Here is a 255,508-nt window from a genome sequence, read left to right as displayed (position 1 = left end):
ATGTACTGCCAAATTCTCTGAAACGCCTTTGGAGACGGCTTATGGTAGAGAAATGAACATTCAATACACGAGCAACAGCTCTGGTTGACATTCCTGCTGTCAGCATGCCAATTGCACGCTCCCTCAAATCTTGCGACATCTGTGGCATTGTGCTGTGTGATAAAACTGCACCTTTCAGAGTGGCCTTTTATTGTGGGCAGTCTAAGGCACACCTGTGCACTAATCATGGTGTCTAATCAGCATCTTGGTATGGCACACCTGTGAGGTGGGATGGATTATCTCAGCAAAGGAGAAGTGCTCACTATCACAGATTTAGACTGGTTTGTGAACAATATTTGAGGGAAATGGTGATATTGTGTATGTGGAAAAAGTTTTAGATCTTTGAGTTCATCTCATACAAAATGGGAGCAAAACCAAAAGTGTTGCGTTTATATTTTTGTTGAGTTACAATAACTTCAGTTTTATTTGAGTTTAAAAGCAGGAAATTAGAGGTCATCCATGTCTTTATGTTTGTAAGACAATCCTGCAGTTTAGCTAATTGGTGTGTGTCCTCTGGCTTCATGGATAGATAAAGCTGGGTATCATCTGCGTAACAATGAAAATGTAAGCAATGCCGTCTAATAATACTGCCTAAGGGAAACATGTATAAAGTGAATAAAATTGGTCCTAGCACAGAACCTTGTGGAACTCCATAATTAACCTTAGTCTGTGAAGAAGATTCCCCATTTACATGAACAAATTGTAATCTATTAGATAAATATGATTCAAACCACCGCAGCGCAGTGCCTTTAATACCTATGACATGCTCTAATCTCTGTAATAAAATTTTATGGTCAACAGTATCAAAAGCAGCACTGAGGTTTAACAGAACAACCACAGAGATGAGTCCACTGTCTGAGGCCATAAGAAGATCATTTGTAACCTTCACTAATGCTGTTTCTGTACTATGATGAATTTTAAAACCTGACTGAAACTCTTCAAATAGACCATTCCTCTGCAGATGATCAGTTAGCTGTTTTACAACTACCCTTTCAAGAATTTTTGAGAGAAAAGGAAGGTTGGAGATTGGCCTATAATTAGCTAAGATAGCTGGGTCAAGTGATGGCTTTTTAAGTAATGGTTTAATTACTGCCACCTTAAAAGCCTGTGGTACATAGCCAACTAATAAAGATAGATTGATCATATTTAAGATCGAAGCATTAATTAATGGTAGGGCTTCCTTGAGCAGCCTGGTAGGAATGGGGTCTAATAGACATGATGGTTTGGATGAAGTAACTAATGAAAATAACTCAGACAGAACAATCGGAGAGAAAGAGTCTAACCAAATACCGGCATCACTGAAAGCAGCCAAAGATAATGATACGTCTGTTATGTGTCGACGCTGATTGAGGAGCGAACCTGCGTCAGACAGAACCCAGCGCTAAAAATAACCAGAAAGCGGTTCCAACAACAAAAACAATTTATTTTTCACCTGTGCCTAAATAAAATGTACAAAACCAAAACCAACGTCCTTCTGGAGGAGTGACTGCTGGCACGCTCTCCAGCGCCCGCAAGGAGAGAAGTCCGGCGCTCCCGGACCCACTACCACCAGACAAACACCCCCCAGGTGGACACGACAAACCGACTCTCTGTGAAGCAAAGAAGATGTGAGGCAAGTCAGCAGTCACAACAACATCCTTCAAAAGACACACGCCATCAGCAACACATTCAGGCCTGTACCTTTTATCCCTATGCAAATGAGCAGCCTCTCACAACAAGTGGAGGATCACCTATCCTGCACGCCACAGCAGTGAGAAGCAAGCTGCACAACTCCCATCAATCAATCAATCAATCAATTTTTTTTATATAGCGCCAAATCACAACAAACAGTTGCCCCAAGGCGCTTTATATTGTAAGGCAAGGCCATACAATAATTATGTAAAACCCCAACGGTCAAAACGACCCCCTGTGAGCAAGCACTTGGCTACAGTGGGAAGGAAAAACATCACAACTCAAGTATACTATGCAACAAAACACCAAGTCACTATCAACAATCAGTCACATACTTAATTACCTTTAATGTGTGCTGACAGCATGTGTCCCCACCCTTCCCTGCTCCACGGGGTCGATGTGTCAAACCCAGGCGCGGTCCCCAGCGTCCCACAAACGAACATCACAAGGTCGAGTTCCCGGCAGTTCTGCTTGAATCACACATGACTTAAAAGCAGAACGTCATCCAATTATCTGCTTCAGCTGAAAGTCTTTAAGGTTGCATGTGAGCACCAGTCACAGGTGCTTCACATGATGTTGATGAGGGTGAGGATTCTTCAGCCAGTACCTTCTCCACAGACAAATCAGTTTCCATGCCACCTGAGGAGCAAAGAAAAGAAAAGAACACCAAAACATCCAGCCACACCCCCCAACACACAACAACGTCTTTGGGATGGTTATGAGTAATTTTTTCTCTAATAGTTAAAATTTTATTAGCAAAGAAAGTCATGAAGTCATTACTAGTTAAAGTTAAAGGAATACTCGGCTCAATAGAGCTCTGACTCTTTGTCAGCCTGGCTACAGTGCTGAAAAGAAACCTGGGGTTGTTCTTATTTTCTTCAATTAGTGATGAGTAGTGTTGGGTATTTTCTCCTCCAAACATTTTTAAAACCTTTAACAAGACAAACAGAGTCAAGAAACACCAGTGAGACAGAAAGTCAAATTTTACGCGCGGAGTGCAGTCAGGCTGTACACCAAGGCTACACTAAAGTCTGGCCTGCTTTTCCACTCTTTTTATTAAGAGACGCCCTCATCACATAAACAAAAACTTGTCCTAAGGGTGGGGGTGATGACGCAAGACAAGTTTCTTCCCGTAACATAAACGCATACGTCAATAAGTGCAGCTGTAAGGAAGAACACTTTCTTTTACACAGGTCAGCACATCTCGTTCGTCTGTTGCAGTTATCAGCTGTTCTGCATCTGCCTGAAGTGTCCTGTCCTTCACACTCCTTCACACTAAGCACCACATCACAACAGTCAAAACGTTCTCTTACTCCCAGTCGTTAGAGGCTGCGAAAACAAAGTTATATTATAATAATAAGTACATCCAGCCCTTCATTCCCAGCTCAGATTGACCCCAGAGTGCTAAAACAAAATTGAATTCTCAGGATTGCGTTAAGACAGGTGCAAAACAGCACAATAACATTCAGAATGATCCCAGCATGCAAGGTTGAATAACACGTTCTCAGGGTTAGGTGCAAGACAGCACAACACCGTTCTCATGAGAAAGAAGACAAGCTAAAACAAGGTTGAATAACACGTACATTCTCAGGGTGAAGTGCAAAACAGCACAACACCGTTCTCATGAGAAAGAAGACAAATGTACAAATGTTTAACAGTGATAACATATATACAAAATCTTTAACATTCCCCTCCTGTTTATCGCCTGTTAAACATACAGTAGGCATCACTCAGCTTAGCACTTCTTTTTGAGATTTTCACTAAGAGGTTCATCATGGTATGTTCTCTCTATAGGCTTACACCCCAGAGGTGATGTCATCATTGTCACCATCATCGGTGTCTGGGTCATCATACTTCCATTGGTCTGGGTACAGGTCAGGAGAGCCATCGTCCTCCTCCTCGTCGTCTGTCCCCAGAAGTGGATATGATGCCGGACCCCCTCCTGGTCCTGGACTTATTGCTGTGGTTATCATTCTATTTACAAGGCCTCGGAGACATGGAATACAACAACATCCACACAATGTTAGAATTGCAGCAAATACTGCTATAGACACTAATAGTGAAGAAATCAAAGACCTCCATTTTCCCATCCCTTCCAGCCACCAATCCCAGCCTTCGGTGTTTACTCCACTGTGCTCTTTCATCTTCCTGTTCAACGTCCTCAGCCCGTCAATGGCTTGAGTGAGACTGCCGTCTGCAGCCGTGTTGTTGGGAATGAATGTGCAGCATTGTTCTCCGAACATGGCACAAACACCTCCTTTCTCTGCCAACAACATATCCAGAGCAATACGATTCTGGAAGGCCATAAGGGACGTGGCTTCTAACTGTGAATGGACAGCCTTAAATCCTTCCTCAGTCCAATTTCCTAATTTCTGTACATTGTAGTGGATGTAGTTTATTCTGTCCACGTTTTTATTAATTGAACACCACCAACAGATGGAAGATTCAAATCCAGCTACTATTTGATCAACCAGTTTATACTCGTCAGGCACTCCCCTGGGGACTCCTATTGCGTCAATATATGTTGGATTTCCCACTCCTTTCCAATCTCTTTTTACTCTATGTCTGGCTATGCCTTTCTGCCAATCTTCAGGAATAAGAGAGGCTGCATATGTCGTAATGTCTTCAGGGGTCATGGGTATGGCTTCAACTGGTAACAATAATGATATTAATGCACAATAACCTGACACATTTCGTGGCAGTCTGTCAAAGATTCTGTTATCACCACACCACCACCATACGTCACTCCTCCCAACAGGTTTGAATGTGGGAGTACTATGGACCACATTCTTACACCAGGCAGTGTGGTTTAAGCTACCCAGAGTCTTACTTGTCCCTGTCAAGTGTACACATGTATGGTTAGCATGCCCAACTTTGCTTGAGAATAAAGGTTTAATCTTAGTCAATTTGGTCACTGGATAGATCTTGTCCCACTTAGAACAATTGTTGTTTGCCGCAATGTATGTCTGTGTCATAGCAGTCAGTAGACAGTCTTTGGGTAATGCTGCCGGTATTACCTGTAATATAGGTCTGGGTCCCATACATACAACACAGTCCTTCTTTGCTGCTAGTCCTGCTTGTTCTGCCATTAAAAGCCAATTGTTATTTTGTCCACTAATTCCTGTAGTTACTAGGAACCAGTCATCTGCCTTCATGTCTTTTGTGCCTTGTACGGACACCCCCTTTGCTTGTATGGACACCCCCTTTGACGTACTTAATTCGGTCAATATTGGTTGCTGTACTCTATCTGTTTCACAGAGGAAAAAATGGAAATACGGATCTTTTCCTTGTTTGTATACCCAAAGGAGGAACAACCAACAGTCTCCCTCTATATCAGGTGGGAATATGGTTCCTTTTTCTGTGGTATTCACCACTATAGACAGCTTATCATCTGTTTGATACATTTTGAGAATTTGACTCTGGTACTTAGCCCACTCGGTTTGTGCCCATCTTGGTGTCCATCTACTCCATTCATCGGCTACCAATGTTTCCCATCTCCTATCTTGTTGATCGTTGGTCATATACCATGAGAAACTATTTCCGTAATTAGTCCCTCTGTCACCATCCGGCATTCCATGGGTAAGAGCACTATATGGTACAGAGATGATCACAGAAGTATTTCTAGGAATGCAGGCTTGTACACCAAATCGGTACGCATTATTCCCATCACAGCTATGTACTGTGGCATTTATTATCGGACTGGGGTCTTCGTTACTTCTTTTTGGTCTCTGCAATCTGCGGATGTGATCCTTATTATCATGTCCCATGCTCATGGCTTTTAATAATAATCCCAATCCAAAAAAGAAAAGTAGCATAACAAGGACTGTCCGTGGGGTCCAGAAACCCTCGTTCTTTTTATTTTTTTCTTTCGCCATTTCTGCACACTACAGCACACCTATGTTCAGAACAGTGGCTTCTTAATGTCTTCTGCTAGCTTTCGTGTCTAACCTGGATCTTAACACCAAGCTCACACACTATTACTAGTCTTGTCCTACTGTTCTTACTGTTTGTCTGTGTCTGCAGAAATGACTTTCTTACAGTGAGTTAAATGAATCCATGTACTTCTTTCCCCAATTTTCAAAGCTGTGGGTGTTGTGAGTAGTACTTGATAGGGCCCTTCCCATTTAGGTGAATGCCAGTGTTTTCTCTTGATGCTTCTTATCAACACCCAGTCTCCAGGTACCACTTTAGGGTCCTCCTGTGGAGAAATGGGATCATCAGTGTTTGGAACTCTCCCTCGTTGTCCTTCTAACATTTTTCTCATGTAATCCGCCAAATTGGCTTCCTCAGGTACATCCCAAATTTGTCCATAATATGGCAATCGATATTTTCTGCCAAACAATGTTTCATACGGTGTCAACCCCATGGTACTAGTTATGTTTATATACATTTTTACCAAATCTACACAATGCGTCCATGGTCTGCCTGTTTCCTCCATTGTCTTTCTAAGTCTGTTTTTTACTGTTCCATTCATCCTTTCCACTAATCCGGCGCTTTGTGGATGATAAGCACAATGATTTTTGAGATTAACCTGTAGCGCTTCTCCTACGTATTGCACTATTGTATTAACAAAATGCGCTCCATTATCTGAATAGACTGTTTCTGGTATTCCAAATCGTGGGATGATGTCTTTGCATAATGCTTTAGCCACTGTAAGTGAATCTGCACGTTTTGTAGGGAACAATTCTACCCATTTTGAGAAGGCATCAATTATGACTAAACAAAATTCCTTCCCTTCATGTTTACTCAGCTGTATATAATCCATATGAATCACTTGAAAGGGATATTGTGGTGTTGGAAATTTACCTCTTTGGGGTCTCAAATTGCCTTGTGAGTTGTGTTTTGCACATATCATGCATGCTCTACAATGCTGTTTTGCATATGCATCGAACCCATAAAGACAAAAAATAGATTGCAATTGCGATATCATACCCCCTAATGAGACATGCGTCACGCCATGGCTCATAATAGCTGCCCATTTAAACATATTTTTTGGCAATATGGGTTTCTTTTGTGGTCATACGTACAAATCATTTGCATACGTAGCTCCTTTAGCTATCCACATTTGTTTTTCTCTGTCAGTTGCCTGCTGTTGCATGTCAGCAAGCAGTGTATGACCTAAATGCAAATCTGGAGTAGTTTCCTGTACAACAAAAATAGAAGAAGCTGCTGCTGCCTCTTTTGCTGCTCTGTCAGCAAAATCATTTCCTTTTGAAACACTGTCAGAGCCTTTGGTGTGAGCCGCACATTTGCATATAGCAATTTGTTGAGGCAACTTCACAGCTTGCAGTAGGGCAGTTAGGAGAGTGGCATGAGTCACTGGCTTTCCAGATGATGTCACCATTCCACGCTCCTCCCACAGTTTTGCAAACACATGCACTGTGCTGAAAGCGTACTGGCTGTCTGTATAAATTGATACGGCCGTACCTTTAAACAGATAGCAAGCTGCAGTTAAAGCAACTAATTCAGCTGCTTGTGCTGAAAATGACGATGGCAATGAAGCAGAATCTAATACTTCTGAATTTGTGACGACAGCATATCCAGATTGCGTTTGTCCATAAGCATTTTTAGTGGAAGAACCATCCACATACACGATTGTACTGTTTGGGATGGGTGTGTCCCGGAGGTCTGGGCGTGCTTTCGTACAGACTGTTGCTACATCAAGACAATTGTGCGGCTCACCATCCTCAGGTAAAGGTATCAATGTGGAGGGATTCAATGTTGTACATCGCTCTACCGTAAGGTGTGGCTGTGATAATAGCAAGGACATGCACGAAAGATGTCTTGCTGGGGACAAAAGGCTCATGTTTGTCTGCAACAGAAGTGCAGAGACTGCATGTGGAACTTTCAATGTCAGCTGATGGAATAGAACAACATTACTGCTACTTTGAACAGCCATAGAGGCTGCAACAACAGCCTGTACACATGGTGGTAAAGCACTTGCTACTGCATCCAATTTAGATGAGTAGTAGGCAACTGGCCTTAATTTTGAGCCATACACTTGAACCAAAACACTAGTCATGAACTTATTCTTACAATCAACTGTTTGAATGAATGGTTTACTATAATCTGGTAGTGCCAAAACTGTGGATGACACTAATGTTTGTTTTACTTTTACAAAGGCTTCCTCAGCATCTTTGTTCCATTCCAACACGGTTGACATTGAAATATCATCTTTGTACATCAAATCAGAAAGTGGACTAGTCAACTCTGCATAGCAGGGAATCCATGCCCTGCAGTAATTAGTCAGTCCAAGAAATGACATCATCTGCTTTTTGGTTTGTGGTTTTGGAGCGTGCAAAATTGCTTCCTTCCTGTCAGACAGGATCGTGCGCCCTGTGGCTGATAATTCATGTCCTAAATATTTTACTTTATCCCTACACAACTGAACTTTGTTTCTACTCACTCTGTGGCCATTGTCAAATAAGAAACATAATAATGCTACTGTGTCAGTTATGCAGTTTTCTCGTGTGTCAGAGGCAATCAAAATGTCATCAACATACACTAATAGTTGGCTATCTGCCGGTGGAACGAAATTGGCTAAACATGCTGACATGACTTGAGAATAAATAGTTGGACTCTCTGCGTAACCCTGCGGTAATCTGGTGAATGTATACCGTTGTCCTTTAAAGGTAAAAGCAAACCAGAATTGACTATCTGGATGTACTGGCACAGAGAAAAATGCATTACTTATGTCAATTACTGAGAAACTATTAGAATTTGGTCTCAGCAAATTTAACAAGGTGTGTGGATCTGGAACACATGGTGCTCTTTTAATCACAGCAGCATTTACTGCCTGCAGATCTTGAATCATTCTCCACCCCACTGAGGGCGGAGCCTTTTTTACAGGAAATATGGGTGTGTTACATGGTGAATCTGGACATGGCACTATTACTCCTGCTGTTAATAAATCCTCTATAACTGGCCTGATTCCGTCAATTGCATCAGGTTTCAATGGATACTGTCTTACACATGGTCTGTATTCTGTTTTTGGCCTTATAACTACAGGTTGTGCATTTTTAATCAGTCCTACGTCTGAAGGACCTGTTGTCCACAATCCTGACGGTACTGAAGAGAGAAGAGCATCTTCTTCAGGACTCAACTGAAACACTCAGGATTGTGAAGTGGACACATCAATGTGTGTTCCAGCTGTCAGCACCAATGAGACATTAACTGGCACTTTATACAACTTGGTTGATGGACTGAACTCCGTTCGTGGTCCAACTCTGCTCCAATCAGAGGCTGACAAAGCTGTTATGACTGTCAGTCCCAATTCTTGCCATTCTGTCAAATATGGCTTACAAAGTGACACATGTAATGGCATACCTGTGAATCTCAATTTTAAAACATCTTCAGTGGCACCTGTTACTGTTATGACAGCTGTTGAGTTGCCATCATGAATCAAATCGGTCATTGTCAGCTTCACAGGTGAAACATTTTTCAATTTAGTTTCATAGTCACCATCCGGACCTGGAGGATCTTTATGCCACATTGTGACATGCAGGTCAGGTGGTGACATCTGTTGTTCAGGATTTTTTAGTAGGGCTGTCGCTTGCAAGACGACATCTTTACCCCATCCTGCAGCATCTTCTTCTGAAATGTCAAATGTATAGTAATAGTGGAATGTGGGGTCATCGCTTTCTTCTCTTACCATGTTAACGCCTCCTGTGCGTTCAACAACTAATTTCCCTTGTTCCACAATTATGGACAAGCCCAATGCAGTCAATCCATCTCGTCCTAGGAGGTTAACTGGACATTGTGGCATGCTCAACACTGACATAGTACACGTCAGGCCAAATGGATCTGTCAACGTTATGGGTTTGGTGATAGGGACGTCTGATGTTTGTCCATTTGCAGAGCGAACCCTAAAGATTTCGTTGCTTAATTGATGGACAGGTATGTTGTCATTACATGTGGTTCTACATGCTCCTGTATCACAAAGGAATGTCACTGGTCGTCCATTTACCAACAAAGTCACTTCTGGTTTTGGTACCGGATTTCCCAGCAAGGCACACAGATCCATATCACAATCAGACTGCCTATCTGATGTGGAATCATGGATTATGGATTCTAGTCATTGTGGATACTGTGGCTGCGGAGGATTATTCCGTTGTGGAATTCCCCCTGCTGCTCCCTCAGTAGGTGGATTCGGACAATTTCTATACATATGTCCCTCTCTTCCACAGTTCCAACAAATCAGGGGACCACGTGGTGGCCCTCCCTGTCTGGGCTGCTGTTGTGGTTGCCATGGTCCTTGACGTTGTGGCTGTCCACCTTGTCTATTTTGCCATGGCTTTTTGGGGCGTTTGCACTGCTTCTGCTGTCTTAAGTTACCCTGTTGGTAATATATTTCATCATCTCCATGTGCTACATACACTCCTTTGTCGCTGTTTCTTGTCTTTTTCTGCTTTAAGACTTCTTCTGCATGACAGCAGTGTGTATGTGTTTCTTCCAATGTGCCTGTAGGCAATCCAATCCAATGTTTCTGTATCCAAGCTTTTATATCCTTATTGGAATGTTGGATCAGAGCGTTTTTCAATTGTTGTTCATACACAGGTGTTCCTGGCAATATGCCACTATGGACCCTAAACACATTCTCAAATCTGCATCTAAACTCTGTCCATGGCTCTCCTTCTTTCTGAGTTGTCCTGGTAATTTCAGTATAATTTATCTTTGGTCCTAACACTCCTTTTGCACGTGTAATCATAGCTTCCACTCTTGTTTCTAAGACTAGATCATCATGTGTCAGTGGTACGCCTTGTTGGTCTGCAGGATTCCAGTCTCTGCATACCTGACTCCATTTAGGGCCACATGCTTTCATCCACACCTGTTGGACTTCAGGTCCATTAAGGTGGTAAGATGTTCTAATGTTTTCTATATCCTGCATAAAGCCCTCGATATCGACATGTGGCGATGGTATCATGTCGACTGCTGCTTTGATATCATCAGCATTCCATGTTCGATATACGAGCATGGTTGATCGCTGTCCTGCTGTTCCTGCACGAGGATTTGGTACTTCTATCATAGGATAGGCACCTCCCTGATCACTATGTTCCACCATGGGAGGGGCTGTAGGCACTTTCGCTTGACTGCGTGTTTGTGGTTTTTCTGGTTTTTCTCTTTTTACCTTAGGTTTTACTGCCAAATCATACTGTGGTGGCGGTACATCGTCATCCTCTGGTAGAGGAGATAAAGGTCTCTTTGTCACCGACGATCCAGCCGGCGGTGGTTGTTGAGGCTGTTCTGGCTCTCTGTGCTGAATTATCACATCTTCTTCTGCCTTACCTACAGCTTTCTTTTTCCTTGCTTTCTCTAATCGTCGCTTCTCTGCTCCTTTCTGTCTGTTCTCTGCTTCCTCCTCCCAAAATGCCACTAAATCTGCCCCTACTTTCTGCATCTTTTTCTCATCACCTTTATGTTCCCGTTCTAACTCCTTCTTCAGCTTTTGTATGCTGATCAGGTTCAGTCGTCCGTCAAAGTCATGTTTATTTATCCAGGTCTCCAATTTCTTTGTTGCTTTTGGATTTTTTGCTTCCATAAATTTCCAGTCGTCAGTTGATAAATTTTCCTTATTTTTAGACGTCTTACCCCCCATTTTTATTATATTTTTTTTATCCCTTGTTATAATTTGGACTTCAGACGGGGGCACACCTAGGGTGTTCTAAATCTGAAGTTTTCACACTTTCTTTGGACGTGACAATTAATTTGCCGTCGTGTGGTTGATTCCTTTCACCTCCCCGTAGGAAGCAGAATCACTTGCCTCTGCTTCCACACGCACGGTTGTCACTAACGTTGTCCAAAGTATTACACTTTCACACAGTTATTTACACTTACACAAAACACTATTTACACATAGAAACACTTTTAATAATCGTACGCGTATTCTTATGCCAGGGGAGCTCGCCCTCCCGTGAAATTTAACTAATGTCCTGCATTAGGGGACTCCGCCGTCCCTGCCAAATTTAACTGCTTTTTTACAGTGCACGTATTTCTACCCGGGATTTCCTTTACGTATTAAAACAGAGGAGTCCGTATCCTCCTTCCGGAATTTAACTACGTGCGTCCCTCGCAACCGTAGAGGAGTCCGCCCTCCTTACAGAGTTTAACTGTGTTTCATTAACAAACGATTCTGTATCATCGCTTACGGAGTTTAACTGTTTTATGTGATCACTTTTATCCCCTACCGGTACGCGTATATAAACAGAGGAGTCCGCACCCTCCTTACAGAGTTTAACTGCTTTGCATTAACAGACGATTCTGTATCATCGCTTGCGGAATTTAACTGTTTAACTGCGATCTGATCACCACTCACTCAGTACTGTTTACAAGGAAATTTTACTCACTGACTTGACTTCCTGTCTGTCTTCTTTGGGAAAATCTCGTCAACCAGACGATGCCAACGGTGGTTGACAATTGCAGACACGATCAATCGATCGATCGGACCTTGGCCAAGGATTTACGTCTGGACTTGACGACCTCCGCCGGACACCTCCGGTGTTGTTGAGATCCCGGACGAGCCCCCAGTCAATGTTGGGTATTTTCTCCTCCAAACATTTTTAAAACCTTTAACAAGACAAACAGAGTCAAGAAACACCAGTGAGACAGAAAGTCAAATTTTACGCGCGGAGTGCAGTCAGGCTGTACACCAAGGCTACACTAAAGTCTGGCCTGCTTTTCCGCTCTTTTTATTAAGAGACGCCCTCATCACATAAACAAAAACTTGTCCTAAGGGTGGGGGTGATGACGCAAGACAAGTTTCTTCCCGTAACATAAACGCATACGTCAATAAGTGCAGCTGTAAGGAAGAACACTTTCTTTTACACAGGTCAGCACATCTCGTTCGTCTGTTGCAGTTATCAGCTGTTCTGCATCTGCCTGAAGTGTCCTGTCCTTCACACTCCTTCACCATATATACAAAATCTTTAACAAGTAGTAAGATGTCCTAGCTTTACGGAGGGCTTTTTTTATAAAGCAACAGACTCTTTTTCCAGGCTAAGTGAATATCTTCTAAATTAGTGAGAAGTGGAGATATGCTTTGGAGAGAAGGGGAATGAAAGTCAGTAGAAGCAAGACTGAGTACATGTGTGAATGAGAGGGAGCCCAGTGGAATAGTGCAGTTACAAGAGTAGAAGTGGTGAAAGTAGATGAGTTTAAATATTTGGGGTCAACTGTTCAAAGTAATGGAGAGTGTGGTAGAGAGGTGAAGAAGAGAGTGCAGGCAGGGTGGAGTGGGTGGAGAAAGGTGGCAGGAGTGATTTGTGACCGAAGAATATCAGCAAGAGTGAAGGGGAAAGTTTACAAAACAGTAGTGAGACCAGCTATGTTGTATGGTTTAGAGACAGTGGCACTAACAAAAAGACAGGAGGCAGAGCTGAAGATGTTGAGATTCTTTTTGGGAGTGACAAGAATGGACAAGATTAGGAATGAACATATCAGAGGGACAGCTCAGGTGGGACGGTTTGGATACAAAGTCAGAGAGGCGAGATTGAGATGGTTTGGACATGTGCAGAGGAGGGACCCAGGGTATATAGGGAGAAGGATGCTGAGGATGGAGCCAACAGGCAAGAGGAGAAGAGGGAGACCAAAGAGGAGGTTCATGGATGTGCTGAGAGAGGACATGCAGGTGGTTGGTGTGTCAGAGGAAGATACAGAGGACAGGGTGAGATGGAAACGGTTGATCTGCTGTGGCGACCCCTAACAGGAACAGCCAAAAGACAAAGAACAAGAATCTTCTGGACCACGAGACCATCACCTCCCCAACCTTTGAACATGGAGAAACTGAGGAGAGACAACATTTGCCATTTGGTATGCTTATGTATTTTAATAATAATGATGATAATAATAAATTTAATTTATAATGCACTGTTCATTTACAATAAATCTCAAAGTGCTACAGTAATTAAAAAGAAGTAGATAAAAACAGAAACAAAAATAGGCAGATAAAAAAATCATTAAACAACAGGGAAAGCAAAAATTTTAAATTAACACTGGGTAAAAAGAAAAGTTTTAAGGCCCTGTTTAAAAGATTCCATGGTCTGTGGAGCCCTCAGAAGAGGAGGCAGGGCATTCTGGCATTCCACAGTTGAGGGGCTGTGCAGAAGAAGGCACGCTCTCCTGTGGTGTGGGATCAAGTCCTGGGAGTGAGAAGAAGGTGAGTGTTGGAGTGAAAAAAATGTGTAGTTCTGTGAGGTATGATGGGGCATTACCGTATAAACATTGAAAAGTAAGTAGTGAAATTGTGTATGTGATCTGGGCAGAAATAGGAAGCCAGTGAAGTGAACGCAGGATGGGAGTGATGTGCTCATGCTCTTTCATCAGGACCCTGGGTCAAGGGTGAATGCTGCCAAACTGAAACATTGATAGGACTAATATTTTAGGAGAATTTACTGATATTACGTAAAAAACAGTGAACAATGGACGTTGATATTTACATTCTGGACTCACATGCCATTCCAAATCATTGTAGAAACCTTGCATAATTTATTACCACCTTTGAAAAATATTAGCTACCTATTTTATAAAACACTACCCAATCTAGAGCCCGTGAATCCCCATGGGCAACACGCTAGTTCATTTTAAACCAGAGCACAGGGCATAGAGAGGTGTTCTGCTGCATCAGCAGTCACAGCATCATGGCCGCATGGAGAACCCGAGACATCCAAGTACCTTCTGGCAAACTGCAGCTGAACTCTCAAGTCTTCCTTTTGAGAAAATAGTAGGGAGTAGATGAGGAACAAAAGCTTCATTTCTGTACAATTTGGAATGGTTAAGCATGGCTTGGCTTGAGTTTCCACTGGCAGCAGTACCTGCTGTTTGGTAGGTGGAGACGCACACGTCATCAAGATGGGCAGCGCGATGTCATATCGTTGTTCCTCCGCAGTGATTAACAGGAGAGTCTGCACCTCCTCGTTTAACCAAGCTTGGCTGTTTTTCACTGACATTCTTCGCTGTGTGGATATTTAAAATGCAGCGTATATTTTCCACAGGATTCTGTTGAAAGCGTGTAAGCTGCCACAGGGTGATGACACATTCCTGTGTTGCTATGAGCCAACCAATGGACAGCAGTGGGTTAACTTCCTTTTGTTACCATTCCTTTATTTTGGTAACTCAAGAGAAGGGTGCCAAAAAGTGGTACGGTATGGGTTGGTTATTTTGGTACCGTCCCTAAATCTGAACATGAAAATGCACAAAATAGCATTCCGCTTGGTGGAAAACAGTCTACAGTGATCTTGGTATTTTAAAAATCGTGGATATGGCCCAGCCTCTTCCAAACAAGGGCAGAAAAAATTTAATTAATTTAAAACTTAAAATACATAGATAATCTGAGTACACAGAAAGCAGTTATTTATCGATCATTCAAATTCTTGTATGGAATAAAACCACCTATATCACTGAATTAAAAAGACAGCTCCTTCACCAGATTATAACATTTTTTATTAACTGCAGCTGCAACCAAACACATGATAAAATGACATCAGTTCTTCCCTAAAGTGATTTAAATACCCTCTTTAATTCAGTCACATTGGAGGGTTTGTGGGAACTAGAATCACGCAGGCATAAATCTGATTTGTACTATGCAGCCACTATAAAACTGATATAAACCAGGTGGCTATCAAGCCTCAGTTTGCACAATTTAATCAGGCAGAGACACATTCTGTTTACAAGATGGAGATAATTGACTGGGGAGACAAGAAGTTCAAGTCATGTTCTACAAACAAACTTAATGAAACCAAGTTAGGATGAAGCCAGTTTTGCTCCAAGAGAGGAAAACTGGCTCTTGGTGTGACTAAAACCCCGTTTATACCAATTAAAGGTCATGAGGGTCACGTTCTGATTGGCTGTCGGATGTTTTCCACATATAATTATGTGCATGTGCAGAACTGATCTGCAGGCAGTATGAATCAGGTACTTACAACTCCTGCCACTGCCAGTATGAGTAGGTAAGCAAGATGTGCAAAATGACCAACTGCCTGACATCACATGATATACGAGGTCTGTTAGAAAAGTATCCGACCTTATTATTTTTTTCAAAAACCGTATGGATTTGAATCACGTGTGATTGCGTCAGACAAGCTTGAACCCTCGTGCACATGCGTGAGTTTTTTCATGCCTGTCGGTTGCGTCATTCACCTGTGAGCAGGCTTTGAGTGAGGTGTGGTCCACCCCTCTCGTCTGTTTTTTATTGCGAATAAATGTCTGAACGATTTGGATCTTTGCTGCATCAATTTTTTTCCAGAAACTGTAAGAGACCTCCAGGTGGACACTGTTCGAAAAATTTATATGGCTTTCAGGGACGATTTTATAGGGATTAAACAGATTACGGGGTGTTACTGCCCCTTTAAGGATGGCCCACAACTGCTGAGAGCGCAGCGTGCTCCCAGCACCGATGGACAGGCTGACACCCCGCACAAACAACCAGATCACTTCCAACGTTAAAGCTTTGTTGATCCGGGACCTCGTCTGACTTTCAGAAAAAGGCAGAAGATGTGGACGTCAGCACTTTCTCTGGCACATTCCACCGTTACAGGAGTTTTTTTTTCATGGAAAAAGAAGCCGAGGGACGCGTCACGGAGCCGTTCATTACGCGGGACAAAACCACCTCGGTGTTGGAATCACAGGACGGCTTAAAAGTGGATTTCAGAAGGATTCTGGTTGCTTTCCAGTCGTGTGAATATCAGATTGTGATTGTGCATGAGCTGAACATGCCAGAACATGTCCTGTGAGGCTTCATCACAGCGTTTCTTTTCGCCATGCAGCTCCGCCGCGACGTGCGGAATTCCTCCGCCTTTGTTCTTCTTTCCATGACAAAAACTCCTGTAACAGTGAAATGTGGCGTTCATTTCTAAACTGGACGCTGTCTTGATCCGGTATGTCCTCTGACTAGCACAGGAATTGTGAAAAGACGTGGACATCAGCACTTTTTCCGGCACATTCCACCGTTACAGGAGTTTTTTTTCATGGAAAAAGAAGCCGAGGGACGCGCTACCGTGCCGGTCTTGACGCGGCACAAAACCACCTCGGTGTTGGTCTCTCAGGACGGCTTTCAGATGTCGTGTGAATATCCGAGAAATTGAGCTTTAGCTGGACAAGCCCCAACATGTCCTGTGAGGCTTTATCACGGCGTTTCTTTGCGCCGAGCGGCTGCACCACGACGCGCCGAACTCCTCCGCATGTCTGTCTTAATGTCTCTCTTGTGTGCCGTCCTTAAAGGGGCAGTAACACCATGTAATCTGTTTAATCCCCATAAAATCGTCCCTGAAAGCCATATTAATCTTTCGAACAGTGTCCACCTGCAGGTCTCTTACAGTTTCTGGAAAAAAATTGATGCAGCAAAGATCCAAATCATTCAGACATTTATTCGCAATAAAAAATAGACGAGAGGGGTGGACCACACCTCACTCAAAGCCTGCTCACAGGCGAATGACGCAACCGACAGGCATGAAAAAACTCATGCATGCGCACGAGGGTTCAAGCTTGTCTGACGCAATCACACGTGATTCAAATCCATATGGTTTTTGAAAAAAATAATAAGGTCGGATACTTTTCCAACAGACCTCGTACTCTATGCTGTCAATCAGTCTTGACCCTGAAAATAACCTTGTCAACTGCTCCCAGCTAAACTAATGAATCAACGGCATGTTATAATGAATCAGTTTGTTATAATGAATCAATGGCATGTTATAATGAATCAGTTTGTTATAATGAATCAGTTTGTTATAATGAATCAATGGCATGTTATAATGAATCAGTTTGTAATAATGAATCAACAGCATAATGAATCAGTTTGTTATAATGCATCAACGGCCTGTTATAATGAATCAGTTTGTTATAATGCATCAATGGCATGTTATAATGAATCAGTTTGTTATAATGCATCAATGGCATGTTATAATGAATCAGTTTGATATAATGAATCAACGGCATGTTATAATGAATCTGTTTGTTATAATGAATCCACAGCATGTTATAATGAATTGGTTTGTTATAATGCATCAATGGCATGTTATAATGAATCAGGTTGTTGTAATGAATCAACGGCAGGTTATAATGAATCAATGGTATGTTATAATGAATCAGTTTGTTATGATGAATTAATAGCATGGCATAATGAATCAGTTTGTTATAATGAATCAACATCATGTTATAATTAATCAGTTTGTTATAATGAATCAATGACATGTTATAATGAATCAGTTTAATGAATGTTTGTTATAATAAATCACCGGCATGTAATACTGAATCAACAGCATGTTATAATGAATCAGTGGCATGTTACAATGAATCAGTTTGTAATAATGAATCAACGGCATGTTATAATGAATCAGTTTGTAATAATGAATCAACGGCATGTTATAATGAATCAGTTTGTTATAATGCATCAACGGCATGTTATAATGAATCAGTTTGTTATAATGAATCAACGGCATGTTATAATGAATCAGTTTGTTATAATGCATCAATGGCATGTTATAATGAATCAGTTTGTTATAATGCATCAATGGCATGTTATAATGAATCAGTTTGTTATAATGAATCAACAGCAGGTTATAATGACTAGTTTGTTATAATGAATCAACGGCAGGTTATAATGAATCAGTTTGTTATAATGCATCAATGGCATGTTATAATGAATCAGTTTGTTATAATGAATCAACAGCAGGTTATAATGACTAGTTTGTTATAATGAATCAACGGCAGGTTATAATGAATCAGTTTGTTATAATGAATCAGTGGCATGTTATAATGAATCAGTTTGTTATAATGAATCAATGGCATGTTATAATGAATCAGTTGTTATAATGAATCACCAGCATGTTATAATAAATCAGTTTGTTATAATGAATCAACAGCATGTTATAATGAATCAATGGCATGTTATAATGAATCAGTTTGTTATAATGAATCAATGGCATGTTATAATGAATCAGTTGTTATAATGAATCACCGGCATGTTATAATGAATCAGTTTGTTATAATTAATCAATGGCATGTTATACTGAATCAACGGCATGTTATAATGAATCAACAGCATGCTATAATGAATCAGTTTGTAATAATGAATCAGTGGCATGTTATACTGAATCAATAGCATGTTACAGTGAATCAGTTTGTGAGATTGAATCAATGGCATGTTATAATGAATCAGTTTATTATAATGAATCAACGGCATGTTATACTAAATCAACAGCATGTTATAATGAATCAGTTTGTTATAATGAATCAACAGCATGTTATAATAAATCAGTTTGTTGTAATGAATCAACTGCATGTTAAATCAGTGTGTGAGAATGAATAAATTACATTTTATAATGAATCAGTTTGTTATAATGAATCAACGGCATGTTATAATGAATCAGTTTGTAATAATGAATCAACAGCATGTCATAATGAATCAACTGCATGTCATAATGAATCAACGGCATGTCATAATGAATCAGTTTGTTATAATGAATCAACTGCATGTCATAATGAATCAGTTTATTACAATGAATCAACTGCATGTTATAATGAATCAGTGTTATAATGAATCAACGGCATGTTAAAATGAATCAGTGTGTGAGAATGAATAAATGACATTTTATAATGAATCAGTTTGTTATAATGAATCAACGGCATGTTATAATGAATCAGTTTGTAATAATGAATCAACAGCATGTCATAATGAATCAATAGCATGTTATAATGAATCAACTGCATGTCATAATGAATCAGTTTGTTATAATGAATCAACTGCATGTCATAATGAATCAGTTTGTTACAATGAATCAACTGCATGTTATAATGAATCAGTTTGTTATAATGAATCAACGGCATGTTAAAATGAATCAGTGGGTGAGAATGAATAAATGACATTTTATAATGAATCAGTTTGTTATAATGAATCAACAGCATGTCATAATGAATCAATAGCATGTTATAATGAATCAACTGCATGTTATAATGAATCAGTTTGTTATAATGAATCAACGGCATGTTATAATGGATCAACTGCATGTTATAATGAATCAGTTTGTTATAATGAATCAATAGCATGTTATAATGAATCAACTGCATGTTATAATGAATCAACTGCATGTTATAATGAGTTTGTTATAATGAATCAACTGCATGTTATAATGAATCAACTGCATGTTATGAGTTTGTTATAATGAATCAACTGCATGTTATAATGAATCAACTGCATGTTATAATGAGTTTGTTATAATGAATCAACTGCATGTTATAATGAATCAGTTTGTAATAATGAATCAATAGCATGTTATAATGAATCAACTGCATGTTATAATGAGTTTGTTATAATGAATCAACTGCATGTTATAATGAATCAGTTTGTAATAATGAATCAATGACATGTTATAATGAATCAACTGCATGTTATAATGAGTTTGTTATAATGAATCAACTGCATGTTATAATGAATCAGTTTGTAATAATGAATCAATGGCATGTTATAATGAATCAGTTTGTAATAATGAATCAACAGCATGTCATAATGAATCAATAGCATGTTATTGTTATGTGTCGGACGCAGCCCGGAGAACCGACCAGCGTTTGAAGGACCCAGTATGAAATAAGCAGAGCACGGTACAAAGGAAAACAGAGTTTAATAAACATAACAGTGATGTGATAAATATAAAAGTGCGCGGTCTGGCGTGGTGGATTGCGGTGCGCTCCCAGCAGCGCTAACGGTCCGGAGCCAGAACCACTGTTCGGACCCAAGGACCCCGCCGACACCCCCCAGGTGGCCGCGACAAACCGAGTCTGTGAAAGAAGAAATCATTATGTGAGTCCACACTCAACACACAGAGAGACCACTCAAAGGTGTACAAACAGCAAACACTTCCTGGCTTAATTGCAAATCAGCTTCCCACCCTGCAGGCATAGAACACCCTGTTCACAAAACTCCACTGCAGTGGAAGCTGATTTAAACGACTAACATACAGCTCAATATAATAAGGTGTGAGGGACACCACATTTACTGACTGTATAAATGTTAGTCACAAAACCAAACCTGACCCCCAGACCTCACCCCCCTCCTCTTTCACAGACCATGCATCAAACCTGGACGTTCTCTGCATCCACTGATGGGAGATGGCTCTAGAGACGACGATCTCACCCGTCTGGTCACAAGGTCGAGTCTCTGGCAAATACACACTGTGTACTCCAGTCTTAAATGCCACCATGTTCCAATCCATGTAGATGCACCACAGCTGTGAGTCCTGACGAGCTGCACGTGATCAGCCTCAGGTGATCAGGGTGAGGTCCTGATAAACTCAGCTACACAGCCACTCAGTCCCAAATGCGCACCACCTGGGAGGAAAACCAAAAGACAGAAGACACACAAAAGCCAGCCAGGCACGCCAGCCACAACAGTTATAATGAATCAACGGCATGTTATAATAAATCAAGTGCATGTTATAATGAATTAGTTTGTTGTAATGAATCAACTGCATGTTATAATGAATCAGTTTGTAATAATGAATCAACTGCATGTTATAATGAATCAGTTTGTAATAATGAATCAACTGCATGTTATAATGAATCAGTTTGTAATAATGAATCAGTCGATGGTAAACTATGCTTCTTCATAGTTGACCATTACATGAATCCCATTAACCTCACTGACTTTCTCATGTGGAAGGTTGTCCTTATGGCACAGTGGCACACGTTTTCTGTTTGTATGTGTGTGTATGTGTGTGCGCACACATATGTCAATCCCACATGTTATTGTTCTCTCCTTCCACATAATTACAGTGTGTCAGCAGAAGGTAGTCAATAGCACACAGCTATCTGTGCACCGAGTCAGAGACACACACGCACACAAAATCCCAAGTGAATGCATATGGGAACAGACTGAGGTGCACATGCCAGCACTTCAGTGTAGTACAAGACGTTTCCAACAAAAATGGTCTTCAAGACAATGGGAATAATTGCATTTCTTTTCTTTTTTTTTTTTTACATGGTGACTATCTGCTTACTTTCATTTCCAAGTGCTGCTGACATTTAGTTGTAAGAATAAACTCAAGCAGAAGGACTGCATTTCTATCCATCAGATGCTGAAAGCACTTTACAATGATGTCTGACATTTACCTCCCCAGCAGAGGCCAGTACCCCTTTTTTTTTTTTTACAGCTGGGTGGACTGAGACAATGCAGATTAAAAGTCTTATCCCAGGATACAGACAGGTGGCGTGACAGGTACAGACTGTGACTTCACAGACAATGCAGAATCCATGGATACCCTGACTGCAGCACTTGAGAAGCTGAGTAAGGAATCACAGTGTTTTGGATCAAGACTAACATCCAGGGTTTCAATGATTTCTTGGACTCAGCCAACAAAAGTGTACAGTATCTGAATGCAGTGAAAGTGTTGACCTTGTGGAGACATTCTGTGATCTCAGCAGTGGCATTCATGTATCTGGGTCCTTTACCTTTGAGACTGTGAGATGCCTTTGGATGAGCTGGTGGAATCATGGTGTCACTGGACAGAGGTGTTTGGTGAAATCTTTGCAGGAGAATGAAAGCCCAAGTCTTCAGGGACCTGCTGCTTCCTGTGCAGCTGTGAGACTTGGACACAAATCAGTGGCCCAAGGTGACAAATGGATGTGTTTGGTACTTGGTCTCTGCAGAAGATCCTTGGGAAGTGCTGGAATGACTTTGTGTAGTGGTGCTTCACACCACTATATCAAATGCAGTTTGGGTTTCGGTCACACCACACAACTGAAACAGCTAACTGTATGTTAACTGAAAAGGTTAAGTGTCTAATAGATAAGTATTCCTATGTTGGTGCAGTGTTTTGTGACTTTAGGAAGGCATTTGACACCATCAATCACAAAGTTTTGCTTAATAAACTCTCATACTTTAATTTTTCACCTGGTGCTGTTCAGTGGTTTGAGTTGTATCTTTCAAATAGAACTCAATGTGTTACAGTTGACAGAATCAAATCTTCTTTTCGTAGCTGTCCTGTAGGTGTCCCACAGGGGTCAGTCCTGGGGCCCTTATTATTTTCATTACACATAAATGACCTTCCGGAGGTATGCTGTGATCTCAGTACTCAAATGTATGCAGATGATACAGTTGTTTACACCTATGGTTCTACAACTGATATATCTTACAAACTTACCGATATTTTAAACAAGGTACAAGACTGGCTTAACGACAGTTGCCTTATGCTTAACACAAGTAAAACAGTTTGTATGACATTTTCAAAAAGACCAGTAGAGCAAAACAGTCTCAAAGTGTCGATAGGTGGAGAGGTACTTGAAACGGTATCCCATTTCAAGTACCTTGGAATCATCTTGGACTCTAATCTTTCCTTCAAAAAACATGTGAAAAAAGTTGTCAGCACTGTAAAATTTAACCTTCAAAACTTTAAACAAATCAGGCTTTGTATTTTGACTGATGCTGCTAGATCATACCTTCATTGTATGATCCTGTCTCATATTGAATATTGCTGCACAACATGATCATTTGCTGGTATGACAGTACTAGACAGTACTTTTAGAGCATCTTTAAAAAAAAGCCATCACAGTGTTTGCCAAAAGCCATATTCCACTCATTACTGTGAAATTCTAGAGAAATACCATCTTTTAAGTTTTAACAATTTTATCATTTTTAAGTGTGCTTGTCTCATTTATAAAACTCTTCATGGCCTCACCCCTCCTCCTCTGGAGGAATTTATTAGACATAGAGATCAAACCTCAGGATTAGGTCTGCTTCTAGAGGGGACTGTGAGGTGCCCTTTAGACAAACTGCCACAGGACAAAACACCATTTGTATTTATTGTAACAATTATTATAATTGTTTGTTGTTGTGTGTCTGAGGACTACAGATGGAAAGTAGCTTTTATCTAAATCCGGCATATTTACATTATGGCATGAAAGTGTACAAAGTGTTCATTCATGTGCATTGTCCTCATCAAATAAACAATAAAGAAAAAGAAAATAAGCCGTCAATTAGGGAGATAAAGATGAGAAACATCAAATGTATTATGAGGGAGCGCTAATGCCAACATTTTGGACGACACATTCTCACTCCCAACTTTGTCATCTTTTGACATTTGGTTAGTACCTTTGTCCATCACCATATGATGAGTTCTGTAGCCCCTTTGCATCACATGCTGCGTGGGTAAATGTGTTTTGTCAAAGCAGCATCATTTCTGTCTGATTGTTACATCATCAGGGAACAATCATCTCCGTTTGCGTTATGGTTATGTGACTGAGCGACATATCGCTTTGTGGCTCTTCGAATCCCAGACCTCTCTCTGATGAGAACAACACTCCACCAGGTCAGCCAAAGGGGAATACTAATGCTAATATAATATTATTCCACTGAAACGGTGGCTGCTGGTGTATTTTTGCTTCTGAGGTACTATGAGCATACCCAAACAAGTAAAATTCCAGAAAAATGAAAATGTCAGCAGGAAAATTCCTCTGGGTAACAAACAGAAATCATCATGTAACCGACTGTACAAAACAATTTAAATTCATCAAATTAACATCAAGCACTGATCTCACGTCAATGTATCAACATCAGTGACTGACATCCCCTTACAAAGGAGATTTGCCAATGTGACTGGGATTTGAGGCAATGATCTTCTGGTCATAGGGACAACTGCCTACCTTCTAGACAACAAATTCTAGATTTCTAGAACTTGACATCAATGGGGCATCAGTTGTTGAACACCTTTTCCAAATTCCTAACACAGTGTGTTTTAAAACGTACCCCAGTTAAGCTTTTGTGCAAATTGCAGTACAGTCATCTACATTTTGTAAAAGTTGCCTGTTTTAAACAGAGTAGCTAAAAGTCTGAAAAATGAGCCATCATACTGAATCTTGCTGCTGATGCACATTGACTGAGAAGTTTTCATGCCCCAGTGCCTCGATCCAAGATAAGCAGTTGAAGATGTATATAAGTTTTGTATTGTTTTGTATCATGCGTTCTGTATCAAGACAATGCAACAAATGTCTTTGATTTTAGTTGACATAGTCTATTGGTATGGTTAAAGTCTTTTGAATATGTTTTGGAAAGAGTAGACATAGTAGAGACAAGTGTGAAAATGATTGAAAAAAAATGGAATGAGATGAGAAGGGGGGATAAAGATTCTGAGAGCTTACGTTGGAAAGCAAGTAAGATCAGACTCCCCCTGCTGGACACTTCAAGCAATTCTTCACCACTGGAAAGTACATTACTGAGAATATCAAAGTGCAGAATACAAGCTTTTATTTTCGGTTAATTAGGTCCAAATCTGAAGAATGTATTCTTACGGGGGAAGTGATTGTTTAGTGGCTAAGTGTTGGGCTTGAGACCAGAAGATCCTTGGTTCAAATCCCAGCCTGGACCGAAAATCACTAAGGGCCCTTTGGCAAGGTCCTTAATCCCCTAGTTGCTCCCGGTGTGTAGTAAGCGCCTTATATGGCAGCACCCTGACATTGAGGTGAATGTGACGCATTATTGTAAAGCGCTTTGAGCGTCTGATGCAGATGGAAAGTGCTATATAAATGCAGTTACCATTTTACCATTTTACAAATCAAAAACTAACATAACCTTGAATTAAATTGCAATTTTTAATGTTTGCAAATCATTTGTTGACCCTTTTGTGCCAAAAACAAAACATACGTATACCATGGGCCTATACCTCTAGAGGTCCTCTGCTTCAGATCATGAGGTAAGGTTTGGCAGCAATTCTTTCTTCAAGAACTGGATAGATGTTTCAAATCTAACCCTTGAAGTTATTGATAAATTAATTAATGAGAGAACATTACACATTTGGCCATGAAATAGTTGGGGAACCCAGTTACTTCTGGATCCACATAAATGTAGTACCACATATAAAAAGCGCTGTAATTTCTGCAGGGTGCTTGATGCAAATATCCTCATATTTAAGATGAATCTCTGCACTTTCAAATTTATTTTAAACTCCAACAGAAGTCAGCTAAAAACAACAAACAAACAAACAAACAATGGGCACATTTCAATAAATTACACAAATTAATGTAGTAATAACCATTAACTAACAGTGAATTAAGACTTAATTATGTCATAATTTGTTTAGGGTGTTCATGTTAACTAAGGTATTATTCTATGCATTAAGCTACTATTGTATACATTATTTAATAATTTAGAAGGCATTAATTCATATATAATTTAATAATTTAGAAAGATACCAATCATCCTTAATAAATTCTTCCTAAACACAGTTAAATCTTCATTCACTGATAGTTAATGTTCATTACTGCATTAATTAACATGAACACCATTAAGAAATGATGACTAAACAGAATAGATCATTGTTAATGATCTGTTAGTTAATGCTTATTACTGCATTAACATTAACACTGCATTAATACTCTATTGTAAATTTTTATTTCATTTAAAAATGTTAATTTTTTTTCAATGCTTGCTCTATATTTTATGTGTGTAGTAGAGATTGTCCATGTTCTCGTAGGAAGATAATGTAGATTTCTGCAGAACTGTACATTGTGAACATTGACCACAAATTTAATGTGGCTTCCTTAAAAATTAAGTTGAAATATCATAGACTGTTGTCTGTTCTATGCCCAAAATTTAATCTGGCTAGACCTCAGGACCAGACTGTTTTCCAGGAGGTAATCTGGCTGGAGGACTTGCAGACACAGACACAAAAGGTAACCCCAGCAGAACATGGGAACCAAACCCTGAAAGTTTATGGCAACTGCACTGGAATCACCAATTTCCCATCAGATGAAGTGTTTCATATTTGAAGGCACTGTGAATATCATCCTCACGAGATGTACCACACACCTAGATGTAAATTGTAGGCTGTATAGGGAGCACAAAAGACTGGTGGCCCTGAAGGTAAACAAGGAAACATTTATTACAGAAGGGGGTCACCAACCCAACTCACCTTTCCCCTGGCTGCAGCAGACAGACGGTTACTTTCAAAAGGTGGGGATGGGCCAGTTGTCTAATGGGTGGTTGCCATCCAGGCCCCAGGGTGGTTTCCATAGTGTGGATCAGGGGTGGGCAACTTGTTCCAGAAAGGCCCAAGAGGGTGCAGGTTTTCTTTGCAGCCACTGACTCCACCAGGTAATTTCACTGATTAGCTGATTCCATCTCCTCAAAGTGATATTAATCAGTGAAATCACCTGGTGGAGTCAGTGGCTGCAAAGAAAACCTGCAGCCTCTTGGTCCTTTGTGGAACAAATTGCCCACCCCTGGTATGGATGCAGCCACGACAGTTCTTGCTCCTAGACCTGATGTGACAACAATGGGAAAGATTTGTAACCCTGAATTAAAGACAGTTCCATCTGCTGATCACTCAGTCGTTGTATTAAAGCTGTATGAAGAATGTAACACGCATCAACAAATCAAAATACCTACCATAATTCTCTAAGGACCAAATGTTACTTAGGGGGAGGGTCCACTAGTCCTAGGGTCCACTGTTCCTAACTTCTTTATCTTATTTGATGGCGTATATTACAACCCCAAACTGATTTTAAAGTTCATTCTAACCTTTACCCAAACCCCTAACCAGGACTAGTGGACCCTAGGACTAGTGTACCATAGGACTAGTGGACCCTAGAATGCAGACTAGTGCACCGTAGGATTAGTGGACCCTAGGATTAGTGGACCCTAAGATGAGGACTAGTGCACCATAGGACTAGTGGACCCTAGGACTAGGACTAGTGGACCATAGGGCTCATGGGAAGTTCCCGGTACTTAGTCTGTCTGGAGAAAAGCTCAGAAACCTCACATAGTTCGATAGTCATTTTTTTTCAGGCAGCATGTAAAATTACCTGAAGATGTGCAGTTATGATTTTCTAAGTGAAATTGTAACTCGTGTTTTTTTAAGAGCATTATAAATCCCGTTGCTACACTTTAAGCACTCAGCTAACGCTCACGTGACTTCTAGCATCGTGTTATGTGACGCTAGTGAGTCTTCATGTTAACGTTATCCCATTAGCATCTCATTATGTGATGCTAGCAAGATTTCAAGACACATGAATGATTAAAATCATTATGAATTACTGCTTTAAGGCACTCCCCTCACTCAGGAGGTTGCTTACAACGGAGGCACTCAGCTCATGCTAACGTTAGGTGCTGTGTCAGCGTCTTAACATAAAACCTAGCATCAAGCTAATCAGACAACATATATAAAAACTGTAACTTAGTGCTGCAACACAATGGCAGCTTTTACCATTTGTGAACTGCAACTGGATTAAATATATATAATTTAGGAATGTGTTTCTCAGTATTTTGCTAATAAATGCTTGAAGGAAAGACGAATGAGTCAGCAGATTTTAGCCAAATTATCAACTCCATCCATCCACCCATCCATTTTCTTCCGCTTTATCTGGAGTCGAGTCGCATGGGCAGCAGCTCAAGCAAAGCCGCCCAGACCTCCCGATCCACACACACCTCCCCCAGCTCCTCCGGGGGAACCCCAAGGTGTTCCCAAGCCAGCCAAGAGACGTAGTCCCTCCAGCGTTTCCTGGGTCTTCCCCGGGGCCTCCTCCCGATGGGAATGTGCCCGGAACACCTCTCCAGCGAGGCATCCAGGGGGCATCCGGAAAAGATGCCCGAGCCACCTCAACTGGCTCCTTTCGATGTGGAGGAGCAGCGGCTTGACTCCGAGCTCCTCCCGAGTGACTAAGCTCCTCACCCTATCTCTAAGGGAGCGCCCAGCCACCCTGCGGAGGAAACTCATCTCGGCCACTTGTACTCGCGATCTCATTCTTTCGGTCATGAGCCAAATCTCATGACCATAGGTGAGGATCGGAACGTAGATCAATCGGTAAATCGAGAGCTTTGCCCCCCTACTCAGCTCTCTCTTCACCACGACGGTCCGATACAGCGACTGCATCACTGTAGATGCTGCACCGATCCGTCTGTCGATCTCACGCTCCATCCGTCCCTCACTCGTGAACAAGACCCCGAGATACTTAAACTCCTCCACTTGAGGCAAGGACACTCCACCGACCTGAAGAGGGCAAAGCACCTTTTTCCGGTCGAGAACCATGGCCTCGGATTTGGAGGTGCTGATTTTCATCCCGGACGCTTCACACTCGGCTGCAAACCGCCCCAGTGCATGCTGAAGGTCCTGATTTGACGAAGCCAACAGAACCACATCGTCCGCAAACAGCAGAGACGAGATTCTGTGGTTCCCAAACCAGACCCCCTCTACACCCTGGCTGCGCCTAGAAATTCTGTCCATAAAGATAATAAACAGAACTGGTGACAAAGGGCAGCCCTGCCGGAGGCCAACGTGCACTGGAAACAGGTTTGACTTACTACCGGCAATGTGAACCAAGCTCCTGCTGTGGTCGTACAGGGACCGGATAGCCCTTAGTAAAGGACCCCGACCCAGTACTCCCGGAGCACCCCCCACAGGGTGCCCGAGGGACACGGTCGAACACCTTCTCCAGATCCACAAAGCACATGTGGACCGGTTGGGCAAACTCCCATGAACCCTCGAACACCCGATGGAGCATGTATAGCTGGTCCAGTGTCCCGCGACCAGGACGAAAACCACACTGCTCCTCCTGAATCCGAGGTTTGAGAAATTATCAACTCATATTTCATAAATACTATTACTAAAGAAAACTAGTAAATAGCTACTGTTATTGGAAATATTTTATATACTTCTGTAACCTATTTTTCCAGACTAGAGTAGTTTTAAGTTCCTGTTATAAGCTGTCACAACTCGTCTTCAGCTTTCATTTTGAAGGCTTAGAACAGAAGTGCTATATGCGGTGTAGTGTAAGTGATTTGACGGGGAGCGAAGTCCACTTTATTCCTCTCTCCGTCAAAGCCATCTCTGCATACATCACTTCCGCTCAAAGCCTTCAAAATAAAAGCTGAAGACATGAGTTGTGGTGGCAGCTTATAACAGGAACTTAAAACTACTCTAAGAGTAGTTTTCTACTACTCTAATTTAATTTAATTAAATTTAATTCACATTTATCTATTTTTATTTGGGGGAAATTCTACCCTCGTCCACCAGATGGTAGCATTTCCACACACACGTCTCGGAGGGCAGCGTAATGACAGTTTATAACAGGTTCTTTCTCAGCTGACCTGATATCCGTTCAGAAGTGTATCCAGGAAACTTTTACCGATCGCTCTGCTGCACTTAACTGAGCAACAATTCAGTCTTCATGAATAACGGCTGCAGAATTCTTCTAATAATGTTGCACAGACTAAGTTGCTCCACATGCTGAGTGCCGTCTGTCCGCTCGTTTCCGAAAGCTGACGGATATTCACCGAGCAGCGACCCGTCGCCGCCGCCGGCTCCTCCCGTGCCCCCCTCCTCCTCCCCCTGCCGCCCGCTACAGTGACGCTCCCCTCGGCTGCACTCCGAGGAGGAACCCGGTGCTCCCCGTCTGTTCGCTACCCCAAGATGGAGGTCTGCAGATGGCACAGCTAGTGTTTAGGAGTCACCGCGAACCTCCGTGTGTGGCTTTAATGGCGCTTTTGTCTGGACCGAAGTGATTTTTTCCCCCTCTGTCTTTTTGCCCTTTTCGGGAAGGAACTATACTTTGGAGATACTACGCTGCCGGTTTTGGTTACGGCAGTCATGAGCTCCGGCGAAGGAGCGGAGGAGACCGAGAGGGATGGCACCGACATAGCGCCGTTCTTCAAGACCGGTAAAGCCGCTAATGAGTGTCAGAGATCGGGGTTTGAGCGTCACCGAGAGCCGCTCTTCTTCCAGCCACATTGTTTCCCTTCCCTGTTCTATTACTGTGGAGCCATTAAATCATAGTTCGCTTAATTTCACGAACCGACAGAATAAGGAGCCGTTATTAGAAATCACCCAGCGTTGATTTCTGGAGTGTATTTTAGACACCAGGACAGATAGCTGCTGGAGTAGTGAGGCATTGCTAAGCTAGAGCGCTAACGTTAGAGTTCCATCCTCGGACATTGTAGATTTTTTTTTAACAGCTGGTTCTAATGTTAACCGTGCTTTTTAAAACTTCGCACTCGTGTATTTTTATTAGTTATTACTCTTCATTTTCGTGTTTTACTTAGTGTTAGCAATTCATTTAATCACTTAAACCCTTCGAAATGATGATTGGACATTGTAGCCCAAATGTGGAAATTAAATGTAGATTTCAGTATAAATAAGTGGTTTAAATGGAATAGTAAAGTTCTGGTTTTATTTTATTTTTTTTAAGCAATATGGTTATAGACTTGACGGAAAAGTGAAAATAAGCACCTTAGACTTGTCCGATAATGCACCCAGTGTATTAACTAGTTATCAACATTAGCTTCCTTGCTAGCTAAATTAGCCAATAAGCTCCTGTCTGCTTCAGGCTAAAATTCTAGCTAGATTAGCATTGCGAGCTAGATGACAAAAGGTGGGACAAAAGCTTATCGATGGGTTAAAGACAAACGGCAGTGTTGTGTGTTTTTGGTGAATTCGTCGTTTAGTTAGCTCGCTGTTTGCTGTTTTATGTACTGTCACAGAAAAAACCAGCAGAAGCAGGAAAGCTATGTAAACAATACACGGCGTGGCACAGCTCAGGGTGTGCACAGTGCAACAGCCACCCAGGCCAAAAGGCAGCCGTTTCTCAACATGCTCTGTCTGCGCTTTGAGCCACAAAAAAGTAGCAACTCCTTTCTTTTTTTGTCTGGATAGCTGCTGTTTAGGTGCGCGCAGGCCAGTTTGTCACATAGATCTGAGATTGTGGACCTCTAACATTAGCCTAGATTGCTTTCATAGGCTGCAAAGTTGACACTGAAATTGATCTCAGAACCTTTTTGGGGTCCTTCTATGGTTTCCATTGGGAACCCAGATACCAAGGGCACATTGTGTACATTTATTTTGTAAATCCTTTATCCCATTATGTGCAAAATCTCTTCAATCTTCAACCACTTATGCAAAACCGGGTTGCGAGGGCAACAGCTGCAGCAAGGGACCCAAAACTTCCCTTTCCCAGGCCAAATTAACCATCTCTAACTGGTGGATACCAAGACGTTCCCAAGTCAGTGTGGAGATATAATCTCTCCACCTAGTCCTGGGTATTCCCTGGGGTCTCCTCCCAGCTGGATATGCCTGGTACTTTAATTTTATGTTGGTCCTTTTTGTGGCATTTTGGAAATATGTTCTGTACTGTACACAGGGCGGTTGTGCCATCTGGTGTTCAAGAGATGAAACTTCAGCCACTGACCCAACAGTAGTCTCGTTTATCTATAAAGTCCATGCATTTTTTTTTCAAGACCTGCTCTTTACGAAATGTACTGTAATTTTAGGTCCCATTTCTTTCCATTTTGCCCCCTTTTCGTAATTATCAGTCTCCATTTTGTCCATTTCGTATTTTAGTATGGTCCCTCCCAAAATAATCACTATAATCCTGTCCTCAACTGTGGTCATGAGCTTTGGGTAATGACCAAAAGAACAAGGTTGCAGATACATGCTTTGGAAATTAGGTAATCTTGCCTTACACTCAGGGAGAGGGTTGGGATCTTCAGTATCCAGGATAGACTCTGGTTTCACATCAGAAGTAGCCAGTTGAAATGGTTTGGGCATCTGGTGAAAATGCCCCCTGATTGTCTTCCATAGAGAAGTCTTCCAGGCCTGTCCAACTGAGATGTGGCCCTTGGGAATACCCAGGTCACATTCGAGGTATTATAGCTCCCATCTGGCTTGGGAATGCCTTGAGATCCACCAGGAAGAGTAGGAGAGGTGGCAGAGGATGGGGAAATGTGGAAGGAGCAGTTTGCAGCCACCATGACCTGGACACAGAAAAACAGCAGGAAATGAATGAATGAATTAAATCTTCTTTGTCTTTCGGCTGTTCCCGTTAGGGGTCGCCACAGCAGATCAATCGTTTCCATCTCACCCTGTCCTCTGTATCTTTCTCTGTCACACCAACCACCTGCATGTCCTCTCTCAGCACATCCATGAACCTCCTCTTTGGTCTCCCTCTTCTCCTCCTGCCTGGTGGCTACATCCTCAGCATCCTTCTCCCTATATACCCTGGGTCCCTCCTCTGCACATGTCCAAACAATCTCAGTCTCGCCTCTCTGACTTTGTCTCCAAACCGTCCCACCTGAGCTGTCCCTCTGATATGTTCATTCCTAATCTTGTCCATTCTTGTCACTCCCAAAGAGAATCTCAACATCTTCAGCTCTGCCACGTCCAGCTCTGCCTCCTGTCTTTTTGTTAGTGCCACTGTCTCTAAACCATACAACATACCTGGTCTCACTACTGTTTTGTAAACTTTCCCCTTCACTCTTGCTGATATTCTTCGGTCACAAATCACTCCTGCCACCTTTCTCCACCCACTCCACCCTGCCTGCACTCTCTTCTTCACCTCTCTACCACACTCTCCATTACTTTGAACAATTGACCCCAAATATTTAAACTCATCTACTTTCACCACTTCTACTCCTTGTAACTGCACTATTCCACTGGGCTCCCTCTCATTTACACACATGTACTCAGTCTTGCTTCTACTGACTTTCATTCCTCTTCTCTCCAAAGCATATCTCCACTTCTCCAGACTAGACTCAACTTGCTCTCTACTCTCACTACAGATCACAATGTCATCTGCAAACATCATAGTCCATGGGGACTCCTGTCTGATTTCATCTGTCAACCTGTCCATCACCACTGCAAACAAGAAAGGACTCAGAGCTGATCCTTGGTGTAATCCCACCTCCACCTTGAATGAGTCTGTCATTCCGACTGCGCATCTCACTGCTGTCACACTATTCTTGTACATGTGCTGCACTACCCTAAAATACTTCTCTGCCACTCCAGACTTCCTCATACAATGCCACAACTCTTCTCTTGGCACCCTATCATAAGCTTTTTCTAAGTCCACAAACACACAGTGTAACTCTTTCTGTCTTTCTCTGTACTTTTCCAACAGTATTCTCAGAGCAAACATTGCATCTGTAGTGCTCTTTCTCGGCATGAAACCATATTGCTGCTCACAGATCTTCACCTGTTTTCTAAGCCTAGCTTCTACTACTATTTCCCATAACTTCATGCTGTGGCTGATCAGCTTTATGCCTCTTTAGTTACTGCAGCTCTGCACATTACCCTTGTTCTTGAAAATAGGAACCAGCACACTTCGTCTCCACTCCTCAGGCATCCTCTCACTTTCCAAGATTTTATTAAACAATCTGGTTAGAAATTCTACTGCCATCTCTCCTAGACATTTCCATGCCTCCATTGGAATGTCATCTGGACCAACTGCCTTTCCACTCTTCATCCTCTTCATAGCTGCCCTCACTTCTTCCTTGCTAATCTCTTTTACTTCCTGATTTACTCTCACCACATCATCCAGCCTTTTCTCTCGCTCATTTTCTTTATTCATCAACTCTTCAAAATATTCCCTCCACCTTCTCAGCACACACTCCTCACTTGTCAGCACATTACCATGTGCATCTTTTACCACCCTAACCTGATGCACATCCTTTCCAGCTCTGTCCCTTTGTCTGGCCAATCGGTACAAGTCCTTTTCTCCTTCCTTACTATTCAACTTCTTGTACAGCTCGCAATATGCCTTTTCCTTTGCTTTTGCCACTTCTCTTCTCGCCTTACACCGCATCTCCTTGTACTCCTGTCTACTTTCTTCATCTCTCCGACTATCCCAAAACTTTTTCGCCAACCTCTTTCTCCTTATGCTTTCCTGGACCTCTTCATTCCACCACCAAGTCTCCTTGTCTTCCTTCCACTGTCCAGATGTCATACCCAGTACTGCCCTAGCTGTCTCCCTCACCACATCTGCAGTACTTTTCCAGTTGTCCAAAATTGCTTCCCCTCCAACTAGTGCTTCTCTCACCTGCTCGCTAAATTTCACACAACAGTCTTCCTCCTTCAGCTTCCACCATCTGATCCTTTGTTGAGCTCTCACTCTCTTCTTCTTCTTTACCTCTAAAGTCATCCTACAAACAACCATCCTATGCTGTCTAGTGACACTCTCTCCTGCTACCACCTTACAGTCTGTGATTTCTTTTAGCTTGCATCTCCTATAAAGAATGTAGTCCACCTGTGTGCACCTTCCTCCACTCTTATATGTTACCCTGTGCTCCTCCCTTTTCTTAAAGTAGGTATTCACCACAGCCATTTCCATCCTTTTTGCAAAATCAACTACCATCTGTCCTTCCCCATTCCTATCCTTGATACCATATCTACCCATTACTTCCTCATCACCTCTGTTCCCTTCACCAACATGCCCATTGAAGTCTGCTCCTATCACCACTCTTTCATGCTTGGGCACACTCTCCACCACCTCATCTAACACACTCCAGAAATCTTCTTTCTCCTTCATCTCACAACCTACCTGTGGGGCATATGCACTCATGATATTCATCATCACCCCTTCAATTTCCAACTTCACACTCATCACCCTGTCAGACACTCTCTTAACCTCCAACACACTTTTAACATACTCTTCCTTTAAAATGACCCCAACACCATTTCTCTTCCTGTCCTCACCATGGTACAACAACTTGTACCCACCGCCGATGCTCCTGCTCTTACTTCCCTTCCACTTGGTCTCTTGCACACACAATATATCTACCTTCCTCCTCTCCATCATATCAGCCAGCTCTCTCCCTTTACCAGTCATACTACCAACATTCAAAGTCCCCACTCTCATTTACACCCTTCTAGTTTTCTTCTTCTCCCGCTGTTCGTGGCAACATTTTCCTCCTCTTCTTCGTCGTCTTCGCCCAGCAGTAGCCCAATTTCCACCGGCACCCTGTTGGGCAATAGCACCGGTGGCGGACGTTGTTAACCCGGGCTGCGACCGATCCGGTATGGGAATTCGATTCTGAGTCTGCATAGTTGGGTTGGCTTGTTTTATGGCGGATGCCCTTCCTGACGCAACCCTCCTCATTTATCCGGGCTTGGGACCAGCACTCAGAATGTACTGGCTGTACACCCCATGTGGCTGAGTGAATGAATGAATTAAATAAAATGGCAATTCCTGGGAGAATGCATGGGTATTTATAGATCTTTAGCATAAAAATTTTGGTTATCTCATGGGATCTGTCAGATAAACCTCCCAACTCAATTCATTGACTGCAGGCAGGAACATGCACTTGATTACATACAGTTCACTATAGGAGTATCACAGTTCAGTTTGAAACATGGTTGTACCAAGGCAACTCTCACCCAAGTCAGATCGCACCTCTCTAACAGATAACTCGCACTTTCACCGTTGTACTAAGTGGACAGAGCTAGCTACCAATTACGACGCATCAAACCACAAGCTGACAGTGCGCTGGGAAAAAAAAAAAATACACCCTCAGATTTACTGTATCCATTCCATGTTTCACCATATATCATACACTGGTAGTTTTGGGCGAAAATGTGAGTGATTTATTGCCAGGATTATTTCACAAATATAACTATGATATCAGGTTAAATTTCGACTTGACCACACTGAATTTGTGAGTTGACCAGGAGCTACCCATGATGCATTAATATATTGTGTGTGAGTTGTCTGGAAATCTTTCAAGGTCATGGTGTGGTACAAATCACGGTGCATTGCTGTCAGGTTTCCTCATGCAGGTGTAGAACACATTTCATAATATTAAAAAGATGTAATATCGCAAGTAATGTTCACCAGTTGGCTTGAGGATCTACAGTTTCCACATCCTGAACATTCTGTTTAAAGTTTTTACAACCCCTGGCAATAATTATGGAATCACCGGCCTTGGAGGATGTTCATTCAGTTGTTTAATTTTGTAGAAAAAAAGCAGATCATAGACATGACACAAAACTAAAGTCATTTCAAATGGCAACTTTCTGGCTTCAAGAAACACTATAAGAAATCAGGAAAAAAAATAATGGCAGTCAGTAACGGTTACTTTTTTAGACCAAGCAGAGGAAAAAAATATGGAAACACTCAATTCTGAGGAAAAAATTATGGAATCACCCTGTAAATTTTCATCCCCAAAACTAACACCTGCATCAAATCAGATCTGCTCATTAGTCTGCATCTAAAAAGGAGTGATCACACCTTGGAGAGCTGTTGCACCAAGTGGAATGACATGAATCATGGCTCCAACACGAGAGATGTCAATTGAAACAAAGGAGAGGATTATCAAACTCTTAAAAGAGGGTAAATCATCATGCAATGTTGCAAAAGATGTTGGTTGTTCACAGTCAGCTGTGTCTAAACTCTGGACCAAATACAAACAACATGGGAAGGTTGTTAAAGGCAAACATACTGGTAGACCAAGGAAGACATCAAAGCATCAAGAAGAAAACTTAAAGCAATATGTCTCAAAAATCGAAAATGCACAACAAAACAAATGAGGAACGAATGGGAGGAAACTGGAGTCAACGTCTGTGACTGAACTGTAAGAAACTGCCTAAAGGAAATGGGATTTACATACAGAAAAGCTAAACGAAAGCCATCATTAACACCTAAACAGAAAAAAACAAGGTTAGAATGGGCTAAGGAAAAACAATCGTGGACTGTGGATGACTGGATGAAAGTCATATTCAGTGATGAATCTCGAATCTGCATTGGGCAAGGTGATGATGCTGGAACTTTTGTTTGGTGCCGTTCCAATGAGATTTATAAAGATGACTGCCTGAAGAGAACATGTAAATTTCCACAGTCATTGATGATATGGGGCTGCATGTCAGGTAAAGGCACTGGGGAGATGGCTGTCATTACATAATCAATAAATGCAAAGTTTACGTTGATATTTTGGACGCTTTTCTTATCCCATCAACTGAAAGGATGTTTGGGGATGATGAAATCATTTTTCAAGATGATAATGCATCTTGCCATAGAGCAAAAACTGTGAAAACATTCCTTGCAAAAAGACACATAGGGTCAAAAAATAGTCCGGATCTTAATCCAAGTGAAAATCTTTGGTGGAAGTTGAAGAAAATGATCCATGACAAGGCTCCAACCTGCAAAGCTGATCTGGCAACAGCAATCAGAGAAAGTTGGAGCCAGATTGATGAAGAGTACTGTTTGTCACTCATTAAGTCCATGCCTCAGAGACTGCAAGCTGTTATAAAAGCCAGAGGTGGTGCAACAAAATACTAGTGATGTGTAGGAGCGTTCTTTTGTTTTTCATGATTCCATAATTTTTTCCTCAGAATTGAGTGATTCCATATTTTTTTCCTCTGCTTGGCCTAAAAAAGTAACCGTTACTGACTGCCACAATTTTTTTTCCTGATTTCTTATAGTGTTTCTTAAAGCCAGAAAGTTGCCATTTGAAATGACTTTAGTTTTGTGTCATGTCTGTGATCTGCTTTTTTTCTACAAAATTAAACTGAATGAACATCCTCCGAGGCCGGTGATTCCATAATTTTTGCCAGGGGTTGTATATTGCATCTTGAGCAATTACATTTAAACCATATGTCTGAACATGACAATATAAATCATAGTCAATGTTACAGACCTCATTGTTTTGTACAGTGCTAGCCCACGGTTCCGTACATGTAAAAATATTGTTTGGTTTTCTTAGTTAGGTACATTAAGTATTTAGTCAAACCATAGCCACAGAATCTCCCCAGGTCCTGGGTAGCAAACACCCAGGCAGAGAACTGGTCCATCTTCACTACACAAAGGAGCCGTTAATCTGCAGCACCCATGTGAAACATGGGAATACCCTTGGCCTCATCCAGTTGCTGGGGTCCTCAACATGGGTGCACTTGCATGCTTAATCAAACATATACCACATGGCCAAAATGTTGTAGTTGTTTGGACAGTGCCACAAATTTAAAAAAAAAAGAAAAAATGTTTTGTCTCTCTACATTGTCACAATGGGATTGTAATGAAACCATGAACATGGGGATGAAACATAGACTTTCAAAGGGTTTAACAAAAATATCACAGTGAGAATTGACAGCCATTTTTAATGTAGTCCCTCCATTTTCAGAGGCCATAACTAATCGGACACACTAAATATCAGGATTATAGTTGATATGAATCATCGGTTTTACAGACAGTTTTCTTAATACAAGTCAGGGGATGGATACATGAACATTTCCAATTCACTGACTATGTCTTGCACCTTATTTATGCCAATTATTAAGCTATAATGCATGATAAATCTGCCTGGAGTAGGGAGGTTTCAACAACTGAACATTTGTAAGAGTGTGAAGATACAAAGGTAAGAGTGAAATAATTAAACTGATGTTATTTCTAACATTAAAACTGAGCCATCGTAAACTTATTCATAGTTAGACTGATTCAGGGATCCATGTATCAGTGTAGTCATATCAGTTGCTTTAAAATTGGTAATTGATTGTGACACTCATATAAAATAGAATAATTGAGAATGTGGTACAAGTCAAAATTTAGAATTTTCTTTATAAATGACAAATGATTGATCATTGATGATCACTTTTATGTACTTACCGTGTTATGCTTAACATTTCCCCTCAATACAAATCATCACTACAAATGTGTCTTATTTTGATCATCCTGACAAATATGTCAAAAATGTAAGGACAGAATAGTATCAGTTTTTGGTTGTGATGTTGATATGGCTGGCTGGCTAGTATTGTGTGTTCTGTGGGACCTGAGGTGTGTGGTGTCAAAATTATTAATTTCATGTCTAGGGATGGGTATTGATAAGGTTTTATCGATATCGATGCCATTATCGATTTTGCTTATCGATCCGATTCCTTATTGATTCCCTTATCGATACCTCGTGAATTTTGTACTAAAAGTAGGCTTTACAGGTTTTATATGTATTTCCTTTAGTCTTAAAGTAAATAAATATGAGATTAGTCACTGTATCCTTGATCTCTGGACATAAATAAAAATAAACAAAACTGCGTTTCGCTTTGAAGTTATTAATTCAGACTGAATTCTAACATTCTATCTTGACTTGTCAGAGAGCCACGCAACGTTTGGAGCTGTGTGAACAGAACGGAGGATGATTCTCGTTTCTTTGTCGCAACGAGACAGGAGACCCAGTTAGTAACTTTAATCCGCACAAAAGTGAATCACAACTCATATTCAGGGATGAAAGTGATGAAAAACAAAAAAAGCTGAAACCCAAAATTACCCCCCAACACCACCTGCACAAAAATGTTTGAATTTTAGAAGCTCTGAAATGCAGTCTGGGACTATTCCAGACAATAAACTGGAGTGAGCGCAGCATCCATTTAGGTGAGAAAAAAAAAATACAACTTTCCTTATTCGGATCCATTCCAGTAGTATTCTGCTCCTACTAGGATGCAGCAGTTTTCTAGTTTGGCAGATAGTTCTGGAGGAAATCACTGAAGAAATTAACAAATTGAAAATATGGCTTGACCGAAACAAACTGTCATTAAACTTAAATAAGACAGGGATGAAATGGAGGTGTGAGAGTCACTCGGTGTTCACAGGAAACACTTATTTATGTATGTATTTATTTATTTATGTTCATTGTTAATTGCTATTATACATTTTCTGTTTGGTTTTCTATTCAGGTTCTTTTTGTCTGTTTCTCTAAAATTGTATATAATAATCATTAGATTATTAATATATAAACAAAAATAAATTTAAGGAATATTACAATTTGAAAACAAATGCACCCGAACGTGATGACAGCTGCAGTTGCTAAATGCTAACTTTTAACATTGAAAAAGCCATAGACATGCTAACGCATTAGCATCGCTCCCATTTTTAAGTTATAAAATACATCTATCAACTGTTTCAGAAGACCATAACAGGTCGGTTTAACATAGAAAAGGTAAATAATACTCACAGACGTATGCTCTTTAGGGTTTTAGCGGGGGAAAATTAAGCGAAAGAAAGAAATAAACAAAGCAATCGACTGAAGCATTGCTTCAGTCTGCGAACCACGCTTCGATTGGTTCAAGGTTCAAAGCAAAGCCGCGCTGCAGAAAAGTTGATTAAGGACCCGCTGCAGGGTCTGTAATCAGTGTAGAGAAATGATCATTTTCCTGACAAACACCCGCCAAAACAACGGCCACTCTGAAGGACCGATAACAGAATCGTTAAGCACAAAGCTTATTGATGTCGGTGGATCGAATCATTTCTTAACGATACCCGGAAGGAACCGGTTCTCGATACCCATCCCTATTCATGTCTTACTGATGGCCTGCCTAAAGCTTTTGCATCTAAACTCTGTTCATTGTCTTTATGTAACTTGGCAGTATTATGGAGGCAAAGTGTCTGAGGCTGTTTGTGGAAATAAAGTCAAGGAATTGAGTTTACATGCAAAAGCAAAAGTTTTAGGCAGGCTATCTGTAAGACATTAAATTAATAATTTTGACTTTACAGGTGGAACAGAAATTTTGAAGTACAGTTCAAAGAGAATTAACAGTGATGAGAATGCAGAGCGTTGCCATCCAGCCTCTGGCTCCTGTAGTTGACAGTCTTGTGAGATAACAAGCCACAGAGGGGAAGTACAGAATCTCTGCTGGGCTGATTTGCTGGCTTCCTGTTTGAGAGACAGACGTACTGCTGTATATATTTTATTTATGCTGCACAGCTGCGGTCTTTGTTCTTCACTATTTATTGGAAATTTTCCTGATTTGGTGTCAGATTTTAGTTTGAAGATTTGCTGTTTTGGTGAAATAAGACCATCTGATGCATTTTACGATAATTTTACCAAACTGTGACTTAAACTTCAAATTAAATTGGAGAGAACCAATGGTCCAGATAATTGGCTTCCCACCTTTAGTTTTCTAGCAGGTCTTTGGATTCAAACTCTGAATTAACAGTGAAAGAGAAATATTCTGTTTTGTTTTTTGGATTAAAGAAATACACTCAAGATCAGTGCCAATATTTGTATCTGGTATTGTTAGATGTGAAAAAATATTGTAATGTTGATTGTCAGAAAAGCATCTATAGTAGGTTTTAGGTTGGAAGTAATTTTTTGTAATTACTCCAATGTAGTTACAGGTACAGATGGAGATCCTGCCTACATTCCTATATTGCCCAATCATGTCAAATCAATCACTAATGTGAAATATTTGTGACCTTTACCTAAAGTTAATGGTTGTGTAACCATTTGTTCAATGCTTGCACAGACTGGGTGTTGGGTAAGGTTGTGAAGTCCAGTATCTGAGGTGAAGGTTTCACTGATTTTCATTTTGCGGATGATTGTGTGATCATTGTGGAATCAATGGATGCCCTGGTTGCAGCACTTGAAAAGCTGAGTGACGAGTCAGTCTGTCTGGGTTTGCAATTGTCCTGGGTCAAGACTTAGATCCAGGCTTTCAGTGCACTCGTTCCTGTTCCTGAACTCAGCAATCAGAAATGTATCTGTAGAGAGATTCACTTATCTCAGCAGTGATACTTAGGTCTTTGGGTCTGTTACCTTTGAGATCAAGAGATGCCTTGAAGAGATTATGAGGTTGTGATGCCCCTGGAGACAGAGGTAATTCTTGCCTTGCTGTATGGTTGTGCGTCTTGGATGCTGACCAAGAACCTAGATGTGTTTGATGCTCTGTCTGTTTGGAGGATCCTTTTGATGCCTTTCGAATGACTTTGTGTCAAACACATAGTTGCTTTGGGAGACAGATGAGGTGTAGTCGTGTTTGCATTGTGGCCTACAGCACTATGGACGTGGGGAGGTAGTTCTCTAGCCATGATCCAGCTACAGTTCTGTAGACCCCAGCAACTGGAAAAGACCAAGAGAATGGCCGCATATCACCTCACTTGTATGTAAAGGTCTAGTTTTAGAAAGTGTGGATGGACTGGTTGTCTGCCTTGGTAGTTGCTATCCAGGACAGTTCCATACTTTAGTCGATAAAGCAACATGGATAAACAAGGAGGCATGTATTAGCGGTGTCTGTGAGCAGGAGAAGCACTATCTGTAATCTGGTCACCCTCCATCTACTTAAAGAGGAATCAATGGACTCCTTTCCTCAAAAGCCACACCTCTTCCTGCCACACTCATCATAAGTGGTGGTACAATTCTGAGAGATGACTCTGCTGTACTGCCTCAGGGGGCCTGCTACTTTAAGCAGTTGTACACTCAACAAAATATAAACGCAACACTTTTGGTTTTGCTCCCATTTTGTATGAGATGAACTCAAAGATCTAAAACTTTTTCCACATACACAATATCACCATTTCCTTCAAATATTGTTCACAAACCAGTCTAAATCTGTGATAGTGAGCACTTCTCCTTTGCTGAGATAATCCATCCCACCTCACAGGTATGCCATATCAAGATGCTGATTAGACACCATGATTAGTGCACAGGTGTGCCTTAGACTGCCCACATTAAAAGGCCACTCTGAAAGGTGCAGTTTTATCACACAGCACAATGCCACAGATGTCGCAAGATTTGAGGGAGCGTGCAATTGGCATGGTGACAGCAGGAATGTCAACCAGAGCTGTTGCTCGTGTATTGAATGTTCATTTCTCTACCATAAGCCGTCTCCAAAGGCATTTCAGAGAATTTGGCAGTACATCCAACCAGCCTCACAACCACAGACCACGTGTAACCACACCAGCCCAGGACCTCCACATCCAGCATGTTCACCTCCAAGATCGTCTGAGACCAGCCACTTGGACAGCTGCTGAAACAGTCGGTTTGCATAACCAAAGAATTTCTGCATAAACTGTCAGAAACCGTCTCAGGGAAGCTCATCTGCATGCTCGTCGTCCTCATCGGGGTCTCGACCTGACTCCAGTTCGTTGTCGTAACCAACTTGAGTGGGCAAATGCTCACATTCGCTGGCATTTGGCACGTTGGAGTGGTGTTCTCTTCACGGATGAATCCCGGTTCACACTGTTCAGGGCAGATGGCAGACAGCGGGTGTGGCGTCATGTGCGTGAGCGGTTTTCTGATGTCAATGTTGTGGATCGAGTGGCCCATGGTGGCGGTGGGGTTATGGTATGGGCAGGCGTCTGTTATGGATGAAGAACACAGGTGCATTTTATTGATGGCATTTTGAATGCACAGAGATACCGTGACGAGATCCTGAGGCCCATTGTTGCGCCATACATCCAAGAACATCACCTCATGTTGCAGCAGGATAATGCACGGCCCCATGTTGCAAGGATCTGTACACAATTCTTGGAAGCTGAAAATGTCCCAGTTTTGCATGGCCAGCATACTCACCGGACATATCACCCATTGAGCATGTTTGGGATGCTCTGGACCGGCGTATACGACAGCGTGTACCAGTTCCTGCCAATATCCAGCAACTTCGCACAGCCATTGAAGAGGAGTGGACCAACATTCCACAGACCACAATTGACAACCTGATCAACAAAGTTTGTCTAAAGCCCATTGCAACAAAACGCAGCCGCACAATAAACTTATTCCAACATCTAAAACAGAGGCATGCAGCTGCGTGGGAGAAATGGCACACTTTACAAGGGGAATAAGAGCGCAAACTCCCGCTAAAAAGCAGCTTCCTCTGGTGGAATCATTTGCCTAAGTGTGGCTATACTAAAATATGAAATGGAGCGAAATGGAGCCTAATAATCACGAAATGGGGGTAAAAACTAACGAAATGGGGCAGATTGACCCAGACTGACTCCAAATATCACCCCAATAGAGCACTTCGCTCTCAGACTGCAGGCTTACTTGTAGTTCCTAGGGTTTGTAAGAGTAGAATGGGAGGCAGAGCCTTCAGCTTTCAGGCTCCTCTCCTCTGGAACCAGCTCCCAATTCAGATCAGGGAGACAGACACCCTCTCTACTTTTAAGATTAGGCTTAAAACTTTCCTTTTTGCTAAAGTTGGGGCTGGATCAGGTGACCCTGAACCATCCCTTAGTTATGCTGCTATAGACTTAGACTGCTGGGGGGTTCCCATGATGCACTGAGTGTTTCTTTCTCTTTTTGCTCTGTATGCACCACTCTGCATTTAATCATTAGTGATTGATCTCTGCTCCCCTCCACAGCATGTCTTTTCCTGGTTCTCTCCCTCAGCCCCAACCAGTCCCAGCAGAAGACTGCCCCTCCCTGAGCCTGGTTCTGCTGGAGGTTTCTTCCTCTTAAAAGGGAGTTTTTCCTTCCCACTGTTGCCAAGTGCTTGCTCACAGGGGGTCGTTTTGACCGTTGGGGTTTTTACGTAAATATTGTATGGCCTTGTCTTACAATATAAAGCGCCTTGGGGCAACTGTTTGTTGTGATTTGGCGCTATATAAATAAAATTGATTGATTGAAATAGGATTCAATTTATTACTTTTATTGAATTATTTTTAAGTGAAATGAAGGGAAATGGGGACTGATAATAACAAAACGGGTAAAACGTAACGAAGTGGAGCAGACTGACTGCAAATATGATTAAATATGATTCCATTAATGATTTTTATTTAATTATTTTTAAGCGAATGAGCAAAATGGAGACTAATAATAACAAAACAGGGGTAAAACGTAACGAAGTGGAGCAGACTGACTGCAAATATGATTAAATATGATTCCATTAATGATTTTTATTTAATTATTTTTAAGCGGATGAGCAAAATGGAGACTCATAATAATGAAAAGGGGGGTTAAATGTAGAGAAATGGAGCAGACTGACTCCAAGTACAGGGCTGGATCCAGAGTGAAAATCTGACAGATGCATTTTTGCCAAATGATAAAATAAAAATCGTACGCGTCTTGTTATTCAATAATCTTCATTCTTTTATTTTATTTGTGTATCACATTGCTGTGGAACTTCCCTATCATTTAACAATAATAAGTTTTTAGAATTTTGCAGAATTTATTTTTTTGCTCCAGAAGAAAAGTAGATCTGCAAATTTACTGTTTAGTTTTTAGAATTTTATAGAATTTATTTTTAATATTTATTTGCTCCAGAAGAAAAAACATAGATCTTCAAATTTACAGTGTAGTTTTTGGAATTTTCTAGAATTTATTTCTAATAGTATTTATTTGCTCCAGAAGAAAGATATAACTACCAATTTACAGTGTATTTAAAATATGAAGAAAGTTCTGTGTGTCAACAATGATTTAATTTCTTTGATTATTGGAAAGTGTCCTATGCCACGTGACTGAACGGGTGCCTTCGTTTGGATACATGTATTTAGTAAATAAATAAAATGTTTTCCGATCTGAAAGTTTGTGTGTGGCATAAATACACTTAAACCAGGCATACTTCCATGATGATTTATGGATAAATTAAATACTTTAACAATCAATGGCATGTCCGATATCGTCGGCAACAACAATCGACAGTGACTGAGCGAGTGGGTTTTTTTTCCTCTAAGTTTCGGCCATCGATCGACTTCCGATTTTAGTTGGAAAACCACCGAAAATGTAATTTCAGTCATCATAGAATACCTTTCAAACCACACTATTGTCTTAAAACTATTTATAAACCACTCACCGTTTCTTTCTGAAATAAGCGCCCAATTTTCCTTCCACAACAACTTTTTTCCTGGATGCCATGATCATCGACTGGACCGGACTGACGCTATGTTTGTTTTGATCCGGTTTGAATTTTCCTGTGTGTGTACACCTGCGCGGTGCATTGTGGGATCAAATCAAAAGCTGTGTTCACCGCAGGGACACGTTCGGCACTATTCGAAATTTTTTTATACCAATGACGAACGATGTGTAAAAAAATCTGACTGATGGAACTGTATCAGCCCAAACCGGTCTGGATCTGGGCCTGAAGTGTGATTCAATTAAGTAGCTAAATGGGATGAAATGGGGACTGATAATAAGGAAATGGGACGCCAGATGCCGCACCTGCCCCTACTACATTGAACTGAGCACATCTCACAAAAAAAATAAAAGCTAAGCCGTTAAATAAAAGTAATTATTTGGAGTCATTCTGGTTCACTCTGCTCCATTTCATTACATTTTACCCCCATTTCGTGATTATCAGTCCCCATTTCGCATTTTAGTATGGCCCGTTTTTGATAATGCTGCGTTTACACATAACGAAGACAAGTCACGAATGCCACGAAGTACACATTTTTGGCCACTGATCACGAATGTGATTATTCGGGGCAGAGGCGTCAGGTGTCCTCAGGAACTGCTGCAACCTGTTACCACACATTACAATTAATGGCATGTGTTGCAGGAGAATTATCAGGAACCATTACGCACGGTCAAGAATAGTGTTCCGCGTTAGCGAGTAACAGCGCATCGTTAAGTTCTGTCACATTGTGAACGAGGTGAATTGTCTCCACACACACACCCATATTCATCCAACCGAATTCAGATGGCTCCAGTTTTTCAGAAGAACTTTGTGACTGCATGCGTAGTTGGGCTCTGTGCCATGGAGTGGCGCAGAGAGGAGGAGGAGGACAGCACCAGATGTGTGGCTTCATGCGGCTCTCGTCTGGCACATTTTCCCAAATATCAGGCACAAGAAGCAGGTGGAACACCTGCAGGAGCGCGCTGAAGAGCACTGGAATTTGACTTTTAGCCGACTTGGTGTCAGCAATCAAACTGAAAGTTGTGCAGCAGGGTTTAATTGTGCGCGCGATTCTTCCTCCGCCGGACTGGAGGAGGTGCAGAGATGTCTGGCAGCACGTGAGTCTGCTCTCGCTCCTCTGGTCGCTCAGACTCATTCTCCCGCTCATCGGTTACAACAGCAGGTGGAACACCTGCAGGAGCGTCCTGAGGAGCTTCAGCAGGAACTGTGGAACGACATTTGGAGCTGAGTTTAATTGTGCACATGTGACAGAAAACTGATCCGCAGTGAAATGTGACACTGCGTTACAAGTCGTGTCAAAACTTGATAGTTTACGTGTCACTTCGTAATAACGCGTGACAGTTTGGGCTCCAAGAATCATCACAGGAACCACTATGAATGTTGTCACGTTCTATTAAGGATCAATACTCATCAGGACGGATCAATACGCTCAGTTGCAACCTCCACGACGTGAGACGAAATGAGGGTGGTGTGTGACATTTGTGGAAGATTTTTTGACAGGCAAAAACATGCTCCATGAATATCAAGAATATCATGCACCAACACGCACTATTAAGAAACCTAGTCAGATGCGTTAAGTCACATTAAGAATGTCAGGAATGTGTCACGAATGACAGAAAAATGACATTCGTAACGCGTCCTGGTTATGTGTAAACGCACCTTTAAATAAAAGCAAAACTAGTTTTGAGTTATCTATATCTTTAAAAAAAAGTAGGGGGGAAAAAAATCGAAAGTCAAATTTTTTCTGAAAAAAATTGACCTTGAGTTAAATGTTTTGTCACTTTGTCTCAGTTTATGTAAATTTGTTCTCATTTACTGTGCGGCAGCCTGGGTTGGAGTGTGTTTGCTGTGTGTGTGCTTCAGGCAGCAGTGTGTTCTGACTCCTTCAAAATTATGTTGACCTGTATGGTGGGAAAACAGTTTTGTTGTCAGGTGTGAAGTTGCTCATTAACAAAGCATTTTTGTTCCACAATATAGCACGCTCTCCTGAATTCTTCAGGTGTCCTAATCAGTTTCTCCAGAAATTTGTGATGCCAAGATTTCAACAAATAATTAAACCAATACATCTGTATCATCTAGCTCTATATATCAGTTACAAAATCCTAAGAGTTATAAAGCTGACTCCCATGTGGTTTTACACAACGTTTTGGGCATGAAATGTTAAATCTTAATTAAATTTTAATTAAATTTGAATTGTTGTTTGCCCTCTATTTTTTTGCCATCTGACTTCTTAATCTTTTCAGAAAAACTGAATTGAACTTGAAAGTACTTACTTTTTTATCTGTGTGCAACTAAAACTCATTGATTAAGGATTATAAAAGTCATGAAGAACTCTATAAAGACTAAAGCAATACCCAATTTACACATAATTCATAACATTTAACTGGCATTAAGTTTTTTGAACTGATTAGCTCAGTTCATTTCTTGATTAACTATGTAATACCTCTGTCAGAAAGGGTGTCAGGGCCTATCCTTGATGATGACATAATGGCATCATAAGGGGCTTGGGGACCTTTCTCAACCACCCTATTACACACAGTAAATTATTATTTTTCAGATATGGGGTTGCAGAAGGCTGTATCTATTGTTCCTGAGTATTAAGCATTACAATATGGGTCATTAAAAGGCTGCATCTGTTATGGTTCCTGAGTAATAAGCATTACAGATAAGGAGAAATTTATTAGCCTCCCCCATGAAAATTAACATTTTCTTAAAAAAATTCCCAAGTATTTTTTTTTAACAGAGCAAGGAATTTTCAACACAGCCTTTCTAAATATCCTAGTTTATTTTGGATGTTTACATTATTTTACTTCGCACACAGAAACAAAATTACTTCACAAAACCCAAAAATTGCCTCAGTGGAAATGATTAGCCCCCTGATGCTCATAGTCAGTTGTGTGTCCTTTTGCTGGATAACAGCCTGCAGTTGTTTGTTGTAGTTTTCAACGAGTCTTAGGGCCCCTTCACACATAGAGCATATATGTACAACTCAGGGCAACTCGTGGCAGTAGAGCTCGTATGAGCGCACCACGAAACATCGCGCCGATGAGCAGGCCTGCATGATGCCAGTGCGACGGTTCGTGTGCGCGACGGTGTCTTTCGAGCAGGAACACAGTGCGAGGTGCTGCAGCTGCTCACACTGTGTTCTATGGGATGCGGTGCACCACATTGTGCTGCTGATGTGGAGGAAAATAAAATAAAAACCAGCTGTATAAATTAGTGAATATCACTGGGTTGATATAAATAATACATTAAAGGGGATGCAGTACAGAAGCCCGCGGTTAAATAACCCTGTTTAAATAAAAAGGAAAAAAAAATGCCATGGGATTCAAATCCATACACTCTGATTACCAGACGGAAACTTTACCACTGCGCTGCAATCACTGTCTTGTAACAAGAGTGTGAAATGGCTAAAATCAACAAGCAGATTAACGTATTTTCTAAAAAAGAAAAAAAAGCACTGTGATAACTGACCGAACTGCATTTGGTATGGCGTATTTCCTCTGATATGTGACTGAAAGTGGCATATTTGTGGCACTATTGGTTTGTCCTGGTCCTGTAGCGCGCCGCTCACAGCCTGACACGCGTGTCCTGTCAAATGTGACATTCAGATTGCTTGCTGCATGTCCAAATGGACTGATGGTCCATTTCTCCTCCCATCGCAAAAGCGATATATGTTTTTATGTATTTCCACACACGCACCTGTCCGTCAAAACACGAGACATGTGCTGCAGCTGTGATGTCCAGAACCGGAGATGTCTCAACAGCTGTGGGAAGCCAGCCACGCCCCCTGTCCTGTCAGGGCACACACCAAGATGTCACTCTATGATCATATGGGGATGCCTTGCCTGCAGGCAGAGGCGGGGGCGCAAACCACATGCACAGATGTGTTGGGGGGGCGGGGGAGCATGCAAAACACACGCACGTGTTGTGGGGGGAGCCAATACTCTGGCATGCCACATTTGCACTCGGCAACTTCACAGTCGTGGGGCACTTGTTGTGGCAACAGGTATACGAGGCGTTAGAAGCAGCTACAATTTTACATGTTTTGCATACGATTCCTGCTTCATGCGCCTTGTATGCACAAATCGACCCAAATTCGGGGCCTTAGACACATCTTCTGAGGAATCCCAGCCTGGTCTTCTGGCATGGACCTTGGTCTTCAGTTCACTCCACAGATTTTCAGTGGGATTCAAGTCAGGACTTTGTGCAGGCCAAGTCAGTAATGTTCATTTTGGTCTTCTGGAGTTAGTGTATCTTTTGGGTCGTGGTCGTGTTAGACAGCGCGACGACCCAAACCCCATTTGCTGCTGACTGCTTGAGATTTTCTTTGGAATCTTCACATATTGTTTTTTTTTTCTTCATGATTCCTTCCACCTTGAGGAGATTCCCGGTTCCAGATGCACTGAAGCATCTCTACAGCATTAAGCATTAGCACCCGTGTTTCACTGTGGGGATGGTGTTCCTTGAGCTATATATCTCTCCCTTCTTTTTTCAAATATAAACACCATCTCTCTGGCAAAGAGCTGTAGTTTAATCTCATCTGCCTAAAGGACATTTGTCCTTAGCATGCTTCAGTCAGGCTTGAATGTGTCTGATCTGCTCAAGTGGAGTTTTTTGGTCTGCAACCTCGCATTTCATTCCTGTCCAGGGCTCTAATGATTGTCTCCTTTGAGACTACAATTCCTGATAGCTAAGTCATTCACTCGTGTCTTGGCAGTTGTTCCGTGGTCTTTGGAAAGAAAACTAGTGAGAGATGTGTCTTGAGTCTTTGAACTCTTTTGCTTCATACCTGTGCCGGGTTTGTTCTGTACTGTGTGGCCCTCTGAATTTCTTAATGACACTTCTCATTCCACTTCTTGACACTTGGAAATTCTATGATAGCTTCCTGAACTGATGTCTTTGTTTTGGCATGATGCTTTCTCAAGTAACAGCTCAAACCCTGACTGAGGTTTTTATGCTGTGTGTACATTGGAAGATAACCCTCAGTTTTTAACTTGAGTTTACAACATTTTGAGCATTACAGATTTAAAGTACATCATTGCACAACAGTGGTTTGTGCTATGGTTCAACAAAAAGGTCAGTTCGTAAGGGTTCATAATCATTTTGACCCTGGTAGTTTTTGGGTTTTGTGAAAGAATTTTGTGTCAGTGTGCATTGTGAAATAAAGAAGGCACCCAAAATAAACCTCAGATGTTTAGAAATACCTACTTGCCTACATTCACTGGCAGTCATAGCTTTGCAGTGGCCCATTGTCCCACAAGACCTCCAGAAATCTAGATTAAATAAAGAAGACTGCAGCATAAAATAAAGTTTACATTTCTAACCTACAGAGTTAACAAAAATTTTTTTCTCACAAAGTTCATGTTTTGTTATTTGTTATTTGCGTAACTGGATAATGACGACAGAGGAATATTGACTAAAGAGTAGATATTGCACTGTTATCATGACTTACATTAATAATAAGCTCTGTAGATTCTTGATCTTTGTGACATGTAGTTTTTTCTTTTGTCATACACTATGATATTATGAATCTGTGATTATGGTTGATGGCTATTTGTAATATACATTATCATACAGCTCAAACTCATTTCTTTTCATAACCTCCTTTCAAACGGTCGCCAGTGAAATCTGAGTTCGGGGTTGGCAATAAAGTAGCAAATCTCATCTTAAAAGCAAATCTTAATACCTTCTCAGACAGTTGTGTCCAGCATGTTTACTTGTGTCTGAACTTAAACAAGTGCTACTGCTACAATTACTACAACTGCTGTTATTAATACTGCAGATTCTCCTTTAAATTCACATAAAAATGCCACATCTAAGTGGTGATTAATAATTTTATTTGGTTATTAGCTAAAAAATATTTCTTACTTAATTGTATTTAAGTTTTATCTTGAAATAGTGGTCATGCTGTGAAATACTGGTCGTCAGTGCCTGAAGCCTGAGTATAGATATCTTACCAATAGCTTTTGTCCAGTAAGCAGTTTGAAAGGTTGTGTGTCACGTTCTTTCTCCTCATTGTTTTGCTGTTGAGCTTCTTCCCCATAAATCTGGGAACCTTGTTCTGACATGCACAGGTTTGAGTGTCTTGCCATGGGTTATGTTTTTTCTCTGCTCAACTCCCTCTCTTCCCCCCATCTCCAACTTCATCCTTGTTTGCCCCCCCCCCAACTCAGTATTTTTTTAAATTTCTCATTACCTTTGTTTCATCCCCACTGTTGACGTACCTGCCTGTCATGTGAGTGCCCCACATCTCTTTCTGTTTTTACTCTGTGGAGTTTGATAGCATCAGAAGTCTTTCCTCATGAATAATGGACAGCTATAATTATAATAATAAAAAGGAGCTTTATGTCATCTCATTCCACTGTCTCCCAGACTGGAATTAATATCGAGACCTCGGAGAGCATAACAGGGAGTTTTATTGAATCAGTTTGTCAATCATTAGGTAGCTCCACACCGCGTCTTTGGTTGCATTGAAGACTAAAGGCCCCCTGACACTTGCACGACTTTGATGCACACACTGTGTCATGCAGAGAGTAATCTTGTCGTTAACAGGGTGTAGACTGAACTTGAAGGGGCGCCGGTGCGTGCAACTGCGCAAAGAGAATTTGAAATGTTCAAAAAAATCTTTCACGCATAAATGTCGTGCAACAATGTGAAGTAGTAGTGAACGTGCACGATCTACTCGTCAACACTACATGCACCTTGTCAAGTCGAGGTAAGAAGAAGTGAACAGTGTGAGTGACTGCATCAGCGCACCGCATCAGAGTGCAGCTCGTCTGAACGATTATAATGAGATGTTAAATGTCTTGAACATACTTTTACAGCTACACACAAGAAGGAAAGAACATGCAACTGTTTTACCAAGCCATTACACTATAAATATGACAAATAATTACCTTTTAAGACGGCTCCAAATGCGTTCTCCACCTCGTTCAGCACACGCACGAGAAAGCTGCAGGTTGAGTGGTCCTCTGTGAGTCCGGAAGCGATTAGAGCTGTTTTCTACAGCCAACTCGAAGAGAAAATTATTAATACATACGAAATAATTGTTTTTACAGACGCAGCATCCAGCGCACAGCGCATGGCAGCCAGTGGAACCAAAGCGCGGCGTCCAGCTGGGAACACAGCGGGTGGGATCGTCACGACAATGTGTGTGCAAATGTCAGGGTGCCTTAAAACCCTTTCACATGTGCGTTGCATCCTTGAGCATATCTAGACATCACCTGGAGGAGCTGTATGTGAGGATACAAACGTCCAAATCAATCGGATTACAAATGAAATGTACAAAAAATCATTGTACCATCCGCTTGAGCCCATGTGTGAGTTGCACAAGTCCAGAGGATTCACAGCGAAAAAGTGGGTGTATTAATGATGTTTGCATTCAGCATCACTGTTATATTTTCTCTGTGTCTGAACCCAAGACCTCATATACACTCAACAAAAATATAAATGCAACACTTTTGTTTTTTCTCCCATTTTGTATGAGATGAACTCAAAGATCTAAAACGTTTTCCACATACACAGTCCCTCAAATATTGTTCACAAACCAGTCTAAATCTGTGATAGTGAGCACTTCTCCTTTGCTGAGATAATCCATCCCACCTCACAGGTGTGCCATATCAAGATGCTGATTAGACATCATGATTAGTGCACAGGTGTGCCTTAGACTGTCCACAATAAAAGGCCACTCTGAAAGGTGCAGTTTTATCACACAGCACAATGCCACAGATGTCGCAAGATTTGCGTGCAATTGGCATGCTGACAGCAGGAATGTCAACCAGAGCTGTTGCTCGTGTATTGAATGTTCATTTCTCTACCATAAACCGTCTCCAAAGGCATTTCAGAGAATTTGGCAGTACATCCAAACAGCCTCACAACCGCAGACCACGTGTAACCACACCAGCCCAGGACCTCCACATCCAGCATGTTCACCTCCAAGATCGTCTGAGACCAGCCACTTGGACAACTGCTGTAACAATCAATTTGCATAACCAAAGAATTTCTGCACAAACTGTCAGAAACCGTTTCAGGGAAGCTCATCTGCATGCTCATCGTCCTCATCGGGGTCTCGACCTGACTCCAGTTCGTCGTCGTAACCAACTTGAGTGGGCAAATGCTCACATTCACTGGCATTTGGCACGTTGAAGAGGTGTTCTCTTCACGGATGAATCCCGGTTCACACTGTTCAGGGCAGATGGCAGACAGCGTGTGTGGCGTTGTGTGGGTGAGCGGTTTTCTGATGTCAGTGTTGTGGATCGAGTGGCCCATGGTGGCGGTGGGGTTATGGTATGGACAGGTGTCTGTTATGGACGAAGAACACAGGTGCATTTTATTGATGGCATTTTGAATGCACAGAGATACCGTGACGAGATCCTGAGGCCCATTGTTGTGCCATACATCCAAGAACATCACCTCATGTTGCAGCAGGATAATGCACGGCCCCATGTTGCAAGGATCTGTACACAATTCTTGGAAGCTGAAAATGTCCCAGTTCTTGCATGGCCGGCATACTCACCGGACATGTCACCCATTGAGCATGTTTGGGATGCTCTGGACCGGCGTATACGACAGCGTGTACCAGTTCCTGCCAATATCCAGCAACTTCGCACAGCCATTGAAGAGCAGTGGACCAACATTCCACAGGCCACAATTGACAACCTGATCAACTCTATGCGAAGGAGATGTGTTGCACTGCATGAGGCAAATAGTGGTCACACCAGATACTGACTGGTATCCCCCCCCAATAAAACAAAACTGCACCTTTCAGAGTGGCCTTTTATTGTGGACAGTCTAAGGCACACCTGTGCACTAATCATGGTGTCTAATCAGCATCTTGATATGGCACACCTGTGAGGTGGGATGGATTATCTCAGCAAAGGAGAAGTGCTCACTATCACAGATTTAGACTGGTTTGTGAACAATATTTGAGGGAAATGGTGATATTGTGTATGTGGAAAAAGTTTTAGATCTTTGAGTTCATCTCATACAAAATAGGAGCAAAACCCAAAGTGTTGCGTTTATATTTTTGTTGAGTGTAAATTGAACATTTAAAAAAATGAATGACAGTGTTCCTCGGAAACTTAGACTTACTAAAATTCTTGTTCTTCTACTGTTGAGAAAGGGTTCAAACCTTTCAGTACAGATTTTGTGACTCACTTGTGATACTTGTTATCCTTTTTTTTTGTCTCAGTTTCCTTCCCTGTTCAACAACCATGAAAGGGTTTTGCTGGCTGGGAGCAGATAAACTAGTCAAGCAGCTGGTTGTAGATTCAGAGTTACTGTCTGTAGCAACACTCTACAACCCCTGGCAAAAATTATGGAATCACCGGCCTCGGAGGATGTTCATTCAGTTGTTTAATTTTGTAGAAAAAAAAGCAGATCACAGACATGACACAAAACTAAAGTCATTTCAAATGGCAACTTTCTGGCTTTAAGAAAAACTATTAAGAAATCAGGAAAAAAAAATTGTGGCAGTCAGTAACGGTTACTTTTTTAGACCAAGCAGAGGAAAAAAATATGGAATCACTCAATACTGAGGAAAAAATTATGGAATCATGAAAAACAAAAGAATGCTCCAACACATCACTAATATTTTGTTGCACCACCTCTGGCTTTTATAACAGCTTGCAGTCTCTGAGGCATGGACTTAATGAGTGACAAACAGTACTCTTCATCAATCTGGCTCCAACTTTCTCTGATTGCTGTTGCCAGATCAGCTTTGCAGGTTGGAGCCTTGTCATGGACCATTTTCTTCAACTTCCAAAGATTTTCAACTGGATTAAGATCCGGACTATTTGCAGACCATGACATTGACCCTATGTGTCTTTTTGCAAGGAATATTTTCACAGTTTTCGCTCTATGGCAAGATGCATTATCATCTTGAAAAATGATTTCATCATCCCCAAACATCCTTTCAATTGATGGGATAAGAAAAGTGTGCAAAATATCAATGTAAACTTGTGCATTTATTGATGATGTAATGACAGCTTTCTCCCCAGTGCCTTTACCTGACATGCAGCTCCATATCATCAATGACTGTGGAAATTTACATGTTCTCTTCAGGCAGTCATCTTTATAAATCTCATTGGAACAGCACCAAACAAAAGTTCCAGCATCATCACCTTGCCCAATGCAGATTTGAGATTCATCACTGAATATGACTTTCATCCAGTCATCCACAGTCCACGATTGCTTTTCCTTAGCCCATTGTAACCTTGTTTTTTTCTGTTTAGATGTTAATGATGGCTTTTGTTTAGCTTTTCTGTATGTAAATCCCATTTCCTTTAGGCGGTTTCTTACAGTTTGGTTACAGACGTTGACTCCGTTGTGTCAAAGAGTAAACTCATTGCAAACTGTTGTAAACTGTGCGTGACTTTGTGCAAGTGCGCATAGAAAATTTTGAAATGTTCAAATCTCTGTCATGCATTAATTATGTGAACTTCACGTGAACATTGCGCAAACAATTCAAAAACACTGCGTGTGACTGCTAGTGATTGCGTCAGCGTACCGCATCACAGCGCAGCTCATTTGACCACTCATGACGAGATGTTAAATCTATCATAACATACTTTTACAGCTACTCATAAGAAGGAATGAACATGCAACTGTTTTACTAAGCTATTACAATATAAATGTTGCAAATATACTCAACAAAAATATAAACGCAACACTTTTGGTTTTGCTCCCATTTTGTATGAGATGAACTCAAAGATCTAAAACTTTTTCCAGATACACAATATCACCATTTCCCTCAAATATTGTTCACAAACCAGTCTAAATCTGTGACAGTGAGCACTTCTCCTTTTGCTGAGATAATCCATCCCACCTCACAGGTGTGCCATACCAAGATGCTGATTAGACACCATGATTAGTGCACAGGTGTGTCTTAGACTGCCCACAATAAAAGGCCACTCTGAAAGGTGCAGTTTTGTTTTATTGGGGGGGGATACCAGTCAGTATCTGGTGTGACCACCATTTGCCTCATGCAGTGCAACACATCTCCTTCGCATAGAGTTGATCAGGTTGTCAATTGTGGCCTGTGGAATGTTGGTCCACTCTTCAATGGCTGTGCGAAGTTGCTGGATATTGGCAGGAACTGGTACACGCTGTCGTATACGCCGGCCTCAGGATCTCGTCACAGTATCTCTGTGCATTCAAAATGCCATCAATAAAATGCACCTGTGTTCTTCGTCCATAACATACGCCTGCCCATACCATAACCCCACCGCCACCATGGGCCACTCGATCCACAACATTGACATCAGAAAACCCCTCACCCACACGACGCCACACACGCTGTCTGCCATCTGCCCTGAACAGTGTGAACCGGGATTCATCTGTGAAGAGAACACCTCTCCAACGTGCCAAACACCAGCAAATGTGAGCATTGCCTACTCAAAATCGATTACGACGACAAACTGGAGTCAGGTCGAGACCCCGATGAGGACGACGAGCATGCAGATGAGATTCCCTGAGACGGTTTCTGACAGTTTGTGCAGAAATTCTTTGGTTATGCAAACTGATTGTTTCAGCAGCTGTCCGAGTGGTTGGTCTCAGACGATCTTGGAGGTGAACATGCTGGATGTGGAGGTCCTGGGCTGCTGTGGTTACACGTGGTCTGTGGTTGTGAGGCTGGTTGGATGTACTGCCAAATTCTCTGAAACGCCTTTGGAGACGGCTTATGGTAGAGAAGTGAACATTCAATACACGAGCAACACCTCTGGTTGACATTCCTGCTGTCAGCATGCCAATTGCACACTCCCTCAAATCTTGCGACATCTGTGGCATTGTGCTGTGTGATAAACTGCACCTTTCAGAGTGGCCTTTTATTGTGGGCAGTCTAAGGCACACCTGTGCACTAATCATGGTGTCTAATCAGCATCTTGGTATGGCACACCTGTGAGGTGGGATGGATTATCTCAGCAAAGGAGAAGTGCTCACTATCACAGATTTAGACTGGTTTGTGAACAATATTCAGGGAAATGGTGATATTGTGTATGTGGAAAAAGTTTTAGATCTTTGAGTTTCATCTCATACAAATGGGAGCAAAACCAAAAGTGTTGCGTTTATATTTCAAATGCGTTGTCCACCTCATGAAGTGCAGGAAAGAGAGAAAGAAAAAGCTCCAGCTGAAGCAGTCCTCTGTGATTCCGGAAGCAATTAGAGGTGTTTTCAAAAGCCAAACCATGAGAGGAAATGATTAATCCATTACAAAATAATTATTTTATATACATAGCATCCAGCGCACAAGCACAGCTTCCAGCGGGAACACAGCGGGTGGCATCGTCATGACGAATTTCACGGAAGTATCAAGGCACCTTCAGTTTATTTTTTTGGACTTTCATCCCTTCTACAATTGCAGAGATCAGTGCTCCCAGCCCATGGCACAGGACAACATGAAGAAGGCAGCACACACTCTGATCTGTGCAAATTCCTTCCTCAACTCTTGATATTTCAGACTGACTATTTCCGCACTAAGAACCTGATGTGGGTCGACCCACAGGCTGCTTTGAGTGGAGCAGGGAGCAGCACAGGCATGTCCTCTTGTCCTTCTTCTCTGCTCATCAAGATCTTGAAATTTTGCCTGCAACTCTGCACCAAGATTTATGCAGTTATTGCTCTTAAAAACAACTTGCCATGACCAATAAATCTGCATTTGACAATATTATGGCAGCTTTGGCAGTTAATCTGTAGTTCATACTGTATGGTGCCGAAATGTGGAGATCACTCCTTCATGCCACTAAAACTTAAAGCAGCCTGACAGTTGTGATGGCGGTGGTAAATCGGCTGTCGGCACTGCCTGGTCTTCATGAATGAAGATTTGAAGGCTGTAACATGCCAATAACAAGGTTGGTCTGTATGTTTGAATGAGCATTGGAGTCTGTGGGAGGACAGTGAGTGGAACATACAAGGAGAGGGGAAGTGTGATCCAGTGCATTTATGACTCAGGCCTATTCACCCCGGCATGAGGGCTACACCTCACACATGTGCGTGTGCACGCTAATGGATATTGATTCCAGGAGATGGAGACTGATTGCACTCCCTCAGCAAAGGTTTCCTTCATGACTGAAGCTGCAGAGTCAGATGTGGTGCAGAGTCTAAAGACTGCGTAGCGCCACACAAAGCAAATTCCCTTTATCATCTGACATCATGAAATGGAAGTAATCAGAGATTTGCTGCTCTCTAGGTCAATGCAAAATGAATGAATGCTTCATTGTTTGTCTTTTACTCCTTTGTTGATACATACCTTCTTTACTTTCAAATTAACACAATCTTTAATAACAGGAAAACAGTTTACCAAAAAAAAAAAAACAGGTCACACAAATGGAGTTGGAGCTCAGTGGGTTAGTATACCAAATAATGAATGTTATGAGTCAATGGTACAAATATTTCATGAGGTGAAAGCTGGAACAAACCATAGTTCCCAGCTTTGCACCAAATTAAATATTCCTTCCATTGAAAGAATGTAAAAACATTTATTATTTGTTTTATATAGTGGCTAAAATAGATCCTTGTCATTTGATATTTTATTACATTACAAACAACAGAAATGGGACTTACATATTGGTGTTCCACTGCTGCTAAAGTCCAAGTTGTGATGTGTAGTCCAGTGATGCAGTGCGCTGACTTTGGACTTCCATTAAAAATACTTTATGTAGTTCCTCAGTCCAGCCAAAAATCACGTCAGCGTTTCTTCTGAACAGCTCTTCATGCATCCAGACGGCTTACAGCGGAAGTGGATTTTGTGTGTGTGTGTGTGTGTGTGTTACAAGAATTAGCACTGTCAGTTAGCTCAATCAAATCGTTGTCTTGCTTGTGTCGTTGTCTCGGTGTGTGCATACGCGCTCACACAACCACGTCGGCGCTTGTGCGTGCGTGTACTACTACTACAAAAAAAGACTGTACATCCTCAGTGCAGCGAAAAAAATCACATCAGAAATTAGTCTAGCTTGCATTCTAACTTCCTGCTAACAGCCTCCAGACAGTGCAGTGGATTTGTTTGTTGTGTGTGTGTGTGTGCGCGCACGCGCAGAGTGCAATAGTACCAAACGTATGGAACCAAACTGCACTCTAAATGCAAAGCAACACAAATGGGACGAATAATCCATGTCATGTGACATACAGAGCACCAATCAAATGACAAGAATCCATTCAGCCGTTATATAAAAATAAATTCTCTAACTGCTCTTCTCATTTGAATCGTTTAAAAATAAATTTTGAACTTTTACCACAAATGGAGCATGATCAAACAAGTTTCAAGCCGTACTCACTAAGAATACCCCATTTAAAGACATTTGAACACGATTGACGCTCTTAAGACTACAAACACCCGGAAGTTACCACACACTAGCTACAATTTTCTGAATCGGGATGAAAATTTTAAACAGTTTGAAAATTTGATCCTGATTTTAAATGTGGTGCCAATAATGGCTGTAACTGTGACTTTTGCCACATCTGTTGAAGATTGACAAAGATGAATGAAGAAGTTACTATGATGCTTCAAAACGCGCCATGATTTGCTGTTTGGGATGAAATGGGAAGGAATGGTGCTCTGTGGAATAGCCTCATTACAAGGCGAGCAGTCTCCTTAAAAGGGGAACATTACACAATGAGAAATGCAATACTTTCCTATAAGAAACGTACAAAGAGCCGATATTCCACACTTTTTACCCTAGTCCCGCAAGTACATACCTTTATCGGACATTTGAATTTTGTGCCCTCCCGAGTGCCACCGGGCCGTCATCTTTGTAGAATCCAGGTATTTCCCGCTCGGCGGTGACGTCAGTGACAAAAGACTGTCCATACGCGCCAATGTCCACTGTTGGCATTACAATTTTGTACATGGCCCATGTCAAACAAGCATTACTTTTGTACATTAATTGAAGTCTCCGTTGTATCGTATGTACAGTCTTTCGTCAGTGACGTCAGCGGTGAGAGGGAAGTACCCGGATATTCTAAAAAGATGGCGGCCCGGTGGCGCGCGGAAGAGTGCGAAGTTCAAATGTCCGATAAAGGTATGTTCTTGCAGGACTAGTGTAAAAAGTGTGGAATATCAGCTCTTTGGTATGTTTCTTATAGGAAAGTATTGCATTTCTCACTGTGTAATGTTCCCCTTTAAGTAACCACTCATGTGACACAAAGACATTCCAGTGGTAAACAAGCATTTTTAGGACAGCTCTACTACAAGTGACATCTAGTTGTTGCATTTGGTCTCTCGTTAGAGTCCAAGTCTCACACCCGTAGAATAAGACTGAAAACACAGGATCCCAACCTTCCTGACACAGCATCTCCAAAGATATTTGTCCCGCAACACTCTTGCGAGACACCTCATAACCTCAGTTTGAGCTTCCAGAGACATGAATGTCACTGCAGAGTTAAGTGAATCTCTTAACAAGTTCAACACTTGAGCAACATACAGATACACCTCTACTGGCCAAGTCCAGGAGATCATTGAAAGCTCAAATATTTGTTTTGATCCAGGAAAATCGCAGACTCAGTTAGTTGTCTGCAATCAAACCATCAACTGATTCTACAAAGACCACAGCTTCATCCTGGTAGTCAAGGTCAGTGAACCTTTCCTCACTGACTGAAGCACCTGTGTCACTGGAATACACAGTTTTAACTAACACCCACTCTGTGCAAGCATGGAAGAGGGTTTGACCAGAATGTATTCCAGATGAATACTGGGTTTCAGTGGGTAGACGTCATAAACTCTGCCTCCACATTGCACAGCACTTGCAGTGTCTGTGTACGTATGACAGAATGATGTCCAACAGCTTATTGGGGCTCTTACAAATTGTCAGCATGTCCCACAAAGTAGCCTCATCAGCTGTCAAACTCTTTGCACTCAATACACGTGTTCATGGACTGAAAACCAGGTTGGTGTGGTCACTGAGCAGTAAGCAGTAACACTGAGTAATTGTATTGCATCTGGTCACAGATTCTTCTAACAAATGTCTACTTGTTTACCCTCACTGCCATCATAGTCGGGTTTTTCAGCTCCCTGTAAAGCCTTTAATTGCCACCAAACCATTCAGTATGATTCCTCTGCGTGTTGAGTATTGGACACCCAATGTATCATATTGCGTTGAGTTTTGAGAAACAATATAGAGCCCTATCTATTATTTTAACAGGTGTTTTGACTTACCAGAACATGGGGGTGGGAGCTGTTGAATATCACCCCAGACTACTGCCATCTTTGGCTGTGATCATAGCCCCCAGTAGTGCTGATCAGAGCTGTGCCAAAATATTTGAATTAAAAAAATAATGGGCATTTGGCATTATTTTTCATGATTTTATCTGTTATTTTTCCTTGACATATCTTTAAAAAAATAGTTGAGTAGTTGTTTTGTTTTATTATTCATTTGTTTTTAATTTTTTGTGTGCATTCACATTTTTGCCATGAAGCAGCCAAAGATGTTGTTGCCATTAAATCATCTTCTACTTGTGCAGTTATGCTACACAAAGCTCACTCAGTGATCCATAGGGAGAGATGTCAACTTTGCATAGTTATACCATAAAATCTCAATCAGAAAGATCGTTATTGTTACTGTACATATACACAATGAAATTACTGAATGTTTCGCTCAGTGTTTAGAAAATCAGTTGGAAATTGTATCATTGGTTGTAATTAATCCACAATTTGCCATGCACATGTTTGGCTGTAGAACACCTGGCACTGCGCACACCTGCGTGTTACTACTGTTGTGCAAAGAGACAAGATGAAATTAAATGGAAGCCATCTGGAGGAATGGATGATGTTTTGAGATTTTTGTCTTTTGTTGAGCCAGGCGGCTTCAATCAAGAGTGAATGGCAGGCATTGCAAAAAGCTTTTTAGAAGGGAACAGAGATTAAACTAAAACACGGGTATAAACGGCACTCCCTCTCCTTGAACCGTTCCCTTTATTGTGGCATTAAAAAGTGATGTTTCAATGATAAAGCATCCATCGCTCAAAACGAAACAAATACAAAGAACAAGGTCAGCAGTCATGGGCACTTGGAAACCAGCAGAAGCACACAAAATATTACCCCCTCCCTGCTTCTGAAGATAATAATAACATGAAGCCATTAAAAAAAATTTAAAGATGCTACACAGCCATTCATCACTTTATTTATTTATTTTTTTTGTAATTTTTTTTTTCAGAATATCATCTCTCTGTCATTACCACAAGACAAATGCCAGAAAAAAATGTAGAAAATACCACTAAAATAGTAAATGGTCAATAATTTAAATTGCTCTAATTTTTCCATGTGCAATTAGTAAAATTCTCTGTCCCTAAAACATATGGGACATCACATTTAAGAATAAACAGCAAGCGCAACAACAAACTCCTCTCCACCGGCTGTCATTTCAGCTATATTAGGAGGATTGAGATTTCCCCCTCTTTGCATTTCACAAGCTGAAGTCTTGATGATAAAATGTATTGCACTTGCTGGAATTCTGTCTGAAAATATTACATTAGTTGGAATGCCCGCCAACGATATTTCAAGAAAATGTGTGGTTTCCTCACAAATAACTCACGTGTTTAGTGCCAGATGGTGCCAGATCTGTTCCGCCTTGTGTACAACTCTTGTACTGCAGACTCAAATCGACTTCATTCCCATGCAACTACTACTGATATGTGGGGGGCTGCATGCATGTGCAAAAATAATTACTGAATTTAAAAACAATTCCCCATGCAAAACAAAAGTTATTGCGTGTCACCTATTTATGGAAATCGGGAAAGACCAGCTCACACTGATAATGTTTCAGCTCAGACACAGAAGCAATGAGAAAAATGTTGTGAAAACTCATTATTTTTAGGAGTTTTTAAACATTCTTATGTGGGGTCACAGAATTAATTCAGTTTAGGCTTAATCAGCTTTAATAAAATCTGTTTAATTTTAGGTGGGAGTTTGAGCAACATTCATTTAAAAAGGGAGTGGGATGATGGTGATGGTGGGGGTGGAGTATGTAAGTCATTAGTTCTGAAAAAATATTAGCCACAAGCCCACCTCACAGCAACAAGGATCTGTTCTATGTGGATTTTGCATTGTCCCCATGTGTATATTACAGTGGGGATACCTGACCCAGGTCCGACGGGACCCAGTGGCTCGGGCCAGGTTTGTAGGGTTTGAACACAAACCTTAAAATGCCTGTCAGATTTGGGTTGGGTTCAGTCACTACTTTGTTGGACCCGGGTCGAGTTCGGACAGAAATCTGAGGCCTGAACCGCGCTCTAGCGTGTATGTAGGTTTCCTCTAAGCCTACACCAGTTAAGGAAAACCTGCCATGTGTGATGTGACTTGCAATAAATGAACAAATATTTAGAGAAAAGGTCTTTTAAGCCCTCCCTGGTCAGACCGGATAATGAACAATGAATACCAAGCCTTGTAGCATGAATTTCTTTGTGCGAGTAGAGTTATCCAAGAGGCAGCTTATTCGGCTAACGAGGCTCATCGCTGAACGTGGCACTAATTTTGTGAAGCTGAAAATTTAGCAAAATAGCGCAGGGTGATTTGTGTACGAGGTACCACGAGGACAAATGAGGATGTTAGCATTAAGAATACTACTGTTAATTAAGAATACTACTGAGCTACTACTGTTCAGGCTTTGTTGGAAATGAACGTGTATGAACTGGCATCTAGCCTGGGTTGATTTCACTGTATGAGTGGGTGTAGGCATTGATAAGCGTTGCTTCTGCCTACACCTTTCGGGCACCATGTTTATTGTTTTCTTGTTCTTTCTTTCCTGTAACTTTTGTTTTATTTTTTTTTATTTTGTTGTAGTGATTTTGTGGTCTGCAAATGAGTGTTTGTTTGTTTTTTGTTTTTGCATTGGTGCCTAATAAATTCAAATTCAAAAATTCAAATGTTGGAGGCATGTTAGTGGTGAATATGAGGCTTTTAGAGGCCCATTCTCCAAGTACCTGGTGGCTATGAGGACAGGACAGGCTACCTGCAACAGAGCAGGTTCCCCTCTGAGAAAGCCCTTGTAGCCTTTTTTTGACATCGGTTTCCTGCAATTCCTTCAGAAGAACATCATATACATGGCTCAATATTCAAATAATCACTGAAATTTCTGACGAATCCATACGTGGCTCATTATTCATGGCTTTATTATTCAGTCTGACCAGGACTTTAAGAGCTTCCGCCCAGAGGTCTTTTGATGTGAGCTTTGTGGCCAAGCACATCAGTGGAAGAGGACTCTTACAAATAAAATATACTTTTCAGATGGGAAAAGAGCCATGTAGTAAATGTTGATTTAATGTAGCTTGAGGGTGCAATTTTATGCCTCTGTCAAAACAAAAGTAGGAATTATGTGATGTTGTAATATAATGATTTCCAGTGCTGAACTTATGAAGCTCAGGCTTTTTGTTTTCACTTCACATGCTGGTTAAAATCTCAACATTCCTTTATACCATAAGTTTGAATTGGTATTGACATTTATATTTTTATTTACCACTTATACTTAACCACAAACATGTTGCTTTTTATATGCATTTTCATTGTGGTGGTGTCAGTTAAAATTCTGGCAGACTTCATCAAACAACACAAACTATTTGAAGCTGTCCATATGAACTTTGTGTGACAGTCTCGCATGCAGTTTACAAATTGAACATTATCAGCAACATGCTAATGTAGCTAATATCAGTGTGTCCTGTCTGAAAATTCACTCGTTTCTTCTCACCTGCTGCCTTTCTCACTCGTCCACAGGATTAAGTTTTTTGCTGGATCGAGCATTTCTTATTCATCTTTCATCAACAAAGCTCAACTGCTCTAGTTTCATTACTAATTCCGGTGGTGTTTGGTTGATTCGACACAGAAGTTTGGGCAAGCAGATCCTTCTTCTTACTACCCAGCTTCAGTTCCCATTTTTCAGAACAAAACAAAAGCCCTTAAAAATGCCAGTAATCATATTATACATTGTAAAGTCACCCAGTGAAATTTCTGGCTCCTCCATTTCCTCTGACATACCAGTTACTCTAAAAAAAATACTCACAGTAAAAACATAAAGTTCAAACACTTACATTGTCCTAATCGAAAGGTGTTGTGTCATTGTGCACGTTAATAAAGTGATGTGCTCATCCTGGGCTGAAGGCCAGCTGTTGTTGCCCGTCATCTGTTATCAGGTCAGAAAAGTTTTTCATAAATGAGCTTGTAATTAATCTGATTCAATGAGTATTTGATGCCTGTTACAAGAACTGTATCTCCTCCCAGACATGTAGTATTATATTGAAATTGTAATTATTACAGTTACATTTTTTTTTTTTTTTTTACAATTCTACGACGATTACAATTACAGTTTGAAAGTTAGATTACAATTAAATTATGGTTATATTCAACAATTACAATTAAACTATGATTACTAACAAAAATAATTTTTTTTCTTAAATATGTTTAGACAGAAATACATCAACTCCTTGTCTTTCCCAAAAAATACCTTAAATTCCTTGCATATTGTTGGTACTAATGGAAATGAAATTCAACAAATTTGTTGTTGAACTATTTAAGCTAATTTTATTTTAGAGTAATCTTGACATAATTCTCACAATTACAATTTTTCTCCAAAGATTACAATTAAGTTATGATTACAATGATCTGTTTGATTTAAAATGACAGATTACATTAGATTACATGAAAAAATTTAAAGATTACAATCAAGTACGATTACAGATTGTGATTACCCCATGTCTGTCTCCTCCCTCAATTCTCTTCAAATTTTATTTCTGATTGATGTTCTAGGTAGCACTCCCCTTCACCAATAAAACGTGGTCATTTTGTTTGTTGAGTTTCACATTGTAAACAAATTGTTTCCGACTTTATTTTTTGCAAAACTGTATCTCCCCCTCAGTTCTCATCTCCATATTCAGTTGTCATTTAGTTGATTTTCTTTATATGGTAGCATGTAATTAGAGTGATGTTATGACTCACGGGCCATGATGAGCTACTGTGTCAATGACGTTCTGGTTTTTTATACATCCTGCTTTAGGCAGTCATTTTCATGCTCATATTGCGATGACGATGAAAATTTGCTTAATTGTGCAATACTACTTTCCTCTGGACACTCCAGTTTACTCCCACCATCAAAGTATGCAATTTAGCCTTATTTCCCAGCAGGCACTGGTGAGAGGAGTGGCACTATAGTCACTCTAATAAAAGCATTCACCCAGTTTGAATCCACATAAGGGTAGAGCGAGTGTGAGGCTAAGGTGTCACCCCATAAGGAGTGTTTGTGGTCTTCAGTCTGATCGGGATGCAGGTGCAGAAGTAATCAAAGAGGCACCAACATGACAGTTGTCCGACAAGGAGACATAATCCCATGAATCTGTTCTATCCACTTCTGTTTGATCCAGTTTCATTATCGTCACTGCAGAACCACATCCTGACATGGTTGTGGCCAAACATTCATTCATGCTGTTTTTCTCCAGAGGATTTCAACAGTCTTGGTGAAGCATTTGGCTCCCTCTCCATTTGCCCTCCCCTACAGACTCTGCGCACACACGGACAGAGACTGATATGAACTCATCTGCACGATGCATGCCCCCCACCCCTGCCCCTCCTTTGTATTTCTGTCCCCACCCTGGCCTCCGCTCTGCCACTCCGGGAGCTGTACTGTATCCACACACTGTACTGCTTATTGGTCAACAGAAGCAGCTAGATCAATTAGTACTAGTGTACCCAGGACCATCAGTTGGTTGTACTGTAATTTTAATCAATATCAAGCATAAAATGATTACAAAATTCAGAAAAGTGTTAGGATGGCCACATTAGGTGTTTGTGCAGAAGCAAGCAGAAGAAAAACACAACTAACACCAAAGCAATGCAACAGATTGGTGCAGCCACAAGATTAAGAGTTAAGAGTTTTATTATTATTATTGTCATGTGCACAGTAAAAACAGGCAGTTATGCCACATAATGACATTCTTACTCTGTTCATTCTCCCTAGAAAATTTGCATGTAGAAAGTTCACATCAGATGATTTGAAAAAAAAAGAAAATGCATTATAAAATAAACATTATTAGACTGAAGAATGTATATACACTATTTAAAGGATGTACAGTTTATGCAGCATTGGCAATTTTGTGCAATATTGTGTAGTTTTAAGCAGCATTCCTGCTGTGCAGGAGTCGTAAAGTGCATGGATGCATAAATAGTGATCAGAGCTGTTAGAATGAATACTTTGACAATGATAGTAATATAATAATGATGAGGATGGTATGCTGTTGTTGGTGCCCTTGGTTGCACCCACTACAACTTTTTTCAGTTGTATACACAAGTAAGCAAATGGTTTCAGAACAAAATCTTGGCAGGTAATACTATTTGTCTGGGAGAAAACACTGTTTCATGTATACTCAATATACCTAGAAACAGATCGGGCACCTTTAAGACCAAACCAACTCTGTTTACTTGATCTACGTTAGTCTCATTTGTCTGATTACGTATGAGGGAGGAAGGCGTGTGCACTGTGCAACAACTGTCATACCATATAGTGCAGGAGCTAGGTGACATTTATTCAACATGAAAGGTGCGGAAGGTCTGTAGTATCAGAAATGCTTATGAGGCTAAACTGTGCCAGGAAATGCGATTCTTAAGTTTCGCAAGTGGTGGGTGTGGCTAGGGGCCACACCCAAATTACCCTCCAAAATGGGTTTTTTAACATGGGAGGTGCAGACTTCTTTCTAATGCCAGTTGATGCAGGTGTATTTACTATGAAAATCATTCTAAAATGGTCACGTCACTAAGTGGATTTGCTTGATGATATCAAATTAATGCATTTTACACTTTATACAGATGTATTCAAACTTTGAAAAGTGGTTACAAAACTTAACTTTTTCCATCTTGATCATTGGGTAAAAGTGCAGTTTACTACAGGTGTAATATAAATTCAATAATTTGTTGTCCTAGTAAGTAAATGTTGTAATCAGAATGCAAACTGAAAACACAACTTTTTTTCTAATTAATTTTGATTGTGGTTATGTTGTGAGACTCAGAGACAAATGTATTCTGAGATATTTTGATTTTGAATATGTTGTTGCGTCAGATGTATTATTAGATAGCTTGCATATGCCTATATTTAGATGGCTTTAGTTACAGTCATACATATTTCATGTCAATCTACAATGCCAAAATGTTGGAAGACTATCCAGTTTTGTCTTCTGAACAAAGTATATTTTGCCCAAAATAGTAGTTATACCTTTTTTCCTCTGATTACCCAATGGTCATTCAACCTGTTTTAGAAAGTATAGTATTTGAATATACCAAATGCACAGGTAGAGCATTATGATGTCTGTTATTTAATACTTTAAGGATGATGATTTATAAAAGCATATATATATATATATACCTCTTTGCTTTTATACAAATCATCCTTTCTTATTTTATTTGTAAGGAGTGACTTTCGGCATTACTTTTTCCTTATCCCCCTGAGATGTGGTATTATATAATTAAGTAGGTTTCAACTGTGACCTTCCAAAAGGATTAACAATAGGGTTTCAGTGAATACCCCTTCAGTGATTGGGGGTATCTTGGTATGACCATTCTAAAGGGGTCTTTCTGCCATAATTTTTGTTCTTAAGTTCATTTTTCTGACTACTGAGATGTGGCACTATATAATGAAGTTGGTTTCAACTGTGCACCTTTAATTTAAATAAAACTAATTAGCGCTAATTAACTATGTTCTTAATTAGTGCTTCCACCAAAATAAATGTTCTTAAGTTGGGTTTTTCCATTTAGTGAACAGTCCCACATCAGTTGGCACTGAAATAAAGTCTGTACTTCCCATGTTAAATAAATCCATTTTGGGGGTGTGTGGCAGGGTGTGGCCCTTCTTAAGGGGTCTTTCCATCATCATTTTTGTTCTTAAGTTTATTTTTCTAACTACTGAGATGTGGCACTATATAATGAAGTTTGTTTCAAATGCGCACCTTGTATGTTTAATAAAACTCTAATAAGCACTAATTAATTGTGTTCTTAATTAGTGCTTCCACCAAAAAAAATCTTCTTATGTCGGATTTTTTCATTCAGTAAATACACCTGCATCAACTGGCATTGGAACGAAGTCTGCACCTCCCATGTTAAATAAACTGATTTTGGGGGTAATTTGGGTGTGGCCCCGAGCCACACCCACCACTTGCGAAACTTAAGAATCGCATTCCCTGGCACAGTTTAGCCTAATAAGCATTTTTGATACTACAGTAAAAGTCACCTAGCTCCTGGACTAATAATAATTCATGTCAGAATCACTTCACACCATATGCACAGAGTGTCTGCTTACTAGAATTCATGACTGTTCATGTCAACAGAAAGATTACAGATGCAAATTCAAGATCTGGTCACTGCTGTGATACCACAAGAGGCAAGTAGGAAAATATTTTATCCATGCCGATTGTGGTGCAAAGAATAAACGGCTGGAAAACCCGACCATCAGATATTTGGCAGACTAAACACTAATTTTTCAGTCAACACAAAGTGAAGGCTTCAAAAACTGAAGTGTAATGAATAGGGAGCAGAGTTGTTTGTCGCTCAAAGCGCATATGATGTCAGTGTGACTGTTTAGACGTATCAATTGTAAAAGGCCTGAATGAGAACAATGAACAGAGATTAGATTTCAGAAGAACAATGCTCACTTCCTTCTGACTCAGATACTTTTGAACAGGTTTTCTCTGGATGTGCCATATAGGGAAATGTGAAAAGTGGCGAGATTTCTGTTCAACCTCATCAATTAAAGCGGTAAGCACATCTTGATTGATTCATTTCAACGCCACTGTCGTCGGTGGTGGAGACAGGCATACATTTTACAGTTCACCTTTTATTGGGAATAAGTCCAGGAACTTAAGCAGAAATATATTATTACATGATATTGAAATTGTAACAGATACAAAATTTCTTGGTGTTTATATTGATGCTAAATTAAGCTGGAAAACGCATATTAACTATGTTAAATCTAAAATGCCAAAAGCCATTGCAATTCTGCATAAAGCACAAGACTTCCTCTCCCAACCATTTTGCATTACTTGTTCCATATATGACATATTGTGTCGAGGTTTGGGGAAATACATATAAAATAATACTAAACCAATTTTTCTGTTGCAAAAGAAAGCTATAATATTATCTGTAATAAACCATATCATGAGCCAACAAATCTGTTATTTGCTTGTTTACAAATTTTAAAATTCTGGGACTTGGTTGATAAGGGTGCCGGAAAAAAAACAAATCGATTCACGTCCGAATCGCGATTCTTATTTATTATGATTCTCAATCGATCCAAAATGTCCAAGAATCGATTTTTAAAAAGCATTTTTTAAAACATTTTCTTGCTTATTCACTGCGTGTACTGTTTGTTTGGCAATGGCCTCCATACTACAGCATCCCCGCGAGGGGAGGGTCCGACGTGCTTCAAACATTCGTGAGCTGCAGCTTAGCATAGCGGACTAAGAGCTAATTCAGCCAGCACCGTCTTTGCTGAAGGCAAATGTTTGGCCGCATTTTGGATTTTATTATTTGCTGCATAAGAAGGAGCTTGAAAGGCCATTTAAGTCAAGTACTTCGGAAACACTTCAATCCGCAAGCCCACATGCTATGCTATCACCCCGGAAGGTTTCAACAACTGAACATTTGTAAGAGTGTGAAGATACAAAGGTAAGAGTGAAATAATTAAACTGATGTTATTTCTAACATTAAAACTGAGCCATCGTAAACTTATTCATAGTTAGACTGATTCAGGGATCCATGTATCAGTGTAGTCATATCAGTTGCTTTAAAATTGGTAATTGATTGTGACACTCATATAAAATAGAATAATTGAGAATGTGGTACAAGTCAAAATTTAGAATTTTCTTTATAAATGACAAATGATTGATCATTGATGATCACTTTTATGTACTTACCGTGTTATGCTTAACATTTCCCCTCACAATCATCACTACAAATGTGTCTTATTTTGATCATCCTGACAAATATGTCAAAAATGTAAGGACAGAATAGTATCAGTTTTTGGTTGTGATGTTGATATGGCTGGCTGGCTAGTATTGTGTGTTCTGTGGGACCTGAGGTGTGTGGTGTCAAAATTATTAATTTCATGTCTAGGGATGGGTATTGATAAGGTTTTATCGATATCGATGCCATTATCGATTTTGCTTATCGATCCGATTCCTTATTGATTCCCTTATCGATACCTCGTGAATTTTGTACTAAAAGTAGGCTTTACAGGTTTTATATGTATTTTTAGTCTTAAAGTAAATAAATATGAGATTAGTCACTGTATCCTTGATCTCTGGACATAAATAAAAATAAACAAAACTGCGTTTCGCTTTGAAGTTATTAATTCAGACTGAATTCTAACATTCTATCTTGACTTGTCAGAGAGCCACGCAACGTTTGGAGCTGTGTGAACAGAACGGAGGATGATTCTCGTTTTTTTCGCAACGAGACAGGAGACCCAGTTAGTAACTTTAATCCGCACAAAAGTGAATCACAACTCATATTCAGGGAAAAGTGATGAAAAACAAAAAAAGCTGAAACCCAAAATTACCCCCCAACACCACCTGCACAAAAATGTTTGAATTTTAGAAGCTCTGAAATGCAGTCTGGGACTATTCCAGACAATAAACTGGAGTGAGCGCAGCATCCATTTAGGTGAGAAAAAAAAAATACAACTTTCCTTATTCGGATCCATTCCAGTAGTATTCTGCTCCTACTAGGATGCAGCAGTTTTCTAGTTTGGCAGATAGTTCTGGAGGAAATCACTGAAGAAATTAACAAATTGAAAATATGGTTTGACCGAAACAAACTGTCATTAAACTTAAATAAGACAGGGATGAAATGGAGGTGTGAGAGTCACTCGGTGTTCACAGGAAACACTTATTTATGTATGTATTTATTTATTATGTTCATTGTTAATTGCTATTATACATTTTCTGTTTGGTTTTCTATTCAGGTTCTTTTTGTCTGTTTCTCTAAAATTGTATATAATAATCATTAGATTATTAATATATAAACAAAAATAAATTTAAGGAATATTACAATTTGAAAACAAATGCACCCGAACGTGATGACAGCTGCAGTTGCTAAATGCTAACTTTTAACATTGAAAAAGCCATAGACATGCTAACGCATTAGCATCGCTCCCATTTTTAAGTTATAAAATACATCTATCAACTGTTTCAGAAGACCATAACAGGTCGTTTAACATAGAAAAGGTAAATAATACTCACAGACGTATGCTCTTTAGGGTTTTAGCGGGGGAAAATTAAGCGAAAGAAAGAAATAAACAAAGCAATCGACTGAAGCATTGCTTCAGTCTGCGAACCACGCTTCGATTGGTTCAAGGTTCAAAGCAAAGCCGCGCTGCAGAAAAGTTGATTAAGGACCCGCTGCAGGGTCTGTAATCAGTGTAGAGAAATGATCATTTTCCTGACAAACACCCGCCAAAACAACGGCCACTCTGAAGGACCGATAACAGAATCGTTAAGCACAAAGCTTATTGATGTCGGTGGATCGAATCATTTCTTAACGATACCCGGAAGGAACCGGTTCTCGATACCCATCCCTATTCATGTCTTACTGATGGCCTGCCTAAAGCTTTTGCATCTAAACTCTGTTCATTGTCTTTATGTAACTTGGCAGTATTATGGAGGCAAAGTGTCTGAGGCTGTTTGTGGAAATAAAGTCAAGGAATTGAGTTTACATGCAAAAGCAAAAGTTTTAGGCAGGCTATCTGTAAGACATTAAATTAATAATTTTGACTTTACAGGTGGAACAGAAATTTTGAAGTACAGTTCAAAGAGAATTAACAGTGATGAGAATGCAGAGCGTTGCCATCCAGCCTCTGGCTCCTGTAGTTGACAGTCTTGTGAGATAACAAGCCACAGAGGGGAAGTACAGAATCTCTGCTGGGCTGATTTGCTGGCTTCCTGTTTGAGAGACAGACGTACTGCTGTATATATTTTATTTATGCTGCACAGCTGCGGTCTTTGTTCTTCACTATTTATTGGAAATTTTCCTGATTTGGTGTCAGATTTTAGTTTGAAGATTTGCTGTTTTGGTGAAATAAGACCATCTGATGCATTTTACGATAATTTTACCAAACTGTGACTTAAACTTCAAATTAAATTGGAGAGAACCAATGGTCCAGATAATTGGCTTCCCACCTTTAGTTTTCTAGCAGGTCTTTGGATTCAAACTCTGAATTAACAGTGAAAGAGAAATATTCTGTTTTGTTTTTGGATTAAAGAAATACACTCAAGATCAGTGCCAATATTTGTATCTGGTATTGTTAGATGTGAAAAAATATGTAATGTTGATTGTCAGAAAAGCATCTATAGTAGGTTTTAGGTTGGAAGTAATTTTTTGTAATTACTCCAATGTAGTTACAGGTACAGATGGAGATCCTGCCTACATTCCTATATTGCCCAATCATGTCAAATCAATCACTAATGTGAAATATTTGTGACCTTTACCTAAAGTTAATGGTTGTGTAACCATTTGTTCAATGCTTGCACAGACTGGGTGTTGGGTAAGGTTGTGAAGTCCAGTATCTGAGGTGAAGGTTTCACTGATTTTCATTTTGCGGATGATTGTGTGATCATTGTGGAATCAATGGATGCCCTGGTTGCAGCACTTGAAAAGCTGAGTGACGAGTCAGTCTGTCTGGGTTTGCAATTGTCCTGGGTCAAGACTTAGATCCAGGCTTTCAGTGCACTCGTTCCTGTTCCTGAACTCAGCAATCAGAAATGTATCTGTAGAGAGATTCACTTATCTCAGCAGTGATACTTAGGTCTTTGGGTCTGTTACCTTTGAGATCAAGAGATGCCTTGAAGAGATTATGAGGTTGTGATGCCCCTGGAGACAGAGGTAATTCTTGCCTTGCTGTATGGTTGTGCGTCTTGGATGCTGACCAAGAACCTAGATGTGTTTGATGCTCTGTCTGTTTGGAGGATCCTTTTGATGCCTTTCGAATGACTTTGTGTCAAACACATAGTTGCTTTGGGAGACAGATGAGGTGTAGTCGTGTTTGCATTGTGGCCTACAGCACTATGGACGTGGGGAGGTAGTTCTCTAGCCATGATCCAGCTACAGTTCTGTAGACCCCAGCAACTGGAAAAGACCAAGAGAATGGCCGCATATCACCTCACTTGTATGTAAAGGTCTAGTTTTAGAAAGTGTGGATGGACTGGTTGTCTGCCTTGGTAGTTGCTATCCAGGACAGTTCCATACTTTAGTCGATAAAGCAACATGGATAAACAAGGAGGCATGTATTAGCGGTGTCTGTGAGCAGGAGAAGCACTATCTGTAATCTGGTCACCCTCCATCTACTTAAAGAGGAATCAATGGACTCCTTTCCTCAAAAGCCACACCTCTTCCTGCCACACTCATCATAAGTGGTGGTACAATTCTGAGAGATGACTCTGCTGTACTGCCTCAGGGGGCCTGCTACTTTAAGCAGTTGTACACTCAAAAATATAAACGCAACACTTTTGGTTTTGCTCCCATTTTGTATGAGATGAACTCAAAGATCTAAAACTTTTTCCACATACACAATATCACCATTTCCTTCAAATATTGTTCACAAACCAGTCTAAATCTGTGATAGTGAGCACTTCTCCTTTGCTGAGATAATCCATCCCACCTCACAGGTATGCCATATCAAGATGCTGATTAGACACCATGATTAGTGCACAGGTGTGCATTAGACTGCCCACATTAAAGGCCACTCTGAAAGGTGCAGTTTTATCACACAGCACAATGCCCAGATGTCGCAAGATTTGATGGGAGCGTGCAATTGGCATGGTGACAGCAGGATGTCAACCAGAGCTGTTGCTCGTGTATTGAATGTTCATTTCTCTACCATAAGCCGTCTCCAAAGGCAGTTCAGAGAATTTGGCAGTACATCCAACCAGCCTCACAACCACAGACCACGTGTAACCACACCAGCCCAGGACATCCACATCCAGCATGTTCACCTCCAGATCGTCTGAGACCAGCCACTTGGAACAGCTGCTGAAACAGTCGGTTTGCATAACCAAAGAATTTCCGCATAACTGTCAGAAACCGTCTCAGGGAAGCTCATCTGCATGCTCGTCGTCCTCATCGGGGTCTCGACCTGACTCCAGTTCGTGTGCGTAACCAACTTGAGTGGGCCAAATGCTCACATTCGCTGGCATTTGGCACGTTGGAGTGGTGTTCTCTCCGGATGAATCCCGGTTCACACTGTTTCAGGGCAGATGGCAGACAGCGGGTGTGGCGTCATGTGCGTGAGCGGTTTTCTGATGTCAATGTTGTGGATCGGGTGGCCCATGGTGGCGGTGGGGTTATGGTATGGGCAGGCGTCTGTTATGGATGAAGAACACAGGTGCATTTTATTGATGGCATTTTGAATGCACAGAGATACCGTGACGAGATCCTGAGGCCCATTGTTGCGCCATACATCCAAGAACATCACCTCATGTTGCAGCAGATAATGCACGGCCCCATGTTGCAAGGATCTGTACACAATTCTTGGAAGCTGAAAATGTCCCAGTTTTGGCATGGCCAGCATACTCACCGGACATATCACCCATTGAGCATGTTTGGGATGCTCTGGACCGGCGTATACGACAGCGTGTACCAGTTCCTGCCAATATCCAGCAACTTCGCACAGCCATTGAAGAGGAGTGGACCACATTCCACAGACCACAATTGACAACCTGATCAACAAAGTTGTCTAAAGCCCATTGCAACAAAAACGCAGCCGCACAATAAACTTATTCCAACATCTAAAACAGAGGCATGCAGCTGCGTGGGGAGAATGGCACACTTTACAAGGGGAATAAGAGCGGCAAACTCCCGCTAAAAAAGCAGCTTCCTCTGGTGGAATCATTGCCTAAGTGTGGCTATACTAAAATATGAAATGGAGCGAAATGGAGCCTAATAATCACGAAATGGGGGTAAAAACTAACGAAATGGGGCAGATTGACCCAGACTGACTCCAAATATCACCCCAATAGAGCACTTCGCTCTCAGACTGCAGGCTTACTTGTAGTTCCTAGGGTTTGTAAGAGTAGAATGGGAGGCAGAGCCTTCAGCTTTCAGGCTCTCTCCTCTGGAACCAGCTCCCATTCAGATCAGGGAGACAGACACCCTCTCTACTTTTAAGATTAGGCTTAAAACTTTCCTTTTTGCTAAAGTTGGGGCTGGATCAGGTGACCTGATCCAGCCCTAAGTTATGCTGCTATAGACTTAGACTGCTGGGGGGTTCCCATGAGGCACTGAGTGTTTCTTTCTCTTTTTGCTCTGTATGCACCACTCTGCATTTAATCATTAGTGATTGATCTCTGCTCCCCTCCACAGCATGTCTTTTTCCTGGTTCTCTCCCTCAGCCCCAACCAGTCCCAGCAGAAGACTGCCCCTCCCTGAGCCTGGTTCTGCTGGAGGTTTCTTCCTCTTAAAAGGGAGTTTTTCCTTCCCACTGTTGCCAAGTGCTTGCTCACAGGGGGTCGTTTGACCGTTGGGGTTTTTACGTAAATATTGTATGGCCTTGTCTACAATATAAAGCGCCTTGGGCCAACTGTTTGTTGTGATTTGGCGCTATATAAATAAAATTGATTGATTGAAATAGGATTCAATTATTACTTTTATTGAATTATTTTAAGTGAAATGAAGGAATGGGGACTGATAATAACCAAAACGGGTAAAACGTAACGAAGTGGAGCGACTGACTGGCAAATATGATTAAATATGATTCCATTAATGATTTTTATTTAATTATTTTTAAAGCGAATGAGCAAAATGGAGACTAATAATAACAAACAGGGTAAAACGTAACGAAGTGGAGCAGACTGACTGCAAATATGATTAAATATGATTCCATTAATGATTTTATTTAATTATTTTTAAGCGGATGAGCAAAATGGAGACTCATAATATGAAAAGGGGGGTTAAATGTAGAGAATGGAGCAACTGACTCCAAGTACAGGGCTGGATCCAGAGTGAAAATCTGACAGATGCATTTTTGCCAAATGATAAAATAAAAATCGTACGCGTCTTGTTATTCAATAATCTTCATTCTTTTATTTTATTTGTGTATCACATTGCTGTGGAACTTCCCTATCATTTAACAATAATAAGTTTTTAGAATTTGCAGAATTTATTTTTTTGCTCCAGAAGAAAAGTAGATCATGCAAATTTACTGTTTAGTTTTTAGAATTTTATAGAATTTATGTTTAATATTTATTGCTCCAGAAGAAAAAACATAGATCTTCAATTTACAGTGTAGTTTTTGGAATTTTCTAGAATTTATTTCTAATAGTATTTATTTGCTCCAGAAGAAAGATATAACTACCAATTTACAGTGTATTTAAAATATGAAGAAAGTTCTGTGTGCAACAATGATTTAATTTCTTTGATTATTGGAAAGTGTCCTATGCCACGTGACTGAACGGGTGCCTTCGTTTGGATACATGTTATTTAGTAAATAAATAAAATGTTTCCGATCTGAAAGTTGTGTGTGGCATAAATACACTTAAACCAGGCATACTTCCATGATGATTATGGATTAAATTAAATACTTTAACAATCAATGGCATGTCCGATATCGTCGGCAACAACAATCGACAGTGACTGAGCGAGTGGGTTTTTTTTCCTCTAAGTTTCGGCCATCGATCGACTTTCCGATTTAGTTGGGAAAACCACCGAAAATGTAATTTCAGTCATCATAGAATACATTCAAACCACACTATTGTCTTAAAACTAGTTATAAACCACTCACCTGTTTCTTTCTGAAATAAGCGCCCAATTTTCCTTCCACAACACTTTTTTCCTGGATGCCATGATCATCGACTGGACCGACTGACGCTATGTTTGTTTTGATCCGGTTTGAATTTTCCTGTGTGTGTACACCTGCGCGGTGCATTGTGGGATCAAATCAAAAGCTGTGTTCACCGCAGGGACACGTTCGGCACTATCGAAATTTTTTATACCAATGACGAACGATGTGTAAAAAAATCTGACTGATGAACTGTATCAGCCCAACCGGTCTGGATCTGGGCCTGAAGTGTGATTCAATTAAGTAGCTAAATGGGATGAAATGGGGACTGATAATAAGGAAATGGGACGCCAGATGCCGCACCTGCCCCTACTACATTGAACTGAGCACATCTCACAAAAAAAATAAAAGCTAAGCCGTTAAATAAAAGTAATTATTTGGAGTCATTCTGGTTCACTCTGCTCCATTTCATTACATTTTACCCCCATTTCGTGATTATCAGTCCCCATTTCGCATTTTAGTATGGCCCGTTTTTGATAATGCTGCGTTTACACATAACGAAGACAAGTCACGAATGCCACGAAGTACACATTTTTGGCCACTGATCACGAATGTGATTATTCGGGGCAGAGGCGTCAGGTGTCCTCAGGAACTGCTGCAACCTGTTACCACACATTACAATTAATGGCATGTGTTGCAGGAGAATTATCAGGAACCATTACGCACGTCAAGAATAGTGTTCCGCGTTAGCGAGTAACAGCGCATCGTTAAGTTCTGTCACATTGTGAACGAGGTGAATTGTCTCCACACACACACCCATATTCATCCAACCGAATTCAGATGGCTCCAGTTTTTCAGAAGACTTTGTGACTGCATGCGTAGTTGGGCTCTGTGCCATGGAGTGGCGCAGAGAGGGAGGAGGAGGACAGCACCAGATGTGTGGCTTCATGCGGCTCTCGTCTGGCACATTTTCCCAAATATCAGGCACAAGAAGCAGGTGGAACACCTGCAGGAGCGCGCTGAAGAGCACTGGAATTTGACTTTTAGGCCGACTTGGTGTCAGCATCAACTGAAAGTTGTGCAGCAGGGTTTAATTGTGCGCGCGATTCTTCCTCCGCCGGACTGGAGGAGGTGCAGAGATGTCTGGCAGCACGTGAGTCTGCTCTCGCTCCTCTGGTCGCTCAGACTCATTCTCCCGCTCATCGGTTACAACAGCAGGTGGAACACCTGCAGGAGCGTCCTGAGGAGCTTCAGCAGGAACTGTGGAACGACATTTGGAGCTGAGTTTATTGTGCACATGTGACAGAAAACTGATCCGCAGTGAAATGTGACACTGCGTTACAAGTCGTGTCAAAACTTGATAGTTTACGTGTCACTTCGTAATAACGCGTGACAGTTTGGGCTCCAAGAATCATCACAGGAACCACTATGAATGTTGTCCACGTTCTATTAAGGATCAATACTCATCAGGACGGATCAATACGCTCAGTTGCAACCTCCACGACGTGAGACGAAATGAGGGTGGTGTGTGACATTTGTGGAAGATTTTTGACAGGCAAAAACATGCTCCATGAATATCAAGAATATCATGCACCAACACGCACTATTAAGAAACCTAGTCAGATGCGTTAAGTCACATTAAGAATGTCAGGAATGTGTCACGAATGACAGAAAAATGACATTCGTAACGCGTCCTGGTTATGTGTAAACGCACCTTTAAATAAAAGCAAAACTAGTTTTGAGTTATCTATATCTTTAAAAAAAGTAGGGGGGAAAAAAGATCGAAAGGTCAAATTTTTTCTGAAAAAAATTGACCTTGAGTTAAATGTTTTGTCACTTTGTCTCAGTTTATGTAAATTTGTTCTCATTTACTGTGCGGCAGCCTGGGTTGGAGTGTGTTTGCTGTGTGTGTGCTTCAGGCAGCAGTGTGTTCTGACTCCTTCAAAATTATGTTGACCTGTATGGTGGGAAAACAGTTTGTTGTCAGGTGTGAAGTTGCTCATTAACAAAGCATTTTTGTTCCACAATATAGCACGCTCTCCTGAATTCTTCAGGTGTCCTAATCAGTTTCTCCAGAAATTTGTGATGCCAAGATTTCAACAAATAATTAAACCAATACATCTGTATCATCTAGCTCTATATATCAGTTACAAAATCCTAAGAGTTATAAAGCTGACTCCCATGTGGTTTTACACAACGTTTTGGGCATGAAATGTTAAATCTTAATTAAATTTTAATTAAATTTGAATTGTTGTTTGCCCTCTATTTTTTTGCCATCTGACTTCTTAATCTTTTCAGAAAACTGAATTGAACTTGAAAGTACTTACTTTTTATCTGTGTGCAACTAAAACTCATTGATTAAGGATTATAAAAGTCATGAAGAACTCTATAAAGACTAAAGCAATACCCAATTTACACATAATTCATAACATTTAACTGGCATTAAGTTTTTTGAACTGATTAGCTCAGTTCATTTCTTGATAACTATGTAATACCTCTGTCAGAAAGGGTGTCAGGGCCTATCCTTGATGATGACATAATGGCATTCATAAGGGGCTTGGGGACCTTTCTCAACCACCCTATTACACACAGTAAATTATTATTTTTCAGATATGGGGTTGCAGAAGGCTGTATCTATTGTTCCTGAGTATTAAGCATTACATATGGGTCATTAAAAGGCTGCATCTGTTATGGTTCCTGAGTAATAAGCATTACAGATAAGGAGAAATTTATTAGCCTCCCCCATGAAAATTAACATTTTCTTAAAAAAATTCCCAAGTATTTTTTTTTAACAGAGCAAGGAATTTCAACACAGCCTTTCTAAATATCCTAGTTTATTTTGGATGTTACATTATTTTACTTCGCACACAGAAACAAAATTACTTCACAAAACCCAAAAATTGCCTCAGTGGAAATGATTAGCCCCCTGATGCTCATAGTCAGTTGTGTGTCCTTTGCTGGATAACAGCCTGCAGTTGTTTGTTGTAGTTTTCAACGAGTCTTAGGGCCCCTTCACACATAGAGCATATATGTACAACTCAGGGCAACTCGTGGCAGTAGAGCTCGTATGAGCGCACCACGAAACATCGCGCCGATGAGCAGGCCTGCATGATGCCAGTGCGACGGTTCGTGTGCGCGACGGTGTCTTTCGAGCAGGAAACACAGTGCGAGGTGCTGCAGCTGCTCACACTGTGTTCTATGGGATGCGGTGCACCACATTGTGCTGCTGATGTGGAGGAAAATAAAATAAAAACCAGCTGTATAAATTAGTGAATATCACTGGGTTGATATAAATAATACATTAAAGGGGATGCAGTACAGAAGCCCGCGGTTAAATAACCCTGTTTAAATAAAAAGGAAAAAAAAATGCCATGGGATTCAAATCCATACACTCTGATTACCAGACGGAAACTTTACCACTGCGCTGCAATCACTGTCTTGTAACAAGAGTGTGAAATGGCTAAAATCAACAAGCAGATTAACGTATTTTCTAAAAAAAGAAAAAAAGCACTGTGATAACTGACCGAACTGCATTTGGTATGGCGTATTTCCTCTGATATGTGACTGAAAGTGGCATATTTGTGGCACTATTGGTTTGTCCTGGTCCTGTAGCGCGCCGCTCACAGCCTGACACGCGTGTCCTGTCAAATGTGACATTCAGATTGCTTGCTGCATGTCCAAATGGACTGATGGTCCATTTCTCCTCCCATCGCAAAAGCGATATATGTTTTTATGTATTTCCACACACGCACCTGTCCGTCAAAACACGAGACATGTGCTGCAGCTGTGATGTCCAGAACCGGAGATGTCTCAACAGCTGTGGGAAGCCAGCCACGCCCCCTGTCCTGTCAGGGCACACACCAAGATGTCACTCTATGATCATATGGGGATGCCTTGCCTGCAGGCAGAGGCGGGGGCGCAAACCACATGCACAGATGTGTTGGGGGGGCGGGGGAGCATGCAAAACACACGCACGTGTTGTGGGGGGAGCCAATACTCTGGCATGCCACATTTGCACTCGGCAACTTCACAGTCGTGGGGCACTTGTTGTGGCAACAGGTATACGAGGCGTTAGAAGCAGCTACAATTTTACATGTTTTGCATACGATTCCTGCTTCATGCGCCTTGTATGCACAAATCGACCAAATTCGGGGCCCTTAGACACATCTTCTGAGGAATCCCAGCCTGGTCTTCTGGCATGGACCTTGGTCTTCAGTTCACTCCACAGATTTTCAGTGGGATTCAAGTCAGGACTTTGTGCAGGCCAAGTCAGTAATGTTCATTTTGGTCTTCTGGAGTTAGTGTATCTTTTGGGTCGTGGTCGTGTTAGACAGCGCGACGACCCAAACCCCATTTTGCTGCTGACTGCTTGAGATTTTCTTTTGGAATCTTCACATATTGTTTTTTTTTTCTTCATGATTCCTTCCACCTTGAGGAGATTCCCGGTTCCAGATGCACTGAAGCATCTCTACAGCATTAAGCATTAGCACCCGTGTTTCACTGTGGGGATGGTGTTCCTTGAGCTATATATCTCTCCCTTCTTTTTTCAAATATAAACACCATCTCTCTGGCAAAGAGCTGTAGTTTAATCTCATCTGCCTAAAGGACATTTGTCCTTAGCATGCTTCAGTCAGGCTTGAATGTGTCTGATCTGCTCAAGTGGAGTTTTTTTGGTCTGCAACCTCGCATTTCATTCCTGTCCAGGGCTCTAATGATTGTCTCCTTTGAGACTACAATTCCTGATAGCTAAGTCATTCACTCGTGTCTTGGCAGTTGTTCCGTGGTCTTTGGAAAGAAAACTAGTGAGAGATGTGTCTTGAGTCTTTGAACTCTTTTGCTTCATACCTGTGCCGGGTTTGTTCTGTACTGTGTGGCCCTCTGAATTTCTTAATGACACTTCTCATTCCACTTCTTGACACTTGGAAATTCTATGATAGCTTCCTGAACTGATGTCTTTTGTTTTTGGCATGATGCTTTCTCAAGTAACAGCTCAAACCCTGACTGAGGTTTTTATGCTGTGTGTACATTGGAAGATAACCCTCAGTTTTAACTTGATTTTACACATTTTGAGCATTACAGATTTAAAGTACATCATTGCACAACAGTGGTTTGTGCTATGGTTCAACAAAAAGGTCAGTTCGTAAGGGTTCATAATCATTTTGACCCTGGTAGTTTTTGGGTTTTGTGAAAGAATTTTGTGTCAGTGTGCATTGTGAAATAAAGAAGGCACCCAAAATAAACCTCAGATGTTTAGAAATACCTACTTGCCTACATTCACTGGCAGTCATAGCTTTGCAGTGGCCCATTGTCCCACAAGACCTCCAGAAATCTAGATTAAATAAAGAAGACTGCAGCATAAAATAAAGTTTACATTTCTAACCTACAGAGTTAACAAAAAATTTTTTTCTCAAAAGTTCATGTTTTGTTATTTGTTATTTGCGTAACTGGATAATGACGACAGAGGAATATTGACTAAAGAGTAGATATTGCACTGTTATCATGACTTACATTAATAATAAGCTCTGTAGATTCTTGATCTTTGTGACATGTAGTTTTTTCTTTTGTCATACACTATGATATTATGAATCTGTGATTATGGTTGATGGCTATTTGTAATATACATTATCATACAGCTCAAACTCATTTCTTTTCATAACCTCCTTTCAAACGGTCGCCAGTGAAATCTGAGTTCGGGGTTGGCAATAAAGTAGCAAATCTCATCTTAAAAGCAAATCTTAATACCTTCTCAGACAGTTGTGTCCAGCATGTTTACTTGTGTCTGAACTTAAACAAGTGCTACTGCTACAATTACTACAACTGCTGTTATTAATACTGCAGATTCTCCTTTAAAATTCACATAAAAATGCCACATCTAAGTGGTGATTAATAATTTTATTTGGTTATTAGCTAAAAAATATTTCTACTTAATTGTATTTAAGTTTTATCTTGAAATATAGTGGTCATGCTGTGAATACTGGTCGTCAGTGCCTGAAGCCTGAGTATAGATATCTTACCAATAAGCTTTGTCCAGTAAGCAGTTTGAAAGGTTGTGTGTCACGTTCTTTCTCCTCATTGTTTTGCTGTTGAGCTTCTTCCCATAATCTGGGAACCTTGTTCTGACATGCACAGTTTGAGTGTCTTGCCATGGGTTATGTTTTTTCTCTGCTCAACTCCCTCTCTTCCCCCCATCTCCAACTTCATCCTTGTTGGCCCCCCCCCAACTCAGTATTTTTTTAAATTTCTCATTACCTTTGTTTCATCCCCACTGTTGACGTACCTGCCTGTCATGTGAGTGCCCCACATCTCTTCTGTTTTACTCTGTGGAGTTTGATAGCATCAGAAGTCTTTCCTCATGAATAATGACAGCTAATAATTATAATAATAAAAAGGAGCTTTATGTCATCTCATTCCCCTGTCTCCCAGACTGGAATTAATATCGAGACCTCGGAGAGCATAAACAGGGAGTTTTATTGAATCATGTTGTCAATCATTAGGTAGCTCCACACGCGTCTTTGGTTGCATTGAAGGACTAAGGCCCCCTGACACTTGCACGACTTTGATGCACACACTGTGTCATGCAGGAGAGTAATCTTGTCGTTAACGGGTGTAGACTGAACTTGAAGGGGCGCCGGTGCGTGCAACTGCGCAAAGAGAATTTTGAAATGTTCAAAAAAATCTTTCACGCATAAATGTCGTGCAACAAATGTGAAGTAGTAGTGAACGTTGCACGATCTACTCGTCAACACTACATGCACCTTGTCAAGTCGAGTAAAGAAGAAGTGAACAGTGTGAGTGACTGCATCAGCGCACCGCATCAGAGTGCAGCTCGTCTGAACGATTATAATGAGATGTTAAATGTCTTGAACATACTTTTACAGCTACACACAAGAAGGAAAGAACATGCAACTGTTTTACCAAGCCATTACACTATAAATATGACAAATAATTACCTTTTAAGACGGCTCCAAATGCGTTCTCCACCTCGTTCAGCACACGCACGAGAAAAGCTGCAGTTGAGTGGTCCTCTGTGAGTCCGGAAGCGATTAGAGCTGTTTTCTACAGCCAACTCGAAGAGAAAATTATTAATACACTACGAAATAATTGTTTTTACAGACGCAGCATCCAGCGCACAGCGCATGGCAGCCAGTGGAACAAAGCGCGGCGTCCAGCTGGGAACACAGCGGGTGGGATCGTCACGACAATGTGTGTGCAAATGTCAGGGTGCCTTAAAACCCTTTCACATGTGCGTTGCATCCTTGAGCATATCTAGACATCACCTGGAGGAGCTGTATGTGAGGATACAAACGTCCAAATCAATCGGATTACAAATGAAATGTACAAAAAATCATTGTACCATCCGCTTGAGCCCATGTGTGAGTTGCACAAGTCCAGAGGATTCACAGCGAAAAAGTGGGTGTATTAATGATGTTTGCATTCAGCATCACTGTTATATTTTCTCTGTGTCTGAACCCAAGACCTCATATACACTCAACAAAAATATAAATGCAACACTTTTGTTTTTTCTCCCATTTTGTATGAGATGACTCAAAGATCTAAAACGTTTTCCACATACACAGTCCCTCAAATATTGTTCACAAACCAGTCTAAATCTGTGATAGTGAGCACTTCTCCTTTGCTGAGATAATCCATCCCACCTCACAGGTGTGCCATATCAAGATGCTGATTAGACATCATGATTAGTGCACAGGTGTGCCTTAGACTGTCCACAATAAAAGGCCACTCTGAAAGGTGCAGTTTTATCACACAGCACATGCCACAGATGTCGCAAGATTTGCGTGCAATTGGCATGCTGACAGCAGGAATGTCAACCAGAGCTGTTGCTCGTGTATTGAATGTTCATTTCTCTACCATAAACCGTCTCCAAAGGCATTTCAGAGAATTTGGCAGTACATCCAAACAGCCTCACAACCGCAGACCACGTGTAACCACACCAGCCCAGGACCTCCACATCCAGCATGTTCACCTCCAAGATCGTCTGAGACCAGCCCACTTGGACAACTGCTGTAACATCAATTTGCATAACCAAAGATTTCTGCACAAAACTGTCAGAAACCGTTTCAGGGAAGCTCATCTGCATGCTCATCGTCCTCATCGGGGTCTCGACCTGACTCCAGTTCGTCGTCGTAACCAACTTGAGTGGGCAAATGCTCACATTCACTGGCATTTGGCACGTTGAAGAGGTGTCTCTTCACGGATGAATCCCGGTTCACACTGTTCAGGGCAGATGGCAGACAGCGTGTGTGGCGTTGTGTGGGTGAGCGGTTTTTCTGATGTCAGTGTTGTGGATCGAGTGGCCCATGGTGGCGGTGGGGTTTATGGTATGGACAGGTGTCTGTTATGGACGAAGAACACAGGTGCATTTTATTGATGGCATTTTGAATGCACAGAGATACCGTGACGAGATCCTGAGGCCCATTGTTGTGCCATATATCCAAGAACATCACCTCATGTTGCAGCAGGATAATGCACGGCCCCATGTTGCAAGGATCTGTACACAATTCTTGGAAGCTGAAAATGTCCCAGTTCTTGCATGCCGGCATACTCACCGGACATGTCACCCATTGAGCAGTTGGGATGCTCTGGACCGGCGTATACGACAGCGTGTACCAGTTCCTGCCAATATCCAGCAACTTCGCACAGCCATTGAAGAGCAGTGGACCAACATTCCACAGGCCACAATTGACAACCTGATCAACTCTATGCGAAGGAGATGTGTTGCACTGCATGAGGCAAATAGTGGTCACACCAGATACTGACTGGTATCCCCCCCACAATAAAAACAAAACTGCACCTTTCAGAGTGGCCTTTTATTGTGGACAGTCTAAGGCACACCTGTGCACTAATCATGGTGTCTAATCAGCATCTTGATATGGCACACCTGTGAGGTGGGATGGATTATCTCAGCAAAGGAGAAGTGCTCACTATCACAGATTTAGACTGGTTTGTGAACAATATTTGAGGGAAATTGGTGATATTGTGTATGTGGAAAAAGTTTTAGATCTTTGAGTTCATCTCATACAAAATAGGAGCAAAACCCAAAGTGTTGCGTTTATATTTTTGTTGAGTGTAAATTGAACATTTAAAAAAATGAATGACAGTGTTCCTCGGAAACTTAGACTTACTAAATTCTTGTTCTTCTACTGTTGAGAAAGGGTTCAAACCTTTCAGTACAGATTTGTGACTCACTTGTGATACTTGTTATCCTTTTTTTTTGTCTCAGTTTCCTTCCCTGTTCAACAACCATGAAAGGGTTTTGCTGGCTGGGAGCAGATAAACTAGTCAAGCAGCTGGTTGTAGATTCAGAGTTACTGTCTGTAGCAACACTCTACAACCCCTGGCAAAAATTATGGAATCACCGGCCTCGGAGGATGTTCATTCAGTTGTTTAATTTTGTAGAAAAAAAAGCAGATCACAGACATGACACAAAACTAAAGTCATTTCAAATGGCAACTTTCTGGCTTTAAGAAAAACTATTAAGAAATCAGGAAAAAAAAATTGTGGCAGTCAGTAACGGTTACTTTTTTAGACCAAGCAGAGGAAAAAAATATGGAATCACTCAATACTGAGGAAAAAATTATGGAATCATGAAAAACAAAAGAATGCTCCAACACATCACTAATATTTTGTTGCACCACCTCTGGCTTTTATAACAGCTTGCAGTCTCTGAGGCATGGACTTAATGAGTGACAAACAGTACTCTTCATCAATCTGGCTCCAACTTTCTCTGATTGCTGTTGCCAGATCAGCTTTGCAGGTTGGAGCCTTGTCATGGACCATTTCTTCAACTTCCAAAGATTTTCAACTGGATTAAGATCCGGACTATTTGCAGACCATGACATTGACCCTATGTGTCTTTTTGCAAGGAATATTTTCACAGTTTTCGCTCTATGGCAAGATGCATTATCATCTTGAAAAATGATTTCATCATCCCCAAACATCCTTTCAATTGATGGGATAAGAAAAGTGTGCAAAATATCAATGTAAACTTGTGCATTTATTGATGATGTAATGACAGCCATCTCCCCAGTGCCTTTACCTGACATGCAGCTCCATATCATCAATGACTGTGGAAATTTACATGTTCTCTTCAGGCAGTCATCTTTATAAATCTCATTGGAACAGCACCAAACAAAAGTTCCAGCATCATCACCTTGCCCAATGCAGATTTGAGATTCATCACTGAATATGACTTTCATCCAGTCATCCACAGTCCACGATTGCTTTTCCTTAGCCCATTGTAACCTTGTTTTTTTCTGTTTAGATGTTAATGATGGCTTTTGTTTAGCTTTTCTGTATGTAAATCCCATTTCCTTTAGGCGGTTTCTTACAGTTTGGTTACAGACGTTGACTCCGTTGTGTCAAAGAGTAAACTCATTGCAAACTGTTGTAAACTGTGCGTGACTTTGTGCAAGTGCGCATAGAAAATTTTGAAATGTTCAAAATCTCTGTCATGCATTAATTATGTGAACTTCACGTGAACATTGCGCAAACAATTCAAAAACACTGCGTGTGACTGCTAGTGATTGCGTCAGCGTACCGCATCACAGCGCAGCTCATTTGACCACTCATGACGAGATGTTAAATCTATCATAACATACTTTTACAGCTACTCATAAGAAGGAATGAACATGCAACTGTTTTACTAAGCTATTACAATATAAATGTTGCAAATATACTCAACAAAAATATAAACGCAACACTTTTGGTTTTGCTCCCATTTTGTATGAGATGAACTCAAAGATCTAAAACTTTTTCCAGATACACAATATCACCATTTCCCTCAAATATTGTTCACAAACCAGTCTAAATCTGTGACAGTGAGCACTTCTCCTTTTGCTGAGATAATCCATCCCACCTCACAGGTGTGCCATACCAAGATGCTGATTAGACACCATGATTAGTGCACAGGTGTGTCTTAGACTGCCCACAATAAAAGGCCACTCTGAAAGGTGCAGTTTTGTTTTATTGGGGGGGGATACCAGTCAGTATCTGGTGTGACCACCATTTGCCTCATGCAGTGCAACACATCTCCTTCGCATAGAGTTGATCAGGTTGTCAATTGTGGCCTGTGGAATGTTGGTCCACTCTTCAATGGCTGTGCGAAGTTGCTGGATATTGGCAGGAACTGGTACACGCTGTCGTATACGCCGGCCTCAGGATCTCGTCACAGTATCTCTGTGCATTCAAAATGCCATCAATAAAATGCACCTGTGTTCTTCGTCCATAACATACGCCTGCCCATACCATAACCCCACCGCCACCATGGGCCACTCGATCCACAACATTGACATCAGAAAACCCCTCACCCACACGACGCCACACACGCTGTCTGCCATCTGCCCTGAACAGTGTGAACCGGGATTCATCTGTGAAGAGAACACCTCTCCAACGTGCCAAACACCAGCAAATGTGAGCATTTGCCTACTCAAATCGATTACGACGACAAACTGGAGTCAGGTCGAGACCCCGATGAGGACGACGAGCATGCAGATGAGATTCCCTGAGACGGTTTCTGACAGTTTGTGCAGAAATTCTTTGGTTATGCAAACTGATTGTTTCAGCAGCTGTCCGAGTGGTTGGTCTCAGACGATCTTGGAGGTGAACATGCTGGATGTGGAGGTCCTGGGCTGCTGTGGTTACACGTGGTCTGTGGTTGTGAGGCTGGTTGGATGTACTGCCAAATTCTCTGAAACGCCTTTGGAGACGGCTTATGGTAGAGAAGTGAACATTCAATACACGAGCAACACCTCTGGTTGACATTCCTGCTGTCAGCATGCCAATTGCACACTCCCTCAAATCTTGCGACATCTGTGGCATTGTGCTGTGTGATAAAACTGCACCTTTCAGAGTGGCCTTTTATTGTGGGCAGTCTAAGGCACACCTGTGCACTAATCATGGTGTCTAATCAGCATCTTGGTATGGCACACCTGTGAGGTGGGATGGATTATCTCAGCAAAGGAGAAGTGCTCACTATCACAGATTTAGACTGGTTTGTGAACAATATTTCAGGGAAATGGTGATATTGTGTATGTGGAAAAAGTTTTAGATCTTTGAGTTCATCTCATACAAAATGGGAGCAAAACCAAAAGTGTTGCGTTTATATTTCAAATGCGTTGTCCACCTCATGAAGTGCAGGAAAGAGAGAAAGAAAAAAGCTCCAGCTGAAGCAGTCCTCTGTGATTCCGGAAGCAATTAGAGGTGTTTTCAAAAGCCAAACCATGAGAGGAAATGATTAATCCATTACAAAATAATTATTTTATATACATAGCATCCAGCGCACAAAGCACAGCTTCCAGCTGGGAACACAGCGGGTGGCATCGTCATGACGAATTTCACGGAAGTATCAAGGCACCTTCAGTTTATTTTTTTGGACTTTCATCCCTTCTACAATTGCAGAGATCAGTGCTCCCAGCCCATGGCACAGGACAACATGAAGAAGGCAGCACACACTCTGATCTGTGCAAATTCCTTCCTCAACTCTTGATATTTCAGACTGACTATTTCCGCACTAAGAACCTGATGTGGGTCGACCCACAGGCTGCTTTGAGTGGAGCAGGGAGCAGCACAGGCATGTCCTCTTGTCCTTCTTCTCTGCTCACAAGATCTTGAAATTTGCTGCAACTCTGCACCAAGATTTATGCAGTTATTGCTCTAAAAACAACTTGCCATGACAATAAATCTGCATTTGACAATATTATGGCAGCTTTGGCAGTTAATCTGTAGTTCATACTGTATGTGTGCCGAAATGTGGAGATCACTCCTTCATGCCACTAAAACTTAAAGCAGCCTGACAGTTGTGATGGCCGGTGGTAAAATCGGCTGTCGGCACTGCCTGGTCTTCATGAATGAAGATGTGAAGGCTGTAACATGCCAATAACAAGGTTGGTCTGTATGTTTGAATGAGCATTGGAGTCTGTGGGAGACAGTGAGTGGAACATACAAGGAGAGGGGAAGTGTGATCCAGTGCATTTATGACTCAGGCCTATTCACCCCGGATGAGGGCTACACTCACACATGTGCGTGTGCACGCTAATGGATATTGATTCCAGGAGATGGAGACTGATTGCACTCCCTCAGCAAAGGTTTCCTTCATGACTGAAGCTGCAGAGTCAGATGTGGTGCAGAGTCTAAAGACTGCGTAGCGCCACACAAAGCAAATTCCCTTTATCATCTGACATCATGAAATGGAAGTAATCAGAGATTTGCTGCTCTCTAGGTCAATGCAAAATGAATGAATGCTTCATTGTTTGTTCTTTTACTCCTTTGTTGATACATACCTTCTTTACTTTCAAATTAACACAATCTTTAATAACAGGAAAACAGTTTACCAAAAAAAAAAAAAACAGGTCACACAAATGGAGTTGGAGCTCAGTGGGTTAGTATACAAATAATGAATGTTTATGAGTTCAATGGTACAAATATTTCATGAGGTGAAAGCTGGAACAAACCATATGTTCCAGCTTTCACCAAATTAAATATTCCTTCCATTGAAAGAATGTAAAAACATTTATTATTTGTTTTATATAGTGGCTAAAATAGATCCTTGTCATTTGATATTTTATTAAATTACAAACAACAGAAATGGGACTTACATATTGGTGTTCCACTGCTGCTAAAGTCCAAGTTGTGATGTGTAGTCCAGTGATGCAGTGCGCTGACTTTGGACTTCCATTAAAAAAATACTTTATGTAGTTCCTCAGTCCAGCCAAAAATCACGTCAGCGTTTCTTCTGAACAGCTCTTCATGCATCCAGACGGCTTACAGCGGAGTGGATTTTGTGTGTGTGTGTGTGTGTGTGTTACAAGAATTAGCACTGTCAGTTAGCTCAATCAAATCGTTGTCTTGCTTGTGTCGTTGTCTCGGGTGTGTGCATACGCGCTCACACAACCACGTCGGCGCTTGTGCGTGCGTGTACTACTACTACAAAAAAAAGACTGTACATCCTCAGTGCAGCGAAAAAAATCACATCAGAAATTAGTCTAGCTTGCATTCTAACTTCCTGCTAACAGCCTCCAGACAGTGCAGTGGATTTGTTTTGTGTGTGTGTGTGTGTGTGTGCGCGCACGCGCAGAGTGCAATAGTACCAAACGTATGGAACCAAACTGCACTCTAAATGCAAAGCAACACAAATGGGACGAATAATCCATGTCATGTGACATACAGAGCACCAATCAAATGACAAGAATCCATTCAGCCGTTATATAAAATATAAATTCTCTAACTGCTCTTCTCATTTGAATCGTTTAAAAATAAATTTTGAACTTTTACCACAAATGGAGCATGATCAAACAAGTTTCAAGCCGTACTCACTAAGAATACCCCATTTAAAGACATTTGAACACGATTGACGCTCTTAAGACTACAAACACCCGGAAGTTACCACACACTAGCTACAATTTTCTGAATCGGGATGAAAATTTTAAACAGTTTGAAAATTTGATCCTGATTTTAAATGTGGTGCCAATAATGGCTGTAACTGTGACTTTTGCCACATCTGTTGAAGATTGACAAAGATGAATGAAGAAGTTACTATGATGCTTCAAAACGCGCCATGATTTGCTGTTTGGGATGAAATGGGAAGGAATGGTGCTCTGTGGAATAGCCTCATTACAAGGCGAGCAGTCTCCTTAAAAGGGGAACATTACACAATGAGAAATGCAATACTTTCCTATAAGAAACGTACAAAGAGCCGATATTCCACACTTTTTACCCTAGTCCCGCAAGTACATACCTTTATCGGACATTTGAATTTTGTGCCCTCCCGAGTGCCACCGGGCCGTCATCTTTGTAGAATATCCAGGTATTTCCCGCTCGGCGGTGACGTCAGTGACAAAAGACTGTCCATACGCGCCAATGTCCACTGTTGGCATTACAATTTTGTACATGGCCCATGTCAAACAAGCATTACTTTTGTACATTAATTGAAGTCTCCGTTGTATCGTATGTACAGTCTTTCGTCAGTGACGTCAGCGGTGAGAGGGAAGTACCCGGATATTCTAAAAAGATGGCGGCCCGGTGGCGCGCGGAAGAGTGCGAAGTTCAAATGTCCGATAAAGGTATGTTCTTGCAGGACTAGTGTAAAAAGTGTGGAATATCAGCTCTTTGGTATGTTTCTTATAGGAAAGTATTGCATTTCTCACTGTGTAATGTTCCCCTTTAAGTAACCACTCATGTGACACAAAGACATTCCAGTGGTAAACAAGCATTTTTAGGACAGCTCTACTACAAGTGACATCTAGTTGTTGCATTTGGTCTCTCGTTAGAGTCCAAGTCTCACACCCGTAGAATAAGACTGAAAACACAGGATCCCAACCTTCCTGACACAGCATCTCCAAAGATATTTGTCCCGCAACACTCTTGCGAGACACCTCATAACCTCAGTTTGAGCTTCCAGAGACATGAATGTCACTGCAGAGTTAAGTGAATCTCTTAACAAGTTCAACACTTGAGCAACATACAGATACACCTCTACTGGCCAAGTCCAGGAGATCATTGAAAGCTCAAATATTTGTTTTGATCCAGGAAAATCGCAGACTCAGTTAGTTGTCTGCAATCAAACCATCAACTGATTCTACAAAGACCACAGCTTCATCCTGGTAGTCAAGGTCAGTGAACCTTTCCTCACTGACTGAAGCACCTGTGTCACTGGAATACACAGTTTTAACTAACACCCACTCTGTGCAAGCATGGAAGAGGGTTTGACCAGAATGTATTCCAGATGAATACTGGGTTTCAGTGGGTAGACGTCATAAACTCTGCCTCCACATTGCACAGCACTTGCAGTGTCTGTGTACGTATGACAGAATGATGTCCAACAGCTTATTGGGGCTCTTACAAATTGTCAGCATGTCCCACAAAGTAGCCTCATCAGCTGTCAAACTCTTTGCACTCAATATACACGTGTTCATGGACTGAAAACCAGGTTGGTGTGGTCACTGAGCAGTAAGCAGTAACACTGAGTAATTGTATTGCATCTGGTCACAGATTCTTCTAACAAATGTCTACTTGTTTACCCTCACTGCCATCATAGTCGGGTTTTTCAGCTCCCTGTAAAGCCTTTAATTGCCACCAAACCATTCAGTATGATTCCTCTGCGTGTTGAGTATTGGACACCCAATGTATCATATTGCGTTGAGTTTTGAGAAACAATATAGAGCCCTATCTATTATTTTAACAGGTGTTTTGACTTACCAGAACATGGGGGTGGGAGCTGTTGAATATCACCCCAGACTACTGCCATCTTTGGCTGTGATCATAGCCCCCAGTAGTGCTGATCAGAGCTGTGCCAAAATATTTGAATTAAAAAAATAATGGGCATTTGGCATTATTTTTCATGATTTTATCTGTTATTTTTCCTTGACATATCTTTAAAAAAATAGTTGAGTAGTTGTTTTGTTTTATTTATTCATTTGTTTTTAATTTTTTGTGTGCATTCACATTTTTGCCATGAAGCAGCCAAAGATGTTGTTGCCATTAAATCAGTCTACTTCTTGTGCAGTTATGCTACACAAAGCTCACTCAGTGATCCATAGGGAGAGATGTCAACTTTGCATAGTTATACCATAAAATCTCAATCAGAAAGATCGTTATTGTTACTGTACATATACACAATGAAATTACTGAATGTTTCGCTCAGTGTTTAGAAAATCAGTTGGAAATTGTATCATTGGTTGTAATTAATCCACAATTTGCCATGCACATGTTTGGCTGTAGAACACCTGGCACTGCGCACACCTGCGTGTTACTACTGTTGTGCAAAGAGACAAGATGAAATTAAATGGAAGCCATCTGGAGGAATGGATGATGTTTTGAGATTTTTGTCTTTTGTTGAGCCAGGCGGCTTCAATCAAGAGTGAATGGCAGGCATTGCAAAAAGCTTTTTAGAAGGGAACAGAGATTAAACTAAAACACGGGTATAAACGGCACTCCCTCTCCTTGAACCGTTCCCTTTATTGTGGCATTAAAAAGTGATGTTTCAATGATAAAGCATCCATCGCTCAAAACGAAACAAATACAAAGAACAAGGTCAGCAGTCATGGGCACTTGGAAACCAGCAGAAGCACACAAAATATTACCCCCTCCCTGCTTCTGAAGATAATAATAACATGAAGCCATTAAAAAAAATTTAAAGATGCTACACAGCCATTCATCACTTTTATTTATTTATTTTTTTGTAATTTTTTTTTTTCAGAATATCATCTCTCTGTCATTACCACAAGACAAATGCCAGAAAAAAATGTAGAAAATACCACTAAAATAGTAAATGGTCAATAATTTAAATTGCTCTAATTTTTCCATGTGCAATTAGTAAAATTCTCTGTCCCTAAAACATATGGGACATCACATTTAAGAATAAACAGCAAGCGCAACAAAACTCCTCTCCACCGGCTGTCATTTCAGCTATATTAGGAGGATTGAGATTTCCCCCTCTTTGCATTTTCACAAGCTGAAGTCTTGATGATAAAATGTATTGCACTTGCTGGAATTCTGTCTGAAAATATTACATTAGTTGGAATGCCCGCCAACGATATTTCAAGAAAATGTGTGGTTTCCTCACAAATAACTCACGTGTTTAGTGCCAGATGGTGCCAGATCTGTTCCGCCTTGTGTACAACTCTTGTACTGCAGACTCAAATCGACTTCATTCCCATGCAACTACTACTGATATGTGGGGGGGCTGCATGCATGTGCAAAAATAATTACTGAATTTAAAAACAATTCCCCATGCAAAACAAAAGTTATTGCGTGTCACCTATTTATGGAAATCGGGAAAGACCAGCTCACACTGATAATGTTTCAGCTCAGACACAGAAGCAATGAGAAAAATGTTGTGAAAACTCATTATTTTTAGGAGTTTTTAAACATTCTTATGTGGGGTCACAGAATTAATTCAGTTTAGGCTTAATCAGCTTTAATAAAAATCTGTTTAATTTTAGGTGGGAGTTTGAGCAACATTCATTTAAAAAAGGGAGTGGGATGATGGTGATGGTGGGGGTGGAGTATGTAAGTCATTAGTTCTGAAAAAATATTAGCCACAAGCCCACCTCACAGCAACAAGGATCTGTTCTATGTGGATTTTGCATTGTCCCCATGTGTATATTACAGTGGGGATACCTGACCCAGGTCCGACGGGACCCAGTGGCTCGGGCCAGGTTTGTAGGGTTTGAACACAAACCTTAAAATGCCTGTCAGATTTGGGTTGGGTTCAGTCACTACTTTGTTGGACCCGGGTCGAGTTCGGACAGAAATCTGAGGCCTGAACCGCGCTCTAGCGTGTATGTAGGTTTCCTCTAAGCCTACACCAGTTAAGGAAAACCTGCCATGTGTGATGTGACTTGCAATAATGAACAAATATTTAGAGAAAAGGTCTTTTAAGCCCTCCCTGGTCAGACCGGATAATGAACAATGAATACCAAGCCTTGTAGCATGAATTTCTTTGTGCGAGTAGAGTTATCCAAGAGGCAGCTTATTCGGCTAACGAGGCTCATCGCTGAACGTGGCACTAATTTTGTGAAGCTGAAAATTTAGCAAAAATAGCGCAGGGTGATTTGTGTACGAGGTACCACGAGGACAAATGAGGATGTTAGCATTAAGAATACTACTGTTAATTAAGAATACTACTGAGCTACTACTGTTCAGGCTTTGTTGGAAATGAACGTGTATGAACTGGCATCTAGCCTGGGTTGATTTCACTGTATGAGTGGGTGTAGGCATTGATAAGCGTTGCTTCTGCCTACACCTTTCGGGCACCATGTTTATTGTTTTCTTGTTCTTTCTTTCCTGTAACTTTTGTTTTATTTTATTTTTATTTTGTTGTAGTGATTTTGTGGTCTGCAAATGAGTGTTTGTTTGTTTGTTTGTTTTTTGCATTGGTGCCTAATAAATTCAAATTCAAAAATTCAAATGTTGGAGGCATGTTAGTGGTGAATATGAGGCTTTTAGAGGCCCATTCTCCAAGTACCTGGTGGCTATGAGGACAGGACAGGCTACCTGCAACAGAGCAGGTTCCCCTCTGAGAAAGCCCTTGTAGCCTTTTTTTGACATCGGTTTCCTGCAATTCCTTCAGAAGAACATCATATACATGGCTCAATATTCAAATAATCACTGAAATTTCTGACGAATCCATACGTGGCTCATTATTCATGGCTTTATTATTCAGTCTGACCAGGACTTTAAGAGCTTCCGCCCAGAGGTCTTTTGATGTGAGCTTTGTGGCCAAGCACATCAGTGGAAGAGGACTCTTACAAATAAAATATACTTTTCAGATGGGAAAAGAGCCATGTAGTAAATGTTGATTTAATGTAGCTTGAGGGTGCAATTTTATGCCTCTGTCAAAAACAAAAGTAGGAATTATGTGATGTTGTAATATAATGATTTCCAGTGCTGAACTTATGAAGCTCAGGCTTTTTGTTTTCACTTCACATGCTGGTTAAAATCTCAACATTCCTTTATACCATAAGTTTGAATTGGTATTGACATTTATATTTTTATATTTACCACTTATACTTAACCACAAACATGTTGCTTTTTATATGCATTTTCATTGTGGTGGTGTCAGTTAAAATTCTGGCAGACTTCATCAAACAACACAAACTATTTGAAGCTGTCCATATGAACTTTGTGTGACAGTCTCGCATGCAGTTTACAAATTGAACATTTTATCAGCAACATGCTAATGTAGCTAATATCAGTGTGTCCTGTCTGAAAATTCACTCGTCTTTCTCACCTGCTGCCTTTCTCACTCGTCCACAGGATTAAGTTTTTTGCTGGATCGAGCATTTCTTATTCATCTTTCATCAACAAAGCTCAACTGCTCTAGTTTCATTACTAATTCCGGTGGTGTTTGGTTGATTCGACACAGAAGTTTGGGCAAGCAGATCCTTCTTCTTACTACCCAGCTTCAGTTCCCATTTTTCAGAACAAAACAAAAGCCCTTAAAAATGCCAGTAATCATATTATACATTGTAAAGTCACCCAGTGAAATTTCTGGCTCCTCCATTTCCTCTGACATACCAGTTACTCTAAAAAAAAATACTCACAGTAAAAACATAAAGTTCAAACACTTACATTGTCCTAATCGAAAGGTGTTGTGTCATTGTGCACGTTAATAAAGTGATGTGCTCATCCTGGGCTGAAGGCCAGCTGTTGTTGCCCGTCATCTGTTATCAGGTCAGAAAAGTTTTTCATAAATGAGCTTGTAATTAATCTGATTCAATGAGTATTTGATGCCTGTTACAAGAACTGTATCTCCTCCCAGACATGTAGTATTATATTGAAATTGTAATTATTACAGTTACATTTTTTTTTTTTTTTTTACAATTCTACGATTACAATTACAGTTTGAAAGTTAGATTACAATTAAATTATGGTTATATTTCAACAATTACAATTAAACTATGATTACTAACAAAAATAATTTTTTTTCTTAAATATGTTTATTGACAGAAATACATCAACTCCTTGTCTTTCCCAAAAAAATACCTTAAATTCCTTGCATATTGTTGGTACTAATGGAAATGAAATCTTCAACAAATTTGTTGTTGAACTATTTAAGCTAATTTTATTTTAGAGTAATCTTGACATAATTCTCACAATTACAATTTTTCTCCAAAGATTACAATTAAGTTATGATTACAATGATCTGTTTGATTTAAAATGACAGATTACATTAGATTACATGAAAAAATTTAAAGATTACAATCAAGTACGATTACAGATTGTGATTACCCCATGTCTGTCTCCTCCCTCAATTCTCTTCAAATTTTATTTCTGATTGATGTTCTAGGTAGCACTCCCCTTCACCAATAAAACGTGGTCATTTTGTTTGTTGAGTTTCACATTGTAAACAAATTGTTTCCGACTTTATTTTTTGCAAAACTGTATCTCCTCCCTCAGTTCTCATCTCCATATTCAGTTGTCATTTAGTGTGATTTTCTTTAATATGGTAGCAATGTAATTAGAGTGATGTTATGACTCACGGGCCATGATGAGCTACTGTGTCAATGACGTTCTGGTTTTTTATACATCCTGCTTTAGGCAGTCATTTTCATGCTCATATTGCGATGACGATGAAAATTTGCTTAATTGTGCAATACTACTTTCCTCTGGACACTCCAGTTTACTCCCACCATCAAAGTATGCAATTTAGCCTTATTTCCCAGCAGGCACTGGTGAGAGGAGTGGCACTATAGTCACTCTAATAAAAGCATTCACCCAGTTTGAATCCACATAAGGGTAGAGCGAGTGTGAGGCTAAGGTGTCACCCCATAAGGAGTGTTTGTGGTCTTCAGTCTGATCGGGATGCAGGTGCAGAAGTAATCAAAGAGGCACCAACATGACAGTTGTCCGACAAGGAGACATAATCCCATGAATCTGTTCTATCCACTTCTGTTTGATCCAGTTTCATTATCGTCACTGCAGAACCACATCCTGACATGGTTGTGGCCAAACATTCATTCATGCTGTTTTTCTCCAGAAGGATTTCAACAGTCTTGGTGAAGCATTTGGCTCCCTCTCCATTTGCCCTCCCCTACAGACTCTGCGCACACACGGACAGAGACTGATATGAACTCATCTGCACACGATGCATGCCCCCCACCCCTGCCCCTCCTTTGTATTTCTGTCCCCACCCTGGCCTCCGCTCTGCCACTCCGGGAGCTGTACTGTATCCACACACTGTACTGCTTATTGGTCAACAGAAGCAGCTAGATCAATTAGTACTAGTGTACCCAGGACCATCAGTTGGTTGTACTGTAATTTTAATCAATATCAAGCATAAAATGATTACAAAATTCAGAAAAGTGTTAGGATGGCCACATTAGGTGTTTGTGCAGAAGCAAGCAGAAGAAGAAACACAACTAACACCAAAGCAATGCAACAGATTGGTGCAGCCACAAGATTAAGAGTTAAGAGTTTTTATTATTATTATTGTCATGTGCACAGTAAAAACAGGCAGTTATGCCACATAATGACATTCTTACTCTGTTCATTCTCCCTAGAAAATTTGCATGTAGAAAGTTCACATCAGATGATTTGAAAAAAAAAGAAAATGCATTATAAAATAAACATTATTAGACTGAAGAATGTATTATATACACTATTTAAAGGATGTACAGTTTATGCAGCATTGGCAATTTTGTGCAATATTGTGTAGTTTTAAGCAGCATTCCTGCTGTGCAGGAGTCGTAAAGTGCATGGATGCATAAATAGTGATCAGAGCTGTTAGAATGAATACTTTGACAATGATAGTAATATAATAATGATGAGGATGGTATGCATGCTGTTGTTGGTGCCCTTGGTTGCACCCACTACAACTTTTTTCAGTTGTATACACAAGTAAGCAAATGGTTTCAGAACAAAATCTTGGCAGGTAATACTATTTGTCTGGGAGAAAACACTGTTTCATGTATACTCAATATACCTAGAAACAGATCGGGCACCTTTAAGACCAAACCAACTCTGTTTACTTGATCTACGTTAGTCTCATTTGTCTGATTACGTATGAGGGGAGGAAGGCGTGTGCACTGTGCAACAACTGTCATACCATATAGTGCAGGAGCTAGGTGACATTTATTCAACATGAAAGGTGCGGAAGGTCTGTAGTATCAGAAATGCTTATGAGGCTAAACTGTGCCAGGAAATGCGATTCTTAAGTTTCGCAAGTGGTGGGTGTGGCTAGGGGCCACACCCAAATTACCCTCCAAAATGGGTTTATTTAACATGGGAGGTGCAGACTTCTTTCTAATGCCAGTTGATGCAGGTGTATTTACTATGAAAATCATTCTAAAATGGTCACGTCACTAAGTGGATTTGCTTGATGATATCAAATTAATGCATTTACACTTTATACAGATGTATTCAAACTTTGAAAAGTGGTTACAAAACTTAACTTTTTCCATCTTGATCATTGGGTAAAAGTGCAGTTTACTACAGGTGTAATATAAATTCAATAATTTGTTGTCCTAGTAAGTAAATGTTGTAATCAGAATGGAGCAAACTGAAAACACAACTTTTTTTCTAATTAATTTTGATTGTGGTTATGTTGTTGAGACTCAGAGACAAATGTATTCTGAGATATTTTGATTTTGAATATGTTGTTGCGTCAGATGTATTATTAGATAGCTTGCATATGCCTATATTTAGATGGCTTTAGTTACAGTCATACATATTTCATGTCAATCTACAATGCCAAAATGTTGGAAGACTATCCAGTTTTGTCTTCTGAACAAAGTATATTTTGCCCAAAATAGTAGTTATACCTTTTTTCCTCTGATTACCCAATGGTCATTCAACCTGTTTTAGAAAGTATAGTATTTGAATATACCAAATGCACAGGTAGGAGCATTATGATGTCTGTTATTTAATACTTTAAGGATGATGATTTGTATAAAAGCATATATTATATATTATACCTCTTTGCTTTTATACAAATCATCCTTTCTTATTTTATTTGTAAGGAGTGACTTTCGGCATTACTTTTTCCTTATCCCCCTGAGATGTGGTATTATATAATTAAGTAGGTTTCAACTGTGACCTTCCAAAAGGATTTAACAATAGGGTTTCAGTGAATACCCCTTCAGTGATTGGGGGTATCTTGGTATGACCATTCTAAAGGGGTCTTTCTGCCATAATTTTTGTTCTTAAGTTCATTTTTCTGACTACTGAGATGTGGCACTATATAATGAAGTTGGTTTCAACTGTGCACCTTTAATTTAAATAAAACTAATTAGCGCTAATTAACTATGTTCTTAATTAGTGCTTCCACCAAAATAAATGTTCTTAAGTTGGGTTTTTCCATTTAGTGAACAGTCCCACATCAGTTGGCACTGAAATAAAGTCTGTACTTCCCATGTTAAATAAATCCATTTTGGGGGTGTGTGGCAGGGTGTGGCCCTTCTTAAGGGGTCTTTCCATCATCATTTTTGTTCTTAAGTTTATTTTTCTAACTACTGAGATGTGGCACTATATAATGAAGTTTGTTTCAAATGCGCACCTTGTATGTTTAATAAACTCTAATAAGCACTAATTAATTGTGTTCTTAATTAGTGCTTCCACCAAAAAAAATCTTCTTATGTCGGATTTTTTCATTCAGTAAATACACCTGCATCAACTGGCATTGGAACGAAGTCTGCACCTCCCATGTTAAATAAACTGATTTGGGGGTAATTTGGGTGTGGCCCCGAGCCACACCCACCACTTGCGAAACTTAAGAATCGCATTCCCTGGCACAGTTTAGCCTAATAAGCATTTTTGATACTACAGTAAAAGTCACCTAGCTCCTGGACTAATAATAATTCATGTCAGAATCACTTCACACCATATGCACAGAGTGTCTGCTTACTAGAATTCATGACTGTTCATGTCAACAGAAAGATTACAGATGCAAATTCAAGATCTGGTCACTGCTGTGATAGCACAAGAGGCAAAGTAGGAAAAATATTTTATCCATGCCGATTGTGGTGCAAAGAATAAACGGCTGGAAAACCCGACCATCAGATATTTGGCGAGACTAAACACTAATTTTTCAGTCAACACAAAGTGAAGGCTTCAAAAACTGAAGTGTAATGAATAGGGGAGCAGAGTTGTTTGTCGCTCAAAGCGCATATGATGTCAGTGTGACTGTTTAGACGTATCAATTGTAAAACAGGCCTGAATGAGAACAATGAACAGCAGATTAGATTTCAGAGAGAACAATGCTCACTTCCTTCTGACTCAGATACTTTTGAACAGGTTTTCTCTGGATGTGCCATATAGGGAAATGTGAAAAGTGGCGAGATTTCTGTTCAACCTCATCAATTAAAGCGGTAAGCACATCTTGATTGATTCATTTCAACGCCACTGTCGTCGGTGGTGGAGACAGGCATACATTTTACAGTTCACCTTTTATTGGGAATAAGTCCAGGAACTTAAGCAGAAATATATTATTACATGATATTGAAATTGTAACAGATACAAAATTTCTTGGTGTTTATATTGATGCTAAATTAAGCTGGAAAACGCATATTAACTATGTTAAATCTAAAATGCCAAAAGCCATTGCAATTCTGCATAAAGCACAAGACTTCCTCTCCCAACCATTTTGCATTACTTGTTCCATATATGACATATTGTGTCGAGGTTTGGGGAAATACATATAGAAATAATACTAAACCAATTTTTCTGTTGCAAAAGAAAGCTATAATAATTATCTGTAATAAACCATATCATGAGCCAACAAATCTGTTATTTGCTTGTTTACAAATTTTAAAATTCTGGGACTTGGTTGATAAGGGTGCCGGAAAAAAACAAATCGATTCACGTCCGAATCGCGATTCTTATTTATTATGATTCTCAATCGATCCAAAATGTCCAAGAATCGATTTTTAAAAAGCATTTTTTAAAACATTTTCTTGCTTATTCACTGCGTGTACTGTTTGTTTGGCAATGGCCTCCATACTACAGCATCCCCGCGAGGGGAGGGTCCGACGTGCTTCAAACATTCGTGAGCTGCAGCTTAGCATAGCGGACTAAGAGCTAATTCAGCCAACACCGTCTTTGCTGAAGGCAAATGTTTGGCCGCATTTTGGATTTTATTATTTGCTGCATAAGAAGGAGCTTGAAAGGCCATTTAAAGTCAAGTACTTCGGAAACACTTCAAATCCGCAAGCCCACATGCTATGCTATCACCCGGAGCAAAACGAAGTGGAGCAGCGGTATCTGCCGACTACTCACCAGCGCTTCGCTAAACTGCCAGCCAACTCTGAAGGAGCAATGCAGATAAGTAAATTTACATCTACAGTCACTTGATTACCCTTGTAAAGCTGCATTTTCTTAAACATAAACAATTTTTAATTAATATAACTATTTCTCAGAGCTCTTTCAATCGAAAATCAATTCTGAATCGAATCGCCACCCCAAGAATCAGAATCGAATTGAATTCTGAGTTGTTGTATGATTCACATCCCTATTGGTTAATTACATCACAGTACAAATTATCTATAAAGTCAAAAATACGTTTTTGCCTCTACCTGTCCAGAATCTGTTTAAAATGAGGAATTCTTGCTACAGTTTGAGAGGAACATTATTATTTGAGAAATTAAAGATCTGAACTACAGTAAAAAGTCATTGTGTTTCTGTTAGGGGTGTTAATATCTGGAATAATTGTCCTGATAATATTAAAATACTTGGTACATTAGTTGGTTTTAAAGGCTTTACAAAAAGAATATATTTGCCCGTTATAGTTTGAAGGATTAGGTTTGCCATTTTTGTCATTGTGCACTATTACTTGTTTGGTTGTGTTTTGAAATTTTAGTGATTGATCAGGTTTAATTGTTCATGCACTTTTTTGTATTGTTATGAGTATATATTTATATATGTATACATTCTTTATTTTTTATGGCATAAGTATTTATAAGCCTTGATTCTGCCTTCACGCTTTCGGCTACACGTGTTCTCTGTACGTTGTTCTTTTTATGTTTTGTTGTTGTTGTTCATCTGTGTGCCGAATAAATTAATTAATTCATTTGTTTATATAAATGAATTATAAATAACAAAAATAATGAATGTATTTGCTCCCTAAATACACAAAACTGTCCACTTGTGCTACAAGCTGCATGGTCTTGGTGGTCATGGTCATGGTCACATGCAGCGCACGTGGAAACACGTCATCCATGATATCGTTACTGTTGCAGGATGATGATTCCGTTTGTCTTGATTTCTTTATAATGACAGATTGCGTCTGTCCTGCTGAACTGTACAGTGTTTTTACTAACAGGTCTGTATAAACCAGGTCAGTGAGTGTTTATTAGTATACACACTACTTGCCACCCAGATAGGGACTAGATAAGACCAAAGGCCAGCCGATAAGAGTTAGTAGTGACAGACAGTTTCGATGTTCTTGATACTGGTTACGGAGTTTATGCACGCTGCTTTGGGTGATACACGTCTGACCTACAAATGCAACTGTAGTTAACTCCAATAGACGCTTCAGGAATAAACCGAAGCAGGGTTTATTCCGGTAGCAGTATCAGCCAAAATAAAACCTACTAGGATGTTTCTGAATGAAAGCAGGTGGAACAGGTATTTACTGCCAGGTTTAACTTGATGAAGTGAAACAGGTCCTTTGAGTGACAGTTTCTGTTGGCTCCTACTTTTTGCTGTGTTCGATAATAACCTTTTAGCCAGGGAATTAAATTATTAAGGTCTTCAGATAGAGAATTTTTGGAATTTCTGGTTAGCTTGAATCTTGTCAAGGGAAGAAAGTGAAAGAAGGACACACACACACACACACAGGTGGATGTGTGATCATAAACCTCTCACCCCTCTGTGTGTTTCTAAAAAGGAGCATGTCCCAGTTTTTCCTCATCTGCCATGCACTTGTTCTGTAATTTCTCCGTCGTGATAGCTAATTGGTGTAGATTCAGGGAAAAAGAGCAGTCGTGCCACACTCTCTTAAAATAAGCTGCAACCAGAGAGGGAAAAGAGTTTGGGGGGGGAAATGGAAGGAAGATTGTGAAGAAGGTAAACACAGGAGGTAGGTGGAAAAGAGGGTTCTAATCAGCAGTAGATGTAGAATCGTGTGTGTTGGTGATCATTTTTGCTACACATTCTTTTGAGATGAGCACAAGTAATAGGCCTTGAAATTACTGAATGATTTCATTGTCCCCTTGGAGGGAAAAGAATGAAGTCTTTTCAGTGCAGGTGAAGAAGAGAGGAGGAGTAGTGAAAGCCTGAGACTGAGCGAGAGCGAAACCTTGGATAGATAATAAAGATAGGTGAAGTCCTGCCAGTGCCATCTTAAGTTCACAGAGTGTCTACTTTCTAATCAAAGAATGTAACAAGGGATTCAGTACTTGTACTTATTCAGGATCATGGTGAAAGATTTGCCAGAATGCTCTTTGCTCCTATTTTGAGAAGACAAAGATGTCAAGAGAGAGAGGACCAAACTAGGACGAGTCCTGAAAGACCATTATACTCCTTCCACACACACCCCCCCCCCCCCCCCCGGGTCTCCAGTGCATTTAAAGCTGCTTTCTCACTGTTGCCCTCCTCATCCAACTCCCTTTGTCTCACCGTCTCCATCACTCTAACTTCCCTTTTATTTCCTTTCGCTAAAGGCCACTAACCGAGAGAAATTGATCCACTGTAAACATGGCAGTCAGCAGCCCTTTGTGCCCTAAACCAGTGTCTACAGATGGTTGAGGTCTCTGAAATGGCCACCCATGTCTCCAGGCAAAATGAAGTATAGTTTGAAGCAGTAACCTTTAGTTTGGTCTTTTGGAATCAAAGCCATAAATCAACAATATTTTGCATTTCAAATTCTATACGAGCACAGCTATCAGTAAGGATGGATAGAAAACTGTTGAGCAACAAAACTCGGTCAGGCTTGGAGCATTACTATAGCTGTGTGTCAGGATGCTCCCTGTGCTTAAACTCACACCCTAACTGAAAATAAATTTATTGACCCAACACATCATAAAAAAAAAGAAAAAATAATGAGTTTTCACGAAGTTTTTCCTCTGCTTTTGCATACTGTTTGTGTATGGCATCATTGGTTTGCACTAGTCTTTCTTCAGAGCGCTGCTACCAGAGCCTGGCTGCTAGCTATTGCGGAGGTCTGGGCATTTTATTACAAGTATCATAATAATATGGCTTGTTGTGTCGTTAATTGTCCTTGTGTTTCATTTAAGAAGTCTGTTTGACGGTATTTAGGTTAAATAAAAGTTTTGCATTATTTAATTCAGTGTGTTAGTGAGATCAGAACGAGTTAGCACTTTTAGGTTCTGTTAATCCGCAATTACTGAGGAAATAATATGGTCATAATTTTTATTAAATTCCTGCACCCAGACAAACTGTTATGAAAACCACTGCTCAGTCCTCAAATATATGCTTTAATAAAACAACTGAACCAGAAGGTTAGCCTGTTAGCTGTAGGTACGCTAACAGAAGGTAAGATGGGGGCATGTTCGGGCTTTATTTGGCCTGCCCAAGTCATGCAAGTTAATGCCAGGGCTTCACGTCTTTACCCTCTTTACCCAACGCGATGGGCGTTGATCAAATGTAATATTGACCATGGGCTAACTAGTCTCACTAGTCTCATTCTTGCACAGTAAATCAGGTTTTGAGAAATGCCTACTTCAGACAGGTTTACCATACAGTGCCAGGGCTCCAGGCTACCCCCAAATAGTTGCATTATGTGACTATTTTTTGAGACAGCGTGAGTATTTTTATTTTTTTACAACTTCTCGTGCACATGCAACCTGCAAATTTGACATGTTTTATTTTATTTTTCATGGTAATAAATGCGGAGTGAACCTGCTGGTGTAGGCCATGTGTATGTGTGTTGGAGGTGAGAAGAGTGATTCGTCAAGTCAGACAAAAGTAGCTGGAACACAAGTACAGTGGTCCCTCATTTATCACCGGAGTTATGTTCTAAAAATAGCCCGCAATAGGCGAAATTCGCGAAGTAGTCAGCATTATTTTTTACAATTATTATAGATGTTTTAAGGCTGTGAAACCCCTCACTACACACTTTATACACTTTTCTCAAACAGGCATGAACATTTTCTTACTTTTCTCTCGTGTGTAAACACTCTCAAAGTTCAAACCTTAGTAGAAAAATAAGACCAACCTGTTTTCAGGTCCAAACATTTGTTTGAAAAATAAAAATAGAACGTTTTCCTATAAATAATTATGAGGGCTTTTAGAACTAAAAAATTGAATTTTAACGATCAACCGACGAGGTTGGACACATAAGAAATTATTAATACTGACTCACCAGTATTTCACAGTTACTCTGATCGCACCTCTTCGTCCTGGCGCCGTGCCGCTTTCGCTCCTTTCTCCACTGAGTCACACCTCGGTGCAGGTGTCTTTTTCCGAGTGAAGAATACAGTTATGGGTAGTTGTTGGTGCTCTTTTTTCTTCTGGGCGAAAAGATTCTTATAAACAGACACACAGAACACAATGCGTGTGCTCTGCCTTCACGGTGCTGCGACTGGCCTGCTTGATGAGGATGCAGAACACAATGCGCTGTAAAAAAAAAAAAGCATGCAAAACTGGACTAAAAAAAATTTGCGAAACTGCGAGGCCGCGAAAGGTGAACCACGTTATAGCGAGGGACCACTGTATACAATAATGTTTCAGTGCATTACAGCAACAAGGGGACGACAGCGGCTGTGAGAGCACAGTCACAGAGTTACACAGAGAGAGAGAAGCCACTGCACAAATACACACAGATAAATAAGTAATTTGCTGTGACTTTGTCCTATTTATTTATTTTACCTATTAGATATAACAGCTAGCAGCTTTACGTGGCATACAAGGCGAGCTATTAGCGCTGTTAGCTGAGAGCGAGAGAAAGTCACGTACTGATGCTGTTATATGGTCGCCAATAGCCGTTTTACAGGCTCCGCTTACGCATCGCCGATAAAGCTCAATTTGCGACCGTATAACCATCATAAATGTTCGCAAATCACCAGATACAACAGGATTATTCCTTAATAGTAACTGCAATCCCAAGACAACAATGTTTCCAAGGGAAATGGCTGAGTGAGTTAATTTATTATTTAGGGTTTATCGTTAACAGTTAAAGCGAGAAAATGGGAATAATTCAGACTTCAGACAACTTTATTGATCCCTAAAATGGCAATTACATTTACACTCCAATTACCTCAGACATCAATTAATCCACAATTATTACTTGTTTAACTTAATAATGACACACATCAAAATTAAAGACAGCACATATACATTTGGTAAATGGATCGCATTTATGGTAAATGGACTGCATTTATATAGCGCTTTTCCATCTGTATCAGACACTCAAAGCACTTCACAATAATGCCTCACATTCACCCCGATGTCAGGGTGCTGCGATACAAGGCGCTCACTACACACCGGGAGCAATAAGGGATTAAAGGCCTTGCCCAAGGTGATTTTCCAGTCAGGTGGGGATTTGAACCCATGATCTTCTGGACTCAAGCCCAACACCTTAACCACTAGACCATCACCTCCCCCATTTGACATTGTTTATGCGCTCTAAACTTGAAGCAGTCCGTCATCCGAATTGAGGCAAAGTGGGTGAAGGCCGCAGCAGGAGGGGCCCGTGCCACCCAGCTTGGGGGTTGAAGGCTGCAGCAGTAAAAACCACGCTGCCTTCATGGTGGCAGGGAGGAAGCCAGGATGAGGGGAATGGCGAGAAGGAGGAGAGGAGAGGGGAGGAATGCAACCGTCCTTGCCGGAGTCCCAAGCTGCAATTTCACTGCTGCTAATGCTGCTAATTTCACTGCTGGATGATTAAAGGTTCGTTCCCCTAAATTTTCTACGTGTCCCAACATTTTCATTAGGGGGGAGCTACAGTGCTCCTGTCTTAAAAAGTTAGTCTGCAGTCCTGAATATCATACTGTTTGTATTTATTAATGATTGAAGTACATGACATGGAAAACAGAATATTTGTATTTAAAGAAGTCCTGATATTCATCCTGTTACTTATGAGCTCTTAAAATAGATGGACTGTGAGGACAAATGGCTGTAATCCCTAAATGGTTAATGTGGTATTTTTGTTAAACCCACCTGAAAGTCTCCACTACTAACACATCTTGATTGTTTTGTTTTCAACTCCATTGTGGTGATGGACAGTACAAAGGCAAACATACAAAAATGCTGTCACTGTCCTCATGAACCTGACGGTACATGTTTCCTGCCCGTCCCACCTCAACATGTACGAGTTGTTTGTTGGTTTTGGCCCTCACATTTCTTTGTAGTCTGGATGAGCCAGACAATAAGTATTTTTAAATGAAAGGGGGTCCTTGCTGTTTATATGTGAGTCAAATGATGAGTGTGCCTGCCGAGCAGGGGAAGGCAGGGGCCCACAGAAAGGATGGTGTTGTGTGCCCAGAAAGAGAAACCGTCTGCCGGGACAAGAGAGAGCTGTCTGTGAGAGTTCAGTTTTGGATACAGTGTAAGCAGTGTTTTAACGGCACTGAAATCTCGGTGAGTTCACTGTGTTAATGTGCATATCTGTATGTTTAGGAGAGAGGGCGGCTTGATGTTCTCTGGCTTTGGGCCCACTGCAGTTTGACTTTGTTACTTCCTGAACGGCCGTTAGACGCGTGTGTGATATGTTTAAATTTGTCCAAACAGATCGGTTGACGTACTGTTGGTGGCCTTATCCTACTATGGTCTTTTTTAAAAAAGTTGGCTCAGTGTGTGTGCGTGTCTCTGTGTGCAGTTGGCTGGGCCGCCCGCTTTAACGGACACAACTCAGATGATCCGAAGGGGGGGAAAACTCTCACCTTATGAAGCAACGTGACATAATGTGGGTCCTTTTGTCTCTATGGATGTGTGTACTTTGTTTTATCTCGTTTTTTGTCTGTGTGTTTGACGTTTGGCTCGGTTCCACTTTACAGTGTTTAGACTGCAATAAGATGTGGGGCAACCACAACTGTAGTGTGGTATTACATAGCCACATACTGTGTCTCAAGTGGAAGTCTAAGGCATTCTAAACACGCAAAGTATGTTTGTTATTGGGCTTTGTTTGTGCCTTGATCCCTCTTCTGTCTTCTGTAAATCTATTTTGTGTAGTCTGAGCCACAAAGTTTTGGTCTCACTCTCTCATTAAGCCCCCCATAAAAAAACATTAGTTTATCAAAAAAATTATATTATAAAAAAATAAAAAATAAAAAAATTGATGTGGGTCGATATTGGCATGCAGGCAGGGAGGATAAGCTAATGTTTTTTTGTTGTTTTGTTTTTTTAATGGGGCCTAGGTGGCAGTTTTTGTTTTGTTATTTAAGAATCAGCTAATGCGTGATATATGACTGTCTCAGGTTTGTCTGAATTTTTTTCATTTTTTATGGAAGGTCTATATGTAGATCAAAAAATCTTAAAAAAAAAAAAAAATATATATATATATATATATATATATATATATATATATATATATATATATATATATTGTATGTATACATACATATGTCAAGGTAGAAACTGCAATCTATATCTTGTCTGTAAACAGTAGGTCATATTGTGATTCAGATTCTGTATCAAATACTAAAGCAAAATAATGTTAACCACCACTTCTAAAGTACACTGAACAGTTTGTAAATACAACAATTTCCCTGAAACTTCAGTGCATAAATATAATTAGTGGTGGATACAAAATAAAAACAAACACAGTTTGAAGTATCCAGTAAAAACTAAGCAAAAATTCCAAAAATCCCTCACCGCCGTGTCCTGACTATATCTTTCACTCTGTCAGTCCCCCCAAATCCTCTTAGCGTGCTAAGCTAACATTAGCATTTACCTTTGTGTGTCACATTAATAATGCTTCTTAAGTGATCATCAATCATCTGTGGGACAAAAGGCTCACAACAGCATGAAAAAGTAAAGTTTCCAGATTTGGACCAAAAAGAATCCACCCTTTTCAGATTTCAAATCCCAGAAAACCTCAGAGAGGTCGCCGCGCTGTGAGATCTCAGTAACATTGAGAACTGTATTGAGACGCTCTGATCATGCTGCACTTTAACCGCTGCACACAGACAACAGCATTAACATTGCAACATAAAACTATTTTTATATTGTGCCTAAAACTCATATGAATATATTCTCTGGGTTTATAGATGCTGTTATTGCATTTGTTTTATATAAACGTGTGAGAATCACAGGCTGTCTCTCTGTTATTTTCAATGGGAGCTGCTGTGAGCTACGATCGCATCCTGATCATTTCGTTCTGGGGGAAAGTGAAGTTTGCTCTTTAACGTCTTGATTATTGTTCTTTACAACACTGTTTGTCCTCTTTGTTCAAGACTAATATATATATATGTCTGAAATTCAGTTTGCGTTTGTTAAATTCCACACAGATTAAACGTAGCAGACACGGATTATCCGTTATAATTGTTTTAGCAAGTTTTCAGGGTATCATGCATGCAGTCTCTTATTAACGTGATGAAAAGCATAAAAAAATACATTTTTGTAGTATAATATTCATTTACAATTGTCATCATGTGGATTCTCTATGTTGTTTTGACTGCAGCGACTCTCTGGCATGCAATGGATTATGGGATACATGAAAACCCTGGATGGCTTTATGAATGAAGTGGACCAACAGTTAGCCTAGCCGCTAACAGCTAGCTTTGCTGCTTCCTAAAGAACAGTTTAAAGTCCCATTATGAAACAGTCTGTTGCTGTCAAGGCTTTTTAACTTACGTCTCCAGTAATGTATGATGTCATTACGTTGTCAACTCAGAATATTGACATATTCAGGTTTTTTTGCCCTGGGATCAAAAATGATCCCGGATGACTGTGAATGGTGGTACAATGTGACACATCCATGCCGTTACTGTTCATTTTTTGGGGAGGGGCAGGGGTTGTTTGTGCTATTCCTTAAAATTTGGTTTAAAAAAAATCAGAGATGGTCTGTTGTATTAAAAGTTGTCATTATTGTTAATGTTGTATGAAAGTCAGAGGAAAGGTTCTACTAATATTTTGTTTGAAATAGTTAGCAATCTGATTATGTCAGTCTAGCAAACAGCTAAACATTTCAGCACGAGGGGTTTGGTGTAATTTAATGAGAGCTTTGTTGCTGTTTATGTATATTTATGAGGAGAAATCACAATGAGCAGAAAACATGTTGCTAAATCATAGCTTTGTCTGAGATGTTGGCTTAATGGCTCAGTCTCTGCAGAAGGAATCCATTCCTCATTTGGACAGCTATTTTATTGTAAACCCTGGATTAGCTGTTGAATGGTAAAACAGTGGGGTAATGTGATTTACTCCATTTATGAAGACTTTTTTCCTTTTACCTCTGGAAGGCAGATTCATGGGCTGTTATAGAAGAAATGCTATAGAGCTGTAAGGAGTTTGTACTCTTGCGCAATTCCCCCTTGTAAAAGCAGCTATTCATCAATGTGTTGAGATATGAGGGCTTGATCCAGAACCCTCCAGTGGGATTGCTGTCATGTGAGCAAGTTCAAGCATGTGAGCAAGGATTGGGGAAAAATGCATCACAACATATGGATTTTATTAATGACACCAGCTGGAAAAATAAGAGCAAGTTCCACTAAAGGCTGTTCCTACACCCTCAAGTAGTTATTATATTGTGATTCCGAGAGCTATAACTGCCAAACTAGTCTTGTTCAGATGTAACGCTGGTTCCCGCAGTGAAGTGTTAAGCAAAATACAATCCAGAAGTCTCAGGACATTTGAAATGCAAAGGAGAAATATAAGCTTGGAAAAGAAATTGTGTGGGCTTACACATCTTGTTTGCATGAATATCTGGGTGGATATTCCCTGAGATTAGCAGAGCAAGCGCAGGATTAATGCAGCCAGTGAGCGAGTTAGTAAGTGGGACCACAAAGTTGCCACAAATAACGGCGCAACATGACTCCATATTCAGTGATTACATATACGTTTTAATAGGTTAAGCCCAGCAAATCTCCTATTTTGGACCATGTTGGGTATTTTTTAAATGTTTTATTTAACATGTACAATAACACAACATCAAATAAAGGTAGGCAGGCCCAGAGTATTATCTAGAACATGAGGGTTGTTGAGTGAAGCAAGGTCCAAAATGCACCCCAGGTTAGAATACTTGTTATGTCCTCCTCCCTACACCCCTGCAAAATTTGAGATATTCAAGCAAATGTGGGGCCTTCTGGTGTCATCTTGGCAAAAAAAGCTATTAGTTTATCTTAATTTGTATTTAAAAATCCTAAACACATTTTTGATGTTTTTATGGCTCATCAATTCCACTTGGTGCAGCATTGCATTAGTAAAACTCTGACATAGTGTGAGATTGATTGAACATTTTAAATGTTAAATACATTATTATTATTAATAGTTATAATTAATATTTAATTTATTTATTTATTTAATTTAATAATAATTAATTAATAATTATTATTAATGATTATTATAAGGTGCATCACACAAACAACCCAAAAGCAAATTAAAATAAATTAAAAGCACAAATAAAAGATAGAATTAAAAGAGTAAAAGAAATATAAATATTGAAAGAAATAAAAACAATAACAACAATAAAAGCATAGTAACAGTTATGCTAACTAAACAAACTGGAGAACAAATGCGTCTTTAATTTGGCTTTAAAAGTGTCCACAGAAACTGGCTGCTTTATAAACGCTGGAAGACTGTTCCACAGAAAGGGGGCCCGATAAGATAAAGCTTGTTGCCCCACAGTCTTTTTATTCACCCTTAGAACACAAAATAGTCCTGCATCCTGCGCAAGGCCCGGGCCGGAACATAGGGTTTTATTAAGTCAGCCAGGTAGGAAGGTGCCAATTGTGCCAACAATTTTATAAGATCATAGGAGAACTTTAAAATCTGCTCTCACAGAAATTGGCAGCCAGTGAAGATATGCCAAAATGGATGTAATGTGGTCAAATTTCTTGCTTCATGTTAAAAGTCTGGCAGCAGCATTCTGACATTAAGATAGATGGGGCAAGAGGGGGATGCTTCCATCCCCTAATCCCTCTGGCTACCCTCCTGTACTGTCTCTTTTTCTAGATTAAAATAGATGCAGTGAGGAGAAAAATTTTATATCACTTGTGCCAGGCATAAGAAACAGACCTTATTTGAAACAATGGAGAATGAAATGTGTTTTTAAAGTGTGTTTCGTTGCAGCACTGACTATCACACTGATAGCAGATGGGGACTGTTAACGCTGCGCATTTACTGAACTGATTAAAGAGAGTGAGATTGCTGCACACTGTTGGAGATCTATGGGATCTGTATGAAAATAGACTGCATAGTTAAAGCAAAGGAGAGTGTTATAATAGTAATTTTAAAACATGCACCACAACTCTTCTGAAGCAACAGCGCTGTTTGCCTGCTTATCAGACCCTATTGTTGCAGAAAATTACCCATCAAATTTTAGTTTAGGTCATAGAAAAGATGGGTCGACAGGTCTCCAGATAATGCTTAGACTATCAAGTTCCTTGTGAAACCTTGTTGCTGATCACAGGGTCCTCTTGGCCATGAAGGTTGTTGTTGTTTATGCCTTAACTGCTACAGCTAATGGCCTCTGCCCTTCAGGCAGCAGTTGCTGAGGTTAAACAGGATGACGTGTGCCTGAGTCAGAACTGAGGGAGCATGTGTCACTGAGTCAGCCCGTCAAAAATCCAGCCTGCTTACACCGTGACAACACATGACACCGAGCGTGTATTCCCCTCAGTCACAGCAGCCGCCTCCGTCACACACAGGCGATCAGCTCTGTCAATGGGCCCATTGTAGTATTGGCAAAGTAATCACTGGGATTCAGTCATGAGTTTCGGTGTGAAGAGACGATAGTGCTTCATGCATTAATCAAGTGTAAGCAGAATATGGTGTTTTCAAATTTTTGATTGGCTTTGCATAATTGTTAGACAGAACTGTAGCTTTTTTGTCCTCTTTCTTGATAGCAGTGACATTGGACTGTATGCATGTTTCTTTAAAAAAAAAAAATTATATATATATATATATATCACCTTGTCCTTCTGCCTTTCTGTCCATGAATCTTGTATGTGCAGCGTTTAAGCCGGTTTGTGGTTTCAATGAAACTTCGCACACTGATGCCACATCCTATGAAGATGTACAGGAGGAAAATTATTCCGGTCTGACATGTTCTACAGGATATAATTGGTCTTTATGTAGTTATTTTTATTTATTCTAAAATACACAGTATTTTTATTTTATATGTCCAACAAACCTGTCAGGCTCTTCAAACAGGTCAAGCACTATATCATATATTTCATCACAAAAAAAAAAATTGTAAGCATGCTACAAACAGAGGCGTTTGGTGATGCCAATATCTGTGCAAGACAACAAAACTCAGTGTCTTTAGGGTCCTTGTGCTTCCTGTTTTTCTGTATGGTTGTCAGACTTAAACACTAACCAGTGACCTAAGGTGGCGAGTGGATGTCTTTGGTACTTGGTGTCTTTAGGGATCCTTGAGAACCACTGGAATGACTTTGTGTCAAATGCACAGTTATGTAAGGACACTCGGATGAGGAGTAATTGGCTGCTAACACTGGTTATCAGTCGACTTGTCAGCTGTGGGGAAAAGCTTGGTTGGTTCCAAGTCCTTTCCGTTCTTGTTAGCAGAGGTGCCCCAGTATCATGTACTGATATAATGCGCCCGGCTGTATATACAGTAGTGTTCAGAATAATAGTAGTGCTATGTGACTAAAAAGATTAATCCAGGTTTTGAGTATATTTCTTATTGTTACATGGGAAACAAGGTACCAGTAGATTCAGTAGAGTCTCACAAATCCAACAAGACCAAGCATTCATGATATGCACACTCTTAAGGCTATGAAATTGGGCTATTATTATTATTGCTTTTTTAGCAATCCTGTGAATCACTAAACTAGTATTTAGTTGTATAACCACAGTTTTTCATGATTTCTTCACATCTGCGAGGCATTCATTTTGTTGGTTTGGAACCAAGATTTTGCTCATTTACTAGTGTGCTTGGGGTCATTGTCTTGTTGAAACACCCATTTCAAGGGCATGTCCTCTTCAGCATAAGGCAACATGACCTCTTCAAGTATTTTGACATATCCAGACTGATCCATGATACCTGGTATGCGATATATAGGCCCAACACCATAGTAGGAGAAACATGCCCATATCATGATGCTTGCACCACCATGCTTCACTGTCTTCACTGTGAACTGTGGCTTGAATTCAGAGTTTGGGGGTCATCTCACAAACTGTCTGCGGCCCTTGGACCCAAAAAGAACAATTTTACTCTCATCAATCCACAAAATATTCCTCCATTTCTCTTTAGGCCAGTTGATGTGTTCTTTGGCAAATTATAACCTCTTCTGCACGTCTTTTATTTAACAGAGGGACTTTGTGGGGGATTCTTGCAAATAAATTAGCTTCACACAGGCGTCTAACTGTCACAGCACTTACAGCTAACTCCAGACTGTCTTTGATCATCCTGGAGCTGATCAATGGGTGAGCCTTTGCCATTCTGGTTATTCCTCTATCCATTTTGATGGTTGTTTTCCGTTTTCTTCCACGCTTGTCTGTTTTTGTTTTTTTTTTGTCCATTTTAAAGCATTGGAGATCATTGTAGATGAACAGCCTATAATTTTTTGCACCTGCGTATAAGTTTTCCCCTCTCCAATCAACTTTTTAATCAAACTACGCTGTTCTTCTGAACAATGTCTTGAACATCCCATTTTCGTCAGGCTTTCAAAGAGAAAAGCATGTTCAACAGGTGCTGGCTTCATCCTTAAAATAGGAGACACCTGGTTCACACCTGTTTGTTCCACAAAATTGACTAACTCACTGACTGAATGTCACACTACTATTATTGTGAACACCCCCTTTTCTACTTTTTTTTACTAATAGCCCAATTTCATAGCCTTAAGAGTGTGCATATCATGAATGCTTGGTCTTGTTGGATTTGTGAGAATCTACTGGTACCTTGTTTCCCATGTAACAATAAGAAATGTACTCAAAACCTGGATTAATATTTTTAGTCACATAGCACTACTATTATTCTGAACACTACTGTATATGCACCAGTTTAATTTTGCTGGTTAATATGTGCGTCCCTGCTAACTGTCAATGTTTTGTTTTCTGTTCAGTCTTGTTTGTGCCCTGCTGTCAATGAAACCTGTGTGACGCTGTTCCTCGTCACATCTTGGAAATGCTAACATTTAGATTTGAAGGCAGCAGTTTGTGTTTTCTGTGAAAACTGTAAGCACAAATAGCACTGTTGCGAGGTTCTTTTGCCTTTATTTAACCCGGTGTCGCAGACCAAACGGTCCCCCTAAAAAAATCGGTCCCCCCGATGATGCGGTTCACGGATTAACACCTCGTTTCTGCTTCAAACTGCCTCCAGTCATCATCTATCTCAGCAACAGATATCTGAATCATTTGTACAAAAATCATTTCCACAAATATTCAACATTATTTCATCATAAAAGACGGCGGACGCGATCAGAGCACTGCAGCTAAACAAGCTGCTAGCTGATGCGTTCACTACACGTCTGACATTTCAAAGCATCACAGAATTGCGCCTCGTTTCTGTTTAAAACTGACTTTAGAATAATTTAAGAGATTTTACCTTTATCATCTGATGGTTAATAATCCCATTAATCTATTTGATTGCTTTGAATGAAGAGACTCCATCTCAGATGTGCTGCTGTGGTCCCAAATAACACATGCACAGATGCAAAAGGCGGACTGATTTTTAGGGGCAGGCCGTTAGGTCTGCTACACCGGGAAACCCAACAAAGCATAATGCTGGAACAAAAACAAATGAACACACAAGGACAGACTAACTAACATTCTACAAAGAGCAAGCATTTAAAAATGAAAATTAAGGCTGTCTTCGCAAAACTGTTTTCATTAGTGAGATGGAAAAATAGAAGTTGGGAGTTGTACAGAGAGACAGTGGATAGGTTATGATATGCAGATGCATTTTTATGGGTTTTGAATTGATTTTTTTCCACCCTCTTTGTCCCTGTACAGATGGATCCCTCCCGAAAGAGCCAAAAGGAGATGTATCAAGTCAGATACCAGGTAACATCAATACTCACAAGCCTGTTTGTATTTTGGTGTTCGCAGTGACACCCATGTCATCATCACTGTGATATCTCAAACTGTCACATCTTCCTGCTCCCATTTTCTGTTGTTCTCCATCCTCCCCATCCTCTCTTCCCATTATGGATCACATTCCGCTGGGCCTGCTGCAAATATCTGCAGTGACAGGAACGGCTCCTTAATGAGAATGAGATGGGCAGTGTCTTTTTAAAAGTTATTTGTATTACCCCCTGCAAGAAAAACGTTTGTACGGTATATAGGAATAACGCCAGTCTGTCTGTGGGTCTTGTAGGCGCAACTATCCTTAAACCGTTTGGTGGATTTCAATGAAATGTCACACAATGGAAGCACATCATATGAAGATGTGCAGAAAGGAAAATAGTTCCAGTCTGACATCCTAAACGGGAGATAATTGAGGCCAAGTAGCAACGCTGCAGAGGCATCCTATTTTATTTCTATATTTTCTTATTAGGGTAATTTTAAAAAAAGGGGTAATTTTATTTTTCCTTCATATTTTGCTATTTACTTACATAATGATAAGCTAACTTGTTTCAAATAATGTCCAATAATCAGGTCAGGAATTATTTGAAATAAGTTAGCATCTCATTATGAATGCTAAAATATGAAAAAAATAAAATAAAATTTGCCATTTTTTTAAGTAGCCATTATTATTTCTCTCCTTTTTCTTCTTCTTCTGCTGTGTAAGTATTTGTCAGCCCAGATGACAGTGTGGTAAAAACTTGTATAACTTGGCACAGTGTTGTGATTGTTTTCACCAACTCATGTCTATAGCTCAGCACATCAGTGCCACCTAGGGTTGGTGATGTTGCCTAAAACTAATATCACTGTATTTTTCCCTTTTGGACAGTGATTGTATTATATCATGTTATTTCTGGTTTTGCACTTTAATAATTACCCTTTTTAAGCAAAAGTTTAATCTGCACTGTTTTCATTTTCAAATTTGCTCCTTCGGTGTTGCAATCTGGGTGAAAGACTTAATGAATTAAATAGTTTTACAGTTTTATATGTTTAAAAGGTCTGTAGTTATTTTCACTTGTGATTGTTAAGACTAAAGTGAGTCAGCAGCGCAAAAAGATTCTTGGCTCCAGTTCACCATTTCCATGACGACAATGCATTATTGTGAAAATTAGATTATATTGAGTTATGCCTATAGGAAAAGGCTTTTTAACTTGTATTTTGACTCACCAGAACAGTGGGGGGAGGTGGATGATGAATAGATCCACAAATCATCTCCATCTGTGGCTCTGATCACGGCCTTAATGCAGTGCTGATCAGAGATGCACTGAAATGTTTGTCAAACTCAAACACAATGATATTTGCCATTATTTTTCATTTTTTATTTCTGTTATTTATATTTGCTCTATTTAAAAAAATTTGGCCTAACGTGTGTTATGTATTGTATTATTAGTGTTGATGGTATTGCGCAGTCCATAGTACACTCTCACACCAGTAATGACTGTGACACCGGTGTATTTGTAATTGGTACAGTTGAACTTCAGATGAAGCATCACAATTCTATCAATATTGTGTTTCAGTTGTTCAAAGCTGTTATGTTCGTTCACTCATAACATCCAAACAGAATGTTAGGTCATACCAAACTTGGTAGGTGGGCTCAGCACACCATTGTGAGGAAACACGGTAAATTTTGTGTAGTTTGGCCTCTCGGAGGCGCTATAATAATCAAAAATGTGTTTTTGCTCAGAACTATTAATGCGTTTTATGTTAAAACACAGTTGTTGTCTCGTAATATGGATGGTGGGAAGCCTCAAGGCTGATACAAAACCAATTGTCATGTCAGTCAAAATCCCACAGCAGCTAAGGAAGGAAGTGAAGTCAACAATGCTTTGACATACCAGAACCAAATATGATACCTGGACTCAAGAACCAACTGAGAGAAGGTACAAATAATTGACAAATAATGAATGTTTATGAGTTCAGTGGTATGAATATTTCATATTTGTTCCATTGAAAGAATGTAAAAACTTCATTATTTGTTTTATATAACAGCTAAAATAGATCCTCGTCATTTGATATTAATTTATAAACAACAGAAAAGGGACTTACATTTTGGTGTTCCACTGTTGCTAAAGTCCAATACGAAGTTTAAATAGGAGTCCAAATTCTGACGTGTAGTCCGGTGATGCTGTGCATTGACTTCGTACTTCCAAAAAAAAAAAAAAACGCAGTTCGTGTAGTTCCTCAGTCCCTTCTTGTTTTTCTTTCGGCCGCTCCCATTCTGGATCACCACAGCAGAAGCGTGTAATGGTACCAAACGTATGGAACCAAATTGCACTCTAAATGCAGCAATGGGACGAATACTCCATGTCATGTGACATACAAAGCACCAATCAAATGACAAGAATCCACTCAGATGTTATATAATTTGGTCCAATAAGATTTCATCTCATTTTAAAGGTGTATAGCCTTTTAAATTTTTAAGATTTAAGTCCAGTAGTGAAGGGTCACCGCTCATCTGTTGAAAAGGTGCAGGATTTAGTAGAGACTTCTAAGTAAAAAGGGAAAACATCTGCACACTTCAGGTCTGTGCAAAATAGCTTTACTGAAGCTACAAGCTTTTGGTCTGTGAGACCTTCATCAGGCAGAGTGCATGTTACAAACAGTGTTTGGAGTTAATACACTTAATTAGTGGCACCTGTAATCAGTGGTGAAGCACTCTGAGTCAGTTGAGCATCATGGGAAATGTAGTGAAAGACATGAAACATACAGACAGAGAACAAAGGAAAAAAAAAAACGACAAGTCCATGCTGTGTACACATCAGGCATCGGCCATCATAAAACAAAGCACAGACAGTTCAAAATTAAATCAATACTTCAGAATTATATAAACACAGTCATGTCAAAATCCTCATTTAGACCTGATGGTTGTCACCAGTCACCAATCACGTATCTTTCATAGATATGTGGATTATACTAGGTAATGGGAGTCTGCCTACCACCTTATACAAGAAAGAAACTGACCGTAATACTGTTCTCTTAGCCACCAACGCCCACCCTAGAGCTTTAAAGAATGGCCTACCTAAAAGCCAATTCTATAGATTAAGAAGACTCTGCCACTCTGACAATGACTTCATTGAGAAGGCAGTAGAAATGAAACAGTGGTTTTTAGAACGGGGTATACAGCTCAGTGTGTGGATACCGCATATCAGAATGCTCTTTCTAAGTCCAGAGTTGACCTTTTGAAAAAAAGTGTAAAAAAAAAGAAAAACATTTTTCAGTCTCTGTTATTACCAGCTACACTCCCCAGGCCCACATTATCAAAAAAACTATTAAGAAACACTGGCATATTCTAACCACAGATCCAGCCCTGTCTGAACTTTTTCAGGACCCTCCTGTCTTTGTTCACAAAAGAGGACCAAACCTCCGTAATAAATTGATTAGAGCTAACATCTTACTGTCTTTGTTCACAAAAGAGGACCAAGCCTCCGTAATAAATTGATTAGAGCTAACATCTTACCCCCTCCAAAACAAACACTGTTAACTCCTATCAAAGAAGGGAATTATCCGTGTGGAAATTGTGCTCATTGTCATAATTCAGTGAAAACAAATACCTTTAAGCACCCAAGAACCGGTAAAAGTTTTGGAATCAGGGGAATAATCACATGCAATACGAAAAATGTTATCTATATGTTAACATGCCCATGTGACAAAATTTACATTGGTAAAACCACCTGCCCTCTACGAGGGTAGGCTGAAAAGTTCTAAGGCTGACTATGATGCAGTTGTCGAATTGAACAAATTCAGGATTATTTTTCTACATAGTCTCCCTGTAACTCCACACACTTCTTCCAGCGGTGCTTGAGTGCTTTGATTCCCTTGGCATAGAAGCTTTCATCTTGAGAGTCAAAATAGTCCTCAGCGGCAGCCATCACCTCATCATTGCTCCGATAGTGCTTCCCAGCCAAGTTTTTTTTCAGGTTTGGGAACAGATGAAAGTCTGAGGGTGCCAAGTCAGGGGAGTATGGTGGGTGATCTACCAGTTCGAATCCACACTCGTGGATAGTGGCCATGGCCACTGTTGACTTGTGAGCTGGGGCATTGTCTTGATGGAACAGCACCCTTTTTGTCAGCTTTCCTGGTCGCTTCTTTTTGATAGCCTTGCATAACTGTCTCAGTAGGTTAGAATAGTACTGTCCATTTATGGTTTGTCCCTTTTCAAGATAGTCCACGAACACAATGCCCTTGGCATCCCAGAAAACTGAAACCATGACCTTCCCCGCAGACGAAACGACCTTGGCCTTCTTTGGAGGTGGTGACCTTGGGTGTTTCAACTGCATTGATTGTTTTTTTGTCTCTGGTTCAAAGTGGTGAACCCAACACTCATCCTGGGTAAGAAAACGTTCCATGTAATTGGCTGGATCCTCTTCAAATTGCGCCAAGTTTGCCTTCGACATGACTAGCCTGGTGCGTTTCTGATCAAGCGTCAGAAGACGTGGCACCCACCGAGCTGACACCTTTGACATTCCAAGTTCTTCATGCAGAATGTGTTCAATTCTCTCACGGGATATTCCCACAGCATCTGCTAGCTGATTAATCGTCGATCGTCTGTCGTCCATCACCATTTCATGAACAAGGTCAATGTTTTTCTGGGTTGTGGCTGTTGCAGGCCGCCCAGACCTTGGGTCGTCTTCAAGACTCTCTCTGCCCCTCTTAAATTCAGCTGCCCACTTCTGCACTGTAGATATGGAGGGATCTTCATCCCCTAATGTAACAACCATATCCGCATGAATGTCCTTGGGCTTTAACCCCTTCTTATGCAGGTACTTAATCACACCGCGATGCCAGATTTTGTCCATTTTTGCCGTTTCCCTCTCCCACGAACTTTCAGACTTGGCTATGAACCACAAACTACCTCACAACCTTGAAGAAAAAAAACACAGTTAGTCATCAGAAGAGTTGAACTTAATGCATGCCAAGTTTTATTGAAATGGCATTTCTCCTTCTTGGTGAGTCTTAGAACTTTTCAGCCTACCTCGTAAAACAAAGAATAAGTGAACATAAGAGCTTCATTAGGAGAAAAGATGAAAATGATCCTGTTGCCTGTCATTTTAATGATCTGTCACACCCTCTTTCTTCCCTTAGATTCCGGGGTATAGAACAAGTAACCCTACACAGAGGGGGCGACGTTGACAGGAAATTATGCCAACGAGAACTCTTTTGGATATATACATTAGAGGCACTACAACCATCAGGTCTAAATGAGGATTTTGACGAGTGTGTTTATATAATTCTGAAGTATTGATTTAATTTTGAACTGTTTGTGCTTTGTTTTATGATGGCCGATGCCTGATGTGTACACAGCATGGACTTGTTCTTTTTTTTTTTTTTCCTTTTTTTTCTCTGTATGTTTCATGTCTTTCACTACATTTCCCATGATGCTCTACTGACTCAGAGTGCTTCGCCACTGATTACAGGTGCCACTAATTAAGTGTATTAACTCCAAGCACTGTTTGTAACATGCACTCTGCCTGATGAAGGTCTCACAGACCGAAAGCTTGCAGCTTCAGTAAAGCTATTTTGCACAGACCTGAAGTGTGCAGATTTTTTCCCTTTTTACTTAGAAGATTTAAGTCCAAAAAATTATTTTCATGGACACCACTATAATTTTATTTATTTGCCTTTAAATAAAGGATTCATAATTTGAAAAAAATTCAAACAGCCTTGAGCTACTTTCGGTAATGCCCCACACATTCTATGGGTAGCAACCATAATGACATCATAGATCACATGGGGGCTTCCCTGACTTGCGCGAAGGATGCTAGGAAGTACATGCCGACATCCAGTCAGAGTAGAGAAAGACACAGCGACATCAGCTGGCTGCTTGCTCAAACAAAATAAACCAAGGTGATGGAAAATGATCCAAAACACCTTATTTCTGTATAAATCTTGTGTTTCTCATGTAAAGATAAGTGAGAAATCAACACTTGTAAATCTAAAAATGCTGTTTTTGAAACTAGATAACACCTCTGAAATGACTTACAAGACATCTTACAGATGTTAGCGTGCACGCCCCGTGTAGTTGCATGTGCGAGGTCCAAGGTAATTCCAAAACCTCATGCATGTGCATGTGCACTTCCTGCAGATGGAGTTAAAAGGAAAAAAAATATTTGTTATGGAATTCCCCACAGGCAAATGTGTTCTCGTCATTAAATTGAGCTGTAATTTTGCAGCTCGTTTTGCAACACGTTTCAAAGATAAACCGACATTGTAATGCTTTTGGGTCAGTTCTGTGAAATTTGAAAGGCTGTACAGCTTTAAATGAACATCACAAATGTGTGTACTTCAGATTAGTTTGAATTTGAACATGATTGGGTTTCATCCAGACCCTCTGAGGATCAGCCACATTACTAGACTATTATTGATTCTTGTGCCCTTGACAACATCAACAAGACTTAGCAGGTTTTCACCAAATTTGAACTGGACTTCTCAAAAGAGTGTGTCTGAGACTGGTGTGAAATTGAGCTTGATCAGGTTTCTCCACGACCCTCTAAGGACTGACCATTTCACGGAATAATGTATTGGTTATTGCGAGCATTAATTGTTTGATTGATTTATGTATTCATTTTTATTTCAGTTTTTTCACTGGCTGTTGTTCATATCGCCACCCTAACCAGTCAGCCACAAAAAAAAGTCTAACACATGAATATTTGGTCTGTATAGAGCTTTAAATTTGGAAAGCAGAACTTCCAATATTCTATTTACCCAAATCCCATTGTGGTAGTGTGGCTTGGTCAGCAACGCATCTGTTTGTGTTTATTTTTGAATGCATGATTAGAACAAAAAAGACATGTTTCAGTGAATATATCCTAATGTATCTACCAAAGTGATCCAAGCCAGCAAGCCAATTGAGTACCATGGTACAAATTACTGGTGGCACCGGCTCAGCTCACATGTTTGGTTTGTATTTTTGCATTCGATTAAAAACACCATTTTAATAAGCTGGTATAATGACGAATAGGAAAGGACACATAATAAACAGTTTTGTCCCAAGGGGCTTGTTATGGGAATACGTACGTTTCAGAGTGTAAATTCTCTTTCAGAGGGTTTTCATTCCAAGATAAGACTGTGGAATGAATAGCAGTAAATACTCCAGATACCGTGGAGGTATCCAGATACTAGGGGGGTGAGGTGATGGTCTAGTGGTTAAGCGTTGGGCTTGAGACCAGAGGATCCTTGGTTCAAATCCCAGCCTGACCAGAAAGTCACTAAGGGCTCTTGGGCAAGGTCCTTAATCCCCTAGTTGCTCCAGGTGTGTAGTGAGCGCCTTGCATGGCAGCACCTTCACATCGGTGTGAATGTGAGACATTATTGTAAAGCGCTTTGAGCATCTGATTCAGATGGAAAAGCGCAATATAAATACAGTCCATTTACTGTGGAACATATTTTAATGCATACATTCATAGAATGTGGAGTGTCAGCACAAAATCTTAGCTATTAGCAGCTTTTGTCAAAAGTACTGGTGTTGTTATCAGCCTTGGAAAATCAAGTCTTAATCCATAGATGTAAAGGAGGACAGTAAATTGGCAGGTTGCTCCAGAGCCGCAGGGCCTTTGATGGCTACAGCTCCAGCACCCACAGAAAAAGCCAATGAAATTAACATGAATGCGTTCATATCTAGGCGATACTTGGCTTCACTGCTACTGTTGCTTGTCTGCATAAATATGTCCATACAGTGTTTTCATTAAGCTTCCTGGTGGTTGCCAATTATCACTTCCTGGTCTTGGGGGGGGATTAGGCCTATCCATCTGTTGGCCTGGCTTCTTCTCTTATTGGTATGACTGGGCGGTTGACTGATGGGTGGTGAGTGAAAGCCGGGGCAGTAATGTTATGTAATAGTATTAATGCCTTTGGACTTTGACAGATGTGCTGAGGAGTGCTTTTGGGAGCGAAGTGTCGAGTTGGTCTCATCTCTCTTGGCACTTTGTCTCTCTGTTTTGTCAAAATGTAGCACCACTTAAATATTGATGTCTGAAGTATGATAATACAGTCTGTGTGTGCAGATTAGGGTTGCTGGATGTCTGTTTAATTGGAAAATCACGATGTCTGCAGTAAAACTGTTTGATGGACTATAAACTCGGAGGGCTGGGGGTGGTTGTATCTAAATTTTAGAGCAAACTTTGCACATGCTTTATTTTTTGCTTTTGAACACGTGTGCTCACAAATCAAATAAATCATTTATTTGTTTTATTTATTTACATCTACTGATTTACTGTAACTGGCCAAAAAACAGGACAATGCCACTGATTTTCAAAAGCAGCTCTCGCTTTGCTGTGTTGGGAGCAGCCGCGTCCTTCTTGTGTTCAGTAAAAGACAGAACATGTTGCATGTGTCTCCAGCCAGGGGAACTCTTCTTGATGTCTCAGGTTATGTTGGGGAAAGTGTAATGTAAGTGTAATGTAAGTGTAATGCACAGACCCACAACAGGGGGCGCAAATGAACGGTCAATAGATAATCCAATAATTACAATTTATTGTGGCAAAAGTGCACAACAGGTCAGCATTCGATATGTGCGTACGGCACAGAGAAAGGCTGAGAAGTTACCTGAGTGGTAAACTGATATCTCGGCAGAGATGTGGTGTCTCCTCCAGGCTTTTATGGTGCAGTGATGATGATTAATGACAGCTGTCAGTCCTGACTCCTGGGACGTAACTGCGCCCTCTGGTGCCTGAAACCCGACTACAGGCAGGGCGCCCTCTGGTGTTGGCCAGCAGTACCTCCTCTTCGGGCGTCCCACACAACAGGTTAATTTTTTTCTGTGTACAGCGTTGAAACTGAACGTTGTGTTATGCGCCACTGTTGCTGCTCACCTGTCCCATTGTCCAGGACAAGTAGAAGAGTTGTTTGTGCAACAGGGATATTATATTGTCCAAATTCTGAAAACTGGAGTTTTGTGTCAGCACGATCTTCAGATGGTTTTTTCTTGTCTGGAATAGTTGAAGCGTGCAAACTATAGGAACAGCTGAAAATGTGATGCATTGCAGCATTACATTTTCAAGCACAGACTGAAGCATGGTGTTGTTAGCAGTGAGCTTCCAGTTTGTCAGAATGAGATCAAGTGGTCAATGAAGTCTTGGCATCAAACACACAGTGCTCTCTCTCTCTCTCTCTCTCTCTCTCTCTCTCTCTCTCTCTCTCTCTCTCTCTCTCTCCTCTCTCTCTCTCTCTCTCTCTCTCTCCCTCTCGAACCACCCTCTCCCCTCCCCAGCAGTTTTTTTTTTTTCGCTGGGGTGACCCTGGTCTAGTTCTCACTTGTTAGCCTACCCTTTCATTAGAGGTCTGGATGGATGGAGAGAACAGAGAAGCTGAGATGAAGGAACGATGGTTTTCCCTCTGTCTCTTCATGTGCTTGTCGGAGAGAGAGAGAGAGAAAGATATTTGGTGCAAAAAAGGAAAGGGGGAAGTAAATGGAGAATCTGACTTGACTAGAAACAAATGCCCAGGCTGTGCTGTTTAAGCGTTTATCCTGTCAGCTTGCCATTTCCAGATAATGATACCTCGTTTTCATAGACTAGGCCTGATTTCCATTGCACCGCCAAAGCTGTACTACAGAAATATCTTGGGCTGAATCGGTCTCTCTTTTAAAAAAACGGCATCTTTTAGTTCATCTTTGGTAAAGAGTGCTCCCCAGATGAATCATTCCAGTGCAGCGCAGCAGATTTGTTGTAAAGTAGATGTGAGGCTGTAAAATGCACGTGTGAAAATTGTTGTTAGATTTCGGAATTTCAGCTTAACTGTAGCTATTCTCTCCTCCAATGTCATTTGAGGTTTACATGAATTGTCATGCCCGAGAATGTGTAGGTTGAAGTAATGAGTTTTAGTGTCTCATGATAGTCTTAATAGTTAATAGATAATTAATTCCTAAATCATCTAATTAGGTGTGGACCCCAATCTAAATGGCTCACTGTATAAACTGGATGACCAGCTTAGCTTAGGCTCGTGTGTTATACATCTTATGGACAAAGTTAGGAATCTTAGGGTAATTTTTGATCCTACGTTGTCTTTTGACCTCCACATTACCGTCATTACGAGGACTGCTTTCTTCCATCTGCGAAATATAGTGAAGATTCGTCCCATCCTGTCTATGGCTGATGCTGAGACTCATGCATGCGTTTATCTCTTCCAGATTGGACTATTGCAATGCTTTTTTTTCTGGTTTTATTTTCTGGACACGAAGCAGAAAGTGTGATCATATTACGCCCATTTTGGTATCCCTTCACTGGCTTCCTGTCTCTGCGAGATCGGATTTTAAGGTTTTGCTACTGGCCTGCAAAATTGCTCACGGACTGGCACCTCCCTCCCTGGCGGACCTGGTTAGGCCCTACGCACCGGCTCGGATATGGGACTCCTCTGTCTTCCCAGAGTGAATAAAAAGTTTGCCGGACATAGGGCTTTTTCTTATCGTGCCCCTGCCCTGTGGACCGATCTCTCAGTGCATATAAGGCAATCAGACACTGTGGAGACTTTTAAATCAAGACTTAAGACCCACCTATTTCCCTTTTATGGGTTGCTTTTTTATCATGTTTTAATCTTTTAATTCCTTTTGTTGTGTTTTCCATGCTGTGTTGTGTGTAGTGTCTTGAGACGATTTTATCATGAATTGGCACTATATAAGTTAATAAATTTGAATTTGGATGGATTTGTTGTGAAAGTGTAGTGACATGGACCCACAATAGGGGGCGGTAATGAACGGACAATGGATTAAGCCAAAAAGTAACAATTTAATGTTGTGAATTGCACAACGGAATACAGATAATTGCAGTTGAGGAGTACAGTCAATCATACACAAGGTGACGTGTGGGCAGGCTCGAGGATAGAAGACGTCTGTCAGGGTGTCGGGTGTAGAAATCGGCCAGGAGAGCCGGGTCCAGGATGAAGCTCCTCTTCACCCAGGAGCATTCCTCAGGTCCGTACCTGGGCGGTGAGAGCCTCCATCCTCCGATTGAGAATAACATTCTGTTCAGTGACTAAGTCCAACCGAGCAGTGAAAGTGGTTAAGATTTGCTGCAGCTTACCTAACACGCCTCCTGCTGACGCCTGTTCACCTCGCTCTTCCATTGGCTGTTCAAGCGATGGTTGACACCCCTCGGGATCCATGACGCTGGCCGAGAAATCCTGTTGTGAAAGTGTAGTGACACGGACCCACAACAGGGGGTTGGTAATGAACGGACAATGGATTAAGCCAAAAAGTAACAATTTAATGTTGTGAATTGCACAACGGAATACAGATAATTGCAGTTGAAGAGTACAGTCAATCATACACAAGGTGACGTGTGGGCAGGCTCGAGGATAGAAGACGTCTGTCCAGAGAAGAGCCGGATCCCACACGGCTTCCACCGCCAACGGATCTGAAGAACACCGGAGCTGCCAAGTCCTGGATCCCAGGTGGCCACTGTCTCCAGTTGTCAGACCTGGTACTACTGGCAGAAACAGAAACAGTTAATGGTGGGTGCGTGGATACACACCCAGTAATCTCTCCATACTCAGTTTCTCCGGGAGGGAGAACCTGCACCTCCAGAAACAGAAAACACCCGTGCAGCTCCTGTCAGTCGCTTCTTTGGAAGGAGTGAGAGGCGAAGACGTCACAACCCACACTGTACGCCAATCCAGCAGAAGACTGTATCCACAGGGCGAACGGCTGCACACAGAATGATATTCAGTAAATCACAGCAGAGCAGGTTACCTGAGTGGTAGCTGATTTCTCGGCGGGGAGGTGCAGTTGCAATCCGGCTTTTATGGTGATGGTAGAATGAGTGACAGCTGGTGCTGTTGAAGAGTGACAGCTGTCACTCTCTGTTGCTCCGATGCCCTCTCGTGCTTGAAGCCCGCACTTCAAGCAGGGCGCCCTCTGGTGGTGGTGGGCCAGCAGTACCTCCTCTTCAGCAGCCCACACAACAGGATTTGCTCTAAGGCATGGATTTGACTCTACCGACTGACCAGTAGAACATGCATCATCAGCCTGTACTAGACATGGGCCAAAAACCGGATTCACGGTATACTGCGGTATGAAAAAGCCACGGTATCAAAACCGTTGAAATTTTCCGTTATACTGTCCCTACGGTATGAGCGGGTTATGAGAATTCTTGACAGGCAGAGCGGAGGCGGCCGCTGCAGCCCTTTCCCCTGGTGCACACCTCTGTCTCTGTTTACAAACAGGCAGCTAACATTAGCTAGCTCTGCATCATGGTTGAAGGAGGCGAAGCCTGCACTGAACTTTTCCCTCCATCTAAAAGGACCAGGTCGGCTATATAGGATTACTTTGGCTACCGGAAAAAGGCATACTCCAATTAATTGGAAGAAGGAGGTCGTCCAACATGCAAAACATGGTGGCGGACAGTGGCAGCTGGAGCACCATAGCTATGGCCTGTGTCGGACTCGGGTCGATTCAAGATACCCGCAAAGGATTACATGGAAGGAGTAAACTTTATCCCATCTTTGAAACCACTGAGAAGTACAAGCGGTGGACTCGAGTTGTGCTTGTGGTCGACCAAATTTCTCCCACAAACATGTCAAGAAGGATAAATGCATCTGTTCCAAGCACTTTGTTGGTGAAGCTGCGCCAAGTATTGAGCATCCGGAGTTCCGGACCTTATTCCAGCCATGTTTCTCCCTAAGCAAGTAAGTCATGTTTCCCACAGGGCAGATGCCCTAAAAGAGAGACTATCATTTTGGTATTTTATCTAAAATTATCATTGGTATAGTGCTCATAGTGGTAGACATCATGTCAATTAGTGCGCCTGAATCACACGAGCTTCATATGCAAATAGCCATAATGTTGTTAAAGCACATGCAGGGGTGGTGGCCAAGTGGTTAATGCACTTGGTTTCAGTGCAGAAGGTTCCGGGTTCAAATCCCACCCCTGCCACATTTCTCCATGTAATATGGAGTTGCGTCATGAAGGGCATCCGGCGTAAAACCTGTGCCAATTCAACATGCAGATCCACCTTGGATTTGCTGTGGCGACCCCGAGTGCAAACAAGGGAGCAGCCAAAGGGACATACTGTTGTTGAAAAATGATTTCACCAAACATCCTTTCAATTGATGGGATAAGAAAAGTGTCCAAAATATCAACGTAAACTTGTGCATTTATTGATGATGTAATGAGCCATCTCCCCAGTGCCTTTACCTGACATGCAGCCCCATATCATCAATGACTGTGGAAATTTACATGTTCTCTTCAGGCAGTCATCTTTATAAATCTCACTGGAACGGCACCAAACAAAAGTTCCAGCATCATCACCTTGCCCAATGCAGATTCGAGATTCATCACTGAATATGACTTTCATCCAGTCATCCACAGTCCACGATTGCTTTTCCTTAGCCCATTGTAACCTTGTTTTTTTCTGTTTAGGTGTTAATGATGGCTTTCGTTTAGCTTTTGTGTATGTAAATCCCATTTCCTTTAGGCAGTTTCTTACAGTTCAGTCACAGACGTTGACTCCAGTTTCCTCCCATTCGTTCCTCATTTGTTTTGTTGTGCATTTTCGATTTTTGAGACATATTGCTTTATGTTTTCTGTCTTGACGCTTTGATGTCTTCCTTGGTCTATCAGTATGTTTGCCTTTAACAACCTTCCCATGTTGTTTGTATTTGGTCCAGAGTTTAGACACAGCTGACTGTGAACAACCAACATCTTTTGCAACATTGCGTGATGATTTACCCTCTTTTAAGAGTTTGATAATCCTCTCCTTTGTTTCAATTGACATCTCTCGTGTTGGAGTCATGATTCATGTCAGTCCACTTGGTGCAACAGCTCTCCAAGGTGTGATCACTCCTTTTTAGATGCAGACTAAAAAAGTAACTGTTACTGACTGCCACATTTTTTTTTCCTGATTTCTTATAGTGTTTCTTAAAGCCAGAAAGTTGCCACTTGAAATGACTTTAGTTTTGTGTCATGTTTTTCTACGAGGCCGGTGATTCCATAATTATTGCCAGGGGTTGTATATGTGAGAACTCATGATACTTTGTTTTGCAATGAAAAATATGTCAGAAAGTGATCACTGTATGAACACAGTTCAGATTTAAGATAGTTAGACAGTGAGCAGATAACAATAGTGTTATCCGCTACTGAACGGATGGTCATAGGTGAAGTAAACGTGCAATCAAATTAATTGTTTGAAAACTCGACAAGTTCATATTTATATTTCAAACACTTATCTTAGATTTGTCTGGCTCACACTGTCCAAACAAGTGTTATGCGGAATTTTAGTCCTCCTTTTTAAACCAGAGCATGATCTTTCACTTTGAGAGCACGATTTCTTAATTGTACTCATTCTCTAAGATACAGAATGTCTAGGTCAATCATATCTTCTTTTTCTTTTTGTCTGCTCCTGCTGCTGTTTCTTCTTTGGTTGGCAACCAGCTTAATGGTGTTACCGCCACCTACTGCTCAATATTGTGAATCACAGTACCTCATTCATTATACAGGAGCAGCGTGTCACATGCAGAAAATATGATAATACGGTGATATAACACTGTCACTGTCCTAAAAGTGAAAAATACTGTGATATTACTTTTGAGTCATATTGCCCACCCTAACTTCAAGACACATTTGCAAACTGTCCTCCCCTCCCTTTTGTCATGTGATTGTTTATCATGTTTGACAGGCTCAGCTGTCAGGAAAGATGTTCTATGTCAACATTTTGCTCATGAGAAACAAAATGCACATTTATTAGTACTTGAGTAGGTTCAGCTACTCTTCAGACATTCTTGCAATGTGACAGGATTGTAATCATTGACAAAAATGGCTTACAATCAAATATGATAACCTCATATTAATTAGGATTGCCACTGGTGCACTAATTATCTCAAATTGCCATCCAGGCCTTCCAGAGTGTTACAGATCAGGATGCAGGCCATGAGTCCGTTGTTGACTCCCTGTTCCCATCCACGTTCTCACTCTCAAGGAATTCCTATCATTCCCACACACAGCCCTCACCATGGAATTCCAGGCACGTTAAGAATATTGGAAATGCATAACTGTCACACAAAAGGTGTGCATGCACAGTTCTGATTTCTCTTCAGCTGTAAAATCTGGCTCGGAACAGATGTGTCCAAGTCAGCTGCTATGAGGAGATTTGATGAGATCAGATAGCAAAGTCGCTGCCTCCCTGTGTGGACGCTTTTTGGTATGCCTGTAACTTTCCCCTCCCTCCGCGGGCTGTGCCGCCCTTCCCATCTGTTCTGCTCCGGACAGCTGTTGCGTTCATTCTTGTTTTTTAACACACTTCTCCCTCGGGTATTTGTCACCGTCTCTCTGAGGCCGTCTTGTTGTGGTGTTTTCTTTGTAAACACCGTTGTAGTATCAGCCAGCTTAATGCTCACTTGACGTCTCTTACAATCTCCAGGCCGCTGAGGTGCGGCCTGAGTGTTGACACATTCTGTCATACGTAGGAGTCATAGTCATCGCTGAACTAGAATCATTGCGGTGTTGCACCACTGACCATGCAATGGAAGTTGAAGGACATTTCTGGCATTTCGTCTCATCCCCCTCTCATTGTTGGGTGCAGCCGTATCAGCGGTTATTGTATCTCATCAGCCTTCAGTTCACAGAGCGCTGGTGATCCAAGACGTACTGCTGATAGCTAACAACTTTGAAAAGGTTGACCCATTGGATGGATTTCTCTCTTAGATGATGTCCCCTGGATACAAGCTTCCTGGAAACTACTGTTCACGCCAGCTTTTTGGCAGTTTGCCTGTAGACTTCAGTATCTTCGAATTCCTGAATTTCATTGTTATCACCAAGGTAATGACCTCCTCCACTGCACTTAAAGGCTTATTGATTATAATTAAAATGAGAAATATAAGGTTTTTCTTCCACTTTGTTAGCAGGGTTCATCCCTGTGAGACATTAATTGACTGCATGTTAATATTTCATTTAACGTACTCAGTAACTTGCATTTATTCAAGTATTAAAGTATATTATAGTATAATGTGTTAGAAGTATACCATTAGCTGATTATACATACATACATAAATCTTCAACCACTCTGGATTGGATCGCAGGGACAACAGCTCCAGCAAGGGATCTCAAACTTCCCTTTCCCGGGCCACATTAACCACCTCCAACTGGGGGATACCAAGGCGTTCCCAGGCCAGTGTGGAGATATAATCTCTCCACCTAGTCCTGGGTTTTCCCCGGGGTCAAAAAAAGTTTGGATCTCTTGGATTAGTCTCATCTCCATCCATCCATTTTCTTACGCTTTATCCGGAGTTGGGTCACGGGGCCAGCAGCTCAAGCAAAGTCGCCCAGACCTCCTGATCCACACACCTCCCCCAGCTCCTCCGGGGGAACTCCGAGGCCATAGGTGAGGATCAGAATGTAGATCGATCGGTAGATCGAGAGCTTTGCCCCCCTACTCAGCTTTCTCTTCACCACGACGGTCCGATACAGCGACAGCATCACTGCAGATGCTGCACCGATCCGTCTGTCGATCTCACGCTCTATCCGTCCCTCGCTCGTGAACAAGACCCCGAGATACTTAAACTCCTCCACTTGAGGCAAAGACACTCCACCAACCTGAAGAGGGTAAGGCACCTTTTTCTGGTCGAGAACCATGGCCTCGGATTTGGAGGTGCTGATTTTCATCCCCGACGCTTCGCACTCGCATGCAAACCGCCCCAGTGCACACTGAAGGTCCTGATTTGACGAAGCCAACAGAACCACATCGTCCACAAACAGCAGAGATGAGATTTGCCAATGTTTCCAGTGTATTTCTTTTTAAAATTAAATTTAAAAAAAGCCTCAAGCCAAACACATACTTGGCAAACTACATCAAACATTTCTTTGTTAATTAGCCTTTTGTATTTGCCACGAATGTGTGAATTGTGATGTGACAGGATTCACGATTAAAAGCAGAGTGTCTCCATTCATGGCCACTTTATGTCATGCTTGTAACGTCTTCAAAATTGGCTTGGGTTATTCTGTATTTTTGTTGTCTGTCCTCTGACTCATCTCAAGCCAACTGGCTGTAAAAGTGATCGTGTGATATTAAAGGGTGTGAGTAAGAATCCCATTTTATTGTATATTTAAAAATTTAGATAATCTTTTACATATTTGCTTTTCAGTAACAGTATCAGGGATGTAATTTTTGGAAATACTGTATAGTCTCTACAATCTCGTATTCAGGGAAAATGCTCAGCAGTTCTGCTGTTGCCAGTTGTTGAGAGACTTAACAAGTGTCTGTGATTAAACATCTGCCGTGTCTTTATGTTGTATGTCCGCTTTAAGATTTTGTTTGCTCATCTCAACTCATTATTTCATGGTGAGATGTGTGTCAGCCAGCGTGTGGAATTTATTCTGATTAATTCTCCACCCACAACACACACCATGTGCACCCCTCCTTCTCCAAAAGCTTGCAAATGATCAGTTTACCTGATGACACATGAAGTCCAAATAGAACCCGGTAAACATGCAGTACATTTCCAGCGTCTTCCAACATGCACCGAGTGTGTTCATTGTGATAGCCATGTTTATGCTTGGAATTGTACGCTCCAGCTTTTTGACACGGAGGTGCAGACAACACCAAAATGGGAGGTGTTAGTCCTCTGCTGGATTGGAATATCCCCCCTCTGGAATCCCAGGATTAGCCTCAGGTTCTGTCACTTTAATCATAGTGGACTGGGTTCCCTTCGTCGTGTCATCCCATCAGGCTCTCATTATCTGCTGGTAGCAGTTAGACGTCATCTTCCATCAGCTGAAGAGGTAGGTTTTCAGAAATTTATGTACGAGGTCTGTCCATAAAGTATAGGTCCTTTTTATTTTTTTCAAAAACTATATGGATTTCATTCATATGTTTTTACGTCAGACATGCTTGAACCCTCATGCGCATGCGTGAGTTTTTCCACGCCTGTCGGTGACGTCATTCGCCTGTGAGCACTCCTTGTGGGAGGAGTCGTCCAGCCCCTCGTCGGAATTCCTTTGTCTGAGAAGTTGCTGAGAGACTGGCGCTTTGTTTGATCAAAATTTTTTCTAAACCTGTGAGACACATCGAAGTGGACATGGTTCGAAAAATTAAGCTGGTTTTCAGTGAAAATTTTAACGGCTGATGAGAGATTTTGAGGTGACACTGTCGCTTTAAGGACTTCCCACAGTGCGAGACGTCGCACAGCGCTCTCAGGCGGCGTCATCAGCCTGTTTCAAGCTGAAAACCTCCACATTTCAGGCTCTATTGATCCAGGACGTCGTGAGAGAACAGAGAAGTTTCAGAAGAAGTCGGTTTCAGCATTTTATCCGGATATTCCACTGTTAAAGGAGATTTTTTTAATGAAAGACGTGCGGACGGGTCCGCGCGTCGGCTCGCAGCCGCCGCGACGCTCCACCACAGAAAAAACACCTCTGTTGGAAGCCTTAAGGACAAGTTGGAACATGTCCAGCTGTTAAACAATTTCTCATATACTCACTCCACTGAAAGCCATCAAAAGCCGCCTGGATTTTACAAATGGTTATCAACACGGAGGTGTTTTTCCTGTGCCGCCGCTCCGCGCCGGCTGCGTCCCGACGCGCGGCCCCGTCCGCACGTCTTTCATTAAAAAAATCTCCTTTAATAGTGGAATATTCGGATAAAATGCTGAAACCGACTTCTTCTGAAACGTCTCTGTTCTCTCACGACGTCCTGGATCAATAGAGCCTGAAATGTGGAGGTTTTCAGCTTGAAACAGGCTGATGACGCCGCCTGAGAGCGCAGCGCGACGTCTCGCACCGTGGGAAGTCCTTAAAGCGACAGTGTCACCTCAAAATCTCTCATCAGCCGTTAAAATTTTCACTGAAAACCAGCTTAATTTTTCGAACCATGTCCACTTCGATGTGTCTCACAGGTTTAGAAAAAATTTTGATCAAACAAAGCGCCAGTCTCTCAGCAACTTCTCAGACAAAGTAATTCCGACGAGGGGCTGGACGACTCCTCCCACAAGGAGTGTTCACAGGCGAATGATGTCACCGACAGGCGTGGAAAAACTCACGCATGCGCACAAGGGTTCATGCATGTCTGACGTAAAAACATATGAATGAAATCCATATAGTTTTTGAAAAAAATAAAAGGACCTATACTTTATGGACAGCCCTCATATTTTTACACTTGATGGAAGAGCTTTCAAGGATGACTTGATGGTGAACCATTTGGAAGTGTGAGTTCCCCCACACAGGCTCCGCCTTCATCCAGCTGGCATGCATGTCATTATGATGGGCATCTTGTAGTCTTGTTCATCTTTCAGGCATCCTGATGAAACACAAATTTAATTTTAATTCCGGCCTTTTTTCTTTACTGAAAAAGGTGAGAGGGATAGAATCAGCCAGATTAAAGCCCTTTTCACACTGAATAATAAAGCCATGAATAATAAGCCACATATGGCTTTGTCAGAAATTTCAGTGATTATTTGAATAATGAGCCATGTATCTGATCTTTTGAAGGAATTGCAGGAAACAATTGATAATAAAGGCTACAAGGGCTTTCTCAGAGTGTAATTTGCTCTGTTGCAGGTAGCCTGTCCTGTCCTTGCAGCTGCCGGGTACTCGGATAATGGGCCTCTAACAGCCTCGTACTCATCACTAACATGCCTCTAACATCCTCGTTTGTCCTCGTAGTAAAATTGCCCGCTCTATTTTTGCTAAGTTTCGAACTTCTTGAAATTACCGCCACACTCAGAGATGAGCCTCGTTAGCCGAATAATCTGCCTCTAAGAGCCTCTATTCTCCTGCGTTTCTTGAATAACGCCACATGTACCAAAAAAAAAAAAAAAAAACACTACATGGCTCATTATTCATCGTTCATTATTTGGTGTGACTAGGGCTTAAAAGATTAAAAGAAAGTTTAAAAAGAAGTCAGCAGGCCACAGAGCTTTCTCCTACCGTGCACCTGTTCTGTGGAACAGTCTGCCCGATGAGATAAAAAAATCAGATTCTCTGGAGTCATTCAGATCCAGATTAACAACCCATCTGTTCTCTCTTTTGTATGAATAAGATTAGTGTTCTACTAAACTCTTTTTTTCTCCTCTCCATCTTAATTTTGTTACTAATAATAGAACAGGATTCATGTTATCTAAATTCTGGGACTGCTTTTTTCCCTCACATTCTGAACATAAAAGGAAGAGCCCTATCATCATCTCATTGTGTGTATTGCGTTTCTTTCTGCATTCACTTTTAGTGTTTTCACAATTCATTTCTTTATTTATTTTTGACCATTCATCAGGAAAACCAATCTTTTCTGGTGTGTGTGTGTTGTGTGTGTGTGTGTGTGTGTGTGTGTGTGTGTGTGTGTGTGTGTGTGTGTGTGTGTGTGTGTGTGTGTGTGTGTGTGTGTGTGTGTGTGTGTGTGTGTGTGTGTGAGAGAGAGAGAGAGAGTGTCCCCTTGCCTTCATTGTGTTTGGTGCCCAATTTACATGAAAACGTTGTCCAGCACACCACAAATTAGCAGCAGAAAAACAATATTGAGCTAAAATATGAATCATGACATAATGACCAAAATCAGTCATCAGAAGACAGACATCTGCATCATTTAGTAATGGAGCCCAGTCTCATCCGTTGTGTACTAATATTGTTCTGTAGAGTTGTTCTATATCTAACCATCCAGAGGTTCCCAGGTCAGCCTCTCAGATTCCCCTTGGGGAAAAAAATTAAAAACTACAGGTGTTCTTGTACCACATTTAAGGAGACATCCCAAATATCAGGTTTGTAGCTTCCCTTTCTTAGTGAGGAAGGGTTTACTGATGTTGCCTTCATGGCTGATGCTATGATCTTTCCAGAATCAGTGGATACCCTGATTGCAGCACTTGAGAAACTGAGTGATGGATCAGACTGTCTGGTTTTGTGAAGATTAAGCTCCAGGTTCCTAATAGCTTCATGAACTCGGCCATTCGAAGTCTGTACCTGTATATGGCAAAAGTGTTGAATATGTGGAGACATTCGGTTACATCAGCAGGGACATTCTTGTTTTTGGTTCCTTGGCGGCCGCCTGGGAAAACCTTATGAAGTTCATGAGGTTACTGAACAGTGTTGTTTGATGATGATGTCTTTGCAAGAAAATGACGGTCCAATGTTTTCTTACTGCTTCCTGTCTTACTGTATATAGTTATGATACTTGGATGTTAACCAGTGCCCTAAATGTCTTTGATACTAGGTCTCTTTGGAGGATCCTTGAGTACTGCAGGAATGTGTTTGTGTCAAACATCCGCTTACTTAGGATGACTCAACTGAGGATTATCACTTGCATTGTGAGAGAACTTGAGCTACAGTATTTTGGCCATGTGGCGTGTTTCTCTTTGCACAAAACCAGTTACCTCTGTTGAGGATGCCAGCGGGTGGAGAAGGCCAATGGGATGCCAGCATTTCACCTGGCTCCGACAGATGGATGCTTGCTTTCAAGACGTGGGGATAGTCTGATTGTCTTCCTAGGTGGTTGCCATCCAAGTCTTTTCAGTGTTGTGGTGGATGCAGCAATGCGCCACATCAGTCCATGCTCCCAACCGTGACTGTCTCTTATTGTTTTAAAGCTGTAGCCATTTAAATATTTAATTTTGTGCATTTTCTTAAGTGAGCCCCTGACATTCATACCTCCTGCTGATGTAGCGAGTACGGCTTTGAAACTTTCACCCCATTTACACGTAGCATTAAAATGTGTTTTGCGTGATTGGAGTCTAATGTAGATCCTCGAGATGCTTCGGGGAACTCTATGCAAATATAAACTATTCTTTGTAAGCGGACCCACCCACTTTCAGACTGTCCAATATCAGTGCTGACATAAAGTTTCTGTCTGTTTATAGACAGTTTTTCAAGGTTTTTGCTTATCCTGTAATTTTAGGATTGAGATAAACTTTCTCTTCTCTTCATACACATCAGGCCTGTCGTCATCCTGCAAACAATGTAGTCATAAGGAAAAGATTGGAAGGTTGAAATTTTATGTGCGTGCACTAAATGAAATGTTTATGAGTGGTGTGTGTCTTTGACCCTTAAATTTCTGTTCTGTAGCAAATTCAAACAGCTGTGAAGTACACAGACACAGTGGGTTTCTGCTTGTCATCTCATCAACATTAGGTTTTTCATTGACCTTTGATTATCCTGCAGTTTCATGGCAGCCAGCAAGTCAGACAGCAACTTTATGGGAAACATCAAAGAGTGTGTTTTAATGGGAAGATGAATCACGCCATGCGGAAAAGATGATTTTGTGAATAATGTTGTAGGACTGTTCACTTTATGTACAACCCCAGTTCCAATGAAGTTGGGGCGTTGTGTAAAATGTAAATAAAAACAGAATACAATGATTTGCAAATCCTCTTCAACCTATATTCAATTGAATACATCACAAAGACAAGATATTTAATGTTCAAACTGATAAACTTTATTGTTTTTGTGCAAATATTTGCTCATTTTGAAATGGATACCTGCAACACGTTTCAAAAAAGCTGGGACAGTGGTATGTTTACCACTGTGTTACATCACCTTTCCTTCTAACAACACTCAGTGAGCGTTTGGGAACTGAGGACACTAATTGTTGAAGCTTTGTAAGTGGAATTCTGGAAGTCATACATCAAGCAAGAATGGGTTCTTGCTTGATGTATGACTTCAGTTGTTCAACACTCCGGGGTCTCCGTTGTCGTATTTTGCGCTTCATAATGCGCCACACATTTTCAATGGGCGACAGGTCTGGACTGCAGGCAGGCCAGTCTAGTACCCGCACTCTTTTACTACGAAGCCACGCTGTGGCTTGGCATTGTTTTGCTGAAATAAGCAGGGACGTCCCTTGAAAAGACGTTGATTGGATGGCAGCATGTGTTGCTCCAAAGCCAGGATGTACCTTTCAGCATTGATGGTGCCATCACAGATATGTAAGTTGCCCATGCCATGTGCACTAAAACACCCCCATACCATCACAGATGCTGGCTTTTGAACTTTGCGCTGGTAAAAATGTGGATGGTCCTTTTCCTCTTTTGTCCGGAGAACACAACATCCATGATTTCCAAAAACAATTGAAACGTGGACTCATCACACTTTTCTACTTTGTGTCTGTCCATTTCAAATGAGCTCGGGTCCAGAGAAGGCGGCGGCGTTTCTGGATGTTGTTGATGTATGGCTTTTGCTTTGCATGGTAGAGTTTTAACTTGCACTTGTAGATGTAGCAATGAACTGTGTTAACTGACAATGGTTTTCTGAAGTGTTCCTGAGCCCATGCGGTAAGATCCTTTACACGATGTCGGTTTTTAATGCAGTGACGCCTGAGGGATCGAACGTCACGGGCATTCACTGTTGGTTTTCGGCCTTGCCGCTTACGTGTAGAAAGTTCTCCAGATTCTCTGAATCTTCTGATTAGATTATGGACTGTAGATGATGGATCCCTAAATTCCTTGGAATTGAACATTGAGAAACATTGTTCTTAAACTGTTGGACTATTTTTTCATGCAGTTGTTCACAAAGTGGTGATCCTCACCCCATCTTTGCTTGTGAACAGCTGAGCCTTTTGGGGATGTTCCTTTTATACCCAATCATGGCACTCACCTGTTTCCAATTAACCTGTTCTCCTGTGAAATGTTCCAAACAGGTGTTCTTTGAGCATTCATCAAGTTTCCCAGTCTTTTGTTGCCTCTGTCCCAGCTTTTTTGAAATGTGTTACAGGCAGCCATTTCAATATGAGCTAATATTTGCACAAAAACAATTACGTTTATCAGTTTGAACATTAAATATCTTGTCTTTGTGGTGTATTCAGTTGAATATAGGTTGAAGAGGATGTTCAAATCATTGTAATCTGTTTTTATTTACATTTTACATAACATCCCAACTTCATTGGAATTGGGGTTGTACACCATCACATAATTCCTACTTTTGTTTTTGACAGAGGCATAAAATTGCACCCTCAAGCTAAGTTAGATCAACATTTAGTATATGGCTCTTTTCAGATCTGAAAAGTAGGTTTTATTTGTAAGAGTTCTCTTCCACTGATGTGCTAGGCCACAATCTCACATTAGCCGACCTCTGGGCGGGGGCTCTTAAAGCCCTGGTCAGACTGAATAATAAAGCCATGAATAATGAGCCGCATATGGATTTGTCAGAAATTTCAGTGATTATTTGAATAATGAGCCATGTATATAATATTCTTCTGAAGGAATTGCAGGAAACAGATGTCAAAAAAGTTTACAGGGGCTTTCTCAGAGTGGAACCTGAGTACGCCGCATACCGCAACTCTGCGGTGGTCCAGTGTGAAAGGGGCTTAAGTAACCATTCATGGCACACAAAGTTGTTCCATGACATTCAAGAGATTCCCCATCAAGACCTAGAACCAAAAATATCCAGTTGTCATCTTCATCCAAATCTCACAACCATACAATAAGACAGGAACTATCAGAACCCTAAAGACTTGGACCTTTGTTCTCCTGCAAAGCTATCTGCATTGACAAACATCTGCAGTGACCTCATGACTTCATCAGTTCTTCCCAGTCATCTCTTAAAGGCTGAGGGCCCAGAGACATGAAAGCCACTGTGAGATAAGTGAATCTTTCTTACAAGTTCAACACTTTCACCGCATACAGATACACCTCTGATGGCTGTGTCCAGGAAGTCATTGAAAGCCTGGATCTTAGTCTTTATTCAGGACCATCACACCACCAGGCACTCAGACTCCTCACTCAGCTTCTCAAGTGCTCCAAACAGAGTATTCATTGATTCTACAATGATCACAGTATTGTCCCTGAAGTCGAGGCCAATAAATCTTTAATGCTAACAAAGATGCCTAACCCGCCGGTTTCCACAGCCCTACCCAACATCTGGTGCTGTTTTGAATAGCTTCACGTTTTCGCAGAAGTTAGAGGGTCCGTATGGTTTTGTCCTCTACCAGTATTATACAGATCTGTTCAGTTCAGTTCAATTCACTTTATTCATCTTATATAACGCCAAATCACAACAGAGTTGCCTCAAGGTGCTTCACACAAAACAATTCCAAAAACAAAATAAAATGAATTAAAAGATTTAACCCCTTAACTCCCATCGTCGCATATATGCTACAATCTCTGACTCAAATGTGCAACTTACCAAATTGACCTGTATGCCCGTTGTCACAAATTTGCAACATACCATCATTATTATTATAACATTATAACATAAAGTCATTACCAGAATACCCAATATTACTATCTAGGTTTTGTGCAAAAGTGAAATTAATAATCTCAACATTATTTACCATCTACTTAAAGGCAAAAACACACACAAAACATTTTTTTTATATACAGCTATATAAATTTGGGCATTAAGGAGTTAAAAAGCACAATAAAAGCATAAAAAAGTAAAAAGCATAGTAACACAACATTCCAGTATGCTAGCTATATGAAAGTGAAAACAAGTGCGTCTTAAGTCTGGACTTGAAAGTCTCCACAGAATCTGACTGTTTTATTGATGCAGGGAGATCATTCCACAGAACAGGGGCACGATAAGAGAAAGCTCTATGACCCGCAGACTTCTTATTCACCCTAGGGACACAAGGGACACAAAGTAGTCCTGCATCCTGCGAACACAAAGCCCAGGCCGGTACGTAGGGTTTAACTAGGTCAACTAAGTACGGAGGTGACAGTCTGTGAACAATTTTATAGGCTCATAGCAGAATCTTAAAATCCAATCTCACAGAGACACAAAGCCAGTGAAGAGATGCCAAAATGGGTGCAATGTGGTCAAACTTTCTGCTTTGTGTCAAAAGTCTGGCAGCAGCATTTTGAACCAGTTGGAGAGCCCTAATGCTGGACTGCGGTAAACCAGAAAATAGAACATTGCAATCTGTTCCTATACCTAGATTCTAGGATTTTTGTTTTCTATGAATTCCATCACATTGAGGGGATCCTTTTCAAACTTTTTAACACATTGCCGGGTGGTGCCAATCTGGATTCTATATTATTTTTTTAAATCGACTCTTTTTCATATAAATAACACCGTTCTTGGCAGTTTGGCATAATCACGTGAACACAGCTGTTCCTGAAAACTGGCACATTTTCTCACTATTTGTCTTAACAGACTCCATAAAATGTTCTGGATCAATTGACTATTCTGGATTGGCGGAGCAGAAATCCACTAAGTGTTTCCGTAGCTGTTATAATAATAATATACATTTTGTGCCATTTTGTAGTGGAAAACTGATGATGTGGGTGCACGAGAGTCTGAAACCTGAGAATGCTCACGTGAGTGCAGCACGCGTTTTCTCCTTCATTTCACATGATTTGATGTTTTTGCTCTGGGTGAATTACACTGAGAGGTCCACTTGTGCTTTCTTGAATTAATTGCAGGCAATGAGCTTTTTGCACATTCTTTTGTCATACATCATTTATAAATGACAAGCTTCAGCACTGCAGGAAACATATCATGGGGAATATTATTATTTTTTGTGTGTGAGCGAGATCATAAGGAAACACTGGAGACAAATGAGTGCAGAAAAAAAGAGTAAAAATAGAGACAACCCTGATTCTCATCCATCTCTTCCAGTGCTGGAAGGAATTAGCATCTCATTAGCATACACCCGTAAATTTATGATGGCAGACAGTAGATTACAGTGCACGGTGGCAGCTGGAGAGAGGTGTGTGTGTGTATGTGTGTGTGTGTGTGTGTGCGCATCACATCCAAAGGAAAAAAGCAGCTGGCGCTGTTATTGCATCTTCATGTCATGTAATGTCAGTTACTAGTGTGTGTCTGTCGCAGTGTGTCTTACCATTGTACCACCTTAAACACTTGGAAGATTAGTAAAGAAGAGACACTTTCATCCTGTTTGTGTTTCTGTACATGTTGTCTGACTAGTTGTGACTGCACAATGTGTCCTGTAAAAAAAAAAAAAAAAAGAAAAATCCCGAAAAGGGCTTCATGATTTGTACACTTTGGAAAAGCCTAGGCATGTACCTTATAAAATGCAGTAAATGAATGAATAGAATAGATCAGGGGTGGGCAATCATGTGCCATGAAGGGCCGAGACACTGCAGGTTTTCCTTTCAACCAGTCACCTCAGCAGGTGACTTCATTCATGATCAGGTGTCTCAGCAGCTGATTTCATTGACGATCAGGTGTTTATGTTCAAGGGAGAAGCTCATCAGCAACCCACCTGCTGAGGTGATTGGTTGCATGGAAAACCTGCAGTGTCTCGGCCCTCGTTGCCCACCCCTGGAATAGATAAATGGGCCCAACCCTCCAGTTTAATACAATAACTCAAAAATACTAAATATTGCTATTTTTTTACTTATCTCAATTTAAAGTGTATATAATGAGGATAACCAGACTCAAATTTGGTGAACTTTGATGCACCAGATGCACCAGATCAATCCATGAAGCACCTTTGTTTATGTAAGGCCCCATTATGTTGTGTGGGCCGCTGAAGAGGAGGTACTGCTGGCCCACCACCACCAGAGGGCGCCCTGCCTGGAGTGCGGGCTCCGGGCACCAGAGGGCGCTGCCGCCTTATGGGAGTAGCCTGGGTGACAGCTGTCACCCATCACCAGACACAGCTGTTCCACTCAGCACAGAGGTATATCAGGAGGACGGCGTCTCCACCTCAGTGCCGAGATATCGCCTAAGACTGAGGTAATATTCTCTGCATTTACATTCTGAACAACCAGCTAAACTTGTTAAACCTTTTCAGGACTGTTGACTACTGGTAGCTTCATTGCTTGGATAAGTACTCACCTTCCTGCTGTACATTGACAAGAGGTGGAGGCGGCTTCTCCCCTCTCCGTTACTGGGTACGGTCGCATCCACACCTGTGTGTTGTTGCTCTCTCCCGCCAGCAGTACCGGATCCGACGAGCGGAGGCAGTGGCCACCTGGGAATTCGGGACTTGGCGGTTCCAGTATTTCCAGGGTTCGGTGGCAGAGGAGATCTGGGTGGTTCCGGTTCGACTGAGACGGACGTCTCCTACCTTCGAGCCTGCCCACACGACACCAGCGGATTCGACCCCAAATTGTGATTGTTGTATTTATTGTGCTCGTTTCACAATAGTAAACCTTGTTATTCACCTTCCTCCATTGTCCGTTCATTGCGCCCCCTGTTGTGGGTCCGTGTTCCTACACTTTCACAACAGGATATCTCGGCCAGCGTCATGGACCCCGAGGGGCGTCAACCGGCTGTTGAACGGCCAATGGAAGACCAAGGCGCGTCGGAGGCTTCGGGAGGGGTAATCGGTGAGTTGCAGCGGATCCTCACCGCTTTCACCTCTCGGATCGATTTAATGACCGAGCAGCACGTTCTCCTAAACCGCAGGGTGGAGGCTCTCACCGCACAAGTGGAGGCGCGCCCTTCGGGCGCCGCTGCGGCTCTCCCTCTCGAGGACCCTGCGCGTGAAAGTGACGTTCCCCTGGTCGTTCAACGGTCCCTTCCTCCGTCCCCAGAATCATACATAAGCCCTCCAGAGCCGTACGGAGGCTGTGTGGAGACGTGCGCGGATTTTCTGATGCAGTGTTCGCTCGTCTTCGCACAGCGTCCCGTGATGTACGCGACTGATGCTAGCAAAGTAGCTTATGTGATAAATCTGCTTCGCGGGGAGGCACGCGCTTGGGCTACAGCGCTCTGGGAGCAGAACTCACGGCTCCTTCATACATACGATGGGTTTGTACGGGAGCTCAGAACGGTGTTCGATCATCCCAACAGAGGAGAGTCCGCTTCAACCGCACTACTGTCAATAAGACAGGGGCGTCGGAGCGCAGCTGCTTATGCAGTCGCCTTCCGCATCGCGGTGGCGAGATCCGGCTGGAATAGCACTGCCCTCCGCGCTGCCTTTGTAAACGGACTGTCACTGGTCCTAAAAGAGCACCTGGTGGCTAAGGACGAACCGCGGGATTTAGATGGGCTCATCGATCTAGTCATACGACTCGACAACCGGTTAGAAGAACGCCGTCGGGAACGAGGCGAAGGGCGTGGCCAGGCACGCGTCGTCCCTCTCCCTTCCGGGTCCGATCGAGCTCCGCCCTCCCCACGCTCCTCTGTTCCTGCGCTCCGTGCGCCTATGGCTCCCCCTGCTGACGAAGCTATGGACACGAGCAGGGCAACATTTAGGGCACCTGGAGCACAAAGGAGGCGGGCCCACGGAGCTTGTTATGTTTGTGGCTCGAGTGAGCATCTCGCAAACGACTGCCCCGAGCGGTTAAACTCCAACGCCCGCCCCTAGAGACTGGGCCAGGGGTGGGCCAAAACATTCACGTGGGACACACCCACATTGCTACACGACTCCCAGTTACGATCCTGTTTGAGGATTCAACCCTGAAGGCCCCAGCACTGGTGGACACGGGCTCTGAGGGGAATCTGCCTGACAGTAGATGGGCCAGGGAGATAGGGCTCCCTCTGGTGGCTCTTACCTCGCCTGTGCAGGTTCGGGCACTAGATGGCTCCCTACTCCCACCAATCACGCATAAGACACCTCCAGTAACTCTGGTGGTGTCAGGTAACCACCGGGAGGTGATCGAGTTCTTTGTGACTCAGGCCACCTCCCGTGTGGTTTTGGGGTTTCCATGGATGCTAAAGCACAATCCCCGGATCGATTGGCCGTCCGGGGTAGTGGTTCAGTGGAGCGAAACCTGCCATCGGGAGTGTCTAGGTTCCTCGGTTCCTCCCGGCTCCCAAGCTAAGGAGGAGGTCCGAGTCCCGCCCAATCTGAAGGCGGTGCCGGCGGAGTACCATGACCTCGCTGACGTGTTCAGCAAGGATCTGGCTCTCACGCTTCCTCCCCACCGCCCGTATGATTGTGCCATTGATTTGGTTCCAGGCAGTGAGTTCCCGTCCAGTAGGCTGTACAACCTCTCACGGCCGGAGCGTGAATCAATGGAGACCTACATCCGGGACTCATTAGCTGCCGGGTTGATCCGGAATTCCACCTCTCCGATGGGTGCTGGTTTCTTTTTTGTGGGTAAAAAGGATGGCGGGCTTCGTCCATGCATTGATTATAGGGGGTTGAACGAAATCACGGTTCGCAATCGATACCCGTTGCCCCTGTTGGATTCAGTGTTCACCCCCTTGCATGGAGCCAATATCTTCACCAAACTTGATCTTAGGAATGCGTATCATTTGGTTCGGATCCGGAAGGGAGACGAATGGAAGACGGCATTTAACACCCCGTTGGGCCATTTTGAGTACCTGGTCATGCCGTTCGGTCTCACTAATGCTCCCGCGACCTTCCAAGCGTTGGTAAATGATGTCCTGCGGGACTTCCTGCACCGGTTCGTCTTCGTGTATCTGGACGATATACTCATCTTTTCCCCGGATCCTGAGACTCATGTCCGGCATGTCCGTCAGGTTCTGCAGCGGTTGTTGGAGAACCGCCTGTTTGTGAAGGGCGAGAAGTGTGAATTCCACCGCACTTCTTTGTCCTTCTTGGGGTTTATCATCTCCTCTAACTCCGTCGCCCCTGATCCGGCCAAGGTTGCGGCGGTGAGAGATTGGCCCCAACCTACAAGCCGTAGGAAGCTGCAACAGTTCCTCGGTTTTGCTAATTTCTACAGGAGGTTCATTAAGGGCTATAGTCAGGTAGTTAGCCCCCTGACAGCCCTGACCTCACCAAAAGTCCCCTTCACCTGGTCGGATCGGTGCGAAGCCGCGTTCAAGGAGTTGAAACGGCGCTTCTCGTCTGCACCAGTTCTGGTGCAGCCCGATCCTAGCCGCCAGTTAGTGGTTGAAGTGGATGCCTCGGACTCAGGGATAGGAGCGGTGCTCTCCCAGAGTGGGAAGACCGATAAGGTCCTTCACCCGTGTGCCTATTTTTCTCGCAGGTTGACCCCCGCTGAACGGAACTATGACGTCGGCAATCGGGAACTCCTTGCTGTGAAAGAGGCCCTTGAAGAGTGGAGACATCTGTTGGAGGGAACAGCCGTGCCATTCACGGTTTTCACTGACCATCGGAACCTGGAGTATATCAGGACCGCCAAGCGGCTGAACCCCAGGCAAGCCCGCTGGTCACTGTTCTTTGGCCGTTTTGACTTCCGGATTACCTACCGTCCCGGGACCAAGAATCAGAGGTCGGATGCATTGTCCCGGGTGCACGAAGACGAAGTCAAAACGGAACCGTCGGATCCCCCGGATCCCATCATCCCGGAGTCCGCTATCGTGGCCGCCCTCACCTGGGACGTGGAGAAGACCGTCCGGGAGGCCCTGACCCGTGTCCCGGACCCCGGAAACGGACCAAAGAACAGACTATACGTCCCACCAGAGGCTAGGGCTGCAGTCCTGGACTTCTGTCACGGTTCGAAGCTCTCCTGTCACCCAGGGGTGCGTAGGACCGTGACAGTCGTCCGGCAACGCTTCTGGTGGGCATCCCTGGAGGCCGACGTCCGGGACTACGTCCAGGCCTGTACCACCTGCGCCAGGGGCAAGGCCAACCACAGAAAGACCTCAGGGCAGCTACAGCCACTGCCCTGTGCCTCATCGCCCCTGGTCCCACATCGGTCTGGACTTCGTCACGGGTCTCCCGCCTTCCCAGGGAAACACCGTCGTCTTCACGATAGTGGACCGTTTCTCCAAGGCGGCCCACTTCGTGGCCCTCCCGAAGCTCCCAACGGCCCAGGAGACAGCGGACCTCCTGGTCCACCACGTCGTCCGTCTGCATGGCATACCATCAGACATCGTCTCCGATCGCGGTCCCCAGTTCACCTCACATGTCTGGAGGAGCTTCTGCCGGGAACTGGGGGCCACGGTCAGCCTCTCGTCTGGGTACCACCCCCAGACCAACGGGCAGGCAGAGCGGGCGAATCAGGAACTGGAGCAGACACTTCGCTGTGTGACAGCCGCGCACCCGACGGCCTGGAGTACCCACCTGGCCTGGATCGAGTACGCCCACAACAGCCAAGTGTCATCAGCCACCGGCCTCTCCCCGTTTGAGGTGTGCTTGGGGTATCAGCCCCCCTTGTTTCCGGTGGTTGAGGGAGAGGTCGGTGTGCCCTCGGTCCAGGCCCACCTATGGAAGTGCCGTCGGGTGTGGCGTGCCGCCCGCTGTGCCTTGTTGCAGGCCCGGACGAGGGCGAAGAAACATGCAGACCGGCGGCGAGCCCCGGCCCCCAAGTATCATCCTGGGCAGGAGGTCTGGTTGTCCACCAAGGACATTCCTCTACAGGTTGACTCACCGAAACTCCAAGAACGGTACATCGGACCTTATAAGATCCTCAAGGTCATCAACCCCGCCGCAGTGAGGCTCCAGCTTCCGGCCTCACTGCGGATCCATCCAGTTTTTCATGTTTCCCGGATCAAGCCCCTTCACACCTCACCCCTCTGCACCCCGGGTCCGGCGCCGCCTCCTGCCCGGATCATCGACGGAGCACCGGCTTGGACTGTCCGCCGGCTCCTTGATGTCCGTCGGATGGGCCGGGGTTTTCAGTATCTGGTGGACTGGGAGGGGTACGGACCCGAGGAGCGCTCCTGGGTGAAGAAGGGCTTCATCCTGGACCCGGCCCTCCTGGCCGACTTCTACCGTCGCCATCCGGACAAGCCCGGTCGTGCACCAGGAGGCGCCCGTTGAGGGGGGGGTCCTGTTGTGTGGGCCGCTGAAGAGGAGGTACTGCTGGCCCACCACCACCAGAGGGCGCCCTGCCTGGAGTGCGGGCTCCAGGCACCAGAGGGCGCTGCCGCCTTATGGGAGTAGCCTGGGTGACAGCTGTCACCCATCACCAGACACAGCTGTTCCACTCAGCACAGAGGTATATCAGGAGGACGGCGTCTCCACCTCAGTGCCGAGATATCGCCTAAGACTGAGGTAATATTCTCTGCATTTACATTCTGAACAACCAGCTAAACTTGTTAAACCTTTTCAGGACTGTTGACTACTGGTAGCTTCATTGCTTGGATAAGTACTCACCTTCCTGCTGTACATTGACAAGAGGTGGAGGCGGCTTCTCCCCTCTCCGTTACTGGGTACGGTCGCATCCACACCTGTGTGTTGTTGCTCTCTCCCGCCAGCAGTACCGGATCCGACGAGCGGAGGCAGTGGCCACCTGGGAATTCGGGACTTGGCGGTTCCAGTATTTCCAGGGTTCGGTGGCAGAGGAGATCTGGGTGGTTCCGGTTCGACTGAGACGGACGTCTCCTACCTTCGAGCCTGCCCACACGACACCAGCGGATTCGACCCCAAATTGTGATTGTTGTATTTATTGTGCTCGTTTCACAATAGTAAACCTTGTTATTCACCTTCCTCCATTGTCCGTTCATTGCGCCCCCTGTTGTGGGTCCGTGTTCCTACACTTTCACAACAGGATATCTCGGCCAGCGTCATGGACCCCGAGGGGCGTCAACCGGCTGTTGAACGGCCAATGGAAGACCAAGGCGCGTCGGAGGCTTCGGGAGGGGTAATCGGTGAGTTGCAGCGGATCCTCACCGCTTTCACCTCTCGGATCGATTTAATGACCGAGCAGCACGTTCTCCTAAACCGCAGGGTGGAGGCTCTCACCGCACAAGTGGAGGCGCGCCCTTCGGGCGCCGCTGCGGCTCTCCCTCTCGAGGACCCTGCGCGTGAAAGTGACGTTCCCCTGGTCGTTCAACGGTCCCTTCCTCCGTCCCCAGAATCATACATAAGCCCTCCAGAGCCGTACGGAGGCTGTGTGGAGACGTGCGCGGATTTTCTGATGCAGTGTACACTTTCACAACACATTAAAAAAAATAGTTTATTATCCTTGACATCTGAAAAAAGTGATGAGGGAGGGTGGAATTTTTTTTTATTTTTTTTAGAAACAGAGAACAACACAGTAAAATTTTGAAGTTGGGAAATGAAACTTCCCCTTGTAATATGAGTTATCATAAGTTTATGGCACTAAGTTCAGTTCATTCTCAAGGACGAGGGAAAACTCACCTTGTAATCGTTGTACTTAACGTCCAAGCCACCTCCATTGTCCAGCATAACACATGCATACTGGCTGTAAATGTCACTCATGTTTGCCTCGGAGGGAACGCTCACCCCGTACCATGGCTTCAGCTTCTTGGCCTTATCGGCAAACATCCTCATGTGTGTGGTTGTCAGTGACAACCAGTGACAAGTTCCGGGCTCGGTAAACTTCGGCCATCTTTGGCCAAAGCATACTCGCCACCTAACGGATGTGCTGGTTCTTGCACCAGCTGTTCCGCCTCAATGAAATTCATCAAAATTAAAAAAAAATGATGCCGGCCGATTTCACTATGTGGGTGGGGATGATCTTTTTTTTTTTATGGGGCTTAAGATCCCATAGACTTGCGGCTTGCTGCACATGTTTGGGCTTGTTCTGAGAAATGAGGTCATCATCACGTGAGTGACAGAAATTAGGAGCAGGTGTGGTTCACGTTACATGTAGCTTTCAATTAGCCTATGTGTGTTGGTTTCTTTAATTTCCTAAGCATAGGTCTATTTTTGTGGTAATTGATTAACTGTCTACTTTGTAAAATCTCAAAGAACAATGTCTTTAACATTATTTTAGAACAAAGTGAGACATCAGTCAGATACAGGCCCCTGATACTAATTTGTGCCGGATACCTTGGCATGAAGAGGATGAACGTCTACTTCTTCTGTGGATGGGATGCCAGTCTGTAGCAGGTTACTTCCCCAGCCAAGATACCCATTTATGACTAAGGGGACTGAGACAAGGCAGTTGTCTTGTCTAAGGCCACAGACAAGTAGTAAGACTGGGACTCGAACACAGCAGATATTCAGTAGTAAATGGACTGCATTTATATAGCGCTTTTCCATCTGCATCAGACGCTCAAAGCACTTTACAAATAATGCCTCACATTCACCCCGATGTGAGGGTGCTGCCATACAAGGCGCTCACTACACACCGTGAGCAACTAGGGCAGGGGTGCCCAAGTTCGGCCCTCGAGCTCTACCTTCCTGACACTCTTAGTTATCTCCCTGTTCCAACACACTGAATCCAATGAAAGACTTGTTAGCAGGCTTTTAACGGGCCTTTCATTGGATTCAGGTGTGTTAGAGCAGGGAGACAACTAAGAGTGTTAGGAAGGTAGATTTCAAGGACTGAACTTGGGCACCCCTGAATTAGGGGATTAAGGACCTTGTCCAAGGGCCCTGGGATTTGAACCGATTTTGAACCTATATACATATAGGAGTCATTTGAACAGATTTTGACTGACCCAGGCTCTCCTGTCAGTCATTCCATCTCTCATCTGGCTGCTCAGCAGGAGGGTCTTTGGCACGGCCAGCTTGACATTTATGGGGTGACAGCTTATTGTTCCGGTTGTTGTCATAAGCTTTTCTTGTTATTTCTCATTCATCTTTAATTTATTCCAAATCCCATTTTATGCCTTTGTGTTTTTCTCATGAATAACCCAGTGTTAAGAAAAGGTCAAGACTTTTGTCAAGTGACTAGATATTGTTGCCAGAGGAAAAAAAAAACGTAAGACTCACCCTTAAGACAAACAATTTCACATTTGTGCGCCAAGCATTCCCTGCTGGAAATTTATACTAAGGTTTAGTCTTGACTTAATCACCTTGGTAAATAAATTATGTGATATTCACTAAAGCATGTATTTTGTGTTCCGATACTGTATTTGGAAATTAAAACAATCACCTATTTTGCTGACTGAACCACATGACCACCTTGTGATTTGAGTGAATAGAATATCGCCGGTTCTGCTTTCAGAAGTTAAAGCCGGAAGGTTTATAGTATATGGAGATGAAATATCCCACAGAACCACCTCTGGCTCACAGAGTTCCTCTGCTGGAAGGTCTTTGAGAAACTGATCATGAAATTCAAACTGAGATAGACTCATTTGGGATATCCTACTAAAATTCAGGCAAAATCAGAATTTTTTTTTTCCAAGTTATCTTGGACATAATAATCAATACTCTTCACTAAAGTGGCCGGTTTGTAGAGGATGTCGATGAGATTGAACTCATGCTCAGATTTAAACTCATCCAAGATGCCAACATTTGGGATGTCTAATGGTGTCCATAAGTGATACATTTTATTTAAGGTACTGGCTGTATATTGGACAGAGGAATCTGTATCATGTTCAATACACGGTAAAGCAAATTTTGTGGAAATGTCATAAATTTTGTTCAAGTATTACTGTCGCCCAACTTTAGTTTATTTCCCTTATCTCCTCATTGGCTTACTGTTAGTTTCCCTTGTTGTCTCCTCTGTGAATTTGTTTTCTTTACCTCAGATTGCAAATGAACTGTAACATCCCTCCGACCCCGTGTTCCCAAAATTAAACAAAAGTCATGACTGATTAACAGGGAAAGAAGAGAGTGAAAAGTTACATGGCTTTCTATTATCTTAAGAATTGTCTTTGTATGTTAAATTTCAAAATTTACCTTTTTCCTTTTCCCTCCGTTTAGGTTTCAAGAGAAATGAAGAGATGAGAGCAATGGAGGTGCTTCCCATCCTCAAAGAAAAAGTTGCTTTTTTATCAGGTACAATGACAGATGAGAATAGCGCATGATGGTGATTTATAGTAGCCATAGAATGATTTACCATTTTCTTTGATATCACCAATAGATTTAATAGCACTTCATTTGAATACAAGCTCCAAATTAATTTTAGAACATATCCTACACAAAGCACAAAAAGTCTAATATTTGAAACCAAAATGTGCTGTTGAAGTTTATGATTTACTGACTTGGTCTTATAGTTTTCTACAGTTTTGTCATGGGATCTGACAAAATCTAAAAATCTCATTCAGAAGGTCAATAGCTTTCAGTTTGTCCATGTTTTGTCTGTATTTGTTTGTATCTGTTCCAGTTAAATAAACCAAAAGACAACAAAGACAATGAGCCACAGAAATAACCAAATCTAAAATAAAATGAATCTTGGATTACTACTGTTTTTGGGTTTTGTGGGTAAAATGGTCAGTAGCAGTAAGCTTTTTGCACATATCTAATAACTTTGTTGTGAACAGCATTGCTACAACAGATGACATCTGCTGAATGAAGTGTTTGTATGTGTCACCCGCTTTTGCTACTTTTTAACTTCATAGATTTAAAATGTGCAAAACGTTATGATACATTATACTTATTGTATTTAGCAGCATGGTGTCCAGCTGGTCAGTACACTTCCTTCCAAGTTCAGCCGTGCGCATTCTTCATGGAATGTGGAGTTGAATCAGGAAGAGCCTCCATTGTAAAACCTGTGCCAAATCAACATACAGATCCATAGTGGATCTGCTGTGGCGAACCCATTTAGAAAAAAATAGTGGAGAAACTGAAAGAAGTCACTATACTTCTTGTAATTCATAGACTTTCTGTTCATAATTTAAGTCACCGTAATATTTTTGTAGAGAAATACGAGTCTCCATATGATGTGAAGTCCTTGGAATTCATCCAGCCAAGCACATGCATTAACCTCTGGATTTACAAAGTTTTTTTTTTAGCTGTGTACTACACAAGCTGCACAACATTCCTGCCTTGTTAATAAAGTACGAGCCGTGTTGGCCTTTGGGTGTTATCAAGCAGGTACTCCCTGGTGCGTTATGTGGCTGCACATTACAGTCTGCAAGCATGGCGGCCAAAAATTAAAGCATGGCAGCCCTGCTATGTTCTAACATTTTAGATAAATCCCGGCTGGTCGCAGCTACCAAGAGCTTAACAGCATGCATTAGCTGCATCGCGGTATTCCTCCAGCAGTGGATGGCACAATTTCATATTACAGATTTTTTTTTTTTTTCAGTTTCAGTCAGTGGTCAAGAGTGGAAGTTACCGTCTTCATTTCATGTATAAAAAATATGCAATTGTGTGCAGTTGCATCCTATTTTGTGTCACAAGAAAAGATTTTTGAGATACTAATAAAGCTGAGGCGCTTGGGAAGCATTTAGCACAAAGCTAAATGAGCCAGGTAGGTGACGTATGTCACAATCTGTTGTAGCTTAGTCAGCTGGAGTTGTGTGCTGTTACTATGGAAATGTGCCATTATGGCAGAAAAACACTCAACAGCTTTTGTTTATTGCCTGTTAATATGCAAAACAGCGTTTGTGTTGTGTGGGCCGCTGAAGAGGAGGTACTGCTGGCCCACCACCACCAGAGGGCGCCCTGCCTGGAGTGCGGGCTCCAGGCACCAGAGGGCGCTGCCGCCGACGAAGGCTGCCAGGGTGACAGCTGTCACCCATTACTGGACACAGCTGACTGCACTCAGGACGGAGGTATATCAGCAGGACAGCGTCTCCACCTCAGTGCCGAGATATCGCCTTGAGATTAAGGTAACCTTCTCTGCAAGCTCATATTGAAGACTCTGATAAACCTTGGTAAACCTTTTCAGGACAGCTGACTACAGAAAGCTACTTGCTTGGATAAGTACTCACCTTTCCTGCTTCATTGTAACAAGAGGTGGAGGCGGCTTCTCCCCTCTCTGTCTACTGGGTGCTGTCGCACCCATACCTGTGTGTTTGTGCTCTTTCCCGCCAGCAGTACCGGATCCGACGAGCGGAGGCAGTGGCCACCTGGGAATTCGGGACTTGGCGGTTCCAGTACTTCTGGGGTTCGGTGGCAGAGGAAATCTGGGTGGTTCCGGTTCGACTAGGACGGACGCCTCCTACCTTCGAGCCTGCCCACACGACACCAGCAGATTTCGGCTTCAAACTCCAAATTATTAATTGTTGTATTGGTTGTGCTCTTTTCACAACAGTAAAACTTGTTATTCACCTTTCTCCATTGTCCGTTCATTGCGCCCCCTGTTGTGGGTCCGTGTACCTACACTTTCACAACAGGATATCTCGGCCAGCGTCATGGATCCCGAGGGGCGTCAACCGGCTGTTGAACGGCCAATGGAAGAACAGGGCGCAGCGGCGGCTTCGGGAGGGGTAGTCGGTGAGTTGCAGCGGATCCTCACCGCTTTCACCACTCGGATCGATTTCATGACCGAGCAGCACGTTCTCCTAAACCGCAGGGTGGAGGCTCTCGCCGCACAAGTGGAAGCGCGCCCTCCGGGCGCCGCTGCGGCTCTCCCTCCCGAGGACCCTGCGTGTGAGAATGACGTTCCACTGGTCGTTCAACGGTCCCTTCCTCCGTCCCCAGAAGCATACATAAGCCCTCCAGAACCGTACGACGGCTGTGTGGAGACGTGCGCGGACTTCCTTATGCAATGTTCGCTCGTCTTCGCTCAGCGTCCCGTGATGTACGCAGCTGATGCTAGCAGGGTAGCTTATGTGATAAATCTGCTTCGCGGGGAGGCACGCGCTTGGGCTACAGCGCTCTGGGAGCAGAACTCACGGCTCCTTCAGTCATACGCCGGGTTTGTACGGGAGCTCAGAACGGTGTTCGATCATCCCAACAGAGGAGAGTCCGCTTCAACCGCATTACTGTCCATACGACAGGGACGTCGGAGCGCAGCTGCCTATGCAGTCGCCTTCCGCATCGCGGCAGCGAGATCCGGCTGGAATAGCACTGCCCTCCGCGCTGCCTTTGTAAATGGATTGTCTCTGGTCCTAAAAGAGCACCTGGTGGCTAAAGACGAACCGCGGGATTTAGATGGGCTCATTGATCTGGTCATACGGCTTGACAACCGGTTAGAAGAACGTCGCCGGGAGCGAGGCGAAGGGCGTGGCCAGGCACGGGTCGTCCCTCTCCCTTCCGGGTCCGGTCGAGTTCCGCCGTCCCCACGCTCCTCTGTTCCGGCGCTCCGTGCGCTTACGGCTCCCCCTGCTGACGAAGCTATGGACACGAGCAGGGCAACATTTAGGGCACCTGGAGCACAAAGGAGGCGGGCCCACGGAGCTTGTTATGTTTGTGGCTCGAGTGAGCATATGGCAAACGACTGCCCCGAGCGGTTAAACTCCAACGCCCGCCCCTAGAGACTGGGCCAGGGGTGGGCCAAAACATGCACGTGGGACACACCCACATTGCTACACTAGATGGCTCCCTACTCCCACCAATCACGCACAAGACACCTCCAGTAACTCTGGTGGTGTCAGGTAACCACCGGGAGGTGATCGAGTTCTTCGTGACTCAGGCCACCTCCCGTGTGGTTTTAGGGTTTCCATGGATGCTGAAGCACAATCCCCGGATTGATTGGCCGTCCGGGGTAGTGGTACAGTGGAGCGAAACCTGCCATCGGGAGTGTCTCGGTTCCTCGGTTCCTCCTGGCTCCCAAGCTAAGGAGGAGGTCCGAGTCCCGCCCAATCTGAAGGCGGTGCCAGCGGAGTACCATGACCTCGCTGACGTGTTCAGCAAGGATCTGGCCCTCACGCTACCTCCCCACCGCCCGTATGATTGTGCCATTGATTTGGTTCCAGGCAGTGAGTTTCCGTCCAGTAGGCTGTACAACCTCTCACGGCCGGAACGCGAATCCATGGAGACCTACATCCGGGACTCATTAGCTGCCGGGTTGATCTGGAATTCCACCTCACCGATGGGCGCAGGTTTCTTTTTTGTGGGTAAAAAGGATGGCGGGCTTCGTCCATGCATTGATTATAGGGGGTTGAACGAGATCACGGTTCGCAATCGATACCCGTTGCCCTTGTTAGATTCGGTGTTCACCCCCCTGCATGGAGCCAAGATGTTCACCAAGCTGGATCTTAGGAATGCGTATCATTTGGTTCGGATTCGGAAGGGAGACGAATGGAAGACGGCATTCAACACCCCCTTAGGTCATTTTGAGTACCTGGTCATGCCGTTCGGTCTCACTAATGCTCCCGCGACCTTCCAAGCGTTGGTAAACGATGTCTTGCGGGACTTCCTGCACCGGTTTGTCTTCGTATATCTAGACGATATACTCATCTTTTCCCCGGATCCTGAGACTCATGTCCGGCATGTCCGTCAGGTCCTGCAGCGGTTGTTGGAGAACCGTCTGTTTGTGAAGGGCGAGAAATGTGAGTTCCACCGCACTTCTTTGTCCTTCCTGGGGTTTATCATCTCCTCTAACTCCGTCGCCCCGGATCCGGCCAAGGTTGCGGCGGTGAGAGATTGGCCCCAACCCACTAGCCGTAGGAAGCTGCAACAGTTCCTCGGCTTTGCGAATTTTTACAGGAGGTTCATTAAGGGCTACAGTCAGGTAGTTAGCCCCCTGACAGCCCTGACCTCTCCAAAAGTTCCCTTCACCTGGTCGGACCGGTGCGAGGCCGCGTTCAAGGAGTTGAAACGGCGCTTCTCGTCTGCACCAGTTCTGGTGCAGCCCGATCCTAGCCGCCAGTTAGTGGTTGAAGTGGATGCCTCGGACTCAGGGATAGGAGCGGTGCTCTCCCAGAGCGGGAAGACCGATAAGGTCCTTCACCCGTGTGCCTATTTTTCTCGCAGGTTGACCCCCGCTGAACGGAACTATGACGTCGGCAATCGGGAACTCCTTGCTGTGAAAGAGGCCCTCGAAGAGTGGAGACATCTGTTGGAGGGAACAGCCGTGCCATTCACGGTTTTCACTGACCATCGGAACCTGGAGTACATCAGGACCGCTAAGCGTCTGAACCCCAGGCAAGCCCGCTGGTCATTGTTCTTTGGCCGTTTTGACTTCCGGATTACCTACCGCCCCGGGACCAAGAACCAGCGATCGGATGCATTGTCCCGGGTGCACGAAGAGGAGGTCAGAACGGAACCGTCGGATCCCCCGGATCCCATCATCCCGGAGTCCGCTATCGTGGCCGCCCTCACCTGGGACGTGGAGAAGACCGTCCGGGAGGCCCTGACCCGTGTCCCGGACCCCGGAAACGGACCAAAGAACAAACTATACGTCCCACCAGAGGCCAGGGCCGCAGTCCTAGACTTCTGTCACGGTTCTAAGCTCTCCTGTCACCCAGGGGTGCGAAGGACCGTGGCAGTCGTCCGGCAACGCTTCGGGTGGGCATCCCTGGAGACCGACGTCCGGGACTACGTCCAGGCTTGTACCACCTGCGCCAGGGGCAAGGCCAATCACCAGAAGACCTCAGGGCAGCTACAGCCACTGCCCGTGCCTCATCGCCCCTGGTCCCACATCGGCCTGGACTTCGTCACGGGTCTCCCGCCGTCCCAGGGAAACACCGTCGTCTTCACGATAGTGGACCGTTTCTCCAAGGCGGCCCACTTCGTGGCCCTCCCGAAGCTCCCTACGGCCCAGGAGACAGCGGACCTCCTGGTCCACCACGTCGTCCGTCTGCATGGCATACCATCAGACATCGTCTCCGATCGCGGTCCCCAGTTCACCTCACATGTCTGGAGGAGCTTCTGCCGGGAACTGGGGGCCTCGGTCAGCCTTTCGTCCGGGTACCACCCCCAGACCAACGGGCAAGCAGAGCGGGCCAACCAAGAATTGGAGCAGACACTACGCTGTGTGACAGCCGCGCACCCGACGGCCTGGAGTACCCACCTGGCCTGGATCGAGTACGCCCACAACAGCCAAGTGTCATCAGCCACCGGCCTCTCCCCGTTTGAGGTGTGCTTGGGGTATCAGCCCCCCTTGTTTCCGGTGGTCGAGGGAGAGGTCGGTGTGCCCTCGGTCCAGGCCCACCTACGGAAGTGCCGTCGGGTGTGGCGTGCTGCCCGCTCTGCTTTGTTGAAGGCCCGGACGAGGGCGAAGAAACATGCAGACCGGCGGCGGGCCCCGGCCCCCACGTATCGTCCTGGGCAGGAAGTGTGGTTGTCCACCAAGGACATTCCCCTTCAAGTGGACTCCCCCAAGCTCCAAGAACGATACATCGGTCCCTTCAAGGTCCTCAAAGTCATCAATCCCGCCGCAGTGAGGCTTCAGCTTCCGGCCTCACTGCGGATTCACCCAGTGTTTCACGTCTCCCGGATAAAAGCCCATCACACCTCACCCCTCTGCACCCCGGGTCCAGCACCACCTCCTGCCCGGATCATCGACGGGGAACCGGCTTGGACCGTGCGCCGGCTCCTCGATGTCCGTCGAATGGGCCGGGGTTTTCAGTACCTGGTGGACTGGGAGGGGTACGGCCCCGAGGAGCGCTCCTGGGTGAAGAAGGGCTTCATCCTGGACCCGGCCCTCCTGGCCGACTTCTACCGACGCCATCCGGACAAGCCCGGTCGTGCGCCAGGAGGCGCCCGTTGAGGGGGGGGTCCTGTTGTGTGGGCCGCTGAAGAGGAGGTACTGCTGGCCCACCACCACCAGAGGGCGCCCTGCCTGGAGTGCGGGCTCCAGGCACCAGAGGGCGCTGCCGCCGACGAAGGCTGCCAGGGTGACAGCTGTCACCCATTACTGGACACAGCTGACTGCACTCAGGACGGAGGTATATCAGCAGGACAGCGTCTCCACCTCAGTGCCGAGATATCGCCTTGAGATTAAGGTAACCTTCTCTGCAAGCTCATATTGAAGACTCTGATAAACCTTGGTAAACCTTTTCAGGACAGCTGACTACAGAAAGCTACTTGCTTGGATAAGTACTCACCTTTCCTGCTTCATTGTAACAAGAGGTGGAGGCGGCTTCTCCCCTCTCTGTCTACTGGGTGCTGTCGCACCCATACCTGTGTGTTTGTGCTCTTTCCCGCCAGCAGTACCGGATCCGACGAGCGGAGGCAGTGGCCACCTGGGAATTCGGGACTTGGCGGTTCCAGTACTTCTGGGGTTCGGTGGCAGAGGAAATCTGGGTGGTTCCGGTTCGACTAGGACGGACGCCTCCTACCTTCGAGCCTGCCCACACGACACCAGCAGATTTCGGCTTCAAACTCCAAATTATTAATTGTTGTATTGGTTGTGCTCTTTTCACAACAGTAAAACTTGTTATTCACCTTTCTCCATTGTCCGTTCATTGCGCCCCCTGTTGTGGGTCCGTGTACCTACACTTTCACAACAGTTTGTGTTTTATCAATCTTTGAACGATTCCACCTGCCTAACTAAAATACCCTCTGTACCCCCATAATGTGACTATAGAAGCAGATTTTTGTCCCTGCAACATGATTAATTACACAAACACAGTGACAAACACACAGAGAGCAGTGCCAGCGAGGACTCACAGGAGGCCAAGCTAAAGACACAGACTGCCAAGAATGTTCAACCCGGATTATTTGTGCAGCACACAGTAGAGTTGCATAGCTATTGCATGTGTACTGTCACATTTCCGTGCACATGCAAATACCTTTGGGTAAACCTTCACATAGATCTCAGCAGCTCCCGGTGGAATAACACAGTGAAATGTGTGTTAATTAGTGTGCATTGGCAGCTATTGTGCACACACTCCATTTTGGTCTCCTTGTGTTTGCACTAAAGGTCATACGCAAAAAAACAAAAAAATACACTGATGAGGATGATGACGCAAACACATACTCATAAACTGAGAGGGGAGAGCGGCAGCGTTGCCATGGAGATGACTTACTGTCAGCTACCCCTCACTGTAGTAGTCGCTGGAGGAGTAATTGGCTTTGGTCGAGGAGGGAACCCCAGCAAAAAGGAGGGTGAATGAGTTAAGCATGTTATCTCAAATCTAGGCCGTTAATAAATCAGCCGTGTTCTTGCTCTTTTGTGTTTGCCTGTTTGCCACGTGAGCATTTGATTTTTACAGGCGCCCGGGCAACTCGAATGAACTCACTCATTTATGTAGTCAGCCCAACTTTACAAGTTCCCATGTGAGCTGGACCGCTCTCTGCGTTTATAGGCCGTCTGGAACAGACTCACTAAATTTGACTAATATTGTAATAAACATACAGAATTAAGGCATTCTCATAATTAAAGCTGGACTGCAAACTAACGGTAATGTTCACTATAGATTAATCTGTTGATTAATCTTCTCAATTAATTCATTCATTATTTGTTCCTTAAAATGACAGAAAATGGTAAAAATAAAATGTCGATCTGTGTTTTCCAAAGCCCAAGGTGACACCCTCAAATATCTTGTTTTGTCCACAACTAAGAGATATTCAATTCGCTGACAGAGAGCCATAAAGAAATATGTAAAAAAAAAATCCACATTTTAGAAGCCTTAATTAGAAAATTTGGCTATTTAAAAGACAACGACTCAAAACAGTTAAGCTTATCAAGATTGCTGGCAATTAATTTAACAGTCAATTAACAATTGATTAACCACTGCAACCTCAGATTAACTATAATAATTGCTGAAAAATTTCAGAGTTACTCTTTAAAGTGAAGAGAATTGGAAAAAGTATCTCCCACCAGCAGGGAAGCCCCCACAAGCGTCTATACAGTCACCATATTTCCTGTAGTATTTTCTGCAGGGTTTTTCTTTTTTAGTTTGGAGGTCCTGCGACATGTACACTGGTGAGACTTGTGTGCTGAAAAACCAGGCGTTCATTACTAATAACAATTTATATATATATATATATATATATATATATATATATATATAGTAGTACTACTACTACTACTAACAAAGTGCTCAAGACCCTGTGTCACTTCATGTATGTCAGAAATATATGTGTCCAAAATTTGGTGACATTCTGAGGTCACAATTGTCTCTTAGTATATAGATATATTTGGATGTGGTGTTAATCAATCTTTATTCCTTCTTTCTGTGTTGCGTCAGGTGGTAGAGACAAGCGCGGCGGCCCAGTCTTAACATTTCCCTCACGCAGTAACCATGACAGAATACGACAGGACGACCTGAGGAGACTGATCGCCTACCTCGCCGGCATCCCCAGGTTACACATCCCCGAGATTTGTTTTGCTTTGCTGTGTACATGTACGTGTTATGAGTGATTTTTGACGAAGCAGCACTAAATGCCCAGAAGCAAGGGGATGAGGCTCTGCAGGCAAACACGTGAGCACAAGAGAATCCCCTCAGGGAGAGAACTGAAGAGGAGAGAGAGAGAAAGAGACAAATAATTCACGAGCATTTAGGTACCGCTGTTTATTTACTGCCAGAAGTCAGCTGAAGAGATGCGGGAGAGATAGAGAGAGAGAGAAAGTGGAGAGCCTGAGCAAATGAGGGGAGGAGAGATCATCAGAGAGAAAGCAGCAGAGTGGGAGCATCAAGGAGGGATTAAAACTGACAGGGATGGAAAGCGCATGTGTGAGGGGGCGCGTGTGTGTGCGCGATAGCAAAACAGTGTCGCATTAACTGAGGCAGTGCAGCAGCAGCAGTAACGGCGGTCGAGTCGTTCCTCACCTCCCAGGTAAACCATCCCTCCTCTCCACATCTCTATTCACTCATCTCTCTCTCTTGCTGTCTCCACTGGCACTCGTCTCCTCCCTCCATCTGTCTTAATCCATCCCTCCTCTGCTTCTGCTCTCATCGTCGTCTTATTTTCCAGCCTATCACCTCCTCACAGCAGATCACCTCACACTTGTTTAATGACAAATTCAGTGTAAAGCAAACAGTCTTTGTTGAATTTATGTGCATTAGGTTGTCATAATCAGGCGTATTTTCATGTTGCGCTTTGGTCGTTTGTGTAAAATCTTGTCATCGTGTGGTTTCTGGAGACTTAATTGGCATCTGTTTTGGAAGAGGACCACCTGACAGGTGTTGAGAGATGCCAGATCGATATTCAAGTAGAAGCTTTGATAGTCCGATAACGGTGATATTTTGTAGAAGGTGTAAGGAGATAAACAGAAAAGAAATCAAAATTTGCAGAACAAAAATGCAAAGTGAAGGAGCGAGTGGAAAAAGAAAAAAAAAAAAAAAAAAAAAAAAAAAAAAATATATATATATATATATATATATATATATATATATATATATATATATTTGGTTTCTTCGTGTAGGCACAAGAAATGTATGTAGATGTATGCAGTGATGATGTCGTCCAGCACAGACTACCGCTGGGAGAAGAGGTTGCTGATGCACAAATGTGCTGATTTGTATTTTTTTTTTTTATGCACACATTTGTCACAGGTCTCTGTGTGTGAGTGGCTGTGTGGGTGGCTGTGTGCTCGCTGCGTAGGCTTCCTACCATTTTGACAATGCGTCATTTCACAGTTTGTTTTGATTTTCCTCCCCGTTTCCTCTCCATCACTTTCTATTTCTCCTCTTTTCTGCCTTGCTGTTAATCCCCCTCTCATCCTTTTCCCACGCCTGTCATCTGTTTCTTCTGGATTACGTTCTCTCCAATCTCTCTGTCCGACTTTTTTTCCCGCACCCCCACTCCGCGCCGTGCTCCCTCCACCTCAGCGAGGAGGTGTGCAAACATGGCTTCACGGTCATTGTGGACATGCGCGGCTCCAAGTGGGACAGCATCAAGCCTCTGCTGAAGATCCTGCAGGAGTCCTTTCCGTCCTGCATCCACATCGCCCTCATCATCAAACCGGACAACTTCTGGCAGAAACAGAGGACCAACTTTGGCAGCTCCAAGTTTGAATTTGAGGTGAGCAAAGAAAGCTGCTTCTCTATTTTGGCAGACAAATTGCATACTGTCCCATGTTATAAAAACAAAAAACAGCCAAATAAGATTTTTTGAACATCATTGCAGGTCTCTGTGTGTCCACTTCAGCTGCATTCATCTCAACATAATTTTTACTTGTTCAATAGGAAAGCAATGAATTATTTTGCATATATTTGTTTAAAATGGTCAAAATACTGTTGCATAGTATGCAACAATCTATTGTTGAAACAGTGCAGAACTGGCTTGTTAAAATTTGAACAAAAGGAGAACGGTGAATTCTTGCCACAAAGCCTTTTCTGACAAAAATATTGGAACAGTGGTGATTTCTAGGCAAAAATTCCAAGGTTTTTTATCATTATCATGTTGTTACCTCTAGCATTTTTTTATTATTTATTTTTTGGCATATTAACCATTAAATGCTCCAGTAATAGCAGCAAAATAGTATTAGTGTAAAACAAAAAACTAAAAACATGTAAGGTAAATAAAAAAGTTCTCTTATGACGGATCACCCATTTGAGTTTGCTGTTCCCCCAAGTATTTGTTGAAACTAGATAATCGACAGGTGACTGTGGCTGTATGTTAAAGTTTGTCAACTCTGGGGGGCCCCCAAGTGGTCTGGAGTCCCAAGCAGTTGGCTGTCTTGGCACTCAGCACCTCTGTATTGGAATATTGCAGGCATTGCCATGTTGTTAAAATGACACTTTCAAAAACGTGGGCACACTGTTACTCAAAGCCTCAGTCAGCATTACTCTTCTATACAACAAAAGCTATTATGACCATTGATGAGCTGCATAAACCAGTAAAAAAGAAAAAAAATCTGTACATAAACGTGTTTATCTTAAAACAATAAAGTAAATACAAAAAAACAAGGCTCTCTCACAGCCGTGACCCTTTCTTTGAGTAGTTAATCATGCAGGTTGCACGCTAATTCCAATTTTCAGCTGATTTTCCTAACAGGCAGATCGTATTTGTCCCCTGTGCAAAGTAACCCGTTAGACGTTTCTCACAGTTCAGTCCTGCTGCTGCGTCCTCGATACACAGTGAGAGAGAGAGAAAGCAGTTCTCCAAATTCAACATCTGAAAAATAAATTCCAAGTTGGATGCCGTTTCAATAATTAAGCTTTATCTGCTGTCAAGATCTCTTCCAAATGGACTTCTGCTCAAGCCGTAGCTATAAAATCATCATGAATCTCTCTCGTGTGTGTGCATGTGTGTGTGTGTGTGTGTGTGTGCATGTGCATGTGACAGTTTAATTATGTTTATGCAGACGTATGCCATAATTGCCATAGGAGGACCCCCACCCCCCCAAAAAAGCTAACAAATAATCAAAACAGTCGTCATCCGTTGATACAGGTTCATGGCCATGAAAATGAAAAATCTCAGTTAATCTCAGTTGTGTAATTACACATAGTTAGGTGGATGTTGTATCCTAAATTGGTACTATGTGTACTTTGTGGCAAACCACAAAACAAAATGATACTCTGTGAGGTTGCATATACGTATGTACTCACACATCTTCTCAGTGAAGTTCAGTATTTATCTAGAGTATGTGCGGTGTTATCAAGCACGTTTTATCGTGAGCTCCTTTCCTGATTTGGTATAGTCAGTATCACCAAACTGGTTATGATTAAGTGGTTAGCTTTGATGGTCTTAAATGCTGCTTATTCAGCAGAAGAAGAAGTTGCAGTTTCTTGACTGGCCGCTTGATGCTGGTTCCCGAAATGAGCACATTCCCACAGAATAATTAGATAATTAGGGGGAGTGGTCACATTGAGTGACAGCTTGCTGAGCCAAGCTGCGACTCTCAGTGTGATTCCAGTCATAGGCCGCTAACTGTGGCTGCTAGCCATTGTGAAGGGCTGTGTCTGCATTTTGAACATTTTATTACAAATATCTGTAATAATGTGGCTTCTTCTTTGGTAAAATGTCTGAGCGGCTCATCTAAGATGTCTGTGCTGTAGTGTTTAAATACTCATCTTATTTAATGCTGAATTCTAATGAAGTTAGTTTAGCAGCTATCGTTAGCCTGGTCCGTTGGGTCCTGTTAATGATTACTGAGAAAATAAGCAGGTCATAATTTTGAATGCTGACACCAAAGTAAATCATTATGAGAACTACAGCACAGTTCCCAAAAATCTGATTTAATAAACATCTGAAGCAAGGTTGGCCTGTTAGCTTTGCTTCGGTCCAGACTCAAAGAGGAGCATGTGTTTGGACTTCAGTCTTCCTGCCCAGGTCATGCAGGATCTCGTCCACGCTCCACCTCTTTATCCAAATGTAGATCGGCCATAATGTAGGCAGAGTAGGCGCTACAAACATGACGATGCCCAGAGCAGCAATTCTTGGCTCTTCGGGGTCTCTGTAGAAAACGTGTGGGTGATGTCATGGAGGGTTTGTCCAGTACATAACCCTGCTCATGCAGCCTGTTATAAAAACAGCCTCTTGCTCTGCCGCAGACATCAGGCTCAGCACACCTCTGGAACCAACCACAGAAAGAATCTCTCAAAAATGAAAAGGGTTGAAGACAAAGTGTCCGTGTCCTCTGCAGTTTGAGCTTGCTGAACTGAGCTCCATACTCGTAGTGCACGTGCACCAGACAGTGTCAAGGCCCTCATGTCATGTTCACCTTGGAGGAGATCAGGCATGCCTTAGGGGAGGTGCATAAGGGCATATCGCCAGCTCTGGATGGTATTCTCCCGGAGTTTTACCTTGCTTTTTGGCCCTTATTTGGTACCTTACATTATGATATGATTCAGTACTCAATACAGGAGGGCTCATTTGCTCGAGATGTGAACATCGCACTGATCTCCCTGCTTTTGAAAAAGGGCAAGGATCCAGTGGAATGTGCTAGCTATCGACCTCTCTCACTGCTTAATGCAGACATAATTTATGCTAAAGTGCTCGCCCATTGCCTTCAGGGCTACATGAAGAAGCTGGTGCATTGTGACCAGACAGGTTTTATAAAAAGTAGACTAGCTTCTGACAATATAAGGAGGCTTCTGCATATTTTGGAGGGAGCGCGCAACCTGGCCTCTCCTGTGGCGGTTCTATCGCTAGACGCAATGAAGGCTTTTGATAGACTGGAATGGCCTTTCTTGTGGTCGATGCTGGAAGCTATGGGTTTTGGTTCTTTTTATCAACATGGTTAAGGTGTTATATTCAAACCCTACTGCGATGGTTGTCACCGGGAAGACCTACTCTGCTCTTTTTGAGATTGCTAGGGGGTCCAGGCAGGGCTGCCCCTTAAGCCTTCTGCTGTTTGCGCTTTCACTCAAGCCACTAGCCCATACAATTCGATCATCTCCTCTTTTGTCTCCAATCTCAATCAGTGGAACATATCACATTTCATTGTATGCTGATGGTCTGTTATTGTATGTGGATAATGCGACCCAGTCTATCCCTCGAATACTTGGCCGAAGTCCGCCGTTTTGCACCTGAACAATGCCATAGCTTGTGCACCTGTCCCTGCGAACATCCCAGTGGTCAAACATTTCACTTATTTGGGCGTCGAGATCTTTTCATCAGTTAGCATTACTGCCAGATATAATTTTGAGAACACCCTCAATACAGTTACTTCAGATTTAAACAGATGGGCTTCACTTCCCAATTCTCTACGCAGCTGAGTCTCTATAATTAAAATGAATATTCTCCCAAGAGTTAATTTTGTAAGCTCGATGCTTCCTCTTCCGCCACCAACTCAGTACTGGAACAAACTTGAGAGCGCAGTGACTAAATCCGTCTGGCAGGATGAACGCCCTTGTATAAAGCTCACTACAATGCAACGCAATAAACTGGCAGGTTGACTATCTCTGCCGAACTTTAAGTTTTATTACTGGGCCTTTACTCTCAGACCATTATCAACTTGATTTGAGACTAACGCTCCAGTGTCCTGGCGTGCCATGGAGGAGAGTTTTGTACGTCCATATACCCTTCAAAACTTCCTGAACTCCAGTGTCCCTTTAGCACAATGCAGAGAAGCATTCGGCCCAATAATTTGCCAGATGATTGCAGTTTGGGGGGCTATAGAGAAGATGAGTGGGTTTCCTTCTGAGTGGCATCCTTGTTCACCTATATTTAATAACCCCAAACTGCTGATAGGCCGACGTCCCATACAATATCCCCTCTGGGAGGAGAGGGGAGTTAGTACGTTGGGAGATATATTTTGTGTTGAAGCTTTGCACTCTTTTCAGGACTTCTGTACCCAGTTTGATATCCCATGTCTTCCTTTTTTTTTTCTATCTGCAGCTGAGATCTGTTTTGAGGGCTTGCAAGATTCCATCTCCTCTCATGCCACATCCATTAGATTAGATCTTACGCAGTGCCAGAAGCGCAAAAGGCCTAGTTTCCAAAATATATTGGTTTATTTCTGAACATGCATATAGACCCTTGGTATTGAAGGCTTCATGGAGGGCTGATATTCTAAATCTTAGCACAGATTATAATTGGAGGAAAGTCTGGTCTAGCATATTGTTGGCCTCTAGAAACCCAAATCACCAGCAGATCCACTTTAATTTTTCTCCACAGAACTTATATGACACCAAGAAAGCTCATTTCTGACCCCCACTGTAAACTATGTTCTCTGAATGCTATTGGAACCTTCTATCAGATGATTTGGTGTCTGTGTTCTGGACGATGGTTGCCTCCAATCTTTGGAAATTGTTTGGGCTTAATGTTCCTTTATCACCTGTCATATTCATTTTCAATGATCTGTATTCCCTTGTTGTCACTGTCTGATCGCCGTGCCCTGCTGGCTGGTTTCACAGCAGCCAAGAAACTGGTCATCACAAGGTGGAAGCCACCGCATGCTCTTTCACGTCGGGCTTGGCTTCTTACGTATTTGGACATTGTATACATGGAACTGTGTACAGCCCGAGTGCATGGAGCACAAGAGACTACTATTGAAGTGTGGAACTCACTCTTTGTGAAACTGAAGAATTTATTAGAGTGAAGGTCACTGAAGCTGCTTTGTGTTGTGTGTCAAGGTCCCTGAGGTAGGTGGGTGAGTGGGAGGAAGGGAGGGAGGGGTTATTTATTAATTTATTTATTCATGATTTCAGATTTAGTTTGAGTTGCTGATTATTTTAATTGAATTTATTGGGTTATGTTTATTTCATCTTGCTGATTACTCTTACTTTTTGTTAATGTATCTAATTTCAGTTTTGTCATGTTTTCACTTTTCTTTCTCCTTTTTGGAAAAAAAAAAATTTGAATAATAAAAAAATTGATCACAAAAACTTTCCCTGATACTGTACATATTGCAATTCATTAAAACAATCAAGTATTTTATTTTAAAATATGTAAACTATTGGACACCTTCATTCAGGACCGCAGGCAAAAGTTCCTTGTTTTCATTGCTCATTAAGTTTTTTTTTTAAATGGCAAGCAAAGTAATTATTATTATTGTTATTACTTTAGCTGATCCAAAAAATGATCCTGAGCCTGCGGGGAGGGAGGAGGACGGGTGTGGCATCACGATGGTGACTCTACATTGAGACGTCAGCCAGCCGTTGGCATTGGACAGTGGAATAATTCCAAAGGCTTTGGCAAAAGCCAAGTAAAATTCTGGTCATGAATGAATAGCGGGTTGTGAAAATGAGTCTGTCTCCTACAGTTTGTTAACATTGTAACTCAAAAACAATACATGCGGTCATCTTGTAAGACTCTAAATTTAAAAAGGCATAAAAGTCTGGGTGAGTGTGTCACATGCAAATGTGAACCATGTGTGCATGCCTGTGCACCTCACTGTGCCTCTCTGCCTGTAAAATATATATGTAATACCACGCAGTACACAGTATGGTGTAATACAGGAACACCGGCTCATCATAGAAGCTTTGAACATGCTGGAACTGCTTTTATGCAGCTTCCTTTCAGTAACACAATCCCATTGCAGGTACTGCAGACATATTGCAGTATGTTGTAACATGGATTTGTAATAATCGCTTGACTTTTACAGAAAAGTGACTCGCACCCTTTTCAAACACTATTCTGCAGAGACACATTGGCAATTAATTGACAGAATTGGGTCGTGTTTTTTTTGACGACAGTCGTAGCAACATGTCTGCAATAATAAACTGAACTTCAGTTAGCTCTAATTCTAGCATGACTTTTACAAGTGCAGAAATAGAGCGAAATAAAGTGTCTTCATTTTGAGGAGAAGCCAAACAATCTATTTGTGTGTTTCAAGGGAAGAGTTGTCGAACGTGGGGAAAAGTCACCCATTTATTGTTCTTACCCCTGTAATTTGCTGTCAGATGAGTTGCGCTAATGAACACTGTCGAGTCCCAAGCTGCTCATTCTCACCCGATTTCATTATTTTCCTTTCTCTGCTGCTTTCACTGCATATATTCTCAGTCAAAGTGTCTACCAGAGGGATGTTTTTCTAACTGAAATTCATCACACTGACTAAAAATGGCACAGAACAGGTCACGTTGATGGTGTTTGTGATGGTGTCAGTCAGACACAGTTTACAGCTAATTTAGTGATCTGTTCAGGAGAACGTTGTTTTATTTATGTAAAACTGTGAATTGGTACCAGAATGAGCACTAATCTGTTCCTGTAAAATACAGAGCATAGGTTAATCAGTCTTGGTAGGGGAGGTGATGGTCTAGTGGTTAAGTGGTGGCTTTGAGACCAGAGTATCCTCTCTTCAAATCCCCAACCAGACGGGAAAATCAGTAAGGGCCCTTGGGTAATGTCCTTAATCTCTTGAAGTTTTGAAATTGGCACCTGTGACGATAATTTCGATTGAACATACAGCTACGGTTAAACCTCCAACTGTAGCTTTGCACAGTGAATGACAGCGTGTGAAAATTGCTCTCACACTCAAACATACAATACCACTGTGGAGTGATGGACCCATATTGATCATTGATTAGAACAGAAGCCAAATGCCACAGGGCATGCTACAACTATCCACTAACCTCCCAGCCTTTTCTCACTGGCATTGATTGGGCACATGTTGTCCTGATTGCGTGTGTAACTTGCACCCTGTTCACTTTGTGTACGTACGTATGTGTGTGTGTGTGTGAAAGTGAGGCTCAAATGACTAAATTAACTACATTTCCTAGACTTTTATTGAATGGTCTCTCTCTGCATTCAGATTTAATACCACTATTCAGCTGTGAGCACACACAGTCAGGTCCATAAGTATTTGGACAGTGACATAATTATTATTATTTATTTATATATTTTTTTTTATAATTCTGTATGAACCCCGACAGTGGCATTGACATGAAATGATCAAGATGAGCTTGTCGTGTAGATCTTCAGCTTTAAATTAAGGGAATTAACAAAAATACATATCCAAAACATATATACATGCCGGGATATACAAACATATCCCGGCATGCCTTAATCCAGCCACTACACCGTGCTATTGATGTGGGCGCCACTACTGAGGTATTACCTAGATTTACAGAATTTGATAGTATCTCACTAGGCATGCTGACAAAACTCATAATGTCAACAAAAAGCACAACCTGTTTATTTGATCTTATACCAACAAAACTGTTTAAGGACCTGTGGCCCACTCTTGGGCTGATTGTGCTGGAAATTATTAATCTTTCTTTAACTTCTGGATCTGTTCCTAAACGTTTCAAATCTGCAGTGATTAAACCATTACTTAAGAAACCTAATCTTGACCCTAGTGTATTGAAAAACTGTCGGCCGATATCAAATCTATCATTTTTATCTAAAATTCTGAAAAAAGTGGTGTCACGGCAGCTCGTAGACTGTCTTACTGAGAATAATCTCTTTGAGCCACTGCAGTCTGCTTTTAGAAAATATCATTCCACAAAAACGGCTCTCACTAAAGTGGTGAATGATCTTCTGCTTCCAATGGATTCAGACACCACTACGGTTCTGTTTCTGTTAGATCTCAGTGCTTCATTTGATACAGTGGATCATCATATTCTACTTGATAGGCTGGAAAATCATTTTGGGATTACTGGGAGTGCCCTTGCATGGCTGACGTCATACTTGACCAGTCATTCTCACTGTGTTTTGTACAGTAACACTACCTCTAACCTTAGTGACATGAAATTTGTGGTTCCACAGGGGTCTGTCTTAGGCCTCTGCTTTTCTCCCTTTATATAGCACCCCTTGGGCACATATTGCAGCGTTTTGGGATTACCTTTCACTGCTGTGCAGATGATACTCAGTTATACATGCTGATAACTGCTGGTAATCTCGTTCACATAAAATCCTTAGAAGATTGCCTTGCAGCAGTGAGAAGTTGGATGTCAAGAAACTTCCTACTTTTAAACTCTGATAAGACTGAAATGATGGTTCTTGGTCCAGTGAGACATCGGCATCAATTTGACCAGTTAACACTCAGCCTTGGCTCGTGTGTCATACATCACACTGACAAAGTGAGGAACCTTGGGGTAATTTTTGATCCTTCATTGTCCTTTGGCCTCCACATTAGAAATATTACTAGGACTGCTTTCTTCCACCTGCGAAATATAGCGAAGATTCGTCCTATCCTGTCTATGGCTGATGCTGAGACCCTGATCCATGTCTCTTCTAGATTGGACTACTGCAATGTTCTATTTTCTGGTTTACCACAGTCTAGCATTAGGGGTCTCCAATTGGTTCAAAATACTGCAGCCAGACTTTTGACACGAAGCAGAAAGTTCGACCACATTATACCCATTTTGGCGTCCCTTCACTGGCTTCCTGTCCCAGTGAGATCAGATTTTAAGGTTCTGCTACTAACCTATAGAATTATTCATGGACTGGCACCTCCCTACCTAGCTGACTTAATTAAACCTTACGTATGTTCTCAGGGTGCAGGACTACTTTGTGTCCCTAAGGTGAATAAGAAGTCTGCGGGTCACAGAACTTTCTCTTATTGTGCCCCTGTTCTGTGGAATGATCTCCCTGCGTCAATAAAACAGTCAGATTCTGTGGAGACTTTCAAGTCCAGACTTAAGACACACTTATTTTCCCTGTCATATGGCTAGCATACTGGTACAGTTTTGTTTGATATTGTTACGAAAAGTGCCTCATTTTCGTCATGGCAGCACAAATTCATTCTAATACATTCCGTGATGGCTGCACAAAATTAAAAGTGAAGTGGGGGGTCGGGGTGGTTATGGTTAGGGTTTGGAGAAGGAGTAGGGTTAGGTTAAAAAAAAAAAAACGTCACTAAAATTTGAATAATTTTGTGATGGGAGCACAAAAAAAAAAACGAGACTGGACTGGGTCTTCCAGTTTGAGAGCATAATTATTAAATTCACGTCTTCTCTACAACAGCAAACACTTTTTTTAATGATGCATTCCGCCAAGGACTGACAGTACCTCATTCAGTATACAGTTTGTCACGTGTGTAGATGGTGCCACCTTGTGGCATTCGATGATAATGCAGTATTTTTGTAATATATGGCACTTTGGAATAGGATCTCCCAAACTAGTTACAAAAACAACATGCAACTTATAGTCCTTAAGATACAGGGTAATAAGACAAATAAGTAATAGGACAAATTAAATATATGGATTATTTTTAACACAAATAATTATTTTTACAGTTACTCAGCTCCAAGGTGGAGGGGAACAGCAAAAGATTTTCTTCAAAAGAAGCTGTGAAGCTGTGAAATTTCAGCTCCATTGTTGGCAGCATGCACGTGGTAGACTCTAGCCTACCTTTGATCTGTTTTCTTGTGTTATAAACATTCTGTGTTCTATGCCACCATGAAGCTGTGACTGGTGATGCAAGAAGCAGAACTCACACTATCCTCCAGTTTCTCCAGTCACAGCTACAGAAGCTTATGACTCCTTCAGAGTTGTTGATAATTTGGTGCCTTTTCTGACTCGTCATCTTCTTGCACAGTCAGTATTTAAGAACTGCCTTCTCCAGATAGCTTTATCATACAGTACCTGTGTTTGTTTTTGTAGTGACTGGTGTAACTAGAGTATAAGACATACTCAGTGACTCGGAGATGTTCATCTATCCATCCACTCATTTGTCTAAAGAAAACTGGCTGCAGAAGTGATTATGTATTGATAATAATCCTTACATTACATTTATGGACACGACTCTAGATTTTTAAATAATGTACAGACTTTTTTTAAATCTTGTCTTTGCAAAATAATGATCTGAAGTAATGAGCAGTTTTTTGCTTCCCTCCTGTTAAATTTGGGGAGAACAAAGTGTTCACTTAATTAGACTAGAGAGTCATCGAGAACCTTGATGTAATTGTTGATTAAATGTGTAATTCTGTGAGAGCAAATTGTACGCAGCAACCCTGACCAATTCACCCTGTTAACATATAGCTAATTACAAATTCACTTAACTTCAGCAGTAGTATCACTATGTTCTCTCGGGACGAGCCACCGTGATGTTTTTCCCTCTTTCTTTTTGCCCAAAGATGACACTTTTCCTGCATTGTTTGTCTAACACAAAGCTATCTAGCTATCATTCTGTCTCCGTCCATCTGTGACCATGTGTGTGGGGGTGTTTTGCGGAGGTGGCTTAGCAGAAACACAGAGGCACTGAAACCAACTAGGGAGGTGTTTCCTTACTGTATCTCTGAAATTGATATTATAAAATTCCATTGTTCTGTTGAGGGACTTTGGTCTTTTACTTCAAAGAGAAAGATGCCCATTACAGGATCAAAACGACACACTTCCAAGGTGTTTGCTTTAATTCTGAGCTTTGAATTCACAAGTATAGTTGGAAGAGATGACAGAGTACATTCTAACAACATGTTATCTTGTAGGCCTGGCGAGTAAACAGTCTTGAACCGGGATTGCAATTAAATTTATGTTAGTTTTGCTTTGTTTAATAGGCTCAGTGCCATCACAGCGATAACAGCCAGCATGTGTCACCACTCATACTAGGGGAGCTACGACCACTACCTTTGCTGCCACCCCCCCCCCCCCAGGACTAAACCAAACTAACTGTTTTAGGTTTCTTGGATGACCCCAAAACACAATCAGGATGTTCCCAAAAATAAAAACTGGCCTCAAGCCAGTTATCCAAGATGGCCGCCAAAATAGAGTTTTTTTCACTTATGGCCCAGTCACACGGCACACGACGATTCTTGAACAAAGGGAAAAGTAAAAAAAAACATCACAATTCGTTGAGAAAAGGTGGACGAAAGAGCTTTTATCACCAAACAGTCTGCGAAGCAAGAGCGCAAAAGGGACGAAAGAGGAACTTAACAAAACCGAAGCTCACGATCTCAACGCTTTAACAGATCACGCCTGGAGCCACAGCTGGAGCAGTGTGTGTCTGCATCTCTGCATTCCAGGACTCGGCGCTGGGACGGAGCTCATAGTGCCTGAGTCCTGGAGAAACTGCAAACAGAAGCTGTGGAGATCTGTGTGCACGTTGGTGGACCACCTGCAGCTGGTTCCTCGTCCAGAACAAAAGAGGGATCATGTCCATCATTATCAGAATCCTCACTGTCTGACACGCTGCGCGCTCCGTCTTCCTCCAATTAAAAAAAAAGGTGTTCCGTGGTCACTGCTGTGTCACTGTATTATGTTCTAAGCCATATATATTGATTTATAACAGAAAACTGTCAAAAGGGAGAATAAATATAAATGTAAAGATGATTGAATATATCAGAGCAGTAAATTAATCAGTGCGTGTGAACGCGCGCATTGACTCACATGAGCGGTTATTTCCACCAGCTGATCACTGATCCACAACGTGAATTCTTCCTTCCAGAACAGCTCTTTATATCATCATTTTGATTCATCTCCCAGTTGCCACATGTACAGAAGGACTGGATTATCATTCCTACACTCGTATTGTTATATTTAATACAAAATAATAAGCGCACACAGCAGCTCCTGCTGCCGCTGATGCTGCATTCAAGTACCGTTGGAATTTACACAAATTTTTTGTTGTTTCAAATTCAACAGTTGCTTGTGGCAAAATAATTAATTATATCCACAGAAAAGATTAATTCTGGCCTATGTAAGGTGCCTGGGCCCATTGAAGCTGCCCCCCCACACAGATAAAAAAAATCCAAGCAGGCAGGCTGAGTTTGTCCTGTAATTTCCAACGGTACATGAAGCAGCAGCAGCCTCAGCGCTCACAAACCAGCTTCTGCACTGTGTGAAAACATTCAGCTGCTCCAACGAAGTCAAATTAAACAATAACGTTACAAAAACTACACAAACAATTAAAAAACATGAAGAACAACAGCAAAATGAGACACAGATGAATTGAGGTTTTCGTTGCCCTTTGTTCAAATTTTTCAACAGTTTAAAAATCCTGACGTAGCGCCATCTGCAGGAACGAAGCCGCGCGAAGGTTAAACGATGCCAACGACAGTCAACGAAAGTCCAGATTTCTTGTTTCATCAGGGCTTCGTCACCCTTCGTTAAGTGCCGTGTGACTGGGCCTTAAAACACCTTTACACAACATATAAACAACTTAAATATCAGAACTTCAATGGGAAGACCATTGCAGGTCACAGCAAACTCATTTGTGCCTAAACTAAATTCACTCATGGGTTTAAGATTCAAAATGGCGTCCAAAATGGCCGCCAATAGACCCTTATCATTAAAATACATAGTAGGAACAAACAATGGACTTAATAATGACAGAAATCATTGGTGTTTTAGTGAAAAAACCCTATTTTGGCAGCCATCTTGAACACCATCTTGGATAACTGGCTTGAGGCCAGTTTTTATTTTGGGAACATCCTGATTGTGTTTTGGGGTCATCTAAGGAACCTAAAAAAGTTGGTTTAGTTCGGGGGGGGGGGGGGGGGGTGCAAAGGTAGTGGTCGTAGCTCCCCTAGCATCACTGACACGATCAGTGTTGCGGCAGTTCAAGTTTTAAAAACATATTTTGCTTTCCTTTGCACCAAATTTGCACCAAGCCTGTTTCTGATGCATGCCGCATGTCACATACCCTTTTTGTTTGTGCTCCTTAATTATACATTCAGTAGTGCTCATTTTGATCACTGGGATAATCCCCAGTACAAACTATAGGGATTTTTGTTAAAGATTTCCTCAGACCCACTTCACATGGACTGAGTGGAACAAAACTTGGTACCACCAAGGGTGACATACTTACATACTCCCATCACTTTATGCAGCTGTGAAGACCTCAACTGTAGAAGTCTGCAGATTGTGGAAGAGCTCATGACTTCACTTTGAAAATAAGTGTTTCATCATCTGGCAAGTGCTTGCCCTTTAAAAATGACTTCATGATTGGAAAGAGGTGGAAGTCACTTGGGGTGAGGTTATGATGCGTAACGGGGGTGAGGATGTATTTCATAGCCGCGGGACCATATGTTCCTCTGGGCAACATGCAAATTGTGAACCGTGGCATTGTCATCCAGGAGACTGACGCCTTTGGTCAGCATACCACGCCTATCGGGTTTGATGGTCTCCTGCAGTTTCTGCAGCGTTGACATGTAGTATGTCCTGGTAATTGTAGTACTTTTTGCCAGGAAATCCATTATCACTACTCCGTACTGGTCCCAAAAGTCCATGACCATGACTTTGCGCAACCGAGAGTTGGACACGTGCCTTCTATGGAGGTGGTGAGTCATAATGCTTCCATTGTTTCAACTCGACTTCAGTCTCTGAATCATAGTGATGGACCCATGTTTCTTCCTCTCAAAAAAGTCCTCCTGGTGTTCTCGGCACATGACTAAACAAGACTGGGAGCATGTGATTTGTTCCTGCTTCTGGAAAAGTGTGAGCAACCGGGGAATTTTTTTTTTCCCCACAGACCCCACACTGATCTTGACATCTTGGGCTAGTTGGCAAATGGTTATGCGGCGATCCTTTAAAATGGTGGCCTCCACTTGCCAGATGGTATCTTCATCAATGGTGGACTGTGGTTGCCCAACAATGGGAGCTGTTTCCACTGATGTCCAGACACACTTGAACCGACTATGCCAGTGCTTTACTATGTCATACGATGGTGCATCCTCGTTAATAAGTCTCTTTCATCTCATTGAACGTCTCCATTGGTGTACGGCCTCTCAAGTACAGGGAACTGATGACGGCTCTGCATTCAACTGGTTCCATTAACACGTCTTATTCTACTTCTTACAATGGAATTATTGAATTGAATTGGTCAGTTATCAGTGATAGATGTTGGGATGGTCTAGAAACATGTGCTGGTTCTGAGCTATTTTATTGCCATTCTGTATGTCTTTGGACTGTGGGAACAAATGAGTGCCCAATGAAAGCCCATACATACACAGAGAAAACTCCATGTGGAAAGGTCCCAAACTGAATTTTAGCCCAGCCATTGCATTTATTTTTTCTAAACACTTTTTTCTTTTTCTTATACATTTGCCCGTGTAGACCACCATGGTGTCATTAGAGGGACTGACAAAGGTTGTGGACCCCTCTCAGCTAACGGCAGACTTTGATGGCAGCTTGGACTACAACCACGAAGAATGGATAGAGGTGAGATGAGATGTCAATGTCAATTTTATTTATATAGCACATTTACAACAACAGCAGCTGCCCAAAGTGTTTCATAGTAAAAACAATATCAAAAACCATACCCCCAAAACAGAGCATTAAAATTCCAAAATATACAAAAACACATAAAACCAGACACACACAGCTTAAATTGTATTAAAAGCCAAAGCATAAAAATGAGTCTTAAGAACAGATTTAAAAGACTCTAGAGATGGAGCAGCTCTGATGTGCATAGGCAAACTGTTCCAGAGTTTAGGCGCAGCCACCGAAAAAGCCCGATCACCTCGAGTTTTTAATCGAGATCTGGGCACATTTAATAACAGCTGGCTTTCTGACCTCACTGATCTGACCGGAACATAAGGAGTCAAAAGCTCAGAGAGGTATTCGGGAGCCAAACCATTTAAACACTTGAACACAAGCAACAGGATCTTAAAATCAATCCTAAATGAGACTGGGAGCCAATGGAGCGAGGCTAACACAGGGGTGATGTGCTCTCGTTTCCTCATCCCCGTGAGCAGTCGTGCAGCAGCGTTCTGAACCTGCTGCAGACGCTTTAGAGACAACTGGTCCAGTCCACAATAGAGTGAGTTACAATAATCTAAACAAGATGTTATAAGCAAATGAATAACTCGCTCAAAATCACACGCTGGGAGGTAAGCCTTCACTTTTCTCAAAATTCTAAGTTGGTAGAAACTGGCCTTTACCACAGAATTAATTTGCTTGTCCATTTTGAAGGAGCTGTCAAAAATAACCCCCAAATTTCTGACAGAATCATGCACACAGGAAGACAAAGGACCAAGCACATCATATGAACCAGATGACCATGCAGGGCCAAAACTAACTATTTCAGTTTTATTCTCATTGAGAATTAGAAAGTTTTGAGCCAACCAAGTTTTCACTTCCTGCAGACAATTTACCAAAATAGTCAGAGAATTTGATGGGAGCTTAAGTGGCAGATAGATTTGCAGGTCATCAGCATAAAAAGATGAGTCAAGAGATGACTCATCTTGACCCTCAGATCCATCTGTCTGGCCTATCTCAACATTACTAAAGAAATGTCACAGTCAACAAAGATGGAGAGCAAAGCAGTATTGAGATAGCTGTTGTTATCACATTATTAAATGTGTTCATAATGGTAGAGTTACAGTAGTCTTTCTTGGTTTGTAGGATTTACTAGTCCTTACGCAGATGTTTGCTGTCTTCTTATCCAGGTCCGGGTGGCTTTTGAGGAGTTCTCTGGTCATGCCACACAGATGTTGGCTCGTCTAGAAGAAATACAGGAAACTGTGTCAAGGAAAGACTTCCCCCAAGACCTAGAAGGTGCCAGGAGGATGATTGAGGAGCATGCCACGCTGAAGAAGAAAGTCATAAAAGCCCCTATAGAGGAACTGGATACTGAGGGACAGAGGTGAGTTCAAACAAATGGAGTTGTTGCTTTTAGAGGGTTAGAGGAAAGAACAAACCAGGAGCTGAAAACATACAGTGTTATTTTTGGTGACTTTTATAGTTCGGAGTAAACTAAGAATGCTTACTTTACAAGAACTAAGGATTTTTAGATCCTGTAATTATTACTTTATTATTACACATCCATCTGTTGCTTATTATTCACAGAACAAGCCTTCAAAATGTATTGCTATGAAACAAATTATCTCCAGGCTTAGTGTTTGTTTCAGTATAATAAAAAAATAAAAATTACTTGAGCATTTGTCATGAACCATGTTTAGATGGTCTGACCTGACCTGGAATCAGAGCCAGTTTGGACTTGAGCTGGATAAAGATGCAGATGTAGCTATTATAGCTGTATGACTGTTTCAACATTCAATCAAAGTAGTAATTTTTCTTATACTAAATTACAGATTGAAAATGTTATGTTTTGTAAAGATGTTATTCTGAAATACTGCATCTCCACAATATACTGTATTGTGATACCTCCACTATGAAGTGAAGGTAATGTTTCTGTCTGCCTATTTCTTTTTCTTCAGAAGAATATGTCAAAATACATCATTGTATTTAAATGAAAATGGGTGGACAGTTAAACCTAAGGTCAAGTGAAATTTAATTAGATTTTGAGCAAAATCCAGTTCCTCAATAATTTTGAATATTTAATTGGTGGTGGTTTGCATCAACGTAAGGCAGAACTAACTTTTTTGTATAGGCCTAAAAATAACCGTATATATCGTATGTGCATTTGACTGCAGCCCTGGCAAAGGTTTATTGCAGGACCTGTGTTTGAACTCTTAAACTCTTAATGTTATAAAGTTGTTTACACTAAAATATTTGAAATGGGAGTAGTAGAAATGCAAAATGACATGACATATTAAATCCTTAAATCTAGGTTGCTCCAGCGTATCCAGTGCGGTGAGTCATTCTCCAACCGTAATGGCAGCAGTGGCGGGAGTGGCGGCAGCAGCAGTAGCAGTGGTGGGGTTTGTAATGCTGATACCCAGGGCCTGGTCCCAAGGATCACCCAGCTGCTGGACAAGTTGCATTCCACTCGACAGCATCTCCACCAGACCTGGCATGTCCGCAAACTCCAGTTGGATCAGTGCTTCCAGCTCCGCCTCTTTGAACAGGATGCAGAGAAGGTTGGTGGAACACAGGGGTGCAGTGATGCAGTGTTAACGCTTGAACCACACTGTAGGTGCAGTCAGTATTAAAAAATAAGAATAATAATCTTAACTTATACACCCAGACATTGATTCATGCTCTCCAGTCTTGTCTCCAACTCAGGACTGGATACAGTTGTGGTGTAATACAGATTTATTGTCACAGTGACTTTTTTTCTAGTAATAACTGTATAAATCTCGATGCAGAGTAGCAGTTAACTCAAAGCGCCAGAAAGTTATGTTGGATCCAAAAGGATCTCTAAAAGGCTAGGACCAAAAGTTATATTGGATCGGTTCCCACTGACCAATAGCGTTAGAGCTTACTGCCAACAGCTAGCCAATCATAGCGTGGCATACGAAGGTCAGGAACTAGCTGACAGACGCTGGTTGAAAAAATGTCAACAAACAGCAGAAAATCGTCTGCTAGCGAGGTTTGCTGAGTTCACAGAGGGGGAACTGGTGGAAATATTGAACTCCAAGGATGCCAAGAATACTAAGAAGGTAGACAAGCATGCTACTGACATTTTAGAAGCATTCATCGCATCAGAATCAATCATATGCTGTTCACAACAAAATAAATTGATCTAATTTACTTGACTCTTTGTTGTTTGCTTAATTTGGGAGGGGGGGTGGAGTTATATTGGATGAGGCGTAGCTGAACTTTTCTTCATCCAATATTTCTCTATGTTGGACTCCTTACCATCCATTATTTATATATATATATATATATATATATATATATATATATATATATATATATATATATATATATATATATGCACTTAGTGTTTCCTTGTTTTCTCACGGAGTCCAGCATGGATGGAAGGACTTTTGCCGAGTGGTGTTCCTGCTCAGAATGATCTAAAAGTGCTATATACGTAAATAAAGTTAGTATTACTATTTCCCTGTGACCATAAATTGTGGACATGCTCATCTTTTCAAAAAGTATTTGAATTATGAACTCAGGTCTGTTTTTTTTTTTATTACTTTTTATGGCATTCAAACCTGTTTTCATCTACTATCACTGTTCATATTACAGTTTAATACAATAATTATTTTCTTTTAAAATATTACTTGACATTGGACACCTTTTTGTTAGTCAGGACCTTGGATAAAAGTTCCTTGTTTTCATTGTTCTTTAAGCAAAGTGTTATTTGCCTTTTTTATTTATTTAGTTTTTAGGCGTGTTTTTTTTTATTTTTATTTTTTTATGATAATCCAAAAAACTCTCCTATCCATGACTAAAAACGATGATCCAATCGCAACTATGGGTTTTATGATCTGTTACAATCCTAGGAGACAAGAAGGTAGAGGATGGCTTATGCAGGTGCAGAGCCACCTACTCAAACTGCCACACATTTAGCTGAGGTGATGACAGCTGCGGCACAAAATAGAAAGAGACACTGAGAGAAACGGGTAAAACTCAGAGACCCGTGTTGAGTGAGTGGAATAAAATAGCAGATTGCAGCAGCAGAAAGAGCTGCAGTCTTGGATTCACTGCAGTAGTAGGAGCTTGTTGCTAGGACACCATGAGCCACGAGTTGTTCTCTTGGAGAGCCTGAGAGGATACGCTTAATACAGACAGTCCATTTCTCTGTTTTCTGGTCTAAAAAGATGACAACTATCTGCATACACATGCTGCAGCATTACGCAGACATACTCAGGTTTGCCTACACACGTAAGTGCCTGCTCTTTATGTGGCTGTTGTTGCTGTGGCAGTTGACGTCATGTATTGCAGTCGCAAGCTGAGTGCATTACAATGAAAATAATACATGATCTAAGAGCTACTGTTTGGAGTTTCAGTATGAATTATACAAACCAGTTTTCGAAGCATGTTTTATTTCTGTTCTATCCATTTTCTGCAGACCTCATCACAAAATAAAAAATATATATAATTTTTTTTTTTTTTTTTCTTCTTAATGATACAGACACAGTACCAGTTAAACGTTTGACTGGACCAGTGATGCCGGTAACACGTTACTTAGTAACGCGTTACTCTAATCTAACCACTTTTTTTAGTAATGAGTAATCTAACGCGTTAATCTTTCCAAATCAGTAATCAGATTAAAGTTACTCCTCCAAGTCACTGTGCGTTACTATTATTTTTGCATTGTGGGTCAATAGCAGTATTAAACTTGGTCCGTGGGCAGGAGGTCGGGGTTCGACTGAACTGCCCACTTTAAGCGAGCTGTGAGCTTTTCATCCGCAGTTTTCTGCAACAGTTACGACTCGTCCTTACCTCTTAAAGCGCGGTGACAACAGCACACCTGCACTGAGCTTTACAAAGACATTTTTATGCTTTTTTTTTCTCCTTTATTTAGAATTCTGAGCTGAGCCGCTCCGTATCTGCTGCTAAAAACAGCTGATCCTCCGCAACGTGTCAACAACTAACACTATTTTCCACTCAAATGCACCTAAACTCTCTTTCTGAGGACCACATGATGTGAAAATGCAATAAAACTTTCTTACCTGTAAATCTGGTCATGTTTTCTGCATAAATAAATGTTATCCATTTTTTGTGCTCAAATGCCAAAGCAGGGGCGAATCCAGATGGAATGGGGGTGTGGGGTAGGGTTGTGCCCCCCCACAACACCCCTAGATTAAAGGTCCAGTTTTGAAGCCTTTTTTTACTACAACTACTAATACTACTTATAATAATAATAATTTTGACAAGTAAAATGTTTAGAGAGGACTTAAATGTTAGAAAAACTTTAGAAAGAATTTAATAGTTACATTTATAAACAATGTAGGTTAGAAATTTCAAGTTTTACTGTCACAGTGCTGTCAACAGTTAAATATGAGGTCAAGAAAGAGGTCTTTATTTTACTTTTTATAAAACAAGTATTTATTTTCATTGAAGTCAAGAAAGGGTGACTATAAAGTGAGTTTTGGCAAAACAAGTATCATTGTCATGTTGAGGTGGCAGAGGGTTGTTGTCGGCAGCTGGGAACGTAACTAGTAATCTAACTTAGTTACGTTTACAATTGAGTAATCAGTAAAGTAACTAAGTTACTTTTTCAAGGAGTAATCAGCAATCAGTAATTGGATTACTTTTTCAAAGTAACTGTGGCAACACTGGACTGGACACACCTTCCCAGAGAGATGGTGGTTCAATGAGGCCCTAATGTTGACCCTTTAACCTTTATACCCAGTGATGAGCTAAAGGCTAAAGTGCTTTTAAAATGTGCACATTTTACACTCCTCTTTAAATACAAAAAAATACATAATAAAAAATACAAAAATAAATAACAAAAAAATAACAAAAATGAATATATTTTAACAACTAAAATAACGTTTAGTCTCTTACTTGAGTTTCGTAGTTTTACTACTACAGTGCTGCACAAAGTGAAATTGATGAGACATAAAAAACATGTTTGCTTAATTTTTTTAAAATAAACAGTGAATACAAGCATTAAGAATCAGCTTGGAATGAAGGTTTGTTAATTTATTTATTAATGCGTGACAGTGCAAGAAAGACAAGATGATTTATGTGCACAAAATAGAAATCACCGGGATATGATTCTAGTTTTTCAGCACAGCTCACTAATATTTAGAGTTAATATACCAGCTGGAAGGTGCCGTTTTTAAGGCTTTGTTGCAATATGATTGCTGTTCTAAACAATTCTTTTACATTCATGATTTCATTTTCTGCCTTTCCCCTTGCCTCAGATGTTTGACTGGATCATGCACAATAAGGGCTTGTTTCTGGCAGGCTACACAGAAATTGGCAACAACCACCCCCACGCCGTTGAACTGCAAACCCAGCACAGCCACTTTGCTATGAACTGCATGGTAAGACACACGCTGATCCAAAGAAGGGGGTACTGGTAACACTTTTCCACCCACATGGGCCATCGTATCCGTGCACTGCTCTGCATAATAATAATAATATTAATCAGTTACTGCACTTACTTAATGCACCCTGGCTGCTGGAGAGGTGTGTGTGTGTGTGTGTGTGTGTGTGTGTGTGTGTGTGTGTGTGTGTGTGTGTGTGTGTGTGTGTGTGTGTGTGTGTGTGCGTGCGTGCGTGCGTGTGTGTGTGTGCGTGCGTGTGTGTGTGTGTGTGTTAGGACCAACACTTCCAGGTATTAAGTAATCCTATTGTTTCTGCGTACCCAGTATTACATAAGGATTATGAAACTTGAAACAAGGATTCAGCTCACCCACTGCTGCAGTGATGTTCCACTCTGATGATGATGAGAGCAGGAGAATTTTATTCAGAATGTCAAAGGACTTGGTCACACATTTAAATCACACGAAATGAACGCTGAACTCAGTACTTCATTTAATCATTAATCATTTCACAAAACACAAAAGATTCACTCCAGTCAGTTTTTGTGCTGGCCAGCAGTCGTAGTCGTACTGGTGATTTCTATCTTCATCTGTAGGTTTGTTCTGGTGACTCGAGTTGAAATTCTTCAGGGTTGATACTGTTTCCAGTTTCACCATCACAGTTTACAATTACAATTTATTTAGTTTATATACCATCAAATCACAACAAAGCTGCCTCAAGGAGCTTCACACAAGTAAGGTCTAACCTTGCCAACCCCTACAGCAAGCACACAGGTGACAGTGGTAAGGAAAAAACTCTTTCTGGTGATATTAAGGAAGAAACCTACAGCAGACCAGACTCAAAGGGGTGACCCACTGCTTGGGCCATTCAAGCAAAAGGGTTTACAATATAGTAACCATTTAAAGTAAACCATTGGTTTATTTTTAAGTGTGTTTCGTACAAGTTTAACAGAATACTAAAATTATCCCCAAAACTGTATACTCAGGTTCTAGGTTAGAGTAGACAGGTGGTTGGTTTCCTGTCTTTACTAGAACAGGTAAGCAGAGCAGATAGATCAGTGGAATAAATAGTTGAGCTGTCAGAGTGTACATCTGGGTCTACATCCTGTGTCCTTGGACAAGACACTTCCTCTGCATTGTCTCCAGTCCACCCAGCTATAAATGGGTACCAGCCTTGCCTAGGGAAGTAACCTGCATCAGACTAGTGTCCCGTCGAGGAGAAGTCATGCACTTTCATCCGCTACAGAATCTGGGGATGCCCATCGACACCAGTGGGCATCAGCACCTGTGTGGGACAGAGTTTTGCTTCTTTGTTAGAACATAAGCGTTTTCTCACTGTTCTTTTTTGACATTATAATGTATTTTTTAATTACCTGAACAACAACATGAAGTGTTTTTTTCAGTGCAGGGACAAGCTCCTGAGTACGGTGTGTCTTCCAGGCTCTCATCCCAGCTGTGCACTTAAATCCTGCTTCTTGTTCCACCAGACTGAATGGTGTCTATTGGCTATGTTACCAGTTAACATAAATTTTTTACAGTTTCGAAAGTACAAGATGTTGCTTTACGCCTTTTAATTGCAGCTATGCAGGCTTGTTTGCGATTTCTCACCAACACTTTTGCTTCATTTCCTTTTATTCCGGGGTTATCAGCATTTTAGTTTAGATATAATTTTCTGTCTGTCATCTGTGGTGGGCAGTACACCAGTTTTCCCGTTGCACTGGTCTCAGTTTCTGGCATGATGTGACATATTCATTTCCCGTCATACTGTTGGATACATGTGACAAGTGCTACGTTGCCACTGGAAGTGCTAACGGACGGCTGTGTACGGTGCTGTGAGAGGGGAGTCATTAGTGTGTGTGTGCTTTCATGCTTACTGATGTTTGTGTTCCACACATTATGCAAATCAGGGCAAATTATTTGGCACTCCTGAAACTGAGTGCCCTTTCTCAGAACGAGGTATCTCAGCTGCCTCACAAACTTGCAGTTTACTTTATCTTAAATACTTTATGGTTATGATTAAAATAAGATTAGGGTTTAATTTTTGTAAAATCCAAAACAGAAAATGTGAACGATATTTCTGCTTTCATATCATGACTTTGGTCATTTATGGAAGTCTTATACTGTGGCAGAAATCTGATACAGTCCAGGTCGAATTCTGCCTTATTTCCTGTTTGCATACTGCAGTATATAACTGTATACAGTATATAACTTTACAAAGCGCTAATGAATTACCAGGGATTCCCACAAGCTGTATAAACAGTGGCAGATAATGATCCAAAAATACTTGTATGTTTCTGCAGAGCGTCTTCGTTAGCACAGGAACCACGGAGCTGCGTTGAGCGTGTTCTGTGCAGCACCGTTCGAAGAAACTAAAATGAAAAACATTATAGTATCCACTAAACCAAGCAATTTTATCATTACCAATGTACGACAACAAACAGATAACATTACTGCAGAATCTAACATTTGTTGGTGTATTGCCACCATCAGCTGGACCACAGTGTCCCAGCAGACTGACAGATTCACAAACACTATCAATGCTGCATAAAGCACTATAAATACTCTGCTGCAAGTAAAAATGCTGCACTGAAAATGCCACTTAAGGAAACATATTAGCAGCACCATATCCTTTCACACATTGCTCTCCATCTCATTTTGCAGAACGTGTATGTGAATATCAACCGCATCATGTCAGTGGGGAACAGACTACTGGAGTCGGGTCACTATGCCTCTCAGCAGATTAAGCAGATCTCAGGCCAGCTGGAGCAACAGTGGAAAGCCTTTGCAGCAGCACTGGACGAGCGTAGCACGTTGTTGGAGATGTCGGCCAGCTTCCACCAGAAATGTGACCAGGTAAGTCATGCAGTGATACACTGTGCACAAAGCTTAGCCTCCAAATGTTATTATGAGCCTCGAATTTTACTTTTTGGCGCATAATGCTGTGCAAATTTACCTTCACATCCTGGGATATGATTGTATTTTACCTCATGTTTACTGAGAGAAAAGTAAAAGAAAAAAGAAAGTTCTCTATGTACCTTAAACATTTGGATGGGGGTGGGGGGGGGGTGGCAATGGGGCTACTGTTCTCAGTGGGACTGGATTGGAGCATTTACCTTCACTAGATAGCTGAAATGTAAACCATCATGAAAAAGGGGCAACATGATGGGTAAGTGGTCAGAGCAATGGCTTCCAAAACAGAAGGTTCCTGTTTTTAGACCACTGACTTGCATCAGAATCGAAATCTGATGGAAAACGTGCTAAATCAGCATGCAGATCCATATCAGATCTGCTGTTCCAACCTCAAGCAAAAGGGGAGAAGCTGAGAGAACTTACAGGTAGTTTTAAATTGTTAAAAACATACGCAACATATTAAAAAAAGTTGACAGTTTACCCATTTTAAAAATGGTTATGGTATTATGTACGTCTAAGGAAGACGTACTAGCACTGTGCTTGATATGAACATGCTTCAGTGGTCAAAAAAAAAGAATAACTTGTATTGGAATGACATCTGTTTCAGTTTTGATACGGGCGATATTAGATTTGGTGGAAGCACCATACCAGATGTGAAGGGCGTGCACTGAGTGGTGTTGACAGGAGCCTTTCTGTCATTTCCCATTTGAGCTTCTCACTAAGTGTGGATGGGGTAATTGTTTTTGTCATATTCTGATATTTCTGATACATGCTCTTATGTAGGGCTGCATGATTCTGGATAAAAAGCTTATAGTTGAGATCACAATGTTCTCATCATTCCTCCTTTTATTGCACTCAAGTGCTCTGAAACTGTTGCACTCATGTGCTCTGACACTGTGGCAAATTCAGTTTTTATTCAAATGACGCTTTAAGAAGAAGAGCTATTTATTTAAATTGGGTAGCCAGCGAAAGCTCAAAGCTTATTTCCAGAAGAGCCCACAGCACATATTTCGACCTCCCTAGAACCCTGCTCCAAGTGCCAGTTGGGAGCTTGGCTGTGACTGGAAAACAAACCTGGATCGCCACGTAACAGTCCAACGGACAAACCTTTACGTCACCACCACTTCCTTCCCCATTAAAGGAATAGTGGAACACTTTTTTTAACTCGTGCACACACCTTAACTGGTGGACTCTTCTTTTAGGTTGCAAAATTTAAATGGGTGATTCTTTAACTACGGACTCTATTGGCCTTGTAAATGTAATTTCCACCACACCATTGCCTTACAATATAAAGCGCCTTGGGGCAACTGTTTGTTGTGATTTGGCGCTATATACATGTGCTCTGATGTCACTGTTTATCTCCATAGAAACTACCCAAACAATCTTTCATACAAACTGTTTAGGGATATTACAGTGTTGTGGTGGAAATTACGGCAGTAGTGTGGGACAACTACATTTTGTTTAAAAAAAATCACAACAGTTGTATGACATTGAATACCCCAATTATGTTTTGATTATTTTACTGATATTTTATTCAGAGATATTTTAAAACATTAGAAAAAAACGTTTCTTTACCATTCATTTTTATCATTGAAGATCAAAAGTCTGGGTGTGGGACAAGCACAAAACGGCAATATTTGCATATAATGATGCTGAAAAAAGGTGAAAAAGTCATCATAGACTACTAGAACAAATTTCTTAACAAACTTTCATTGTAAAGATAACTATAAAAGTGTGAAATTTCCCCTTTTTTCTGTTTTTCATACAATATGATCAAAGGACATAATAAGTGCCCGTAGTCTAAGAATCACCCAAATGCGGTGAATAGTACATTTAGCACCACAGCGCAGAGCTGAATAATCAGCAGCTTCTCACCTGCTCCTTTGTGCAGACTATCCTCAGAGCATCACACCGCTCCTCTTCACCAGCATCAGACACAGTGGGCTCAGCCTGTCGGGCTTCCTTCTCTCCTCCGCTCACCCTGGTGCCATATCTGCTCCACGCGCTCTGCAGCAGTATCCTGTTGTTAAGCTCTGACGTAACGCATCACGTGATAAATCTGTTTCCAGGTCCAATCAAAACAATGTTGACAATTGTAGTAGAACCTCAACATTCAAGTTTTTTTTAAATAAAAGCCATCGCTCTGTTTTTTTTTTTTTTCATCACGTTAATAAGAGACTGCATCCATGAGACCCTGAAAACCTGCTAAAACAAATATTCCAAATAATCTGTCTGCTACGTTTAACCTGCGTGGAATTTAACAAGTGCAAACCAAATTTCAGACATTTATATACGTATATTACTCTGGAATAAAGAGGACAAACAGTGTTGTAAAGGACAATAAACAGGACGTTAAACAGCAGACTTCACTTTCCCCCCGAACGACATGAACAGGAGGTGATTGCAGGTCACAGCAGCTCCCATTGAAATAACGGAGAAATGACCTGAGCTTCTAGCATTTTTACATAAAACAAACGCAATAACAACATCTAAAAACCCAGTTAATATATCCAGGAGAGTTTTAGGCACAATATACAAAGAGTTTTATGTTGCGATGTTAATGCTGTTGTCCGTGTGCAGCGGTTTAAGTGCAGCCTGATCAGAATGTCTCAGTGCAGTTCTCACTGTTAATGACAGCACACCTTTTTCGTTTAGACCGGGAAGTTGAAAATCACATGATGCGTTACATCACACTTAACAACCAAATTGGGAGTTGCTGAGGCGAGCAACGCCATGAGACCAAAAAAATAAATAGTGCAAAGGCACCAAGCTTGAATTCAGACAAAACTTGAAGGTTTGATGAGATCCACATTTAACGTCTAACGCTGCCTTGCTATTGGTTAAGGGAGAAAGGAGCAGTTTTCTTGTTACAGGTGATACCATGAATGAAAATGCATCAGAATCATTGTTGATAAGAAATGAGATAACACTAAATTGAGATTGCCCAACCCTGATAAGGTTTATGATACACATTAGAACAGGATTAGCAATGGAACAGTGTACTAAGTGGTGACCACAGTATGTCCTGTTATTTGCATTGTTTTTTTGGTGGCTGCAGACAGTTTTTCTATGGATTTGTAGTCAATAAACATTTATCCAGTCTGCAGCATTTATGCAGTTGTTTGACTTCCCATGCATGGGGATGTTTTTATAGGCTATAGTTGGAACAGTGAGGAGTAGTTTACAATCAATTTGGTTCGAAGTGAAGGCTGATATACAGCATCACCTAATAGGCAGAGTGTAGGAGGGGAAATTGGGATGCTTCATAAATATGGCCAAAATGAAAAAAGGTCTTTGCATATTTTTCCCGTTGTGAGCGCTCAGACGTTTGCTTCTTAAATCTTCATAGCGTTTTATGGATCTTGCTCCTAGAATATTGCCGTCATCACCATTAAACCAGCCTTTTATGTTTGAGAGCTGAAAGGGAAATGGCTTTCTTTTCAGAAGTTTCGCTCCGACACTTCACACGTATAGAGAAGCTCCTTTCAAGTCTTTGTGTTGTTCTTGTGTCTGATTCCAGTTATCATGGGTTGGATGTTTAATGGCCAGTAATGGGATGGAGATTTTCAGTCAGAAAACTTCAAATGTACTTTCTGCTGTCTTTGCTGTGTCTTTTCATCTGCTCTGCATTGCACGCCAAAATCCATGGATGTCTCACTGAAAGTGTTTTCGATAACTGCAAAGACAGGTCTGGTGCAGAAAATGGTCCTGAGGCGATTTATTTTACATTCTGGCATGTCTGACTCATATGTGAGTCGGAGGTGGAGCACACGCCGTACACAGCACCGTCTCGTACTGTCTTTTTTTTTAATGGTTACATTTGAGTGACTGTGCGTTTGTCCCCCTTCAGTACATGAGCAACGTGGACTCGTGGTGCAAGGCCTGCGGTGAGGTGGATTTACCCTCTGAGCTGCAAGACCTGGAAGACGCCATCCACCATCACCAAGGCCTGTATGAACACATCACTTCAGCATACTCTGAGGTAAAGTCACATGTTTTCAGCAGACGCAGTGCACAAAACAACATACGTATATGTTTATACATATACACTCAAGTCCATAAGTATTCGGGCAATGACACAATTTCTGTAATTTGCTTCTGTGCACTGCTGCAATGGAGCTGAAATGAAACAATCAGCATGTGCTTGTAGTGAAGACTTCCAGCTTTAATTTAAGGGGTGTCACAAAAATATCACATTAAGAACTGCAAACCTTTGTACACATAGTGCCTCCATTTACAGAGTCCATAGGTAATTGCACAATTTATTTTGCACAAGATATTTTTTAATAAAAATCATCACTTTTACAGCCAGTTTTCTTTTAATGTATCAGGAGATGGCTACATGAACATTTCCAAGTCTCTGAATATGTCTTAGACTTTAATTACCTCAGTCATTAAGAAATACAAACAGTAATAGGGGAAGTCAGCTGTATAGCTTTAATTCTGAATGAATGAATGAGTTTTATTTGGTATAAAGAAAAAAAGATAACTTTTCAGTACAAAATAAAACAAATCATAACTGATTTCTCAGTTAACCAAAATAACCAAAAGGGTGTAGGTAGAAGCCAAAGCTTAAAATACACCTACCCCTTTTACCTCAGTTAATTTTACACCTCACAACAAAAGCAAAACGAGCAGAACAAGCAAAACACAAACATTTAAAGATAATCAATGAACTTAAATTTCTCATCATAACAAAATAAGTAATAGCGCAAATCACACAATTCAAAAATAATTTTACAAAATCAGAAAAATTAATTGTCCAACTGTGACCAGAAATTATATCATTTTTATGAGTCTTTTAAAGCTGACTAGAGTACAGCATAATTTAATACTCTTGGAACAGTTTCTCCAAATGTTCACTCCTTGTACAGAGACACAGTGACTTTTTACAGTAGTTCGTGTCCTTGGTTTATTAAATATCAATATTCCTCTCAAATTATAACTGGAGTCTTTCATTGTAAACAGAGTTTGGACATGTTGAGGTAACGGTTTGTTTTTTTTTGCTTTGTACGTAATGTTATCAACTAAGTCCATGAATTTCAGAATATTTAAGCAAATAAATAATGGGTTGGTTGGCTTACGGTAAGATTTATTCCTGATATTCGTATGGCTTTCTTTTGCAATAGAAATATTGAATTAGTTTTTGTTTTATATGTGTTGCATTTTAATCCCTGGAATGTGGGAATTGTCCCCCTACCTGTTCTTATTTGTGGCACTTTTTGGGGCATCTTCAACTTGGAATGGATGTGATGTGAACCTTCAAGCTGTTTGGATTGTTTTCAAGCATGACCTCAGCATATGACTACCTAAGCAGAAGCATTTTACATTTGGTTGCACAAGTGCTGAATCAGGGTTCATGCGTTAATGTCAAACAGGAGTATTTTGTTAAATTCTATGATAAAAAGCCAGAATTTAATGTGTTTTTTTGAATGTCCCAATGTGGCGATGGAGATACACAAATGGCAGAGACCTTACATTGAGTGTGTATTTTCTGTTGTTATCTTGACATGGTTGTGTTTTTGTCTCTGTATGTCTGTCCTTTTATCCAGATTACTCAGAAATTTATGAACTGAATTTTATGAAGCTTTAATCCTTTACTTATTTATCATTTTATCAGTAACTGTTTCTGGACTATGGCAAATTTCTTGGTATGTACTGCATTGACTAATTCGAGTCTATCCCCTTAACTTTAACATGATATCTCAAAAGCAAATAATACTTTCATATTGTTGTTGGAGCTGCTCTTATGACAAACCATTATTGTAGTAATGTGTTATTATTTTAATAATTAAAAGCGATTGTAATCAAGCACATAATGAGTATAAAATGATTCAAATGTGGTTGTTTTTGATACTCAGATCAGTTAAAAATAATTGTTTTGTTAATCAAAGGTTATTATTTTTAGCTTTTAATTTCATAGTTTTGTTGACACATGAAGTCTACAAATGTGCCTGTGGCTCACTATGAATGAAACATGCTATGGAACATTCTAGACGTTAAAAACTTGTCTGTTTGTTTTGTTTTTAGTTTTATTCCTCAGTGTAATTACTGTTGGGTCTTTTGGCAGTTCATTCTCTGTGATTGGCTACAGTAACGTGACGCTCATTAGAAAAGCACCATGAATGTGTTTGACGTTGCCAGAGAGGAGCTGGACTCCAACAGTAGATGAAGAGAAGCTAGTGTGAGTTGTTGCTTGTTGATGTTGCTAAGGAACAATGAGAAAGCTCAAGTGTAGTGTGGAGAGACGACTTGACATGAAAAGTTAGCATGGTGGGCTTGTTACCAGAGGGTCTTCGGTTTAGTTCCCCATAGGACAGGGCGCTCACTATGATGCAAGGCCCTAATGGTGCATTCCATTTATACTCAAAAGTCTTAATTTCCCAGTTCCAATGCCCATTGAAGCTGGAATTCCAACTCGCCAACGCTTTCAAACTCCGCAGCTTTGTAAAACACTACCGCTCATATTATTTAGTGTTCAGGCTGAGTTATGAATGTAACTTAACTAAGGCTCTGTGAACTCTGAACGGCCGTCACCGATGGTATATAATACTTGGATATGTATCTTTGATGTTACGTACCGTCTGTGGCAGTCAGAAACAATGAAATGGAATATAAAATAACATTGAGTCAGTAAGGGATTCATTTTAGTTTTGCTTTTTTTCCTGTACAGTATCTACTGTACAGGAAAATTATTGGTGTCTATTCTCATATTTCCACATTTGTGACATTTTGATTTGTCATTTCTTTTTCTCTGCTCCTAAATCAAAAGTTGGTGTTTTTTTCCCCCCGGTATTTATTTATTCCAGTGTACAAGCACAAGTTGACATCCTGTATTTGTTATATGTGTGAGGAAAGGTCACCATGACAACCCATTTTCTAAACATTCCTCAGGTGAGCCAAGATGGCAAAGCCTTGTTGGACAAATTGCAGCGACCTTTGACCCCAGGCAGTGCGGATTCTCTGACAGCATCAGCGAACTACTCCAAAGCGGTGCGGCACGTCCTGGACATTATCCACGAAGTGCTGCATCACCAGCGGCAGCTGGAAAACATCTGGCAGCACCGCAAAGTTCGACTACACCAGCGTCTGCAGCTCTGTGTCTTTCAGCAGGATGTTCAGCAGGTACACAAGCTTATTTTCTTTTAAGAACCTAGACAATGCCCTCTTGTATACATATTTTTTTCGAACACGTGTGGTAACTCTGGAGCCAAATGTAATTGCCAGGTATTTCCAGGGTAACGTGAGATGGTTAGGCAGTAATTTGAAAATAGCAGGGTGTCCTGCGAGTTCGAAGAATTCTGCATTTAATAGGGGGTTTGATTGTAGCAGCAGCCATGTTTCCCATCAAAATGTGCTTGAGTAAGTTATTGGAACATTGCATGTTGTCTCCACACACGTTTCTGCGGATGGGAACGTTGGGTCAATGCCTAAAATGTGAACGTGCGTCTCAGAATCAAGCAGCTTGCTTCAGGATGGGGGTGTAATGAGTGTGTCCAAATCAAATGGACTCTTGCATACTGGCCAAAAATCATGGGCTTTTCAATGTTGGCACGGCAACTGTTACTGTGGCAACTGATTTGGGTCATATGTCCTGCAGATGCTGCTCATCAGCAGATGTCCTGAAGGACAGGCGGCACAAAGACGTGTGTGAATAGACATTCGGTGCAGTGCCTCACGTAGTGTTGATCACTTCATATGTCCTTCCCTCAAACAGTGTCTGTTTGTGTGTTTTTGTTTTTTGTTTTTTTTGCTGGTGCTGCTGCATCATGTGGTTCATCTATCGACTTAGAGCGCCCCCTTGTGTTTGTTTGATGCCCAGTATTTCCCTCACTTTGAAGATGTGCCTGCTGTCTGTCTGCACAGGTGCTGGACTGGATTGAAAACCACGGTGAGGCCTTCCTCAGCAAGCACACAGGTGTGGGAAAATCCCTCCATCGAGCCCGCGCGCTTCAGAAACGCCACGAAGACTTTGAGGAAGTGGCACAGGTACCGTGGTTCTGTTTCTCTAGTGCTCACTTTTTTTTAACTATACTTAAAGCGATACAGCTGTCATTTTTCAAGTAATATCCCCAATATGATGCCTAATAATTATCAAACAGATTTTTTTTCAGTGACCTATGCTGCTTTGACATCAGAACGCTGCAGTAATATTCTGTAATCTACAGTATAATCAATTGGAAAGCCTAATGTATCTGTTTCATCCTGTCATTAGTTCAGGTGCTTCACATGCTGATTTTCACAGTTTGCACACGACATGTACTATAGTTAAAAACTTTCCAACGGTTTTCTCCAACTCCACACATTCCATTTTATTAACCAATATGCGTTTTGTCGGTTAGAATGTCTATTTTATTTCTATATAGCACTGTTTAAAAATAATTTTTACAAGGCCAATTTATTACCATTTTTATTCACAGTCAGATTTTCTGTGGTTTGACAGTACATGCTATGCTGAATGCTTCTAAACAGTGAAGAAGATTCCAAAAGTTGATGGAATTACAGTAACTTGTTAAAGCTTCTGTATGATTAATTGACATAATTGTAGGTTAACTGAGGAACCTTTGTCTGCATATAAGGAGCTAACAGAAGAACCAGTGCCTGCTTTCATTCAAAACAAGAAGAAAAATTTTTTTTAAGAATTCAGCTGACATTTCCAGAACAAAATTTTGGGATGTATACAAGTCTGCTTTCTCCTTAGGAGCCATCTCTGAAAGAGTCATGGTTCCACAAGCAGCAATACGGTCTGGAATATAAAAATACAACCACTGGCAAAAATTATGGAATCACCGGCCTCGGAGGATGTTCATTCTGTTGTTTAATTTTGTAGAAAAAAAGCAGATCACAGACATGACACAAAACTAAAGTCATTTCAAATGGCAACTTTCTGGCTTTAAGAAACACTATAAGAAATCAAGAAAAAAAGATTGTGGCAGTCAGTAACGGTTACTTTTTTAGACCAAGCAGAGGAAAAAAATATGAACTCACTCAATTCTGAGGAATAAATTATGGAATCACCCTGTACATTTCCATCCCCAAAACTAACAGCTGCATCAAATCACATCTGCTCGTTGACATTGACCCTATGTCATGAAATTGACCCTATGTGTCTTTTTGCAAGGAATGTTTTCACAGTTTTTGCTCTATGGCAAGATGCATTATCTTCTTGAAAAATGATTTCATCATCCCCAAACATCAGAAAAGTGTCCAAAATATCAACGTAAACTTGTGCATTTATTGATGATGTAATGGCAGCCATCTCCCCAGTGCCTTTACCTGACATGCAGCCCCATATCATCAATGACTGTGGAAATTTACATGTTCTCTTCAGGCAGTCATCTTTATAAATCTCATTGGAACGGCACCAAACAAAAGTTCCAGCATCATCACCTTGCCAAATGCAGATTCGAGATTCATCACTGAATATGACTTTCATCCAGTCATCCACAGTCCACGATTGCTTTTCCCTAGCCCATTGTAACCTTGTTTTTTTCTGTTTAGGTGTTAATGATGGCTTTCGTTTAGCTTTTCTGTATGTAAATCCCATTTCCTTTAGGCGGTTTCTTACAGTTCGGTCACAGACGTTGACTCCAGTTTCCTCCCATTCGTTCCTCATTTGTTTTGTTGTGCATTTTCGTTTTTTGAGACATATTGCTTTAAGTTTTCTGTCTTGACGCTTTGATGTCTTCCTTGGTCTACCAGTATGTTTGCCTTTAACAACCTTCCCATGTTGTTTGTATTTGGTCCAGAGTTTAGACACCGCTGACTGTGAACAACCAACATCTTTTGCAACATTGTGTGATGATTTACCCTCTTTTAAGAGTTTGATAATCCTCTCCTTTGTTTCAATTGACATCTCTCGTGTTGGAGCCATGATTCATGTCAGTCCACTTGGTGCAACAGCTCTCCAAGGTGTGATCACTCCTTTTTAGATGCAGACTAACAAGCAGATGTGATTTGATGCAGGTGTTAGTTTTGGGGATGAAAATTTACAGGGTGATTCCATAATTTATTCCTCAGAATTGAGTGAGTCCATATTTTTTTCCTCTGCTTGGTCTAAAAAAGTAACCGTTACTGACTGCCACAATTTTTTTCCTGATTTCTTATAGTGTTTCTTAAAGCCAGAAAGTTGCCATTTGAAACGACTTTAGTTTTGTGTCATGTCTGTGATCTGCCTTTTTTTCTACAAAATTAAACAACTGAATGAACATCCTCCGAGGCCGGTGATTCCGTAATTATTGCCAGGGGTTGTACATGTACTGTTTGAGTCTTCTGCATCTCTCCTTGCTGTCTCTCTCTCTCTCTCTCTCTCTCTCTCTCTCTCTCTCTCTCTCTCTCTCTCTCTCTCTCTCTCTCTCTCTCTCTCCTCTCCCTTTTAAGAAGTATATTTTGCACACACTGCATAATTTTCGTGTTAATCCACTGCTCTCCATCTTGTTGTAGAATACGTACACCAATGCTGACAAGCTGCTGGAAGCAGCGGAGCAGTTGGCCCAGACGGGCGAGTGCGACCCAGAGGAGATCTACCAGGCCGCCCACCAGCTCGAAGACAGAATCCAAGACTTCGTCCGCCGTGTGGAGCAGCGGAAAGTCCTGCTGGACATGTCTGTCGCGTTTCACACACATGTCAAAGAGGTGAGCGGGGCAGGATGACGTAACGTTGCACAGGAAAATTACCAATCAGTGGAAATGTGACTAAAATTGTAAAATTGTTGATTGAAAGATGATTGAGGTTTAGGGTTTGTAGTATTTAATGACATACAGGTTAGGTGAATTGAAAACTTTGTAACTGTCCAGGTCTCCCTTGCAAAAGAGATCTCGATCTCAATGGGACTAATCTGTTTAAATAAAGGTTAAATTAAAATGAAAATTGTAGTAGATTCCCTGCAATCAGGCATTTGAGTGATTGTTTAAAAAAGAGTAAGAAAAGCAAATTTCCTCAGTAAATAAATAAATGTTGCACCACTCGCTGTGTGTAACTGAACCTCCTCTTCTTCACCTCACGAGCTTTGGACGTGGCTGGAGGAGCTACAGAAGGAGCTGCTGGACGACGTTTACGCCGAGTCGGTGGAGGCTGTCCAGGATCTCATTAAGCGCTTCGGCCAGCAGCAGCAGACCACGCTGCAGGTCACGGTCAACGTCATCAAGGAAGGAGAAGATCTCATCCAGCAGCTCAGGTAGAGCACCTTCACACCAGCTTTCTGAATACAACACCAAAACTAAGAGGAAAAAAATGCTCCGTCGCTTCATAGGGTGAAGGGAGAGATGTTGAGCTGTGCCGCTTCTATTTTTGTTAAATTTATAAGGAATTCCAGAATTAGAGATGAGCTGTGATGGATCTGTCTCACATTCATTAAGCATGATACACTTGAGGTTTTAATAAAAGGCTTGTTATACATTATTAAATCATTGCCTCATGCACAAAGCACCATTAATGAGTAACTAGTGAGTCACTCGAGCTGCTTTAATTAACAATATGAAATTGCACCGTGCAGAGCTGCTTTGGTTTCAGCTGCCTTCCTCCAGTGCCGCACCAGCAAAACCGCTGCTGCAGCTGAAACCAGCTTTTAAACATCACATTTATTCTGGCTGGGAAGTGAAGAGATGCTCTCCAAACCCTCTTGCTACAATGCTGCTGCCACAGTGACAAGATAAATAGAGATGGACGTGTGTATTACAATGAATGTGATTTTTCACATGTGGGGAAAATACAAAATCTGTGCTTGTGCTTTAGGCAATTCCACAGTCATTCATTTCAAAATAAAAACTGACATTGGGCTGAAAACTAGAATTTGCACTTGAATAATTATGAAGGACATTTTAAAAGAAAGTGATGAATCACATAATGTGGCTGCAGTTGACAGCAGTGACTCACTTTTCCAGGTTTTTGTTTGTGTGTGTGTGTTGTGTTGTCAATCTGTACAAAATGTGCAAGACATAATGTCATGTTGTGTTTGTGTGTGATGACACATTCTTGTTGAGATGATAATTTATTAACAGTACATGCACTGAAACAGCATTTTGAGTGATATTTACTTGACAAAACCTAGGAAAGTTTTTTCACTCAGAAATTCCAAGTAAATTTTACAAGGAGAATTCTTAAGTGAATTTTACTTTCATATATTAGATTTTCTAAAATAATAACTCAAGTAACATTTACTAGCAATTATCAATTGAATATTTTCATTGAATTTGACTCTGTTTATTTATTAATAAAAACTAAAACTTTTCAGCTGTTCCTGTTGTTTTCACAGCAGATCCAACTTGCATCTGCATGTTGATTTGGCACAAATTCTACACTGGATGCCCTTCCTGATGGACCTCCACATTACATGGAAAAATGCGGCAGGGGTGGGGTTTGATCCGGGAACCTTTTGCACTGAAACCAAGTGCACTAACCACTACTAACCCCAACCCTGCCACATTTCTTCATGTAATGTGGAGGTGTATCAGGAAGGGCATCCAGTGTAGAATTTGTGCCAAATCAACTTGCAGATCCAAAATAGATCTGCTGTGGCAACCCTGAGTGAAAACTGAGTGAAAAATATTCAATTGATAATTTCCAGTAAATGTTACTTGAGTTATTATTTTAGAAAAACTAATATATGCAAGTAAAATTTACTTAAGAATTCTCCGTGTAAAATTTACTTGGAATTTCTGAGTGAAAAAACTTTCACTCTAAGAAATGAAACACAGAGGTTTTAAATGTAAAAAATAGTTATTTTCAATATAGTTGCAATTGTTAATTTTCAGAATTTAAGTAACAGTGTTTCACTTGATTTAATTAATTTCAACTACAATATTGTTTTGCACTTAATTGACAATGTTATGTGGAAAAAGTTACCTTAACTTTATTAAATAAATTCAACATTTTATTTCTTAGAGTGTAGGTTTTTTCAAGTAAATATTACTCCAAAATTTTTTCAGCGTGATAGACACCTGATACAGTGACCTGGGCCTGGATCCATATACACTTACCCCAAAATCTAGTACAGTGAACACCGTAAATTAGGTGTGTAACCTATACGAATTGAAAATTGATTTTAAGCTCACACACGACTACACTGATACACATTGGACCCCTGAATTGATCTAGATGTACTGTGAACAAATGCAAATGTGCTTGTTATGGTACTGATTTGTATCAATTATTTTGAAGATGTGTCTAAAAATTTTGATTGTTGTGCATTTGCCAGAGACGTGATGACACTCATACTTAAGGTTTTGGTGCCACATTCAGTAATTAAGTTGTTTGTTTGTTTGTTTGTTTGTTTTATATTCCATTTCCTCTAAACTCCTCCTATTATTCTTTTTTTTCTACCTTTACGTTGCATTCTTATCTAAATGTCTCCTTTTATACATGCAGCTAATCTTGTGCCAGTGTCTGCACACCTTTTGTGTGTATTCATTGCTGTGCATGAAGTGTTGGCGTGCGTCTGTTATAGTGACTAATTAAGCTAAAGTCACGAAGAATGTCTGTGGCCTACGGTGTGTTTACTTACTCACATTTTGCCTCACAACTCTTGAGGAGTGTCTGTGTTTGTGCACCATGCATGTGTGAGTCAGAGCTAAATTTGGTAGAAAACAAGCTGCAGAGTTTGAAGGTTTGGTGTACTTCAGGTTATTACCAGATATTTTTAAAGGGTCCGGAGATCTGGGTTACTCTTGTCTGTGCCTGTTGTCTGTCAAATTGCTTCCATGAGGGCGGAGACTGTGGATGCAGCAACATGCAGAACTCATTAAATGCTCATTAACAACAGATTTTTAAAAATTCTCTTAATTTTTTAGCATTGTGGTAAATTTACCCGCCATTTTTGAGTTATGAAGTGACTTTGTTCTAGAATATGTTGTATCACTACTAAGGGTTTTCATTTTATGTGAACACATTAAAAAGCAGGTTATGCCGTACTGGTATTATAAGTGAAAAAAGTGTCATTATAATGAATTCAAACACACCTTTTAATGTTTTAAATGATCATCACATTGAATGAACACACTTCATTTTATTGGTTTGCTGTAATGTAGCTGAGTAAGCTACTGCGAGGCGGTGCTATGCGGCACTTTTTAGAGCGCTTACGTCTGCTTGGCTTTGTGCCCAAGAGTGTATTTATTAGTGTTTTAAGAGTGCAGAGCGCTGCTGTCCATAGCTTCCTGCTTAAACCTGCTTTTCTCTGCCAGGGACTCGGCCATCTCCAGCAACAAGACGCCCCACAACAGCTCCATCAACCACATCGAGAGCGTTCTGCAGCAGCTGGACGAGGCCCAGGCTCAGATGGAGGAACTTTTTCAGGAGAGGAAGATCAAACTGGAGCTCTTCCTCCAGCTCCGCATCTTTGAAAGGGATGCCATTGATGTGAGTCTGACCGAGAGGAAGCACTGTGTGGTTTGTATATGTGCTTGTGTCAGTGGTTAAAGCACCACTGGGGAGACTGACTGATGCTAATCTTTTCAATTTGTGGTAGACACCCAGAAGCAAATGTCCAGTAACTAAAAAAATAAATGAATGTGTATGAATTCACAGATAATGTTGGTATTTATAGATTTTTTTAATGCATACTCTATAATTCTTTCTGCATTACGTGCATTCATACGGTCCTTCCTCAGATCATCTCTGACTTGGAGTCATGGAACGAGGAGCTGACGGGTCAGATGAAGGATTTTGACACAGAGGACTTGACGGTGGCCGAGCAGAGGTTGCAGCACCACGCTGACAAAGCCCTGACCATGAACAACCTCACCTTTGACGTCATCCACCAGGGACAGGAGCTGCTACAATATGTCAATGAAGTTCAGGCCTCTGGTGAGCACCCGCTATATACACTCGCACCGTAACCACATTCAGTGCCACAGTGTGAACCTGCACAGATTTTACAAGCTACAGGACATTCAGTTTTGACGGTAAATATGCTGCAAACTAGAAGTGAACTCATGTTTCTTTGGCTTTGGTCAGACTCTCAGTTCAAATCAGAAGTATTGCATATCTGATTCAAATCAGTCTCACTGATTGATTGTCCACGTTATCTATAGCAAGAGACCAGATCCGGCCTGTGTGGCAATCCTCATTTTCCACATTATCCACATTGGTTGTTATAGTACTGACTTGCACCCATCAGGGCACATGGGCAGAGCAGGAGCAAGCTTGGGGTGGCATAGTTGGAAAAACTGGAGCTTCACCTTCTCTCTCCATCAGTCGTGCTCCCCTCAGAAGTCACAGGCATACCGAAACACACGCTGAATCCAATCTGAGCATTCAGACCAAAACAAATTTGCAAAAATGTGATATGAATTGCATTTCAAACCACCTAGGAATAAGGCTTAAAATGGATTTGGAAAAATAGGATTTCATGCAAATTTTGACTGTTGGCGTTCTCAACATGGGATCAGATTCAAATTGGACATAAATCAAATTTCTACTGGCAGCCTGAAGAAAATCCTTTGTCACATTGTTGCCACTTTAGTGTGCATCAGCTCAGCGGTTAGTGAAGCAGTTGATAATTTGAGCAGAGTGATGCACATATGAATAGTCAGGGGGATTTTGATGTGAACAGGACACTGTACCCTCAGTCTGCTTGTCAAGGTGAAATGTCACAGACGGTCCAGCTGCGCACACGATCAGCCTGCAGCCGCTGTCATCGGACAGAGTTGTGGCTGGATGAGCACAGACAGCCACATCTTGACTTAATGGGACTCTGTGTTCTGCTTCTAGGCGTAGAGCTGCTGTGTGACAGAGATGTTGACATGGCAACACGGGTTCAAGACCTGCTGGAGTTCCTTCATGAAAAGCAGCAAGAGCTGGACTTGGCAGCCGAGCAGCACCGCAGGCACCTGGAGCAGTGTGTCCAACTGAGACACCTGCAGGCTGAGGTCAAACAGGTAAAGCACACAGAGCCACGTCTTAAAAGTCAGCGCCATCATCAGGTTTTCTAACTTGGTTTATGTCACGGTGGTGTCATGCATCGTACAAACATGTCCATCCAAGTCAGAGTGGCATCCACGTGTTTCTGTACTTCTTACGACTGCTTTCAGGATTTTAGCGAAATGAAAGTCACAGGAAATAATCAAGCTTTACTGTATAAGGATACTGGCAACAAGTTTAGAAGGTTGTTTCCACCCGTTCACAACAGTAGCACAGGTGGAAGTTTTGTTTTTGGTCCGGTGTGTCTGTCTGTCCATGTGTGAACAACACAGCTGGAGTTATGACTTGGTGGAATGTTTGAAGGTCAGTTCAGGACACATATATTTGATTTAAAAGTCAAGGTCACAGACAAAGTGCAGATTGTTGGCCGAATGCTTATATATAGTCAGTCATTATCTATCAAAGTACCCATGTTTCCTGAAAGCAACATCATGTGATCTGCTGTCTCTCACAATTCCATGCCCCTCTCAATCGAAGCCACGCCCAACCATGCCAGAAAACGGCCAAAGGTTTGAAGCTGAAAAAATAAGATATGAAAGTGAAAAAAAGATCTGAAGGTGAAAAAAAGAAATATGAAACCAAAAAGATAAGATTTGATTCTGAAAAATGTAATCCTGCAGCTGATAAAAATGACACATCACATGTTAAAATATATTTCAGAGTAAAAAATGAAAAATTATTTGATCAAAATAATTAGAGCTGAATCAAAAGTATATTTAAACTGAAAAATATATATGTTACACTTATTTTTATTTTAATAATACTTTTTAAATGATTAGAAAATTCAAGAATTTTTTCTTTTCAATCTTTTTTTTTTTTTTCAGATTACAAAACCTTTAGCCTGGATTTAGCTCCATACTGCCAATTTTGTCATCTCATGATAGCTGTTATTCTAGGGAGGTCATTATGAGAATTTTAATTCCGAAGGTCTTGGCAATAGGTCGGGAAGTCCCGCTAAATATAGGTATTTTGGTTTTTTGTTTTGTTTTGTTTTGTTTTGTTTTTTATCCAGTGTTGCGGTAGCATCATCTCTTGCAACATTGAACAAGTGGTCTGTCTCCTAGTTCGTCTCTACGTACTGTGCCGTGCATTATAGAATCTCATGCAACTCTTTCTGTGTGTCGCTCCAACTGCAATAGAGAAAAACTGTTTCCATTGCAGTTTTGTGAAATATGGCTTTTTCAGATCCCCTGAAAAAGTATATAAATATAAAAATCTTTCTGCGGTATTTGAAGGTGTGTACAAATACCTGTTTCTAATTTGTGTATTCTTAACTTGCTGTTCACATTGCGCAATTTGGAAGATAATGAAAACCCGCCTACTATAATCTTCCAATACACCTTGCTTTATCGGTCACATGTGTTTTGACCTGTTAATGATTTGCTACTTTTAATAAATTCACAGTAATTTATGTGGAGGGGAGTATTGAGGAAGGTTGCTTACACCTTTGTTTTTCATTTTGTTCAGGTTCTAGGTTGGATTCGTAATGGGGAGTCGATGTTAAATGCCGGTCTAATCACAGCCAGCTCCCTTCAGGAAGCTGAGCAGCTCCAGAGAGAACATGAGCAGTTTCAGCACGCTATTGAGGTGAGACTGTTTTTATAATCCCTCAGATTCTTTGAAAATCCTGTTTTCTAACTCCAGGGTTTTGCTGTCAGATGTAACTTATAGCTGTTATTTTTACGTATATACTCATTCATTTATCTAATTCTGATCTTCTCCTTTGTGCACCTGTTCCATCGCTGCAGAAAACCCACCAGAGCGCCCTGCAGGTTCAGCAGAAGGCAGAGGCTCTGCTCCAGGGCAACCACTACGACATGGACCTGATCAGAGACTGTGCTGAGAGTGTGGCGTCCCACTGGCAGCAGCTCATGCTGAAGATGGAGGACCGCCTCAAACTGGTGAACGCCTCTGTGGCCTTCTACAAGACCTCTGAACAGGTATGGGAGAGCGTACCTTTGTTGTTCTGGTGGAAAATGTTGAGTGCATGAAGGAATCACCAGTGCATCTCCTTCTAAAACAGTCAGTGGATTTCAATGAAACGTCACACAATAGTAGCACATCATATGAAGATATGCCTGAAGGACAGTAATACATACAAGAAAATAGTGGGTCAGAGCAGGAGTTATTATTTAGTGAGGCTGTTCACAGATCTCTAGTCTTCAGAATGAATATAAAGAATTCTGTTTTCCTCAGGTACCATAGTTTGTGTTTTTCTCCCTGCAGGTTTGCAGTGTGTTGGAAAGTCTGGAGCAGGAGTACAAGAGAGAGGAGGACTGGTGCGGAGGAGCTGACAAATTGGGACCCAACTCTGAAACGGATCATGTCAGCCCCATGATCAGTAAGCATCTGGAGCAAAAAGAGGCCTTCCTCAAGGTAACACACCCACGACAAAACCACTGCTGACAGCAAAGATGGCGCCAAGTTACACAGCTGACTCTGTGCATTACTGTTTCAATCAGGCGTGCACGCTGGCCAGACGAAACGCAGACGTCTTCCTCAAATACCTGCATAGGAACAGCGTCAACATGCCCGGGATGCTGAGCCACATCAAAGCGCCAGAGCAGCAGGTTAAGAGTGAGTGTCATCCTGAGGATGTATTTCAGCTTCCACAACACGACTGTAATATCCTGCTCAGGTGCAGTTCAGGTGAAATGACAGATTCATGTAATCTCATATGGAGAATTCAGACTTCTGACCAGGTTCGGTCTGGGAGCTTGTGCTGGGGTTTCACACTGACGCACCCTTCACACCATAGAACCTCCGCAGATCTTGGATAGCAGGCACCCAGTAAGACAACCAGTGCATCCCCCCCTCTTCAACGTGACCATCTATCTACTGCAGCCAGGGGAAAAATGGTCGTCCCCTTGGTCTTCCCCATGCACTGCAGTCCTCAGCACTGAGATACCTGCGTGCTGTGTCACACACAGAGAAACATGCCACATGATCAAAATGTCATAGGTGATGCTCCCTCACTGTGCTCATTTGACACCAAGTCATTCCAGAAGGACCCAAGGATCCTCTGAAGTACCAAAGACATCCAGTCATTGCCTCAGGTCACTGGTTACTGTCCAAGTCTCAGAACCATACAATTGGACAGGAAGCACCAGAACCCTAAAGACTTGAATCTTCGTTCTCCAGCACAGGTGTCAGCATCATCAAACACTTTGTCCAGCAACCTCATGATTCCATAACCTCTTCCAAGTACCTCAAAGGCTGATGACTGTCGAAGTGAACATCTCTGCAAGTGTGAAACTTTCACTGCACACAGATGAACTTTTAATGGCCGAGTCCACAGCATAATTGAAAGCCTGGATCTTATACTTGGCCCTGAACATTTGCAGAGTTATAATGTAAAACCCAGTATCTCCAAAATGATAAATTTTTAGTTGAGGCCAACATGTACTTGGCTGTCAAGGAGACCATCAGTGTGCAAAATATGAAAGAATTTGAACAAAGTGTTTTCATTTTATTGATGAAAGTCTCTGCATTTCCGAATATGGTTTCCTTTAAATCTCCATTTTCAACTGCATTTTTCTCCATTAAAAAAACTACTTACTGGGTTTTACATCTGAACTCTTCATTCTAAAACTAGACACTCTGATTCCTCACTCAGCTTCTCAAGTGCTGCAATCAGGGTAAACATTGAATCCCCAGAGATCACAGCATCGTCCATGAAGCCAACAAAGGGAACTAAGCTGCTTGTCTTCACAACCGTACCACTGCCCTAATTTATCCAACAGTAATTTGCCGTACAGCGTTTTTGCCCACTTTGGTACAGTGTAGAAAAACATGTAATTAGTTAGACTCATTTTGGTTTTTCCACACATGTGAACATGTCCAAATGTAGGAAAGCTGCTGTTGGATGTCTTTGTTGTGCTGAAACCAGAGTGGACATTTTTTGTGATACATGAATGTTGACTGTTTTTTTGAGTGTGTGTGTGTGTTACTGTTTTGTTTAGACATATTGAATGAGCTGCTGCAGAGGGAAAACAGAGTTCTGCACTTCTGGACCATGAGGAAGCGACGGTTGGACCAGTGTCAGCAGTATGTGGTGTTTGAGCGCAGTGCCAAACAGGTGCACAACACACACGCACTCTAATTTCAATTCACGTCATCAGATTGACTGACACTTATCATCAGTGTGGTGGAGCATCATTGGTTTTTTATCAGCTTCCCACATCCACTGCTGTCAAGTAATTGAAGAATTTGTGCATCCTATGTGTGTGTGTGTGTGTGTGTGTGTGTGTGTGTGTGTGTGTGTGTGTGTGTCTAGGCTTTGGAGTGGATTCACGACACTGGTGAGTTTTATCTGTCTACACACACCTCCACTGGCTCAACAATCCACCACACGCAAGAGCTGCTGAAGGAGCACGAGGACTTCCACATCACAGCCAAGGTTATCGTTGCACACAAACATACACACACACACCAGTGTGTCGACGTGCATGGCTCTAACACCCTTTGTTTTTTAGCAAACCAAAGAGCGAGTGAAGCTGCTGATCCAGCTGGCTGATGGGTTCTGTGACAAAGGCCACAGTCACGCAGCAGAGATCAAAAAGTGGGTAACGGCTGTCGACAAGCGCTACCGTGACTTCTCCCTGCGCATGGACAAGTACCGCTGCAGTTTGGAGAAAGCTTTGGGCATCTCATCCGACTCTAACAAAGCAGTAAGCGCTTAATAAGATGTTGCACCACCAGATGCATCCTCTCGTACAAATTTTCTTTGAATCACTTCCACGTTTGTAAATGTAATCCCTCTCCTTCTGTCAGAGTAAAGATCTCCAACTGGACATCATCCCAGCCACAGCTCCAGGGTCAGAGGTCAAGCTAAGGGATGCTGCTCATGAGCTCAATGAGGAGAAGCGCAAGTCTGCACGCAGAAAGGAGTATGCTAATGCTTCTCATTTATTTTGTTATTTTCTTTATGCAGCAGGTAGCTCAGTGAGGTAAGGAGTTGGGCTACCAATATCTAGACCTGGGTTCAATTCCCAGTCACACTACCCGCATCCTGTTATGTGCAGACACAGGTTGAGGAGCGGACCAACGTCTGACCGAACCCAGCGCTAAATAACCAGAAAGCGGTTCCACAAACAAAACGATTTTATTTCCCCCTCTAGTGCAATAATTAGTGTACAACATAAATATGTGGTTTGTCTGGTGGAGTGAAGGACGGTGCGCTCTCCAGCGCCCAAAAGGATCGAAGCCTCAGCGCTTCTGGACTCAGATTCACCGCCAAACACCCCCCAGGTGGACACGACAAACTGACTCTGTGAAGGATGGAAAAGGTGAGGTAAGTCAACAGAGCTACAGCAAATATCCCTCAGAGGCACACACTATCAGCAACACATTCAGGTCTGAATTTAAGCTTTATGTAAATGAGCAGCTTCTCACAATAGGTGGAGGATCATCAGTCCGTACGCCACGGCAGTGAGAAGCAAACTGCACAATTCTCATCAATGTTCAAATACACTGCGTAACAAAATACCAAATTACTATTAATGATCATTCAGACAATAATCACCTCTGATGTGTGCTGACAGCATGTGTCCCTCACCCATCCTCCTTCACAGGCACGATGTGTCAAACCCTGGCGCGGTCCTCAGCGTCTCACAAACGAACGTCACAAGGTCGAGTTCCCGGCAATTCTGCTGAACCACTCATGGCTTAAATGCAGAATGCCATCTCATTATCTGCTTCAGCTGAAAGTCTTTAAGTTTACACAGGTGCTGCGAGTCAGTAGGCCTGCACGTGAACATCCTCCACAGGTGCAGCTAATAATGCTGATGAGGGTGAAGGACTCTTCTACCAGCACCTTCTCCACAGACAAAAACCAGTTTGCATACCACCTGGAGAGCAAAGAAAAGAAAACAACACAAAAACATCCAGCCAAACCCCCCAACACACAACACATCCTTGGACAAGAAACTTCACCTACACTCATTGGCCACTTTATTAGGTACACCTTGCTCATACCGGGGTTGGGCCCGCTTTTGCCTTCAGAACTACTTTAATTCTTCAAAGCATAGCTTCAATAAGGTGTTGGAAACATTCCTCAGAGATGTTGGTCCATACTGACATGATGGCATCACACATTCTCCTCTGTCATTAACAAGGCACTTTTGTCAACACAACTGCTGCTCACTGGATATCTTCTCTTTTTGGACCATTCTCTGTAAACCCTAGAGATGGTTGTGTGTGAAAATCCCAGTCGATCAGCAGTTTCTGAAATACTCAGACCAGCTTGTCTGGTACCAACAAATGTGCCAAGTTCAGAGTCACTTAAACCCTCTTTCTTCCCCGTTCTGATGCTCGGTTTGAACTACAGCAAGTCGTCTTCACCATGTCTAGTTGGCTAAATGCATTGAGTTTCTGCCATGTGATTGGCTGATTAGCTATTTGTGTTAACAATCAATTGAACAGGTGTGCCTAATAATGTGGCCGGTGAGTGTATATTGTATCAGACCACCCAACTTTAAAGAGGTACCCTGCTGTGACAACATGTATTGTGTAAATATTTTGAGAAATGTCCATTTAAATGAGAATCACAGAACAAAAAAGCAAAAGAAAAAAAGAGTTGCGCATACATTTCATAATTGTATCAAGCTTTCCCAAAAAAGATACTTAGTTTAAATGTCTGTCTCTGAAAGGTTGTCACATTTGTCGTGGTGCTGTTTTGTTGCTTTCTATAACATCCTTCTGTTCCAGCATCAAAAGCTGTGTAAGTTGTCCATCAACATCATCTGCTGATTCTGGGTCTGGACTACGAAGAAAAATGAGGCATCTTTGCCCATAAATGTGACTTCCATCATTTATTCCCATATAACACCAGAACAAAATATTCCTTGATGATACGCTGCTTTCAGTGCAAGTGGAAAAAGGCCTAAACAGTCTTTAGTCGATGCATTTCGTTCCTACTTGCTTGCTTATTGATTTTTAGTGCTTCTAAATAAACATGAGATTTGCCTGTAAATGAATGTAGAGAATGGATTTAAATTTCCTCCACTCATCACCTGCTGCTCTTGCTGGACGAGCACAACAGCTGCATAATCAGAGTCCACAAGCGAACAAATGAAGCTACGTGTAGCGCATCAGCATGATTTCTGTGATCGATGGCTCATACAGAGGTTTTATGACCTGCCACTCTTCTATTCTTCATTAGCATAAATGGATGAAGGCTGCTGAAATGTGTTTTTTGACACTGGTGATGTATCATTTTCTGTGAATCAGGACAGAATGACAGTTTTTTTTTTGTTTTTTTTTTCGTCTGGATGTATTTGTAGATTCATCATGGCTGAGTTGATTCAGACAGAAAAGGCTTACGTGCGAGACCTGCGGGAGTGTATGGATGTAAGTGTGACTTTCCTCCTGGATTCACTGGGTTGAATAAAACCATGAACACAAATCATTCATTCTACACGGGAATCATCCAGCTGTATAACCGTAGCTGTCACATGTTTGGAAACTAGGTTCATTTGGTCAAAACGTTAGTATGAATTTTGGATTCCATCACTCCAAGTTTTTTTTTTTTTTTTTGGGGGGGGGGGGGGGGGGGGGTCATTGCCATTTTTGAAAGTAGGGCACATTTTTGTGATGGCCATCACTGTTTATATGTTTCAGGAGCTTCTTGTTAAGTTTGTCTTGATTTTGTTGTCTTGCCACTTGCAGACCTACCTGTGGGAGATGACAAGTGGTGTGGAAGAAATTCCTCCAGGAATCATCAACAAGGAGCACATCATCTTTGGAAACATGCAGGACCTCTATGAATTCCATCATAAGTGAGTAAAAGATGTGCTATTATTTTTAAACAAGGCAAACCTGTATGCTTAGCATTATGTGACATGTGTGAAGATGTTTTAAGGTTGACAAAAATAAATTAATTCATTTATAAAAGAAAAAACAGACAAAGACCCCCAGTTTTGAAAGTTTTTATGTGAGGTCCTGATCCAATCCAGGTGAATGGAATTAGGCCCGATTCATGCTTCTTTTTTTTAACTTTGGTATCGCATAAACTAAACAGGAGTCACCAAATCAATGCACATTTCATGTAAGTGTTGCTTCATAAGTGCAGTGCAGGCAACACTTTCTCAGTGTTTGCTGCTGCTTCATGAGAAGCGCCACAGTTCATGTTTTAAAAGCATATTTATGCTTCCCTTCACTTCAAATGCAAAACAGGTCTGTGTTAATCACCAAAATGATGACGAGTCATCTTGTTCTGTTTCATCAACATGTGAGCTGGGCTCTGTCAGTGCTGCTATAGTACACATTTTAAAAAACATATTTGCTCTCCTTCACTTCAGATATGCAACAAGGTTGTTTCTGACCTTATTGGCCAATGAAGTAGCGCATTCTACTTAAATTAAAGAGCGTAAAGGTCTAATTTTGATCATATTGTAAATACATTTTTGCTATATGACGATGATGATGAAAATAATGTTGATGATGGGGATTAATGTATTTTTAACATTTAAAGCATCATTCAGTCAATATTTCTTTGAATGTTCTAATTTTACTACTGCAGTGCTGCTCTAAGTAGAAGTGATAAGCTATATAAAAAAATGAATAAATCACTGACACAGTTACAGACTAAGTTCTTCATAAAAATAATCAACAGTTTAACCCTCATCACCACATAATAAAACACACTAATCTGTTCACCTGTGGTCCGTGCCGGTCTCCCACCAGAGTCTGTTGTTTAAAATACGATCAGCTTGTTTTTATTTGTCATTCTTGCATGTATTTGTATTATAACTAGATGAAAAAGTCCCTTGAATATCTGACTGATAAACCACATTTTTGAAAGACAATACATTTTTTTTTACATGACTTTTCAGTACAAAAATTCAACACTTAGCCACTCCTCCCTGTGGTTTCTCTGACACAAACAGCCTGAATAAAAACTGCACTGACAGTTAAGTAGTTATGAAAAATTGACAATAAGCTCAAACATTTTGCTATGGAGTCCAACCATATAGCATTATATGTCAAACTGGGTTTCAAGGGAATCCCATAAGAAAAATTATTATGGAGCCCACAGTAATTAATCTAACTGGGTCAAAATAAGTGAAATTAAAGACATCTCTATAGGCAATACTTACAGAACATTTCAGCTGAATAATTATGTTATTATAATAATGGTTCAGAAAAATATATCAATAAATATACCCCAAGTGTCCTTATTAGTGTTATGTCAAAGAATAGGATTGTTATAATGTCACCAGTTATCCTCAATTATGATATCAATGCTTTTGGTTTATTATTCTTCAGTTCTTAATTTATTACACCTTGTTTTGCAGCATTTTTCTTAAAGAGCTGGAGAAATACGAGCAACTGCCAGAGGATGTTGGCCATTGCTTTGTTACATGGGTAAGTCATTACGCAGCAGCACAAAGCTGTTTTTCAGTCTTAATGATGCAGAAGAAAGAAAAAATAATTTCCTCAACCTGTTAACAGTGACCTTTAATAAATTTTTTTGGGGGGGGGGGGGGTTTCTAACAACTTCCAAGTTCAAACCATTAGTGGAGCAAATAACTGTAGCAGTGTTTCATTTCTGGAAACAAGCACCAAAATTGGCACACATACGAGTCCTTAGACATTACTCTTCTGAAAACAAAAACTGGCCACTTGAATTTTCTATAGGTGACCAGTTAGGGGCTAATTGAAGAATTACACATTACAACCACATTATTTGTCTGCTCATAAAGATTCTAAAAAGGTATAGTTTGGACTATCTGTGACTGAATGTTCTGGAGTTATGGAGTTAAAAACAGCAAAAATAGTGACAAAGATCAATTTTAGTTTGTACAGGGGTCAAAAGTTAAAGTTACTTAAATTTAGATTCAAAAGTGGTGCAAATTACTGGTTGGGCTAACAGGATTAATAAATGGAATAGTTTTGACTGTTGAATGTTTGGTCTCCAAAATAAAGGTCAAACAGTCTCGATGTCCATTGGGCATATGTTCCCCTGTAACGTGATAACTAAGCACGACATGTTGCAAACTATTCCTTTTTAAAACCCTATTAACCAATAATTTGCATCACTTTTTATCAAAATAGGAGCAACTTCAACTTCTCACCCCTGTACAAACTGAAATTGACCTTTGTCACCATTTTTGCTGTTTTTACTCCATAACATTAAGTCATAGATGGTCCAAACTATACCTTTATAGAATCTTTCTGATCAGACAAACAATGTGGTATAGTTTTCAATATGATTGGAGCATTTTTAAATTTTGACCCCTGTGTAATTCTTCAATTGACCTCTACCTGGCCGCCTATTGAAAATTCAAGTGGCCAGTCTTTTTTTTTTTTTTTTTTCAAAAAAGTAATATCTAAGGAGTATTTGTGCCAAATTTGGTGCTTCTTTCACTATTTGAAAATTTCCTCTGTAAGTATTCTGTTATCTGCTGCACTACATCATGTTTCTTCTTAAAGGATGATAAATTCCAGATGTATGTGAACTACTGCAAGAACAAACCTGATTCCACGCAGCTCATCTTGGAGCACGCCGGAAACTACTTTGATGTAAGTGTCTACTTTTACAACTCTTTTGGACTAAATTAAAACTGAACTTGTATCTAATCACAGCACTGTGGCTCTTTTTGTGGGTGTTAACAGGAGATCCAGCAGAGGCACAGACTGGCTAACTCCATCTCTTCCTACTTGATTAAACCCGTGCAGAGAATCACCAAGTACCAGCTCCTGCTAAAGGTAACCCTCGGTAACCGCTCGGTGCTCTAGAGGCCATGTGCACAGTTTCGGTCCTCACGGTTTCTGTCTGTTCAGGAGCTGTTGACCTGCTGCGAAGAGGGTAAAGGAGAGATCAAGGATGGCCTGGAGGTGATGCTCAGTGTTCCCAAAAAAGCCAACGATGCCATGCACCTTTCAATGTTGGAAGGTAGCTCACAACAACAAACGTTCGAGTTGTCTTAAAATGTTGGTGGCGAACTCAGGTTCTCCTAATCAAATTAAAACTATGTATTTAGGCAACAAGGAGGGTTTAACTGCTTGTGTTCCGTCTCTGCTGCAGGTTTTGATGAAAACATTGAATCCCAGGGCGAGCTGATTCTCCAGGACTCCTTCCAGGTTTGGGATCCGAAGACACTGATCCGAAAGGGCCGAGAGCGCCACCTCTTCCTGTTTGAGATGTCTCTAGTTTTCAGCAAGGAGGTCAAAGACTCAAACGGCCGCAGTAAATACATCTACAAGAGCAAACTGTTTGTAAGTTGTTAGTAAAAATGTATTTATGTTCAATTTTTTATAGGGTTACTGGAAGCAAAACATCTTAGTTGAGTCTTTTCTGTTCCTGAACCTTTCATAGTATATGTCATATTAGATTAGAGAGAACTTTATTAATCCCTTAGGAATACTTCCTCAAGGAAGTTGAGGTACTAACAGCATTGTGTAGCAGCACACAGGGTAAGAAACACACAGAGTATCAAAAGTGAACGTAAAAAACAATTTGCAGATATAAATATCAGAATATACTGCTTGCTACTGGTTTACTGGCTACTACTGTTCCTCTCCTTCCCGTCCTCTGTCTTCCTGTTACTCCTCCTCCCCCCGAGTGAGGGCAGTATTGACAGTATTCTAAAACTTTAGTGGCAGAATGCAGCTGTGTGAAATCACTCCTGTTGTTCCACAGACCTCAGAGTTGGGGGTGACTGAGCACGTCGAGGGAGACCCATGTAAGTTCGCTCTTTGGGTGGGACGCACCCCAACATCCGACAACAAGATTGTACTCAAGGTGAAATTTCTTTCTTCTTTGCTTTGTGTGTCTTTTCATTACACCAGTTAGTTCTTCAATGGCTTTTAATCTATTGGATTGTTAAATATCTTTATATTTAAACTTGAGAATGTAAAAGTACATTTTAAAAAATCAAAACAAATGGTACCAAAAAAGTCAGATGTTACAATATAAATGTATATACAAAAAGTGTCAAACAAATCTCTTCCAACATATTGTCAAATCTATAAATCAGTCTAACCTTTATGTTTGGGCCCTATCTTGACAATCGACCATCGTTTGTTTTGTCAGATGTTACAATATAAATGTATATACAAAAAGTGTCGAAAAAATCTCTTCCAACATATTGTCATATCTATAAATCAGTCTAACCTTTATGTTTGGGCCCTATCTTGACAATCGACCGTGCACGGTGTAACGTACCCAGTGCACATCCATTTAAGATGTATCCAATTCCATTTTGCTATTTACATGTCTTCTAGTCTGGGTGCAAAATAAGGCGCAGGGCGCAGAAGGGTTTTAATTCATTCTGCCTGTGTTCTGGTCATAGCTCGAAATAAAAAAAACAGTCAGACTCTCTTCTGGCATCCCCTGTCAAACACAAGTGCACCAGCATGTGTCCCGTTACTATTTAGATGACAGACTCAGAAGTGAGAGATTTTCTGACAAGGAAACAGATCTGCACACAAAGTGTCAACACGAGCGAGCAGCTCATTTACAGAAGCAGCATCCACCACAGCTCCCTGAGGTGAAGCATTCAAGTGTCTTGTTCTGCAACACCTTCTCCTCTTCCTCCTCCGACCACCAGATCCTCTCCATGTCCAATCAGACTCCCTGAGAACCTGTGGAGGAAGAATCTACCTTTAGAAAACAATAAATAGAATAAATAAATAGAATACAAACCAGAATTATTAAACTTTTGGGGTCCTTCCCCCAATTAGATTATCATTTCATGTCATTGTAAAAATTTTTCTAACTCTGTTTTGTGGTATGTACTAATGTGCATACCCCTGTACAGAATGTACACGCTTTGTGAAACTGCCTGTGCGAGACACATTGAAATGTTGCACTGTGTAAGCACCAGGAAAACTATGGCACGGTAGCTTTCTGCTGCTGCACAATAGCAATGCACCAACACTGCACCTGACCATACCTTATGTTTTGACTAATAGACCCGTTGTTTCACAGATAAGTGCAGTTATACTCGATACTTACACAATGTGGGTAATGGGGATGAAACCAACAGCTGCATTGCACAGGATGCAAGATAGGGCCCTTTCTTCTAATTAAATTTAGTGCTGTAATAAATTTCTTCTAATATTCTCATGTTTCTTCTGCTCTGTGTTGTTTGCTTGCATGAGCAGCATCAAGAAGCTTTCTGTAGTGGCTAGCGTCTCCTCTGTCTTCTGTCTTCCCTGTCTTGTGTCTTTCTCTGCCAGTGTCTGTCCTGTGCGGAGATTCTCCCACGTTCCAAACGCACACAGTTACATCTGTTTATCCGGGGCTGTGTTTTCTGTGGATGTTTGTATTTCTGATTCTCTGTGTGGGCTGATATGCTTCCACCTGTGCAGCTGACACCGATTCTACATCTGCACACCCACAATTCTCCCTCCCACAGACTTTTCATAAAATTGACTTCTTGCAGAAAAATCACTGCGTTATACCCCAGTCACACTACAGTGAAAACAGGACGTCAACCTTCTTGTGACTCTGGGAAAAATTGGTGGTTGCCTGGAGCCTGTTTTGGAAAGGAGGTTCAACAAATTATTGAATCTGTCTCAAAAATGAGAGTTTATTTACCCTGAGAAAATGCTGAGTTTTTAGTTCCATAACAGCTGATTTAAATTAATCAGCTCAGAGTGGGTTCACTCTGAGTTAAGTATGTGCGCACAAAAAGCAGCGCTAATGGAGCCCCAATGCTGGGATTCACCATAGTAACTACCAAAAAGAAAAAAAAAAGTTCAGCACATGAGCTGCAAACAATGTGGGAGAAAATCGCTGCTCAAGTTGATGTCTGTGCTAGATTTAATCATATTTAATATTTAATCAAGTATAATACTAAAGTGAAAACTGGCAGGATGAACTTAACACACAAGCAGCTGAAAATGAAATATAAGAATATATTTAAACGTTTCTTTATTTAAATAGCCCTGTTTAAATTAACCTTCCACTCAGTGTTCCTCAGATTATGTAAGAAGTAGGTTAAAGCACTAAAATAGTAGAGAAGCTTGAATCTTCGACTGGACTGGGTTGCTTGACGTGAGGACGTTTCGCTTCAAATCGCAGAAGCTTCCTCAGCTAAAATTCTTGCTCTGGAAGTCTGACTTCTGTCTGACTCTTGTAGAGAAGAATAAAACAGAAGCCAACAAAAGCTGGAGTTTTAAACCTAACCAGACCCCTCCTACTGAGAGGCAGACTGCTATAGGCTAGTGACTAAACAATAGCTCTAATTAGCAACTATTGTGCTCTAGTTAGCACACCTAATGGCAGGACAGCTGTCCCTCTAATGATGGCATGGATGCCTTTCTGATGGCTCCCTTGATGACGTGAATGACTCATTACCATGAACAAAAGACTGAAACTCCTTTGACCTGAGTACCCCATTGTAAACAGGGGATAAAGTGTGTCTCAGACCTCCTCCCCAGTTAAGGCTGGGTTTCAAACGTTTCACAAAGAATGCCTCCTTGACCCCTCTCTTAAACCATTTCTTCTCTCTGGCTAATATTTTAACTTCCTTGTCCTAAAACGTGTGGTTAGTGTCTTTGAGGTGGAGGTGAACTGCAGACTGCGGTCCACTGGCGCCCTCTCTGCGGTGCTGGTATAGCCTTTTGTGTAAAGGTTGCTTCGTTTCACCTATGTAGTGTTCGTTACAGTTTTCCTGACATCTGATAGAATACACTACATTGCTCTGTTTGTAACTAGGGATCATGTCCTTAGGGTGAACTAATTTCTGTCTCAAGGTGTTAACCGGTTTAAAGTAAACTGGGATTTTGTGCTGTCTGAAGATCCTCTGTAGTTTTTCCCCTACTCCTGCTAAATAAGGGAGAGACTAAAATGAGAGCACTAAAATGTAAATCTCATCCACTGGGACCTGCCCAGAATTAATCAGAATGTTTTGGGGGTTTTTTTGTATTACTTGGCCCGTCCAACGCGCACACTTCTTCTACTTCTTCTGGAGAGCTGTAGTATATGATGTAGTCCCGTCACCTCTGCAGCTACAAGAGGACTTCGCCATTTTATTACACACAGATTGTGTGTAATTACCAACTTAATCCCGTTTGCTCACCGTCAGACTCCATTTTATGACGACTGTTTTATCACTAGCTGACTGCACGTGATCACAGACCCAGTCGGTGTCTTCAACACGCCCGTTTCAGGGATTTGTGGTTGCAATGTGAGAGCAAGATGATTGAACACGCTTCCGCTAATTTGGGATGCGTTGCGGTCTCCAGCCGCTGTTTTTCCTGGTGTGACTGGGGCATTAACAATTCACCAAACTTCCGTTTCCAAACATGTTCTGTTACTGAAAATTTGTGCATGATACTAAAATCCTAACACATAATTCTGAGCGTTAGAACTCTGTGATATGTTGGCTATCAGACTAACCACTGAGATGCAGCCATGTGGTGTGTGCATTGTAAACGGAGTGCCATCACTAACTACTCATGTAAACACGCAGATGTCATCCAGGAAAATGTGCCATGCAGTCGGCCTACACTGTCAAAACTATCAGTGTTGTACGTTTGTACCATGTTAAATAATTTTGTCAACGGAAGCAAAATGTCCTGTACATCTAAAATTGAACCAGTAAAATTCTCTATTTTATATTTTAAACTTTTAAAGCTAAGTCAGGGAGCCAAACATGGAGCCACGGTGAGTACAAACAATCCCGCAACACAGCCCGCAGTCACTTCTCACAAGTCTGAATCGACATATTCTCGTAGCTTTTCTTAGCATTTTACTGTCAAAAACAAAATTCAACCTAATGCCAAACTGGCATTACTGAAAGGTTGTGAGATTATGGTGCAGTGAAAAGTATTTGCCCTCTCCTGATTTCTTCTGTTATGGATATTAATTAATATTACAGTTGTTTTTTTGACACTCAGACAAAATGCAACCTAAACTAAAGGCAACCTGAGTAAATGCAAATTACAGTATTTAACTTGTTTGATTTATTCAGTCTTTATTCTGCATGTTCGGTCTTTCAGCTTGAGAGACACCTGGGGCCAGCGTACATAGTCATGAGGTCATTGGACAGAGATATTTGACTTTTCAGGAGAATGATGATCCGAGCCTTTTGGGTCCTGGTGTATTCTGTGATCTAAGGTGTCGATTGGATGCCTTTGGTACTAGGTCTCTTGGAGAATCCTTGGGTACCTCTGGAATACCTGTGTGTCAAAGCAATGACTACTTTAGGAGACTGAAACACTTCTATTTAACTGACGACTTAATTAAATGTGAGTGTTAGCAGTCAGTACTGGGGGTGTGTAGTCCAGCTAAACCCCCTTATTAGTGTAGGTTGGAAACTGACAAATATATTTTCACATCCCCAGTTGGTATTTGATAACTGGGGATGCTTGTTGGAGAGGAGGATGTTGAGAAAACTGCTCACCATCTGTGACAACACCTCCCACCCCCTGCATGCCACACTGGTGTCCTGTAAGAGCACCTTCAGCAAAAGACTGAGGCCACCGAGGTGCATCACAGAACGCCGCAGGAGGTCCTTCCTACCTGTGGCAGTCAGACTGTATAACTCCTCCCCCTTCTGCAGAATAAATACATAACAGTCAGTGTTTTTCAGTTGCTCAGAGCTATGTGCAATACTGTCAACATCTTGTGCAAATGTATTCAGTCATTTTGCATAAACAAGTTGTACTCATTGTTCTCACTGTAAAAAAAAAGCATTGTTTACTGTTTCGGCACTCTGGCAAAGCAATTTCCTTCAGCATTAATAAAGTTCTATTTATTCTTATACTTGGGAATGGGGGATTAAAAGCTGTGCTTTTTTTTTACTCAGATCATCTTTGCTTCATGTAAAGTTATATTTGAAGTTTCAAATTTCATTGATATAAGTGGAAATAGAATAAATCAGGATAGGTAAATACCTTTTAACCAGCAATGTATTTTAGGTAAGAGGTGACCAAAGCAGATTCTTCAGACTTGTGAGAAACACCCAAAGACTGGAAGAAAAAAAAAAAAAGAGATTTTCACAGAAAGTTCATTTCAGAATGACTCTGACCTTTTGCACCTCTTTCATCACTGACCAACGGTAGGCGTCGAACATTGAGAACAAGCAGGACTGGATCAAACACATAAGAGAAGTGATCCAGGAGCGCACCATTCACCTGAGAGGAGCCCTGAAGGAGCCGATCCATATCCCCAAAACAACCGCCGTCAAGCACCACAAGGGCCGAAGGTAAACATGCGACACCTGCATCCTGACCGTTAATGATAGAAGCATTTATGTCAGTCCAATAGGAATTAATATGTTCATAACTCACATCCTGGCATTTAGTACCTACACTGTATTAAGATAAATATTTCTGTTACACACCACATAATAAATATATGTTCAGTTTTAAGTCAAGATATATATGTAATATAGCCCGACCAATATGGATTTTTTGAGGCTGATGTCGATAACGATATTTGGATGAAAAAAATGGCGATAATCGATAAATCGGCCGATTTGCCGATAAATCAGCCGATATTATTCTCTTTTTTTTTTTAACTCATTTGTTGTGAAAAGTGTAGGAACACGGACCCACAACAGGGGGCGCAAATGAACGGACAATGGAATAAGCCAAAAATATAACAATTTAATGTTGTGAATGTGCACAACAGAGCAACAGACAACACAATTGAGATCAACAGTCAAATTAGTCACAGTGATGTGTGAGCAGGCTCGAGGATAGAAGACGCCCGTCCAGAAAAGAGCCGGATCCCACACGCCTTCCACTCCACCGGATCTGAAGCAACCCTGGAGCCACCAAGCGCTGGGTCCCCAGGTGGCCACTGCCTCCGGCTGTCAGATCGGGTACTGCTGGCAGGAAGAACAGACAGGTGATGGTGGGTGCGTGAACACCCAGCAAACAGTTCAGTATAAAGGTGGAAAGCACCTCCACCTCTCAAACACAGTGTTTACGTGCAGATCCTGTTGGCAAAGTACGTAGCCTCCAACCGAGGAGCGGAGTACGCCAACTCCCCACACACGACTACTCAGTACAAAACAGGAATGTCTGCAAAAAATACTTGTACACACAGAAGTAAGGACGTCACTAATGTGATACTTTAGGCTGAGCGGTTTACCTGTTCGGTAGACGATTTCTCGGCAGTGAGGTGAAGATGCTGCCCGGCTCTTATGGAGGTGTGGATGATGATGATGAGTGACAGCTGGCGTTGTTGATGAGTGACAGCTGCCACTCCCGGTTGCTCCGGTGCCCTCTCGTACCTGAAGCCCGCACTTCAGGCAGGACGCCCTCTGGTGGTGGGCCAGCAGTACCTCCTCTTCAGCGGCCCACACAACATCGAGTGCCAGCCATTTTCAAAGTTCAGAACATCCCAGTGCCAGGATTTTTCAGCATTTGAGTGTTTTTTCATGACCCATAGAAAATTGAGTTGTATGTCCATGTCAACAACAAACATACCAAAAGAAACTTCAGACTTTCCTTTATCATCAGAAAAAAAACGTTTGTTTGTACCTCTTTCCATTCTTTAGTAATTGTCTGCAGAACATGGGTGGGTTGATTATAATTGTTTTTGCTTCAGTGACATCTCAAACATTATGAAAAGTGATCCTATTGTATAATGCACCAAAAAAAAAAACCATCAGGGGAGGGACTCCGTCTGTCTCTTCTCTCGGCGGCGCGTCTTTTCCCTCTGGCTCCCGTGTATCAGACCTTTTTATTTTTTCAAAAACCTGATGGATTTGAATCACGTGTGCTTGTATGAGCCTGTCGATTGCGTCATTTGCTTGTAAGCAGCCTTTGTGTGAGGTGTGTGTCGTGCGCTCGGCGTTTTTTCATTCCAAGGAAAAAGACAGAACAACTGGAGCAGCGCGACTGCATCACAGTTTGACAGACACTGGGCGACAGCCAGGTGGAAACCATTCGGATTAGGAGCGGTACAACTGTAAGACGTCCGCACAACGGTGGAGAGCGAGCCGCACTCCGGTCCACACTCACACTGCTACCACCCACACAATGGGTTCCCTTGTGATTACAGCTCTAATTTTTTTACACAAGCTAGATTAGCTGATTCCTCCCCCCCATAAAAAAAATGTAATTGGCGCGATAACGCGTCTTTGGCGCTGAGCGTTACTATCTGAAAAGACGTGTTTAAGCGTCAATGGCACTCAATGAGTTAATGAATAAAATGTTCTTTTTTGGACCCTTAACAAGAAAGGTATGAGCTAAAAGCTGAAACTTTATCCTCATATTGATTAACTTTATAACAGAGAAGAATTTTCAAGTTCAAAAACTGCAAAAATGCAATTGGAACAGTTAGGCTGCTATTGAAATGGACCAACTAGTAAGATATCACTCCTGAAAATGATCTTTGCCATATTACGTGAGGTAAATCTGCCCTACGATTGGATTTTGGAAAACCATGTGACGGAGAACCAATTCCAATTGGACACTTACATTGCACACGTCATCACACATCTTCTATGAGGTGTACCAAGATGGCTGACAGTGGATCGAAAGTCTGTGGAGTTAACTTTTCAGCAAAAAAAGAGTACGTTTCTATCTCATATCAATAAAAAGTTATTTACAATTTAGTAAAGCTTGGTCCCAGCCGTCATATACGACGGCGTCAGCCCCAGAGGATTCAGGACGAACAGCAGTAATTCCCAGAACCCTTCCGGACGACCAGTGAATCTGAATGTTTCAATCTCTTAGCAGTAAACGAAAGTTTACTGCTAAAATTTGACACATTACTACATAAACTGAGTTAATCAAACTGAGTTGAACTGAAACGGGAGAAATGTGGGGTGAATGTAATCGCAAAGTTATTACAAACAACATCCTTATAAACTTACTTGTATGTTTTTGTCAGCCGATCAGTGCAGTGTGACGGTGAATTACGGGAGCCGGTGATGAACACATTTAAGCAGGGGTGTAAGCAGCTCTCAGTTGAATGGAGTCAGAGCTCCATCTACTGGACAAACGGTGCAAGGACATTTTACATTGCCGACACAAACATTATTTCAGTAACTGTTCTGTTTGAGAAATTATCGGCATTCTATCTGCAAAATTTCGGCTGATAGTGAGTACTTTGACAAGGGCTTATATCGGCCGATAATATCGGCCAGGCTCTAATATGTTATGTGGTTATCCATGTTTGGTGTGCTGTATAGTTTTAGAATTTCATTCATTTCTCTTCAGATAAACGTTTCTTTGTCCTAAAACATTCATTTGTGCTCATTATGCTGAAACACGTGTAAAACAAAAAGAAAACACACAGTGTTAAAGATCTCCTGATCACGTGTGTGCTTGTTAGGGATGGAGAGGATCTGGACAGTCAGGGTGAAGGGAGCAGCCAGCCAGACACCATCTCTCTGGCATCACGCACTTCACAGAACACACTGGACAGTGACAAGGTGAGTGTGCACTGACGCACAAACGCACGCTGCCTACATTTCTGCAAACGTAGACCAGCATCACACGGGAACCAGGTCCTTCTGAGGCTCACATCCTCACAGACCGCCTCATTTCCGTCCTCAGCTCTCTGGTGGCTGTGAGTTGACTGTGGTGATTCATGACTTCACGGCCAGCAACAGCAACGAGCTGACAGTGCGGCGCGGCCAAACAGTGGAGGTTCTAGAGCGTTGCCACGACAAGCCAGACTGGTGCCTGGTCAGGACCACAGACCGCTCTCCTGCCCAGGAGGGCTTGGTGCCCTGCTCCACCCTCTGCATCGCCCATTCCCGATCCTCCATGGAGATGGAGGGAATCTTCAACCACAAAGGTTCAACATCCAGTATTGACTGACAGGGGGCGCCATAGTCTGTATTTACCAAAGAAACGTGCTTGTTTAGATCATTGGTTCAAGTAGCTTCAGATGGAGTTACCGTCACATTTAAACACAGCGGCGCTGTCATGCATTTCACAGATACCCTGTCGGTGTGCAGCAACGACTCCATCATGGCCGGCTCGTCCACAACACTTCAGCCAGGTCACAGCATCAGCTCTCACAACTCACCAGGACCAAAACGACCAGGTACGCTCAGCTGCTCTCCATGCCCATGTTTCTGATACCTTTAATCCAGTCTGTTCATCCAGTTTAGATCAGATTTGGATCACACTTGGTAGAATGACTGAGAGTCAGCCACGGGCAAAAGGATTTGGAAAAAAATCAATTAAAAGTCAGCGTCATCAGCCAAAATTAAAATGATAAATTAGAGATATTTTTGAAAGCATATACCAAGTATGTGTTTAAAGATACACCTATGGATACTATTAAATAGTAATATAGATATGATTTTTTCTAGATTCACTTTGTTGTTTTTAAAGTGCTGTACAAATATTACTATTATTATTATTATTATTATTATTATTATTACTACTATTGAGTCTTGGTGACATGGATACGTTAAACTCTAGGACATAACTGTTTAACTAAAACACTGGAGCCACTGTGGCTTTAATGTAGTGGTCGTGTTGTGTGTTTGTTAAGTATAAAGTGGTTTTCTTTTGGATAGAATTGGTTAAATGTCATCGTGCTCTCTCATTGCCCCTTTTGTTTTTGTTTATTTATTTATTTATTTTGGTTTTTATACTTTTGTCTTCCAGGTAACACCTTGCGGAAGTGGCTCACCAGCCCTGTGCGCCGACTCAGCAGTGGGAAGGCGGACGGCCACGTGAAGAAACTGGCTCACAAGCACAAGAAGAGCCGTGAGGTGAGGAAGAGCGGCGAGATAACAATCGGGTCCCAGAAAGACTCAGACGACAGCGCGGCCACACCTCAGGATGAGACCGTGGAGGAGGTGCGAGGACAGACGATATCTCATATGCACTCAGGGCTTTTGGTTTAAGAGCTCCTTTGATTCCAGTAATGCAAACAAAATATTCAGAAAGTAATGGCGCATCCAGTTGTGAGTATTGCTCCGGTGGTTTGTGGTGTATTGTAAACATGCTGTTCGTTATACTGTGTCATCAGCCGTTTTACATTTTTCGGAGCCCCGAGTAACGTTAAAACCTGCTTAAATCCAAGTTCAACATTCACATAATGTTTCTTCTCCATGTGTTGATCAGCGGGTTCGTAACGAGGGCCTGTCGAGCGGCACGCTGTCCAAGTCCAGTTCTTCGGGCATGCAGAGTTGTGGTGAGGAGGAAGGCGAGGAAGGTGCCGATGCTGTTCCTCTGCCTCCCCCCATGGCCATCCAGCAGCACAGTCTGCTGCAGCCAGACTCACAGGATGACAAGGTGAGGACATGGAGGTGTGAATGTGGGCAGCGGGTGGGTGGCAGAGACTGAATTAAGAGAAAGAAGGTGAACCAGAGAGGTTCATTCTCCACCTAAAAGTGTGGCTTCTGTTTGTAGTATTTAATACTCCATCTCAGATTCAGGATCTTTAGTGTGCTTCTGTCTTTGTTTTAACCCTCTGAACCCCACAAACCACCGACGGGTTTAAAAGACATGTTCTCTTTAAGACAAACAAAAAAAAGCCAAAATTACAGTATGCCGTAGCCAGAAACTGTAAAAACATAATTTATCATCAGGTTTTCACATTTCTGACAGTCCGTGAACTACCCATGTGCATCAAACACTTGCATCCGGAAAATCTTCCATATATATATATATATATATATATATATATATATATATATATATATATGAAACCTTTAAATGGAGTGAATTCATTAAAATGTCTTTTGTGTCATTTAAATTTTTGCCCATATAAAATGATTTCTCTTAGCTATCAATTAGCTATCAAGTCTTCAACAACTCAGCCTCAGACTAACAGTCATGTGACAAAAATTCAGGGTAACTGAATTTCAGCGTGAGGCAGGCAGAAAAAAAAGTCAAAAAGAATGGAGTGTTATGTTGACAGAAACAGTAGAAAAGAAAAGCTAATATGTGTGACAGTTTATCCAGGACTGGTAACACTGGAAAAATGTTGAATAAAGAGATTGCATGTTTTTCCAGTTTAAAATTAATGAATAAATCATAGAAGAAATTCAAATTCTGGTTTGCTCCTTTTTGTGATTTATGACATTACAAATGTGTTGTACTGCAGAAAAGACATTTTTGAGTTTGTTCTACCTTCTTGGAGCCATGATTCTGCTGAAGTGCCCGACTTTTAATTAAAAAAAATAAAAATAAGGCACTGTGTTTTTCTTTGTATTTGCATATGATAACACCCCATGTTCTGTTCTAACTTAAGTTGTAATATGATGTGTAATTGATAATGTGTAAAAGAAAGCAGGGGAAAAAACATGGATCAGATGTATAAATGGTGGAAAAAAGAATGTAACTCATGATTACTCTATTGTTTTTTCTTATAATGATCCTAAATAAATCAAATAGTGTGAAACATCGCTATTTTTGCCATTCTCAGGGGCCCACAGGGATTCAGTCAGTAATTCCAACCTACCAGGACCAGACAGTCCTCCAAGGATTGTTTATACCAGAAAAAAAATCAGAAAAATTCCATGAATAGTGCGTTCAGAGGGTTAAAGTGAAGTCTGAACTCTCTCTTGGTGACAAAAACATAAAGAATCATTACCAACATGAAATATTGGGATTTTAAATTTCACTTTCTTTTCAGTAACGTATTTAAAAGTTTTCTTTTCCTTTATGCCGCACAAATGTAAAATACTTTCTGAAATAATGGAGTGAGCTTCATTATCTTTCTCTTCATTGCTGTTATAATTTTTCGTTGTTCCTCGAATTACATTTTTTTCTCATTCCAGTCTTTTTCTCCCACATATCCCAAAACAGGACATTTCTTGGCACTGTTTTTGGATGACTCCTGAGTTTACGTTGTGTATAATATATACTTTATTTTGATGCATCATATTGTCTCTCCTGAAGCAGTAGACACTAACGTTTCAGGAGGTCCATGTCTCTTCCTCGACCAAAGCGGAGACCCCTCTGACACTAATTTCTGTTTCTCTTTTGTTTCCTGCTTGTATGGTTTGCTGTTTGCCATGCTGTAGCATTACCTTGATTTATGTCCTGTCTTTGCTTTGTCTCAGTTTCCATACTTGTCCATCTAAAATTCCCCCATTCTTCCCCGTCTGTCTCTTCCCTCAGTTCTTCAGTTCGCTTTCCTCCCATCTTGACGCTCTTCAACTATAAATGCTAATTTGAAAATTTCTTCTTTTTTTTTTTTTCTTTCCTAATGGCTGAGTGTTGAGAAGAAAAAAAAAGGCACAATCTCCCTTCAGGTTTTATTTTAACATCCAAAACCTGTTCTTTTTAAAATAATCTTCCTCTCTGTACTTCCTGAAAGTCACTCTTTCAAATTTATGGATTCTAACTTTGAAATATTCCTGAATTGTGTCACTCAGTGTAGATTTTCTCCCATCGTTTTTAATTGCACCCTGTTTGACTTTTATTTTTTAGAGTGGATTGAGCCAAAAGATTGAGGGGAAAAGTGTAGGAAGAGAGGACGCTCCAGCTCAGATTGGATGGTTGTGTTCAAGGTTTTTCTGGAGGCTTCAGTCGTTCAAGAACCTGTGCAATTATTTATTTAGTAACACCTTCAGTTTGTTCAAGCAGCACAGGCTGGTAGTTGAGTTTGCACTGAGGATAGTTGATCCGCTGACCAGTTAGGCGCCTGCAGGAAGACACCCGGTAGAACACTGTCAGGTAGTTGTACCCCACCCCACCCCCTCCCCAACTCTCTGACCCCTCACCACCCTCTCACCCGCCCTCGCCCGCTCGTCCTCGTCCGCCTTTTACCCTGTGTGCGTTAATCTCATAAATCATGCGAGTAATTGGCATCTTTAAACGCTGGCCAGAAGGGCACACAGCCTCACCCAGAAACCTAATTGGGGAAAGTCTTGAAGCACAGCACAGCAAGGGTGAGAGTCTCCTAAACTATGTCTACATATACACACACACACACACACACGTGCTCATTTTCACTCTCTCAGCATCCTGCATTGATTCCAGAACCTGGTAATCATCACTTCAGACCACAAACCACATTTTTCTTCTCCTCATGATGTTTTTTTTTATCCACTGCTGTTTGATTAATTTATTTACATTTTGTTTTTATCTTATTGTCATTCAGCCCACCTCCAGCCCCATTCCTTTCCTTTACTTCCTCTGTGTTGTTTTGCTGATGATTGTGATTTCTTGAAAAACTGACCATGTTTGAATTGTGGCTTTCAGTGGCTGAAACATCTGAATCAATCTGTGTGTTGCTTTAAATAAGTCAAATGTTTAACAGACATTTTCACAGTCGTTGTTTCAAATAACAAAAAAAAAAACAAACATCTACTAATCAGGTCCATCAGTATTTTTCTGATTTTTGCCTCCAGACTTCACCACCACAGTGAAGTCTAAATGAAACAATATTTGCTAGTAGTGTAAACTTTTAGCATTGATTTAAGGGGTTTAATAAAATACTGTTTGAATACTGTTTGCAGAGCTCTTAGGTGATTAGACAAACTAATGTAATTCTAAATCTAAGAATAAAATCACTTGTACAGACAGTTTTCTTTAGAAACGACAGGGAATGTATACATGAATATTTCCGAGTCGCTGAACGTGTCTTGCTCAAGTCTCCCGCGTGTCACCTGATGAAGTGTAGCTGAAATTTCATGTCTTCTTTTTTTGGAAAATTCTTTCCTCCACCATGATGCTGCAACTCGTGGTGTAACAGTTGCATTACACAGAGTGTCTCCAGTCACAGCCACCAAGTCAACTTTCAGAGTCATCACGAGAGTCTTGGTGACTTCCCTCATTCTTGCACAGTTACTCAGTTTTGGCAAATGTACCACATAGTACCATATTGTATGTATTCCCTAGTGATTGATGTAAGTGAAGTACAACATATTCAGTGACTTGTAAATGTCCGACTTGTCTAAATAAAACTGGCTGCAAATATGATGATTGTATTAACAATGATACTTAAATTTAGTTTCTCCAGTTACGTATGGCATGTGAAAATGACAAATAACTGTAATTCTTAAATGATTGATGCAATATTTTTGTTAAACCCCTTTAATTAAAACTAAATATTTACACTGCAAAACCCATCCTGAATGTTTCATTTTATCTCTATTCTGTTGATGTAGAGAGGCAAAATGAAAAAGGGTAAATACTTATACCTGACTAATAATGTATAATAAAGCAAATTAAAAGATGTATTCTTGCCCTTCAATAACCTTGAAATAACAGGACAGTAACATATTAATGTTTCTTTTTGCCATCCCTTTTGTGGTTTATTATTTATTGAAGAAATACACATAATTCATGGCATTAGTCAAACGCCTTGAGTTATGTGTAAAGATTTAATTGCTTACCGCTTGTGTGCAAGATAAAGAAGTGGCCTTTTCATTAAAGTTTCATTATAGTATTTTTAAAGATGCTATGAATGATTTTTTGCCACTAGATGGCAAACCTGGTCCACATTTCAGGATAGAAGCAAAACATCCCTTCTCTGCCATTCCCCCCAATCCTCCGTACTGAGCAGAGCAGATGAGAGTGGGATCCTTTTAATGGGTATAACAGCTATGTGGATTTTAGTCCAACCTCATTCTTGGTAAGAGACATTTTTACCCACTACATGTGATGTTTGGACATATTTGTGGAAAGTTACTGCTGTCCGACATCTTGAAAAAAATTCAGTAGCTGTACTTTTAGTAGTGAGATCTTCTGTCTATTAATAAATGGGGTAAGGGCAGTGGTGGGCACAGTTCCACTAAACACTAATTTGCAAAGCAGACAACTTCGAAAACCATTAACAGGCTAATCAGCTTCCGCTAAATTTAGTTTAGCAAATTTGCAGTCCGCTAACGTTTTTTTGCTGGCATAGATAGTAAAGCCTAGCAGTCAAAGACGTTTGTAAACCTTAAAATGATATATGTTAGTTCTTGACTGTTAGGTGTATTGCAGCAGTCAGACAGCTGTGAGGAGCTGAGCTCATCTCTGTCACAGCAGGGGAAGCAGCTGCGAGGCTACTACCAAGAAAAAAGTCATTTACATTCAACATACAGGGCCCCAGACGTGTGCAGGGGACATCAGAAGCAAGCATTTTCACTTATGGTTTTGATTCATAACTAAGCTAATTCTGGACAGTTCATCAAAATTAAGGCCAACTCTGTCATTTTTACAAAGTAGAAATCACACATATGTTTTAAGGTTTAATGTCATGCACTAATTTGGACGGTTTGAGTATTAACAGAAGCACATGCCAAAAGGCATTATGGGGAAAATGAGCCTCCTCTGATCACTGGTTGGTTGGTTTATTTATTGTTAAAAACCATACACAAGTTACTGTAGCGTGTTTGTTGGTTTGTTTCAGTTTTTAACCAAGTTAAAAACCAACACACAAGTTACTGTAGCGTGTGTGTTGGTTTTTACAAATAAATAAACTAACCAACCAGTAATCAGAGGAGGCTCATTTTCCCATAATGCCTTTTGGCATCTGTTTCTGTTAATGCTCAAGCCATCAGAATTAGCACATTACTTTAACACTAAAACATATGTGTGATTTTTCACTTGTAAAAATGATAGAGTTGTCCTTAATTTCGATTAACTGTCCTGAATTAGTTTCATTTATAAATCAAAACCATAAGCGAAACTGCTTTGCTTCTGATGCCTCCTGCACACATCTGTGCTGTTCCATGTGAATGTAAATGGCACTTCCTTATAGCAGTGGGGCAGGGTGCAGAAAGACAGAAGCTCTGACTTGTTTTGTTGGGTTTGTGAATGCCTTTGCTTTAAACTCAGATGTGTCGATGCTTAAACTCAAAACTGACTTGTCAGTAGTTGACAGTGTACCGGAGTCAATGCTAAAAGTTAGCGGTTAGCTGTAACGTTCGCTAATTTTTTTCCTTTTTTTTTAGCAGTTTATTGGTTTAGCATTATAAAAGTTAACTTTTCAGTTAGCAGATTAGCGGTTATCGAAGCTAACTTTCTGGTTAGCTGTGCCCAACACTGGGTAAGGGGCAATCTTTTCACAAGGCAGGACTAAGGTGAACTAAATGTGCATGTGCAGCTAGACTGTGAATGCAAAAGGGGAGGGAAAAGGTCAGTGCAGTGATGGAGTGTTGCTTCATTCTCTGCACAGGATGCCCTTAATCTGTTAAAGTAGTTGTTGGCTGTTATATTCATGTGTAAAATGTCATTCATAGCACCTTTAATGATTAGAAACCAAGGTGGTAAATATTAATACAGTGACTTTTCTGTTGTTTTCATACAAACCAAAATAGCAGATTGGGATTCACTTTTAGATTATGTGGATAAAACAGTTCTTATGCTCATTTTTCTCCCTTCTTCCATATCTCTACGTTATTGCCCAGACCGCATCTCGTTTATCTGTCCGCCCGTCAAGTTCAGAGACGCCCAGTGCTGCTGAGTTGGTGAGCGCCATCGAGGAGCTGGTCAAAAGCAAGATGGTAGGAAGGGGCGGGGAGACTTGGAAAAAATAGAGAAAAAAATGTGCAGTTGCTTCTTTGATGAGAAGAATACATATAACCTGTACAAGTATCACCTGCCTGTTTACCTGTACAAGTTAACACTTGAAAAAATTAATAATTAGAAAAACCCAAATCCCAGTCAAGCTTTAAATATTCAATTAAAAAACAACAAGTTTGTTTCTAACCACATGAGATGGACCCGACTCCAGGAAGGACTCTGAGAATAATATATTAGTATCTGGCTGGATCGAAAAGTCACTTTACATTTCACATGGACACACTTGTCTGCAACCTACAACAAAGATTTGGCTATTTGTGTTGCCAAAATCTAATTTTCCTGTGTCCAGAAAGAAGCTAATAATTATGGCTGTGTTCTCGTCTGTTTTACATGATGGTGACATTACGTCTTATACCCCAGATTGAGTTTGTTACCCTGCGCTAAGATGTATTCCTGTAGATGGCTGTTCCCCACATGGTTGCCTCTAAGTAGATGATGTGAGCTGCATTGGTTCCTGTTTATTTCCATAGCCACTAATTTGCCACGTCATGACCTGGTCCCGTAATCATAATTCAACTAATTCCAGTGATTGGCTCATGATCAAAGTCCTGCGTGTAAACTCTGAATTTAGGAAATCTGTTTTTAATTTCTTTGTTACCAATACTCTGAACATTTTACAACATAAATTGAAACACATCTGTTTCCACAAACTGTCATTTACATATTTAATAGATCGAAAGAAAGAAAAAGAACAAACTAATTAACTAACTAGAGGTTCCAGCAGTATATTGTATAGCATCACACAGGGTAAGAAGCACACAGAGCATCAAAAGGTATGTTAAAAAAACAATTTGCAAATATAATTATAAATACACAAGTATAAATAACCAGACACTCTGATCAGTACTGTTTACTGGTTACTTCTGTTCCTCTCCTTCCCGTCCTCTGTCTTCCTGTACGCCTCCTCCCCCTGAGTGAGGGAGTTGTATAGTCTGACGGCCTGAGAGACAAAGGAGTTTTTCAGGCCAGTTAGTCCTGCACTTGGGAAGCAGCAGCTTCCATAATAGGGATTATTGGAAGACCGACTTAAAGTTTCATGAAGAGGGTTTTTCAATTTCAATTTTTTTTCATTTATATAGCGCCAAATCACAACAAAGCTACCTCAAGGCGCTTAACTCAAGTAAGGTCTAACCTCACCAACCCCTAGAGCAACAACACAGGTGACAGTTGTGAGGAAAAACTCCCTCTGATGATTTGAGGAAGAAACCTCAAGCAGACCAGACTCAAAGTGGTGGCCCTCTGCTTGCACAATTGACAATACAGGAAATTTGGGAGGTCCACGCTGGTGCACAAGACGGGGAGGCCTGCAGAAGAAACAGGGTTCATTTGATTTGAGTAATTTTGTTAACAAACCAACCAAGAAACAGGCAAAGTTAATCAACACAGGAAATTCTAAACTTTCATCTAAATTTGAAACATGTGATCTGGTGAGAAGAAACTTTGCTCTTAGTAGCACTAAGTTCATTTAAGAAAGTATTCAGCTTCACGAATGGTTTGATTAGTTGCAAATGTTCACCATTTCCCGTGTGCTCTTGTCCTTTTTGAATTTTCTGCTGCAGGCTCTGGAGGACAGACCCAGCTCTCTGTCAGTGGAACAAGGAGACAGCAGCTCTCCATCTTTCACCCATCTGACAACTCCCTCCTCTCCTCCTCCTCCCCATGGATGACATGGATGAACGCCGGACCATCCTCCTGAAGAAAAGACAGTACGTCCACTTCTTTCAACCATTACAACAGTCGGGCTGGCCATATGTTTATATGTTTCTTTTATAAAGTGTTTCCTTAATCAGACGCAGATGAGGGGAAATGAGCAACATCAAAAATACACTGGAGTTCCATATGGTGTCACATAAATGTCCACTCTGTGTTATCTTACAATCTACAAGCACTGAAAGGAAAAAATGTGATACTTCTGGTTGAATAAGCAAACTATGTCACACCACTGTTGTCTTTTTCACAGGGTCTTTCACTGTGGAGGTGGACTGTTTAGTTGCCACTTTCTTTGTCTGACTTTTTGTCACTGCTTCCTGTTGTTTCTGTTTGACTGGCTGCTCATTGTAATCCAGAAATGAGCTTCCCGTTGCCAAAATACTGCCATGATTTATGTTTATTGCGTAATCATCTGTTAATCACCATACGTTGCCTGTCATGGGTAATCATCTCCATGCCAATGAAGTGGCAACAGATGCAGGGTTATCACAGAGCTTAGGAAAGCCAAAAAAAATGCTGATAAACTGAACAATTCACTCTTTATCTGCAGGGATTTCACCAGCTGCTGGTGAATGTGCCTGTTGGTATTAAAGGTAGCCAAAAAAACAGAAAAAGAGCAGAGCAAAAGTCATGATGTCATACTTTTGCTTTTGGATTTGTCTGCCATGTTTTGTTCTTATTATAAAAATTGCAGAAGAACCCTGTGCATGTTACGGTGGTGCACCTCGCAGGAAACCAGGAGGGTCCACAAGCAGTGCATCAGGTTGTAGTGTGGTTGCTTAGGAGACATTGGGGCGTGTCCCGGACACTGTCATGCCTGAACTAGCAGAGTAGGATATTCCAGGACACCACTCCTTCTGGAGCAGGTGCAACAGTGTGACATGAATAGGGAGGGGATTTAATAAGATCAATTCCTGATAAATTTTCTGTGTGGAAAAATTGAAGGCCTGCAGAATTTTTCAGCATCAGTGCAGCTGTTTTTTCTGGTTGCTAGATGTAGAGTTTGACAGGATGACATTTCATCATGAGCTCGTAACGTGGAACCGTCAGATAAAAAATGCCATCATCGATAACATCTGACGCATACAACTCAGTCCGATGAATTAAAAAATGTGGAACAGATTCTCAAGTGGAACTGGTTTTTGATTCCCATCATTAGCCACGAAGACTTGAGATGGTGCAGGTCTTCCTTGCAGGCAGTCGACTCAGCAGGTGGTTTTACTGATTGGGTCCTCCTTTCAACTTAAAGTCTTACTCATCTGTGAAATCACCTGCTGAGGTGATCGATAGCAAGAAAAACCTGCACTGTCTTGGCCCTTCGTGTCCCCATTTCAGACCACACACCTATTTCTCTCTTTATTTATTTATGTGTTTATTTTGGCTGCCACATTTCAGGCTCAACAACATCAAAACAATTTCATAAATTGAAATTATGGAACTATGACTTTTATGATCCACGTATTGCAGACGGTGGTCTTATAAAGTGTAGTATTTGGTGACAAGCGAGTGTGTCGTGTGGCCATTGCTGTGTATTTATGCATATTACGTGTATGTTGTATTAACACCTTGTTGTGCACAACAGAACATATCTCATGAGTTCCAGTGTGCAACACCACAAGTGCTTCTGCATGAACCTGAACATGGCTTTTTGTCACATGTAGTATTACATGAACAACTAAGTATCCCCTCCCCCCTTACGTTTTCTTTGCATTCATGATCTTCTTCTTCTTCTTCTTCTTCTTCTTCTTCTTCTTCTTCTTAGGTCCATCCTGTTGGAGCTGGTGGGAGACAGAAAGAGATTACGTCAAGACCTCAGTCTGGTGGTGGAGGTGAGATGATGCTTTTGGTGCAGATAACTTATTCATAAGTACGACTGACATAAGAAAAGGTTTTAAAATAGAATTTGAGTTATATACATATATGTATATCTGTGTGTATGTGTGTTTTCATTATCTAAAGGGCTACATGAGCAGGATGAAGGAGGAGGGCGTCCCTGATGATATGAAGGGGAAAGACAAAATCGTGTTTGGTAACATCCATCAAATCTACGACTGGCACAAAGAGTACGTCACACATACACATAAATTACGTGCTGCTTTCTCACGTTACATTCACTGGTAACACATTCCTTTGTCCTACTCTCTCTCTTTCTGTATCGCACAGTTTCTTCTTTGGGGAGCTGGAGAAATGTTTGGATGACCCTGACAGACTGGGACCACTCTTTCTTAAACAGGTTTGCCCTTAAAGGCTTCCAGCTTCTGTTTTGTTTGTATTTGATCATTCTGTAACAGTTTTTTTTTTTCTTTCTTATTCTTCTTTTTTTTGTATGTGTGTCCAGGAACGGAGACTCAACATGTACGTGGTCTACTGTCAAAATAAGCCCAAGTCTGAGCACATTGTCTCAGAGTACCTTGACACCTACTTTGAGGTATGAGCTTGTTGTTATTTGGAGCATTTTAATTTAAAACCAGTTCACTGCGCCCGTAGAGCGCAAACCTCCACCAGCACTAGTTTCCAGTTCCTCAAAGTTTTAGCTTGGAAAAAATTTTCAAGGTGGAAGTCCTGTTAGAAATGACTTTTCGGAAGCTAAAATCAATCAAAAGGGCTTTTCAGTGTTACATTCAAATATCCACTAAATCCGCTACACGGATCAGATGCGGATCAAACTTAGTCTATTTATTGAGAGTGCCAGTTTGCACTTCATTGTCACAAATGAGAGTGATTGAGGTGCTTTTGATTGAGAAATAATGCAAAATGTACACCAGATGGGCTTTTCAATATTAAATTCAAATGTCTACAAAATTCAGAATCCGGATCAGATCTGGATCAAACTTTGTCAGGTAATAATGAGTGTCAGTCTGCACCTCACTTTCAAATATAAGAGTGATTGGGGCATGTTTGATTAAGATATAATGTAAAATATACATTAAATGGGGGTTTCGATGTTTAAATAGCCACAAAATTCAGAATCCGGATCAGATCTGGATCTAACTTTGTCAGTCAATAAAGGATAGCGCTCACAAATATGAAATAAATGCGACCTTTATATGAATTTTTGAAAATTCATTCAGTGTTGGCGGAGGTAAACATACAGCTCCAGTGACCTCTGACCTTTTGGGTGCAGGACTTGAAGCAGCGACTGGGTCACAGGCTGCAGATCACTGACCTGCTCGTCAGGCCGGTCCCAAGGATAATGAAGTACCAGCTGCTGCTCAAGGTGAGTCTGATACCATACAGCAGAGGGCAGCAGAGAGCATTGTGATGCCCTTGTTTATGTCTTGGAAATCTGTTTTCATGTTTTAGGGTTTCCTCAAGCAATCTAAAAAGGCGGGGCTGGAGTCTGTGGAGTTGGAGGTGAGATAAAAGACATTACAGAGCCGTGTTGATGATCTCTAATGAGACCCGTCAGGCAGAGAGTCAAACCTGTGCTTCTGTGTGACTTTCAGAAAGCAGTGGAGGTCATGTGCATTTTGGCTAAAAGGTGCAACGATATGATGAACGTTGGCCGGCTTCAGGGATTTGAAGTAAGATACCTCACGTGATTCTAAATGAAAGTTCATTTCTGTTTTTTTCAGTGCATTCAAACAAATCATACTTTACATAATCCGTCCCGATGGTCTCCCTCTCTCCAGGGGAAGATTGTGGCTCAGGGACGTCTTTTGCTGCAGGACACATTCATGGTGTCCGACCCCGAGTGCAGCCTGCTGGGCCGGATGAAGGAGAGGAGAGTCTTCCTCTTTGAGCAGCTGGTCATCTTCAGTGAGCCACTGGACAAGAAGAAAGGTTTCTCCTTACCAGGCTTCCTCTATAAAAACAGCATCAAGGTAACATGAGGGGGGGCAGCTCTGGAGACATAAGAATACAGAACCTTAACAAAAAAAAATATCCTCTTTAACCTCAAAGTGAAAACAAGTCTCGTGAGGGAAGCCATCAAGACAAATTTGAAGTTAGTATACGGTGTTGCTGTACTGTTTAAACTTAGACTGGCATATCAGGACTCTAGCCTACATTTCATGTCCTCTCCCTAAAGGGCATGAAAGGACAGTCCTCTTCTTATGTTGCATTGTCTGTCTCGGTCAGCCGAATAACAGAAATTTAAGATGGTAACACCATGGGTTGTTCTGGTTGTCTTGGTGGCTTCCCTCACTACTCTATTTCATGTGTGGTCACTCAAGTTTTCAGGATGACCTGCTTCTTAATTTGTTAATGTTTAACTTAACTCCAAAGGAAATTCATTGAGAATATTATGAATACTGTATATACATATACACACACATATATATATATATATATATATATATATATATAATATATATATATATATATATATATAAACTTGATTAAAAAAAAATTAATTTGAGATTACACAATAAACACACAGCACTGCGATCTTCCACTATTCTTGTCATAATTCCTGGAAACCTTTGACAGATATGTTTCCCAGAAGCTCATGGTTTGAAATCTTGTCCATACCTTGGAAAACCTTAGAGGGTCCTGGAGGGTATCTGTGATGAAACAGGATGTTCCTTCATTCCATTTTTTTCTTGTTTTAACCATGTTGAGATTTGTCGAGATATTTGAAAATGTGTTTCCTCAACTTTGACAAACTTTGGCAAATCCCTTCACATCACTGGAAGGTTCCCAGAAATGCCAAGATTGTGCTAAAGTTACAGATTTATGGTACAAGTCCAGCAGGTCGCATCATCAAAAACATCTGCTCGATCACATTTGTGGGTAACTGTGATTTCAGGAGTCGGTTTGTAACAGTTATAGACCCTGACGTTGAAGGGATACATCTGAGAACAGGTCAAACCATTATAACAACTGTTAAACAAGCAATAAAGGCTAAATCAAAAATATTTAATTAATTGTCGTAATTTGTACACCCATAAATAAATTATTTAAACTGTTTTCCATGCAGATATTGGAAATGTAATAATATCATTGTGAAACTTTTTATAGTCGATGGGCCTTAAATGTTGTTTTAGCCTGTGTTACATTAGTTTACATGGCTCTGTGGTAAATGCTCCGTACTGTACCAGTCTGCAGAGGGCAATACAGATACATTGGCTTAATTGGCCTAAATTTACAGTCTAGAAAATGTGCTGACTACAGCACAGCTCCCCCTTGTGGACAATCTGCCCTGTGCTTAACAAGAGCCAGTTTGTGATTCATGTCTATAAATGTTAAAATAACAGCAGATACACAAAGTCAGATGAGATTCATGTGAAATTAGTTTGAAAGGCTAAATATTAAAACACTTGTCCTTTACTTACACCGGCAGCATTTTATTTATGTGTTGCTTTTATTGAAAGATTAAACATCCGATTCAGATATAATCATACTGAGTTTGAATGTTTTCCCACCATGTAGGTCAGCTGTTTGGGTCTGGAAGAGAATGTGGAAGGTGATCCCTGCAAATTTATGATCACTTCCCGCTCGAGCAGTGGCACCGTGGAATCCTTTGTGCTTCACTCCTCCCACCCAGGTGTGCGTGAGGTCTGGACCCTTCAGATCAGTCAGATTCTGGAGAGCCAACGCAACTTCCTCAATGGTAGGCAGACACACAGTCACAGGAAGAACAGTAGAAGAATAGTTCATCATATGATCTCATGTTGTTTGTTTTTTTTTCCGCTAACTGCAGCTCTAACGTCACCAGTTGACTATCAGAGGAACCATGTAGGTGGCAGCACTGGGCATTGTACGCCCAGCATGGGTGTTCCAAGTGGTCATAGTGTGTCTTGTGCAACCCTTGGAAGTGGAGGACCCCAGGGGAGCTCCATTCCTACAGGTCCCCAAGGAGGTTCTCGTCGACCCTCTAGGATCCCCCAGCCCTCCCGCTTGCCCAGCCCCTACGGCAATCACCCCCGGAGCCAACATGGACGGCCCCAACAAGATGACAGGTATGGCTAATCTCTGAGTCTGAAGGACATGTTTTGTGAGGCCTAAAGAGGTGCCAGAGTTGTAGGTAGGCATGGGCTGGTATTACGCCTAGTTTTCATGTACTGTATGTGCACCATCTGTAATGTACACAGTAGGCCCTCTGGTGTTCAATGCCAAGAAATGCATTTCGTTATGGAGGCCACAGCAGCCATAAGAGGCATGGAATATGCACACAGAATATTTTTCAGACAAAAATAAGAGGCCACAATTTGCCCCTTACAGCTGTAAAATGAGTGTGTTAAAACTCACTCAACTGCTTTCTTTTCACTTATCCAACTACAGTATTTGCAGGCGTGCACATAACTGGTGCTCAGGTGATGATGATGATGATGAATTTATTTGAATATGTGTGTAGTACACAAAGACAAGACAAAACAATATCATTACTACATAGAGAAAGTACATATTCAAAAAGGAATGGGAAGAAGTATAGACTTATTAGTCCCATCCCTTTACTTTGAACTTACAATACAACTTCAAGGAATCAAGGAAATTTTATTGGCATATGCACAGAACAGAAGAACATCTTCCCTGCACAATGAAATGTGGCTACTGCATTTAACCCATCCTATTTGCCAGTAGGAGCAGAAGTCGCCATTAGGCGCCCGGGGACCAGCTCCAGATGTACATCCCTGCCTTGGTCAACAGTAGGGCTGAGCAACCCAACACCGACCCATAACAAACAACACACACAACACATAGGCCGGCCCGGTACATAAAACAGATATATGAAAGCAAAACACGAGGGAAAAGGAGAAGAAAAAAAAAACCCTCATAGCTGCTGCATTACACAGCGGCAATGAGGAAAAAAAAATCCCATCAGCACATAAAACAATAATCACAGAGACAAAACAAGGACACAGGACGACAACCGAGATTTGAAAGGACCAGTTTATCAGAACACTCCGGAAGGCAGCCAGTTCGGCGCCGTCAACGGCCTTGTCCGACAGTCTGGAGGGGGAAGGGAACAGCCCTGCGCAGTCTGAGAAAGTCCTGGACAGTTCTAACACAGTTCACGTCAGAGCTGGAGAAGCTGAGGGGAGGGGGGAAGACCAGGGAGCGAGGCTTAAGTGTTGATCTTCTGAGGAGGTTTTTATCACAGCAACTTATATCATCATTTGGTTCCTTGGTTACAGTGTTGTTCCCACTTCTACAATTTATATGTTTCAGAAGTTTCAAGACAATTATAACAATTTATACTCACTTATTTGTGAACATTTCTTGTTGCTTTCACAGTTTCAGTCAACTTTACACATAAGAAATTCCAACATTCATTTGCATCATTTAATAAGCAAGTGCAACGGAGTTTCTTCTATTGCTCAACTCTCGAAAATGTATTAGTTCTAAGTTGCTTCACTGTATCATGACAAAATCACTTCTTTAAACTTCTTTTTAAACCTTCTCATGTCTGGACACCCTCTCAGCTCTTCACTGATTGAGTTCCAGAGCTTCACACCACAGACCGAGACACACAAACTCTTTCTGGTAGTGAGAGCTCTGGCATGTTTGAATTTTAGTGCACCTCTCAGATTGTATCCCCCTTCTCTCTCCATAAACTGTTTTTGAACATTATCAGGCAAAGTATTATTTTTTGCTTTATAAATTATAATTACAGTTAAGTATTTTACCAGATCCAAAAATTTCAGTATTTTAGATTCAAGAAACAGGTGATTTGTGTGGCTCCTGAAGCTGACATTATGCATAATCCTAATGGCTCTTTTTTGAAGACATACCAAGGTCTGTAAAGCCGTTTTATAGTTGTTCCCCCACACTTCAGCACAGTAACTTAAGGGTGATTCTTAGACTACGGCACTTATTATGTCTTTTGATCATATTGTATGAAAAACAGAAAAAAGGGGAAATTTCACACTTTTATAGTTATCTTTACAATGAAAGTGTAAGAAATTTGTTCTAGTAGTCTATGATGACTTTTTCACCTTTTTTCAGCATCATTATATGCAAATATTGCCGTTTTGTGCTGATCTTCAATGATAAAAATGAATGGTAAAGAAACGTTTTTTCTAATGTTTTAAAATATCTCTGAATAAAATATCAGTAAAATAATCAAAACATAATTGGGGTATTCAATGTCATACAACTGTTGTGATTTTTTTAAACAAAATGTAGTTGTCCCACACTATTGCTGTAATTTCCACCACAACACTGTAATGTCCCTAAACAGTTTGTATGAAAGATTGTTTGGGTAGTTTCTATGGAGATAAACAGTGACATCAGAGCACATGTATATAGCGCCAAATCACAACAAACAGTTACCCCAAGGCACTTTATGTTGTAAGGCAATGGTGTGGTGGAAATTACATTTACAAGGCCAATAGTGCCCGTAGTTAAAGAATCACCCTTAAATACGGTAAAACCAATGAACAATACAATAGATGTAATGATTTTTTTTTTTATCAAGAACATACTGTATCTTGCTTTAGTTATTACTCCGATGCTTCTTGCAAGTTTCCAAGAAAGCTTTTCATCGACCAGTACTCCTAAGAACTTTGTTTCTTTAACCCACTCTATATTGCAGCCATCTAACACAACCTTTATTTCAACATTTATCTTCTTATTACCAAATATCATCATAGTTGTTTTGCTTAAATTTAGAGCTAATTTGTTCCTGTTAAACCAAGTTTGTAAATTTATTCATTTCTGATGCTACATTTTTCAATAAATTTTGTAAATTACCATCTGATTAAAAAAAATTGTGTCATCTGCAAACAGCACGAGCTTCAATAATTTAGATACACCATACAACTCATTGATGTACAAAATGCTCGTGTGTGCTAAAAATAAACAGAAAACCCAGAGGGAAGCACTTCTTCTCGAGGAAACGTGCAGATCCTTATAAAGCCTTAAAAAGCATTGAATTTGTTCATCTAAAAATTAAAGCCTTAATTGGTATTAAAGTAGGATTTTATGCATATTTTCTTTTGGCATTGCAATTATCAAAATAAATGGGAATTTCTTTTTTATATACATATATATGTAATCTCATAACGTTACGTAAAGCGAAATAGAGGAACTAACAAATCTCTTTTCGAGCAGAGATGCTTTCAACTAGCAAGATGTAACTTAATTTAAGACATGAGGAAGTGTAAATTTAATGAAAATTGGCTTTTCAGTGAAGATGTTTTTGGTGTGGCTTAAACCAGTAACAGTGTTCTATGTTACAATAAATAATTGGGTAGATTTTTGCATAACCCTCAGCCATTTATGTTGTTTCTTCTTCTTGTCTTCCTTCTTCTTCATCTTCATTTTTGGTTATTGTTTTGTTGGTCTTAAATTTCATTCTTTCATTATAAAAGCTTTAAATTTGTCTTAAGCTTTGGGAACCCTACTCTCTGTGTTTTGTGCTGCATATCATTTATTTTTAGCACACAGATGCGCCAGTTATGTGCACTCCTGATTATACTATGTAACAAATTTTTATTTTTGTTTTGTTCCTGGGTACACAGTGTGTTTTCCTAACCTGTTATGCCTTAAATAAATAGAAAATAGCTGTTATTCCACAGAAACTTTGCTTCAGTGATCAGGACAATGATATTTTGAAATTTGTCTGTTTTCAAGAATATTCTTGATTCGCCTTCATTACTACTGAGTAGTCTTCTAGAATATTCTTTAACTGTTAGAACTGTCCAGAATTTTCTAGAAGTTTCCAGAATTATCTAGAAATTTCAAGAAACTTTTAGAACTTTCTAGAACGTTAAAAAAAATACAATCAAAGTTTGTGCTGAATGTAGTCATTTTTCCATAGACTTTAGACATAAGCAGTTGAAATATAACACTTAGAAGCCAGGAACAAAAATTGTGTTACATAGCGTTATTTGAATGTCAAGTCAAGCAAAAGAATTGAATGAGCTAGCATGTTCGCTTTCCAAAATGAGTTAGCTTTCCAAGGCTAGCTTCTTGGCACACTGCGTATACAGTTTCCAACATGCACAATGGCAAAAGTTCAGCTTTTTGGGACGTTTCCCGCAACCATGTACTCGAGGTAAATTCCACCAAAAATAAATAAAACCTGAAGGAGGAGCTTCACACCTGGGATATGACAGACGGTTGGGTAACTGGTAGTGACAGAAGTATGTGGGAGAGTTTTGCATTATTATAACTTTATGGACATATTGTGGACACATTATTTCAGTGTTGATGCACACATTCTCTCTCCAGCCATCTTTCTTTGCTGCTATATTCGCTGTTTGTGACATATGAAAACCAATATTTTATTTTTGACATTCACAGTCATGCAGACTCACATGGCTAACCGCTGAAGGTTGCCGGAGCTAATTCAGTGTGAAGTCTGTTAGATTAGTACGTCATGGTTTTGTAGGGAGCAAACATTTGGCCCGCTGCACATCAGTGAGACACAGTTTTCCACCAGCAAATCCAAGGATTCTTTCTTTATTCAAAAGCTTAATAGTTTTTGTTAAACAATTCTGTTCAACAATTCTGATTCTGTGGCATTTTATGTTGAATTCACAGTGAGTGACACTGGGGGGAAAAAATTTACTCAAGTTGCCAATATGACATAGTATTTGCTGCATTAGTGAGACTACTGTATTTATTTTAAAAAATATAGCAGCTCCGTACCAAGCAGAGGTGGGACAAAGTCACTGTCCAGTCATTAATCTGCAAGTCCCAAGTCAAGTCTCAAGTCAGCTTGCAAACAATTGCTGGTCATTATGACTTGAGACTTGACTTGGGACTTGCTGATTCACTTGGGAGTGACTTGATGGTGACTTTGTCCCAGCTCTGGTACCAAGTAGTTGAAGTTAGTGTCAAAATAACATTGAATTCAGCAAAAAGGGTGGGGGGTTGTTTTTCTTAGTCACTCTTCAAAAACACGTTTTGCACAGTAGGTGGCTTTCCTCTTCTAAGCTGAAGTCATCTGATGTTTGTCGGTTGTAATGCACAGGTTTAAACAACATGAAGTTCACTGAATAAATACTGTGGAATGATATCAAGTTTGTTCGTAGAGCTACCGTCCAGGCGAACAGGAAATCTTCGTGTCATTTTCAAAACACAGCATAAATCAAACCAGGAATTGGCTCATGCCTAGTTGTGAATTCTGCTCACATATGATCCAGGTTCATCTACCCGTCCTGTCCCTCCTCCCCTAGTCCCTCCAGGGGGTAGCCCGCAGGACAGGCGCCCCATCGAGACCTCAGATGATCAGGTGCAGCCTCCAACCCCTGCCAGCATTGTAGCACCTATTCCCCGTGCCACAGTTGGGCCCATGCGTGCCACACCAGCTTCCAAACCTCGGCCAGGAGCCATCTCCCCTATGGCCTCCCCTATGGCCACTCAAGCCTTTAGCAAAGATGTCCTTCCTCCTCCTCCATCCAGCCCTGGACATAAGTCTGGATCGGGATTCTGGAGCTCTGTGCCAGGCTCCCCAGCCAGCCGGCCTGGCTCATTCACCTTCCCAGGGGATGCAGGAGATACGCCGGTCCGTCAAAGCTCAAACCACAACCAGGCTGGCTCTGGATCTGGGAATCAAAACCAAACCCAAAGACACTCCACGCACAGCAAGGAGGCTGACCGCATGAGTACATGCTCATCGGCCAGCGAGCAGTCCATCCAGTCCACCCAGAGTAACGGGGTAAGACTACTGCCAGCTGCCCAGACTAATACCGAGCCCAAAGAAGGTGTGCTCTGTCCTGTTCTGCTGGGTTTCTGTCCTGTTGCAGCCACTTTTACTAATCTGTCCCCACAACCTTCAGCTCTTCAGTACCTTCTCTAGCTTTAAGCACTTTCTGAACTCTGATGTCTCTAGCAGTGGTTTTCGAGTCGGTACATTTCTGCTGGAGCTTCAACACTTCAGTGATTTCCTGTGACACTGTCTCTAACAATCTAACAACACTTATACTAACACCTGACTTCCTCCTGATCGCCCTTCACCCCCTGAACTGTGTCTTCCTGCAACTAACCTCCAACCGTCTTTGCCTGGAACAGTAAAGATAAATGATATGGGGTCCATCCAAACCACCGTCTTTCTTCATCCAGTTGTTTATTCAAGACGAAACAAATTAATCGTTTTTGTCTTTCTTGCACTTTATTCTGAAAAAAATCTATTTCCAGCTCTTGTCTACCTCTTTTTACTTTGTTCCCCCCTCATTTTTGTAAAAATATAGTAGATCTTGTACATTTTCCTGGAGTTCACATCCTGTGCTTATTTTGTGTCATTCATTTGAAATCTCTTAGAAAAGAGCAAGAGCTTCGATATGTTTATAGATGATGATTTCACCTGCTGAGTAAATACTCATCATATTTCGTCCCTGTGCTGCAGAGTGAAAGTAGCAGCAGCAGTAGCGTATCCACCATGTTGGTGACCCAGGACTATATGGCCGTGAAAGAGGATGAGATCAGTGTCATTCAGGGTGAAGTTGTCCAGATTCTGGCCAGCAATCAGCAAAACATGTTCCTGGTGTTCAGAGCAGGTACCGAGCAGGGCCCCGCCGCTGAGGGCTGGATTCCCGGATTTGTGCTGGGACACACCTCAGCCATCGTCCCAGATTGCCCCGAAGGATCCATCAAGTAAGAATTACTCCATGAAAAGTCTATATGTACTATTTTGCTGTATTTTCAGAAGGGTTTTGGTGATATTTGGGCCGGATTTTGCAGTCTTGTGCAACAAGCTACAGTCATATTCGAGGTTAAGTTACTTGCTCCACATAAAGGCAACTCAACAGGGTGATTGGTACGTTTGTTGACTACAAGGGGATGATTTTAGAAGTTGTTGTTCCAACGTCCCCCTGTGTTAACTGGTCCAATGGTTGTGGACGGAAAACCACTGTTCATTGGGCAGTTGCTCTCCTGAGAGTAAGTGAGTTGTATGAAGAATACAGGTGTTTCTCGATCACCATGATGTCATGGATCTTGTCAGCAGTCTCCTGTGTTGTGATGGACACCAACTTTACGAGAGTCACGTCTTCCTCTATTTGGATAAGCCAGAGGTCACGAATAGGTGTCAGAAACAGCTGATGGTCCATTTTCAACATTCTGGAACAGAGTAGCAAACGTTTAATTCAGACTTCAAAGAATGTAAGGTCTTCTTCTACCTTTGTCCACAGACTAATCAGTCATGTTGTATTTGCTGTATAACTTGAATAAGGTGTTCAGATCGTGTCGATCTGCATCAAACTAAATCCCTGTGTGTCCAGTTACTCCGTTTGAACTTTCTTTTTTTGTCCTAGTAGGAAGTCTTCATCCTGGCATACGTCCCTGCGCATTCGTAAGAAGTCTGAGAAGAAGGAGAAGGAGGCGAAGAAAGAGACAAAGCTGGAAAACGGGTACAGGAAGTCCAGAGACGGTCCGGCCAATAAGGTTTCAGTAAAGGTGAGTTTGTCCTAGTTTTTGCTCCTCAGTTTTATTTTGTTTGTCTTCTGACATTCTTTGTTCTCTTCACAGCTTCTAAATCCAAACTACATCTATGACGGTGAGAGATGGAGAAACACTTTGACCAATCAATAAATCATATTTTAATAATAAACACGCTTTAACTAAGAGGCAGCGCAGAGTTTCAGCCCGTTATTGATCTTTTCCAGTGGCCCCCGAGTTCCTCGTACCTCTAAGTGATGTGACGTGTGACAATGGAGAGAGCATCACTCTCAGGTGTAAGGTCTGCGGTCGACCTCGGGCCACCGTCACTTGGAAGGGACCCAACCAGAGCAACCTCACCAACAACAGACGCTTCAGCATCGCCTACAGGTAAGAGAACACAGACCCGTGAGACCAGGAGTCCACGTCTAACCGCACGCTCAGTCCCACAACGGCGTTTATTGTCTTTGATGTTTCAGCGATACGGGTGAAGCGACCCTTCGGATTATGGACGTGGCCTCTGAGGATGATGGTGTTTACGCTTGTGTTGCCACCAACGACCTGGGAAGTGTAACATCGTCAGCCAGCCTCAGAGTGTTAGGTGAGTGCACAGACACCCAACATTCTGCCACAGAGGTTGTTGGCTCGCTGGCGATTGGGTTCATGTCTTATTTGTGTTTGTCTCAGCGGTGTCCACTGATGGGATCAGAGTCAGTTGGAAGGACAATTTTGAGTCTCACTACACCGAGGTGGTGGAACTGGGCAGGTAACGTCATTGCGGTTAAAAACCGAGATGTCTTTTTTTTTTCTTGTACTTTTTCTTCTTCTTCTTTACCATATGTGGTCACAGTAACTATAAGTGTTGCTGGCTGTTAGCATAAACTGTACCTCAGTATACATGACATCATTGTAACAGTGTCCGGTATACAGAGCGGTACACTTTATTTCACACTTCACTTCCAAACTCACTGACTCCTAGAAAGTTTTCACCACACATTCCAGTGACAGTGTTTTTTGTTTTTGTTGTCATTGACACGACGAGCGTCAGCTTATGTCCTCTGACTCTCTAGGGGTCGTTTCTCTGTTGTCAAACGGTGCGACCACCGCGGCAACAAACGCACGGTGGCGGTCAAACACATCAACAAGAAGCTGATGAGGAGGGACCGTGTGACCCAGGAACTCAACCTGATCCAGAGGCTGCAGAGTCCCCACATCGTCAGTCTGCTCGACATGTACGAAACCCCTGGCAGCTACGCCCTGGTCCTGGAGATGTGAGTACAGATCGGAGACGCTCCCGCAGACGGGCCGGACTAACGCACAGCTCAATAATCCTTTGGCTGTTTTATGTTGCACGCTTCAGGGCAGATCAAGGCCGTCTGCTGGACTACATCGTAAGCTGGGGGAACCTGACGGAGGAGAAAGTTGCCTGCTACCTTCGGGACGTCTTAGAAGCTTTACACTACCTGCACAACTGCAGGATCGCACATCTGGATGTAAAAGTAAGTGCTTTACACTCAGTGTTCTCATTTTGTTTTTGATTAGGTAGTAGCCTGTCCGAATTCTGCATGACCTGGATTAAGTATGAGAAGACTGGACTTTATGGTCACTTACTGTGAATAAGTATGACAACATGAAGGAAAGCATTGTTCAATAAAGTTAACACTTTGCTTCCTCAGCAGCAGTGGATCTAGCTTCAGGTGGGGGGAGTGTGACTGGCTATAGATTATAAAAAATATACATCCTTTTTTTTCCTGCATCCGAAGGCAATCCTGGAAGTTAAATGCTGACTGTCGTCAGTATTTTTAGTATTTTAGAATTTTTAGCTACACTCAACAAAAATATAAACGCAACACTTTTGGTTTTGCTCCCATTTTGTATGAGATGAACTCAAAGATCTAAAACTTTTTCCACATACACAATATCACCATTTCCCTCAAATATTGTTCACAAACCAGTCTAAATCTGTGATAGTGAGCACTTCTCCTTTGCTGAGATAATCCATCCCACCTCACAGGTGTACCATATCAAGATGCTGATTAGACACCATGATTAGTGCACAGGTGTGCCTTAGACTGCCCACAATAAAAGGCCACTCTGAAAGGTGCAGTTTTATCACACAGCACAATGCCACAGATGTCGCAAGATTTGAGGGAGCGTGCAATTGGCATGCTGACAGCAGGAATGTCAACCAGAGCTGTTGCTCGTGTATTGAATGTTCATTTCTCTACCATAAGCCGTCCTCCAAAGGCGTTTCAGAGAATTTGGCAGTCATCCAACCAGCCTCACAACCGCAGTCCACGTGTAACCACCCCAGCCCAGGACCTCCACAATCCAGCATGTTCACCTCCAGGATCATCTGAGACCAGCCACTCGGACAGCTGCTGAAAACAATTGGGTTTGCATAACCAAAGAATGTCTGCCAAACTGTCAGAAACCGTCTCAGGGAAAGCTCATCTGCATGCTCGTCGTCCGTCATTACGGGGTCTGGACCTGAATCCAGTTCGTCGTCGGTAACCCAACTTGTGTGGGCAATATGCTCACATTCGCTGGCGTTGGCACGTGGAGCGGTTTCTCTTCACGGATGAATACCGGTTCACAGTCAGGGCCAGAGCAGATGGCAGACAGCGTAGTGTGGGGCGTCGTGTGGGTGAGCGGTTTTCTGATGTCAATTGCTGTGGATCGAGTGGGCCCATGGTGGCGTGGGGTTATGGTATGGGCAGGCGTCACCTGATCAACTCTATGCGAAGGAGATGTGTTGCACTGCATGAGGCAAATGGTGGTCACGCCAGATACTGACTGGTATCCCCCCCCCAATAACAACAAAACTGCACCCTTTCAGAGTGGCCTTTTATTGTGGGCAGTCTAAGGCACACCTGTGCACTAATCATGGTGTCCTAATCAGCATCTTGATATGGCACACCTGTGAGGTGGGATGGATTATCTCAGCAAAGGAGAAGTGCTCACTATCACAGATTTAGACTGGTTTGTGAACATTATTTGAAGGAAATGGTGATATTGTGTATGTGGAAAAAGTTTTAGATCTTTGAGTTCATCTCATACAAAATGGGAGCAAAACCAAAACTGTTGCATTTATATTTTTGTTGAGTGTAAAAAAAGGTGAAGATCTGTGAGCAGCAATATGGTTTCATGCCAAGAAAGCACTACAGATTTGTGGATTTAGAGAAGGCTTATGACAAGGTGCCCAGAGAAGAATTGTGCCATTGTAAGTTATGAGGTCTGGAGTGAAGTATGTGAGGCTAAGTGCAGAACCTGTACAAGACAGTATGACAGTGGTGAGATCCACAGTAGGAGTGATAGATTCATTCAAGAGGAGGTAAGATTACATCAAGGATCAAGGAGTCCTTTCTTGTTCACAATGTGATGGACAGGTTGATGACAACATCAGTCAGGAGCCTCCTAGAGTATGATGTTTGCAGAGATGACCCTATGATCTGTACTGAGACTAGAGACCAAGTTGAGACAAACATGGAATTGTGGACATATGCTCTGGAGAGAAGAGGCATGAAAGTCAGTAGGATCAACACTGAGTACATTGTGTGTGTAATGTGTGGTGTGTGAAATTGAAGCACATCAGTGCAAATGAATAAGAATGTCCTAAAACCGGATCTGAAGATCAACATCTGCCCAGTTCAAACATTTATAGAGGATTCACATTCAGTTTAATAAGACAGAATCCAGATCATGACGTTCAATGAATAAACGATTGTTCATGACATGTCTGAAAATGCTAACAGTCCTCCAGAATCTCCTGTCATCACCATAAGTATTTGGACAGTGGTAGGACTTTCAGCTTTAAACTCAAGAGGTTATAAACAGTCTGTCCATTTTCAGAGCCCTTAAGTAACTACAAAACCTAATTAATTAAGAGTAGTGAGGGAAGCCACTAAGACACCCAGACAAGTTAAGAGTTACAGCTGAAATCTCAAGTCTTTTTTAGTAAAAGTTACCAGACAGTACTGCTTCACTTCAGCTCCAATCTGGTGGGTCACAGAGACAATATAACATCACTGTCCAAATACTTATGGACCTGATTAATTCACTTCGACTTATTTATCGCTGTACCGAGCACACTGACGTGGGACTGGAAGCAGCGACCTTTGAGCTAACCTGCACCGTCTCTTTCTGTTTTCTTGATTCTTTCGTCAGCCTGAGAACTTGCTGGTGGTGCAAAGTTCCAGCGGACAGCCAGTGGTCAAACTGACAGATTTTGGAGATGCTGTCCAGCTCAACAGTGCCAACTACATCCACCCTCTGCTGGGCAGTCCTGAGTTTGCTTCCCCAGAACTGGTCTTGGGAGAGCCGGTGTCACTGACCTGTGACCTTTGGAGTCTAGGGGTGGTGACCTATGTGCTGCTGAGCGGAGCCTCCCCCTTCCTGGACGAGAGCGCCGAGGAGACCTGCCTGAACATCTGCCGGCTGGACTTTAGTTTCCCTAGGGACTACTTCCAGGGCGTCAGCCAGGCAGCCAGGGACTTTGTGTGTCTGCTTCTGAAGACCGACCCAGTGAGGAGGCCCCCGGCCGGGCTTTGCCTCCAGGAACCCTGGCTTCAAGGTGGCCTGGCAGATGGACGGGCCAGGACAGAGGGCTGTCTGGACACCTCCCGCCTCATCTCCTTTATAGACAGGAGGAAACATCAGACCGATGCTCGGCCCATTGGAGGAGTCCGGGGCTTCATCCACAGTCGCCTCCATCCGACAGTCTGAGGACTGACGAGTGGACCTACCTCACAGTTTACCGTCCATCAGCGTGAAGGTCGTAGGTCTGGAATTGGAGATCTTCACAGTCTGGATAAAAAGTGGAGGATTAATAACGAATGCTGATCTTGTCCTCTTTCACACGTTTACAAAGTCCTGTAGTCCTTTCACCCTTTGGACAAAGACCTCCTGAGGTCTTTGTCCATTTGGGAGCCCACGAGAACACGGTTCTCACCATCACATTCATGGTTGCCCTTATCTACTGCTGCTTGCTCGTGTCAACGTGATTTTATAGTGAAATTAAAGACTTTCTGAAGTAATTTATTTTCTTTCCGAGAGTTCAAGGCAATCAGAAGAGCCGCGTGTTCGAGCCTCGATGCCACTGCACAGTCTGAACCTTCAGGAGAACCTGACGCCAACGAAACCCGCGACAGCGCTGAGAGCCAACTGCCCGTCCCTCCTGTTGCCGTACGGCGACAGACTTTTTTTTTTTTTTTTTTTTTTCTCTTTTATACTCAAACCGTTACTCAGACTTTTGGGAAGCAAAACTTTCTTATTGAAACTGTTTAAAAAGAAAAATACTGTCGGTTTCCAAGGAAAATAATGTAGATAAAAGTCGCTGTGCCACTTTGGACTTTGAAGCTTCCCAACTTTTAGACATTTATACGTCTGAGCAGAGGTTTGTTTTTTTTTCTGTGCTTACATCATGAACGCCGGTTCCTCTGCAGCACCGTCCAGTCTGAGAAGAAACCAGAAACCGACGTTCCCGGTCATCAGTTGCTTTTCTTAGAACAAAATTGTGTGGCAAAGAAAAGAGATGTTTAAGCCTTACTTTGTATATAGATCTGAACTGCCTTATTTTCCCTCACGTTCACGGTGAAAATTTTTTTCTTTTTGTTTCTTTTTTTTTTTTTTTTTTTTTGGCAGGACAAACGACTGTGGCGGCGCATGCGGCGGTAAAAGTACGACACGTTACTGTAAATGCACTCATTGTATGTTATGTTTGATTATCATGTGCAATGTTGCGGCTTTAACATTTTATGCAACTATTTATGAAGACATCTGTTGTATCTGTAATGAATTTAGAGAAAAGCATGTACTTGGTACTGCAGGCACTGCTGGTAGTCGTGTTTGAGTGTTCTGACTTCAGGCCGGGCCAACGTTCGAGGTCACAATCTACAATCATGATGTTTGATCAAAGGTTATTTACCACGTTTTGTACTGTATGCCTATGTAGTATTGGTACACCAAAGTTGCTCTAGCTTTATAGTACTTAAAATGATTTATTGTGATTACGATTCACTCGGGTTTGGTGTACAATGACCATGTGGAATTGTTTACATAAAACACGTGGTTGGGTTTTTTTTCCCCTTAAGCAGGAAGA

The 255,508-nt window shown here is 41.6% G+C and overlaps 1 protein-coding gene across 1 annotated transcript; it reads left to right on the top strand.

Moving 5' to 3' along the window:
- The first annotated feature begins 30,027 nt into the window (after window positions 1-30,027).
- Window positions 30,028-248,505, top strand: LOC117501582 (triple functional domain protein-like). The gene is given in 56 exon segments (XM_034160494.1): window positions 30,028-30,336; window positions 119,204-119,254; window positions 155,554-155,628; window positions 164,601-164,715; window positions 166,185-166,377; window positions 180,679-180,783; window positions 182,013-182,209; window positions 183,137-183,386; window positions 187,077-187,199; window positions 189,861-190,052; window positions 193,960-194,091; window positions 197,004-197,234; window positions 197,976-198,098; window positions 200,553-200,744; window positions 201,117-201,286; window positions 204,288-204,462; window positions 204,714-204,909; window positions 205,816-205,982; window positions 207,493-207,612; window positions 207,774-207,965; window positions 208,252-208,401; window positions 208,488-208,602; window positions 209,988-210,103; window positions 210,302-210,424; window positions 210,501-210,695; window positions 210,799-210,914; window positions 213,309-213,375; window positions 213,694-213,803; window positions 215,322-215,391; window positions 216,460-216,549; window positions 216,643-216,735; window positions 216,811-216,922; window positions 217,055-217,245; window positions 217,670-217,771; window positions 223,045-223,187; window positions 226,274-226,373; window positions 226,498-226,741; window positions 226,886-226,993; window positions 227,566-227,759; window positions 228,028-228,198; window positions 234,255-234,350; window positions 235,989-236,049; window positions 236,052-236,087; window positions 236,090-236,135; window positions 237,902-237,968; window positions 238,099-238,202; window positions 238,303-238,372; window positions 238,478-238,567; window positions 239,264-239,356; window positions 239,443-239,493; window positions 239,586-239,663; window positions 239,772-239,963; window positions 241,513-241,693; window positions 241,784-242,003; window positions 242,005-242,042; window positions 248,378-248,505. Coding segments are annotated over 56 exon segments (7,107 nt in total). The 5' UTR covers window positions 30,028-30,266; the 3' UTR covers window positions 248,383-248,505.
- Window positions 248,506-255,508: the final 7,003 nt, after the last annotated feature.

The sequence above is a fragment of the Thalassophryne amazonica genome, chromosome 20, assembly GCF_902500255.1.
Source record: "Thalassophryne amazonica chromosome 20, fThaAma1.1, whole genome shotgun sequence".
Classification (NCBI taxonomy): Eukaryota; Metazoa; Chordata; class Actinopteri; order Batrachoidiformes; family Batrachoididae; genus Thalassophryne; species Thalassophryne amazonica.
Note: the sequence above shows the minus strand (reverse complement) of the source record. Positions and strands in the feature narration are given on the sequence as shown.